The sequence below is a fragment of the Mobula hypostoma genome, chromosome 13, assembly GCF_963921235.1.
Source record: "Mobula hypostoma chromosome 13, sMobHyp1.1, whole genome shotgun sequence".
Taxonomy (NCBI): domain Eukaryota; kingdom Metazoa; phylum Chordata; class Chondrichthyes; order Myliobatiformes; family Myliobatidae; genus Mobula; species Mobula hypostoma.
Genome location: NC_086109.1, coordinates 1,639,537 through 1,927,894, shown reverse-complemented (window position 1 = coordinate 1,927,894; position 288,358 = coordinate 1,639,537). Strand labels below are relative to the sequence as shown.

The 288,358-nt window shown below is 46.0% G+C and overlaps 2 protein-coding genes across 5 annotated transcripts; both read right to left on the bottom strand.

Annotated features, from left to right (window-relative positions):
- Positions 1-79,419: 79,419 nt before the first annotated feature.
- Positions 79,420-109,646, bottom strand: LOC134355364 (muscle M-line assembly protein unc-89-like). 3 transcript variants are annotated; one of them, XM_063065141.1, is made up of 7 exons: positions 109,333-109,624; positions 99,227-99,547; positions 93,458-93,760; positions 91,317-91,619; positions 87,664-87,923; positions 81,380-81,532; positions 79,420-80,359 (listed from the first exon to the last, which is right to left on the bottom strand). In XM_063065141.1, exons 1-6 carry the CDS (start codon positions 109,376-109,378, stop codon positions 81,482-81,484), a joined length of 1,284 nt encoding a protein of 427 aa, XP_062921211.1. In that variant the 5' UTR covers positions 109,379-109,624; the 3' UTR covers positions 79,420-80,359; positions 81,380-81,481. The 3 variants fall into 3 exon arrangements, with proteins under 3 accessions (XP_062921211.1, XP_062921212.1, XP_062921214.1); XM_063065142.1 differs by lacking the exon at positions 87,664-87,923 and having other exon boundaries at positions 79,508-80,359; positions 109,333-109,619; XM_063065144.1 differs by lacking the exons at positions 79,420-80,359; positions 81,380-81,532 and having other exon boundaries at positions 87,784-88,188; positions 109,333-109,646.
- A 15,537-nt stretch (positions 109,647-125,183) lies between these two features.
- LOC134355869 (T-lymphocyte surface antigen Ly-9-like) lies at positions 125,184-200,151 on the bottom strand. Of its 2 annotated transcripts, XM_063066374.1 has the most exons (8): positions 200,020-200,151; positions 170,281-170,604; positions 150,365-150,652; positions 145,244-145,282; positions 133,702-133,740; positions 132,631-132,774; positions 132,377-132,465; positions 125,184-127,069 (listed from the first exon to the last, which is right to left on the bottom strand). In XM_063066374.1, the coding sequence occupies exons 1-8, from the start codon at positions 200,078-200,080 to the stop codon at positions 126,962-126,964; spliced, it is 1,092 nt and encodes a 363-aa protein (XP_062922444.1). In that variant the 5' UTR covers positions 200,081-200,151; the 3' UTR covers positions 125,184-126,961. The 2 variants fall into 2 exon arrangements, with proteins under 2 accessions (XP_062922444.1, XP_062922445.1); XM_063066375.1 differs by lacking the exon at positions 145,244-145,282.
- Between the last annotated feature and the right edge of the window lie 88,207 nt (positions 200,152-288,358).

Genomic DNA, 288,358 nt, shown 5'->3' with positions numbered 1-288,358 from the left:
CAGAACCAGGCAAGGACATGACATGGGCTAGGGAGAGGAGGAACATGGAAGACAGAGCCTCGGTCTCGGAGAGCAGGTACATGGACCCATGGACACATGCACAGAACACAGAGTCTGGACCCCTCCTTGGGTACAGGACATAGGGCTGGGACTCGCACACAGAACAGAGAGCCGGGACCTCTCCTTGTGTACAGGACATAGGGCCAGGACTCATGACCCTCCACGGGGCAACAGCAAGACGGCCTGACTTACCCCACGGAGACAACGACAAGACAAGACAGAACATGACCCCCCACAGGGCAACGGCAAGACGGCCAGACCTACCCCATGGAGGCAAGGACAAGACATGACAAGACATGACTCCCCACAGGGCAACGGCAAGATGGCCAGACTTACCCCCACGGAGGCGAGGACCAGACAAGACAAGACATGACCCCCCCCCCCCAGCGGGGCAACAGCAAGACGGCCTGACTTACCCCATGGAGGCGAGGACAAGACAAGACCAACACGAATGAACACCAGACAGTACCTATCTAGCTCCGGCAATAGAACTAGATGGAAGTGCAGGCAGGGGCTGCAGATGAGGGCTAGAGGCAAGAGGGGCAGAGAAGGGGTTCAGACAAGGGGGTAGGACAGGAATCACAGACCGCCAGGGCCAGGACTTGACTCAGAACTGGGAAGCCGCCAGGGCCAGGACTTGACTTGGTGCTTGACTGCCGCCAGGGTCAGGACTTGACTTGGTGCTTGAATGCCGCTGGAGCCAGGACTTGACTTGGAGCCTCCGGGTAGTGGCCAGCTCTCGACTCAGCCCGGGAACAGTAGACAGCGGTTCTTGATTCCCTTCCGGCGAGTTAACTGATGGACCCACACCGGTGAGGAAACTTTGCAGGCTCGCTTTGGCGAGGTAGCTGGACAGGGTTGCTCCGGTGAGGAAAGGCGAATTACCGGCACTCGCTTCGGTAGAGACTAGGCTTGCTCCGGCCAGATGACATCGGCACACCGTACCTTGGTGACTTTGCAGATGCTCCTGCGCCGAACGGCTGAAAGCCGGAGAGTATAAACTACCGGTTCAGCCAAGTGTTAATTGCCTCTAACCCCCAAAGTCGAGGGACACGGGAAAACAGGGAATCAACAGTCCGGATTGTAACATAAACAAGGTAAATTTAAAGGGACCCTGATCCGGACCATGACATTATCCTCTGCTTCCTAAAGTCAATTGTGTATCTAATTAACTAGCTCTGCCTGAATTCCTTGCAATCTGATGTTACAGAACAGCCGACCATGTGGAACCAATTCAAAATCCTCACTAAGGTCAGTGTTGAGCACATTTACTACACTGCCCTTATCAACCTTCTTATTCACACCATTGGAAAACCAATCAAGTTCATCAGACATGATCTCCCAGAGAACCCCTATCTTTCCAGATGCATGTATAATTATTTTATCAGAATCCTCTCCAGTAAATTAACTACCACAGATCTTAGACTTCGTGGTCTACTCTTCCAAGGTTTTTCTTCGCAGCCTTTCTTCAATAAAGGTAAAACATTCACAACCCTCCAGTCTACTGGTGACTAATGATGCAAATATCTCAACCAGGGCTTCTACAATCTCATCTCTAATGGGTTTGGTTAGGCCATGGAGATTTGTCTACCCTCATATATTTTAATTTGTCCAGCACCTCCTCTGCTTTAATGTTGACTATCCTCAAGACCTTCACATTAATTTAGATATACCAAACGATGGCCTCCACAGCATTCTGTGGCAATGAATTCCACAGGTTCACAACACTCCTGCTGAAGAAATCCCTACTCACCTCTTTTGTAAATGGATGTTCCTCTATTCTAAAATTGTACCCTCAGGTCCTAGACTCTCCCACGAAAGGAAACATTCTCTCCACATCCACTCTATCTAGGCCTTTCAATATTGGATAGCTTTCAATGAGTTCCCTCTCCCCCATACTGCTAAATTCCAGTGAGTACAGCCCAGAGCCATTAAACCATCTTCATATATTAATCCTTACTTTCCTAAAACCAATCTTGAGAATGTCTCCTGGACTCTGTCCATTGCCAGCAGGTTCTTCCTGAAATAAGCAGAACAAAACTGGACACAATACTCCAAGTGTGGTCTGATCAATGCCAAATGAAGCCTCAGGATTGCATCCTTGTCAGTGTTCTGTATCCGTGGATCACAGTTCAACAGATCCCACTGTAGCCCCCAGTCAAAGGCCTGGTCGGTCATGTTCAGGGATCTCGGTTTCCCAGGGCACTGCTTGTTAATTGCCCAGACTGAGGTCTGAGCTCAGCAAGATTTTTATTCCTCAGCCTTCATGCTGTGCTGTGCAGAGTAATACCCTGTGTATTAATTACACTGAATATAGCGTCCCAGTGAGTGACACAGTACACGGACACAACCACACACCTGCAAATCAAAGGCTGAGGGAGATGGAGGATTATGTTGGAGACATGAACCCTGTGACCCAGGGTGTGCTATAGGGATCAGTACCTTGACTCTTACCACACTGCTCTGCATACGAGGTATGAGAGGTAACTGTACAGTGGCATGAAACTTGGTAGAGTTTTAGATCCTAAGGGAGCAGCTGGTAAACTTGGCAGAGGAATGGTAGATGGAATTTAATCCTGATAAATGTGAAGTATTGCAGACTGGAAGTGTGCACGATGCTCCCAGGATGATCCGATCCAGAGTGGAGCTCTCAACAAGCTCAGAGGACTTTTTTGTCATTAGATTAGGTTATGAGAACACTCAGTCCTCTTTTATTGTCATTTAGAAATGCATACATGCATTAAGAAATAATGCAATATTTCTCCAGAGTGATATCACAGAAAACAGGACAAACCAAAGACTGACACTGACAGAACCACATAATTATAACATATAGTTACAGCAGTGCAAAGCAATACCATAATTTGATGAAGAACAAACCATGGGCACGGTAAATAAAGTCTCTAAAGTCCCCGAGTCGATCGACTCCCAAGTCCCCGACAACAGGCATCAAAAGGGAAAAACTCCCTGCCATAAACCTCCAGGCACCGTCAACTTGCCGATGCCTTGGAAGCAGCCGACCCCATCCGTCCGAAAACTTCGAGCCTCCGACCAGCCTCTCCGATACAGCCTCCCGAGCGCCATCCTCTGCTGAGCGTCTTCGACCTCTCCCCGGCCGCTGAAACAAACAAAGCCAAGGATTTCGGGGCCTTCTGCTCCAGAGATTCCAGTTACCACACAGTAGCAGCGAGCGAAGCGGGCATTTCAGAAGTTTTCCAGATGTTCCTCTGTACTCTCACGTCCGTCTCCATCAAATCAGAATTGTGTACGGTCCCCTACTTGACAGATAACAGTCACCACCACCAAAGTGGCTGCGCGCGCTGCCCTCGTGCCGCCATCTTCTCCTCATTGCTCATTGCTCAGGACAACGAGACTTTGGTGCTACTCCAGTGCATGCAAAACAGATATTTCCCTCAGGAATTTGTAATTTTTAATTCAGTCTTCCTGTCTTGGCTAAGATGTTTCTATCTCCTACCGGATGGAAGATTGAACTGACAGTGTCCGGGATGGGATGGGTCTGTAATGATGTTACAAACATGCTGTAGGCATCGAGAGTTGTCGGTTGTCTCCAGGTCTGGTAGTTGAGTCGCAATGATGTGCTGAGCGTTCCCAATCACCTGTGCTTTGTGATCTGTCTTGCTGCAGCGAGAGTACCACACTGTCATTCTGTATGTCAGTATGCTCTCCATTACACACTGATAAAAGATGGCCGGCAATTCTTCAGGCAGATCAGCTCTCCTTTAACACCTCCATTAGTGTAGGCACCATTGTGCCTTCCCTACTATCGAGGCTGTGTTGATGGACCAAGAAAACTCCTCAATGATATTCATCCCCAAAAACTTGAAACTAGAGACCCTTTCCACTACCTCAGCGTTTATGAATCGTGGGCTTGCTTGGGACCTCTTGCCGTCCTGAAGGACAAAACTGAAGACAGGAGGATTTAACTGCAAGGAGACAGAGTTTCTGAGTGAGCAGCAGAATATGGCAGAGAATTTCAGCTTTGTGAGGTTTGAGGGAGTGATTTGAGGGAGTGCATGGGGGAACCAATGGCTGGAAGATCAGGAGGGTAAGGCTGTAAATCTGAAGGGACAGTGACCGACTTTAATTGCTCCGACTGGAGAGCTCCCTCCTTACCCCGTTCACTTGCCCAGGTCGGCTGGTACAGACACGTTCAGCCCAGGAGGGAGAGGGCAGAGGGAAGGAAGGGGGGGGGTGGAGAAGGAGGGGTGGAGAGTGGGTGGGGGGGAGAGAAGCAGTGGGAGAGTGGGAAGAGGAGGGGATGTAGGGGAAGTGGGAGAAAGGGGGAGAGAGGAAGGGGACAGGGAGTGAGTGGATAGTGAGAGGTGGGAGGGGAACAGGGAGAGGAAAAGGGAGAAGGGGAGAGGGGGAAGGCAGGAGAGGGGAGAAGGGGTAAGGGGAGAGGGGGTGGGGAGAGAAAGGATTGGGGAGGGAGGGGGAAAGTAGGGGAGGAGAAGAGACTGTGGGGGAAGCGTTGAGGGGGATAGAGGAAGGAGGAAGGGGAGCGGAGAGATAGAAAGATTGAGGGGGAGAGTAGGAGGGGAGGGGAGTGGGAAAGTAGGGATGGGAAGAGTGTCAGTAGTGGAGAACTGGGGGTGCAGTGAGGAGAAAGGGAGGAGGGAGATGGGGCAGAAGGAAGAGGTGGAGATGGGGAAAGGGGAGGGGAGGGGAAGAGAGGGCAGGTGTGAATGGGGTAGTGGTGATAGAAGAGAGTAGGGGAGTGGGAGATGGGAGAAGGTGGAAGGGCAGAGGGGTTTGGGGAGAGTGCAGAGTGGGGAGCAGAAGAAGGGGAGCGGAGGAGTGGCGGTCGATGGCAGAGAGAGAGAAGCAGATGAAGGAGATGGTGCAGGAGGGAAAGGGGGAGAGGGAGAGCGTGGAGGGGTGGGAGAGTGTGGAGGGGAGAGAGAGAGGGGAAGAGGGGGAGTAAGGGTGGGAGGAGAGGGTGAGAGCAGGGTGGGGAGAGTGAGGGAGGGAAAGAGAGAGGAGATTAGGGGAGGGGAAGGGGAAGTGGGAGTGTGAGGGAGAGAGGTGAGAGAGGAGGGAGATGGGCAAGAGGGGGTGAGGAGTGAGAGGAGAACTGGGGGTGGAGGAAGAGGGGGAGCTTTTTGGGGAGAGTGGGCAAGAAGGATTAGAGATGGGGAGGGGTAGAATGGGCAATGGCAGGGAGGAGAAAGAGGAAGGATGAGGAGTGAGAGGAGTCTAGAGGGAGAGAGAGAGGAGAGTGGGGGTGAGGGGGAGATGGAGAGAGGGGAGAGTGGGCAGAAAGGGGAAGATGAGGTAGGGTAGTTTGGGATGAGGAGGTCAGGGGGTAGGGGTGATAGGGGAGAGAGGGGGAAGAGATGGCCGAAGGGGGTAGACGAGGAGGAATAGAGGGGGGAAGAATGGGGATGGGGAAGGGTAGTCGGGGAGAGGGTGAAGGAGAAGATGGGGAGAGGGGATGAAGACAGGAAGGGAGAAGTGGGGAAAGAGAGAGGGGGAGAGTGGGGGAGAGAAGAGAAGAGAAGAAAAGAGTGGGGGAAAGGGGAAGCAGGGGAGGGTAAGGGAGGAAGACGAGAAGAGTGGGGTACTGTTGGAGATGTGAGAGATGAAGAGTGTGGAGTGAGAGTGGTTGTGGGGGAGAGTGGGAAGGAGAGAAGGGAAGAGGGAGAGGAGGGGAAGTGGGGGAGGGGGCAGGGATGGGGACAGTGTGGGAGTTTGGAGTGGAGTGGAACGGGGGAGAGGGACGGGGGATAGGTGAGTGGGGGAGGCGATGAGAAGGGGAGATGGTGAAAACAGGACAGGAGGGAGAGGATGAGGGGGAGGCGGAGGGTGAAAGGTGTGGGGTGGAGACTTGGGGGGAAGAGGGTGGAGTGAGGGTGAGGAAAGGGTGTAGAGGGAGAGAGGGAAATAGGGGTGAGAGGAGAGGAAGTATGGGGTAGAGGAGGGGGAGGGTGTGAGGGAGAAGGGGAGCAGGGAGAGGGGTTGAGGGGGGAGTGGGGAGAGGGGTTGAGAGATGGAGTGCGGGAGGGGAGGGGGAGGTGTAAGAGGAGGGGAATGTTGTAGAGGAGAGGGCATGGGAGGGAGTGGAGAGGCGCTGAGGGGATTGGGGAGAGAGGGGTGAGGGGAGATGGAGATTGGGAGATGGGGATGAGGTGAGAGGGGGAGGTGAGAGAGGTGAGGGGAGATGGGGATAGGGGTGAGAGGAGTGAGGGGAAATGGGATGGGGAGAGGGAGATGAGGTGAGAGGGGTGAGGGGAGAGGTGAGAGGAACCATAGAACCATAGAATCATAGAAACTACAGCACAGAAACAGGCCATTTGGCCCTTCTTGGCTGTGCCGAACCATTTTCTGCCTAGTCCCACTGACCTGCACACAGACCATATCCCTCCATACACCTCCCATCCATGTATCTGTCCAATTTATTCTTAAATGTTAAAAAAGAACCCGCATTTACCACCTCGTCTGGCAGCTCATTCCGTATTCCCACCACTCTCTGTGTGAAGAAGCCCCCCCTAATGTTCCCTTTAAACTTTTCCCCCCTCACCCTTAACCCATGTCCTCTGGTTTTTTTCTCCCCTTGCCTCAGTGGAAAAAGCCTGCTTGCATTCACTCTATCTATACCCATCATCATTTTAAATACCTCTATCAAATCTCCCCTCATTCTTCTATGCTCCAGGGAATAATGTCCTAACCTATTGAACCTTTCTCTGTAACTGAGTTTCTCAAGTCCTGGCAACATCCTCGTAAACCTTCTCTGCACTCTTTCAACCTTATTTATATCCTTCCTGTAATTTGGTGACCAAAACTGAACACAATACTCAGATTCGGCCTCACCAATGCCTTATATAACCTCATCATAACATTCCAGCTCTTATACTCAATACTTCGATTAATAAAGGCCAATGTACCAAAAGCTCTCTTTACGACCCTATCTACTTGTGACACCACTTTTAGGGAATTTTGTATCTGTATTCCCAGATCCCTCTGTTCTACTGCACTCCTCAGTGCCTTACCATTAACCCTGTATGTTCTACGTTGGTTTGTCCTTCCAACGTGCAATACCTCACACTTGTCAGTATTAAACTCCATCTGCCATTTTTCAGTCCATTTTTCCAGATGGTCCAAGTCCCTCTGCAGGCTCTGAAAACCTTCCTCACTGTCTACTACACCTCCAATCTTTGTATCATCAGCAAACTTGCTGATCCAATTTACCACATTATCATCCAGATCATTGATATAGATGACAAATAACAATGGACCCAGCACTGATCCCTGTGGCACACCACTAGTTACAGGCCTCCACTCAGAGAAGCAATTCTCTACCACCACTCTCTGGCTTCTTCCATCGAGCCAATGTCTAATCCAATTTACCACCTCTCCATGTATACCTAGCGACTGAATTTTCCTAACTAACCTCCCATGCGGGACCTTGTCAAAGGCCTTACTGAAGTCCATGTAGACAATATCCACTGCCTTCCCTTCATCCACTTTCCTGGTAACCTCCTCGAAAAACTCCAACAGATTGGTCAAACATGACCTACCATGCACAAAGCCATGTTGACTCTCCCTAATCTCCCCTGTCTATCCAAATGCTTGTAGATTCTGTCTCTTAGTACTCCCTCCAATAACTTACTTACTGCAGACGTTAAACTCATCGGCCTATAATTTCCCGGATTACTTTTTGATCCTTTTTTAAACAACGGAACAACATGAGCCACTCTCCAATCCTCTGGCACTTCACCCGTAGACAGCGACATTTTAAATATTTCTGCCAGGGCCCCCGCAATTTCAACACTAGTCTCCTTCAAGGTCCGAGGGAACACTCTGTCAGGTCCCGGGGATTTATCCACTTTAATTTTCCTCAAGACAGCAAGCACCTCCTCCTTTTCAATCTGTACAGTTTTCATGGTCTCACTACTTGATTCCCTCAATTCCATAGATTTCATGCCAGCTTCCTTAGTAAACACAGACGCAAAAAACCTATTTAAGATCTCCCCCATTTCCTTTGGTTCCGCACAAAGCTGACCACTCTGATCTTCAAGAGGACCAATTTTATCACTTACAATCCTTTTGCTCTTAATATACTTGTAAAAGCTCTTTGGATTACCCTTCACTTTGACTGCCAAGGCAACCTCATGTCTTCTTTTAGCCCTCCTGATTTCTTTCTTAAGTATTTTCTTGCATTTCTTATACTCCTCAAGTACCTGATTTACCCCCTGTTTCCTATACATTTCATACAACTCCCTCTTCTTCTTTATCAGAGTTGCAATATCCCTTGAGAACCAAGGTTCCTTATTCCTATTCAATTTGCCTTTAATCCTGACAGGAACATACAAACTCTGCACTCTAGCAGGAATGAAGGGAGATGGGGATTGGGAGAGGGGGATGAGGTGAGTGGGTGAGGGGAGATAGGGTTGGGCAGAGAGGGATGGGGTGAGAGGCGTGAGGGGAGAGGTGAGGTTGATGAGGGGAGAGGTGACTGGGCTGAGGGGAGATGGGGATGGGAGAGGGGGATGAGGTGAGAGGGGTGAGGGGAGGTAGGGTTGGGGAGAGGGGGATGGGGTGAGAGGGATGAGGGTGGTGAGGGGAGATGGGGATGGGAGAGGGGGATGAGGTGAGAGGGGTGAGGAGAGATGAGGATGAGGTGGGGCGGGAGGTGAGATGAGTGAGGGGAGATGGAGATGAGGAGAGTGGGATGAGGTGAGAGGGGTGAGGGGAGATAGGGATGGGGAGAGGAGGATGAAGTGAGAGGGGTGAGGGGAGATGGGGATGAAGTGAGGGGGGAGGTGAGATGGGTGAGGGGAGATGGAGATGGGGAGAGTGGGATGAGGTGAGAGGGGTGAGGGGAGATGGGGATGGGGAGGGGAGATGGGGTGAGGGGAGATAGGGATGGGGAGAGGGGGATGAGGTGAGAGGGGTGAGGGGAGAGGTGAGAGGGGTGAAAGGAGATGGGGATGGGGAGAAGGGGATGGGGTGAGAGGAGGGGAGGGATTCTCATGAGTCAGGAGAGCTTGAAATAAAGCAATGTGACAGTCTACAGCTTTGAAAGAGCAGGCTGTTTCCCTCCTCTCTGGATGTGGCAGGGCTGATACTTCCCTCCCTTGCTAGTGAGCGAAAGAGAGCCTGTGGGGTGTCAAACTGTGGGGTGTCACCATGTGTCAAGCTTGCATGGTGGTGGTGCTCTGGTGGGGCTGATACTTTCTGATGGAACAAGTGGGAGAAAGGCAAGGAAGGAGGGGTGATGATTTGCTGTTGCTGGTATGTGAGGGGGGAAGGAGGTGCTTTTGGTTTCTAATGTTTCCTGGCATTCATGCTTCAGGGCTTCCTTCTGTTTTGTGGATGTCAATGAAGAGTAGTAATTTCAGGTTCTATACTGTATGCATTCTCTGAAATAAAATTAAACAATGAATATTGGACCATTGCACTTCCTGCTTACACCCCTGATCTGTGAGACCCAGGATCTGTCCAGTGCAAGGTTCATTCTGGATCATCACACACAGTCCCTGTCTGCATCTCGACCTACCAGTCCCAGGGCTGCTGCTCTTGGACCAGATTCATATCTGGCTGGGGGTCACATTTGTGCATAGAAAGGACACTGGGACCACTCACTTTAATGGTAAAAGATAAAGTCCATAAGGCCACAAGATATAGGAACAGAAGTAGGCCATTCGGCCCATCGAGTCTGCTCCGCCATTCAATCATGACTGATCCAATTCTTGCAGTCATCCCCACTCCCCTGCCTTTTCCCCACACCCCTTGATGCTCTGGCTAATCAAGAACCTATATATATCTGCCTTAATTACACACAGTGATCTGGCCTCCACAGCTGCTCGTGGCAACAAATTCCACAGATTTACTACCCTCTGGGTAAAGTAATTTCTCTGCTTTCCTGTTCTAAATGGATGTCCTTCAATCCTGAAATCGTGCTGTCTTGTCCTAGACTCCCCTACCATGGGAAATAATTTTGCCATATTTAATCTGTTCAGGCCTTGTAACATTTAGAACGTTTCTATGAGATCCCCCCGCATTCTTCTGAACTCCAGGGAATACAGCCCAAGAGCTGCCAGACGTTCCTCATACAGTAACTCTTTCATTCCTAGAATTATTCTTGTGAATCTTCTCTGAACCCTCTCCAATGTCAGTATATCCTTTCTAAAATAAAGAGCCCAAAACTGCACACAATGCTCCAAATGTGGTGTCTCGAGCGCCTTATAGAGCCTCAACATCACATCCCTGCTCTTATATTCTATACCTCTAGAAATGAATGCCAACATTGCATTTGTCTTCTTCACTACCGACTCAACGTGGAGGTTAACCTTTAGGGTATCCTACACAAGAACTCCCAAGTCCCTTTGCATCTCTGCATCTTGAATTCTCTCCCCATCTAAATAATAGTCTCTCCGTTTATTTCTTCCACCAAAGTGCATGACCATACACTTTCCAACATTGTATTTCATTTGCCGTTTCTTTGCCCATTTCTGTAAACTATCTAAGTTTCCCTGCAGGCTCTCTGTTTCCTCAACACTACCCGCTCCTCCACCTATCTTTGTATTATCAGCAAATTTAGCCAGAAATCCATTAATCCCATAGTCCAAATCATTGACATACATCGTAAAAAGCAGTGATCCCAACACCGACCTCTGTGGAACTCCACTGGCAACTAGCAGCCAACCAGAATAGGATCCCTTTATTCACACTCTCTGCTTTCTGCCAATCAACCAATGCTCCACCCTGTAATTCCATGGGCTCTAATCTTACTGAGCAGTCTTCTGTGTGACACCTTGTCAAAGGCCTTCTGAAAATCCAAGTACACCACATCCACTGCATCTCCTTTGTCTACCCTGCTTGTAATTTCCTCAAAAATTGCAGTAGGTTAGTCAGGCAGGATTTTCCTTTCAGGAAACCATGCTGGCTTTGGCCTATCTTGCCACGTGCCTCCAGTTACTCCATAATCACATCCCTAACTATCAATTCCAACAACTTCAGGCTAACAGGTCTATAATTTCCTTTCTGCTGCCGTCCACCCTTCTTAAATAGCAGAGTAACATTTGCAATTTTCCAGTCATCCGGTACAATGCCAGAATCTATTGATTCTTGAAAGATCATTGTTAATGCCTCCACAACCGCTCTAGCTACTTCCTTCAGAACCCGAGGCTGCATTCCATCAGCTCCAGGAGATTTATCCACCCTCAGACCATTAAGCTTCCTGAGCACCTTCTCAGTCGTAATTTTTACTGCACATACTTCACTTCCCTGACGATCTTAAAGGTATATTGCAGATGTCTTCCACTGTGAAGACTGATGCAAAATATGCATTCAATTCCTCTGCTATCTCTGTGTCTCTCATTGCAATATCTCTAGTGTCATTTTCTATTGGTCCTATATCTACCCTCAACTCTCTTTTACCCTTTCTATAATGAAATAAGCTTTTCATATTTTCTTTGATATTAGTCGCCAGTTTCATTCATAATCCATCTTTTCCTTCCCAAAGACTTTCTAGGTTTCCTTCTGCAAGTTTTTAAAAGCTTCCCAGTCCTCTATCTTGCCACTAGTTTTGGCTTCATTGTATGCCCTCTCTTTTGCTTTAACTTTGGCTCTGACTTCACTTGTCAGAGCTGGAATTGTAGAGAATAGATGGGATACAGCACCATAAATAGGACCCTGGGGATATTTTTATGGATGTGTGTCGGGAGGGGTCAGGAAAGAGGGCACAGAATGCATGGGAACTTCTTTCGACAGCAACTGGCTGAACTGAATGTTGAGGGAAGGGTTAAACTGCTGGGTGGATGTGATTGGGGAGTGGCTTAAACCACATTTGGGAGTGTGAGGGACAGCGGGGGATCAAGAGTCCACAAAACCCTCCTTTACTCACGTTTCATCTTTATCCAAACATCAGAGCCAGTGTCAGGAACACACATCACAGTTCAGAACATCACTGGGACCTATGAGCTCACCCTGACCTGCTCTGTGAACTCTGGTGACAATACCAGCTTCAGATGGTGGAGGGGAGAAGAAACTGTGGTGAACGACAGAACCCATCACCTTTGGGGACACGGAGAGACACTGAAGATTCATCACACTGCAGAGAGTGAAGCTGTTGTGTACAGATGTGAGGCCAGGAACCCTGTCAGTGTGGACACAGCTCAGATCCAGTTGGCGGATTTTTGTAAACTGCACAAGTCTGGAGAGTGTCTGAGTCAGGAATTAGAATCAAAGTTTAATGTTCAAAGTAAGTTTATTATCAAAGTACAAATATATCACAATATTCATTGAGATTCATTTTCTTGCCAATATACTCAATAAATCCATATTAGAATACTAACCATGATAGGATCAATGAAAGACTGTTCCAAATGGGTGTTCAACTAGTGAGAAATACAAAAAGAAAGAAGTAATAAGTAATAAATAAGCAATAAGTATCAAGAAAATGAAATGAAAAATCCTTGAAAGTAAGCCCATAGGCTGTGGGAACTTTCCAATGATGGGGTGAGTGAAGTTATCCCCTTTGGTTCAAAGGCCCAATGGTTGAGGGGTAGTAACTGTTCCTGAAGCTAGCATTGAGTCCTCAGGCTCCTTTACCTTCTTCCTGATGGCAGAGCGAGAAGAGAGCTTGGCCTGGGATGTGAGGGTCTCTGATGATGGATGCTGCTTTCCTGCAACAACACTCCATGTAAATGTACTTAATGGTGGGACCACACTACCCATAATGGCCGGGCCGTATACACTACCTTTTTCTAAGATTTTCCATTCAACTACATTGCTGTTTCCATACCAGGCTGTGATGCAGCCAGTCAATATACTGTCCGTGACACATTTATTGAAGTTTGTTAAGTTTTTAGATGTGATTCTGAATCTTTGTAAACTCTTGTAAATGCGCTGCCGATCCCTCTTCACAATTGCACTTACGTGTTACGCAGGACCGGTCCTCTTAAATAACACCAGGGAAATTAAACTCTTTGTCCCTTGACACCTTTGATCTGCCGATGAGGACTGGCTCATGGTTTCTTCCTCCTCCAGTCGATAATCAGCTCTTTGTCGCCAGAACAGAAGCCAGAGGCACAAGGCTGAATGATTCCCTGTCGTCTCTTCCCTTCTCTCCATCCCCCATCAGCCACCCCTCCACTCTTCCCCTTCTTACCTCCCCTTTCTCCCGGTTCTAGCAGAGACCCCCCCATCTCTACACACAGGTGGGTGGGTAGGTTGAATGGAAAGCAGAGGGGATGAGGTATGGAGTCGAGAGAGAGGAACAAGGAGGAACAGTTGGGGAGAGATGATGGAGGGAAGGAGTGACAGAAGGCAGAGAGGAGAGGTTGCAGGAGAGTTGAGAGGAGGGAAATATATGGAGGGTGGATGGGGAGAGGTGTGCAGAGATTAGGAGTGGTAGAAAATACAAGAGAGGGAAAGTGTGAAAGTCAGAATGGGGAAAGGAGGGAAGGATGAAGAGTAGGATTTGCAGCAGAGAAAGAGGGCAGAGCAAATGAAGAAGGGAGGCAGAGAAAATAGTGGGCTCGTCTGAGGAGCAGAGGGGGACTTGAGGTGCTGAAATGGAGGAAATTGGAACAGAACTGGTAAGATCTGCAATCTGAGAGTGACAGGGTATAGGACCCGGAGGGCAGAAGGGTTGGTAGGAGGCAGTGAACTGCAGGTGGAAGGGTGGGTGTATTTCGAGAGGGTAGGAGAGAGTGGAAGGGCAAATAAGGGAGAGGGATTTGAAGGAGTTGATAGAGAAGGATAGAGTGTCATGTGACCAGCAACAATGAATATAGAAATGAGTCAGGTTTTATAAACAAATAAAAATTTATTAAACTCTGCTCAAAATTAGTAAAAAGATAAATAAATGAAAACCTTAACCAGAAGTAAACTGCTATGCGGCCATTTAACAAACCGCCAAACTCAGTACTAGTTCTTAAAGTGGTAAATGTGAACACAGTCTTAAAGTGGTAAATTAGAACACAGTTCTTAGGATGGTAAATTTGAAAGTCCAAGAGATTTAGACAGTCAATTAGGAGAGACTTTCCTGAAGTAAAGAATTCCTCGAAGACACAATGTTACTGCTGATCCCAGCCGGAACCTGCCTTGTCCGCAGGATTCACGACAATGGAAATAAAATGGTTTAAAGGCACTGACCTACTGACCTTTTTCCTCTGTAGACTAGATACTGCACAACCTTCTCTGCTTTAGCAGAGGTTATCTTATGCAGGTCACTCTTTCTTGAACGAATTTGATAATGGTCGATCCACTCCAAAACCACCAAACGACTCCTTCAGGTTCCTGTCTTCACTGTCCAATACTACTGAAAAGGTACATCAACAAATCTGGCAGTTATTGGTGAAACTGCCGGCCCAACACTTCCGTACCTTACAATAGACAGTAAAACACCGTTTTAAAATCATATGACATCATGGGTCAAATATGCAGCGTAGCGAAGTAGCTGTCTGACGATCTGAACAGAAACTAGTTGCGTCAGCAGGGGTCTTCCTTTTATACCCGATTATCACGTGACCTCACATCGGCGGGAAACTTACATCATGTGACCTCTACAAGACCATTACATCATCCTCATAAGACAGTCACAAGATATCCATGAGGTATATAACACCTCCCTCCAAAAATTGGTCTTTTAAGAGCAAAATTTTAACAATTAACTATTTACAAAAAAAACAAATGTATAAAATTTTCAACATACGCAGTATACACTGTATTCTCATACAGCATTTTACAAACAAATATACAGTAGGAGTGTTACAAATATTAAAACACCACTCCATAAAAATCTACATTGTACATTTAACATCTAGGTAAACAATCAGCGATCACATTATCTTTACCTTTAATATGAGTTATCAAAATATTATACTCTGTAGCATCAAACTTTGTTGCTAAATTCGAGTTCAATTTATTTCCTTAACCATTTTCTTTAACTGAGCCCGGACCTACAACATAACCAAGGTAGGTCACCGTGGCATGACCAAATTCACTTTTAGCTGTTAGTAATTAAGTTAGCTTTTGAAAGTCTCTCAAATAGTTTCTGCACCGCAGTAATATGTGCTTTCCAAGTATTATTTCCTGTAACTAAATTATCAGTACAGGCATCTGTATCTTTCAACCCATGGATCACACTATTAGTCATCCTCTGGAAAATACCTGGTGCATTCTCTACCTCTATCCGTCAATGATCACACCAATAACCTTTTAACAAATCAATCTTTGTAAGGAACTTTGCTTGTCCAACTTTATCCACACAATCATCTACCCTAGAGATTTGATATGCATCAGTTTTGTCACAGCATTCAGCTTCCTGTAATCTGTACAAAACCTAATACTTAGGCACCATAACACAAGCTGACCTCCAATTCGAATTGGAAGGTCTAATAATATTATGCTCTAACATATACTTAATTTCTTGTTCAGCAAGTTCACATTTTTCCTTATTCATCCGATACGGATGTTGTTTTATGAGTTTTGCATCTCTGACATCTACATCATATGAAGCTACGGTGGTTCTTCTCAGAATGTCTGGAAATAAATCCCTATATTTAAAAATTAACTGTTTAATCTTTTCTCACTGCTCTGGCTGTAAATGAGCTAATTTCTCATCAATATTTTCCAGAATTGTTGAATTTTGTAACCTGACTGAAATATTGTTGGGTTTAAAACAAGTTTCAGATGAATCATCCATTACGATTTTAGAAAGATCAAACTCATTATCGACCACAGTAGTCATAGTAGCAGCCTCTCTCTCATAATACGGTTTTATCATATTTATATGACACAATTGCGTTGGCTTTCTTCGATCTGTTTTTTAATCAGTAATCCACATCATTTACTTTAGATTTAATTTCATAAGATCCATGAAATGTAGCTTGTAATGGGTTCGTTTGCACTGGGAAAAGAAACAACACCTTATCTCCAGGCTGAAATAACCTAATTCTAGCTCCCTTATCATACCATGTTTTCATCTTCTCCTGAGCCAATTTTAAATTTTCCTTGGCCAAGCTACAAGCTTTATGTAATCTTTCTTTAAATTTCAAAACATAATCCAGCAAATTAGTGTGTACCTCTTTATTAACCACTGTTCTTTCAACAAGGCCAAAGGTCCTCGAACTCTATTGCCAAACACAAGTTCAAAAGGACTAAAACCTAATGACTCCTGTACTGCCTCTCATACTGCAAAAAGTAGTAAATGTACGCCTTCATCCCAGTCCTTTTCATTTTCCACACAATACGTCCTAATCATAGTTTTGAGGGTAGAATGGAATCTCCCCAAGGCTCCTTGTGATTCTGGATGATATGCAGATGAGGTAATCTGTTTTGTTTCCATTTTATAAATTATCTGCTGAAACAATCCAGACATAAAATTACGGCCTTGATCAGATTGTATTTCCTTAGGCAACCCAAAATAAATAAAGAATTTTATAAGAGCCTATGTCACAGTTTTGGCTGTTATATTCCTAAGAGGTATTGCCTCTGGAAACCTAGACGCTGTGCACATAATGTTTTAGTTTTTGGCAATGGGCATACACAATCCATAATAATTTAGGAAAACAGCTCACCAAATGCTGGAATTGGTTGCAGTTGGGCCACTGGAGTAACTTGATTAGGTTTACCCACAATTTGACACGTATGACATGTCCTGCAAAAAGTTGCCACATCTTTTCTTAAACTAGGGCAGTAAAATGTTTAAAAACCTTGTTCAAAGTTTTCTTTACACCTAGATGGCCACCCAAAGGCATGCTATGAGCCATAGTTAAAATCTCATTTCAATAAACTTTAGGAACTGGTGATTAACTTCCAATTCCTCACTAGCAGAAATTGTAGTTGATCTCTACTTTCTCATTAATACTCCCTTTTCAAAATAATATCCTACTGGCACCTTCTCAATTTCACTATCTGGAAGAACTTGTTCCTTTAATTTAACTATCTCAGGATCTCTACCCTGCTCTGCTATCATCTCTTTCCGAGATAAAGATAAATCTTCATGGTCAGACTTACTACCAAAATCCTGATCAAATAATGAAGGTAAGAACGTTTCTGACACATCCTCAAAATTCGCATCCAGAGTTGAACAGTCATGGATAACAACCTCATCCTGTACAGCGGTCTCCTTAGCCGTAGCTCGGGTTACAACACAGGAAGAATCTGTGTTAGAATCCCTCTGAGGTTCCTCAACGTTAGGCTTTACTGTCAAATGCACTTCAGGAAAAACTCGTCCATCTGCTAAGTCATTCCCTAACAAAAGAGAAACATCATCCATGGGTAATCTGGGTTGTAGTCCTACTTTAACAAGCCCTGCAACTAACCCTGACTTTAAATTTACTCCATGCAAATGTACTGGCATAAGGGCTCTCCCAACTCCTCTTATATAGTTTACCTCACCAATGTCAGACTCATCACTAAACTTTAGAACGCTGTCTAACATTAGTGATTGAGAAGCTCCAGTACCTCTAAGTATTTTTATTATTACTGGATTGGATCCCTCTTTCAAGTATACAAATCCTTCGGTTATAAAATGTTCACATCCCCTCTTAACTTGGTCAGACTCTGACAAAACTTCATTGGTATTTATCGAACTCTGGATTTACAGGTGTTTCAATACGCTGCACACAAGCATCTGGGGCTGCTTCCTTCTCTTTCTTTTACAATCGAAAACAGTTAGCTATCACATGTCCAGATTTCTTACAATAATTACAAATAAGACCAAAATGTCTTTCCTTCACATGTCTCCCTTCATCCTTACCTTTCTCACTGACTTCAGATTTAATTTCTGGTTTACCTTGACTCTCTGCTATTTTTCCTTTTAAAAGTCGTACCTGGAGAAAATTTATTCTTATGAATTAAAGCATACTCATCAGCCAAGTTAGCAGACTCCTGCAATGTAGCAGTGTCCCATTCATTTAAGTATGTCCTCACTTCAACAGGAATGCTCCTTTTAAATTCCTCCAGTAAAATCAACTCTTTTAATTTATTATACTCCCCATTCACATTTTTAGAGGAAACCCATCTCTCAAAACATACAGATTTCTCGTAAGCAAATTCCACATGTTTGTTCCACAGATTTCTTCAAATTTCTGAATCTTTCTCTATAAGCTTCCGGAACCAGTTCATACGCTTTCAATATATGCTGTTTCCCAATACCACAATCCAGTGCTGGCTCAGCATTTAAAGCTGTATGAACTTGTTGTGACTTGCCTTTAATGACACTTTGCAACATCATTGGCCATCTCTCTTTCGGCCACTCTAAACTAAGAGCAACAATTTCGAAATGCTGGAAATATTTATCCAGTTCTGCTTCATTAAATGGAGGAGCCAAAATAACCTCTCGACTAGCAACAAACTGTTTCTTAGAACCAGAAGTCTGATTCTCGGATATTAATTTCTCCATCTGTGGCTCAAACTCCCTCCTTTTATCTGCTTCTCTTTCTTCAAATTCCCTCTTTTTATTTGCCTCTCTTTCGGCCTTTTTCGCTTTAAATCGTTCAAACTTTATCTGTTCAAGATGTTACTGCATTTCCAGTGTACTCATTGGAAACCTCCCTAACGTCTCATTCAACAAACTTTCCCAAACTTATATAATACTCCACGATTTTTCTCTGAATTACAGGCTTTGTTGTAATCTTAGTAATTCCTTTAATATCCAACCTCCTAGCAATCTACGATACAACAGCTTATCTCGCCGTCGCTAAAAACTCCGGGTCAGGCGAAGCCATAAAGTCGTCAATATTCATTGCTGCCGAATACCATGCAGACACCAATCAAACAAAAGAATCGGGTATTTCCCTTTTCCAAATCAGGCTGATAAATAAATAAGCACTTAAGTTCAAACTCGGAACAAATCTAGACGAGCCCCCAAAATATGTCACGTGACCGGCAACAATGAATATAGAAATGAATCAGGGTTAATTATAGAAATAAACAAATAAACATTTATTAAACTCCGCTCAAAATTAGTAAAAAGATAAACAACGAAAATCTTAACCGGAAGTAAACTGCTATGTGGCCATTTAACAAACTGCCAAACTCAGTACCAGCTCTTAAAGCAGTAAATGTGAACTCAGTCTTAAAGTGGTAAATCAGAACACAGTTCTTAGAATGGTAAATTTGAAAGTCCAATATATTTACACAGTCAATTAAGAGAGACTTTCCTGAAGTAAGGAATTCCTCGAAGATACAACCCTACTGCTGATCCCAGCCGGAACCTGCATTGTCCGCAGGATTCACGACGATGAAAATTAGAATGGTATAAAGGCACTGACCTTTTTCCTCTCTAGACAAGATACTGCACAACCTTTTCTGCTTTAGCAAAGGTTATCTCATGCAGATCACTCTTTCTTGAACGAATTCAATAATGGTCGATCCACTCCAAAACCACCAAACGACTCCTTCAGGTTCCTGTCTTCACTCTCCAATACTACTGAAAAGATACATCAACAAATCTGGCAGCTATTGTTGAAACTGCCGGCCCAACACTTCTGTACCCTACAATAGACAGTGAAACTCCGTTTTAAAATCATACTGCGGCATGGGTCAAGTATGCAGCATAGCGGAGTAGCTGTCTGAACATCTAAACAGAAATGAACTGCTTCACCAGGGGTCTTTCTTTTATACCCGAGGTGAACATGTCATCACGTGACCTCACATCTGCGGGATACTTACATCATGTGACCTCTGCAAGACCATTACATCATTCTCCTAAGACAGTAACAAGATATCCATGAGGTATGTAACAAGAAGAAGGGTGGTCAATGTCTAGAATGATTGAAAGGAGGAAGAACTGGCAGTAACTGGTGGATTCAGTTGATGGGATGATAGGCAGAACAAGGAGAGGAGAGCTGAAATAGTGACAAAGGCTTGGAGGTGATAGGTAGAGGAGATGAAGGGCTGCACTGGATAGAATCTGATAGAAAATGAGGTGGAACATGGAACCAAATAAGGGAGGTGGGGTGGGACCTAGTGGGAGCAGTGTGTAGGTGATAGGCAGATGGAGAGGGTGGAGGGAGGGAATGAAGGAGGATTGATGGGTGGCAGGGAGAGTATGCTGGGTGTAGAAGGAACAGAGCAGATTAGGAGAAAGAAAAGGAACAGAGGAGGAGTGGTTTATCTGAGATTCGAGAATTCAATCATGGACATGGCATTGGGTTGCAGACTACCCAGGCAGAGTACAAGGTGTTGTCCTTCTAGTTGTGTTTGACCTCATCCTAGCAGCGTAGAAGGCTAAGGACAGATGTCGGAATGGGAATGGAGACAAGATTTAAAATGACTCTGTCTGTTCTTCATCTCACCAGTGTAGAGGAGGTCTCAATGAGGTAGACAAGGTTGAAGAAGGGGAATGTGAATGCCTGCTCATGCGGAAGTTGACGAAGGGAGGGAGGAGGTGTAGGGACAAGTGTTACACCTCCTACAGTCACAGAACAAAGTGTCTGGGGAGGGCGTGGAATGGATGAGCTAGTGAATCATGGAGAGAGTGGTTCCTGTGGAAAATATTGAGGGGTTTTGGGGGAACAGGGAAAAAGGTGCCTGGTGGAGAGATCACCTCATAACGGGCAGAAATGTTGACTGATGTGCAGAATGAATCAGCCGGTGGGATGAAAGGACAAAAGGAACTCTATTCCTGGTCTATCTGGGGGGAAGTGGAGCGAGACCCGAGGTTTGTTAAATAGAGGGTATGAGGGTGAGGACTTCATCTACCACAGTGCTGGGGGTGGTGTAGCACCAGCTCTTGAAAACGGAGGATATTTTAGACATTCTAGCTGGAAGATCTCATCCCAAGGTGAGACACAGTAACTGTGAGAAAGAAATGGATTCCTTACAAGAGACATGGTGGGAGAAGGTATAGTCGAGGTAACTGTGGAAATCAGTGGGTTTGCGGTAATGTCTCTTGAGATGGAGACAGATCAAGAAAGGAGAGAGAGGAGCTGGGGATGGTCTGGATGGATTTGAGGACGGGGTGAAAGTTATTTGGGAATTTAATGAAGCTGGTAAGTCCACATGGCTGCAGGAAATGTCATCACTGCATCTGTCAAATGTAGCTGAGGAAGAGTTGGGGACCGGTGCCCGGGTCTGTTTAGTAAAAATGCTCTGGGTGAATTTGAGGCAGGGTGGAAGTTAGTAGGCAAGTTAATGAAACTAACATGGGTTCAGGAAATGTCCCCAGTGCAGTCGTTGATGCATGTAACTAAGGAAGAGTTGATGAGCAGTGCCTGGGTCAGTTTCGTAAGAAGAGATCCACCATATGCAATGACAGCCATAACTGGGCCCATTCGAGTGTCCATGGCTACACATTTATCTTGGTCAAAGTGGAATCAATCACAAACAGTTATTGAGACTGAGCACAAGTTGTGCCACGTGGAGGAAGGTATTGGAAGACGAGAATTTCTTTTATCTGTTTTCCACAAGGAAACAGAGAGGCGCGAGGAGGACATCATTGACCACCATGGGGATGATGAGGCAGTGGGCTCAGAGAATTAAATGTTTTTAGAACGGTGGAGAGTAGGTGAGGTGTGCTGGATGTACAGCAGGTGGGTCTGTCACAGATTGTTCTGTGGTGGACTTCCCAGTCTCTCTGCAACTGGAGAGTGAGGAAGATCTGAGTTCGATTGATTTAAGCTTCGTGCCAAATCGAAAAGATTAGGTACAGGCTCCAGAGCATTTAGAAGGGATAGAACCCAATATTTATAACATGATTTAGGCACCGGGCTGATTGCAAATGTCGGGGTGTCGGGGCTGGAGTCGAGGGTCGGAACGGTTCAGATCACTGCTCAGCTCTGCGTTGAATGAAGAGTTCACGGACTATCACTCTTTGTGACTGCAGTTCCAAATGCAATTTGCTTGTGTTTATTGTTTGCATTGTTTATTTTTTTCTCTCTCTCTGCACATTAGGTGTTTCACTGTCCTTTATGGTTTAGTTTAGTTTAGTTTTGTTTTGTTTTTTTGTTTGGTGGCTGCCTGTTAGGCGGGCCCTTCATTCTGTCCACTCTCAGTGTAACTGTAGTATTGTCCCTGATCAATAGCACAGCCCTCTTTTAACACTGTCTTTCTTTCCTGCAGCTTGCAAACACTGCAGAATTATTACCATTGTTGTTCCTCTCTCCACTGTGTCCATCCTATGGTCACTGGCTTACAGTACTGTGATTCTCACTCCAATTTTTACCCTCTCTGCAAAACTCCAGTGATAGTTCAATCAGTCGTATTTACACCAGTCCGACCCATTGTTTCTTTCGTCTGCTGCTGGCTATTCTCACTGGTCATGATATCTACCTCCTTTTTACTTTTTCACTTTCTGATGTAGTGTTGTGGTTTCGTGGAATGCTTTTAGTAGATTAAAATGGGTTTCGGAAGAATACTATATTATTTATCACACCATATGGAAATTGATACAATCAGACTGAAAGACCCACAGTAGGTTTATGCAAAGTGTGAAATGAATTATAATGGCCAAATGTATATCACTTGCAAGGGAGGCAAGAGAAATTGTACAAGTAGGTAACTGTTGGTAAATGACAAGATCCAATTAAATAGTTGTGTCCAGGTAAAAGGCACAAAACACCAGGCTATATCACGTGGAAATAGAAAGCAACATAAATACATTTCCTAGCAACAGAGAAACTGATGAAAGAAAAAAATGGAGACAGCGTTGACCAAATGCTCTGTATCTCAGTTTTGAGGGAGATGATTCCAAATATAGTGATGCATTGGAGACGGTTCCATATAAACGTGCAGCTGCAGGGACTATCCATGCAGTTTCCCTTGTGGTGAAGGTTACTTTCTGCTATTGGAAACCGGGAGAACGTAAGCAAGAAACTGTGGATCTGCACGTCCGATATCGATTGTCAGGATCCCATTGACTGTCCCTAACCTACACGTGTGAGTTCCGAGGGTGGGAGATGGTGGGCTTTGAAATATGTAGTACTGCGGAAACAAGAATCCTGCATATGTTTAGCATGCTGAGACCTCTGATAGGGTATGCAATGAAGAATTGGATACAGAGATGCCTGCAAAATAGTGATACAAATAAACAAGTTAAATGGATTTGTGATTGGAAAACCTGATTGCTGAGGTTTTCCTCTTCCAGATTATTGCATCCCAATGCTATCCATATCGGTGTACCTGTTGTTGAGGACAAGGATTATATTGGTAGTCTGCACTGGTTTTCTATCTACTTCCCCCTCGCATTCCCACCGTGACGGTCAATCAACTACGTGTCCTGCACCTTGGGTGTCACAATCTGACATGCTGTCGATTAACCACTCAGCCTTCTGAATGATCCGGAGTTCATCCAGTTCCAGATCCAATTCCTTAGCACAGTCTGAAAGAAGCCGCGGCTGGATGTACTTCTCACAGTTGCAGTCGCCAGATACATCACAGGTCTCCCTGCCTTCCCACATTCCACAAGTGCAGCAGTCCACTATCCTCCCTGGCCTCCCCACCAGTCCAACAGTGCAGTAACAAAGAAAGCAAGAACCATTAAATGAAAAACAGAACAGTCTTCACCTCTCCTCGTTGAAACCTCTATGTGCCGGAGCCTGAGCTCCGTACTCTAACACTGATCCATTGTCACAAAGTCCTCTCCCACAATAATGTATACGCTCAATCCTAACTTGTGTTTAGAATCATATTGTGAGTAGATGTTTTGTTTTCCTGGGAATGCATGTATTACATAACATGAGAAATTACATATTTTATTTTGCATTGTCAACTCTTTGAATTTGGTAAAATGTCGCTTACATTCAAATAAATGTTGAAATAAATGTATCCAGCTGCTCATTGTGAGTGCGAAAGATGATTGATTACATACAGAACGAAGTTTTGCGAATCACACGAAGGAAAGCTACAAAAAACGTACATTGGTAATGTAGTTATTATTGTCACGTGTCCCGAGGTAGAGTTAAAAAATTCTTTCGCATGCAGTCACACTGAACATATGACAACAGTGCATTGAGATAATGCAATGTAAAGCAAGAACAAAATTCAGAATAACCTGTGACGGCAGCATTGTAAGTGCAGCGTGTTAGAAAATACAGTGCAGGAACATAACTGATAGAGGAGTATAAGATGATGAGAGGCATTGATCGTGTGGATAGCCTAAGGCTTTTTCGCAGGGCTGAAATTGTTAACACAAGGGGGCATAGTTTAAAAGCGTTTGGCAGTAGGTACAAGGGGAATGTCAGAGGTCGGTTGATCAGCGTTCTTACAGAAACTGCGACGAGAGGGAGTGGTTTGGAACAGTCAACAAGAATGGCTAGAGTCATTGGAACTGAAATGTGGAATGTTACCACAATAGATTGGAATTCGGAAACACAATTGCAGGAATGGATAGAAATGTCTTCTATGCGGCTGAATATATTTTCGCAAATTATCGTTGACTGACGTTGAAGTTCTGGATCTACTGTGCCCTGCTGACTAGTCTACTGCCGCACCTTGCGATTGTTGCTATTCCTGCAATCAATAAAATCTTATTGTTCGACTCGCCTTGTTAGCGAAGTTGGAAGTGCACAATTCAGCAGAAAGCCTAAATCCACTCAGCTGAACACGGGAGCAGGATATAGCGCCCAAGCACCTGGTGCTTTATTTGGGTATCACTCCATTACAATTGAGTAAGAGTAAAACGGAGAAATTACGGTCAGTACTTAATGCAGCAAACCTACGAGGACTAAGGCACACATTCATATGCAATTAGGAATATATAAAGCTGGACTTACACGGAAAATGTACAAAGTTATACAGAGCATGAAGAAGCAAAGTATAAAGAATGCGAGAAGATGCGTTCATTAAATTTCCGAGGCTGGTCGAACTTTACACTGATAATTAGAATAAACTTTTTAACTGCCCAACTGCTAGGTGCTGAGGCGCGTTATCTCGATTGATACTCCTAAACTTGGCGCGATCATCTTTGTTTTTATAGTAGGAGGGATTCCTTATTTCGGGTGTCACGTACCCTGTGACGGGAATAAAGAACCAGCAGAGATGGAAAACACTTTGGAGTCCAGTATTACTGTTAGCTAATATTATTTATTAGTAACTACGCAATACAGTGATATAAATGTAGATAAATCAAACAGGTTAGCAATGATTATATATATATATATATATATAAGTATATCAGTAAGTGTGGAAATATATTTATGAAAAACCAAGCTTCTTTAAGTCTAGGGGTAAAAAGATACAGTCTTACGATGATGTGTAAAGTTCAGTTCAGTTCAGTTCGTGGTTTTGAGTTGAGTAGTGATGGAGAGAGAGAGAGAGGGAGGGAGAGATTTGAGTCTTCAGTTGAGCTGACCCTGTCGATCTTCTCGTTGTCCTCCGAAATCCTTTAAAAGTCACCGACTATGACCATAGCAATGGGGACCGGGTTTCTGTGGTGGAGCTATCAGCCAGGCAAGGGTGGACACATGGACAACTCCCCACTGGTCATTGCCTTTTCTTTTCACTGCAAGAGCCACTGATCGATCCGCCTGATCGATCCTCCAAAAACCTACTTTTTCTGCGGGCACAACAAAGCTCATTCAGTGTTCCAAAACATGTGTCTGAGGTCTATCATCTGACCTTCTATTTTATCTTCCCGTGCTGAGCATCAACTGTCACTCAAATAACTCCTCCTTCCTTTGTCTCTGTAGGAAATGTCCAAACAGGCCATGTCCTTGGGAAGTATCAACACGCTGACGAAAAATCATAACACCGATTGTCCATCAAATAACCACCCTCGGTTACCATAGCAACCGACGAGCTGCTCGGTGCCATCTCTCTCTCCAACTCAGCAGAAATCCAAAAGTTACTTTCATTGCTTTAAACTGACAGTCCAACACTTAGCCTTCATCTCTCTCTCTCTCTCTCTCTCTTTTAGAAAACAAGTTGTTGGTGTTAAATAACTCTCTCTCTCTCTCTCTCTCTTCAAAAGTACAGTTAATAGAGGTAAACGAGCACAGTTCATAGGGGTAATTCAGGACCCCGTCACAGGTGCTGGACTATTAAAAAAGAGTTGTGTAATATATGTGAAGGATAAAGTATTTTTGAGTTTTGCTGTAAGCAAGGTGCAGGAGAGTGACCAATTGCTACAGTGTTCTGATTGTTGTCATTTCCCAAAGAGTTCTGCAAAATTGAGAGGAAAAGTGAAGGTAGTGTTGCGACTTTGGATCCCATACTGTGTTACATGCAGGCTTAGTTAGACTGCTGGCTAAGACTTTGGTTGGTACCAAACATAGTCGCTCCCACTCCCATGCACCCTGCATTATTAATGGGTTATATTTATTTCTACAAGGCTTCCCGCTCTCTTGTTCTGCTGCTGCCTGCCATACCGCTGCCTGGGCGATGGCAGCTGCAGCCTCTTTTTCAAAATGCACGTGTTACAAAGTAGCCTCCAGCCGAGCTATGTCTATTTTAATAGAAATTTCCCGCTCTGCCAATGCAGCACGCTGTGATGCAGCCTTTGCCTTCGCCACGGTTCCTGCTTCTGCTGCACCATCTGAATACCTACACGATGGCAATGAACTGCACTCAGAACTGTTTCCGACGCTCTGTCTGGGGAGTTTTGTCTTTCTGTGATGTTGTGAGGTTTGTGTACCTCTCGTCCAAAAATCTTGTCCTTTACTGCTGGCGACTGTTCGTCTATTGTTCGGCCAGCAACATTCTCCTCTTTTAGCTCTACTGCTCTCTTTGCACGTGAAGTAGAGAGTACTCAACTGGGCACTAGCCCAAACATAACTCAACTGAATACGCGAGTCGGGATATAGCTTCAAAGCTCTGGCCACTTTATTGGGGCAGCAAACTCATTACAAATGACACATAAAAAGCTTGTGAAACTCGGAAAGCCAGGCAGCAGTTCCTCCACCTTTTGTGTGTGTTGTTAGTGTGAGGGTTTCTCTTTCATGTTAACTACTAAGGCTAATAAAATGGCTTCTCTGTAAGGTTAACTTACAGAGTATGGAAAGTATTCTTAGAGATGGTATATATAATTATCTGGATAGACAGGGTCTGATTAGGAACTGTCAACATGGATTTGTACGTGGAAGGTCATCTTTGACAAATCTTATTGAATTTTTTGAAGAGGTTACTAGGAAAGTTGACAAGGGTAAAGCAGTGGATGTTGTCTATATGGACTTCAGTAAGGCCTTTGACAAGGTTCCACATGGAAGGTTAGTTAGGAAGGTCCAATCGTTAGGTATTAATATTGAAGTAGTAAAATGGATTCAGCAGTGGTTGGATGGGAGACGCCAGAGAGTAGTGGTGAATAACTGTTTGTCAGATTGAAGGCCGGTGACTAGTGGTGTGCCTCAGGGATCTGTACTGGGTCCAATGTTGTTTGTCATGTATATTAATGATCTGGAGAATGGGGTGGTAAATTGGATTAGTAAGTATGCAGATGATACTAACATAGGTGGAGTCGTGGATAATGAAGTAGATTTTCAAAACTTGCAGAGAGATTGAGGCCAGTTAGAAGAGCGGGTTGAAAGATGGTGGATGGAGTTTAATGCTGATAAATGTTAGGTGCTACATTTTGGTAGGACTAATCAAAATAGGACATACATGGTAAATGGTAGGGCATTGATAAATGCAGTAGAACAGAGGGATCTAGGAATAATGGTGCATAGTTTCCTGAAGATGGAATCTCATGTGGATAGGGTGGTGAAGAAATCTTTTACTATGCTGGCCTTTATAAATCAAAGTATTGAGTATAGGAATTGGGATGTAATGTTGAAATTGTACAAGGCGTTGGTAAGGCCAAATTTGGAGTATTGTGTACAGTTCTGGTCACTGAATTATAGAAAAGATGACAACAATATTGAGAGAATACAGAGAAGATTTACTATAATGTTACCTGGGTTTCATCTCCTAAGTTACAGAGAAAGGTTGAACAAGTTGGGTCTTTATTCTTTGGAGCGCAGAAGGTTGTGGGGGGACTTGATAGAGGTATTTAAAATTATGAGGGGGATAGATAGATTTGGCGTGGATAGGCTTTTTCCGTTGAGAGTGGGGGAGATTGAAACAAGAGGACATAAGTTGAGAGTTAAGGGGCAAAAGTTTAGGGGTAACATGAGGGGGAACTTCTTTACTCAGAGAGCGGTAGCTGTGTGGAACGAGCTTCCAGCAGAAGTGGTTGAGGCAGGTTCGATGTTGTCATTTAAAGTTAAATTGGATAGCTATATGGACAGGAAAGGAATGGAGGGTTATGGGCTGAGTGCAAATCGGTGGGACTAGGGGAGGGTGAGAGTTCGGCACGGACTAGAAGGGCAGAGATGGCCTGTTTCCCTGCTGTAATAGTTATGTGGTTATATGGTTGTAACTGCTGAGATGGGCTCTCTGTAGCAGCATATTTACCTTATAACTGGAGGTAACGGGACTTTGGAATTCAGTTGCTAACCAATGGGCGAGATGTTTTTCTTCCTTGTTTTGTGTGAAAGCTGTTGGTTTTCGCGGGCTTTGGCCAGAAGGCGCGAGGGGAATGAATGAAGAGAGGAGATGTGACTTGAGGAGCGGGTGTGCTGCCCGACCCTTCGGGCTCTGGGCGGGAGCCCGGAGGTCGACGATGATCGAAGGAGGAATCGGTGAAGTGGAACCGTGAGCTCCAATAAATTGTGCACGAACTGTTTAATAAGATTCTTGGCACCTTATATTTTATATTTTGTTTCTCTCCTAACCCCATAGTCAAATATAAAATCTTAATCTATTAACCGCACATTGCGTACTGCTTGTTATTTCGGGGTACTGATTTGAAACAGGGGACGCAGCACACAGCATCCAGCTAAACAAGAGTTCTAAAGTTTGGCCGGGCAGGGGTTATCACCCCTGAGATCATGTCACTAGGGAAAAACGAGTGTTACACTTGGAGTTCTAGCATCTGCAGATTTTTTTTTTTGTTCGTGTCATTAAAATTGCGTTGGATCTAAACTGAGAAGGAGCCAGAAGAAATCTGTAATTACTTAATCCAGCCAAATAATGGCGATTTTCCTCCGAGGTTAGGTGGGACTACAAATAGAGTTCGCGGGCTAAAGGGGATTGGTGGAAGTTTTAAGAGGAAAAAGAGGGAAAACGTCTTCACTACCAGGGTCGTGAGTGGCTGGAACGAACTACCAGAACACGCGGTGCATGCTAGCCCAAGTTCAATGTTTAAGAGAAATTTGACGAGGTTTATAGATGCTCAGGGTATGGAGGGCCAAGTTCCCAGTCTGTGTTCTAATGACTTCCCCTTAATGAAAAGAACAACCAATTTCTTAATCTTGCAGATGTTACAAGAGCTTCAGGATTCTACCCACCAGGTTTAGTAACAGGAACTACCCCTCAGCCATCAGGATTTTGAACAAAGTGGATAACCTCACTCAAGTTCACTTACTCCATCATTGAAATGTTCCCATAACAAATAGACTCATTTTCAAGGACTCTTTATCTCATACTCTAGAAATTTGTTGCTTATTTACTCACATTATCGAGTCTTCTTTTTGCATTTGCACAGTTTATTGTCTTCGGTCTGGCGGCCGTTCACTGATTCCATTATAGTTACACTTCTAGAGATTTGTTGAGAATGCCCACAAGAAAATGAATCTCGGCTTTTATGCGGTGACATATCTGTACTTTCATAATAGCATTAACTTTCTACTTTGAGTGTAAGGATGTTGTTGCAAAACCTCTCCACTAGCCAACCTAGCTCCTTCCTGCATGCATCCTTGTGGCTAACTGAGGTTATACTACCAGCGGTGCTGTCATCGGCGAATATAAAGATGGTGTCTGGCCTGCGCTTAATTATACAGATATGATGTGGAGAGATTTTCATGGTTTAAATACACCTCCTCGTTCAACAGCGAGACGAACCGTTTCTGCGTGTTTGCAATAACTGTGGTCTCCGTATCAGGAATTCAAGGGTTCAGATGCAGGAAGTGGTTCAGAAGCCCAGATTTTGAAGGATGCTGATTGATACTGAGGGGTGATTAGTGTTCATCGCTGAGTTGTAATTGATGAGTAGCAGCCTGGCGTCTGTTTGCTGCTTTTTAATATTCTCCAGAACAGAGCGGAGTTCCACTGGGATCGTCTTTTGGGTAAACGGGTTGTGGCAGTGCAGAAATTGCGGCTGATCCGCTGCTTGCTTAGACAGTAGTTAATGCTACCCAGGAACAAACTGTTAAAGCACTTCATCGAAGAGAATGTGCACGCTACCGGGCGATAGTCATTCAGAAATCTCACCCTGTTATCCTTAGGCATGAGAATGATGCTACGGTTTTGAAACAGCTAAAATCCTCAGAGCACCACGGTGAAACTGAAACTGTGCCTGATCACTGAAGGCAGTTCGTCAGCTGGTGTCTGAAGTATTGAATGAGTTCACCCATCTGAAGGATGTACTGACATCGGCCTCCGAGCCAGTAAACACAGGGATGTCTGGTGCTGTCCGGATTTTACAAGTCTGCTGTTACTCTCCCTCTCAGTGCGCGCCTAAAAGGCGGTGAGTTCACTCGGAGATGATAATGCTATTCATGCTTTTAGAGCTCGCTGCAAAGAGCATATGGATCGAACTAAAGATGAATTGTTTTTGTTTCTTAGAAGAGAATATCATAGACTCATATACCAACTCTATTTCACCACATCCTGTCAAGTCGGTTCTCAATTGTTAAATCATAGTCATAGTCATACTTTATTGATTTCCCCCGGGATCAATAAAGTATGACTATGACTATGACTATGTCTGTTAACCACTTTCTCAATAATCACTTTTGTGACGTTCTCATCATATACAGTATCAATAACCGGCTGTAAAACTAATTATTTGTTTACTGTCTGCTGTCATGATGAATGTTTAATTTACATGCCCTCTATCTGCACCCTTCTGCTTGTAAGTTGAGAACAGGTTGCGTGGCAACAAGTAGTCCAACTTTCCGCATGCGGTATTCCTTCGCTACTGATGTTATAACGGGGGGCGTTGAGAGGGCGGACCCAAATGCAAGACACAGATACTGAAGTACGAGGAACTGGACTAGAGATAGGGACGTGATTGGGTGCAGACTAGGAGCTGGGACAGGAACACAGACTTGGGCTAGGACTTGGTTGGGACAGGGGGACCAGGATAAGGAACTGGGAACTAGGAGCCTGGGCTTGGACTCCCAGCCAGAGACTGGACAAGGACCCAGAACCTGGGCCTTGACTCGGGCTCGGACTCTGGAACTAGTTGAAGACACGATGTGGCCTTGGGTGACAGGAGCGCAGAGCCTTGGTCGAGGGAGAGACAGGAACGCAGAGCCTTGGTCGAGGAAGCGACAGGAACGCAGAGCCTTGGTCGAGGCAGAGACCCGGAATGCAGAGCCTTGGTCGAGGGAGAGACAGGAACGCAGATCCTTGGTCGAGACAGAGACCTGGAACGCGGAACACAGAGCCGGCACCCCTCCGTGGGAACAGGATGTAGGGCCGGGACTCGTACACAGAATGCTGAACACGACGAGACAGTTCTCAGCACTACATAGCGGCAAATGGCCTGACCTACCTATCGAAGGCGTGGCCACAGAGATGATTCCCAACACAAGGTAGCGGCAAATGGTCAGAACTACTTAGCGAAGGTGTGGCCACAGAGACGATTCCCAACACAAGGTAGCGGCAAATGGCCAGACCTACCTAGCGAAGGCGTGGACACAGAGACAGTTCCAAACAACGAAAGACAGTTCCCTATCTTGGCACAGTGAGGCTCCGATCTTACTCCGGTGGTAAAACTTGGCAGCGATACAGGCAAGGACACAGGCGAGGTTGCAGTCAAGTCTTCAGGGCAAGGCTCCAGGCAGAAGTTGCAGGCAAGGCTTCAGGCAGAGCTTGCAGGCAAGGTTTTAGATACTGGTTGCAGGGCAAGGCTTCAGACCCAGGTTGCAGGGCAAGGGTTCAGAGACACGTTGCAGGGCAAGGCTTCAGGAGGAAGGGGCAGAGAAGGGATTCAGACAGGGGGTTTTGACGGGAACAATCCAGCAGCAAGCTCTAGTCTCCAGAGGTATTTGTGTGTCTGCCCAGACGAGAATCATGTGCCTCAATTAGAACACCCAACAGAACAATGGAAAACTGGAAAATCTGGAATACAGATCGATGAACTGGACCGTGAACCGGAATGCGGTCTTCACGGACCAGACCATGACAACTGAATTAATTGGAGTAACTTTTGTACTCACGACAGGACATTCATGACGATTAGGTGTCATGGTCAGAAATTTATGAAATTACATTCTTCCTTCCATTTTCAAAATATTTCTTGGTCCATCAAGCCTTGGAAATTCGTCGTGTGGTATTACCGATGGAAATCAAAAAGAATTTTTGGACCATAAGACCACGAGACATAGAAGCAGAATTAGGCCATAAAGATCACTTCATCAGTCGATCATATCTGAGTTATTCTGCCTCTTAATCCGATTTTACCCTCATTCATAAACGCTGGTGTCTTAACTAAACTAGAAAGTATTCATTTTCTCTTGAAATATAACCAACGACGTGGCCTCCACATCATCTCTTGCAATAAATTCTATAGATTCGCTACAATCTGGCTAAAGAAATTCTAAATAGACGTCCTTCTATTCTGAGACTGAGCCCGCTGGTCGGGGTCTCCTCCTCTGTAATATACATCCTCGAAACCAGCGGTCCCTAACCACCGGGCCGCAAAGCATGTGCTACCGGGCCGAGAGGAAACGATGTGAGTCAGCTGTACCTTTCCTCATTCCCTGTCACGCACTGTTGAACTTGAACATAGGGTTGCCAACTGTCCCTTATTTGCCGGGACATCCCGTGTATTGGGCTAAATTGGTTTGTCCCATATGTGACTGCCCTTCTCCCGTATTTCCCCCGCTAAGGCAGAGCGTTCCTATGAGACATTTCGTGCCGAAATGGCGTAAAGCGAAGAAGCAATTTCCATTAATTGATATGGGAAAATTTTTGAGCGTTCCCAGACCCAAAAATTAACCTAACAAATCATACCAAATAACACATAAAACCGAAAATAAATTACACTAACATATAGTAAAAGGAAGAATGATGTGATAAATACACAGCTTATAAAAAGTAGAAATAATATATTTACAGTATAGTCGGGAAGATGAAAGCAAAACCGATTTGTGGGAGGGAAAAAGTCGGCATGTACGCGCATGCGCATATCACACGCAAGGCTTCATGGTCATGGTAGTCTTTCAGGGGTAAAGTGTCCCGGGATTTGACTGCTACTTTTGTCCCTTATTTGGGAGTGATAAAGTTGGCAACCCTAACTGTAAAAGACATGTTGAGGTGAGTTTATCCCCACTTGAACACCCTCCCCGCCCCCCCCCCCAGCCCCGGTCGGCCGGTTTGCAAGAATATTGTCAATATTAAACCGGTCCACAGTGTAAAAAAGGTTGAGGAGCCCTGCGCTATAGCATTAAGATTTATTTAATCGTGTTCGTGCATTCAAATTTGCATACAATAAAAGAGGAACGTGTGTTATCAAAATGTTCATTAAACTGTGTTTCTTTGTTCTGAATTGTCCTCTATTTGGACATGCATGTTGGCCTACGGTGAATTTTCTCTTAATAGACTTTGATGCTTCTCCGGTTCAACTATACTCATTCTCTTCGTTAGCAATAAGTGTTCCATGCTATTTTCTATTGTTGGTTGTCTCCAAATTTGTGTTTCCAAATTCCCCCTCCACAACTCTTTATACGCTCTTCTCTGCCCTCACAATCCGACATATTTTACTTCCTTCAGTAAAGTAGAATCTAAGACATTTGGATTTCATTGTCAAAGTCATAGACCACGAGTTTTTGAGGCCCAGTAGTGTTTGCTGGCAAAAGGCCCCGACATGAGGCAGGTTCATTTAGCCCACCTCTTTTCGTTCATTCGAATAACCAAATCTCAATTCACGTCGTTACATTGCTACCATTTCTACGAGCTCCTGGATGTTGACCAATATCACGTAAAAGGCTTCTGAGAATGTCAACACCACCACAGATTTAGTGGGATCCATTTGACAAGCCACATCCTAACGAAGTTCAATTGGTGATTCAAACAAAACATATTTTGTAGAGCACTGCTGGCAGCCAATGAAGTAACATCTTTTTGAACTTGCTCCTACCTTATCTATCTGTTTGTTTCCTACCAGGTTTTTTAAACCTTATTATAAATCTCAATATTGCTCTATTATGTCTGGGAGAAAGACTAAAGCCTCTGCAAAAGAAAAAGAAGATGGTTCTCTAACTACTTTGGAACCAGTTGGAGACTTCCTTAAAAAGCAAAGAGCAGAACGCTCTGAGGAATTTTAACATCTTAATTTTAAGCTGGACAGTATTCAACAAACTCTAATCGAACATGAAAAGCGAATTAAGGAGAATAAAGAAACTTCGTCGGCACTGGAAATGAACCTAGAAGACATGACAAAGCTCTGCAAAAAATTATCATTATCTAACGAACAATTAACAAAGAAGATTGCCAACCTGGAAAGTAAAAGCAGAAGGAAAAACCTACGTATTCTGGATTTGAAGAACCAGTTAAAGGTGCCCACCCCACGGAGTTCTTTGCAAGCTTTATGAAGCAATTATTTCCTGATTTATTACCGTCTATGCCTAAGTTGGACCGTGCCCACCGATCGCTGGCCCCCAAATCAAAGTCGGGAGAGCGTCCGAGGTCAGTTATTGTATGTTTCCATGAATTTCATACTAAGGTGTCGAGTAGGAATGATCGATTATAAAGGGAACAAGATAAGATTCTTGGAAGATTATACAGGTGAAGTTATGGTTGAACGTGCTAAGTATAAAGAGGTCTTGTCGTCGCTTTATAATAAAGGGCTTGAACCTCCCTTCACTTCTCTGCACGTCTTAGAATCGTTTAGAAAAATGGTCTGCAGAAATGGCTGGGATCGGTTGAACACGCAAAGGCGTTTTTGAAAACGGAAGATTAACTGTGTTATATCTCTTACAAGAGTAAGTATCTCTTTAATGTTGGATAGAATAAGGTTTTAACAAAATTACATTCTGACCATTTATATATCTTGTTTTTTGATATTCTCTTTGATATTTTTTATTACTTTATTCTATCTTTGAGGTTTTTTATACAAATATTTTTTTGAAATTGTTAAAATGAATCTTCTTAAGTTTTGGATTTCTGATCTAAGCTTTTTTTTGTCTGTTTAGTCTTAGTAGGAACATAATAACCTTGAATGATTGGAGTTTAGCCAGCAGGATTTTTTGAAGGGGTTGTCTTTAGGATTTAGCACGAAGACTGCTCTTTGGCCGGCTCGTTGGCTTTGGGAGGGGGAGGGGGGTGGGGGTCTCATTTTTCCTTTTTCTCTAGAAACTGGGTTGGGCTACGAGCAACAGCTTCTCTTTCAGTACTTTATTTTATGGTTCGTTCTCTGGTTTTAATAATCTATGGTCAGATCTTCTGATTTTTCTGTTAATTAGTATTTAAAATGGATCGACATATTAATTTACTTAGTTTTAATGTGAAAGGGTTAAATCATCCTGTGAAACGGAATAAGAGTTTTGCTGATATTAAAAAGTTCAGGGCCCCCATTATCTTTCTACAGGAAACACATGTACGTATTTGTGATAACATATGCCTTTTTAATCAGTGAAAGGATATTCAATTTCATTCTCACTCAGAGCAGAATCTCGAGGGGTCTTGATTTTTATAGACAATGCAATTTCTTTTGTTCAACATAAAGTTGTCTCTGACACTAATGGACAATTTGTTACAGTGTCAGGGAAATGAGATAATAAATTAATTGTATTTGCTAATGTGTATGCCCCCAACGTGGATGTCCTAAGATTTTTTGAGCGTTTCTTTTCATTCCTGCCAGATTTGAGTCTTTACTCTTTAGTAATGGGAGGAGATTTTAATTGTTGTCTAGACCCAGTATTAGATCGTTCTTCTCTTAAATTACCCACGCCTAATAAATCAGCTTTATTCATCCAATCCTTTCTAACGAAATGTGATATTGTTGATGATTGGCGTGTTTTTTCATCAGCAGAAAGAGAGTATTCATTCTTCTCTCATGTCCGTCATTTCTATACCAGCATTGATTATTTTTTATTGATAGTCAGATGATTCCATTAGTTCGATCTATTGAATCTAAAGAAATAACTGTATCTGACCATTCTCCTGTATTTCTATCTTTAAATCTTGCTGGTCTACTCATATTAACAGATCCTGGCGTTTTGATTTAACTTTGTTATCTGATAAGGACTATCTAAAATTTCTGGAGAATCAAATTATTCTTTTTTTTGAAGAAAACGCGCTGGAACAGACTTCTAGTCTTATTATTTGGGACACTTTTAAGGCGTATAATGCAGGACAAATTACTTCTTATACTGCATGTATTATGAAAAAAAGCTAATAAAGAGAGAACTGATTTAGTTAATCAATGAAAACAATTGGACCAGAAATATGCTTTGCCACCAGATTCTGAACTATACAAAAGGTGTATCGAAATTAAAACTAAATATGATCTTCTAATAACGTATCCAATTGAAAGCCAACTTTTAAAAGGTACAAGCCAATTTTATATACATGGAGAAAAAACTGGTAAACTATTGGCTAATCAATTGAAGACCTTTATATCTAAATGGCAAATTAAAGAAATTCGCAAAACCAAGGGATATAACAAAGCATTTTGAAATAAATGACACTTCTAGAGAATTTCATTCTAAACTGTATAGATCTGATTCTGTTAATGATGATACTGCAGTGAACATTATTTTAGACCAGTTAAATATTCCTGTACTTTCGGTTGATAATTGAAAGCAGTTGGATCAACTTATTTCTCAGGAGGAAATCACTGAGGCTATACGTTCATTGCATTCTGGGAAATCTCCAGGACCTGACGGATTTTCTGGAGAATTCTATAAGGCTTTTTCTTCATTGCTTATACCTTATATATGTTCTACCCTTACAGAGTCCTTCAAGGTGGGTAGATTGCCACAACCTTGTTATGAAGCTTCCATTTCGGTTAATCTCAAAAAGAATAAGAATGCCACTGAATGCTCTTCATATAGACCAATCTATTTACGTAATGTTGATACTAAGATCCTATCTAAAGTTTTGGCCGGTCGACTTGAAAGAAATATACCTTCCATTATATCTGATGATCAGACAGGATTTATTAAAAATCAACATTCCGATTTTAATATATGGCAACTGTTAAATGTTATGCATTCTCCATCCGAGGAAATATCGGAACATGTGATTTCTCTGGATGCGGAGAAGGCTTTTGATTGAGTCCAATGGAATTACCTATTTAATGTCTTAGAAAAACTTAATTTTGGGCCCAATTTTATTCAATGGATTAAATTACTTTACCTATCTCCCTCTGCTCAGGTCCTTACTAACTTTCAGAATTCAAAACCAATTAAATTCCAACGTGGAACCAGACAAGGATGTCCGTTGAGCCCTTTGCTTTTCGATTTGGTATTAGAACCTTTCGCAATTGCCTTTCGAGAATCTAAAGATATCACCGGTATCTTAAGGAAAGGTACTATTCATAAAGACTGGATTTATGCTGATGACTTACTGCTTCTTGTATCTAATGTTACAACTTATTTACCTTCTATGTTTCTTTTACTGAATAATTTTCGTCGGTTTTCAGGATATAAATTGAACGTATATAAGAGTGAATAGTTTCCTTTAAATTATTTAATACCAAACAATATGAACCTTCCTATAAAATTGTAAGAAAACAATTTACATACTTGGGTGTAACAATCACTAAGAATTATAAAGATTTATTCAAAGAAAATTTTCTAACCTTGATGAATTATGTGAAAAGGACAGTTTCTAATTGGTTGCCTCTCTCTCTATCATTGATTGGTCGAATTAATTTTATTAAAATGAATATTTTACCTACATTTATGTACCTTTTTCAAGCCGTATCTGTTTTTATTCCTAAGTCTTTTTCTGATTTTTTAGATTCGATTCTTTCTTCCTATATATGGAAGAACAGGAAGCCTCTATTCAGCAAAGCTCACCTTCAAAAAAGTAAAAAAGAATGGAGGCCTTGCTTTACCCATTTTTAGATTATATTATTGGGCAATTAACATGCGAAATTTTACCTTCTTGTTATATTACATTAACCGTGAGGACTGTCCAATATGGGTCTTTTTGGAAGCCAACTCTGTTATGAAATTCTCTATTATTTCTCTTCTTGTATCCTCTCTTCCTTTATTTTTAAATAAATTAACTGACTGCTTGGTGGTTAAACACACTTTGAGGATCTGGCTACAATTGAGAAAACATTTCGGTTTATTGAGATTTTTCCTTTCTAGTCCTATTTTTTCTAGTTTTTTTTTAAAAAACCATCTACGACTGATCAGTTTTTTAGAGAATGGGACAGATTAAGCATTAAACGATTTCAGGATCTGTCTGTGGGAGGGCATCTTTCTTCTTTTGAGCAGCTCCCAGTGAAATATAGCCTATCAAATACCAATGTTTTTCGATATTTACAGATTAGATATATTTTAATATCTAAATTACATACATTTCCTACCAGTCTGGATAAAAACATAATTGATGTAATTTTTAATTTGTAACCTATTGATAATGGCTCAATACCTTATTTTTATGCTCTGTTGTTGGGACTGAGAATGGCTACTTTAGACAAAAAAAATTTTTAAAAAAGATTGGGAAAAGGATTTATAGACTTCATTATCTGATGAAACCTGGAGGGCTATTTTCAAAATGGTTAATTCTTCATCATTAGGTGCTCGTCATTCCCTCCTACAATTTAAAGTGGTACATCGGGCTCGTATGCCTAAACTCTCGCTTTTTCTTACAGATATATCTCCTAATTGTGACAGGTGTAATAATGGAGAGGCTGCATTAATTTATATGTTTTGATCATGTTCGAGCCTTGAAAAATATTGGGAAGATGTATTCTAAACTTTTTCTGTACTTTTTCAGGTTAATTTTAAGCCCAATCCTCTGACTGCCTTATTTGGTATTGTTGAGGAAAGAGATATAATTTTGGAGCCTTCTCATTTGCGGGTACTGGCCTTTATTTCCCTTATGGCTAGGAGGGTGATCTTGCTTAAATGGAAGGAGGTTACCCACTCCACCCCCCCCCCCCCCGACATGCTCAATGGCTATGTGATGTTATTCCCCGGTATGCGCCAGTTTCTTCTTTATAGAAAAGTAGGACGGGTCGCTTCGTTCTTGTACTGATTACAGAGGCCTAAACAGTATAATAGTTAAGAGTACGTACCCTCTACCCCTCATTAGTTCGACTTTTCAACTACTGCATGGAGCCACCATCTTCTTAAAGCTGGACCTTTGTAACGCCTACCATCTAGTCAGGATGGCAGTTGGGGAGGGGACGAGTGGAAGACGGCCTTTATTACACCTCTGGGACACTTCGAATATTTGGCCATGCCCTTTGGCCTCACCAATGCTCCCGCCGTCTTCCAAGCCCTAATCAATGACGTACTGAGGGACTTTATTAATCGGTTCATATTCGTTTAGCTCGATGATAACCTGATATTTTCTAGCACCCCCAAGAACACGTTCACCAGGTCCGTCAAGTTCTCCCGAGACTGTGGGAAAGCCAGTTATTTGTGAAGGCGGAGCAATGTGAGTTCCACATTCCTTCGGTCAGCTTCTTGGTTTATATCATTGAGAGCGGGCAGGTGAGAGCAGACCCCGAGAAGATCCGGGCAGTGGAAGAATGGCCTAGGCCCACGAACCGCAAACCACATCAACGATTCTTGGGGTTTGCAAACTTCTACCGTCGATTAACCAGACCACAGTCGAGTGGCGGCCACCCTTACCCGGCTTACCTCGCCTACTACCCACTTCTGTTCGGACTCCGAGGCTGACTCGGCGTTCACCGTCCTGAACAGGCATTTCACCACCGCTCCCATTCTGGTCCATCTGGACCTAGCCCGTCAATTTATCGTTGAGCTGGACGCCTCTGACGCCAGGGAAGGAGCAGTCCTGTCCTAACGATCAAGTTCGGGCGAAAAGCTTCACCCCTGCGCCTTCTATTCTCGCCGACTGTCCCCCGCCGAGCGGAATTACGACGTGGGGAATCGGATTACCTGGCGGTGAAACTTCCATTGAAAGAATGGAGATACTGGCTGGAGGGGGCAGAACAACCGCTTGTGGTGTGGACTGATCATAAAAACCTGGGGTATATTCAGACCGCCAAACGTTTGAACTCCCGCCAGGCCCGTTGGGCATTAATTTTTCGACGGTTCAAGTTTTCCTTCACATACCATCCAGGGTCCAAGAACGGGAAGGCGGACGCGCTCTCCCGCCAATACGACTCCAAGGGGAACAGTTCCAGCCCAGGGACTATCCTCCCACCATCCTGCGTGGTTGACACCCTCACCTGGGAGATCGAGGCTAAAGTAAAGGAAGCCCAACGGGACGACCCCGACCCCGGCAATGGACCCGGCGATTGCCTGTATGTGGCCATTTCCGTCAGGTCTCAGGTTCTCCAATGGGGCACACATCTCCGTTCGCCTGCCACCCGGGGAGTGATCGGACCCTAGCGCTCCTGAAAAAAAAACATTTTTGGTGGCCTTCCACGGAGTCGGGTACTCGTTCCTATGTCTCGGCATTTTCCATCTATGCCCGGGGAAAAGCTTGTCAACGGCCACCTGCGGGTTCACTTCGTCCTCTACCTGTCCCTGGTTGCCCTGGTCACACATCGCCCTAGACTTCGTCACCGGCCTACCCCCTTCACATGGAAACACCACCGTACTCACTGTGGTAGACTGATTCTCCAAGGTGGTGCAGTTTGTGGTCCTCCCTAAACTCCCTTCCTCTCAAGAAACCGCAGATCTTGTCCGCCACGTCTTCCACTTCCACGGATTCCCCGCTGACATCGTCTCAACTGCAATCTTGTCCTGAGAGGCCCCTTGGGTAAGAGTGACCATAATATGGTGGAATTCTTCATTAAGATGGAGAGTGACATAGTTAATTCAGAAACAAAGGTTCTGAACATAAAGAAGGGTAACTTCGAAGGTATGAGACGTGAATTAGCTAAGTTAGACTGGCAAATGATACTTAAAGGGCTGACGGTGGATATGCAATGGCAAGCATTTAAAGATCACATGTATGAACTACAACAATTGTTCATCCCAGTTTGGCAAAAGAATAAATCAGGGAAGGTAGTGTACCCGTGGCTGACAAGGGAAATTAGGGACAGTATCAACTCCAAAGAAGAAGCATACAAATTAGCCAGAGAAAGTGGCTCACCTGAGGACTGGGAGAAATTCCGAGTCCAGCAGAGGAGGACAAAGGGCTTAATTAGGAAAGGGAAAAAAGATTATGAGAGATAACTGGCAGCAAACATAAAAACTGACTGTAAAAGCTTTTATATGGGGATATAATTATGATTATGGGGAACAAGGACATGGTAGACCAATTGAATAACTACTTTGGTTCTGCCTTCACCAAGGAGGACATAAATAATCTTCTGGAAATAGTAGGGGACAGAGGGTCTAGTGAGATGGAGGAATTGAGGGAAATACATGTTAGTAGGGAAGTGGTGTGAGGTAAATTGAAGGGATTAAAGGCAGATAAATCCCCAGGGCCAGATGGTCTGTAGCCTGGAGTGCTTAAGGAAGTAGCCCAAGAAATAGTGGATGCATTAGTGATAATTTTTCAAAACTCATTAGATTCTGGACTAGTTCCTGAGGATTGAAGGGTGACTAATGTAACCCCGCTTTTTAAAAAAGGAGGGAGAGAGAAACCGGGGAATTATAGACCGATTAGCCTAACGTCGGTGGTGGGGAAACTGCTGGAGTCAGTTATCAAAGATGTGATAACAGCACATTTGGAAAGTGGTGAAATCATCGGGCAAAGTCAGCATGGATTTGTGAAAGGAAAATCAGGTCTGACGAATCTCATAGAATTTTTTGAGGATGTAACTAGTAGAGTGGATAGGGGAGAACCAGTGGATGTGGTATATTTGGATTTTCAAAAGGCTTTTGACAAGGTCCCACACAGGAGATTAGCGTGCAAACTTAAAGCACACGGTATTGGGGGTAAGGTATTGATGTGGATAGAGAATTGGTTAGCAGACAGGAAGCAAAGAGTGGGAATAAATGGGACCTTTTCAGAATGGCAGGCAGTGACTAGTGGGGTACCGCAAGGCTCAGTGCTGGGACCCCAGTTGTTTACAATATATATTAATGACTTGTATGAGGGAATTAAATGCAGCATCTCCAAGTTTGTGGATGACACGAAGCTGGGCGGCAGTGTTAGCTGTAAGGAGGATGCTAAGAGGATGCAGGGTGACTTGGATAGGTTGGGTGAGTGGGCAAATTCCTGACAGATGCAATTTAATGTGGATAAATGTGAAGTTATCCACTTTGGTGGCAAATATAGGAAAACAGATTATTATCTGACTGGTGGCCGATTAGGAAAAGGGGAGGTGCAATGAGATCTGGGTGTCATTATACACCAGCCATTGAAAGTGGGCATGCAGGTACAGCAGGTGGTGAAAAGGGCGAATGGTATGCTGGCATTTATAGCAAGAGGATTCGAGTACAGGACCAGGGAGGTACTACTGCAGTTGTACAAGGCCTTGGTGAGACAACACCTGGAGTATTGTGTGCAGTTTTGGTCCCCTAATCTGAGGAAAGACATCCTTGCCATAGAGGGAGTACAAAGAAGGTTCACCAGATTGATTCCTGGGATGGCAGGACTTTCATATGAAGAAAGACTGGATGAACTAGGCTTGTACTCGTTGGAATTTAGAAGATTGAGGGGGGATCTGATTGAAACGTATAAAATCCTAAAGGGATTGGACAGGCTAGATGCAGGAAGATTGTTCCCGATGTTGGGGAAGTCCAGAACGAGGGGTCACAGTTTGAGGATAAAGGCGAAGCCTTTTAGGACCGAGATTAGGAAAAACTTCTTCACACAGAGAGTGGTGAATCTGTGGAATTCTCTGCCACAGGAAACAGTTGAGGCCAGTTCATTGGCTATGTTTAAGATGGAGTTAGAAATGGCCCTTGTGGCTACGGGGGTCAGGGGGTATGGAGGGAAGGCTGGTGCAGGGTTCTGAGTTGGATGATCAGCCATGATCATAATAAATGGCGGTGCAGGCTCGAAGGGCCGAATGGCCTACTCCTGCACCTATTTTATATGTTTCTATGTTTCTATGAAAGACCGCTGACTGCAAATGTCCATCCAGATTTCTTCCTTCCATCAAGCAAACTCCGACTTTTACCCCTTGTCACTTTCATATGGTGCAGCTGTCACATTTCATTAGACTCAATGTTGATAGTATATTTTATCCGGATTTCTTCAGTTTTCTTGTGAAATTTAAATGCTTTGTTCAGTTTATAGACCAGTGAGTCTTACTTCAGTGGTTAGTAAGTTGATGGAGAAGATCCTGAGAGGCAGGATTTATGAACATTTGGAGAGGCATAATATGATTAGGAATCGTTAGCACGGCTTTGTCAAAGTCAGGTCGTGCCTTACGAGCCTGATTGAATTTTCTGAGGATCTAACTAACCACGTTGATGAAATTAGATGTAGTGTATATGGATTTCAGCAAGGCATTTGATAAGTTACCCCATGCAAGGCTTATTGAGAAAGTAAGGAGGCGTGGGATCCAAGGGGACATTTCTTTGTGGATCCCAGAGCTTGCTTGCCCACAGAAGGGAAAGAGTGGTTGTAGACGGGTCATCTTCTGCATGGAGGTCGGTGACCACTGGTGTGCCTCAGGGATCTGTTCTGGGACCCCTACTGTTTGTGATTTTGATAAATTACCTGGATGAAGAAGTGGAGGGATGGGTTAGTAAATTTGCTGATGACATAAAGGTTAGAGGTGTTGTTCATCGTGTGGAGGGCTGTCAGAGGTTACAGTAGGACATTGATAGGATGCAAAACTGGCCTGAGAAATGGCAGATGGAGTTCAACCGGTGCATTGGCCTTCATCAATCGTGGGACTGAGTTTAAGGGCCGAGAGGTAATGTTGCAGTTATATAGGACCCAGGTTAGACCCCACTTGGGCTCAGTTCTGGTCGGCTCATTTCAGGAAAGATGTGGAAACCATAGAAAGGGTGCAGAGGAGATGTACAAAGATGTTGCCTGGATTGGGGAGTGTGCCTTATGAGAATAGGTTGAGTGAACCTGGCCCTTTCTCCTTGGAGCGACGGAGGATGATAGGTGACCTGATAGAGGTGTACAAGATAATTAGAGGCATTGATCGCGAGGATAGTCACAGGAAATTTCCTAGGGCTGAAATGGCTAGCATGAGAGGGCATCGATTTAAGCTGCTTGGAAGTAGGTACTGTCACAAGGGGTGCTGGGAGCGAACCCAAATGCAAGACAAACACATCTTGTGAAGTTAACTCAAATTGAGTTTATTGCTCGTTACAAGGAGAGCAAAGCAGAAGCAGGAATAGCGTAATGGACAAGGACATAGGCCATGGACAAGACTGGAACACGGACCTCCGGGGCCAGGAGTCGGAACACGGACCTCCGGGGCCAGGACTTGATATAACCATACAACAATTACAGCACGAAAACAGGCCATCTCGGCCCTTCTAGTCCGTGCCTAACTCTTACTCTCACCTAGTCCCACCGACCTGCACTCAGCCCATAACCCTCCATTCCTTTCCTGTCCATATATCTATCCAATTTAACTTTAAATGACAACATCGAACCTGCCTCAACCACTTCTGCTGGAAGCTCGTTCCACACAGCTACCACGCTCTGAGTAAAGACAACAGAACAACAACACTCGATCTTATATAACTGTCCTTGTATTTACACCATTCCTTCCAAACTGATACCTGGCACTCCGAGTCACCTTCTTGAATTTCTAATTCGAACTCTGGGCGGGATTCCTGCAGGGGATTCAGGCTAACGAGAGTCTGGAAAAAAAAAGTGTTGTGTCCGCTGGGTCCATGTTTGGCGAGAGCGTTCTGTCACGAGGGGGAGGGGTTCGCTGGAAGCGGACACAAATGCAAGACACAAACACATCTTGTGAAGTTAACTCAAATTGAGTTTATTGTTCGTTACAAGGAGAGCAAAGCAGAAGCAGGAATAGCGTAATGGACAGGGACACAGGCCCTGGACTAGGCTGGGACTATGGCCCTGGGCCACGACTCGATACCTGAAGCTTCCGGGGCCAGGAACTCTTTTTATTCACGGGACAGACTGAGACACAGGACATAAAACTCTGAGCCGGGAATCCTACTCAGACACAGGATGGAGTCGGGACTCTTCTTGATACAGTGTCAGGACCCTTCCAGGGTACAGGACCGAGACCCCTTTTAGACGCAGGACATGGATACAGAGACCACACAACGATGGACAGTACTATAACTGGACACGAGTACGCTCCAAGCAGCGACGAGCTCTTAACTCACTCCGGCGGGTTAACTTTGACTGACCCGCTCTAACAAGGGAAGGCGGCTTACTGGCTCTTGCTTCGGGAGGAGACTGGGCTTGCTCCGGCCAGATGACATTGGCTCACAGTACCTTCGGTGGCTTCGTTAACGCTTTCGCGCCGAACGGCTGAAAGCCGGAGACTTGTAAACTGTCATTTCAGCCGAGAGTAAATTGCCTCTAATCACCAAGCCCGAGGGACACGGGATAACAGGGAACCAACGGGAAACGGGGAGGCAATGGTCCGCATCGTAACACAAACAAAGCAAATTTAAAGGCAAAACCCCATCCGGACCATGACAAGTACAGAGGAGGTGTCAGGGGTGCGTTTTTACGCCGAGTGGTGAGTGTGTAGAATGGGCTGCCGGCGACGGTCGTGGAGGCGGAAACGAGAGGGTCTTTTAAGAGACTCCCGGATTGATATATGGATCTTAGAAAAACAGAGTTGGGCAGAAAAGTGGCAGATGGATTTCAATCCGGATAAGTGTGTGGTGATGCATTTTGGAAGGACAAACCAGAAGGCTGAGTACAGGGTCGGTTACGTAAGAGTGTGGATGAACAAAGATACCCTGGCGTTCAAATCCATATATAGTCATACTTTATTGATCCCGGGCGAAATTGTTTTTTGTTACAGTTGCACCATAAATAATAAATAGTAATAGAACCATAAATAGTTAAATAGTAGTATGTAAATTATGCTAGTAAATTATGAAATAAGTCCAGGACCAGCCTATTGGCTCAGGGTGTCTGAACCTCCAAGGTCACTGCACAGGTTGATAGGATAGTTAAGAAGGCCTATGGGATGCTAGGCTTCATTAATAGGGCGATTACGTTCAAGAGTAGAGGTTATGTTGCAACTCTACAAATCTCTGGTGAAACCACACTTATAGTATTGTGTTCAATTCCAGTCACCTCCTTATAGGAAGGGTGTGCAGAGGAGATTTACAGGATGTTGCCTGGATTGGAAAACAAGTCTTATAAGGCAAGGTTAGCAGAGCTGGGACTTTTCTCTTTGGAGCGTAGAAGGATGAGAGGGGACTTGATAGAGGTCTACAAGATTATGAGAGGCATAGATAGGGTGGGTAGCCAGTACCTGTTTCCCAGGGCACGAATAGCAAACACCAGAGGGCATATGCACAAAGTTAAGGGAGGGAAGTTTAGGGGAGACGTCAGGGGTAAGTTTTTTACAGAGGGCTGTGGGTGCCTGGAATGTCTTGCCAGGGATGGTGATGAAGGCTGAAACATTAGGAGTATTTAAGAACCTAAGATGTATTTAAGATAAAAGGAAAATAGAGGGTTATGCAGTAGTGTGGGTTTAGTACTTTTCTTAAGGATTATATGGGTCGGCACAACATTGACGGCCGATGGACCTGTACTGTGCTGTAGGGTTCTATGATTCTATAGAGTATGGGTAAGCCTAGGTAGTTCTAAGGTAAGGACTTGTTCTGCACAGCTTTGTGGGCTGAACAGCCTATATTGTGCTGTAGGTTTTATATGTTTCTATGTATGAACTCAAACCTCAGTCATCCGTTCCCACATGACAACTGGAGATTCAGTTCCCCCGTTGTCTGTAGTGTAGCCTCTACTGCCAAGGATGAAGCCACTCGCAGGTCGGAGGAGCAATACTTTGATATTCTGTCTGGGTAGATTTCAACCAGATGCATGAATATCGGTTTTTCCAATGCAGTAATTGCCGCCTCCTCCTCTCCTTCACTACTTCCCATTCTTGTTTCCCTCTCACACCTTCTCTTCCAACCTGCATATCATCATCAGATTGCAACCTTCTCCAGCCCTTTATCTCTTTCAGCAATCACCTTCCCAGCTCTTCCTCACTACACCCGCTCCCCTTCCCCTTCCAGTTTCACCTTTCACCTCTCCCCACCTTCTTATTCTAAATTTTGCCCTTCTGTGCAATACCGATGAAGCTCTGGGCCCGTAACTTCGACTGTTTACTCTTTTCTATAGATGCTGAGTTCCGTCAGCATTTTGTGTGCTGCTTTGGATCTCCAGTATCTGCAAATTTACTCGTGTTTTTCTTGTCTTGAAGATTCCCTTAACTCTGTCCTGCGTAACACAGTAAACAAGCCAATAGTCTTCCCTTCAACACACATTTCTTGAGTATATACAGGAGCTGCAGTATTACAGTAAGGATAATTACTGTACAGAAATACGCATTGTGTTTCTAAAAAGGCAACACCCCCCTTCCCAATGATAAATGCAAATATATATATATATATATGTGTTTATGAGAAGAACGGGTGCGCCCACAGACCAGAGGAAGGGTGTCCCGGCATTACACACTCTTCCCCGGACCCCTTCACCCGCGAAGACGGCAAACCGAAGAGTCGGCGTCAGCTCCACGGTGTCGCTTTGCGGTCACCGTCACCGTCACATCAGCGAACCGGTCCGGCGGCTCCTGATCCGTCCGGTCAGCGGCGTGTTGCGCTGCCTCCAGCCGACCCAATCAGGGAGTGCGGTATTCCAGCAGCCAATCAGTAAACACGGCAGCCAGGCGACGGACAATCAGATGTGCGGTAATAACGGTGTTCAATTGGATTGTTCCACTACCACTTCGGCCAATCCTAGAGCGCTGGTCCATGGGCTGTCCAATCAGATCACAGAACGCCATGAGCTAACTTTTGCCGCCGCGCGTCTCAGATCCACGATGGAGATGGGGAGCGAGGAGTTGGGGGCACCACAGGGAGTGAAATGGGGGAAGGAAAGTGGAAGCAGTGGAACAGGGTGAGAGAAGGAAGACAACACGCAAACGGGTGCTGCTGTGGGTCAATATCTGTCCTCAGTCTCTCCTCCCCAACCCCGAAGTCACCCAGTAATCTCAGCCGCCTCTCAGGGGTGGGGTTGGGAGGCAGGGAGTGCCATATGGGTGTTGGTCAGTGAAAGGGTGGGATGTGAGGAGCTTCACAGAGCGTCAGAGTTCAGTGTTCAATTCCAGTGTCTTTCCATCCATCTCTCTGTAATCCCCTCCGGCCGCTGCACTCATCCATCTCTCGGTAATACGCTGTGGCCCCTACGCCCGTCCCGTCTCTGTGAAACCCCCTCTGGCCGCTATACCTATCCATTTCTCTGTAACCCCCTCCAGACCCTACACCCACTCATCTCTCCGCGACCTCTTCCAGACCCTACACCCATCCATCTCCCTGCACTGCCCTCCAGCCCCTACACCCATTCATCTTTCTGTAACACCTTCTGGCCCCTATACCTATCCATGTCTCTGTAACCCTCTCCAACCCTAACATTCATTCATTTCTCAGTAACCCCACTTTGGCCCAGACAGCACAGTCCTTCCATCAATCCATCTCTCTGTAACACCCTCTGGCTCCTATACCTATCCATATCTCTGTAACCCCTCCAGACCCTACACCCACTCATCTCTCTGCAACCCCTTCCGGCCTCTACACCATCCATCTCCCTGTACTGCCCTCCAGCCCCTACACCCATTATATTTCTGTAATCCCCTCCGGCCCCTTAAATATCCATCTCTCTGTAACTCCTCCAACCCTAACATTCATTCATTCATTTCTCAGTAAAAACCCCTACAGGCCATCCATCCATCCATCCATCTCTCTAACACCCTCTGGCCCTGCACCCATCCATATCTTAGAAAACTTGCTGCAACCCAACAACATCCAACAGCAGAATGGTTTCGGGAAATACTGTATTGGAGTTTATTATAAAGCAGACAATCTCAATTAGTAAATATAAAGTAATTGTACAAGCTGGAAATCCCTAGGAAAATCAGGAACTGCTGGAAGCCTGAGGCAAGTAAGGCAGCACCTGTGGAGAGAGACGTGTGTGACCTGAAACATTAACTCTCCGCAGATGCTGGCCAAGCTATTAAATTTGACAGTGCACAGATAAAAAATGTGTTCTCTGCCCAATACCCCATCAGCAGGCTCTCGGGCTGAAAGCGTGAACTGGTTCATGTTGGCAGGGAGTGCACAATATTAACAATAAACCACTTGCAGTGTGTGGCCGTCCACAGCCCCCGAATCTTGGGAGGGGCTTCACAGGATCTTTCACGACATCCGACATCCTGGGTTTTGCTCAGGCTCCACCCTCGGCTCCAACCTCTGGGACTGTCCTTCAGGATGTCAATGGTTAATCAGGCAGTGAGAATTGGAAGGGATGTCCCGGGAGGGGTTGTGGGATGGGGAACAGGAAGTTACAGTGTGGGGGCCGCAGTACATTGTGAAGCTCAGTGCGACTGATCAGCTGGGCCTGACAAGTTTATCAAAGGGAAAACAGCTAACTGAAGGTGTTATATTTGAATACACGCTGCATGCAAAATAAGATAGACGGTCTTGCAGCACAGTTAGAGATTGACAGGTATGATGTTGTTGGCATCACTGAGTCATAACTGAAAGTTATTGCTGGGAGGTTAATATCCATGGATACATATTGTATTGAAATGACAGGCAGGTAGGCAGAGGGTGAAGCATGGCCCGTTGATAAAAAATAAATCATATCCTTGGAAAGAGATGACAGAGGATTGGAAGATCATTGGATAATTAGAAGGAGACAAGAAGTATGAATACAGTGAATATTTTTGATTGGCTGCAGCTGGCAAACTGTGTTCCACAGGTAGCGATGTTGGGACTTATTCTTTTCACGTTGCGTATCAATGATTTGGATGATGGAACTGATGGCTTTGTGGGCAAGTCTGTGGATGATATGAAGGTAGTTAGAGGGGCAGATAGTGTTGCAGAGGCAGAGGGGCTGCAGAAAGATGGACAGATGAGGAGACCGGGCAAAGAAGTGCCAGATGGAACATCGTGTCGGGAACTAAATGGTCATGCACTTTGGGAGGAGGAATAAAACATAGAAACATAGAAAAATAGAAAATAGGTGCAGGAGTAGGCCATTCGGCCCTTCGAGCCTGCACCGCCATTTATTATGATCATGGCTGATCATCCAACTCAGAACCCTGTACCTGCCTTCTCTCCATACCCCCGATCCCTGTAGCCACAAGGGCAATATCTAACTCCCTCTTAAACATAGCCAATGAACTGGCCTCAACAGTTTCCTGTGGCAGAGAATTCCACAGATTCACCACTCTCTGTGTGAAGAAGTTTTTCCTAATCTCGGTCCTAAAAGGCTTCCCCTCTATCCTCAAACTGTGACCCCTCGTTCTGGACTTCCCCAACATCGGGAACAACCTTCCTGCATCTAGCCTGTCCAATCCCTTTAGGATCTTATACGTTTCAATCAGATCCCCCCTCAATCTTCTAAATTCCAACGAGTACAAGCCCAGCTCATCCAGTCTTTCTTCATATGAAAGTCCTGCCATCCCAGGAATCAATCTGGTGAACCTTCTTTGTACTCCCTCTATGGCAAAGGTGTCTTTCCTCAGATTAGGGGACCAAAACTGCACACAATACTCCAGGTGTGGTCTCACCAAGGCCTTGTACAACTGCAGTAGTACTTCCCTGCTCCTATACTCGAATCCTCTCGCTATAAACACCAGCATACCATTCGCCTTTTTCACCGCCTGCTGTACCTGCATGCCCACTTTCAATGACTGGTGTATAATGACACCCAGGTCTCGTTGCACCTCCCCTTTTCCTAATTGGCCACCATTCAGATAATAATCTGTTTTCTTATTTTTGCCACCAAAGTGGATAACTTCACATTTATCTACATTAAATTGCATCTGCCATGAGTTTGCCCACTCACCCAACCTATCCAAGTCACCCTGAATCCACTTAGCATCCTCCTCACTGCTAACACTGCCACCCAGCTTCGTGTCATCCGCAAACTTGGAGATGCTGCATTTAATTCTCTCATCCAAGTCATTAATACCCCACTAGTCACTGCCTGCCATTCTGAAAAGGTCCCGTTTATTCCCACTCTTTGCTTCCTGTCTACTAACCAATTCTCCACCCACACCAATACCTTACCCCCAATACCGTGTGCTTTAAGTTTGCACACTAATCTCCTGTGTGGGACCTTGTCAAAAGCCTTTTGAAAATCCAAATATACCACATCCACTGGTTCTCCCCATCCACTCTACTAGTTACATCCTCAAAAAATTCTATGAGATTCGTCAGACATGATTTTCCTTTCACAAATCCATGCTGACTTTGTCCGATCATTTCACCGCCTTCCAAATGTGCTGTTATCACATCCTTGATAACTGACTCCAGCAGTTTCCCCACCACCGACGTTAGGCTAACTGGTCTATAATTCCCCGGTTTCTCTCTCCCTCCTTTTTTAAAAAGTGGGGTTACATTAGCCACCCTCCAATCCTCAGGAACTAGTCCAGAATCTAACGAGTTTTGAAAAATTATCACTAATGCATCCACTATTTCTTGGGCTACTTCCTTAAGCACTCTGGGATGCAGACCATCTGGCCCTGGGGATTTATCTGCCTTCAATCCCTTCAATTTACCTAACACCACTTCCCTACTAACATGTATTTCACTCAGTTCTTCCATCTCACTGGACTCTCTGTCCCTTACTATTTCTGGAAGATTATTTATGTCCTCCTTAGTGAAGACAGAACCAAAGTAATTATTCAATTGGTCTGCCATGTCCTTGCTCCCCATAATCAATTCACCTGTTTCTGTCTGCAGGGGACCTACATTTGTCTTTACCAGTCTTTTCCTTTTTACATATCTATAAAAGCTTTTACAGTCTGTTTTTATGTTCCCCGCCAGTTTTCTCTCATAATCTTTTTTCCCCTTCCTAATTAACCCTTTGTCCTCCTCTGCTGAACTCTGAATTTCTCCCAGTCCTCAGGTGAGCCACTTTCTCTGGCTAATTTGTATGCTACTTCTTTGGAATTGATACTATCCCTAATTTCTCTTGTCAGCCACGGGTGCACTACCTTCCTTGATTTATTCTTTTGCCAAACTGGGATGAACAATTGTTGTAGTTCATCCATGCAACCTTTAAATGCTTGCCATTGCATATCCACCGTCAATCCTTTAAGTGTCATTTGCCAGTCTATCTTAGCTAATTCACGCCTCATACCTTCAAAGTTACCCCTCTTTAAGTTCAGAACCTTTGTTTCTGAATTAACTATCTCACTCTCCATATTAATGAAGAATTCCACCATATTATGGCCACTCTTACCCAAGGGGCCTCTCACGACAAGATCGCTAATTAACCCTTCCTCATTGCTCAAAACCCAGTCCAGAATAGCCTGCTCTCTAGTTGGTTCCTCCACATGTTGGTTCAAAAAACCATCCCGCATACATTCCAAGAAATCCTCTTCCTCAGCACCTTTACCAATTTGGTTCACCCAGTCTACATGTAGATTGAAGTCACCATTATAACTGCTGTTCCTTTATTGCACACATTTCTAATTTCCTGTTTAATACCATCTCCGACCTCACTACTACTGTTAGGTGGCCTGTACACAACTCCCACCAGCGTCTTCTGCCCCTTAGTGTTACGCAGCTCTACCCAGATCGATTCCACATCTTCCCGGCTTATGTCCTTCCTTTCTATTGCGTTAATCTCTTCTTTAACCAGCAACGCCACCCCACCTCCCCTTCCTTCATGTCTATCCCTCCTGAATATTGAATATCCCTGAACGTTGAGCTCCCATCCCTGGTCACCCTGGAGCCATGTCTCTGTGATCCCAACTATATCATAATCATTAATAACAATCTGCACTTTCAATTCATCCACCTTATTACGAATGCTCCTTGCATTGACACATAAAGCCTTCAGGCGCTCTTTTACAACTCTCTTAGCCCTTATACAATTATGTTGAAAAGTGGCCCTTTTTGATGCTTGCCCTGGATTTGTTGGCCTGCCACTTTTACTTTTCTCCTTTGTACTTTTTGCTTCTACGCTCACTTTACACCCCTCTGTCTCTCTGCACTGGTTCCCATCCCTCTGTTGTGAACTAACCTCCTCACGCCTAGCCTCTTTAATTTGATTCCCACCCCCCAACCATTCTAGTTTAAAGTCACCTCAGTAGCCCCCGCTAATCTCCCCGCCAGGATATTGGTCCCCCTAGGATTCAAGTGTAACCCGTCCTTTTTGTACAGGTCACGTCTGCGCCAAAAGAGGTCCCAATGATCCAAAAACTTGAATCCCTGCCCCCTGCTCCAATCCCTCAGCCACGCATTTATCCTCCACCTCATCGCATTCCTACTCTCACTGGCGCGTGGCACAGGCAGTAATCCCGAGATTACTACCTTTGCGGTCCTTTTTCTCAACTCCCTTCCTAGCTCCCTATATTCTCCTTTCAGGACCTCATCCCTTTTCCTACCTATGTCATTGGTACCTATATGTACCACGACCTCTGGCTCCCCACCCTCCCACTTCAGGATATCTTGGACACGATCAGAAATATCCCGGACCCTGGCACCAGGGAGGGAAACTACCATCCGGGTCTCTGGACTGCGTCCACAGAATCGCCTATCTGACCCCCTTACTATCGAGTCCCCTATCACAACTGCCCTCCTCTTCCTTGCCCTACCCTTCTGAGCTACAGGGCCAGACTCTGTGCCGTAGGCACGGCCACTGTCGCTTCCCCCGGGTAAGCTGTCCCCCCCAACAGTACTCAAACAGGAGTACCTGTTGTTAAGGGGCACAGCCACCGGGGTACTTCCCATCACCTGACTTTTCCCCTTCCCCCTCCTAACCATGACCCACTTGTCTGCCTCCCGTGGTCCCGGCGTGACCACCTGTCTTCCACTCCTCTCTATCACCTCCTCGCTCTCCCTGACCAGACGAAGGTCATCGAGCTGCAGCTCCAGTTCCGTAACGCGGTCCCTTAGGAGCTGCATCTCGATGCACTTGGCGCAGATGTAGATGTCCGGGAGGCTTGGAGACTCCAGGGCCTCCCACATCCGACACCGAGAACAGCAAACTGCCCTCACAGTCATAATGCCCCTCTCCTCAAATAGCAACAGAAAATGAATGTCAAACCTTCCTCGCCTCGCCCGCTTCCGCCTAAGCCCGTTGAGCCGAAGCCCTTAAGACTTCACTCTGCTCCCGGCTCACTCTGCAGCCCGCAAACTACGCTGCCCGCTCTATGAGGCTTTGTTCCTTTTAAATCTGCCGCGCTGCACTGCCCGACGTCACACGCCTGCGCAGTCCCGACTATTTTCTAAACGGGGAGAAAATTCATAAATGCAAAGTGCAAAGGGAATACAACCACAAACAAGAGTAACTCTGCAGATGCTGGAGATCGAAGGAACTCATCTATGGAAAAAGTACAGGTGATGTTTCAGGCCAAAACCCTAGGGACATGTGATTCCTTGTGCAGGATTCTCTAAAGGCACTTCTCTATGAAAAGATGTGCTGATATTGGAGGGGGTTCAGAGGAGGTTCAGAAAATGTTTCTGGACTTGAGAGTCTTGTCATATGAACAGCATTCGATAGCTCTGGAACAGTACTCACTGAAATTTAGAAGAATGAGGGAGGACCTCATTTTAACCTATTGAATGTTGAAAGTACTAGATAGTCTGGATGCGGAGAGGATGTTTCTGATTGTGGGAGAGTACAGGACTAGAGGTCACAATGTCAGAATAGAGAGATGTCTATTTGAAAAGGAGATAAGGAGGAATTTCTTTAGCCAGAGGGTGTTGCATCTGTGGAATTTGTTACCATTGATGGCTTTGGAGGCCAGATCATTGAGTGTATTTAAGGCTGAGGTTGATGGATTCTTGATAAGTCTGGGCATGAAAGATTTGTGGTGAAGGCAGAAGAATAGGATTGAGAGGGAAATGGACCAACCTTGATCAAATAATGGAGCTGCTTGATGGGCTGAATAGCCTGATTCTGCACCAATGTCTTGTGATCTGAATGACTTTACCCAGGTGGGTTAGGAGAAGAGTAAAAAGGTGAGAACATGAATGGAGCATTCTGTGATGACAGAGTGTGGGGACTACCTGGGGATGTGTGGGGATGCTGGGGAATGATGTAGGCACAGGATTTCGAGTGGGGACACAGGAGAGGATACTGACAGAGGACAAGAAAGTTGTAGATTCTGAGGATAAGAGTCAGGAGGAAAGGTGGGCAGTGTTAGATCTGAGCAGTAGGGAGGAAAAGGAGGCAGAGTCAGGTGGACGAGTAGTGGACATGGGCCTGTGTGCAGTAGAAAGGATCCCAGATCCAGGAGTGGGGTTATCACCAGTCACTGCAGAACCCACAGTATATAAGGCAATTTGGAATTGTTGAACAAAGGCAGGGGTTCCAGTAAAGGGGAGGACCACCCCCTACACACACCCTCTGTGCTTGCGGAGCCAGGAGGTTGTGGTCAACTTTTCCCAGTGATTGGGTTTGGAGAGGTACTCGCTGTCCCAATGGAGGGGGTATCTGTGAGCTGGGTTCTATTCTGGGGCATTAGTTGCAGGCTCCTTCTTTTGATCTTCCAAAGGCTGGGTCTCCACTTGGCCTGTGGGAGAGAGAGCAGAGTTGAGGGCTTCCAGTTGTGATACTGATACCTGGCCTTCCCTCCACAGAATCTCCCAGTGACCCTCAACCTGAGATATGTTCGTCTGGTCCCTACACATCCTCTGCAATGTCACCTCCACTGTCACAAATCACAACACCCCGACTCCCTTCCTCATTCCCATCTCCACTGACATGTCCCATAAACTTCACTTTAGTTGCTCTGCTTCTATCTCTCACACTGATCAATATCCTACAAAACATCACACCCACACAAGTCGAAGTCTCCCCACCTCATCTCACAATTGGGTGTGTGAAGGACAGTAAATCCCGGTGAGTGGGTGTGTAGGGAACACTGTACACCAGTAACCAGTTATGAGGGGTACAGGGTACTCCAGTAACCACATGTATGGGGACAGTGTAACCCAGTGACTGGGTATGGGGACACTGTGACCCGGCGACGGGGTGTGTGGGGGACAGTGTACCCCAGTGACTGGAAATGTGTGGGGGACAGTGTACTCCAGTGAGCATGAGTGTGTGGGGTCAGAGTACCCCAGTGACTGGGAGTGTGTGGGGCCTGTGTACCCCAGTGACTGGGTGAGTGTAGGACAGAGTACCCCAGTGACTGGGTGTGTGTAGGACAGAGTACACTGGTGACTGGATGTGTGGGGATAATGAATCCCAGTGACTGTGTATTGGGGGGTACTCCAGTGACTAGGCGGGTGGGGGACAGTGTAACCCCAGTGACTGGGTGCGTGATGGGCTTCGCACCAGTTATAAACCCAAATCTGGGTGAAAAGGAACAGGAAATGGGGTGTCCAAGATCGAGGAGTGTGGTCAGCACAATTTACTGCAGATCCATAAGACCATAAAATATAAGAGGGAATTTAAGACATTTATCTTTTTGAGCCTGTTCCATCATTTATTTGTGGTTGGTTCCTTATGCAGCCCCATTCTCCTGCTTTTTCTCTGAAACCCTGAACTACTCTACCAATTGAAAATCTTTCAATCTCATCCTTAAATTCCAGATTCCTGGCCTCTGGCTGAAAAAAAATCCTTCTCACCTCAGTTCCAAAAGCACATTTCTTTATTCTGAGTCTGTGCCCTTGTGTCCTGGACTCTCCCACTGACATAAACATCCTCTGCACCTTCATGTCATCCAGGCATTTCAGTATCTGTTATGATTTAGTGAATCCTTTCCATCACCCTTCTGAAGTCCATCCTTTTCAGGCCCAAAGCTGCCAAACACTCCTCATACCTGAAGACTTCCACTCCCGTAATTATTCTTGTGAACATTATCTGGACCCTCTCCAGAGGCAGCACATATTTCCTTATATACAGTACCCAGATTGTTCACAATATTCCATACGGGGTCTAAGCAACTCCTTATAAAGCCTCAGCAGTTCGTTCTTGCTATTATATCCACACCCTTTCCAAACTAAATACTAACAATGTATTTCCCTCCTTTCATACTGACTCAACGCAAATTGTCGGTCCATTTCGTTCCAGGATACAATTTTATTCCTCCTCTCGGAGTGCACAAACTCTCATTTCTAAAAATTGTCTTCTTTGCCTATTCTCCCAGCCTCTCCAAGTCCTGCAGCAGACTTGACTCTGTGCCTCTGTGACACCAACTGTACCTCCAGCTATCTTGATCCTGATATATCCACAATGCCATCTGCTCCTTCATCGAGACTATTCATGTGTAATGTGAAAAGGTGCCGTCCCAGCCCAGAACCCTTTGATACTCCATTGGTCTGTGGCAGGTGTTCGAAAAAGGGCATTTTATCCCCACTCTCTCTAACTTCTGCCAGTCAGACAATCTTCTATCCATGATGTACCTTACCAACAATGCCATGGGCTCTTAAAAACATAAGAACATAAGAAGTAGGAGCAGGAGTAGGTCATCCAGGCCATCGAGCCTGCCCCACCATTCAATAAGATCATGGCTGATCTGTTTGTAAACTCATCGCCATCTACCTGCCTTTTCCCCATAACCCTTAATTCCCTTACTACGTAAAAACCTATTTAACTGTTTCTTAAATATGTCTTGTGAGGAAGTCTCAACTGCTTCCCTGGGCAGACAATTCCACAGATTCACCACTCCCTGGGAAAAACATTGTCTCCTCATCTCCACCCTAAATTTTCTCCCCTGAATCTTGAGGCAATGTCCCCTAATTCTCCTCTCACCAACCAATGGAAACAACTTTCCTACTTCTATCTTATCTATCGTTTTCAAAATTTTGTATTATCTTGTTTAATAGCCTCATGAGTGTAACTTTGTCAAATACCTTGTGAAAGTACTTGTAAATTGCTGGAGCTTACCCTTCTTTCTCAGAGGCCCTGTTACGTTCTCAAATAATTAGAACAAAATTGTGCGAACTTCACCCTGTTCTATCGCCTGCTTCCAAGTATCCTGAAATTTCATCTGATATAATCGATTTTAAAACCTTCCCAATTGCCAAGGTCAAGCTAACCGTCTACTAGGGTTCAGGTGTTATTCAACCCTATTGTACAGTTCATCCTTCCCCACAGCAGATCCCAATGATCCAGAAATCTGAAGAGGTGATGATAGGAGGTACAATGAGATGGTAATCCCCATGTTGCAGGAGGCAGGTCACTGGGTGACTGTCAGAAGACAGGGAAATGGGCAACCAGTACAAAGTACCCCTGTGGCCATTCCCCTCAATAATGATGATACCTTGTTGGATGCTGTTGAGGGGGATGACCTACCGGAGCGGGGGGAAGGGATGGCAGGGGAGGTACCACCATGACCAGGTCTCTAGATTCTGGAGCTACGGCCCAGAAGGGAATGGAGGAGAAGACTGCAGTAGCAGTAGTGATCGAGGATTCCATAGTTAAAGTACACAAGTTATTCTGTGGACGTAATAGACACCCGGATGATATGTTGCCTCCCAGGTGCCATGGTCAGTGACATCTCAGATCGAGTCCATGGCATTCTAAAGGGAGAGGGTCAGTATCCAGAAGTCTTGGTACAAAATAGGATCATTGGGCAGAGAACTGTGCACCTGAGAACTGGTGCAGGGGGCAGGGGATCAGATTTCTGGATCAAAGGGATCTCTGCTGGGGAATCTATGACCTGTTCAAAAGGGATGGGTTGCACACAAATCCAAGGGGAACCAATATCCTTGCAGGCAGTTTACTAGATATGTTGAAATTTTCTTCTACATTATCGGATAATTTACCCTTATATTTAATCTTTTTTGCCTTATTGGTTTTAAAATTGTTCTCCGCTTGGTCTTAAAAGCTTCCTATTAAACTTCACCATATTGTATGCCTCCTTTGCTTTGCTTCTGTGCTGCACCTGAATCCTTGTCCTCTCGATAGAGTGAGGGTCCAACCCCACTGGGACTGTGGAACAAGAACAGAAGTTCCACCGGGATGGAAACTCACTCCCAACCTCCTCACTCTGCATTGGGTCTGGGCTCCATTACCCAATAACTGGGTCTGTGGCGAGGTACTAGATGTCCAGGTGAAGGGGGTGGCTTGTGTTGCAGTCTTCCTCAGTGGTTACATGTGAGCTGGGGACTCTCTCCTGGGATGCTGGCATCTGTGGTCTCTTTCAAGGGAGTCTGTGCTTGGTGTCTCCCTCGGGGGGGATACCAGAACCCAGACTGATCCACTGTTCAGCCCTGATGTCCCCACCGAGTCGATGGGACAGAGTGCAGTGGCCAACTCCTTTCCCCCAACTCCCCTGCACATCCCTCCACCCAGTTCAACTCCTCCTTCAAAACCTCAGACTCTTGCCCCAGCCTGAACCTTATTCCTGAGGTGGGATCCCACGTCCTCAGGGTCGGAATGGGAGACACTTGCCTGCAGACCCAACCCCTCCTGCTGCTGTTCCTGGCCAGAGTTTCTGGTGCCGGGTTATTTTTTGGGGGTGGGGGAGACACCTACCGTCAGATGTACCGGCTTTCTTTCCTTTACTCTAGTATCCTTGTGAGCGAGGTTCACGTGGCTTTTTGAAGAGTTTATAACAAACCAGATACAGAATGAACACAATGACGATCACGCTGAGGATCACGACAGAAATCTTCCAACCATTGTATGATGTTCTGAGATCTGGATCTGGGGAGGATAAAAGATTCTGTCATTAATCCCATCCTCACACTCCCAGTGACAAGGAATCGATGGATCCAGTCCATCCCACCACAGGCCAGAGAAAACTCACTGTCACTGCAACACTGTGCCTCAGTCCTCTCTAAACAGCCCCACATCACTCTGCTCCACCACCCCGCTCACCTTGAATATCTTCATCCGCTCCAAACAGCCCCACATCACTCTGCTCCACCACCCCGCTCACCTTGAATATCTTCATCCGCTCCAAACAGCCCCACATCACTCTGCTCCACCACCCCGCTCACCTTGAATATCTTCATCCGCTCCAAACAGCCCCACATCACTCTGCTCCACCACCCCGCTCACCTTGAATATCTCCATCCCCTCCAAACAGCCCCTCATCACTCCACTCCATATCGCCCCTTCCAATTGTAGCCTCCAATGTCTCTGACAGTATCCTCAATGATGTTAGTCCAGCATCCTCACTCAGACCCTCAGTAACCCCTCTCCCCCAGCACACTCTGACTGACTGACTGCCTCTAGTATGAAACGGTGACACAGTCCTCCCACACTCACAGGACAGGAATTAGACACAGAGGCAAGATCCGTTCACACTGACCCATCACCCACTCGCAGAGCCTGAGTTAGTTGCAGGAATCTGCGCTCAGTCGGTATATGGAAAGCTGTGGAGATGGAGGGAGGTGATCTGTCTCCCTCTGACTGATGCTGGTGGGAAAGAGGGGAGGGGGTAGTAGGTGGAGATGACAATGTTCCTTACACTCTATGATTGGTGTCTGTGGAATGAAATACTGTTGGTAGAGGCTGGAAGATCACCTGGGTGTGACCCTGAAAGAGTGAGATGGTAAAGTGCACAGCCCAGGTCAGCAGGGCCTCTCTGCATGAAGAAGATTGATTTTTATATCAGGGGCTTTTGTGAGGCCTCAACAATCCTGGGTGAAGAGGCCGCACAAAGTCAAAGACACAGCACAGGAGGGCAGGAACAGATCCCCCAACCCACACTTCCACTCCCTGCCCCACAATAATTTATCTCTCCTCCCCTGCTCCCCTGTGATGTTGTTACTGGATTGTACTGTGGTTGTATCTCCTAAGGCCTGTGAACCTGATGGACATCTCAGTCTCACCAGTGGTGAGACACTCCCATAGTTACATCACTGTGGACCTGATGGTCATCTCACTGTCATCAGTGGTGGGACACTGCCATAGTTACATCACGGTGGACCTGGAGAACAGCTCATTCTCTCTGATGGTGGGACACTCCCACAATTACCACTGTGGACCTGATGGATATCTCTCACCGGCGGTGGTATCATTCCATTGCTACAACACTGTGTGCCTGCTGGACAACTCATTGTCTCCAGTGGTAGGACGATCCCAGTTAGACCACTGTGGGTATGGGGGACAGATCAGTCTTTCTGGTGGTGGGACGTTCCACCAGTTACACCACTGTGGACGCAATGGATACCTCGCTTTCTCTCGTGAGTGATTATCGGACACCCAGTGACATTGCAGCTTCATTCATTCATATTGCACAGTCGCTGTTCAAACTGCTATGGAAGAGTGTGGAGACAAACTATGGTCACACCAACATGAACCTCAAAGTCTGTTTAAAGGGAATGGTTGAGGTTGTTGTCTCTTTTGCAACTGTCACAGCATTGGAAATGTAGGGTTAGACCGAGCTCAGCCTGACAATCAAGTGGATTATGTTGCTTGCCCTCAGGGGAACACCTGTAATTAGGACATTGTAGCCATTAGGAAGACATGATTGCAGGAGGGGCAAGACTGGCAGCTCAATATTACGGGGTTCCGTTGTTTTAGATGTGACAGAGTGGGAGGGATTAAAGGAGGAGGGCTGGCGTTACTAGTCAGAGAGAATATCACCGCAGAGCTCCATCAGGGTTGACTGGAGAACTCGACTAGTGAGGCCTTATGGGCGAACTGAAAAATCAAAAAGGAATGACCGCGTTAGTGGGGCTAAATTACAAACAACCCAATAGTCCACAGGATTCAGAGGAACAAATTTATAGAGAGCTCGCAGACTGTTGCCAGAAACACAAGGTTGTTATAGTAGGTGATTTTAACTTTCCACAGATTGGCTGGGAATCCCATACTGTAAAAGGACGAGATGGGATAGAGTTTGTCAAATGTGTTCAGGAAAGTTTCCTTCATCAGTGTGTAGAAGTCCCAACGAGAGTTGCTGATATTAATTTTGCTATTAGGAAATGAGACAGGGCAGATGACGGAAGTTTGTGCAGAGGAACTCTTTGTATCTAGTGACGACAATGACATTAGTTTCAAAGTGAATATACAAAGAGGTAGTCCAACCACAAACAAGAGAAAATCTGCAGATGCTGGAAATCCGAGCAACACCCACAAAATGCAAGAGGAACTTAGCCGGCCAGGTGGCATCTATGGAAAAGAGTACAGTTGACATTTCAGGCCGAGACCCTCAGGGTCGACGGTACTGTTTTCTTTAGGTGCTGCCTGACCTGTTGAGTTCCTCCAGCATTTTGTGTATGATACAAAGAGATAGATCTGGTCTGTGAGTTGAGATCCTAAATTGGAGAAAGGCCAATTTTGATGGTATCAGAAATTATCTGGCAAGTGTGGTTTGGGACAGGCTGTTTCTGACAAAGGTGTACTTGGAAAGTAGAAGGCCTTTAAAAATGAAATTTTGAGAATACAGAGATTTTATGTGCCTGTGAGAATAAAAAGTTAAAGATAACACGTGTAGGGAACTCTGGTTTTCAAGAGATCTTGAGCCCCTGTTTCAGTGATAAAAGGGGGTATATAGCAGGCATAGGCAAGTATGAACAAATGAGGTGCTCATGAAACACAAGAAATGCAAAGGAAGACTTAAGAAAGAAATTAGAAAGACTAAAAGAAGGTTTGAAGTTGCTCTAGCAGACAAGGTGAAGGGGAATCCTAAAGGATTCTACAGGTATGTTAAGAGCAAAAGGATTGCTAGGGACAACATTGGTTTGCTGGAAGACATGAATGGTAGTCCATGTGTGGAGCCAGAACAGATGGGGAGATGGGAAATGCATTCTTTGCATCTGTATTTACGCTGGAGATGGAAACAGAGTCTACAGTAGTGAGCCATAGTGGCAACTTCATGGATCCTCCACAGATTACAGAGCAGGAGGTGTTTGCCACCCTGAAACAAATCAGGGTGGATAAATCCGCAGGACCCGACAAGCTGCTCCCTCGGATCCTATGGAAGCCAAGTGCAGAAATCTCCAGGGGTCTAGCAGAGATATTTAAATCACCCTCAGCGATAGGAGAGATACCAAAGGATTGGAGGATAGCCAATGTTGTTCCACTGTTTAAAAAAAGGCTCTAAGGGACCCAATATATAAGTAATTGGATAGATAGGAACATAGAAACATCGAGAACCTACAGCACAGTGCAGGCCTTTCGGCCCACAAACTAGTGTCGAACATGTCCTTACCTTAGAAATTACTAGGCTTACTCATAGCCCTCTATTTTCCTAAGCTCCATGTACCTATCCAAAAGTCTCTTCAAAGACCCTATCGTATCCGCCTCCACCAATGTTGCCAGCAGCCCATTCCACGCACTCACCACTCTCTGATTAAAAACTTACCCCTGACATCTCACCTGTACATACTCCCCGGCACCTTAAACCTGTGTCCTCTTGGGGTAACCGTTTCAGCCCTAGGAAAAAAACCTCTGACTATCCACACGATCAATGCCTCTCATCATCTTATACACTTCAATCACGTTACCTCTCATCCTCTGCCGCTCCGAGGAGAAACGGCTGAGTTCACTCAACCTATTCTCATAAGGCATGCTCCCCAATCCAGGCAACATGCTTGTAAATCTCCTCTGCACCCTTTCTATGGCTTCCACATCCTTCCTGTAGTGAGGTGACCAGAACTGAGCACAGTACTCCAAGTGGAGTCTGACCAGGGTCCTATATAGCTGCAACATTACCTCACGGCTCCTAAATTCAGTTCCATGATTGATGAAGGCCAATACGCTGTATGCCTTCTTAACCACAGAGTCAACCTGCGCAACTGCTTTGAGTGTCCCATGGACTCGGACACAAGATCCCTCTAATCCTCCACACTGCCAAGAGTCTTACCATTAATACTATATTCTGCCATCACATTTGACCGACCAAAATGAACCACTTCACACTTATCTAGGTTGAACTCTATCTGCCACTTCTCAGCCCAGTTTTGCATCCTATCAATATCCCACTCTAACCTCTGACAGCCCTCCACACTATCCACAACACCTCCAACCTTTGTGTCATCAGCAAACTTACTAACCCATCCCTCCAATTCCTTATCCAATTAATTTATAAAAATCACGAAGAGTAAGGGTTCCAGAACAGATCCCCGAGACACTCCTCTGGTGACAGACCTCCATGCAGAACTTCACCCGTCTACAACCATACTTTGCCTTCTGTGGGCAAGCCAGTTCTGGATCGACAAAGCAATGTCCCCTTGGATCCCATGCCTAACCTGAGTCATCCTAACCTGAGTCGCCAGGGCTCGCTGAGAGACAATGTTGTGTCCATCCAGTAACTGCACGGAGTTTGGATGGTGGCGCCGTCTTGGAGGACTGTCCCATAGAGGGGTGTTTCCCAAGGAGCAGCGTCACTGGCAGCACCGCCACTAGAGGGCGCTGTTCAGTTTTCTGCTACTGCTTCACATATCTTTATCTCCATCAAACGTACCTTAATTCAAATAGGCTTATTACATACTGTAGTTGTTCATTTTCACTCAGTTCACTTCAGTTAATGCAATGACTTGGTCTTTAGATATTTTACTGTCTCCATCATACTGTTTTTGTATTTGATCAGTTTTCTTTTTCCACTTATTCAGTTAACTTTTCCATTTGCTCTGTTAACTTACATGTTCATTTTTCCAACACACCACGTATTTGTTTCTTCAACTGCAATAAAACTGCTGACTGCTAATGTCAGTTTAATATGGTCTAGCTGTCACACTTCATTAGACTCAATATTGATAGTATATTTTATCTGGATTTCTTCATTTTTCTAGTTTAAATACTTTGTTCGGGTATGAACTCAAACCTTAGTCATCCGTTTCCACATGACAAATGGAGATTCAGTTTCCCCTTTTTCTGTAGTGTACCCTCTATTGCCAAAGATGAAGCCACGCTCACGTCGGAGGAGGAACACTTTGATATTCTGTCAGAGTAGCCTTCAACCAGATGACATGAATATCGATTTCTTAAGCTTCCGATAATAGCCTTCTCCTCCTCTCCTTCACCACTCCCTATTCTTGTTTCCCTCTCACACCTTCTCTTCCAACCTGCATATCCTCATCAGTTTCGAACCTTCTCCGGCCCTTTATGTCTTTCAGCAATCACCTTCCCAGCTCTTCCTCACTACACCCATTCCCCCTCCCCCTTCCAGTTTCACCTTTCGCCTCTCCCCACTTTCTTATTTTAACTTTACCCCTTCTTTGCAGTCCTGATGGAGGACTGGGCCCGTAACGTCCACTGTTTACTCTTTTCTATAGATGCTGAGTTCTGTCAGCATTTTGTGTGCTGCTTTGGATCTCCAGTATCTGCAAATTTTCTCGTGTTTCTCTTGTTTTGAAGATCCCCTTAATTTTGTCCCGCATAACGCAGTAAATAAGCCGATAGTCTTTTCTTCAACACACATTTCTTGAGTATACACGTGGAACGCTCTGGTTCTGTTGGCTGCTTAAGTCTAGGGAAGACAATCTCCAACCCCAGCCAAATGTGTGACATTGAGGTGCAAGCCCACCCTGAAACACCCTATTTGTGTGGATGCGGCCCTATTACAAATCAGTACCACGAAGTACACAATACACCACATACAATTAAACAATTTAGCTTCATAATTCTTAATTTCACGAAAGGGCTGGTAAAGAAAAAAGCAAAGAAAGGGCCCATTTTAATCAAACAGCCTAATGTGCACAAGTTGGAGCTCACGGTTTCCCCTTTGCCGATCTTCCTTCGATCTCCCCGGGCTTCGTTGAATCATGGCCCCGCTGCGGATTGAGTCCTACGACCCCTTCTCTCCGGCGTCTTCTCCCTTCATCTCCCACCAAACCAAAGACCCAGCTCACACCGGTGTCAGGCACACAACACGAAAACTCACTCCCTTCATTAGACGTCTCTCATTCCAAAACACCCGTTATCTCTGACCATCACCCAAACACTGCTTCTACAGAAAGACCATTACGTTAGCAGTGAACCCTTTCCCAGGGTGAGACACTCTCCCCCCACCGAAGTTAGTCTTGTTCTCAGGATATTGAGTTAATTTGCCACCCGTTCATACAAAGAACAAAGCTCAACCCAAGTGTAAATGGCAGTGACGCAGCTCCCCAAGGAGATAGGTGCCACATTCTGTTCCCCTGCTGCGACATAGGCCAGCCTATTTGGTTGTCTGCTCATTCTTTGAGACCGCTTTACCCTGTCATCTACTTCTTCAGGTTCAGACACTCCCTGGGATACTTCTGTCTATGTGGTGAGGCCTCCCCCAGTCTATCACTCATGCCCTCCTGCAACTCGGACCTCTCTGACATGTTGCTGAGCCCCGCTTCATCCTTTTCATGGTCCCACTGAAATCCAGTCTGTCCACGGTAAGCACACCCCCAACCCCACCCGATTTCACCTGACTCAGCGTGAGAAACGTTAGGAATCTCTTCTTCAATCAATGGAAAGTTAGCAAAAGGCAGCATATACCACACCCCCATTTCCTCATCCTCCGAGTCTGTATTCCATTCAGCAGCGGGGCCGTTCTAATCTCTCCAGCTCTCTCCTTGCAGGTTCCCATTGTGTGTGTGCCCTCTGACGGTCATGGTCGACCATGGGTTTTGCGCCTCTGGTAGTCACTGTCCGACGCTATGAAGCGAAGCCTCTCCCGGGCGCAAACCAGGGCAGAGTTGATATGGAGATCTGTCTGTTGCCCATGCAGTGGGGCCCCCTCTCCGTGCTGATGATAGGTCCAAAGGAACAATGAAAGTCGATACGGCTTGGTACCAGCAGCACAGCAGGAGTTGCCGTGCCGGTGTTGGATACAGCAGTCAGCCGCCTTCGGGACTCCGACTCCGGATTTTTCCTCGGGGTTTACTCCCAAAGCCTTTCCCATGAGCAGGTATAGCCGCAAGGCAGCGGAGGTTTGAAATCGGAGTTTTCCCTCTCCTGGGTGAGCTACCATCCGTGGCTAACGAGCCCCGTCTGCCCGGAGCAACTGGTTTGAAGGTGCCTTTGCCTCTTCTCCTGTCAGTGAGAACAGCTCCACCGGGCATAAGAACTATGCCACATGTGAAGGCCAGGAGTCTGCACCAGCTCTGTAGCCCCATCACGATCCGCCCCACCACCATGCGGGTTTATCAAAGTAGAACAGGTCCTCATGGTGAGACGATGTTTTGACTCACGCACTGTTTGGGGAGTTCGGCAATGGGAGGGATTCGGAGCCGAGAATAGGTGCTGGTTGCCTGAAAGAGACATCTTGTATCCGACTTTCATCCGCGACTCCAATCACCGCCTCTCCGAGCAGCCAGGGAGGGGGTTTTATTACGAGATGTTTCCAACCGTGACAGCTTCTGGGATTCAGATGCTAGAAGTCTGGCTACTGTCAGCAGTGATACACAAAATGCTGGAGGAACTCAGCAGGCCAGGCTGCATCTATGGAAAAGAGTATGTAGTATTCTGGTGCAGTATGTTGAAACTCTAACTAAACACCAAGTTAAACCGGAGCCAATGAAGACAGAGTCGTAGTAAGGTTAACCATTTACTGTGCACTCTTCCACATTAACGTCGTATGGTGAAAACTGTTGATAGAAAAATATAAATATATTCAGTACAGCGTCTGTTTCATTCTGGAGACCACCCGCGCTCTCTTCTTTTAGCGAGAGTCTCCGGCCGCCCCGAGTAGGGGGCGAGGGGGTCGCGTCAAACCGCCGCCGGGCCCGAGCCGACACGCGCGCCGCCCCAACCACCGCTTCCTTAACAGAAACCGCGTTAATATTTTTACTTCAAATACATTCATATGAATTTACGGCGTTGCTTCTATAATGTTTCTTTGTGGGTAGACACGGAGCTCTTCACGATCACGCTGCACGCATGGCTCCCGCCTTCACACCTTCTCCGAACCGGAAGTTACGCACAAGACGCGGAGAAACCGGAGGTGACGTCATCGCATGCCGCGATATACCATAGACAATGAATTTACCTTTGTTAAACTGTAACATAGTCATCAACCTTTAACTTTACCTAGAAAATAGTTACAAACAAATCATTTAAAACGTAGACCCAACAAAGTCAAATAAATGCCTTAAAGGCAACAGAGTACAGTCAACGTTTCGTAAGAGATCCTTCAGCAGGACTGGAGTAAAAAGCTGCGAAATAGATTTACAAGGTGCGGGGGGCGAGGGAGAGAAAGATAAAGTGATAGGTGAAACTGGAAGGGGGAGGGATGAAGTAAAGAGCTGGGAAGATGATCGGTGAAAGAGATACAGGGCTGGAGATGGGCGAGTGTGACAGGGGAGAACAGAAGGCCATGGAAGAAAGGAAAGATGGGAGGAATACCAGAGGGAGGAGATGGATGGGCAAGGAGATAAGATGAGAGAGGGTAATGAGGATGGGGAATGGTGAAGGGGAGGGGGTTACCGGAAGTTTGAGAAATTGACGTTCATGCCATCAGGTTGGAGGCTACTCAGACAGAATGTAAGGTGACATTCCTCCAGCATAAGTGTGGCCTCATCACGACAGTGGAGGAGGCCATGAATGGACTTATCAGAATGGGAATGGGAAGTGGAATTAAAATGGATGGCCACTGGGAGATCGCGCTTTTTCTGGCGGAAGAGCGTAGGTGCTTGGTGAAATGGCCTACCAATCTACGTTGGGTCACACCAATATACAGGAGACCAGACTGGGAGCACCGGACATGGTATCTGACCCCAACACATGCAGAGCTGAAGTGTCGCCTCACCTGGAGGAACTGTTTGGGGCCCTGAATGTTCGTGAGGGAGGAGGTATATGGGCAGGTGTAGCATTTGTTCCGCTTGCAAGGATAAGTGTCAGGGGGAGAACAGTGAGAAGGGACGAATGGATAGAGGAGTCACGTAGAAAGCAGATAGTGGTTGGGGGGGATGTGCTTGGTGGTGGCATCCCATTGAAGGTGGCGGAAGTTACGGAGAATAATATGCTGGATGCAGAGGGTGGTGGGGTGGTAGGTGAGGAGAAGAGGGAACCTATCCATGGTAGGGTGGTGGGAGGATGGTGTGAGAGCAGACATGCGTGAAATAGAAGAGATACAGTTGAGAGCAACTTTGATGATGGAGGAAGGGAAGCTCCTTTCTTTGAAGAAGGAGGACATCTTCATTCTGGAAAGAAAAACGTCATCTTGAGAGCAAATGCGGTGGAGACGGAGGTATTGAGAGAAGGGGATGGCGTATTTACAAGTAACAGGGTGGGAAGAGGAATAGTCCAGATAGCTGTGAGAGCCTGGGGGTTTGTAATAGATAACAGCAGATGAGCTGTCTCCAGAGATAGAAACAGAGAGATCCAGAAAGGGGAGGGAGGTGTCGGAAATGGAGCAGGTGAATTTGAGGGCAGGGTGGATGTTGGAGGAAAAGTGGATGAAGTCGACTAGTTCAGCATGGGTGCAGGAAGCTGCACCAATGCAGTCGTCAAAATTGCGCAGGCAAAGAGCAGGACGGTCACCAGTGTAGGCTTGCAACATTGACTGTTCCACGTAGCCGACAAACAAACGGGATTTGCTGGGACTCATGCGAGTGCCCATGGTTACACCTCTTGTTTGAAGGAAGTGAGAGGAGCCAAAGGAGAAATAATATGGAGTGAGGACAAGTTCCGTTAGGTGGAGAAGAGTGGTGGTGGAGCGGAACTGGGTTCAGAAAAAAAGGAGAGCTTTGAGGCTTTCCTGGTGGGGGATGGAGGTGTATAGGGACTGGACATCCATTGTAAAAATAAGATGATGGTGGCCAGGGAACCTGAGATCATGGAAAAGATTCAGAGTGTGGGAAGTGTTACAGATGTAGGTAGGAAGGTATTGAACTAGGGGCGATAAGACAGAGTTGGGGTATGCGGACATGAGTTCAGTGGAGCAGGATCAAGCTGAAACAATGGGTCTACCTGGACCAGTGGGTTTGTGGATCTTGGGAAGGAGGTAGAAGCGGGAGGTGCAGGGTGCTGGAACTATGAGGTTGGTTGGCAGTGATGTGTTTTTGAGGATGGATTATTGGGCTCATTCATTCGTTATGTGCCATGTTAAATGATCTGACTGATCATGGTCTTTCCATAACCATAATTGTTCTTGGCGACTTTTTCTACAGAAGTAGTTTGCCATTGCCTTCAGGGCAGTGTCTTTACAAGACAGGTGACCCCATTCAATATTCTTCAGAGATTGTCTACCTGGGATCAGATGTCAACTGAGATGAAGTGGTATGCATGTAGGGAGTTTTTTAGCCTGGGTGTTGATTGGAGTGGAATGTTCATTAGTGTTGGGCTGTTGTTTGCCATGACGTTTGTTTCGGATGGGTTGTTGTTTTGTGTAACCATTAGGGTTTAGTGTTGATTAGGGTGTGTTGTTTGATGTCTGTTGGGTGTTAGTGATGTGTTCTTTCGAGGTGAGTTATTGTCTGAGAGGTGTTTCTCAATGTGGCTGGTCTGTTGGGGGGGGTGCGATAATGTTTAAAGACAGGGTTTTGGATGTGGACTGTTGAGGGTGGGATGGTGTTTGAGCCAGTTGTCATGTGGACCAGGGTACTGGACGTGGTCTGTTGGGGGTGGGGTGACATTTGGGGCAGGGTGTTAGATGTGGTCGGTTGGGGATGCGGTGGTGTTTGAAGACGGGTGACATTTGGGGGCAGGGTGTTGGGTTCTGCCATTGCAGTGTCGTAGAGAATACAGCACAAAAATAGGCCCTTCGACCCATCTAATAGATACCAGTCTGTTTTTCTGCCTGGTCCCTTCTACCGACATGTTCGCCTTAGCCCTCCATACCTCTTTCATCTATCCAAACTTCTTAAGCCCCTCTCCATCATCTCTGTTGTCAGCTTGGTCCACACTCACACCCTTCTGAGTGAAGAACCTCCCATCAAATATTTAATTTTGCACCTATAACCTGTGACCTCTCCTTCTACTCACCCAACCTCAGGGTAGAAACCTGCATGTATTTACCCTATCTCTACCTGTCGCAATTTTGCATACCTCTATAAGATATCCCCTCATTCTCCTGCACTTGAGGGTGTAAAGTCCTACCCGATCCAACCTTTCTTTATAACTCAGATCCCCAAGTCCCAGTGAGATTGGCGAAAAATTTCCCTGCATTCCTTCAAGCTTGCGGAAGTTGGGGGTTAGCACAACACTTCACAGTGCTAGCGACCCGGGTTCGGTTCCTGACACTGTACGTTCTACCCATGACCGCGTGGGTTTCCGACGGGTGTTCCGGTTTCCTCCCACAGTCCAAAGACGCATTAGTCAGTAGATTAATTGTCCCGTGACCTGGCTTGGGTTAAATCGGGGGTTGCTGGGCAGCATGGCTCGAAAGGCTGGTAGGGCTCATACCGTGCTCTATCTCAATTAATAAATAAATAGAAAAATCATTCATGTAGGTAAGTGATCGGAAGTGCACACAATACTACAAATTTGTCTTCATCATTGTCTTTTATCACTTCAACATAACTCGCCAACTCCTGTACTCAGTACTCTGATTTATGAAGGCTAATGTCGCAAAAGCTCTCTTTATGACGCATTTTATCCGGTTTTATTCGCTTTTTCTCCAAACTGCTGTCCCATTTATTAGTACCCGGGATCATCTCGCAATCCCATATTGCAGAAAGGCGATTACCCAGAATTTCTCGGCGTCTATCGTGGATCTCCAGTGCCGCCGGACCAGGCAATGGTGAGGTGGTGATGCCATGTGTCGCATGGGGGGCACAGTGCAGGCAAGATCACAGCCGCCTTTTCAGGACGTCTGGTCTCTCCACATCCCATCATACTCGAGAACACAGCCGGTAACCAGGGTAAGCCCCAGTAGCCACATACCCTTTTCAGCGGATGGGGAGGACCGAGATTAGTCCGTTTCATACATTAAATTTACTGCTCCCTTAGACCTTACAGTTGCAGAGATGTTTTCGGAGTTCTGTAATTCACCTGAGTTCGGATGGTGGAGACTATGTGGTGTGAGCTGCAACTCCTTGCACGGGGCTGTTCAGACCGGACCGCCAGCAGACGCGTCACTACCATCATCCCCCCGAAGCGTCACTAGACGGCAGCGCTTTCACGTTTTGTTTTTCGCTTTGAAACTTCAGACAATGCATATCGATTGAACCACAGTACTCTTTCGCTCGTTCGGTTAATGCAGAGATTTGCACTTCAGATTTTTCACTGTCTCTGACATGCCGGTTTTATAGTTTTACACATGCTTGGCGTACCTTTCGATAAAAAAAATACTTCACTCACCTCAGTAACTTTCAATCGCGCAGTTTGTTTTATCCATTCCATTCACCCTTTCTACTAAGCTGCCGACTGAGGATGGGAGCGACAATGGAAATGTTGATCAATCTCTGGGGCCTTACATACTTCTCCCATTACCTTCCCATAACGGGGGTACCGTTGTCGCGAGACGGTTTTCCGGGTATTCCGAATCTCAGGATGATTCACTTCAATAAACTTCTATGACTGTATCATTCTTTCGACAGGGAAATGCTTCAATCCACCATGAAAAACCACCAATAATGACCAATACAAATGTACATCCTTCACATGAAGGTAATTCTACAGTATCCATCTGTAAATGCACCAACAATCCATCAGAGGGTGGTGTATGAGGTCCTCCCACCTTCACTAGTTTTTCTAGATTTTGTAAAACACATTTCAAACATTTGCTGCTTGTAATAAACTACGGGCATATCATGTTTGAATTATATAATCCATCAAACCCCTATTCAGTCTCAGGGAAAGATATCCAGCAGAGTCATAGTAAGCTCTTCAGTGAAGGGAATAGTCGCACTTACCGAACAGTGGATCTAAACAGAATCTGGATAAGTCTCCAAAGGCCTTCAAGGCACTCTCATAAAAATGTTCCAAGCTCCTTGATAAGTGGGTAGTGAAAAACTGTCACTTGTACAAAAGTGATTGAATACTACTGAAATAGTACAGTCCACAGTTTGATACACACACATTATGTCCCTCAGGAGGACAGGTAATAGCTCGCATTTTACACAATAACTATCTTTTGCATAAGATAACATCCTTTTCTGAATAGCTTTTTCCAAACCATCTCTGGGCCAGGCAGTTCTCCTACCTTGCCCCATAATTCTCTTTCCATCCAAGATCGCTATACACCCCTTGGTTCCATATCTGCTGCCTTTCTGCAGGTTTCCTTATACTCAAGGTCCACTGGCACAATGTTGAACCAAACACTATCAGCAAAACACTCTGGTACAATACAGGTTCCATTTTGTTCCAGACAATAAAATTCCATTTTCTTACCACAGTGAAATGCTTCTAAATGTACCTCTTTTGAATTACTCTTACTACAACCTGCAGAATGTAATTTCCCTTTAACAATGTACTTTTAAATCGATTTAATGAACTATAGATTTCACAACCTTCTAAAGGACTTGAAGACTTAACTCTCAAGCTGACAGGTATGGAAGCATTAAGTGGGTGAAGGTTAATTTCAGTGGCTGGAAGCTAGGCAGATGGGTGGCACTCCAAGCCAGGCTGAAACACAAAGGAATGAGACCCCACAAAATGCTGGAAGAACTCGGCAGGCCAGGCTGCATCTATGGAAAAGAGTACAGTCAATATTTCAGGCTGAAACCCTTCAGCAGGATTGTGTGAAGGGTCTCAGCCCAAAACGTCGACAACTCTTTTCCACAGATGCTACCTGGCCTGATGAGTTCCTCCAGCATTGTGTGTGTGTGTTACTTCCATTTCTAGTATCTGCAGATTTTCTCTTCTTTGGGAATGAGACTCCCTTGACCCGGCATCTTGTTAGCAAATCTCTAGTTGCTGGAGAACAAAATTGAGTAGCTGAGGGCTGTATTCTTTATTGGAGGTAAATGTGAGATTGTGGTGTTCTATGCTCACAACCCTGACAGGAATCATCCTCTCCACATCCACTCTATCCACACCTTTCAATATTTGATTAATTTCAATGAGATTCCCCTGCATTCTTCTAAACTCCAGCAAGTAGACCCCCAGTCCGCTCTCCACGTCCACTCTATGCACAGCTTTCAATATTCAATACGATCCAATGAGATCCCACCTCATTCTTCTGAACTGCAGCCAATACAAGCCCACACTCATCATATATTAACCCTTTCATTCCTCAGATCATTCTCACGAATTTCCTATGGACTGTTTCCAATGCTAGCACATTCTTTCTTAGCAGAGCGGCCCAAAACTGCTCACAATTCTCCATGTGCCGTCTGACCAATGCCTTATAAAACTTCAGCATTACATCCTTGTTTTTGTATTCTAGTCCTGGTGAAATGAACGTTAACATCACAGTTGCCTTTCCCGCCACTCATTCAACCTGCAAGTGAACCTTTAGGGAATCCTAAAGGAGGACTCCCAAGAAACCTTGCACCTCTGATTTTTCAATTTTCTCCCCATTTACAAAATAGTCCACATCTTTATTCTTTCTGCCAAAATGCATGACCATGCACCTCCCTACACTATATTCCATCTTCCACTTCTTTACCCAATCTGTCCAAATCCTTCTCCAGACATCCTACTTCCTCAACACTACCTGCACATCCACCTATCTTGCAACATCTACAAACTTGACCACAAAGCCATCCATACTTCCATCCAAGTCATTTACATATAACATAAGAAAGAAATGATCCCACACCGACCCCAGTGGTACACCACTAGACACTGACAGTCAACCAGAAAAGGCCCTTTTTATTCCTGTTCATTTCTTCCTGTTAGTCAGCCAATCTTCTATCCCTCTTAGTATCTGTTCTGTAATACCAAGTCTCTTCTGTTATTTCCTCAAATAATTCCAACAGATTTGTCAGACAAGTTTTCCCTTGAAGGAAGGCATGCTGACTTTGGCCTATATAGTCAAATGACCTGCATTTGACAAGGTTCCACATGGTAGGCTTATTCAGAAAGTTAGAAGGCATGGGATCTGGGGAAGTTTGGCCAGGTGGATTCAGAATTGGCTTGCCTGCAGAAGGCAGAGGGTAGTGGTGGAGGGAGTACATTCAGATTGGAGGATTGTGACTAGTGGTGTCCCACAAGGATCTATTCTGGGACCTCTACTTTTCGTGATTTTTATTAACAACCTGGATGTGGGGGTAGAAGGGTGGGTTGGCAAGTTTGCAGAAGACACAAAGATTGGTGGTGTTGTAGATAGTGTAGAGGATTGTCAAAGATTGCAGAGAGACATTGATAGGATGCAGAAGTGAGCTGAGAAGTGGCAGATGGAGTTCAACCTGGAGAAGTGTGAGGTGGTACACTTTGGAAGGACAAACCCCAAGGCAGAGTACAAAGTAAATGGCAGGATACTTAATAGTGTGGAGGAGCAGAGGGATCTCAGGGTACATGTCCACAGATCCCTGAAAGTTGCCTCACAGGTGGATAGGGTAGTTAAGAAAGCTTATGGGGTGTTAGTTTTCATAAGTCGAGGGATAGAGTTTAAGAGTCGCGATGTAATGATGCAGCTCTATAAAACTCTGGTTAGGCCACACTTGGAGTACTGTGTCCAGTTCTGGTCACCTCACTATAGGAAGGATGTGGAAGCATTGGAAAGGGTATAGAGGAGATTTACCAGGATGCTGCCTGGTTTAGAAGGTATGCATTATGATCAGAGATTAAGGGAGCTAGGACTTTACTCTTTGGAGAGAAGGAGGATGAGATGAGACATGATAGAGGTGTACAAGATAATAAGAGGAATAGATAGAGTGGATAGCCAGCGCCTCTTCCCCAGGGCACCACTGCTCAATACAAGAGGACATGGCTTTAAGGTAAGGGGTGGGAAGTTGAAGGGGGATATTAGAGGAAGGTTTTTTACTCAGAGAGTGGTTGGTGCGTGGAATGCACTGCCTGAGTCAGTGGTGGAGGCAGATACACTCGTGAAGTTTAAGAGACTACTAGACAGGTATATGGAGGAATCTAAGGTGGGGGCTTATATGGGAGGCAGGGTTTGAGGGTCAGCACATCATTGTGGGCTGAAGGGCCTGTACTGTGCTGTACTATTCTATGTTCTATGTTCTATGTTCTATGGTTATATTTCTCCAAATAACCCAAAACCTCATCCTTAATAATAGATCCCAATGTCTTTCCAACCCCTGAAGTCAGGGTAACTGGCATATTATTCCATTTCTTCTGCCTCCTTCCCTTCTTAAATAGAGGAGAGACATTTACAATTTTCCAGTCCTTAAGAATCATTCCAGAATCTAGTGACTCTTTAAAGATAAATACTAATGCCTCCACAATCTCTTCGGCAACCTCTTTCAGAACCCTGCGTTGTAGTTCCAATGACCTATCTACCTTCAGACTTCTCAGCTTCCCAAACAGCTTCTCCTGAGTAATAGCAACTACACTCACTTCTGCCCCTGACACTCCCACTTTTCTGGCATTCACCACAGTGAACACTGGCACAGAATACTTATTAAGTTCCTCTGACATTTCTTACCTATTAGAACCTCTCCAGCATCATGTTCCAGCAGATTGATATCCTCTCTCATCTCTCTTTTACTCCTTATATGTCTGAAAAAAGCTTTTGGTATCTTCATTTATATTATTGGTTAGTTTATCTTTGTATTTCATCTTTACTCTTTTTCGAGCTTTTTGTTCAGCTGCCTCTGTTGGTTTATAAAAGCTTCCAAATCCACTAATTTCTCATTAATTTTTGCTCAAGTATTTGCCCTCTCTTTTGCTTTTATGCTGTCTTTGACTTATTTTGTTAACCACTGTTGCCTCATTCTCTCAGAATGATTTCTTCACCTTTGGGATGTATCTATACTGTACAGTCAGAAACTCAAGCCATTGCTGTTCCGCTATCATCCCCGTGAGTGTCCCCTTCCAGTCAACATTGGACAGCTCCTCTTTCATGTTTATAATTCCTTTTATTCCACTGTAATACTGATAAATACAATTGTAGCTTCTCCTTCTCAAACTGTAGGGTGAATTCTATCATAGTTCCTTTTCCTCTCCTGACAGTCACCCAGGGAACTTCCTGCTGCAGCTTAAGGGTGACTACTACCCTGCAGCTCCTGTCCATCACCTCCTCCTTCTCCCATATGAGCTAAAGGTCATAAGGCTACAGTTCAATTTCTTTAACACAGTCTCTAAAGAACTGCAGCTCGATACACTTATACAGGAAGGAGATTGAAAATCTGGATGAGTGGTGACACAAGAACCTTTCAGTCAGTGTCAGCAAGTCCCAAGATTATTGACTTCAGCCCTCCCCATCACTGGACACATCTACACAGTGTTGTTGCAATAAAGCAGCATCCATCATCAAGGACCCCCACCATCCACCATGCTCTATTCTTAGTGAGGCCATCAGAAGGTGGTACAGGAACTTCAGGACCCACACCACCAGGTTCAGAAACAGTTATTATCCCTCAACCATCATGCTGCTGAACCAGAGGGGGGAAACTGCACTCAACTTCGTTTACCTGTCACTGAGCCATTCCGACAATCTGTGGACTCACTTTTAAGACTCTTCATCTCATGTTCTCGATATTTATTATTTATTTATTTATTTTTCATTTTATATTTATGTAATTTGATGTCCTTTGCACATTGGCATTTGACCTTTCTGTTGCGTGCAGCCTTTCATTGATTCGATCATGTTTCTTGGATTTACTGTGAGTGCCCGCAAGAAAATGAATCTCAGGTTTGTATATGGTGACAGCTATGTACTTTGATAACAAATTTACTTTAAACTTTGGAAGAGAATCCAATGATCCAAAGGGAGGAGAAGATGGCGACGTGACGCAGCTCGCAGCGGCCGCTCCGGTGGTGATGTCTGTGATTTGTCAAGTTGTGTGCTGTGCATAATCCTGATTTGATGGAGACAGATGTGAGAGTATGGAGGAACATCTAGTGAAACTTCTGAAATGCCTGCTTCACTGCTGCTGCTACTGTGTGGTCCAGAATCTCCGGAGGGGAAGGCCGCGAGTCCTCGGCTTTGCTTCTTGCTCGGCGGCCGGGGTGGGGTCGAAGTGCTCGGCAGAGGATGGTGCTCGGAGAGGCTGTGTTGGAGGGGCTGGTCGGAGGCTCAAAGTTTTCGGACGGACTCAGAGTCCACTGCGGTCGGGTGCTTCCAATGGTGCAGCATTGGGAAGTTTGCGGCATTTGGAGTTTCATGGCAGGGAGAGTTTCTCCCTTCTGCCGCCTGCATGGGATGATGAGGCTACAGGGACTTTGAGACCTTTTTTTTACCGTGCCCATGGTCTGCTCTTTATCAAATTATGGTATTGCTTTGCACTGTTGTAACCATATGTTATAATTATGTGGTTTTATAAGTTTTAGTCTTGGTTTGTCCTGTGCTTTCTTGTGATATCATTCTGGAGGAACGTATCATTTTTTGATGCATGCATTTCTAAATGACAATATACGAGGACTGAGTGTCCTCATAATCTAATCTAATCTAATCTGAATCCCTCCCCCTGCATCATCTCCTTAGCCATATGTTTCAGTGCATTGTCTTCCTAGTTCTGGCCTCACGAGCACGTGGCAAGTGCCCTTTAACGTAGCACTTCACTCCCTGAATGCACTTTACAAGAGTTCATCACCCTTTCTGCCTCTGTGACTGGTGCTGATGTGGACCCTGACCTCTGGCTGCTCACCTTTCCCATTAGGAATGCAACGGACTCAGAGATGTCTCTGACTCCGGCACCTGGAAGGCAACGTCACATCCATTAGTCATGTTTTCATCCACAGAATCTCTTCTGTCCCCTTAACCAGTGAATCCTCTATCGCTACTGCTCACCTTTTTCCCTCCTGAGCCACAGGACCAGACACTGCCAGACACCAGACTGCTGTGGCTTTCCTCTGCAACATCATCTAATAGTATCCAGAACAGTACGCTTTTTATTGAAGGGAACAGGCACAATGATTATTCATACAGGAATAGAAAAGTGCAGCACAGAAACAGGCCCTTTGGCCCAAGTTGTCCATGCCAAAAACATTTATACTGCCTACTCCCATTGATCTACCCCGTGACCCAACTTAGACCCCAGTCCGAGGACTGTGTCACCTCACTACAGCAAAAATGTGGATACTGTACAGAGAGTGCAGAGGAGACTTACAAGGATGTTGACTGGATTGGAGAGTGTGCCTTATGAGGATAGGTTGAGTGAACTTGGCCTTTTCTCCTCCAAGCAACTGAGGATGAGCTCCAGTGTCCCCAGTGATTATATCTGCAAGATGTGCATTTGGGTGCAGCTTTTTACGGACTACGTTAGGGTAATGGATCATGTGGGGAGTGACTCACCTCTTCACACTCCAACACCTCTCCCCCATCCAGAAGTCTGCAGTGTGATGCAACACTCTCCACTTGCCTGGGTGAAGGCAGCTCCAACACTTATCAGGGTTGATCCATCCTCCTGATCATTGTAACACATTCTGGCCCCTGGGCCCCTCCCTATCTTTGTGACACTCTTCCCCTCCCACACTCTGTAACCCCTTACAGCTTCATGAACATCCAACAGCAGAATTTTGTTTAGAACGGTTCTTTAATGTTATTGTACATTGACATATTTCGAGCAGAGACTGAAAATCTGAAGCAACAGTTGGAAACGATGGAAGCCCTGGGCAGGTGAGACAGCGTGTGTGGAGAGAGATTCAGTCAAAGGGTGTGGAACCTGAAACATTAACTCTTTGTCTCACTTCACAGACGCTGCCTGAGACACGCGATGTGTGACACTGCACAGCTGAGTAATGTGCCCACTGCCTGAAACACCCATCGACAGGCTCTCAGACTGTGGTTTCTCTGGTGAAACCTGAACTGGTTCACTTTGGCTGTGATAACAAAATATCATCAATAAACTACTTGCAATACGAGACCCTTCCCCAGCCCTGGGGTGTGGGGCGAGGGGCCCCAGGACTCTTCACCAAGTCTGAACTGCTGGGTGGGGGTCTCACTGGATTTCCCAGGGGCTCTTTGGTTGATTTCAATTTCAGGAACTATCCTCCAGGATGTTAACGGTTAGATGGGGCACGAGAACTGGGAGGATATCCCAGGAAAGGCTGCAGGAAGATCAGTGGAGTAACACAGTAACACAGAGCACAGCACGGGTTCAGTAATAAAGCTCAGTCTGGAAGACTGACCAGATCCAGGTCACTGCAGAACCCCCAGGTGTTTAAAGAAACTCCCCCCTCACCGGGATTGTGGAACAGGGACAGTGATTCCAGTGGGATGCTCCGACGCTCTCCGTCTGTGCCATGGGTGGGCACTGTTCTCCAGGATCTAGCACACACTGTTCCGATGGAGAGGGTGTCTATGAGCTGTGTTCTCCACCAGGTCGACTGTTCAAAAACACCACCACCGGCTCTGTGGGACAGAGAGCAGAGGTGAGCAGGCCCCGTCAGTGCCTTTCCTGATCGACACATACACCCCTCTAATCCACTGCCTCAGCCCCTCCACTCCTCCTCTTCCCTGCTCCCACAGACCCTCACCTCCTCCTCCCTACTCCCCAGACCCTCCCCTCCTTCTCCCTACTCTCTCAGACCCTCCCCTCCTCCTCCCTACTCTCCCAGACCCTCCCCTCCTCCTCCCTGCTCACCCAGACCCCCCTCTTCCTCCCTACTCCCCCAGACCCACCCCTCCTCCTCCCTACACTCCCAGACCCTCCACTCCTCCTCCCCAGACCCTCCCCTCCTCTTCCCTACTCCCCCAGACCCTCCCCTCCTCCTCCCTACTCTCCCAGACCCTCCCCTCCTCCTCCCTGCTCACCCAGACCCCCCTCTTCCTCCCTGCTCACCCAGACCCCCCCTCCTCTTCCCTACTCCCCCAGACCCTCCCCTCCTCCTCCCTACTCTCCCAGACCCTCCTCTCCTCCTCCCTGCTCATCCAGACCCCCCTCCTCCTCCCTACTCCCCCAGACCCTCCCCTTCTCCTCCCCACTCTCCCAGACTCTCCCCTCCTCCTCCCTACTCTCCCAGACCTTCCCCTCCTCCTCCCTGCTCACCCAGACCCCCCTCTTCCTCCCTACTCCCCCAGACCCTCTCCTTCTCCTCCCCGCTCTCCCAGACTCTCCCCTCCTCCTCCCTATGCCCACAGATCCTCCCCTCCTCCTCCCTACTCTCCCAGAACCTCCCCTCCTCCTCCCTGTTCCCACTGCCCCTCCCCATTGCCATATGTATCCTTCTTGATGCCTTTCCCATTGGGGTGGACTTGCATGAGTGACAATGATGCCAGAGTTTACAGAGCAAAGATGACCCCGGATTATATGCAATACGACACACGCAATGATCAAACTGAGTATCACAATGGGAATTATACAACCAGTGTGTGACGATCTATAATCTGGCACTGGTGGGGGTGGCGGGGGGTTGGGGGGGAGACACCTACCGTCAGATGTACCGGATTTCTTTCCCATACGTTTGTCCCAGTGTGAGTGAAGATACTCCCTCTTTCTATATATATAGCAACACACAAGGGGCAGAATGAGTATCACAAGGACAGGAATGATCCAAGCAGCGGGTGACGATCTGTCAGCAGGATCTGGGGAGGAAAAAATATTTTGTGATTAATCCCATCCTCATACACCCAGTGACAAGGAATCGATGGATCTGCTCCCTCTCACCACAGGCCAGATAAAACTCCCCAACATGAAGGGGGAGGGGGATGGAGAGAAAGGATTACAGAATTAATCCCATTCCCACACTCCCAGTTCCAATCATCCTCACATCACTCCCCTTAAATCACAGCCAACAATGTCACCAACTGTATCTCCACTGATGTTAAACAAGTTCCTTCACACTGTCACTTGGTAACCACACTCCCACAGTGCCCTGTATCGCTGACTGTATCTCAATTGATGTTAATCCAACTCCCTCACACCTTCCCACAGAAACCCCTCTCCATCACCCTGTATCCCTGACTCTATCCCCAATTAAAGTTCAAAGTACAAAGTACAGTTTATCAAAATGTGCATACATTATAGAACCTCCAGATTCATCTCCTGACAGGCAGCCACGAGACAAAGAAACACAAAAACAAACACACCGATATGAAAAAAGACCGTCGAATACTCAATGTGCAATAGAAACAATCCATCATGTAAACAGTAACTGCAAGCCAGTCGTGTTTCTGAACTGAGGTCTGCAAGAGAGTCCCATACTTTAGTGTAGAGCCATGTAAACATTGTGGAGCAGCGACCTTAATCAGCCCGAACCTCACCTCGGTCCCCGTCACCCAGACCTTTCTGACACCCTGACGTTTCCAATCTGGCTCGGAGCGTAACTCTCCATCGCAACATCTGAGGTTGCCCAAGCCTTGCCTCAGGCCTCAACAACCTGACCTTTTCTACCACTTCAATTCTCCTGCAAATCTCCATCCAAAGATCATGCTTAGTTGTGTCTGGTGCCTGACCCCGTGGCATTGATTCGGCCCGTAAATCTCCGTCCGTAGATTGTGCTCAGTCACGTCTGGTGCCTTGACCATGCAGTTTCGATTCCGCCCGTGCCTGATCTTTCTTGATTTCCCACGCTGTCGGCAATGGGTCCACCGCCTCGCCTCGCCTCGGCTCCGCCGCCTCGAATTGCCTCCAACCCCAAACAGAAGTTACAGACTACTGTGAAGATCGTTTGCCAGAAGTGTGGTTAACAAAGTATTTAGTTGCTGTCCTTGTTTTGTTAACTGCCACCCAGAGATCGCAGAGGTTCACCAGCACCATCTTAACCGGAAGAAGTTACGAGTAAAACACAGAATCCTTGTTCATTCCGCGCTGTTCCACACACTCCTGAGATCGGACACAGAGAGGAGCTGTCTTGTTGAGCTGGGATTATGGGAGGAAAAGTCAAAAAGAACAGCTGAAGGCAACACTGGAAAATGGGGGAGAGTTTGGATTTCAGTGGACTGTAGTGATTTTCTTTGTGAAAGGATTATGATATGGATAGATGGATAGATAGATAGATAGATAGATAGACAGACATACTTTATTGATCCCGAGGGAAACTGGGTTTCGTTACAGTTGCACCAACCAAGAATAGAGTACAAATATAGCAATATAAAACCATAAATAGTTAAATAGTAATATGTAAATTATGCCAGGAAATAAATCCAGGACCAGCCTATTGGCTCAGGGTGTCTGACCCTCCAAGGGAGGAGTTGTAAAGTTTGATGGCCGCAGGCAGGAATGACTTCCCATGACGCTCTGTGCTGCATCTCGGTGGAATGAGTCTCTGGCTGAATGTACTCCTGTGCCCAACCAATACATTATGTAGTGGATGGGAGATATTGTCCAAGATGGCATGCAACTTGGACAGCATCCTCTTTTCAGACACCACAGTCAGAGAATCCAGTTCCTGGACAAGCTTTGCAGTGTGGTTCAAATCCCAGAAGGGTCTATTCTGATGTTCTTTTGGCAGGTATTGGCTGCTCCCCAGCTCTGACAAAGGCAATGGTCTGCTTGGAGGGTCGGGACCGCTTCGCTCACTCAACTCCTGCACTAATGGCTTCAGCGATGGTCTTCAGGACCTGATCATGCCTCCATCGGTACCGTCCCTCACCGAGTGCCCTTGCGCAGCCGCTGAGGATGTGCTCCAGGGTTCCTCGCTTGGAGCACAGTGGGCATGCAGATGACTCTGCCTTGCCCCATGTGTGCAGGTTTGATGGGCTTGGAAGCACATCGTACACTATCTGGTTGAGAAATTGGATGCAGTGTGGTTCGGCTTCCCAAAGCTCAGCCCAATTCACTTTCTGCTCAACTGCATTCTCCCATCTTGTCCAAGCTCCCTGTTGCTTCATTCCCACCGCCTTGCAGGCTCTCATCTCCTCCACTACTGCTCTCACCTCCTCCTGAACTAGACGACACCTTTCCTTCCCTCTGGTGTCCATTTGGGGAGTTGGAAAGGATCCTAGCCCAGCTCGGCCTCGTGTGACCATTCCCACCAGCCTCCTGTGACGCAGACTCGCCTCTGCCTCCTGAACAGCTTCCTCTGCCCTCCACTTCCTGCCAGTACTTACTTAGATCCCTGCTCTGGCCACCTTCGGGTCACTTGAGTCCCTATACTGTAGCACTTCTCTGGCACTAGTTACCTTGAATTCTTCCTCCAAGGATTTGAACGGCAGTTGCAGTTTGTTGTGGTGTCCATAGAGTGCGATGCTGCTCAGGCTCTTTGGCAGCCCCAGCCATCTCCTGAGGTGGTTGCTAACCCTCCTCTCTAAGGTTTCGACTGTCGAGATCGAAACTGTATAGAAGAGGAGGGGCCACAAGATTCTGGGAAGAATGCCATGCTGATACACCCAGGCTTTAAACTTCCCAGGTAGGCCAGACTTGTCCACAGATTTCAGCCAGCCATCCAACTCGGTGCAGGTTGCCTGAGTGGATGTTGTGTCCCTTAAAGAGCTGTCAAAAACTTTGCCTAAGCTCTTGACTGGCTTTTCTGTGATGGTTGGGATGGCTGTGCCTGCGATGCTGAACCGGAACTTGTTCTCCACCTTCCCTTTCCTCAGCACCATCGATCTTGATTTGGCAGGTTTGAAAGGCATCCGGGCCCACTCCACCAGCTTTTCGAGCCCCTGCAGAATCTACCGGCAGCCTGGGACTGATTCTGTGGTGACTGTGAGCTCATCCCTGAATGCCCTGATAGGTGGTTGCCGTTGAGTGGAATTCATTCTGGGCCCTCTGCACTCTGGTTCAGCAGACTTAGTGAGCATGTTCATGGCTAGGGAGAACAGTGTCACTGAGATAGTGCACCCTGTTATGATGCCGACCTCCATCTTGCGCCAGGTTGATGTAATTGCTCCTGAAGAGACCCTCATCCTGAAGTTGCTGTAATAATCAGTGATAAGGTCTCTGACTCTGCTGGGGACGTGATATTTGGTCAATGTGAGCTGCGCCAGCTTGTGCGGAATGGAGCCATATGCATTTGCCAGGTCGAGCCACAACACTGACAGGTTGTCCTTGTTCTCTCTGGCCTCCCTGATGAGCTGTGTCACCACACCGATGTGCTCCAGACAGCCTGGCATCCCTGAAATGCCACCCTTCTGGACTGATGTATCAATGTAGGTGTTCTTTGCTAGGTAGGTACACAGCCGGTTAGAAACTGCACTGAAGAAGATCTTCGCCTCGACACACAGCAGGGAGATGATGTGAAACTGGTCTATCTGGGTGGCATTTTCCTCCTTCGGGATCCACACCCCTTCAGCCACTCTCCGCTGTTCTGGGATCTTCCCCCTTCTCCAGAAGATTCTCAGGATCTTCCACAGACGCAGCAGGAGTTTGGGGCAGTTTTTGTACACTTTGTACGAGGTGTTGCTTGGTCCTGGAGCCGAGCTTGCCCTTGCTTTGCGGACGACCTCTCTGACTTCCTTTAGTTGCAGCTCTGACATGTCGAACTGCACATCCGGTTCAGGTGGGACTATTAGGATGTCGCACTCCCCCAACTCCTGCTCTCTTTCAGGATCATTATATATCTTCTTCAGATGTTGGTCTATGTCTTCCTGCGAACAGGCCAGTTTCCCAGTGCGCTTCTCCCCCAGCAACTCCTTGGTGAACTTGAAGGGGTTGGCGATAAAGGTAGCACGTTTTCGGGCCCTTTCACAACGACGCCTCCGATGCCACTCTGCCCAGCAGAGGACCCTGATCTTCTTTCGTAGTATGCACATCAGCTGGGCCAAGCCAATGCGTTCCTCTTCTCCTGCCTCCTTCTATTGGGACTTCAGCACTTTCATCTCCTGCCTGATGTTGTGGATCCTCAATGCTCTTCGGTTCTTCGAGTAAAGTGTATTGGAGCCTTCCTTCTCCTCTTCTCCGAACCGTTCCGCTGCGATGCTGACAATGACTGTTGTCATGGCTTGTAGCTTCCTATCGACCCCTCCCTTCACCATTGCCTCCGGAATTTGGTTGACATCTTCATCACCTGTCCCTACACCTCCTCTCTTGCCACCATTTAGGGCCCCAAACAGTCCTTCCAGGTGAGGCAACACTTCACTTGTGAGTCCGTTGGGGTCATCTATTGCATCTGGTGCTCCCGGTGCGGCCTCCTCTACATCGGTGAAACCTGACACAGATTGGGGGACTGCTTCATCGAGCACCTCTGCTCCGTCCCCACAACAGACAGGATCTCCCGGTAGCCACCTAGTTCAACTCTGCTTCACATTCCCATTCGGATATGTCCATACATGGCTTCCTCTACTGCCATGATGAGGCTAAACTCAGGTTGGAGGAGCAACACCTCATATACCGTCTAGGTAGCCTCCAGCCCCTTGGTATGAATATAGAATTCTCCAACTTCCGGTAATTCCCGCCCCCTCACTTTCCCTATCCAAATTTCACTCTGCCCCCCCCCCTTCAGCTGCCTATCACCTCCCTCATGGTTCCACCTCCTTCTACTACCCATTGTGTTTTCCCCTATTCTTTCTTCGCCTTTCCTGCCTGTCACCTCCCTGCTTCCCCTCCCCCACCCCTTTATCTTTCCCCTTACTGGTTTTTCACCTGGAACCTACCAGCCTTCTCCTTCCCACCCTCCCCCACCTTCTTTATAGGGCCTCTGCCCCTTCTCTCTTCAATCTTGATGAAGGGTTCCCGCCCGAAACATTGACTCATCGTTTCCACGGATGCTGTCCGACCTGCTGAGTTCCTTCAGCGTGTTGTGAGTGTTGCTTTGACTCCAGCATCTGCAGAGTATTTTGTGTTTACTCATAGTCGTTCGTTCATCGCCTGGTTCTGATCCCATTGTGTCTGTCCGACTGGGTTGCTCATCCTCCACCCCCCCCACCTCTCGGGCACCCCGGGGGTATCATTCCCTTCGATTCATCGAGCTTTTGTGGGGGTCCTCCTCTCAGATGACACAGATTGGGTTGCCAGCCCGTTCTGCCCCAGTTATTGTGAAAGTGATATTACTGTTTCCGTGAGTCAGGAACCATATTGGTGTGTGTGAGTGTGCTGTTGTGTCCGTGTACTGTGTCACTCACTGGGACACTATATTAGTGTAATGAACACACAGGGTCTCACTCAGCACAGCACAGCATGAAGACTGAGGAATCAACACCTTGCTGAGCTCAGACCTCAGTCTGGGGAATTACCAAGCAGTGCCATCTGAAAATGGGATCCCTGAACATGACAGACCAGGACTTTGACCTGGGAATACGGAGGGATCTGTTTAACTGACCCACAGATATAGACTGTTCGGCCCATCGACCAGTCCCTCCCACCAGATCATCTCCCTATCTCCCGTTCCCTGTTCCCCATCTGCTCAGCTCCTCCAGCCTCAGAGTCACGAGGTTTCCCATTGACAGTTCGATGTTTCACAGCCTCTGGTCCAGTCTCCGGGGATGTGGTGAGTGTGTCCTCCAGACTCACACTGACTCAGCCTCACTACACTGGGACCGTGAGCCCAGCTCTGGACACGGGCAGTCAGTGGGGTTCAGTAAACAGGGGAACACACAGGATCTGCCTTCACCCACACATTAGGGGTGTTTCAGGAACCGGTAAAACCTGCTCTCCTGCCGCCCCCCCACCGTGGTGTCTCACTCATCGTACACCTCTAGGATCTGCCCTCACCCATTAACTGGGGGTGTTTCAGGAACTGATGAAACCCGGGCCCCTCCGCAGCATCTCACTCACCGTACACATCCAGTCGCATTTTGTTCTGAGTCTGTGCTCCTGAACTTGCTGTGACACTCACCTCATAATCACCAGTGTCTTCTCTCCGTAGATCACGGATTTCCAGACTGAAGCTCCCGGGATGAAGAGTTATCCGTCGCTTGTACTCCTCAGATCCGTAATAGTCACTGATCTTGTTTGAATATGTCACTATCTTCATCCTGGGTGACAACCGTCTCCACACAAGCTCAACAACGTCCAGTCCGACTGGGATCCCAGGATGTAAGGAGACCGACTGTCCCCGTGTTCCATTCACAGTGGTCGGGGAATCCCCAGTCCCAGCTGAGGAGACAGTCAGCAGGTGAATTCAGTAACTGTAGAATCAGAGCCGGGAGGATCACAGTTACAGGAGCAGGCCATGCGGCCCATCATCTGACTTCTGACCCTGAGAGAGACCTGGCACACAGTTCCTCCATCACACAGTGAGACCACCGGGGGAACAGAGTGAAGACACTCCACACCCGGCCCTGAGGAAGGGAGTTGCAGCCTGCAGCCAGATATCGATGGTCATGACAGGGAGGCAGAGACATGGCAAATGGGCTCCAGTCTGGAGAAAAGGTTTGTAGTGTTTGGAGAGAGTGAACACAATGAGGGAATACGGGAAATCACCGTCTACACTGTCCCTTCACCCACTCCCAGTGCACAGGTCATGTACAGAATGAAGCTCGTCCACCCTGTCCTTCTGCAGAGGTCGACTGTGGCACTGGTCCTCTCGGCTGACCCTGACCACTGGTTCTTCACAGTGACGTTGTCGGATTAAGGTCTACAATCTTTATTTTTTAATTGTCCTTTTTCTTGTGGTTTTAGCTTTGTTTGTTTGAGTTTATATTTGAATTATCACCTGTTATTGTCAACTTTTAGTAAATGGGGTATCTTTGGTTCTAGCTTCCTGTGGGGGGAGAGGAAGGAGAACTGGCTGGAAGATGGTGGGTGGTCAGGTGGGTGGGGAAAGATAAAGATGAGAAAATCTGAAGATGCTGGAAATCCAAACAACACTCACAAAATGCTGGAGGAACTCAGAATGCCAGGCAGTATCTATGGAAAAGAGTGAACAGTCGATGTTTCGGGCCGAGACCCTTCATCAGAGAAAGGAAAGGGGCTGGAGAAGAAGGTATCTGATAGGAGAGAACAGAGGGTAATGGGAGAAGGGGAAGAGGAGGGGCATTTCTGTTTCAAAGGGACATCATTGTGTTTTGAGGCTGTACCCTGTGGTCAAAGGCACACCCCCCATTTGAAGCATCCTCTCCAAGTCCATCTGTTTCGGTCTTTCAATATTCAGAATCAGAATCAGGTTTATTATCACCGGCATGGGTCGTAAAATTAGTTAACTTAGCAGCAGCAGTTCAATGCAGTACGTAATATAGAAGGAGAAGAAAAACAAATAAAATAATAATAATAAATAAGTGAATTAATTTACGTATATCGATATAGAATAGATTTAAATAGTGCAAAAACAGAAATAAATATATTTTAAAAAGTAAGGTAGTGCTCACTGGTTCAATGTCCATTTAGAAATCAGACGGCAGAAGGGAAGAAGTTGTTCTTGAATCACTGAGTGTGTGCCTTCAGGCGTCTGTACCTCCTGCCTGATGGTAACAGCGAGAAAAGGGCATGCCCTTGGTGCTGGAGGGCCTTAATACTGGACGCTGCCTTTCTGAGACCCCGCTCCTTGAAGATGTCCTGGGTACTTTGTAGGCTAGTACCCAAGACAGAGCTGACTAAATTTACAATTTACAATCCTTTGCAGCCTCTTTCAATGGGTTTCAATGATATTCCACCACACAACCCCTTGTCATTCTCCAAATCTACAGGCCCAGAGCAATCAATTATTAACTCTTTCATCTTCTTGGGCCCTTACCTCGCAAAGAAGCATAGGCTATCAATGAACTCCCATCTCCATCACCCTCTATGCTGAGCCAGATCTCGAGGTTGGACCAGGCGTGTCCGCATCATCTAATTTCAGCCTCAACATCTCTCCCCTATGTGTTTCCCAAATAAAGCTTCCAAAGAAAGGTGAGTTTTGAACCTTTGAGAACAATGGAATATTTCTCTCTATGTCAACTTCATCACTACAACAAAACCTTCGATACTTAGACACAAACACCATATGGAAACTGATGAAACATTATGGAATATCACAGAAATTTGTCAATATCTTTAGGAACTCTACAACATGTCATGCAAAGTCATACATGTGGGAAAACTGGCAGAAAGCTTCAATGTCAACACTGGGGTGGAGCTGGAATGTTTGGGTCCTTTCCTGTTCCTGTTGGCAACAAACTAGATAATGAAACAGACAACAAGTGAAAAATGAAATGGATCCAGTGGACTATGTGGCAGCAACTTGATCACTAAGAGTTTGCAGACAACATCACCCTGCTGTTTAGTTCGAACCAACAGATGGAAGAGAAATCAGCACTCTTGACCGCTAACTCCACCACGTTGGCTCTGAGACCAAACGGAGATGAAACAGAAGAGATAAAGATAAACTGCACCAGCAACAGACCCATAGAGATGAGAGATACAACCCTGGAAGAACCCTTTCATTGCCGAGATAATTCTCATGGCTAGGGTTAAATTCAGGGATTTCTGGGTTGCATGGCTCAAAGTCCCGGAAGGGATTATTCCCTGCTGTATCTCAAATAAAAAGTCTCTAATACCAGAGATGGTTCCTTTAAAGTGACAGGGGTAAATTCAAAGGAGATGTGCAGGGCAAGTTTTTCTTTACACAGAGAGTGGTGGGAGCCTGAAATGGGCTGCCAGGAGTGGTGATAGAGGCAAAGGCCAGAGAGATTTTTGAGAGACTGTCAGATACACACATGAATGTCTAGAGAATAAAGGCATATGGAGCACGAACAGTCAGAAGGGATTAGCTTAACTGGGTTCCATTAGCAATGAGTTTGGCAGCACGTCATGAGCTGAGGAGCTGTTCCTCTGATGTTCCATTCCCCATGTTCTGACATTCTCCTCCCTCCAATGGGACCCGTTAAACCTGAGGTGGAGGAGATTTCTCAGGCAGACGTTGCTGAGTGAGATTATTGTGAATGTGATATTACTGTTGGAGTGAGTCAGGAACCATATTGCTGTGTGTGAGTGTACTGTTGTGTCCGTGTACTGTGTCACTCACTGGGACATTATATTCAGTGTAATGAACACACAGGGTCTCACTCAGCACAGCACAGCATGAAGGCTGAGGAATAAACACCTTGCTGAGCTCAGACCTCAGTCTGGGGAATTAACAAGCAGTGCCTCTGAAAATGGGATCCCTGAACATGAAAGACCAGGCCTTTGACCTGGGGATACAGAGGGATCTGTTTAACTGACCCACAGATATAGACTGTTTAGCCCGTCCACCAGTCCCTTCCACCATATTAGCCTATCTCCCGTTCCCTGTTCCCCATCTGCACAGCTCCTCCAGCCTCGGAGTCACGAGGTTCCCCATTGACAGTTCGATGCTTCACAGCCTCTGGTCCAGTCTCCGGGGATGTGGTGAGTGTGTCCTCCAGACTCACACTGACTCAACCTCACTACACTGGGACCGTGAGCCCAGCTCTGGACACGGGCAGTCAGTGGGGCTCAGTTAACAGGGAAACACACAGGATCTGCCCTCAGCCAGTAATTAGGGGTGTTTCAGGAACCGGTGAAACCCGGGCCCCTCCGCAGCGTCTCACTCACCGTACACCTCCAGTCGCATTTCCATCTGAATCTGTCCTCCTCTACTTAATGTAACAGTCACTTTATAATCACCAGTGTCCTCTCTCTGTAGATCACGGATTTCCAGACTGAAGTTCCCGGGATGAAGAGTTATCCGTCGCGTGTACTCCTCAGGACCGAAGTAGAAAATGTTCCCATTTGCATATTCTGCTATTGTGGTTCCGTCTCTTCTCCACACCACCTGAGAAACGTCCAGCCCACGTGTGATCCCAGCAGGTAGGGAGACCCACTGTCCCCAAGGTCTTGTCACGGTCCCCATCCACTCTGAGGAGACAAGAGGAGGCAGTCAGCCGGTGAGTTCAGTGACTGGAGCAGGATCGGAGTGGGGGGGGGGGCGGTTTTGGGAGGATGTTTCCCCCTCCTGTATGATCTAAAACGAGGGCACAGTTTCAGAATAAGGGACCATAATTTCAGACAGATATGAGGAAGGATTTCTCTTATCTAAGGTTCAGGAATCGATGGAATTTTCTTCCCCAGAGAGTTGTGGAGGCTGAGTCACTGTATTCAAGGTTCAGTCAGAGTTTTGATCTGGAGAGGATTTGGGGAGAGGGTGGAAACAGGCAGGAAAGTAGAGCTGAGATCAGGGTCAGACCAACCCTGATTTCAGTGAGTGGGGAATAGGCTCTAGGTGGGCCAAAGGCCTCCAACAGACTGTCGGTGTTGTGGATGGTGCAGAGGAGCGCCAATAGATGCAATTGGACATGGATCAGATGCAGACATGGGTGGGGAAACGTGGCTGCATGTTGATCGGGTGCCCAAGAGGGTCTTTACATGCTTGTCTTCATCAGTCGAGGCACTGTGTTCAGAAGTCAGGAAGTTATGCTACATCTTTAAAAACTCTGATCAAGCTACATCTGGAGTATTCCATTGGACTAATTTGGGCTGTTTCCTCTGAGTGTCGGAGCTGATACAAGCTTATGACATTTATAAGGACACAGATGAAGTAGACAGATAGTATTTTTTTCCCAGGGGTGGCACGAATGGGTAGTCCTTAGCACAACACTTTACAGTACCAGTGAACCAGACTGAATTCCCGCTGCCCGTAAGGAGTTTGTACATTCTCCCCGTGTCCACGTGGATTCCCCTGTGTGCTCTGGTTTCCTCCCACAGTCCAAGGACATACCAATTGCATGGTTAATTGGTCATTATAAATTGTCCTGTGATTAGGCTGGGTTACAATTGGGGGATTGCTGGGCAGTGTGGTTCAAATCCCGGAAGGGACTATTCCCTTCTGTATCTCGATAAAATTTTTTAAAAAATCAAATAAGAGGAGTCCAATACCAGAGATTGTGCATTTACAGTGACAGGGGTAAATTCAAAGGAGATGTGTGGGGCAAGATTTTCTTTACACACAGAGTGGTGGGAGCCTGAAATGGGCTGCCGGGAGTGGTGGTAGAGGCAAAGCAAACCCATTAAACCTGGGGTGGAGGAGATTTCTCCGGCAGACGCTGCTGAGTGAGATTATTGTGAATGTGATATTACTGTGAGAATGAGTCAGGAACCATATTGATGTGTGTGAGTGTACTGTTGTGTCCGTGTCCTGTGTCACTCACTGGGACACTATATTCAGTGTAATGAATACACAGGGTCTCACTCAGCACAGCACAGCATGAAGGCTGAGGAATAAACACCTTGCTGAGCTCAGACCTCAGTCTGGGGAATTAACAAGAGGTGCCTTCTGAAAATGGGATCTCTGAACATGACAGACCAGGCCTTTGACCTGGGGATACGGAGGGATCTGTTTAACTGCCCCACAGATATAGACCGTTCAGCCCATCCACAAGTCCCTTCCACCATATTAGCCTATCTCCCGTTCCCTGTTCCCCATCTGCTCATCTCCTCCAGCCTCGGAGTCACGAGGTTCCCCATTGACAGTTTGATGCTTCACAGCCTCTGGTCCAGTCTCCGGGGATGTGGTGAGTGTGTCCTCCAGACTCACACTGACTCAGCCTCACTACACTGGGACCGTGAGCCCAGCTCTGGACACGGGCAGTCAGTGGGGCTCAGTTAACAGGGAAACACACAGGATCTGCCCTCAGCCAGTAATTAGGGGTGTTTCAGGAACCGGTGAAACCCGGGCCCCTCCGCAGCGTCTCACTCACCGTACACCTCCAGTCGCATTTCCATCTGAATCTGTCCTCCTCTACTTAATGTAACAGTCACTTTATAATCACCAGTGTCCTCTCTCTGTAGATCACGGATTTCCAGACTGAAGTTCCCGGGATGAAGAGTTATCCGTCGCTTGTACTCCTCAGGACCGAAGTAGAAAATGTTCCCATTTGCATATTCTGCTATTGTGGTTCCGTCTCTTCTCCACACCACCTGAGAAACGTCCAGCCCACGTGTGATCCCAGCAGGTAGGGAGACCCACTGTCCCCAAGGTCTTGTCACGGTCCCCATCCGCTCTGAGGAGACAAGAGGAGGCAGTCAGCCGGTGAGTTCAGTGACTGGAGCAGGATCGGAGTGGGGGGGGTGGTTTTGGGAGGATGTTTCCCCCTCCTGTATGATCTAAAACGAGGGCACAGTTTCAGAATAAGGGACCATAATTTCAGACAGATATGAGGAAGGATTTCTCTTCTCTAAGGTTCAGGAATCGATGGAATTTTCTTCCCCAGAGAGTTGTGGAGGCTGAGTCACTGTATTCAAGGTTCAGACAGAGTTTTGGTCTGGAGAGGATTTGGGGAGAGGGTGGAAACAGGCAGGAAAGTAGAGCTGAGATCAGGGTCAGACCAACCCTGATTTCAGTGAGTGGGGAATAGGCTCTAGGTGGGCCAAAGGCCTCCAACAGACTGTCGGTGTTGTGGATGGTGCAGAGGAGCGCCAATAGATGCATTTGGACATGGATCAGATGCAGACATGGGTGGGGAAACGTGGCTGCATGTTGATCGGGTGCCCAAGAGGGTCTTTACATGCTTGTCTTCATCAGTCGAGGCACTGAGTTCAGAAGTCAGGAAGTTATGCTACATCTTTAAAAACTCTGATCAAGCTACATCTGGAGTATTCCATTGGACTAATTTGGGCTGTTTCCTCTGAGTGTCGGAGCTGATACAAGCTTATGACATTTATAAGGACACAGATGAAGTAGACAGATAGTATTTTTTTCCCAGGGGTGGCACGAATGGGTAGTCCTTAGCACAACACTTTACAGTACCAGTGAACCAGACTGAATTCCCGCTGCCCGTAAGGAGTTTGTACATTCTCCCTGTGTCCACGTGGGATTCCCCTGCGTGCTCTGGTTTCCTCCCACAGTCCAAGGACATACCAATTGCATGGTTAATTGGTCATTATAAATTGTCCTGTGATTAGGCTGGGTTACAATTGGGGGATTGCTGGGCAGTGTGGTTCAAATCTCGGAAGGGACTATTCCCTGCTGTATCTCGATAAAATTTTTAAAAAAATCAAATAAGAGGAGTCCAATACCAGAGATTGTGCATTTACAGTGACAGGGGTAAATTCAAAGGAGATGTGTGGGGCAAGATTTTCTTTACACACAGAGTGGTGGGAGCCTGAAATGGGCTGCCGGGAGTGGTGGTAGAGGCAAAGGCAAACCCGTTAAACCTGGGGTGGAGGAGATTTCCCCGGCAGACGCTGCTGTGTGAGATTATTGTGAATGTGATATTACTGTGAGAATGAGTCAGGAACCATATTCATGTGTGTGAGTGTACTGTTGTATCCGTGGACTGCGTCACTCACTGGGACACTATATTCAGTGTAATGAATACACAGGGTCTCACTCAGCACAGCACAGCATGAAGGCTTCTGAAAATGGGATCTCTGAACATGACAGACCAGGCCTTTGACCTGGGGATACAGAGGGATCTGTTTAACTGCCCCACAGATATAGACCGTTCAGCCCATCCACAAGTCCCTTCCACCATATTAGCCTATCTCCCGTTCCCTGTTCCCCATCTGCTCATCTCCTCCAACCTCGGAGTCACGAGGTTCCCCATTGACAGTTTGATGCTTCACAGCCTCTGGTCCAGTCTCCGGGGATGTGGTGAGTGTGTCCTCCAGACTCACACTGACTCAACCTCACTACACTGGGACCGTGAGCCCAGCTCTGGACACGGGCACTCAGTGGGGTTCAGTAAACAGGGGAACACACAGGATCATTAATTGGGGTGCTTCAGGAACTGATGAAACCCGGGCCCCTCCGCAGCATCTCACTCACCGTACACATCCAGTCGCATTTTGTTCTGAGTCTGTGCTCCTGAACTTGCTGTGACAGTCACCTCATAATCACCAGTGTCCTCTCTCTACAGATCACGGATTTCCAGACTGAAGTTCCCGGGATGAAGAGTTATCCGGCGCTTGTACTCCTCAGATCCGTAATAGTCACTGATCTTGTTTGAATATGTCACTATCTTCACCCTGGGTGACAACCGTCTCCACACAAGCTCAACAACGTCCAGTCCGACTGGGATCCCAGGATGTAAGGAGACCGACTGTCCCCGTGTTCCATTCACAGTGGTCGGGGAATCCCCAGTCCCAGCTGAGGAGACAGTCAGCAGGTGAATTCAGTAACTGTAGAATCAGAGCCGGGAGGATCACAGTTACAGGAGCAGGCCATGCGGCCCATCATCTGACTTCTGACCCTGAGAGAGACCTGGCACACAGTTCCTCCATCACACAGTGAGCCCACCAGGGGAACAGAGTGAAGACTTTCCACACCCGGCCCTGAGGAAGGGAGTTGCAGCCTGCAGCCAGATATCGATGGTCATGACAGGGAGGCAGAGACATGGCAAATGGGCTCCAGTCTGGAGAAAAGGTTTGTAGTGTTTGGAGAGAGTGAACACAATGAGGGAATACGGGAAATCACCGTCTACACTGTCCCTTCACCCACTCCCAGTGCACAGGTCATGTACAGAATGAAGCTCGTCCACCCTGTCCTTCTGCAGAGGTCGACTGTGGCACTGGTCCTCTCGGCTGACCCTGACCACTGGTTCTTCACAGTGACGTTGTCGGATTAAGGTCTACAATCTTTATTTTTTAATTGTCCTTTTTCTTGTGGTTTTAGCTTTGTTTGTTTGAGTTTATATTTGAATTATCACCTGTTTGTCAACTTTTAGTAAATGGGGTATCTTTGGTTCTAGCTTCCTGTGGGGGGAGAGGAAGGAGAACTGGCTGGAAGATGGTGGGTGGTCAGGTGGGTGGGGAAAGATAAAGATGAGAAAATCTGAAGATGCTGGAAATCCAAACAACACTCACAAAATGCTGGAGGAACTCAGAATGCCAGGCAGTATCTATGGAAAAGAGTGAACAGTCGATGTTTCGGGCCGAGACCCTTCATCAGAGAAAGGAAAGGGGCTGGAGAAGAAGGTATCTGATAGGAGAGAACAGAGGGTAATGGGAGAAGGGGAAGAGGAGGGGCATTTCTGTTTCAAAGGGACATCATTGTGTTTTGAGGCTGTACCCTGTGGTCAAAGGCACACCCCCCATTTGAAGCATCCTCTCCAAGTCCATCTGTTTCGGTCTTTCAATATTCAGAATCAGAATCAGGTTTATTATCACCGGCATGGGTCGTAAAATTAGTTAACTTAGCAGCAGCAGTTCAATGCAGTACGTAATATAGAAGGAGAAGAAAAACAAATAAAATAATAATAATAAATAAGTGAATTAATTTACGTATATCGATATAGATTAGATTTAAATAGTGCAAAAACAGAAATAAATATATTTTAAAAAGTAAGGTAGTGCTCACTGGTTCAATGTCCATTTAGAAATCAGACGGCAGAAGGGAAGAAGCTGTTCTTGAATCACTGAGTGTGTGCCTTCAGGCGTCTGTACCTCCTGCCTGATGGTAACAGCGAGAAAAGGGCATGCCCTTGGTGCTGGAGGGCCTTAATACTGGACGCTGCCTTTCTGAGATCCCGCTCCTTGAAGATGTCCTGGGTACTTTGTAGGCTAGTACCCAAGACAGAGCTGACTAAATTTACAATTTACAATCCTTTGCAGCCTCTTTCAATGGGTTTCAATGATATTCCACCACACAACCCCTTGTCATTCTCCAAATCTACAGGCCCAGAGCAATCAATTATTAACTCTTTCATCTTCTTGGGCCCTTACCTCGCAAAGAAGCATAGGCTATCAATGAACTCCCATCTCCATCACCCTCTATGCTGAGCCAGATCTCGAGGTTGGACCAGGCGTGTCCGCATCATCTAATTTCAGCCTCAACATCTCTCCCCTATGTGTTTCCCAAATAAAGCTTCCAAAGAAAGGTGAGTTTTGAACCTTTGAGAACAATGGAATATTTCTCTCTATGTCAACTTCATCACTACAACAAAACCTTCGATACTTAGACACAAACACCATATGGAAACTGATGAAACATTATGGAATATCACAGAAATTTGTCAATATCTTTAGGAACTCTACAACATGTCATGCAAAGTCATACATGTGGGAAAACTGGCAGAAAGCTTCAATGTCAACACTGGGGTGGAGCTGGAATGTTTGGGTCCTTTCCTGTTCCTGTTGGCAACAAACTAGATAATGAAACAGACAACAAGTGAAAAATGAAATGGATCCAGTGGACTATGTGGCAGCAACTTGATCACTAAGAGTTTGCAGACAACATCACCCTGCTGTTTAGTTCGAACCAACAGATGGAAGAGAAATCAGCACTCTTGACCGCTAACTCCACCACGTTGGCTCTGAGACCAAACGGAGATGAAACAGAAGAGATAAAGATAAACTGCACCAGCAACAGACCCATAGAGATGAGAGATACAACCCTGGAAGAACCCTTTCATTGCCGAGATAATTCTCATGGCTAGGGTTAAATTCAGGGATTTCTGGGTTGCATGGCTCAAAGTCCCGGAAGGGACTATTCCCTGCTGTATCTCAAATAAAAAGTCTCTAATACCAGAGATGGTTCCTTTAAAGTGACAGGGGTAAATTCAAAGGAGATGTGCAGGGCAAGTTTTTCTTTACACAGAGAGTGGTGGGAGCCTGAAATGGGCTGCCAGGAGTGGTGATAGAGGCAAAGGCCAGAGAGATTTTTGAGAGACTGTCAGATACACACATGAATGTCTAGAGAATAAAGGCATATGGAGCACGAACAGTCAGAAGGGATTAGCTTAACTGGGTTCCATTAGCAATGAGTTTGGCAGCACGTCATGAGCTGAGGAGCTGTTCCTCTGATGTTCCATTCCCCACGTTCTGACATTCTCCTCCCTCCAATGGGACCCGTTAAACCTGAGGTGGAGGAGATTTCTCAGGCAGACGTTGCTGAGTGAGATTATTGTGAATGTGATATTACTGTTGGAGTGAGTCAGGAACCATATTGCTGTGTGTGAGTGTACTGTTGTGTCCATGTACTGTGTCACTCACTGGGACATTATATTCAGTGTAATGAACACACAGGGTCTCACTCAGCACAGCACAGCATGAAGGCTGAGGAATAAACACCTTGCTGAGCTCAGACCTCAGTCTGGGGAATTAACAAGCAGTGCCTCTGAAAATGGGATCCCTGAACATGAAAGACCAGGCCTTTGACCTGGGGATACAGAGGGATCTGTTTAACTGACCCACAGATATAGACTGTTTAGCCCGTCCACCAGTCCCTTCCACCAGATCAGCCTATCTCCCGTTCCCTGTTCCCCATCTGCTCAGCTCCTCCAGCCTCAGAGTCACGAGGTTTCCCATTGACAGTTCGATGCTTCACAGTCTCTGGTCCAGTCTCCGGGGATGTGGTGAGTGTGTCCTCCAGACTCACACTGACTCAACCTCACTACACTGGGACCGTGAGCCCAGCTCTGGACACGGGCAGTCAGTGGGGTTCAGTAAACAGGGGAACACACAGGATCATTAATTGGGGTGCTTCAGGAACTGATGAAACCCGGGCCCCTCCGCAGCATCTCACTCACCGTACACATCCAGTCGCATTTTGTTCTGAGTCTGTGCTCCTGTACTTGCTGTAACAGACACCTCATAAACATCAGAGTCACTTTTCTGTAGATCACGGATTTCCAGACCGAAGTTCCCGGGATGAAGAGTTATCCGTCGCTTGTACTCCTCAGATCCGTAATAGTCACTGATCTTGTTTGAATATGTCACTATCTTCATCCTGGGTGACAACCGTCTCCACACAAGCTCAACAACGTCCGGTCCGACTGGGATCCCAGGATGTAAGGAGACCGACTGTCCCCGTGTTCCATTCACAGTGGTCGGGGAATCCCCAGTCCCAGCTGAGGAGACAAGAGGAGACAGTCAGCAGGTGAATACAGTAACTGTAGAATCAGAGCCGGGTGGATCATAGTTACAGGAGCAGGCCATGTGGCCCATCATCTGACTCCTGACCCTGAGAGAGACCCGGCACACAGTTCCTCCATCACACAGTGAGCCCACTGGGGGAACAGAGTGAAGACTCTCCACACCCGGCCCTGAGGAAGGGAGTTGCAGCCTGCAGCCAGATATCGGTTGTCATGACAGGGAGGCAGAGACATGGCAAATGGGCTCCAGTCTGGAGAAAAGGTTTGTAGTGTTTGGAGAGAGTGAACACAATGAGGGAATACGGGAAATAACCATCTACACTGTCCTTTCACCCACTCCCAGTGCACAGGTCATGTACAGAATGAAGCTCGTCCACCCTGTCCTTCTGCAGAGGTCGACTGTGGCACTGGTCCTCTCGGCTGACCCTGACCACTGGTTCTTCACAGTGACGTTGTCGGATTAAGGTCTACAATTTTTATTTTTTAATTGTCCTTTTTCTTGTGGTTTTAGCTTTGTTTGTTTGAGTTTATGTTTGAATTATCACCTGCTTGTTAACTTTTAGTAAATATCGTGTGTTTGCTTCTAGTTTTCTCTGGGGGGAGGGGAAGGAGAACTGGCTGGAAGATGGTGGATGAAGTCATGTAGGTGGGAAATGGTAAAGATGAGAAAATATGCACGTGCTGGAAATCCAAGCAACACACACAAAATACTGGAGGAATTCAGCAGGCCAGGCAGCCTCTATGGAAAAGAGTAAACAGTTGTCATTTTGGGAAGAGTCCCCTCACCGGAGAAAGGAAAAGGGCTGGAGAAGAAGGTATCTGATTGGAGAGAACAAAGGGCAATGGGAGAAAGGGAACAAGGAGGGGCAATTATGTTTCAGTTATGTTTTGAGGCTGTGCCCTGTGGTCAAGGACACCCCCACTAAAGGGAACTTCCTCTACACGTCCATCTGTCCGAGTCTTTTAATATTCAGAATCAGAATCAGAATCAGGTTTATTATCATTACCATAGAAACATAGAAACATAGAAAACCCACAGCACAATACAGGCCCTTCGTCCCACAAAGCTGTGCCAAACATGTCCTTACCTTAGAAGTTACCTAGGGTTACCCATAGCCCTCTATTTTTCTAAGCTCCATGTACCTATCCAGGAGTCTCTTAAAAGACCCTATCATATCCACCTCCACCACCACCGCCGCGGGCAGCCCATTCCATGCACTCACCACTCTGCGTAAAAAACTTAACCCCTGACATCTCCTCTGTACCTACTTCCAAGCACCATAAAACTGCCCTCTCATGCTAGCCATTTCAGCCCTGGGAAAAAGCCTCTCACTATCAGCATGATTCAAGCCTCTCATCATCTTATATGCCTCTATCAGGTCAGCTCTCATCCTCTGTCGCTCCAAGGAGAAAAAGCCAAGCTCACTCAAACTATTCTCATAAGGCATGATCCCTAATCCAGGCAATATCTTTCTAAATCTCCTCTGCACCCTTTCTATGGTTCCCACATCCTTCCTGTAGTGAAGCAACCAGAACTGAGCACAGTACTCCAAGTGGGGTCTGACCAGGGTCCTATATAGCTGCAACATTACCTCTCGGCTCCTAAATTCAATTCCACGATTGATGAAGGCCAATACACCGTACGCCTTCTTAACCACAGAGTCAACCTGCGCAGCTGCTTTGAGTATCCCATAGACTCAGATCCCAAGATCCCTCTGATCCTCCACATTGCCAAGAGTCTTACCATTAATACTATATTCTGCCATCATAATTGACCTACCAAAATGAACCACCTCACACTTATCTGGGTTGAACTCCATCTGCCATTTCTCAGCCCAGTTTTGCATCCTATCAATGTCCTGCTGTAACCTCTGACAGCCCTCCACACTATCCACAACACCCCCAATCTTTGTGTCATCAGGAAATTTACTAACCCATCCCTCCACTTCTTCATCCAGGTCACTTATGAAAATCACAAAGAGTAAAAATCGCAGAACAAATTCCTGAGGCACACCACTGGTGACTGACCTCCATGCAGAAGATGACCCATCTACAACCACTCTTTGCTTTCTGTGGGCAAGCCTGTTCTGGATCCACAAAACAATGACCCCTTGGATCCCATGCCTCCTTACTTTCTCAATAAGCCTTGCATGGGGTACCTTATCAAATGCCTTGCTGAAATCAATATACACTACATCTACTGCTTTGCCTTCATGAATGTGTTTAGTCACATCCTCGAAATGTTCAGTCAGGCTCATAAGCCACGACCTGCCTTTGACAAAGCTATGCTGACTATTCCTAATCATATTATGCCTTTCCAAATGTTCGTAAATTCTGCCTCTCAGGATCTTCTCCATCAACTTACCAAGCATGTGTCGTGAAATTTGTTAACCTAGCAGCAACAGTTCAATGCAATACATAATACAGAAAAAGAAAAACAAATAAAATAATGACAATAAATAAGTAAATTTACAATATCTATATAATGAATAGATTAAAATCATGCAAAAACCAAAATAATGCATATTAAACAAGTCAGGTAGTGTTCACGTGTTCAATGTTCTCTTAGGAATTGGATAGCAGAGGAGAAGAAGCTGTTCCTAAATCACTGAGTGTGTGCCTTCAGGGTTCTGTATCTCCTACCTGATGGTAAGAGTGAGAAAAGGGCATGCCCTGGGTGCTGTAGGTCCTTAATAATGGATGCTGCCTTCCTGAGACACTGCTCCTTGAAGACGTCCTAGTACTTTGTAGGCTAGTACCCAAGATGGAGCCAACTAAATTTACAGCTTTCTGCAGCTTCTTTCAATACATTTCAATGAGATTCCACCACACAAAGCCCCCATAATTCTCTAAATGTACAGGCCCAGAGCCATCAAATATTAATTCTTCCATCTTCTCAGTCCCTTCGATCCCAAGGAAGCATAGGCTATCGATGAATTCCCATCTCTATCACAAATCTCACTAGAAAGCGGCCAGTGAAGGAGTGGAGCTTTGAGGTTTTGACTCGAGAGAGTCTGGCGGTTTTGACAGTTGGACTGCACAATCAAGTCAATCAAGATTTGAACAGATCAGCAGAAAGCAGTTGATTAGACAATCAAGATTTGAATAGCTCAGACTCAGCAGAAAGCAGCTGATTGGGCAATCGAGGTCAGGTGATGAAACAGTTTGAAAACCTCAAACAAATAAATAGAGGGGTAGCTCAAGCGGAGCAGCCAGTGAGTGAGCGGGCCAGTGAAGGAGTGGAGCTTTGAGGCTTTGACGAGAAGAGGCAGAGGACGAGCTTGCTCCCAGCTAGGCTTTACAATGCTTCCTGAGACGGTGATGTGCCTCTCATGTGAGATGTGGCAGTCTTGGGGGCTCTCCCCTCTCCCGCAGAGTTACATCTACCAGAAGTGCATGCGGCTGGGTGATCTAGAAGACCATGTAAAGAATCTGGAGCAGCAGCTGGATGACCTTCAACTCATAAGGGAGAATGAGGCAGTCATAGATGAGAGCTACAGGGAGGTAGTCACAGCTAGGCTGCTGGAAGCAGGTCGTTGGGTGACAGTCAGAGGGGGGAAAGCGAAGGTGAGCAGACAGGTAGTGCAGAGCACCCCTGTAGCCATTCCCCTGAATAATAAGTTTACCATCCTGGATTCTGTCGGCGGGGATGATCGACCGGGGTGAGCCACGGTGGCAGGGCCTCCGGCACTGAGTCTGACCCGGTGGTGCAGAAGGGTGGGACAGAGAAGAGGAAAGCTGTCGTCATTGGAGACTCTATAGTTAGGGGAGCAGACAGGAAATTTTGTGGACGTGAGAAGGACACCCGCATGGTTTGTTGCCTCCCAGGTGCCAGGGTCTGGGATGTCTCTGAACGGGTGCACGACATTCTGGTACGAGAGGGAAAGCAACCAGAAGTCGTGATACTTGTTGGGACCAACGACATAGGCAGGAAGAGGGATGAGGTCCTGAAGTGTGAGTTTTAGAAACTAGGCAGAAGGCTGAAGAACAGGACCTCAAGGGTGGTGTTCTCAGGATTGCTACCAGTGCTACATGATAGTGATGGTAAGAATAAGAGGAGATTTCAGTTAAATGCGTGGCTGAGGAGTTGGTGCAGGGAGCAGGGTTTTAGATTTTCAGATCATTGGGGTCTCTTCTGGGGAAGGTGGGACCTGTACAGATTGTATAAGTTGCAGCTGAACTTGAGGGGGAACAATATCCTTGCAGGTAGGTTTGCTAGCATAGTTCAGGAAGGTTTAAACTAATTTGCGAGGGGGATGGGACCCAGAGCGATAAAGCAGTGAAAGAAGTGCATGGAGTAAAGCCAGATCTAACATACAGAGAGGCTTTGAGGAAAGAGAAGCAGAATAAAGGGTGTAAAGGTAGTAAGCGTGAAGGAGTTGGGTGCTTACTGTTCTGGCTAACAACAGAAGGTGCAATCCTGGCCATATTACGATCGAGGAACGTGTTTGCAGACTGGATACCGAACTTTTTACTGTTGGACTTCGGCCACATTCCACCGTGATACAACCCTTGGCGGTCTGGGAGGTCGTTCCTGCCTGTGACCATTGAACGTGCAGCTCCTCCCGTGGAGAGTCAGACACCCTGAGCCAATAGACTGGTCCTGGACTTATTTTCCATCTGGCATAGTTTGCATTTTGTTGTTTGACTGTTGGTTGTTCTTGTATTGCTATATTTACGCTCTATTCTTGATTGGTGCGGCTGTAACGAAACCAAATTTCCCTCGGGATTAATAAAGTACATCTAGCTATCTATCCATCTATAATATGTATAGGAAGCTTCTCACAGGACATCTGTAGAAATTTTCAAGTCTTTTCTGTGACAAAACAAATCTCCTCAAACTCCTAATGAAATATAGCTGCTATTTTCTCGTCATTATAGCTGCGTCGATATTTTGTGTCCAGGTTCCCTCCTCAGAGATATTGACACCCAGGAACTTGAAAATACTCACTGTGTCCACTTCTGATCACTCCCTGAGGAGTGTGTGTTCCCTCATCTTACCCCTCCTAAAGTCCACAATCAGTTCTTTGGTCTTACTGATGTTCAGTGCAAGTGAGTTATGGCAACATCACTCAACTAGCTGCTCCTGTACGCCCTCTCATCACCATCTGAGACTCTGCTAACAATGGTTGTATCATCAGCAAATTGATAGATGACAGTTGAGCTGTGCCAAGCCACATGGTCATGGGTGTGCAGTAAGCACGCATCGCTGAGATGTGCCAGTGTTGATTGTCAGCGAAGTAGAGATGTTATTTCCAATCTGCACAGATTATGTCTTCTGGTTAGAAAGTTGAGGATCCAGCTACAGATGGAGGTACAGAGACCCAGGGTGTGGAGCTTCCCAGGTTTTGCGACTCATCCTATTGACTGTAATTTTGTCCAATCATCAGCCTCTCCTTGCTAGTAGTTTCACAGCACATTGCCTCTATTACTGTTCTTCTTTACTATTTCTGTTTTTGCACAATTTTTAATATATTCAATATGGAAGGCAATGGCAAACCACTGCTGTAACTTGCCTCCTATGTGGTTCCTCACTACATCAGAGAGGCATGGAGGGAAATCGTCTGCTAACCGGAGAAACTCCAGATGCAGCGTACCTTTCCTTTTCAATATACATATACATTAATTAATTTTTCTATATTACGGTATGTCTTTCATTGAACTGCTGCTGCCAAGTGAACAAATTTCACAACTCATGCCTGTGATAATAAAGCTGATTCTGACTCTGACTCAGAATCAAGGTCAGGATTGGGGGAGAGGGTTGTCCCAGACCGGCCGGTGACCAGTCCTGAGTTTGGGTAAGGAACAAGAAGGGATTTGGAAGAAGGGACAAGACTGATATAGATTAAAACAGGGACGTCAGTGTTTAGTATTTGGTTGGCCAACTAAGGGGGAGTGCTAGATAATAAAGTATAAGCAATATCCGAAGAAAGATTGAAAATTATAAGTAGACAAAACAACTCGTGGGTGACCTGTTGGTTCCCCGGGTTTGCTCGCCGACAAAGTTCTTTGGAAACAAGGGACAGCAGGTACTCTGTAACAGTCTCTCGAGATTTGTGTGGGTGAAGTTGTGGTGATTGGCCGTACAGTGGGTTTATTGATCTAAAGACAATTCCATCCTGGAAACACTAAACAGCAAAGGGGATCTGAACTGGGACAAACTGGTGTTTTAATAATTGGGAAGGGATGGCAAGATGTTAACAGCCACCAAAGGTTAAATCTAAGAAAGAAGAGAACCAGACCCCTCAGAAGGCAGAGGTGCCCCCATTGGGACACTCGGCTACAACTGGGCTATCGTTAGCAGTTAAACTTTCGTCCACCCAAACGAGACCCCCGACAATTCGCCTACCGACACAATCGATCAACAGACGACACAGAGTTCATTTTCAATATGATTCCTGATAATGGTACTTACCTTGCCTGCTGCTACCGGGCCTTTTCCCGGCTGCCCCGAAACTGGGCACGGTCTGTTATTTGGCCTATGTGGCTCTCTTTATGAGGCACCTAAAACCCCTAAACTTGCATCGCAACCTCCGGATTAAGAGAGCTATCACTGGGGCTGGGAGGTTCTGGATGATTGTTTCTTACTTCTGGGGCAGACAGGGCAGCTCAGGAATTGACACAAGTGGCCTCAGCCGCTGAAAGATAGACAGTGATACCACTTTAGTCCTGGAGGAAACACAGCAGCGGATTCTGAAACTGACTGCTGAGAGTGGCCCTGAGAAATCGAATGTCTCTGGACTTCACACTAGCTGAGAAAGGTGGAACCAGTGCTATCACAGGACAGGAACTCAGTGAGACCAAGAATGTAACCCATATGGCCGGCCATATTCAGAAGAGTGGGAAAGAAATATGTAAGGTAGGAGAAGAATTTCATAACTATTATTCTCCCGGACGGTGGTGGCTTTTTGGGAATCTCTAAGGATGGTGGTGAACATCGGTGGTGCATTATGTATTAATGTTAGTATTGATAGTAGTGGCAGTAGGAATCTTTAAATTTTCATCTTCCCTGGTATCCCAGCCCGGGCAGGGATATGTCTAAAGGTGAAGTTGTAACCCTTTGATCCTGAGTATGAAGACGCTTGTTTAGACAATGCGGCCTCTACCCCCAAGCTATGAAGCCCCCTATCCAGAAGGTGAGGAGGGATGAACGTGATCTGACGATCAAAAAGGAGGGGACTCTGGAAGAAAATTAAGCTCAACAAAAACATGAGGATAGCAGGGCAGGGTAAGAAGCAAATAGGATCTGCCTGTCCAGTCAGACTGTTAGAAATGAAGAACTGATAAGCACGGATGCAGAAAGTTCTGTTGGTAATGCAGAACTGATATGGATGGATGTAGAAAGTTCTGTTAGAAATGAAGAACTGATAAGCACAGATGGTGTATGTCAGGCAGCACCCTTAGCCCTCAAGACGACATGACTAATAACTTGGTTTCTTATGATGAATGGGGAGGTTCCTTCGGCCTCCAACAGCTACTGGACTGATGGCTTGCTTTCTTCTAATCGATGGGAAACAGCTTGTGTTTGTGGGGATCCTCTGCCTAATTCTGTGTAATGTATGGAAACATCCTGAACCTTGTCAATAAGGTCTAAGCAGGAACTCTTGATCCTGAAAACTGCTGAACTGCACATATTTTAAGGCATAAAAGAATATGTTTATGTTTGCTTTAGCAGAGTCTGTTAGTGGGCTCTCCTTCATCACGTACTGAAGAAATTGAACCAAATACCGGGGTCTGTGTCTTTGTTTAAGTCTGATCGGTGTGAGCAAGTTTCTCTGATAATCTGGCATGCTTTCTCCTTCCCTTTCTCCCATGCTCCACACTCCTCTCCTATCAGATTCCATTTTCTTCAGCCCTTGACATTTCATCTCATGTTCTCAACATTTATTGCTCAGTTAGTTATTATTGTTCTTTTTTTTTTGCACAGTTTGTTGTCTTTTGCACATTGGTGGTTTATAAATCCTGTTGTGTGTGGTCTTTCATAGATTCGGTTCTGTTCCTTGGATTTACCGCAAGAAAACAACTGTCAGTGTTGTATATGGTGACATATATGTACTGAGATAATGAATTTACTCTGAAACTTGAGAACCATCTACACATTTCTTCAGAAGGCCTTACTTGACACATTCAACTAACTCCATCCCATTCAATACCCTGGCACTGTGGCAGTCCCATTCTCTGTCAGGGACCTGTAACAATCCTATTATTCCTACAGCTATCTGTAACTTCTCTAATTCCCACTGATTACTGGGACCTACAGCACAGTACATCCATCAAAGTGATCATCCCCTATAAGCTGTACATGTACAGCCTCACTGGATGACCCTCCAGAAATAGACTCTCCAAGTATTACCATGATCAAAACTGGTGGGTACGAGCTTGTGGGCACTATGGAGATGTGGCTGAAAGAGGGTCAGAGCTGGGATCTAAACACCTAACGATATACATCCCATCGGGGGGGGGGAGGAGTGGCACTGTCAGTAAAAAATGAAATTAAACCCATAAAACAGAGTGATGATAGGATCAGAAGATGAAGAACATTGTGGGTAGAGTTGAAGAATTTCAAAGGTTACAAGACCCTGAAGGGAGTTTCTACAGGCTGCAGAAGAGCAGTCAGGACGAGGGTACAAATGACATGGGAGAAACACTACCAGGAGATTGAAAAAAGCACGTGGGTAAAGCACCACCACCTACAGGTTCCCCTCCACGTCCCACAGCCTCCCTGACCAGCTGGACAAACCATCTCCTTCTCCCTGCTGTGTGGAGTTCTCCCCCTCACTGCGGTCCACAGAAACAATGCTTGCACCATCTACAGGGCTTCTTCACCCTGCCCCCTCATTTGACTCCTCATCCAGTAAAGACGCCTACCTCCCTTTGCAACTCGATCTTTAACCTCCTGACTGGCAGACCACAATCAGTAAGGAAAGTATCTATCTATCGAAAGCTAGTGACATCCACAGCACGATTATTCTCAGAATGTTTGCCCCATCTACAACACTTCTCTCCAACCCTACAGTTAGGTGTAAATTATTTCTGTCATCATTAGATTACTCATGGAGGAAGAGAGAGTGAAAGGGAAAAGAGGAGGATAGAGATTGAGTTTATGGATAGAAACACAGAGCTCTCTGAACACTTCAGAGAGGGGCGAGTCTGATAATCCAAGGCTTCTCAGCAAAAACCGAGAGGGTGGCGGGGGGTGGTGGTGGAGAGGATGCTTTGCATCTGCTTTTAGTAGTGGTCTGGCAGACCCAGAGAATGAGGCGGGGTGGAGGGGTGGGGGGGTGGAGAGGATGCTTTAAGTCTGTTTGTCATAGTGGTCTGGCAGACCCACAGAATGAGGCGGGGTGGGGTGGGGAGGGGATGCTTTGTGTCTGTTTGTCATAGCGGTCTGGCAGACCCAGAGAATGCCACGATGGGCAGAAAAGTCTTCTGCCCGCAGCGAACACCTCACACACTCACTGCTCCGCAAGCAGAGCTGATCACGGAAACTAAACCTTGCAAATGGTGGTGAGAAAATGAGATTGTTGGGACTCAGGGCGTGGGGTGGTGGGGGTGGGGGGAGCGGGTGGCTGAGGAAGAGAAGGGGAGCAGTGGGTGGAATGAGAGGCGAAGGGAGGGAGAAGTCAGTAGCCCCTCTCTCAGACCACAGTGGGTTGAAAGCCAATCGCAGAAACACGCTTCACACCGGTCACTCCCTCACGATTGTGCAACCTGTTCCCCCTGTTCTTTAATCACTACTGGTGACCACAATCTGAACTTACCCACACAGGTGACCCAGACGGCAACGCAGAGCAGGGGCGACACCATCCCGAAGAGAATTCCACACTGAGCACTTTTTGACGATCTGGAGTTTCGGAGACTGTTGGGAGATTTCTGGTTACAGCTGCCAAGCCCTTTCTGAAATGCAGGAATTCAGTGAGACGATGCTCTCGGTCTGTTATGACACATTGCTCTACTTTATCTTTGCCCACAGCCTTGTTTAATCGCTATCCCTGCCTGTTTCCTCCTACTGCACCCACCCTGTACCAGTCTATCACTAAAGAGGTAGTGCTGAGCAGACGTGGGACAACTCCCCTGGTGGAATACATCCCAGGGTACTGAAATAAATGGCAGAGGTTATAGCTGAGGCTTTGGTGGTAATTTACCAAAATTCTCTGGACTCTGGGCAGGTCCCGGCGGATTGGAGGATGGTGAATGTCACGCCACTGTTCCAAACAAGCATGTCGACAAAAGGCAGGATAATAAAGGCCAGTCAGTTCAACATTTGTAGTTGGCAAAATGCTTGAAGCTGTCATTAAAGAAGAAAGCTAAGCATCTGAAAAGAAATGGATCCATCAGGACGACGCAACATGGATTCAGCAAAGGAAGGTCCTGTTTGAGAAACTTACTGGAGTTCTTTGGGGATATAACGAGCACAGTGGATAGAGGGGAACAGATGGATGCTATTTACTTGGCTTTCCAGAAGGTGTTCGATAAGGTGCCATATAAAGGATTTATCGATAGGATAAGGCTGCAGAGAGTTGGAGGTGATGTCTTAGCATGGATATAGCGTTGGTGAAACAATAGGAAGCAGAAAGTCGGTATACATGGGTGTTATTCTGATTGGCAATCAGTGGTGTGCGGTGTGCCGCAGGGTTAGATGCTGGGCCTGCAACTGTTACCGATATGCATTAACGATCTGGAGGGGACTGAGTGTAGTGTATCTAAGTTTGCTGATGACACTAAGTTGAGTGGAAAAGCTAATTGTACAGAAGATATGGAGAGTCTGCAGAGAGACATAGATCGGTTAAGTGAGTGGGAAAGGGTCTGGCAGATGGAATACAATGTTGGTAAATATGAGGTCATCCACATTGGAAGTAAAAATGGAAGATCAGATTATTAGTTAAATGGTAAAAGATCGCAGTATGCTGCTGTGCAAAAGGACTTGGGAATGATTGTGCATGAATCACAAAAGGTTCATTTGCAGGTTCAGCAGGCTATCAAAAAGGCAAATGGGATGTTGGCCTACATTGCTAGAGGGATTGAATTTAAGAGCAGGGAGGTTATGCTACAACTGTACAGGGTACTGGTGAGGCCACACCTGGAGAACTGCATGCAGTTCTGGTCTCCTTACTTGAGGAAGGATGTACTGGCTTTGAAGGCAGTGCAGAGGAGGTTCACCAGGTTGATTCCAGAGATGAGGGAGTTGGACTATGAGGAGAGATTGAGTCACCTGGGACTGTACTCACTGGAAATCAGAAAGATGAGAGGAGATCTTATAGAAATATATAAAATTATGAAAGGGATAGATAAGATAGGGGCAGGAAAGTTATTTCCACTGGTAGACAAGACTAGAACTAGGGGACATAGCCTCAAAATTTGAGGGAATAAATTTAAGATGGCGATGAGCGAAAACTCCTATACCCAAAGAGTGATGAATGTGTGTAATTCGCTGCCCAATAAAGCAGTGGAGGCTACCTTGGGAAATATATTTAAGAATGTTAGATAGATTTTTTGCATAGTTGGGGAATGAAGGGTTACGGGGAAAAGGCAGGTAGATGGAGATGAGTCCATTGTCAGGAAAGCCATGATCTTATTGGTGCCTACTCCGGTTCCTATTTTTTATGTTCTTATCTCTCAATTGCTTTCCCCCTCCTCTCTCTCTCACTCCACCACAGTCAGCCTCCAGTAGTCTCAGGACAAACCCCGTGTGGTGGTCGGGTGTGTAGGAAATCCTTGAGCAGGCACCAGATTTACAAACATGCAAATAATCATGCAAAGCAAATAAAGCAGCATCCATCCTCAAGAACCCCACCATCCATTTCATGCTCTCTTCATACTGCTACCATCAGGATGATGGTACAGGAACCTCAAGTTGCACATCACCAAGTTCAGGAATAGTTATTACTCCTCTTGAACCAGACAGGGTAACTTCACTCACCCAAACACTGAACAAATTCCACAACCTGTGGACTCACTTTTAAGGACCCTATAATTTGTATTCACATTATTTTTTCCTTATTTTATTTATAATTGATTTTCTTTTCTCTTTGTATTGTGTTTATTGTCTTTGTTCATTGGTTGTTTCTCCATCTCTGTTGTTTTTCATTGATTCTAATTTGTTTAAAAAAACATAGAAACATAGAAAACCTACAGCGCAATACAGGCCCTTCAGCCCACAATGCTGTGCCAAAGTGTACTTACTTTAGAAATTAACTAGGGTTACCCATTGCCCTCTATTTTTCTAAGCTCTCTGTACCTATCCAGGGGCCTCTTAAAAAGACCCTATTGTAAGTGGCCAAGAACTGAGGACCTGTACTGATGAACTGGCTGGAGCGTTCACTCATATCTTTGAGTTCTCGCTTCGGCAGTGAGGTACCCACCTGTTCAACCAGGCTTCACTCATACCTGTGCCAATGTGGTTAGAACGAGGTAACCTGCCTGAATGATTATCGTCCAGTAGCAGTTACATCCACAGGATGGTGAAGAAGGAGCTGTAACATTTGGTTTCATCAGTCAGGTATTGAGTACTAGAGTTAGGATGTGATGACACAACTGTATAGGTCAATGGTGAGACCACTCTTGGAGCGCTGTGCACAGATCTGATCCCACCACTGCAGGAAGGGTGTCTGAAGCTAGAAACAGTGCAGAAAAGATTCACAATGAAGTCACCAGGCTTGGAGAGCTTGAGTTGTAAAAACAGACTGGATAGTCTATGTCTACATTTCATGGAGCACTGGAGCTTGAGGGGTGATCCTGTAGAAGTATATATAATCATTAAAGATATGGAGAACATGGACAGCAATGCACATCAAAGTTTCTGGTGAACGCAGCAGGCCAGGCAGCATCTCTAGGAAGAGGTACAGTCGATGTTTTGTGCCGAGACCCTTCATCAGGACAGTCAGTTTTCTTTTCCCCAGGAAATGGCATTTTAATACTACACTGCACAGGTTTAAGGTGAGAGAGAAAAGTTTTAAAAGGAACCTCAAGAGCAACTTTTTTTATAGAGACTGTTGGGTACATGAAACAAGCTGCCTGAAGCTGTATTACAATATTTAGCAGATAATTGTACAAGTACATGAATAGAAAAAACAGGGAGATATGGACCATTGGGGTGAGTATTGAGGATGGAGGAACCATGACCTGACAAAAGCTATGGAACATCTAGCCAAGAGGAAGCGAAAAAGCTTACTTAAGGTTTGGGAAGCAATGATCAAGTCAGGGCTCTAGAGAGTTACAGGGTATCCAGGAAGGAGCTGAAGAATGGACTTGGGAAAACTGCAGTGGGGGAGGGCAGGAGATGGCCTTGACAGGTAGAATTAAGAAAGATTCCAAGTCCTACACATGCTGCATATTGAAGAACAGGGGAATGGCTAAAGAGAGGGTAGGAATGACCAGGGATGAAAGAGGAAATGTAGAGGTAGAGGACCAGTGAGAAGGACCTTGACAAATGTGAGTTTGAGCATAGACCAGACTGATATTCTGGAACATGTTATCGTTAAGTCAGAGGATGTGCTGAAACTTTTGGGAAATGTTCGGATAAATAAGTCCCCATGTCTGGACAGGATACACCTCTATGGGAGGTGTGATTGCTGTACCTTTGGCAATTATCGATGAATCCTCACTGGCCACAGTAGTAGTACCAGATGATTGGAGAGTAGCAAATGTTATTCCTTTGTTCAAGAAAGGGAGTAGGGAAAACTCTGAGAATTACAGAGTAGTGAGTCTTACTAATTCTTACTTCAGTAGTGGGCAAATTATTGGAGAAGATTCTTAGAAACGAGATTTACAAGTATCTGGAGAAGCAAAGTCTGATTAGGGATAGTCAGCATTGCTTTGTGATGGGAAATTCATGCATTGTGAGAGTAATTGAACTCTTTGAGGATGTGACAAAGCACATTGATGAAGGTAAGGCAGTGGATGTAGTGTGTATGGATTTTAATAAGGTGTTTGATAAGGTACCCTGTGGCAGGCTTATTCAGAATGTCAGGAAGTATGGCATCCAGGGAAGCTTGGCTGTCTGGATTCAGAATTGGCAGAGCGTAGTTGGCGATTGGGTGCATTCTGCCTGGAGGTTGGTGATCAGTGATCTGTTCGGGGAGCCTTAACTATTTGTGATCTGAATAAATGACTTGGATGAGGAAGTGGAATGGTGGTTTAGTAAGTCTGCAGATACGCAAAGGTTGGTCATGTTGTGGAAGTGTTCAAGGTTGTTCCAGGTTACAGAGCAAGGCTGAGAAGTGGCAGATGGAGTCCTGGAAAACTGCGAAGAGATTCACTTTGAAAGTCAAATTTGAAAGGCAGAATACAGGTTAATAACAGGATTTTTAACAGTGAGGGGTAACAGATCTTGTGGTCTACATCCATAGATTCCTCAAAGTCACTGCATAAAATGACAAGTTATTAAGAAAGTATATGATGTGTCGGGTGATTGAGCTCAGGTGCTGTGAGGCAATATTGTTCTATAAAACTCTGGTTAGTCCTCAGTTGGAGTATTGTGCTCACTTCTGGTTGCCTCATTATAGGAAGGGTGTGGAAGCTAGAGAGAGTGCAGAGGAGATATACCGGGATTACAGAGCGTATGCTATGAGGACAGGTTGATCAAACTGGAATTTTGTCTTTGAAGCAAAGGAGGATCAGAGGTGATGATAGAGGTGTACTGGGTGATAAGAGGCATAGATTGCGTGTACAGCCAGAGACATTTTCCCATGAAGGAAATGGCGAGTATCAGGGGACATAATTGTAAGCTGTTGGGAGGAAATTATAGGGTGGATGACTGAGGTAGGTGCTTTTACACAGATAGTGATGGGAGCACTTGGTGGTGGCAGAAACAGTTACATTAGTGACATTAGTGACATTTAGAAAGACACATGGATGATAGAAATATGGGAGATTATGCAGGCAGTAGGCTGCTACTCACTCTGAGTTCTCAAAACATTGCTGTGGACCTGTTCCCTTGTACTTTCCCAAAGCATTTACACAAGAGATTCTAAAGATGCTGGAAATCCAGAGCAACACTCACATCATGCTGGAGGAACTCAGCAGGTCAGGCAGAGTCTATGGAGAGGAAAACAGTCAGCGTTTTGGGCCAAGAACCTTCATCAGGACTGGAAAGGAAGGGGGCAGAAGCTAGAAACTAGGTGTGGCGTGAGTAAGGAGTACAAGCCATCACGTGATAGGTGAGACCAGGTGAGGAGGGAGTGGATGAGTTGGGAGGGGGGATTATGTGAGAACCTAGGAGGCGATTGGTGGAAGGGTTGAAGAAGAAGAAATCTGATAGAAAAGGAGAGTAGACCATGGGAGAAAGGGAAGAAGGAGAGGCACCGGGGCAGAATGATGGACATTGAAGAGGAGTAGGAGGTGTCACGTACCCAGTGACAGGAATAAAGAGCCAGCATAAATAGAAAACACTTTGGAGTCCAGTATTGCTAGTAGCTAATGGTATTTGTTAGTAACTATACAGTACAGTAATATAAAATTATATATATAAAACAGGTTAGCAATGAATATATACATGTGCGTAGAAATAAATGAAAACCAAGCTTCTTCAAGTTTAGGGGTGAATAGATCTTCTTACAATGATGAGTACTGCTCAGTTCAGTTCATGGTATTGAGTTGAGTAGTGATGGAGAGAGAGATTTGAGTCTTCAGGTGAGCTGACACCGTTGATCTTCCCGTTGTCCTCCAAAATCCTTTAGAAGTCACCGACTGTGACTACAACAAAGGGGACCGTTCTTCTTTGGTGGAATTATCAACCCAGGCAAGGGTTGGCACACAAATAACTCCCCACTGGTCACACCCATTTTACACTTCAAGAGCCACTGATCGATCCTCCAAAACCCACCTTTTCTGTGGGCACAACAAAGCTCATTCAGTGTCCAAAACCATGTGTCTGTAGGTCTAACAGCTGACCTTCTAGTTATCTCACTGTGCTGAATACCAACTGTCCATCAAGCAGCTCCTCCCTTCTCTCTTCCTGCAAACTCGTTCCAGAAAACATGCAGAAAACTTGTAAGAGTCATTTATCAATACTCAGTATTGAACCCAACTCACCCCTTTTCGGTCTACTGAAAGTTAAAACCAGGACCTCACTCACTGGTGTCTTTCATTGATCGAATCCATCTTGACTTCGAGCATGTGTTTCTCTGTGTCTGTAAATGTCCTTGTAAAAAGTAAACTGCAGAGAAACCATAACATCGATTATCCATCAAATAACTCCACCTCTCTCTCTTTCCATGGCAACCCAAGAGCTGACAGCAGTAGTCAGTAGTCCTTGTAAATTCAAAACACGAGCTGGAAGGTAGACTCTGCCCCTCTCTCTCTCAGCAGAAATCCAAAAGTTCTTCCTCGTGCCTTAAAGTGACAGCTCACAGCAAAAAGGAACCCCAGGGGTACATAACAAGAGAAACCATAACACCATCTCAAAGCAATCTTTGCCTCTCTCTCTCTTAATAACAAGGTGTTTGTGTTGTACAACTCTCTCTCTCTTTTTAAAGGTATAGCCGATAAAAAATTATGACCCCTAGGGGTACATAACAGAGGGAAGCTAAATAGCAAATGGAAAATGAGGAGGAAGGGAGGAAGGGAAATGACTGTAATTTGGAGAATCGATGTTCATGTTGTCAGATTAGAGGTTTCCCAGCTAGAATATGAGGTGTTGATCCTCCAACTGAGTTTGGCCTCATTGTGACCGTAGAAGAGGCCATGGACCAACATGTTGAAATGGGAAAGCAAAGTGGAATTAAAATAGTTAGCCACCAGGAAATCTTCTCTGTTGTGGCCAGACTGAAGATGCTTGACAAAGGAACAGCCCACACTTGTGTCTATTTGTGTCTCACAGATACACACTGATAAGAAGTGATTCAGTAGGTGACCCTGACGGACTTGCACTTGAAATGTTGCCTCAGCTGGAAGGACTGTTCGGGGCTGTGAACGGTGGTGAGGGGGGAAGGAGGTGAATGGGTGGGTGCAGCATTTCTTCCACTTGCAAGGATAAATGTTAGGAGGGAGATCATTGGGGAGGGGACAAGGGGACAAGTGATGTCACATACACATCCCACCCTGCAAAAACTCATTTCAGGGAGGTACGACCACCATTTCAGGGAGGTAGCACCCCTGCCCCCCACAACCCCGTATTCCCCCCGCCCCCCACTGGTCGACCTCCAAGGGTGTATGTAATACTTTGCTTAGTGATTTTGTCTAATCTGTAAACCAAGTTGGCTACATGCAGAAAATATGACATTAAAATATGTACTTCTACTATGTTATATTATCATGTTTACTCTATGACAACTTTAAGCAACTCTACAGGGAGTTTGGCCTCATCATGTAGGACATCAATAGAGTAGCTCCTTGGCAGCCAGCCAGCTAGTTTAAATAACGTTAGCTGGGCTAATGAACGAATGGCACCTGTTAAACTCACCTCAACATGTCTTTAACATTTTAACCCGCCTTGGGCAATAGAAAAGTCACTGTTGTAAACAGTGCAGCCAGCCACACTCATTTTTGAGGTCGGCTGTACAGCCCGCCCACAGAGAAAACTGATAGGTCTACTTAGCAGGGGTCCCCAACCATTTTTTTGCACCGTGGACCAGTTTAATATTGACAATATTCTTGCGGACCGGCCGACCAGGGTTGGGGGTGTTAATCACAACCGGAATATACGTGATAAGTCAACTATAAGTCACTTATACACTCAGTTTCGTTTCTAAAAGGGTTTGCCTAACGAATCTAATATTAAACACTCAGCACATATTTTCCTTGCATGAATATAGACATAAACATAGACATAGACATAGACATACTTTATTGATCCCAAGGGAAATTGAGTTTCGTTACAGCTGCACCAACCAAGAATAGAGCATAAATATACCAATACAAAAACCACAAACAATCAAACAACAATATGCACACTATGCCAGATGGAAATAAGTCCAGGACCAGCCTATTGGCTCAGGGTGTCTGACCCTCCAACTCCTTTACGCTTACCACTCTCAGTGCACTTCCAGTCAGCCCGAATATAGTGATAAGTCAATTATAAGTCACTTATAAGTCAATAGCATCATAACATTTTAAGTAACGTTTGGATATTAAACAAGTCAGCATGGATTTGTGAAAGGAAAATCATATCTGACGAATCTCATAGAATTTTTTGAGGATGTAACTAGTAGAGTGGATAGGGGAGAACCCGTGAATGTGGTATATTTGGATTTTCAAAAGGCTTGTGACACGGTTCCACACAGGAGATTAGTGTGCAAACATAAAGCACACTGTATTGGGGGTAAGGTATTGATGTGGATGGAGAATTGGTTAGCAGACAGGAAGCAAAGAGTGGGAATAAATGGGACCTTTTCAGAATGGCAGGCGGTGACTAGTGGGGTACCGCAAGGCTCAGTGCTGGGACCCCAGTTGTTTACAATATATATTAATGACTTGGATGAGGGAATTAAATGCAGCATCTCCAAGTTTGCGGATGACACAAAGCTGAGCGGCAGTGTTAGCTGTGAGGAGGATGCTAAGAGGATGCAGGGTGACTTGGATAGGTTAGGTGAGTGGGCAAATTCATGGCAGATGCAATTGAATGTGGATAAATGTGAGTTTATCCACTTTGGTGGCAAAAACAGGAAAACAGATTATTATCTGAATGGTGACCGATTAGGAAAAAGGGAGGTGCAACGAGACCTGGGTGTCATTATACACCAGTCATTGAAAGTGGGCATGCAGGTACAGCAGGCGGTGAAAAAGGCGAATGATATGCTGGCATTCATAGCAAGAGGATTCGAGTACAGGAGCAGGGGGGTACTACTGCAGTTGTACAAGGCCTTGGTGAGACCACACCTGGAGTATTGTGTGCAGTTTTGGTCCCCTAATCTGAGGAAAGACATCCTTGCCATAGCATGAGTACAAAGAAGGTTCACCAGATTGATTCCTGGGATGGCAGGACTTTCATATGATGAAAGACTGCATCGACTAGGCTTATACTTTCTGGAATTTAGAAGATTGAGGGGGGGATCTTATTGAAACGTATAAAATCCTAAAGGAATTGGACAGGCTAGATGCAGGAAGATTGTTTCCGATGTTGGGGAAGTACAGAACGAGGGGTCACAGTTTGAGGATAGAGGGGAAGCCTTTTAGGACTGAGATTAGGAGAAACTTCTTCACACAGAGAGTGGTGAATCTGTGGAATTCTCTGCCACAGGAAACAGTTGAGGCCAGTTCATTGGCTATATTTAAGAGGGAGTTAGATATGGCCCTTGTGGTTAAAGGGATCAGGGGGTATGGAGGGAAGGCTGGTACAGGGTTCTGAGTTGGATGATCAGCCATGATCATACTGAATAGCGATGCAGGCTCGAAGGGCCGAATGGCCTACTCCTGCACCTATTTTCTATGTTTCTATGTTTCTAAACAGCGCATATTTTCCTTGTATGAACATATAAAATCATTACAACACACCAATATTGCTGAATCAGTGCGTGCCCTGGGCTTGTTCCCCTGTAACAAGACGGTGCCATCGAGGGGTGACGAGAGACAGCGATACTCGAAGTGGGTTCCTTATGTCCAGTCTATTCCGCAATTTAGTTTTCGTTGCATTCATTGCAGAAAACCCCGCTTCGCAGAGATATGTTGGAAATGGAAGCAACGTTTTCAGTGCTTTCGTGGCTATCTCAGGATACTCAGCCTTGACTTTGATCCAGAATTCCGGCAGAGATGCTATTTCAAACATACTTTTCAGCCCACCGTCATTTGTAAGCTCGAGGAGTTGATGATCTTCCCACGCTGACATGGATGACGTGCGGGTAATGACCTCGTGTGGGTTCAAGTTCAACAGTGGGCATGACAGGGAATGAGGAAAGGTGCAGCTGACTCATATCGTTTCATATCGCCAAATCATATCGTTTCCTCGCGGCCCAGTAGCACATGCTTTGCGGCCCGGTACCGGTCCCCGGCCCGCTGGTTGGGGACCACTCTTAGCACGAAGAGAGACCAATCAGGATGCTCGCTCTCCCTCTCCCTCTTTTTCTCAAAAAAATCGAATTCCGGGATATTGTATATAATTTCCGGCCGTCAGGGAGCAACTATCAATATGCGGGAGACTCCCGGAACTTCCGGGAGAGGTGAGATGTCTGTGTCACAGTAAGAGCAATGGTCACACCTCTCTACCAAGCGTGAGAAAGCATGCCCGATGAGGGTCACCATTTGGAAGAACAAAAATGGTAATCTGCAACAGCACGTTAGTGCAAGGGGATTTATTTTGTGCCAGGAGGAAAAAGTGCAAAAGCTGCCCCAAGGTTGTGAAGAAAAACATTTACAAGTCGGCAAATGAAAAGAAAAACAGATGTACAAAAATTTACAAATATGCAGAGGCTTTCTCCTCAACGCACTTTGTCTTAACTTTCCAGCATAACTGTACATCAACCGCCAACTCCAGCCTTCACACCTCTCTAGCAAAACCAGACTAAGGGTTTAAATCTGCCTCTTCCTGGCCCAGAAGAAACAGGAAATTCTATTGTTGGGTTGGGGGTAATAACTATTTCAGATGCAGAATTCGAACATTCCAACAGGGATTCTAGCATCCTACAGTTTTATTCCACAACAAATGTCTTACTTGAACCCACAGATCAGCGTCCACATGCTCAGACGAATATAAAAGGATATTGCCCTCCCACCAGTGTAGGTGGTACTGTACCTGCTCCCACTAACCCAGGCATTGTTTTCGGATGCCCCAAACTGTCCAAAGTGTGTTAACTACTGGGGAAACTGGACAGGGGCAGAACAAGGAGGAGTGACTAATGGGGCAAAAGGGTAAGATTGGTGGGAGAAATGACATTGCCAAACTGTTCTGTCTCTGAGACCCTTGCAGAAATGGAACGGGGAGGGTGGGAAAGATGTGAATGGCTCAGAGACAGTGGTGACGGAAGAACAGTCTGCATCATGACTGGGCATGGACCTCGCTGAGGTGTGGGTACCTGAAGACAAAGCTCAGGCCCTTGCTGAGGACAGAGCGTTCCACATTAGTGAGGGGAAAGTCAGATGAGATGGTGAAAGGATGAGAGTGGTAGGGCAGAGGCAAAATGGGTGAGGGAAAGGACGGGGTGAGAGGTAGAGCAGAGGGAGGGGGTGATGCGGAGGAAGTGATGACAGCAGCAGTGGGAGAGGGAAGAAAGAGGATGGTGAGGTGCAGCGGGTAGGGCAGTAGTGCAAGGGGGAGGGGAGGGGAAGGGGGAGGGAGAAGGAAGGGACGAGGGTGAGGGAAGGAATGAACAGGTGTGTGAGAGAGAGGAAGGAAGAAGGAGGGCATACAGAGGCAGGAGGGAGATTGAGAGGAGATAGAGGAGGAGGATGGGGTGAGGAATGGTCAGGAGGAAGGGGTGAGTTGAAAGAGTTGGAGGGGAGAGAGGGAGGAGAGGAGAAGGAGGAGGAAGAGTAGAGGGCAGAGGGTGAGGGATGAAGTGGGGAGGAGAGTGGGCAGGGAATGAGGGGGTAGGCGGGAGGACAGAGTTGGAGAGAGAGGGTGATTCCGGATGTGAGGGGTGGGGAAGAGGAAGAGATGGAGGGGATCTCACAGTCAGTGTCCCTCCACAGAGGATGGAGATATGTCGACTCTTGTCCCTGTGTAAGTTCACCTGCAACAGTAGACTGGCTGATGAATGCGGGGAGAGGGGAAGGGGAAGATGGAGAGGAGGGAGTGTACAAAGAAGGAGACAGGGAGGGGTGGAGTAAAGAAAAGGAGAGGAAGATGAAGGGAGGGGGAAAAGGGAGGATTGGGAGAGATTGTATGAAAATGATTCCGAGATATAAACATACTCACAAAAAGGAATCTCTTTTTAAAGGCACCCCACCCCGTACCCCAGCATCTATATCAGCAACCCACCCCGTACCCCAGCATCTATATCAGCAACCCAACCTGCACCCCAGCACCCCACCCTGTACCCCAGCATCTATATCAGCACCTCACCCCGTACCCCAGCATCTATATCAGCACCTCACCCCGTACCCCAGCATCTATATCAGCAACCCACCCCGTACCCCAGCATCTATATCAGCAACCCACCCCGTACCCCAGCATCTATATCAGCAACCCACCCCGTACCCGAGCATCTATATCAGCAACCCAACCTGCACCCCAGTACCCCACCCCGTACCCCAGCATCTATATCAGCACCCCAACCCGCATCCCACCTCACTCTACACCCCAAAATCTATTTCAGCAGCCCAACCCACACCCCAGCACCCCAATCTGCACCCCAGCATCTATATCAGACTCTTGGCAGCTTGGGTGGTCGGGATGAAGCTGTTGAAAGTCAATAATCAGATCAGGATTCAAACTATTCCGGACAAGAACCCAAATCCTTTCCTCCGGACCATTCCCTCCCAATCAACTCAGTACTGGAACTGCCCCTTAACCTGCCTTAAGTCAAGTACCAGGAAGGGGATCAGTGGGAGGGATGAATGGACACGGGAGTCGAATAGGGAGCAATCCCTGTGGAAAGTGGGAAGCGGGGGCAGGCCGCAGGGAAAGATGTGCTTAGTGGTGCAATCCTATTGGAGATGGCAGAAGTCATGGAGGCTACTGGGATGGTAGGTGAGGGCAAGGGGAACCCTATCCCTGTAGGCTGTGCATAATGGAGGAGATGTGGCGAGGGCAGCATCGATGGTGGTGGAAGTAAAGCCCGTTTCTTTGAAGGAGGAGGGCACCTCATTCTTTCTGGAATGAAAAACCTCATCCTGAGAGCAGATATGGTGGAGGCAGAAGAACTCAAGGAAGGGGATGGCAGTTTTACAAGTGACAGGGTGGGAAGAGGTGTAGTCCAGGTAGCTGTGAGAATCAAAGAATCCTCTTTCTTCAGATGACCTCCTTCTTCAAAAAAAGAGGACCTTCTTCAAAGGTAGAGAGCCAAGCTGCTGACCCACACAAAAAGAAAGTCTCAGACACCTCCTCCTGATGGAATAGGACTGTGGCCTCACCAAAGCCCAAAGACTTCTTGGCTTGAAGCCATCGCTGTCTGCAGCACTCGACAAAGGGAACACAAACTGACATTCGAAAGGAGACACGTTAATCGAAGATGGTGGTGTGTTATGAGCTACTACAAAGGGTTGGTTATCAGAGACAGGGCAACAAAGCGTGCGTCCGAGATCTTGGCTAGTCCTCTCCATCTGGCCAGTTGTTTGTGGGTGAAAGCTAGAAGAGAGGCGAGAAGTAGCTCCATAAGTTGACAAAACACCTGCCGAAATTTGGGCACAAATTGTGTACCCCTGTCAGAGACAGTGTCAGAATGAAATTCCTGCACCCAAAACACCTGCTCCGTTTCACAGGCTGTGGGCTATTTAGTGAAGGGAAAAAATTAATGAGACTTGGAAAATCGATCAACTGCGACGAAAGTGACAGTAAAGGAGCGTGACCTGGGCAAACCAGTGATAAAAATCCAGCGAGAGATGGGACCAGGAGCAGGAGGGGACAGAAAAGACCCCGAGGAGGAGAATGGAATCTTTGGAACTGGCACAAATGTCTCAGGCCAATGACTTAACGTCCCTATTAATACCAGGCCAGCATAACGTCTTTTTATGAATTCTAGGGTGCGTGAAATCCCCAGGGTGCGCTGTTACCTTGGATGCGTGCATCCATTTGAGGACTTCCGACCTCATTTCGTGTGGCACAAAAAGGCGACCTTGGGGACCATTACTGGGAAGCAGATTACTCCCCTCGAGTGCTTGTCTGACTTGGGAATCAATATCCAGATTTTTATATTCCCGAAGATTCGACTCCGGCATCAGTACCTTTCGCAACCAACAAGAAGTCTGGTGCTAGTCAAATTTGAAGGGCCATCATTTTGGCAGTAATGTCATTGATGGCCTGGCTCATAACATGTAGTTCTAGACTCTTCATTAGCCAATCCCTCTAGTAGCGCCGAGGGCATATTGATGCTTGCGTGAGCCAGTCTGACGGGTCCCCAGAACAGGGATGCTATTAACCAGAAATGCTGAGTTTCTGTATTACTTTTGATGGCAGCCCCAAACAGTAGGATGTCGAGCAGGGGATCCCAACCTCCTTCATGCCATGGACCAATACCATTACGGAAGGGGTCCATGGACCCTGGGTTGGGAACCCCTGGTGTAGACAGAACATAGGCAGGTGGTACATGGATCTGGTTCAGGTCAAATATCCCATTTCAGAAGGTGTTCCGCTGGCGGACAGTGTTAGTTCTGATGGTCACATGTCCAGTAAGAACCATTAATGGGATTTGGAGGATCATCAGTCATATAAACGTATTTCACATATTGTTACCTAAGCCTCGTCCCATCTCTTTGTGCTTACAGTAGGGGACTTCACCTGAATCCTCATGAAGCAGCTTCCGAGATGGGGATTTATGCAGGAAGGTTGATTACATCTTTCAAAGCAGTTGATTGGCGGGTGTCATTCCTATGGGCAGTGCCGTCGCATGCTCCCTTCACAGCTCCAGTCTCATTATCAAAGTATCAAACTCACTTTGGTTCAGGGTTATAGGCTGCACTAGCAGACCAGCTTCCCCTGTAGCATATCCAACAACCCATCAGGTTAGTTAGCACGTGACACATATTAGTCATAGTCATAGTCCTATTTTATTGATCTCGAGGGAAATTTGGTTTCGTTACAGTCGCACCAACCAAGAACAGAGTATAAATATAGCCATATAAAACCATAAATAATTAAATAATAATATGTAAATTATGCCAGGAAATAAATCCAGGTCCAGTCTATTGGCTCAGGGTGTCTGACCCTCCAAGGGAGGAGTTATAAAGTTTGATGGCCACAGGCAGGAATGACTTCCTATGACACTCTGTGCTGCATCTTGGTGGAATGAGTCTCTGGCTGAATGTACTCCTGTGCCCACCCAGTACATTATGTAGTGGATGGGAGACATTGTCCAAGATGGCATGCAACTTGGACAGCATCCAAGTAACTAAGATAAGATGTTAGGAGTGTCAGTGTCGTTCTGTAATTGAAACTTGTCCAAGAATGCCCCAAGGTATTGTGGGAGGCCAGGGAAGTGAGGGCCTTTGGAAAGATATTGGTGTTGTCATTAGCAGAGATGAGGATCTGAAATACTGGAGGGAGGCTAATTTTGTGCCTTTTTCTCAAAAAGACTGCAGGGACGCACCTGGGAACTGCTAAGTCAGATGGCAGTGCAGGGAATGAAATTGGAAGGGATTGTTAGACTTGTGCAAGGTGAGGACTGATTAGGTGTGGTCAGCATGGCTTTGTGCCTGAGAAACCATGGCTCATAATTCTGATTGAAGTTGTTGAAGATGTCACCAGATGATTAACAAGGCTATTGAGGTAGATGTTGTCTGCATGGACCTTAGCAATTGGTGGCAAAGTGGACAGTGAAAACAATTATTGAGCTTGATCAGCTGGGGAAGTGGGCTGAAGGATCACGGATGGAGGTTAGTTTAGGGAAGTATGAAGTATTGCTTATTGGTAAGTCACACAGAGGCAGGACATACACATCAAATGGTCGTCTCTGGAGTGTGTTATGGAACTGAGCGAGCAAGGGACACATGTCCATAGTTCCCATAATTCCCTGAAAGTGACAACACAGGTAGACAGGATGGTGAACATTGAATCAGACGGAAATTGAGATTTATTTGTTATTAATTGCGTTTATTGAAACATACAGTGAAATGCACCATTTAGATAACAACCAACACAACGTGAGGATGTGCTGAGGGCGGACCGCAAGTGTCACCACAAGTTCTGGCGACAATATTGCATGCCCATAATGTCTTGTAGAACAACATGTAATCAACATAGAACTGGGAAAAACAGCAAAAAAAACCTTTTCCCAACCCCCACTCCCACACACAGACAGGTTTCCCTCCCCAGGGCAGGCCACCTCGTGGCCTCCGACAGCCAGACTGTGTCCCCAGACTCTCAGACATGGGAACTCTGATCTCTGGTCTTCAACACCAGGACTCACCAATCAAGAGCCGCTGACCTCAGGCCTTGTTGAATGACCTTGGACCTCCAATCCTGGGACTCACTGTCCTCGGGAATCACTGGCCCTTGTTCTTGGGGATCACTAGCCTCTAACCTCAGAGCAGCCCAAACTGATTGTCCAGTTCCTTCCCCTAACTACTCACTTTCTGCCCTTGACCTCTCACTCCCCTCACCAGGTCACTACAGCTAACCTAGCCTGAAACTTCCCACCCTGTCACCATTAACTGTCCCTGCGATTCTAAACCACAAAGTGACAGCCACATCACAACTCGGTGCCACCTTGTAAATAATAATGAGAGCAGTCGTGATGTCATTTTACACCTGGACAAGTCATAGGTGAGACCTTTTCTGGCCATTACGCCACATCCTGGCTGTGAACCAGTGTTGAGGGTTGATTGCCTGAGGTGGGGTAGCAGTGAGAAGATAGACGCTGGGCACAAACTCAATTTTTCAATTAATAATAAACTACTGGATAAGTGGGTGTCAACAGGCCAATTTTGGACAGGGAAAGTTACAGACAAGGGGGATTATGGACTGGGGAAGTGGATACAGACGGTTTGATTACTGATGGGGTTGTGGCTGCAGACGGGTTGATTACAGACTGGGAAGTGTGTGCAGATGGGTTGATTACAAACGGGGGATGTGGGGGCAGATAGGTCGATTATGGGCTAGGGAGTGTGTGCAGATGGGTCGATGAAAGACAGGGTTGTGGGTGCAGATAGGCCGATTATGTACGGAGGTGTGGGTACACATGGGATGATTACGGACGGGGGCGTTTGTACAGATGGAGCTCACAAACAAAGTCGATAAACTAATATCCAACACTTACAAAGTCCAGCAGGAATGTGCAGCCACATTGTTGTCCCATTAGTCCCACCACAACCTTCAACTTCCCGACACAAATCCCACAAACCTTTCCACAACTTGAAAAACCTCGATTCCTATGATGAACACACACAATGACACCAATACTAGCACACCAACGTTCCTGCCAGTGGTGGTCTGATCGAGGACCCCACCTCACTCCTCACGGGCTTTACTACAGCTATCAGAAAATACTGGACAGCCGCAAATAGACTCAGAAGTCGACATGCCAAAACAGCGCAAATTCTGCACCGATGGGGCATCGGACAAAGCTCAGCTTGCCCCTGTGGTGCCACAACCCAGGACACCCGCCACCTGGTCCCAACATGCCCTCTCAACAAGGTCCAAGACGGCTTTGCCGTGGGTCATTGAGTTAGAGGACTGGCTTGACAGAAACCAATTAGACATGTGAAGGGAAAAACAGCTGCCATACGAAACAACATCAACAGCCACAACCATGGGACACAGTGAATCCCCAATATCTCCCTACCCACCCTCGGCTCCCCTCGAGGGTCAGTGCCATCCTTGTGCCTGAGCGAAGGGAGGGAGGGTCCATCCTAGACTGCGGGACGTTATCTACGGGCTGCTTCTCCAGCCGATCCAGGGTGTGGTCTGGCACGGAACATGACTGCAGCGTACTCAGTCTGGGGAGTCTCGGGATGAACCTCAGGATCAACAAACTGCAACAGAAGGAAAGCCTGTCAGTCTCATACCAGTTCAGGGTTACACAGAGAAGGACATGGAGACAGGGACAAAGAGAGAGAGGACTTCAAGGAGATGGAACACCCAGAGTTAGGAGACACGGGACTGGACATACGGAGAGATGGATAGGGCACATCGGGAGAAAAACAAATGCAGAGAAACACACAACGGGACACAGACTCAATAGTTCCAGTCACCAGCACATCACCAATCACGAAGTCCAAACACTGACACTGACCCAACATCAACACAACTTTCATCTGCACAAATTGCTGACCAGTACAAACATTACATCCCAGTCTGTTCATCAGAAAATACACAGAACTGGACATTAATGCAGAAGATTGTGCAGATGCTGGAAATGCACATAGCCGGACACAAACTGCTGGACGATCTCTGCAGGTCAGACAACATCCATGGAAATGAAAAAAACAGTTGATGTTTCAATCCGAGACCTTTCATCAGAACTGAGCCATATAGGGGGTGGACGATAGTGCACCCCAGTGACTGGGTGTGTGGGGACAGTGTATTCCAGTGACTGGGTATGTGGGGGACAGTGTATCCCAGTGACTGGGTGTGTGGGGGATAGTGTATCCCAGTGACTGTGTGTGTGAGGGACAATGTACCCCAGTGACTGGGTGTCTGGGGACAGTGTACCCCAGTGACTGGGTGTCTGGGGGACAGTACACCCCAGTGACTGGGTGTCTGGGGACAGTGTACCCCAGTGACTGGGTGTATGGGGGACAGTGCACCCCAGTGACTGGGTGTCTGGGGACAGTGTACCCCAGTGACTGGGTGTGGGGGGACGGTGTACCCCAGTGGCTGGGTGTGGGGGGACAGTGTATTCCAGTGACTGGGTATGTGGGGGACAGTGTATCCCAGTGACTGGGTGTGTGAGGGACAATGTATCCCACTGAGTGGGTGTGTGAAGGGACAGTGTACCCCAGTGACTGGGTGTCTGGGGACAGTGTACCCCAGTGACTGGGTGTGGGGGACAGTGCACCCCAGTGACTGGGTGTCTGGGGGATGGTGTACCCCAGTGACTGGGTGTGGGGGGATGGTGTACCCCAGTGGCTGGGTGTGGGGGGACAGTATATTCCAGTGACTGGGTATGTGGGGGACAGTGTACCCCTGAGACTGGGTGTGTGGGGACAGTGTACCCCAGTGACTGGGCGTGTGGGGGATAGTGTATCCCAGTGACTGTGTGTGTGAGGGACAATGTATCCCACTGAGTGGGTGTCTGAAGGGACAGTGTACCCCAGTGACTGGGTGTCTGGGGGACAGTGTACCCCAGTGACTGGGTGTCTGGGGGACAGTACACCCCAGTGACTGGGTGTCTGGGGGACGGTGTACCCCAGTGACTGGGTGTCTGGGGGACGGTGTACCCCAGTGACTGGGTATGTGGGGGACAGTGCACAGCAGTGACTGGGTGTCTGGGGGACAGTGCACCCCAGTGACTGGGTGTCTGGGGGACGGTGTACCCCAGTGACTGGGTATGTGGGGGACAGTGTACCCCTGAGACTGGGTGTGTGGGGACAGTGTACCCCAGTGACTGGGCGTGTGGGGGATAGTGTATCCCAGTGACTGTGTGTGTGAGGGACAATGTATCCCACTGAGTGGGTGTGTGAAGGGACAGTGTACCCCAGTGACTGGGTGTCTGGGGGACAGTGCACCCCAGTGACTGGGTGTCCGGGGGACTGTGTACCCCAGTGACTGGGTGTCTGGGGGACGGTGTACCCCAGTGACTGGGTATGTGGGGGACAGTGTACCCCTGAGACTGGGTGTGTGGGGGACAGTGTACCCCTGAGACTGGGTGTGTGGGGGATAGTGTATCCCAGTGAATGTGTGTGTGAGGGACAATGTATCCCACTGAGTGGGTGTGTGAAGGGACAGTGTACCCCAGTGACTGGGTGTCTGGGGACTGTGCACCCCAGTGACTGGGTGTCTGGGGACTGTGCACCCCAGTGACTGAGTGTCTGGGGACAGTGCACCCCAGTGACTGGGTGTCTGGGGGACAGTGCACCCCAGTGACTGGGTGTCTGGGGGACAGTGCACCCCAGTGACTGGGTGTCGGGGAGATGGTGTACCCCAGTGACTGGGTGTGGGGGGACGGTGTACCCCAGTGACTGGGTATGTGGGGGACAGTGTACCCCTGAGACTGGGTGTGTGGGGACAGTGTACCCCAGTGACTGGGCGTGTGGGGGATAGTGTATCCCAGTGACTGTGTGTGTGAGGGACAATGTATCCCACTGAGTGGGTGTGTGAAGGGACAGTGTACCCCAGTGACTGGGTGTCTGGGGACAGTGCACCCCAGTGACTGGGTGTCTGGGGGACAGTGCACCCCAGTGACTGGGTGTCTGGGGGACTGTGTACCCCAGTGACTGGGTGTCTGGGGGACGGTGTACCCCAGTGACTGGGTATGTGGGGGACAGTGTACCCCTGAGACTGGGTGTGTGGGGGACAGTGTACCCCTGAGACTGGGTGTGTGGGGACAGTGTACCCCAGTGACTGGGCGTGTGGGGGATAGTGTATCCCAGTGACTGTGTGTGCGAGGGACAATGTATCCCACTGAGTGGGTGTGTGAAGGGACAGTGTACCCCGGTGACTGGGTGTCTGGGGACTGTGCACCCCAGTGACTGGGTGTCTGGGGACAGTGCACCCCAGTGACTGGGTGTCTGGGGGACAGTGCACCCCAGTGACTGGGTGTCTGGGGGACTGTGTACCCCAGTGACTGGGTGTCTGGGGGACGGTGTACCCCAGTGACTGGGTATGTGGGGGACAGTGTACCCCTGAGACTGGGTGTGTGGGGGACAGTGTACCCCTGAGACTGGGTGTGTGGGGGATAGTGTATCCCAGTGACTGTGTGTGTGAGGGACAATGTATCCCACTGAGTGGGTGTGTGAAGGGACAGTGTACCCCGGTGACTGGGTATCTGGGGACTGTGCACCCCAGTGACTGGGTGTCTGGGGACAGTGCACCCCAGTGACTGGGTGGCTGGGGGACAGTGCACAGCAGTGACTGGGTGTCTGGGGGGCGGTGTACCCCAGTGACTGGGTGTGGGGGGACGGTGTACCCCAGTGACTGGGTATGTGGGGGACAGTGTACCCCTGAGACTGGGTGTGTGGGGACAGTGTACCCCAGTGACTGGGCGTGTGGGGGATAGTGTATCCCAGTGACTGTGTGTGTGAGGGACAATGTATCCCACTGAGTGGGTGTGTGAAGGGACAGTGTACCCCAGTGACTGGGTGTCTGGGGACAGTGCACCCCAGTGACTGGGTGTCTGGGGGACAGTGCACCCCAGTGACTGGGTGTCTGGGGGACTGTGTACCCCAGTGACTGGGTGTCTGGGGGACTGTGTACCCCAGTGACTGGGTGTCTGGGGACAGTACACCCCAGTGACTGGGTGTCTGGGGGACAGTGCACCCCAGTGACTGGGTGTCTGGGGGACGGTGTACCCCAGTGACTGGGTGTGGGGGGACAGTGTACCCCAGTGACTGGGTATGTGGGGGACAGTGTACCCCTGAGACTGGGTGTGTGGGGACAGTGTACCCCAGTGACTGGGCGTGTGGGGGATAGTGTATCCCAGTGACTGTGTGTGTGAGGGACAATGTATCCCACTGAGTGGGTGTGTGAACGGACAGTGTACCCCAGTGACTGGGTGTCTGGGGACAGTGTACCCCAGTAACTGGGTGTGTGTGGGACAGTGAACCCCAGTGACTGGGTATGTGGGGGGACAGTGAACCCCAGTGACTGGGTATGTGTGGGGGGAGTGTACCCCAGTGACTGGGTGCGTGAGGGGACAGTGTACCACAGTGACTGGCTGTGGCAGACAGTGTGCCCCAGTGACTGGGTGTGGGGGGCAGTGCACCCCCTGGTGACAGGGTGTGTGTGGGACAGTTTCCCACAGTGACTGGATGTGTGGGGTCAGTGTACCCCAGTGACTGAGTATGTGGAGGATAGTGTATCCCAGTGACTGGGTGTGTGTGGGACAGTGTACCCCAGTGACTGGAAGTGGGGGGGACAGTGTACCCCAGTGACTGGTGTGTGGGGGGACAGTGTACCCCAGTGACTGGTGTGTGGGAGACAGTGTACCCCAGTGACTGGAAGTGGGGAGACAGTGTACCCCAGTGACTGGTGTGTGGGAGACAGTGTACCCCAGTGAATGGAAGTGGGGGGACAGTGAACCCCAGTGACTGGGTGTGAGGGGGACAGGTTCCCACAGTGACTGGGTGTGGGGGGATAGTCAACCCCAGTGACTGGGTGTGGGGTGGGACATTGCACCTCGGTGACAGGTTGTGTGTGGGACAGTTTCCCCACAGTGACTGGATGTGTGGGGGACAGTGTACCCCAGTGACTGGGTGTGGGGGGACAGTGTATTCCAGTGACTGGGTGTATGGGAGTCAGAGCAGCCCAGTGTATATGGGGTGACAGTGTGCTCCAGTGACTGGGTTTGTGAGGAACAGTGTACCCCAGTGACTGGGTGTGGAGGGGCAGTGCACCCCAGTAACTGGGTGTGTGGGAGACAGTGTACCCCAGAGACCAGGCCTGTGGGGGACAGTGTACCCCAGGGTCTGGATATGTGACGGACAGTGCACCTCAGTGACTGGGTGTGGGGGGACAGAGTACCCCAGTGACTGGGTGTGGGGAGACAGTGTACCCCAGTGACCTGGAGTGGGGAGGACAGTGTACCCCAGTGACTGGGTGTATGTGGGACAGGTTCCGACAGCGACTGGCTATGTGGGGGACAGTGTACCTCAGTGACTGGGTGTGTGGGGAGACAGTGCACCCCAGTGACTGGGCATGTGTGGGGGACAGTTCACCCCAGTGACTGGGCCTGTGGGGGACAGTGTACCTCAGTGACTGGGTGTGTGGGGAGACAGTGCACCCCAGTGACTGGGCCTGTGGGGGACAGTGTACTTCAGTGACTGGCTGTGGCAGACAGTGTGCCCCAGTGACTGGGTGTGGGGGGGAACAGTGCACCCCCTGGTGACAGGATGTGTGTGGGACAGTTTCCCCACGGTGACTGGATGTGTGGGGGACAATTCAGCCCAGTTACTGGGTGTGGGGTGTGGGGTACAGTGTATGCAAGTGACTGGGCACATGAGGGGGTTGATGTGCCCTGACAACTGGGCACGTGGGGGTGGGGTGGGGGTGGTGTTGGGCATGTGGAGTGATTGGTTGGTATGGCACGGTGATGGGTGATGGTGATGCTGATGGTGGTGTCAGGGGCCTGAGTGGTTCAGGCTGCATGTTCCCTGTCTCTGGTTTATCGTGTCTGCCATTACCCTCTTGTTCCCCTTGGGGGGCTGCCGGCCAGTGCGACTCTTTGCATTCCACTGAATATTTGCGTAAACAGTGTTCTCCGCTGCCGGGTCTGCGGGACAGAAAGTAGAGGTGAGAGGGTCCATACGGAAACCCTTCCCCACTGTACCTTATCTCACCCCTCCCTCCAATGTCATCATTTTCCTCGACCTACCCTGCCCCACCCATTCTCCCTCCCTCCCCCCAACCACCAGCCTCACGGATTGGATCCACTTGCCTTCAGTGCCTGAAGACGTTTCTTTTCCAGCAGCTCTTCTCCTCCATGTGACCAAGAGAATCACAATGAGAATGGAGACCAGGAAGGCCCCCACTACGGACAGTCCGATCACCAGGGTCGGGCTCAAGGACACAGGATCTGCATCTGGGAAGCAGAGAGGACTCTGTGATTAATCCGAACCTCACACTCCCAGAGACGCAGAACCAACGGATTCATTCCATCCCACCTCAGGCCCAATAATATTCCTTTTTTCCCCAAACACCATACATCAATCGCCTCCAATCACCCCATCTCATTCCCCTCTCCTATCCCCTCAGTCCCCCGCCATTCCCCTCGCATCACTCCCCTCCAACCCCTCCTACACTATGGTGCTCCCATGATACACAAAGGGAGATTTTTGACTAATTTGGCAGAATTTGTGATGGTGATTAAGGAAATGGCCGGGGAATTACACAAATACCTGTCTGCATTCCCAAACAAAAGCACAAACTATCCCAGACACACTGGAGACCCAGTGGCCTATTGATGGTATTTGTAGTGGAAACTGAAACACACCAATGCAGCTGTTCTGACCACATGGACAGTTATCTTGTCAGACACACCCTCCAATCAATCCGATAATAATGTTCCAAAAAGTCGAAGAAATGTATTTGATCTTTTATTAACAACTCACAAAACATACAATCTTGGAGCAATGTAATTAAATTGCAGTCCCCAGCTATAAACTGCTGATAACAAAGTATGAACACATATCTAAACCCTTCATTTTCACCACACCCCTCCCATGTGAATAGCTACCATGACAAACATAATAACCGTGCACTACGGGCTACAATGCTAATTAACACAGATGCCTGGCGTCTACAGTATTAATACAGATGGATAAATACCAGGGTCACAACAATCTAATCACAGAGCTTGGGTGAGGGATCTGCTGGGGTACTGAATGACCTAGCTATCATCTTCCAAACATTTACAGGTTCTGGAATGTTTCCGCTGACTGAAAAGAATTTAATGTCACTGTTTCAGAAAGGAGACAGACAGAGAGAGAACAAACAGGGAACTACTGACCTGTCCGGTTGTCAATTTGAGTTGATTCTTTGGTGGAATCTGTGACAATGAATGTGATATCAAGATATTTAGAAAATATTTCCATGACTGGACAAACATACTACGTTTTGTTACTGTAAAACATTAAATGAATTCTAAGAAACTCACGGGAGTCAGAAAGTACGGCTATAACTTTATGTTTACTTTAAGTGAGGCACGCACGTATCACGTGCTAGTGTGATGATGTATGCAATTTATGTTTTTGCATATAATCTGTAATTATTTAAGCAAACAAGAATGCTTAATCAAACTATATATACACAAACAGAAGATTACTCAAATATTACTGAAATATTAAATACACAACACTCCTGCCTGTTTAGCTATGAACTTCAATTCAAAAGAGAAGGCATTCCAACAATATTCTCAGTATATTATATAATACAACTACTATATGCAGACATTAGCAGTGTAAAGTTTAAATTCTCTTATTCGGGCTTAAAGATTTACTTGCTGTGGAGGATTCATTATTCTTCTGGGATAGTGTTTTTCCTGACAAGGGGGGGTCACTCTGCTGAACAGGTGAGACTTGTGGCTGTGAAACAATCTCGGGTTCTGGGGCTCTGTCAGTGCTCGTTGTAGGAGTGGACTCTGGGACTGCAGGGACTGGTTCTGATAGCGGTAGCCAACTTTCTTCTCTAACTATTGACTCTTCTCTCCTCAAATGATCAATATGTCATCTCCAGATGATATCAGACTCAACTTCCATTTGTGTAGGAGAGTGAAACATAGAAAACCTACAGCACAATACAGGCCCTTTGGCCCACAATGCTGGGCCGAACATGTACTTACTTTAGATATTACCTAGGGTTACCCATAGCCATCTATTTTTCTAAGCTCCATATACCTATTCAGGAGTCTCTTAAAAGACCCTATCATTATCCGCCTCCACCGCCATCACTGGCAGCCCATTCCACGCACTCACCACCTTCCGCCAAAAATCTTACCCCTGACATCTCCTCTGTATCTACTTCCAAGCACCTTAAAACTGTGCCCTCTCCTGTTAGCCATTTCAGCCCTGGGAAAAAGCCTCTGACTATCCATACGATCAATGCCTCTCATCATCTTATGCACCTCTATCAGGTCAACTCCCATCCTCTGTTGCTCCAAGGATAAAAGGCCAAGTTCACTCAACCTATTCTCATAAGGCATGTTACCCAATGCAAGCAACGGCCTCTCTATAGTTTCCACATCCTTCCTGTAGTGAGGTGACCAGGACTGAGCACAGTACTCCAAGTGGGGTCAGACCAGGGTCCTCTATAGTGGCAACATTACCTCTTGGCTCTTGAACTCAGTCCCATGATTGATGAAGACCAATACACCGTGTGCCTTCTTAACCACAGAGTCAACCTGCGCAGCAGCTTTGAATGCCCTATGGACTCGGACCCCAAGAACCCTCTGATCTTCCACACTGCCAAGAGTCTTACCATTATAGTATATAGTATTAATATACTATATTCTGCCATCATATTTGACCTACCAAAATGAACCACTTTGCACTTGGTTGAACTCCATATGCCCCTTCTCAGCCCAGTTTTGCATCCTATCAATGTCCCTCTGTAACCTCTGACTGCCCTCCACACTATCCACAACACCCCCAAACGTTTGTGTCACCAGCAAAATTACTAACCCATCCCTCCACTTCCTCATCCAGGTCATGTATAAAAATCACGAAGAGAAAGGGTCCCAGAACAGATCCCTGAGGCAAACCACTGGTCACCGACCTCCATGCAGAATATGACCCGTCTACAACCACCATGCAGAATACGACCATTCTACAACCAAGTTCTGGAGTGGCCTAGTTCTTTTCTATCTTTTTCAATCTTCTTATTAATTTCAACATCATAAACATTACAGAAAATAGATACAGGCAATCGGGATTACATTATTGATAATTAGTTTATACAAGTATAAACTCAATTGATACATAATTAATGAGCCTCCCAAAATCTCACAAAGTACAAATATAATATAGGAAAAATATAAAGTGAAAGTACAAAAATATCATGCAAAAAGAAAAAAATATATTTATATACCCCAAAAGAAAAAAAAACCTAAACCAACTAGAAGAAAACTAAAGAAAAAGAATGGGCTATTATGATACCTCAGATAAAACCATTAGCGTCATTAACTCTGCTCCTCTCCCCGTATATTGAAGTAACAAAATAGAATTGGAAAGGGGCACATTACATCATGTGAAAGTATTGAATAAATGATCTCCAAATCTCTTCAGATGATGTTGTTCCATCGTTGGTAAACCAAAGATTGCAGTAATAGGATGAGGTTGTAGATCAATATTAGATTATGAGGACACGCAGTCCTCTTTTATTGTCATTTAGTAATACATGCATTAAGAAATGATACAATATTTCCTCCAGTGTGATATCACAAAACACAGGACAGACCAAGACTGAAAAAACTAACAAAACCACATAATTATAACATATAGTTACAACAGTGCAACAATACCATAACTTGATGAAGAAGTCCATGAGCACAGTAAAAGTTCAAAGTCTCTCAAATGTCCCACATCTCACGCAGACAGGAGAAGGAAGAAAAACTCTCCCTGCCATGCTGACCACAGTCCGTCTCTGAGTCATCCGAAAACTTCGAGCCTCCGATCAGTTCTCCGACACCAAGTACCGAGCACCATCTCTATCCGAACGATTTGACCTCAACCTTGGTCGCCAACAGCAGGCAAAGCCGGGGATTTTGAGGCCTACTCTCCGAAAGATTCCTGACCACGCAGTAATGACAGCAGCGAACGAGCGTTTCAGAAATTTCTCCAGATGTTCCTCTGTGCTTTCACGTCCATTCTCCATCAAATCAGAATTGTCCACAGCCCCAATTTAACAGATACGATATCATTTTTCACCAGAGGGCTGTGTACGCACAGGTGCGCTGCTCTCTCTCCTCCTGCCTTTTCAATATTCGAAACAGTTGAAATAATATCAAAGATGTCATCCCAATATTTCTTCAGCAAAGGGCAAGACCAAAACATATGACTTAATGAAGCTGTCTCAGAGTGACATCTATCACATACAGGGTTTAAATGAGTAGTAACAAGCTAATTTATCCTTGGACGTATCAGCCCTGTGTACTACTTTAAACTGTATCAATGCATGTTTAGCACATATAGAGGAAGATTTAAATAATTGAAAAATTTTTTGCCATTTCTCTGTAGGTAAAGTAAGCTTAAGTTTCCTTTCCCAGTTGGTTTTAATTGTATTTGATACACCTGGATTTATTTTCATAATCATATTATAAATAACTGCTATTGAACCTTTCTGAAAAGGATTTAAATCTAGAATTTTTTCCATTACATCCACTGAATATGAAATCAGAAAGGTAATAAGAACAGTATTTAAAAAGTTTCTAATCTGTAAATATCTAAAGAAATGAGATCTAGGTAAATTATATTTATTAGATAATTGTTCAAAAGACATGAAACAATTATCCAAAAATAAATCAGAAAATCGCATTATACCCTTTGTTTTCCAGACTAGATAAGCTTGATCCAAAAAAGAGGGTTGAAAAAGAAAATTGGTTAGAATAGGGCTTACTAAAATAAATAGATTCAATTCAAAAATTTTTGAAACTGAAACCATATTCCAAGAGTATATTTAACTATTGGGTTATCCATTTGCTTATCCAATTTAGAAAAATCAAAGGGGAGCAGGGTCCCTAAAATAGAGCCCAATGAAAACCCTGAAACAGATTTACATTCAAGATTAACCCATTGTGGACTTGAAACTATGTCCAAATTCCATGTCCAGAATTTTAAATAACGAATATTAATTGCCCAGTAATAAAATCTAAAGTTCAGCAATGCTAAACCACCCTCCTTCTTGGGCTTCTGTATCTTTTACCTAGTCTAGGATTTTTATTGTGCTGTATGTATGAAGAAATCTTTGAATCAACATTATCAAAAAAGGATTTCGGGATAAAAATTGGCAATGCTTGAAATAAATATAGAAACTTAGGTAAAATAATCATCTTGACAGCTTTGATCCGAGCAATTAAAGACAAAAACATTGGTGACCATTTAATCTGATCAAATAAAGGTAAAAAATTAGCCTTTAATAAATCATTCTGCTTCTCAGTAATTTTTACTCCTAAGTAAGTAAAGTAATCAGTAACTAATCTAAATGGTAAGCATTTATAATTTGGAACCTGCATATTTAATGGAAAAAGTTCACTCTTATTAAGATTCATTTTGTAGCCAGAAAATTTACTAAACTTAGCCAACAAAGATAAAATTGCAGGAATGGATTTCTCTAGGTCAGAAATATATAATAATAAATTATCTGTGTATAATGATAATTTATGCATCTCATTCCCAAATAATACCAAAAATATTTGGTGAATCTCGGATAGCAATTGCTAAAGGTTCTAAAGCGATGTCAAATAATAAAGGACTTAGAGGACAACCCTGTCTAGTACCATGAAATAATCGAGAAAAGGGACTCTTTGATTATTAGTAAAAACCAAAGCTAAAGGAGTATGCTATATCAGTTTAATCCAGGATATAAATATCGGACTGAAATTAAACTTCTCAAGCGTACTAAATAAATATGGCCATTCAACTCTGTCAAAAGCTTTCTCAGCACCTGATGAAATGGCACATTCTGGAGTTAAGTGAAGGAGTATAAACAATATTCATTAATCTCCTAATATTGAAAGATGAATAACGATTTTTAATAAATCCAGTTTGATCTGCAGATATAATTTGAGGTAATACCTTTTCTAACCTAGATGCTAATATTTTAGAAAAAAAACTTAGAATCTACATTCAACAAGGATATCGGTCTATATGATGCATATTCAGTAGGATCCTTTTTTTTAAAAATTAGGGAAATAGAGGCTCCATAAAATGCTTGTGGTAGTTTACCTATACTAATTGCATCTTTAAAAACTCTGCACAATGGAGGGGAAAGAATGGAAGAGAAAGACTTAAAAAATTCTACTGTATAGCCATCTGGACCAGGTGATTTGCCAGAATTCATTGAAGAAATAGCACCCTTTATTTCTTCATCCATAAAGTGTGTTTCTAACTTTAAACGTTCTTCTGGCGTCAATTTCGGAAAGTTCAATTTCCTTAAAAAGTCATACATCTCATTGGGATCATGAGGGAATTCTGACTGATATAAAGATGTATAAAATTCTTGAAGAAATTTATTTATCTCATCATGATCAACCGTCAAAGTATCATCAAGTTTATGAATCCTAATAATGTGACATTTAACCGAAGCTGTTTTTAATTTACCAGAATTATCACTGTGTATATAAAACTCACTTCTTGTTTTCATTAGTTGGTTTTCAATTGACGATGTTAAGAGTATGCTCCATTTGAAGTTCAACTGTCTGTTTGTAAAGCACCTCATTAGGAGCAATGGCGTATTTTTTATCAATGTCTTTGATCTTATCCAGCAACACAAGTATTTTATTCTTAATACGTTATTTTGGGAAATAATATGACCACAGATATATGCTTTAAACGTGTCCCATATAACCCCACTGGAAATTTCATCTGTAGTATTAGTTAAAAAAAAAGAAGTCAATCTGGTCTTTAATGAATTTTACAAAATCCGAATCTTGAAGCAGATTAGAATTAAAACGCAATTGTCCAGTATTAGAAGATATGTCCATTTTCTTGATAGAGAGATTCAATGGTGCGTGATCAGAAATGGCAATGATGTCATAGTTACAATCAATCACGGATGGAATTAAACGAGAGTCTATAAAAAAAAGTCAATCCTAGAATAACTATGATGTACATGTGAGAAAAATGAAAATTCTTTATCCTTAGGATGTAGAAATTTCCAGATCTCTGAGATTCTCAAATCAATCAGAAACGAGTTTATAAGAATAGCCGACTTGTTCGGTAAAGCCTGAGTAGATATAAATTTATCCACCGAGGGATTTAAACAACAATTAAAATCACCACCCATTATCAACATATAATCATTTAAATTAGGAAAGGAGGTAAATAATTGCTTAAAAATTCAGGGTAATCCACATTTGGGGCATAAACATTAACCATAACAACTTTTCTATTAAAAAGTAAACCAGTAATTAACAAGAATCTACCATTCAGGTCAGAGAAAGTATCCTGATGCACAAATGCGATTGAGGAATCTATCAAAATTGAAACTCCTTTGACTTTAGCTTTGGAGTTTGAGTGATACTGTTATTCCTTCCAAAACTTAAAAAAGTGCTGACTATCCTCTTTTCTCACATGAGTTTCTTGTGCAAAAAAAATATGAGCATTCATTCTTTGGAATACTTTAAAAATCATTTTCTTTTAATTGGATGCTCTAATCCATTTGTATTCCAAGAAATAAAATTAATCCTCTGAGCCATATTTACCAAGAATCAACTTTATGGTATGTAAAGAGTTAATCAGAGTGTAAACTCATGAAATCAGAAGAGGAACCAGCATTTAGAAAGGAAACGGAAGTTACGACACTGCAGACATTTTTGTAGTTCTAAATTAGCCCAATTGAAAAACAAACTAATAGTAAAGGTCCCCCTACCCACCACCCAAAAAAACCCAGAAATAAGCTAAGAAAAGGCCAGAAAGCTAACTGACACTAAATCTACCCCCATTTCTCCAGAAGACAGCTCACAAAATATATGTTGCTAAGACCACCTAAAATCCAAAACAGAAGAAAAACTACACTACAACAATGAAAAAGACAAAAAATTAACAGATACAATAAAATAAAATACCTTTGTGTTATAGTTTCTGAAATAATATTAAAAAAGAGACACCCAATACATATTATTAAATATTGAATATTTGTAAGGAAGAATAGTTAAATTAAAAAAAGGGTCATCAGGAAAAAGAAAAGTATTATGGGAAGAGGAACCCAAAAAGATGGCACAGTAAAAAAAAACAAAAGGTGTTGTGGGAAGAAGACGACAAAACGCCATCGTGGTTATGCGAAGGAAAAAAATAACAGATTCAACATTATATCATAGGTTAATTTGGTTCGTTTAGGATCAGGTTTCTTTTTCCTGTTGCCATCGGCATCTTTTACAGATTTAGGGTCTCGAGGTTTAGGTCTCGTACTTGTTTCTTAACTCATATCTTCAAAATTCAGAATCCAAACTTACAAAAAAAGAAAAAAGAAACAAAACAAAAATTCTATTGTATGAATCTTTTAGTCGTTTAGTGTAGATAAAAGTAGATTAAATAGAGGTGCTCATGGATATAAAATGAAACGGTAATGGAGCAAAACTAAGAAGCAACCTAACTCCATGATCAGCTCCTGGAGAATCTTAAATGAGTGGTCTAGTTCTGTCCTTAATCTTTCCGAATATCCACTTTTGATCACCTCTGTAGTCTATGCCCATATAGTCTATACCAAAAACATTTAAACATCTACCTGCATGGGGACCCTAGTCCTCCACACCCCTACCATCCATGTACCTATCCAAACTTCTCATAAACATTCAAGGGGAGGAGAAGATGGCGGCGCGACGCAGCTTGCAGTGGCCACTCTGGTGAATGATATCAGTTATTTGTCAAGTAGGGTGCCGTGCACAACCCTGATTTGATGGAGACAGACGTGAGGGCACAGAGGAACATCTGGTGAAACTTCTGAAATGCCTGTTTTACTGCCGCTGCTATTGTGTGACCCAGAATCTCCAGAGGGGAAGGCCCCGAGTTTTCGGCTTTGCTTGTTGTTCAGCGGCCGGGGTGGGGTCGAAGCGCTCGGCAGAGGATGGTGCTCGGTGCTCGGTGTCGGAGGGCTGGTCAGAGACTCAAAGGTTTCAGATGGACTCAGGGTCGGCTGCGGTCGGGTGCTTCCAATGCATCAGCAAGTTTGTGGCGCTTGGAGGTTCATGGCAGGGAGAGTTTCTCCCTTCTACCGTCTGCGTGAGATGATGCGGCTATCAGGACTTGAGAATTTTTTTTACCATGTCCATGGTCTGCTCTTTATCAAATTAGAGTATTGCTTTGCACTGTTGTAACTGTATGTTATAATTATGTGGTTTTGTCAGTTTTAGTCTTGGTTTGTGTGTTTCTGTGATATCTTTCTGGAGGAACATCGTATCATTTTTCAATGCATGCATTTCTAAATGTCAATGAACGAGGACTGAGTGTACTCATAATCTAAAATTGAGCTCACATGCACCCCTTGTTCTGGCAGCTCATTCCACACACTCATCACCCTCCATGTGAAGATGCTTCCCCCATGTTCCCTTTAAACTTTTCACCTTTCACCCTTAACCCATCACCTCTGGTTGTAGTCCCACCCAATCTCAGTGGGACAAGCCTGCTTACATTTACCCTATCTCTACCCCTCATAATTTTGCATATAAGATGATGAGAGGCATTGATCGTGTGGATAGCCAGAGACTTTTCCCCAGGTTAAAATGTCTAGCACAAAGAGGCATAGTCTTAAGGTGCTTGGAAGTAGGTACAAGGGGGATGTCAGGGGTAAGTTTTTCACACATAGAGTGGAGGGTGCGTGGAATGCACTGCCAGTGAAGGCGAATACAATAGAGTCTTTTAAGGGATGCTTAGATAGTACACAGAGCTCAGAAAAATAGAGGACTATGCAGTAAAGAAATTCCAGGCAGATTCGAGAGTAGGTTACATGGTGGGCATAACACCGCAGGCTGAAGAGCCTGTAATGAGCTGTAGATTTCTGTGATCTATGTTCTATGTTCTCTCTCAAATCTCTTCTCAATCTTCTATGTTCCAAGAACCTATTCAATCTTTCCTTATAACTCAAGTTCTCCAGTCCCTCCATCATCCTTGTAAACTTTCTCCGTACACTTTCAATCTGATTTAAATCCTTCCTTAAGCAGGTGACCAAAACTACACAGGATACTCCAAATTAGGATTCACCAATGTCATTTTCAACTTCAACATAACATTCCATCTCTTAATATTTTCTACTTAATCTAAGTATTTAATACTTTGATTTATGAAGGCCAATGTGCCAAAATATTTCCTTATGGCCCAATCAACCTGTGATGCCACTTTCAATGAATGACAGATCCATATTGTGAGATACCTTTGTTCTACCCCACTCCTCAGTGGGCTACCGTTCACTGTAAAAGACCTACCCTGGGAGGTCCTACCAAAGTGTAATACCAGCCACTTCTCTGCATTACATTCCATCTGCTCTTTTTCAGCTGATGTAGATCCCACTACAAGCCATGATAGCCTTCCTCACTGTCAACTACAACCCCAATCTTGGTGCCAATTGCAAGTTTGTTGATCCAGTTAACCAGATTACTATCCAGATCATTTATATGGATGGCATACAAAGAACCCAGCACCAATCCCTGCGGCACACCACTAGTCACAGGCCTCCAGCCTGAGAGATAACCTGCTACTACCACACATTGGCTTCTCCCACAAAGCCAATGTCTAATCCAATTTACTACCTTATCTTGAATGCCAAATGACTGAACCTTTTTGACCACCTTCCCATGTGGGACTTGTCAAGGGCCTTGCGAAAGTCCACGTAGGCAACATCCACTGCCTTGCCTTCAACCACTTTCGCAGTAACTTCCTTGAAAAACTCTGTAAGATTGGTTAGACGTGACTCACCGGGCTCGCAGCCATGCTGACTATCCATAATCAGTCCTTGTTTTTACAAATACTTACATATCCAGTCCCCTAGAATACCTTCCAATAACTTTCCCACAACTGACATCAGACTCACTGGCCTATAATTTCCTGGTGTATGTTTACAGCGGAACAACATTGCCTATCCTCCCATCCTCTGGTATCTCTCCTGTTGCTAAGTATGTTTGCAGGTGGATACTTTCCTGGTGTCATGGATTCTTGATTACCTGACTGGCAGACCACAGTATGTGTGCTTGCAACACTGTGTGTCCGACAGAGTGATCAGCAGCACTGGGGCTCCACAGAGGACTGTCTTGTCTCCCTCTCTCTTCACCATTTACACCTCGGACTTCAACTACTGCACTTCTGTCATCTTCAGAAGTTTTCTGATGACTCTGCCATAGTTGGATGCATCAGCAAGGGAGATAAGGCTGAGTACAGGGCTACGGTAGGGAACTTTGTCACATGGTGTGAGCAGAATTATCTGCAGCTTAATGTGAAAAAGACGAAGGAGATGGTGGTAGACCTGAGGAGAGCTAAGGTACCGGTGACCCCTGTTTCCATCCAGGGGGTCAGTGTGGACATGGTGGAGGATTACAAATACCTGGGGATACGAACTGACAATAAACTGGACTGGTCAAAGAACACTGAGGCTGTCTACAAGAAGGGTCAGAGCCGTCTCTATTTCCTGAGGAGACTGAGGTCCTTTAACATCTGCCGGACGATGCTGAGGGTGTTCTACGAGTCTGTGGTGGCCAGTGCTATCATGTTTGCTGTTGTGTGCTGGGGCAGCAGGCTGAGGGTAGCAGACACCAACAGAATCAACAAACTCATACGTAAGGCCAGTGATGTTGTGGGGATGGAACTGGACTCTCTGACGGTGGTGTCTGAAAAGAGGATGCTGTCCAAGTTGCATGCCATCTTGGACAATGTCTACCATCAACTACATAATGTACTGGGTGGGCACAGGAGTACATTCAGCCAGAGACTCATCCCACCGAGATGCAACACAGAGCGTCATAGGAAGTCATTCCTGCCTGTGGCCATCAAACTTTACAACTCCTCCCTTGGAGGGTCAGATACCCTGAGCCAATAGGCTGGTCCTGGACTTATTTCCTGGCATAGTTTACATATTACTATTTAACTATTTATGGTTCTATTACTATTTATTATTTATGGTGCAACTGTAACGAAAACCAATTTCCCCCGGGATCAATAAAGTATGACTATGACCATGACTATGACTATAAATACCTCTGCGAGGGCACTGGCAATTTCTCCACTTGCCTCCTGTCAAGCCCAAGCGAACACTTGGTCAGCGTTTGTGAAGAGGCTTCAGTGTAGAGTCTGTAGTGGAGGCTGCTAGGAACACTTCAAGCCACATTGGAGCTGCATTCACCACTACCAAGAAATTTTTGCTCATGACTGATCTGGCAAAAGCCACATGAATCCACTGCTCAGGCAATGCAGGCCATTCCCAAGGGTGGCGGTGTGCAGCTCTTGGCATCTTCTGGACATAGAATCATAGAATCATAGAGCGCTACAGCACAAAAACAGGCCCTTCAGCCCATCCTGTCTATACTGAACCGTTTAAACTGCCTTCTCCCTTCAACCTGCACCCAGTCCACAGTCATCCATCTCTCCCATCCATGTACCAATCCAATCTCTCTTAAACGTTGAAGTTGAAATGGCATCCACCACTTAATCATGTTGGCATCCTGTACCGTCCCTGGTGATCCACATCCCAGAGTTTGGGGTGAGGTGTCTGTTGGGGTACTGAACGCTCGAACTATCATCTTCCAATCACTTACAGGTTCTGGAATGGTTCCGCTGACCGGAAGGAATTTGATGCCACTGTTTCAGACAGCAGACAGACGGACAGACGGACAGAGAGGACAGGGAACTACTGACCTGTCTGGTCGACACTGGAAGTTGACACAATGGGGGAATCTGTGATAATGAATGTGATATCAGGATATTTAGAAAATATTTCCATGACTGGACAAAGATACTATGTTTTGTAACTTCAAAACATTAGATGAATTCTAAGAAACTCATGGGAGTCAGAAAATACGGCTGTAACATCATATTTACTTTAAGTGATGCACGCACGTATCACGTGGTAGCGTAAATGACATATAATCTGTAATTAATTAAAGGAACAAGAATGCTTAATCAAACTATATATATCTATACAAACAGAAGATTATTCAAATATGACTGAAATATTAAATACACAACACTCCTCCCTGCTTAGCTATGAACTTAGCTCAAAAGAGAAGGCATTTTATCTGTATTCACAATATATTTATACAGTAATAGAACTACTATGAGGGGTGATTGGTAAGGGAGAAGGAGATGAGTTATACAGCTCTCGTTACTTGCACATACAGTTCAACTCTTTGAGTGATTATGCAGAAAGTTTGAAATTAATAACTCATCAGGGGTGATTGATAAGTTCGTGGCCTAAGGTAGAAGGAGATGAGTTATCAACTTCAAACTTTCTGCATAATCACTCAGGAGTTGAACTGCATTTGCATGTAACGAGATCTGTCTAACTCATCTCCTTCTACCTTAGGCCACGAACTTATCAATCGCCCCTGCTGTGGGTGCTTTCTGGATGTCCAAGGTCCGTATGCTCCACGACCGCTGGTCTAAGTGTGTAAATGTAGAAGGTGATGATGTTGAAAAATAAATGTGCCACGTTTTCTAAAATTGACTCCTTCTGCCTTCGGCCACGAAATTATCAATCACCCCTTGTATATATTTTATACTTCATTGTTGCCAAACAATTGATTCTAGAACATACAATCATCACAGCCATATTTGATTCTGCGCTTCCCGCTCCCTGGAATACAAATACTAAATATTAAAAATAGGAAAAATTAGTAAATATTAAAAATTTAAATTATAAATCACTAAGAGAAAATAGAAAAATGGAAAGTAAGGTAGTGCAAACAAAAAACCGAGAGGCAGGTCCGGATACTTGGAGGGTACAGCCCAGATCCGGGTCAGGATCCGTTCAGCAGTCTTATCACAGTTGGAAAGAAGCTGTTCCCAAATCTGGCCATGTGAGTCTTCAAGCTCCTGAACCTTCTCCCGGAGGGAAGAGGGACGAAAATTGTGTTGGCTGGGTGGGTCATGTCCTTGATTATCCTGGCAGCACTGCTCCGACAGCGTGCGGTGTAAAGTGAGTTCAAGGTCGGAAGATTGGTTTGTGTGATGTGCTGAGCTGTGTTCACAATCTTCTGCAGCTTCTTTCGGTCTTGGACAGGACAACTTCCATACCAGGTTGTGATGCACCCTAGAAGAATGCTTTCAACGGTGCATCTATAAAAATTAGTGAGGGTTTTAGGCAACAGGCCAAATTTCATTAGTTTTCTCAGGAAGTAAGGGCACTGGTGGGCCTTCTTGGCAGTGGACTCTGCTTGGTTGGACCAAGTCAGGTCATTTGTGATATTGACCCTGAGGAACTTAAAGCTTTTGATCTGTTCCACTTGCCCACCACCAATGAAAATATGCAGACATTAGCAGAGTAAACTTTAAATTCTCTTATTCGGATTTAAAGATTTACTTGCTGTGGAGGATTCGTTATTCTTGTGGGATAATGTTTTTCTTGACGGGGGGGTCACTCTGCTTAACAGGTGAGACTTGTGGCTGTGAAACAATCTCGGGTTCTTGGGCTCTGTGTGTGCTCGTTGTAGGAGTGGACTCTGGGACTGCAGGGAGTGGTTCTGATAGCGGTAGCCAACTTTCTTCTCTAACTATTGACTCTGCTCTCCTCAATTGATCAATATGTCATCTCCAGATGATATCAGACTCAATTTCCATTGTGTTAGGAGAGTGGTCCAGTTCTGTCCTTAGTCTTTCCGAGTATCCACTTTTGATCACCTCTGTAGTCCCGCGCCAGGACTGCTTGTCCAGGAGAGAAACACCGGAGCTTCCTGTTTCAGGAAACTTCAATTTGTCTTAGCTGTTTGTCCTGCATCCTCCTCCTGAGATGAGTTTGAGGTGATCCAAGTGTGAATGCTTGGACCGATCCAGGAACAGTATGGCTGGTAAGTTGCTGGTTGTGCAGTGTTGTACATTATGATATCCGAGCAGGAAATTAGCCAGCTTCAGGTTCAGGGTTAGTGTAGAGCGTTCTGCTGACATTGCTCACAGGGCATTCTTTATACGCTGCACAAACCTTTCTGTCATGCCATTTGTAGCCAGATGGTATGATGGAGATGCAACATGTCTTATTCCATTCATTTTTAACAATAACTGAAACTGTTCGACCACAAACTGTGTCCATTGTTGATGACTAAGCGTTCTGGAATACCAGTCATAGAGTCACAGTGTCATGGAGAAGTACAGCACAGAAACAGGCCATTCAGCCCATCTAGTCTATGCCAAAAACATTTAAACTTCTACCTGTACTGGGATCTGGTTCTCCACACCCCTACCATCCATGGACCTATCCAAACTTCTCATAAACATTCAAATTCTACTCACATGCAACACATGCTGGCAGCTCATTCCACACACTCATTACCCTCCATGTGAAGAGGTTTCCCTTAACGTTCCCCTTAAACATTTCACCTTTCACCCTTAACCCATTGTCATGGTCCGGTCCATCACATCCGTATTCCGGTTCACAGTTCAGGGTCCGGTCCATCGAGCTTTGCTCCAGGTTTTCCTTTCTACCCTGTTTCTGTCCTTGTTGAGTTAATTGCGGCAGCTGACGCTAATTGGGGCTGGCTGCATAAATATTTCCAGAGACCAGGGCTTGGCTGCTGGATTGTTCTTGTCCTTACTCCTTGTATCCTTTCCTCTGCCTTCTGTTTCCTCGCCTGAAGCCCTGCCTTGTCTTGCCGGTAACTCTCGCCTTGCCTGAAGTTCTCGCCTCGCCTTGCATTACCTGAAGCCTTGCCTTGTCTTGCTGGTATCTCTCGCCTTGTCTCGCCTGCAGTCTTGTCCTGCAGCCACCCTGTACCTAGCTCCCTTCCTGCCCCTTGCCTCCGTTGGGTAAGCCAGGCCGTATTGCCGTTACCTGCAGTTGGTTCTGTCCCTTCCCGTCCCATGCCTCTGTCGGGTGGTGGACCGCGCCCTGCCCCGGAGGAGCCTGCCTCCAGCCCCGCCTCAAGCCTGAAGACTCCAGCCTCGTCCTTGCCTGGTTCTGGGGTCCGAGCCAGAGACAAGTCCCAGATACTGGGTCCTTGTCCAGTCTCTGGCACAGAGTCCAAGCCCGGGCTCCTAGCTCTCTTGTCCAGTCCTGTTCCAGGTTCCAGGTTTTGCAGTCCATGTCCTTGCCATCGCCCTGTATCCTAGTCCTGTCCCTAGTACTTCAGTGTCTGTGTCTTGCACTTGGGTCCGTTCCCAGCCACCCCATCCTATGACACCCATCACCTCTGGTTGTAGTACCACCCAACCTCAGTGGGACAAGCCTGCTTGCATTTACCCTATCTCTACCCCTCATAATTTTGTATATAAGATGATGAGAGTCTTCGTTCGTGTGGACAGGCAGAGACCTTTCCCCAAGGTTGAAATGGCTAGCACAAGGAGGCATAGTCTTAAGGTGCTTGGAAGTAGGTACAAAGGGGATGTCAGAGGTAAGTTTTTCACAGAGTGGAATACACTGCAGTGAAGGTGGTAGAGGTGGATACAATAGAGCTTTTTGAGAGATTCTTAGATTGGTACATGGAGCTTAGAGAAATATAGGGCAATGCGGTCAGGAAATTCAAGTCAGTTTCTAGAGTAGGTTGCATGGCGGGCACAACATTGTGGGCCGAAGGGCCTGTAATGTGCTGTAGATTTCTGTGTTCTATGTTCTAGGTTCTCCCTCAAATCTCTTCTCAATCTTCTATGTTCTAAGAACCTATTCAATCTTTCCTTATAACTCAGGTACTACAGATCCATCAACATCCTTGTAAATCTTCTCTGCACTCTTTCATACTTACTAAATTCTTTCCTATAGGTAGGTGACCAAAACTGTAAATAATACTCCAAATTAGGCCTCACCACTGTCTTATACAATTTCAACATAACATCCCATATCCTGCACTCAATACTTTGATTTATGAAGGTCAATGTGCCAAAAGTTGTGATGCCGCTTTCAATGAATTATGGGGCTTTGTTCCACCACACTCCTCAGTGGGCTGCAATAGTCCTTTAAGAGGTTCTTAGATAGGTACATAGAGCTTAAAAAATAGATATGATCTACCATGCAGAAAGGTATGCCAACTATCTGTAATCAGTCCTTGTCTATCCAAGTACTTACATAACCAGTCCCTCAGAATACCTTCCAATAACTTTCCCACATCTGATGTCAGATTCACTGGCCTATAATTTCCTGGTATATGTTCAGTGCCTTTCTTAAACAGTGGAACAACACTGGCTATCCTCCTGTCCTCTGGTACCTCTCCTGTCACTAACCATGTTTCAAATATCTCTGCTAGGGCACCGGCAATTTCTGCACTTGCCTCCTGTCGAGCCCAAGCAAACACTTTGTCAGTCTTTGTGAAGAGGCTTCTCAATAGACCAACAGTGTAGAGTCTGCAGTGGAGGCTATCAGGAACACTTCAAGTCACATTGTAGCTGCATTCACCACTACCAAGGAATTTGTGCCCATGAATGATCTGGCAAAAGCCACATGAATCCACTGTTAGGGCAATGCAGGCCATTCCCAAGGATGCTGGTGCGCAGCTCTTGGCATCTTCTGGATATGTTGGCATCCTGTACAGTCCATGGTTACTTGCTCAATCTGCTGATGTATCCTAGACCACCAGACAAAGATTCAAGCCAATGCTTTCATTTTCACCACACCTAGATGACTGGCATGTATCTCCTCCAACACTTTAGCTCTCAGCTTTGATAGTACAACAGCTCTCAATCCTCAATGGTAACCTCTGCTCTACAGTACCCGGCCAGGGAGTGTCAGAGAGCAGGATAGATCGAGACTGAAGGTCCTCTACTCTGTCCTGTCACTCACTCCTGGGACAGGGTAACCACCCTCCTCTCTGAATCCCAACTTCTTCCTCTGACACTCACCAGATGTGTGCAGTTTGCAGATCTCCCACAACCGAATCTCCGCTGTGTCCGTACTGACGGGATTCCTGGCTTCACACTTGTACACAACGTCCATGCTCTCTGGTGTGTGATGAATCTCCAACGTCTCTCCATGTCCCCAGAGGTTATGGAGGCTGTCGTTCACCACAGTTTCATCGCCCCTCCACCATCTGAAGCTGGTGCTGTCACCTGACATCACCGAGCAGGTCAGGGTGAAGTTACAGACTCCAGTATTATTCTGAACTGTGATGTTTGTTCCTGACACCGGCTCTGCGATGGAGAGATGAAAAATGAGTAAAGGAGATCTTCGTGGACCCCTTGAGGATCAAAGTAAACTCTAAACTGATCCCCGCTCATTTCAACCCACCAGTTTAACCTTCTCTTCACCCTTCAGTTCCTGCTGGAGAAAATTCCCACGTGTGTCCTGCTCATATACTGCTTTTGACACTTTACGACTGACTCAAACAAGAAGTTAAATATAAATAATCTCGAAGTTAACCTTAAATGAATTCTGACTGCCAAACCCCTTTGCACCTCCAATATCTGAATTCTCTCCCCAAGTACAACCTGTACTCTGGTAAAATTACTAAATCATTGTGTAATGCTGAAAAAGAGTGAATTCACAGTTTTAACTGTCCCTCCACCTAGCTTGGTTTTGGCTACAAACTTGGTGACAACGCCATCTTTTAAATACCATTGTATTTCAGGGAACACAAGGAGAAACTTCTTCACGTAGAGGGTGGTGAGAGTATGGAATGAGCTGCCAGCACAAGTGGTGGATGCAATTTTGATTTGAATTTTTAAGAGAAATTTGGATAGGTACATGGATAGGAGGGGCATGGAGGGCTATCGTCTGGGTACAGATCAATGGGACCAGGCTGCTTTGTCATGGACTAGATGGGCCGAAGGTCCTCTTTCTGTGCTGTAGTGTTCTATGGCTCCATGACTCTATTTCCTTCATCCATTTCATTCCAAAGTGAAATATCTTCATGCCTAAAGTGAAAATTTGTCACAACACTGAACCCTGAGGAACTCCACTCAAAACTGACAGCCTTCCTGAAAAGGGCCCCACTTGTCCCCACTCCCACACCCCTGCCAGTCAGCCAATCTTCTATCCATGCTGGTACCTTACCTCTAACACCGAGTTCTCTGATGTATAAACACAAGAAAGTCTGTGGATACTGGAAATCCAAAGCAACATACACAAAATCTGGTGGAACTCAGCAGGTCTGGCAGCAGCTATGAAAATAAATAAATATTGCCCTGATTCAGGTGGAACAGAGAGTGACGAGGCATAAGTACTTCTTGGGAGACTCAAGACGGCAGATGCTCCAATGTGTAGTCACACCAGATGCTGTAGATCAGACAGTATCAACTGAGGGAAATTGACAGACAGTGGTACATATTTGCTGGAAGAACAATGGAGAAATTACGCTTGCAGAGGGCTCGGTGCAATGAGAGGGTGACACAGGTTAGCCAGATGGAATCACAAGAGAGATGACGGATGCTAAAAATCTGGTACGACACACAAAATGCTGCAGGAACTCAGTGGGTCGGGCAGCATCTATGGAGGGAAATGGAACATGGACGTTTCAGCTCAAGACCCTTCATCAGACTGGTCAGTCAGATAAGCAAAGCCAATGGAATGAAAACATAAACAAGAGAGAATCTGCAGATGCTGGAAATCTGAGCAACACACACAAAACACTCAGCAGGCCAGGCAGCACCCGTAGAAAAGTGTAAACAGTCAGTGTTTCGGGATGAGACAACCATTGCTGGTAGAATCTCAGGTGGTGACGAGAGGACGTACAGGAGAGAGATATGCCAACTAGTGGAGTGGTTCCATAGCAACAACCTGGCACTCAGTGTCAGTAAGATGAAAGAGTTGATTGTGGACTTCAAGAAGGGTAAGATGAAGGAAAACATACCGATCCTCATAGAGGGATCAGAAGTGGAGAGAGTGAGCAGCTTCAAGTTCCTGGGTGTCAAGATCTCTGAGGATCTAACCTGATCCCAACATATTGATGTAGTTACGTTTGTATAAAGAAGGTAAATCAGCCGCTATACTTTATTAGGAGTTTGAAGAGATCTGGCATGTCAACAAACACACTCAAAAATTTCTGTGGTTGTATGGTTCTGACAGGCTGCATCACTGTCTGGTATGGAGAGGCTACTGCACAGGACCGAAAGAAGCTGCAGAAGGTTGTAAATCTTGTCAGCTCCATCTTGGGTAATCACCTACAAACTACCCAGGACATCCTCAACGAGCGGTGTCTCAGAAAGGCAGCGTCCATTATTGAGGACTTCCAGCACCCAGGGCATGCCCTCTTCTCACTGTTACCATCAGGAAGGAGATACAGAAGCCTGAAGGCACACACTCAGCGATTCAGGAACAGCTTCTTCCCCTCTGCCATCCAATTCCTAAATGGACGTTGAATTTTTGGACACTACCTCACTTGTTTTTAATATACATTATTTCTGTCATTGCACATTTTTTAATCTATTCAATATACATAATAGATTTACTTGTTTAATTATTTTTTTTTTCTCTCTGCTAGATTATGTATTGCATTGAACTGCTGCTGCTAAGTTGACAAATTTCAGGTCACCTGCTGGTGACAATAAACCTGATTCTGATTCTGATCAGGACTGGAAAAAAGATGAGAAGTTAGAGCAAGAAGGTCGGGGAGGGGAGAAAGTACAAGGATGTTGTTGGTCTCCAGGTTCTTGATTTAAGACTTTTTCTCAAGAACATACAGAGTGAATTGTCCCACTGTATCAGGGATTTTTAATGCACATGTCACCTTTAAAACTTCATGCAATGCATATCGATTTAACGACATCAATGGAAAAGAGTACAGTCGACGTTTCAGGCCAACACCCTTCTGTAGGACTGGAGAAAAGAAGTGAGGAATACATTCAAAACGTGGGGGAGGGAGAGAGAAACACAAGGTGATAGGTGAAACCGGGAGGGGGAGGACTGAAGTAAAGAGCTGGGAAGTTGATTGGTGAAAGAGATACAGGGCTGGAGAAGGGGGAGTCTGATAGGTGGGGATAGGAGGCAATGGAAGAATGAAAATGGGGAGGAGCACCAGAGGGAGGCGATGGACAGGCAAGGAGGCAAGGTGAGAGAAGGAAAAGCAGATGGGGACCAGTGAAGGAGAGGGCAACTTCCATTACCGGAAGTTCGAGAAATCAGAAATCCCTTTCTCTCAATTTCTCCGTCTCCTCCATCTCCATCACATCTGCTCTCAGAATGAGGCTTTTCCAAGTCAAGTCGCTTTTTATTGTCATTTTGTCCATAAACTGCTGGTACAGTACACAGTAAAAATGAAACAACGTTCTTCCAGGACCCTGGTGCTACATGAAACAACACAGAACTACAGCAGACTGAGTGAGACAACATAAGACTACACTAGACTACGTAAAACAACACAAAATCTACACTAGACTACAGACCTATACAGGACTACATAAAGTGCACAAAATAGTGCAGAGCAGTGCAATAAATAATAAACAAGACGATAGACACAGTAGAGGACAAATTACAATATAATAATAAATGATGTAGATGTCAGTCTAGACTCTGGGTATTAAGGAGTCTGATGACTTGGGGGAAGAAACTGTTGCACAGTCTGGTTGTGAGAGCCCGAATGCTTTGGTACCTTTTGCCAGATGGCAGGAGGGAGAAGAGTTTGTGTGAGGGGTGCGTGGGGTCCTTCACAATGCTGTTGGCTTTACGGGTGCAGCATGTGGTGTAAATGTCTGTAATGGCGGGAAGAGAGACCCCGATGATCTTCTCAGCTGACCTCACTATCTGCTGCAGGGTCTTGCAATCCGAGACGGTGCAATTCCCAAACCAGGCAGTGATGTAGCTGCTCAGGATGCTCTCAATACAACCTCTGTAGAATGTGGTGAGGATGGGGGGTGGGAGATGGACTTCTCTCAGCCTTTACAGGAAGTAGAGATGCTGCTGGGCTTTCTTGGCTATGGAGCTGGTGTTCAGGGACCAGGTGAGATTCTCCGCCAGGTGAACACCAAGAAATTTGTTGCTCTTAACGATCTCAATGGAGGAGCTGTCAATGTTCAGCAGAGAGTGGTTGCTCCGTGTTCTCTTGAAGTCAACAACCATCTCTTTTGTTTTTTTCACATTCAGAGACAGGTTCTAGAATGAAGGAGATGTCCTCCTTTTTCAAAGAAAGGAGCTTCCCTTCTTCCACCATCAACGCTGCCCTCAACCACATCTCTTCCATTTCACGCACGTCTGCTCTTAAACCATCTTCCTGCCACCCTGTCAGGGATAGGGTTCCTCTTGTCCTTACCCACCACCCCACAAGCCTCCATGTCCCTTCGAGATTCGGCCCTTCGAGCCTGCACCGCCATTTATTATGATCATAGCTGATCATCCAACTCAGAACCCTGTACCAGCCTTCCCTCCATACCCCCTGAGCCCCGTAGCCACAAGGGCCATATCTAACTCCCTCTTAAATATAGCCAATGAACTGGCCTCAACTGTTTCCTGTGGCAGAGAATTCCACAGATTCACCACTCTCTGTGTGAAGAAGTTTTTCCTAATCTCGGTCCTAAAAGGCTTCCCCTTTATCCTCAAACTGTGACCCCTCATTCTGGACTTCCCCAACATCGGGAACAATCTTCCTGCATCTCGCTTGTCCAATCCCTTTAGGATTTTATACATTTCAATCAGATCCCCCCTCAATCTTCTAAATTCCAACGAGTACAAGCCCAGTTCATCCAGTCTTTCTTCATATGAAAGTCCTGCCATCCCAGGAATCAATCTGGTGAACCTTCTTTGTACTCCCTCTATGGCAAGGATGTCTTTCCTCAGATTAGGGGACCAAAACTGCACGCAATACTCCAGGTGTGGTCTCATCAAGGCCTTGTACAACTGCAGTAGTACCTCCCTGCTCCTGTACTCGAATCCTCTCGCTATAAATGCCAGCATACCATTTGCCTTTTACACCGCCTGCTGTATCTGCATGCCCACTTTCAATGACTGGTGTATAATGACACCCAGATCTCGTTGCACCTCCCCTTTTCCTAATCGGCCAACATTCAGATAATAATCTGTTTTCCTATTTTTGCCACCAAAGTGGATAACTTCACATTTATCCACATTAAATTGCATCTGGCATGGATTTGACCACTCACCCAACCTATCCAAGTCACCCTGCATCCTCTTAGCATCCTCCTCACAGCTAACACTGCCACCCAGCTTCCTGTCATCCGCAAACTTGGAGATGCTGCATTTAATTCCCTCATCCAAGTCATTAATATATATTGTAAACAACTGGGGTCCCAGCACTGAGCCTTGCGGTACCCCACTAGTCACTGCCTGCCATTCTGAAAAGGTCCCGTTTATTCCCACTCTTTGCTTCCTGTCTGCCAACCAATTCTCTAACCACATCAATACCTTACCCCCAATACCGTGTGCTTTAAGTTTACACACTAATCTCCTGTGTGGGATCTTGTCAAAAGCCTTTTGTAAATCCAAATATACCACATCCACTGGTTCTCCCCTATCCACTCTACTAGTTACATCCTCAAAAAATTCTATGAGATTCGTCAGACATGATTTTCCTTTCACAAATCCATGCTGACTTTGTCCGATGATTTCACCGCTTTCCAAATGTGCTGTTATCACATCTTTGATAACTGACTCTAGCAGTTTCCCCACCACCGACGTTAGGCTAACCGGTCTATAATTCCCCAGTTTCTCTCTCCCTCCTTTTTTAAAAAGTGGGGTTACATTAGCCACCCTCCAATCCTCAGGAACTAGTCCAGAATCTAACGAGTTTTGAAAAATGATCACTAATGCATCCACTATTTCTTGGGCTACTTCCTTAAGCACTCTGGGATGCAGACCATCTGACCCTGGGGATTTATCTGCCTTCAATCCCTTCAATTTACCTAACACCACTTCCCTACTAACATGTATTTTACTCAGTTCCTCCATCTCACTGGACCCTCTGTCCCCTACTATTTCTGGAAGATTATTTATGTCCTCCTTAGTGAAGACAGAACCAAAGTAATTATTCAATTGGTCTGCCATGTCCTTGCTCCCCATAATCAATTCACCTGTTTCTGTCTGTAGGGACCTACATTTGTCTTTACCAGTCTTTTCCTTTTTACATATCTATAAAAGCTTTTACAGTCAGTTTTTATGTTCCCTGCCAGTTTTCTCTCATAATCTTTTTTCCCCTTCCTCATTGCTCAAAACCCAGTCCAGAATAGCCTGCTCTCTAGTTGGTTCCTCGACATGTTGGTTGAAATAACCATCCCACATACATTCCAAGAAATCCTCTTCCTCAGCACCTTTACCAATTTGGTTCACCCAATCTACATGTAGATTGAAGTCACCCATTATAACTGCTGTTCCTTTATTGCACACATTTCTAATTTCCTGTACCATCTCCAACCTCACTACTACTGTTAGGTGGCCTGTACACAACTCCCACCAGCGTCTTCTGCCCCTTAGTGTTATGCTGCTCTACCCATATCGATTCCACATCTTCCCGGCTTATGTCCTTCCTTTCTATTGCGTTAATCTCCTCTTTAACCAGCAACGCCACCCCACCTCCTTTTCTTTCATGTCTATCCCTCCTGAATATTGAATATCCCTGAATGTTGAGCTCCCATCCTTGGTCACCCTGGAGCCATGTCTCTGTGATCCCAACTATATCATAATCATTAATAACAATCTGCACTTTCAATTCATCCATCTTATTACGAATGCTCCTTGCATTGACACACAAAGCCTTCAGGCGCTCTTTTACAACTCTCTTAGCCCTTATACAATTATGTTGAAAAGTGGCCCTTTTTAATGCTTGCCCTGGATTTGTCGGCCTGCCACTTTTACTTTTCTCCTTAGTACTTTTTGCTTCTACCCTCACTTTACACCCCTCTGTCTCTCTGCACTGGTTCCCATCCCCCTGTTGTGAACTAACCTCCTCACGCCTAGCCTAACCAGGGGGTTTGTCGTCTGCTGAGGGCTGATACTATTTGATGCTATTTAAGTCCATTTAAGTTTGGTTACTCATGTCTGTACAAGAAAGCCAGATATGATTTGCTGAGGGTTATTTCAAGAGTGAAGAGACAATTCCGAACGAGGTTGGAGGTGACATCGGATGTACATCAACTCTGGCCAGATTGTAGGACATTACTTTCTACAAAGTGAAACCCAATAACATGAACAGCAGCGATACTTCACTACCAGACATGCTCAGCATCTTTTATGCCCGCTTTGAAAGGGAGAATAAAATTACAGCTCTGAGGATCCCTGCTGCACCCAGTGACCCTGTGATCTCTGACCTGGAGGCCGATGTCAGGCTGTCTTTCACGAGGGTGAACGCTCGCAAGTTGGCAGGTCTCGATGGAGTACCAGGTGAGGCCCTGAAAACTTGTGCCACACAACTGGCAGGAGTATTCAAAGACATTTTCAATCTCTCACTGCTACAGTCGGAAGTTCCCACCTGCTTCAAAAGGGCAACAATTATACCAGTGCCCAAGAGTCGCGTGAGCTGCCTCAACAACTGTCGTCCACAGCGCTCACATCTACAGTGATGAAACGCTTAGAGAGGTTGCTCATGGTCAGACTCAACGCCTGTCACAGGAAGGACCGGGACCCACTGCAATTTGTCTATCGCCACAATAGGTCTACGGCAGATACGATCTCACTGCCTTGAAACTCCTGGACAATGCAAATACCTATGTCAGGATGTTGTTTATTGACTATAGCTAAGCGTCTAACACCATCATTTCCACAGTACTGATAGAAAAGCTACAGAACCTGGGCCTCTGTAACTCCCTCTGCAACCGGATCCTTGACTTCCTAACCGGAAAACCACAATCTGAGCGGATTGGAAACAACATCTCCACCTCGCTGACAATTAACACTGGCGCTCCACAGGGATGTGTGCTTTGTCCACTTCTGTACTCCCTCAACTCCCTTGACTGTGTGGCAAGGCAGAGCACAAACAGCATCTGCAAATTTGCTGTTGAGACAACCATTTTTGGCAGAGTTTCAGATGGTGGTGACGAGAGGGCGTACAGGAGTGAGATATACCTGTCAGTTTAGTGGTGTCGCAGTAACATCCTTGCACTCAATGTCAGGAAGACCAAAGAGCTGATTGTGGATTTCAGGAAGGGTAAGACGAGGGAACACAGACCAATCCTCACAGAGGGATCAGAAGTGGAGAGAGTGAGCAGTTTCAAGTTCCTGGATGTCAATATCATTGAGCACCTAACCTGCTCCCAACATATTGATACAAATATAAAGAAGGCAAGACATCAACTATACCTACCCTGAACACTCCGTGGTGACTATTGACCCCGTACCCACCGATATACGTACCCACGAGACACCGCACACTCCAAGCCCTACACAGACACCACACGACACTCTCATACTGGGTGCGATGCACACGCACGAGGGGTTACCGACGCCTAATGTGCTGGCAGCTCAAGTCAGGCCGGAGCCAGCACAACCGTCATGTGAGACATGGGGGCAGCCATCTTGGTCGGTGCCACCTCCCACCACCTACGACCAACGGTGCTCACGGGGCACCCCACCGCACCGGACCAGGACAGCGACCCCACCCTGGCTTCCGTGACCCTCGACCAAAGCGCTCTCCACCAGCTCAATGATGGACATCCTGGGGGAGGGGCGCAGGACAAGCTGCCTGTTTGACACGGGCAGCACGGAGAGTTTTATCCACCCAGACACGGTGCAGCATTGCGGACTCATGATACGGCCGGTAAGTCAAAGGGTCACCATGGCTTCCGGGTCGCATACAACAGACATCCGGGGGGGGGTGGTTGTGTAGTGACACTAGTGGTGCAGGGCAAACAATATCGAGACTTTACGTTACTGGTCATGCTTCAACTGTGTGCCCCTGTGCTATTGGGGCTCGACTTCCAGAGCCACCTGAAAAGAGTGACAATGGAGTATGATGGACCCCTCCCACCAATTACTGTCGACCTGGATGTGGGGGTCGAAGGGTGGGTTGGCAAGTTTGCAGAAGACACAAAGGTCGGTGGTGTTGTAGATAGTGTAGAGGATTGTCAAAGATTGCAGAGAGACATTGATAGGATGCAGAAGTGGGCTGAGAAGTGGCAGATGGAGTTCAACCCGGAGAAGTGTGAGGTGGTACACTTTGGAAGGACAAACTCCAAGGCAGAGTACAAAGTAAATGGCAGGATACTTGGTAGTGTGGAGGAGCAGAGGGATCTGGGGGTACGTGTCCACTGATCCCTGAAAGTTGCGTCACAGGTAGATAGGGTAGTTAAGAAAGCTTATGGGGTGTTAGCTTTCATAAGTTGAGGGATAGAGTTTAAGAGTCGCGATGTAATGATGCAGCTCTATAAAACTCTGGTTAGGCCACACTTGGAGTACTGGGTCCAGTTCTGGTCACCTCAATAGAGGAAGGATTTGGAAGCATTGGAAAGGGTACAGAGGAGATTTACCAGGATGCTGCCTGGTTTAGAGAGTATGCATTATGATCAGGGATTAAGGGAGCTAGGGCTTTACTCTTTAGAGAGCAGGAGGATAAGAGGAGACATGATAGAGGTGTACAAGATAATAAGAGGAATAGATAGAGTGGATAGCCAGCGCCTCTTCCCCAGGGCACCACTGCTCAATACAAGAGGACATGGCTTTAAGGTAAGGGGTGGGAAGTTCAAGGGGGATATTAGAGGAAGGTTTTTTACTCAGAGAGTGGTTGGTGCATGGAATGCACTGCCTGAGTCAGTGGTGGAGGCAGATACACTAGTGAAGTTTAAGAGACTACTAGACAGGTATATGGAGGAATTTGAGGTGGGGGCTTATATGGGAGGCAGGGTTTGAGGGTTGGCACAACATTGTGGGCCGAAGGGCCTGTACTGTGTTGTACTATTCTATGTTCTATGTAAATTCCCGGTTTTGTAGGGATACAGCACATACCCCACTACTGACCCCACACACACACACACACACACACACACACACACACACACACACTGACCCGCACATCCCACCCAACACCATGCCAACTGCCACACTACCGACGCCACTTGCGGCCCCTCCACCCTCAGGATCCCTCCCCCATCGCTGTTCGCCAACCTGACCCCCGACTGTAAACCTGTGGAAACTAAAAGCAGGAGGTACAGCGCGGGGGACAGAGCTTTCATTAAGTCGGAGGTGCAGCGGCTGCTCAGGGAGGGGGTCACTGAGGTAAGCACAAGTCCAAGGAGGGCACAGGTGGTGGTTGTTCGGAATGGGGAGAAGAATAGGATGGTCGTGGACTATAGCCAGACCATCAATAGGGTCACACAGCTCGACGCGTACCCTCTACCCCGCATCATGGATATGGTCAATCAGATAGCACAGTACAAGGTGTACTCGACCATAGACCTAAAATCCGCTTACCATCAGCTCCCCATCCGCCGGGAGGACCGTCCTTACACTGCCTTCGAGGCGGACGGCAGGCTTTATCACTTCCTGCGCGTCCCCTTTGGTGTCACGAATGGTGTATCTGTCTTCCAGGGGGAAATGGACCGGATGGTGGACCAGTGCCAACTGAAGGCCACGTTCCCATATCTGGATAACATCACCATCTGCGGTCACGACCAGCAGGATCACGACAACAACCTCCAAAAATTTCTCCAAGCGGCCAAATCTTTCAACCTCAGCTATAACAAGGACAAGTGTGTGTTCAGAACCACCCGACTTGCTATCCTTGGGTGTGTCATGGAGAATGGAGTCATTGGCCTTGACCCCGACCGTATGTGCCCCTTGTTGGAACTCCCTCTTCCCAACACCCTCAGAGCCCTCAAAAGGTGCCTGGGCTTCTTTTCATATGACGCCCAATGGGTCTCTAACTACGCAGACAAGGCCCGCCCCCAGTCAAGTCCACCACATTCCCCCTCTCTGCCGAGGCCCACGTGGCCTTCAACCGCATAAAAGGGGACATTGCCAAAGCAGCAATGCATGCGGTGGATGAGGCCATTCCCTTCCAAGTGGAGAGTGACGCCTCCGACTTTGCGCTGGCTGCTACCCTCAACCAGGCAGGAAGACCAGTGGCGTTCTTCTCCTGTACCCTTCAAGGCCCTGAAATTCAGCACTCTGCGGTGGAGAAAGAGGCCCAGGCCATAGTGGAAGCTATAAGGCACTGGAGGCACTATCTTGCCGGCAAAAGGTTCACCCTGCTAACTGACCAGCGCTCAGTCGCATTCATTTTTAATAACCAACAGCAGAGCAAAATCAAAAATGATAAAATTCTGAGGTGGAGAATCGAACTCTCCACCTACAACTATGACATCATGTACAGGCCTGGGAAGCTCAACGAGCCCTCCAATGCCCTATCCCAGGGAACATGCGCCAGCGCGCAGATCGACTGGCTATACGCTCTACATGTAGACCTTTGCCACCCGGGGGTCACCGGCTTTTCCACTTCGTGAAAGCCAGGAACCTGCCTTACTCCCTTGAGGAGATCAGGATGATGACCAGGGACTGCCAAGTCTGCGCAGAGTGCAAACCGCACTTCTACCGACCCGAAAAGGCACAACTCATCAAGGCCACCCGCCCCTTTGAGCGACTGAGTGTTGACTTTAAGGGCCCCCTTCCGTCCTCCGACCGCAATGTGTACTTTCTTAATGTTATCGATGAGTACTCGCGGTTCCCCTTCGCCATCCCCTGCCCCGACACCACTACCACGTCAGTTATAAAAGCCCTGCACAAGCTCTTCACTCTGTTCGGATACCCATGCTATATCCACAGTGACAGAGGGTCCTCGTTTATGAGTGACGAGCTGCGCCAATATCTACTGGCTAGGGGAATTGGAACCAGTAGGACCGCGAGCTATAATCCCCGGGGGAATGGACAGGTGGAGAAGGAGAATGGCACAGTGTGGAAAGCCACACTCTTAGCCCTCAGGTCAAAGGGACTGCCGGTCTCCCGCTGGCAGGAGGTCCTTCCCGAGGCACTCCACTCCATCCGCTCCCTGTTATGCACGGCCACCAATGCCACCCCTCATGAGCGGCTCTTTTCTTTTCCCCGAAAATCGACCACTGGAACCACCCTACCAACTTGGCTGACGTCCCCGGGGCCAGTGCTGCTCCGGAAACATGCGAGGAGCAATAAATACTCCCCGATGGTCGAGGGGGTTCACTTACTTCATGCGAACCCCCAGTACGCCTACGTGGTTTTACCTGATGGGCGGGAGGACACGGTCTCCATCCGCAACCTGGTGCCCGCAGGAGCTCCGGGCCCCTACCCTGAACACTCCGTAGTGACTATTAATCCCGTATCCACCAATGTATGTACCTACGAGACACCGTGCACCCCAAACCCTATACAGACACCACACAACACTCCCATACCGAGCGCGACGCACACGCACGAGGGATTACCGACGCCTAACGTGCTGACACCTGAAGTCAGGCCAGAGCCAGCACAACCGCCATTGCCGGTGCTACGTAGATCACAGCAACGGACTCGACCGCCTGATAGACTTAACCTGTAAATATACTTCTTGTAAATATTGTCAGTCACTTCACCCCGCGGGACTCTTTTTAAAAAAAGGAGGGGTGAACGTGGTAAATCACATATATATGTTGTAATTGGGTTACCTGTCTGGACACACCCCTCTGCTGACTGCCCCTGTGGCTCCTCCCACAGAGTCCTGTATAAAGGTGTTTCGCCATTGCTCTTCCTCTCAGTCCGGGGGCAGACACTCACTGTGGAGGTCGTATTGTACAGCGAATAAAAGCCTTTCAGTATTTTACCAAACCTCAGTCTTTTGGAGTTATTGAAGGTGCTTCAGGTGGGCATCCATCGTTAAGGATCCCCACTACCCAGGGCATGCCCTCTTCACACCGTTACCATCAGGGAGGAGGTACAGGAGCCTGAAGGCACACACTCAGCGATTCAGGAATAGCTTCTTCCCCTCGGCCATCCAATTCCTAAATAGATATTGAACCCGTGAACACTACCTACTGTAACTATATTTTTTAAATTTATTTTGCATTACTTATTTTAAATTAACTATTTAATAGACATGTATATATTTAATGTAACTCAGCTTTTTTCTCTATATTTATTTATCATGTGTTACCATGTACCGCTGCCGTAAAGTTAACAAATTTCAAGACATATGCCAGTGATGTTAAATCTGATTCCAGTTATGACTGTATTGAGGTGGCAGGGCCTCGGCCCGAGAGTGAAGGAAGACCCGAGGTTTGACCGATTTAAGTGCCGGGCTGAATTGGAAAGGTTGGGTACAGGCCAACTCGAGGCAGTGAGGCCCGGACCCGAGGGTGTATCCAAACAGCAGTACCTGGTCCAAGAGTGAGGAGTAAGCTGATGTTTGCATGATTTACATGCCGGCCAGATTGTAAAGGTCAGGGTGTTGGGGTCAAAGGTAAGGTACAGGCCAGTGTTCACCACACTGCACAGTGAGATTTACTCATCTCTGTGCTGAACTGAGGCTGCGGCCTACAACTAACAGGCTCCTGGATCAGCTTCAGTGATGCCTGGCTTCGTGGCTGTGGACTCACTTTCAGGATCTTCCCTTCTGAATGTTATTTGTTTACTTTCATTGTTCACACAATTTTTTTTTACTGCACATTAGGTGTTTGACGGTCTTTTCTTAATGGATTCTATTGGGTTTCTTTGTTTTGTGGCTCCCTGTAAGGAGACGAATCACAAAGATATATATATATAATAAAAATACTTTGATAATAAATGTATTTTGAACTTTAACCTACTAACTGGTAGATCTTGGGTTGTGGTACATTTGTTTAGATTGGAAACAGGCAACAAGAGGGAGTAAAGAAAACATTTTAACATCATGATGAATTACTGGAAGAGTGAGTCAGCAGTGATTTGTTGAAGTTGTTATGGCCGGGGTTGGTAGTGGGGATAATCTCCCACCACCTATGAAATGTGTGTGTCTCAAATACCTCTGACAACCAAGTCGAGCTCCTGACCTTCACGTGTGGGTCAGCTACTAAGCTCAGTGTAACCGTTTCTACCGACAGGAAAAGGGGTAAAGGTGGGTTACTTCAGCGGGTTAAACCAGTGGCTTCGGGCAGATGCAGAAAGAAAACTCTGATCTCAAACCTCCACGGATTTGCGACTATACCCACTCATGGGGAAGGCTTCAGGGAAAAACCTGGAGCTGGAATGTTAAGGCTGTTGACTTTAATGTCTGATAACCCCAGCGACACTGCCGGTGCCAAACTGCATTGGCTCTGCCCTTCCTTTGGGTTCATCAGATGCATGGAGAGGGAGCTTGCTCTCCATATTGTACTGTCCAGGCTTGTGTATCCAGACAGTTAGGAGGCAACATCCACGCTCAACCCTGGCCAATGGAGGCCTCCGAGTCAGGAACCATATTGCTGTGTGTGAGTGTGCTGTGTCACTCACTGGGACACTATATTCAGTGTAATGTTACATATCGCATGGATATCTCGTGACTGTCTTATGAGGATGATGTAATGGTCTTGCGGAGGTCACATGATGTAATTGACCCATCAATGTGAGGTCACGTGATGACCTGTTCTCACCAGGTATGTAAGTGTAGACCCCTGGTGACACAGTGGGTTTTCCAGTTAGAACGTTAGCCAGATACTCCGCTCCACTGCGTATTTGCTTTATGACTCAGTTTTCCATTTATGCTGCAGCTCGATGACCTTCGTCTGGTCAGGGAGAGTGAGGAGTTGATAGAGAGGAGTTATAGGCAGGTGGTCACACCGGGGCCACGGGAGGCTGACAAGTGGGTCATGGTTAGGAGGAGGAAGGGGAAGAGTCAGGTAATAGAGAGTACCCCAGTGGCTGTGCCCCTTAACAATAGGTACTCCTGTTTGAGTACTGTTGGGGGGGACAGCTTACCCGGGGAAGCGACAGTGGCCATGCCTCCGGCACAGAGTCCAGCCCTGTAGCTCAGAAGGGTAGGGAAAGGAAGAGGAGGGCAGTAGTAATAGGAGACTCGTTAGTAAGGGGGTCAGATAGGTGATTCTGTGGACGCAGTCCAGAGACCCAGATGGTAGTCTGCCTTCCTGGTGCCAGGGTCCAGGATATTTCTGATCGTGTCCAAGATATCCTGAAGTGGGAGGGTGAGGAGCCAGAGGTCGTGGTACATATAGGTACCAATGACATAGGTAGGAAAAGGGAAGAGGTCCTGAAAGGAGAATATAGGGAGCTAGGAAGGGAGTTGAGAAAAAGGACTGCAAAGGTAGTAATCTCGGGATTACTGCCTGTGCCACGCGACAGTGAGAGTAGGAATACGATGAGGTGGAGGATAAATGCGTGGCTGAGGGATTGGAGCAGGGGGCAGGGATTCAAGTTTTTGGATCATTGGGACCTCTTTTGGCGCAGGCGTGACCTGTACAAAAAGGACGGGTTACACTTGAATCCTAGGGGGACCAATATCCTGGCAGGGAGATTAGCGAGGGCTACTGAGGTGACTTTAAACTAGAATGGTTGGGGGGTGGGAATCAAATTAAAGAGGCTAGGCGAGAGGAGGTTAGTTCACAACAGGGGGATGGGAACCAGTGCAGAGAGACAGAGGGGTGTAAAGTGAGGGTAGAAGCAAAAAGTAGTAAGGTGAAAAGTAAAAGTGGCAGGCCGACAAATCCAGGGCAACAGCAAAAAGGGCCACTTTTCAACATAATTGTATAAGGGCTAAGAGAGTTGTAAAAGAGCGCCTGAAGGCTTTGTGTGTCAATGCAAGGAGCATTCGTAACAAGGTGCATGAATTGAAAGTGCAGATTGTTATTGATGATTATGATATAGTTGGGATCACAGAGACATGGCTCCAGGGTGACCAAGGATGGGAGCTCAACGTTCAGGGATATTCAATACTCAGGAGGGATAGACATGAAAGAAAAGGAGGTGGGGTGGCGTTGCTGGTTAAAGAGGAGATTAACACAATAGAAAGGAAGGACATAAGCCGGGAAGATGTGGAATCGATATGGGTAGAGCTGCATAACACTAAGGGGCAGAAAACGCTGGCGGGAGTTGTGTACAGGCCACCTAACAGTAGTAGTGAGGTCGGGGATGGTATTAAACAGGAAATTAGAAATGTGTACAATAAAGGAACAGCAGTTATAATGGGTGACTTCAATCTACATGTAGTTTGGGTGAACCAAATTGGTAAAGGTGTTGAGGAAGAGGATTTCTTGGAATGTATGCGGGATGGTTTTTTTGAACCAACATGTCAAGGAACCAACTAGAGAGCAGGCTATTCTAGACTGGGTATTGAGCATTGAGGAAGGGTTAATTAGCAATCTTGTCGTGAGAGACCCCTTGGGTAAGAGTGACCATAATATGGTGGAATTCTTCATTAAGATGGAGAGTGACATAGTTAGTTCAGAAACAAAAGTTCTGAACTTAAAGAGGGGTAACTTTGAAGGTATGAGACGTGAATTAGCTAAGATAGACTGGCAAATGACACTTAAAGGATTGACGGTGGATATGCAATGGCAAGCATTTAAAGATTGCATGGATGAACTACAACAATTGTTCATCCCAGTTTGGCAAAAGAATAAATCAAGGAAGGTAGTGCACCCGTGGCTGACAAGAGAAATTAGGGATAGTATCAATTCCAAAGAAGAAGCATACAAATTAGCCAGAAAAAGTGGCTCACCTGAGGACTGGGAGAAATTCAGAGTTCAGCAGAGGAGGACAAAGGGCTTAATTAGGAAGGGGAGAAAAGATTATGAGAGAAAACTGGCAGGGAACATAAAAACTGACTGTAAAAGCTTTTATAGATATGTAACAAGGAAAAGACTGGTAAAGACAAATGTAGGTCCCCTGCAGGTAGAAACAGGTGAATTGATTATGGGGAGCAAGGACATGGCAGACCAATTGAATAATTACTTTGGTTCTGTCTTCACTAAGGAGGACATAAATAATCTTCCAGAAATAGTAGGGGACAGAGGGTCCCGTGAGATGGAGGAACTGAGCGAAATACATGTTAGTAGGGAAGTGGTGTTAGGTAAATTGAAGGGATTAAAGACAGATAAATTCCCAGGGACAGATAGTCTGCATCCCAGAGTGCTTAAGGAAGTAGCCCAAGAAATAGTGGATGCATTAGTGATAATTTTTCAAAACTCGTTAGATTCTGGACTAGTTCCTGAGGATTGGAGGGTGGCTAATGTAACCCCACTTTTTAAAAAAGAAGGGAGAGAGAAACCGGGGAATTATAGACTAGTTAGCCTTACGTCGGTGGTGGGGAAACTGCTGGAGTCAGTTATCAAAGATGTGATAACAGCACATTTGGAAAGCGGTGAAATCATCGGACAAAGTCAGCATGGATTTGTGAAAGGAAAATCATGTCTGACGAATCTCATAATTTTTTGAGGATGTAACTAGTAGAGTGGATAGGGGAGAACCAGTGGATGTGGTATATTTGGATTTTCAAAAGGCTTTTGACAAGGTCTCACACAGGAGATTAGTGTGCAAACTTAAAGCACACGGTATTGGGGGTAAGGTATTGATGTGGGTAGAGAATTGGTTAACAGACAGGAAGCAAAGAGTGGGAATAAACGGGACCTTTTCAGAATGGCAGGCAGTGACTAGTGGGGTACCGCAAGGCTCCGTGCTGGGTCCCCAGTTGTTTACAATATATATTAATGACTTGAATGAGGGAATTAAATGCAGCATCTCCAAGTTTGCGGATGACACGAAGCTGGGCGGCAGTGTTAGCTGTGAGGAGGATGCTAAGAGGATGCAGGGTGACTTGGATAGGTTGGGTGAGTGGGCAAATTCATGGCAGATGCAATTTAATGTGGATAAATGTGAAGTTATCCACTTTGGTGGCAAAAATAGGAAAACAGATTATTATCTGAATGGTGGCCGATTAGGAAAAGGGGAGGTGCAACGAGACCTGGGTGTCATTATACACCAGTCATTGAAAATGGACATGCAGGTACAGCAGGCGGTGAAAAAGGCGAATGGTATGCTGGCATTTATAGCAAGAGGATTCGAGTACAGGAGCAGGGAGGTACTACTGCAGTTGTACAAGGCCTTGGTGAGACCACACCTGGAGTATTGTGTGCAGTTTTGGTCCCCTAATCTGAGGAAAGACATCCTTGCCATAGAGGGAGTACAAAGAAGGTTCACCAGATTGATTCCTGGGATGGCAGGACTTTCATATGAAGAAAGACTGGATGAACTAGGCTTGTACTCATTGGAATTTAGAAGATTGAGAGGGGATCTGATTGAAACATATAAAATCCTAAAGGGATTGGACAGGCTAGATGCAGGAAGATTGTTCCCGATGTTGGGGAAGTCCAGTACGAGGGGTCACGGTTTGAGGATAAAGGCGAAGCCTTTTAGCGCTGAGATTAGGAAAAACTTCTTCACACAGAGAGTGGTGAATCTGTGGAATTCTCTGCCATAGGAAACAGTTGAGGCCAGTTCATTGGCTATATTTAAGAGGGAGTTAGATATGGCCCTTGTGGCTAGGGGGATCAGAGGGTATGGAGGGAAGGCTTGTGCAGGGTTCTGAGTTGGATGATCAGCCATGATCATAATAAATGGCGGTGCAGGCTCGAAGGGTCGAATGGCCTACTCCTGCACCTATTTTCTATGTTTCTATGTTAAAACGGAGTTTTACATTCTATTGTAAGGTACAAAAGTGTTGGGCCGGCAGTTTAATCAATTGCTGCCAGGTTTGCTGATGTATCTTTTCAGTAGTATTGGAGAGTGAAGACGGGAACCTGAAGGAGTCGTTCGACGGTTGAAAGGATTGACCATTATTGAATTTGTTCAAGAAAGAGTGATCTGCATGAGATAGCCTCTGCTAAAAGTGGCAGAAAGGGCTGTGCAGGATCTAGTATCCAGAGGGAAAGGTCAGTGCTTTTAAACCGTTTTATTTCCGTCGTCGTGAATGCTGCAGACAAGGCAGGATCCGGATGGGACTGGTGTGACGTCGTGTCTTTGAGGGATTATTTGCTTCAGGAAAGTCTCTCCTAATTGCCTGTATAAATCTCTTGGACTTTCGAATTTACCATTCTAAGAACTACTTTCGCATTTATCGCTTTAAGAACTAGTACTGAGTGGCGGTTTGTTAAATGGCCCCATAGCTGTTTACTTCTGGTTGAGTTGTGCTGAGGAATAAACATCTTGCTGAGCTCAGACCTCAGTCTGGGGAATTAACAAGCAGTACCCTGGGAAACTGGGCTCCCTGAGCATAACAGACCAGGCCTTTGACTGGAGATACAGTGTGTAACTGCGACCCACAGATACAGACTGTTCAGGCCATTCACACCAGGTCCATTCTCCCTGTGTGCTGAGCTCCCTCCGTCTCAGATACATGAGATTCCCCAATGTTAGTTCGATCCCTTCCCAGCTCCTGTCTCAGTCTCGGTGGATGTGACGGGTGTGTCCTCCAACCTCACACTGACTTAGCCTCACTACACTGGGACCGTGTGAATAGTCAGAGGCATTCTCCCAGGGCTGAAATGGTTGCCACAAGAGGGCACAGGTTTAAGTTGCTGGGGAGTAGGTACAAAGCAGATGTCAGGGGTAAGTTTTTTACGCAGAGAGCGGTGAGTGCGTGGAATGGGCTGCTGGTGACGGTGGTGGAGGCGGATATGATAGGGTCTTTTAAGAGACTCCCGGATAGGCACATGGAGCTCAGAAAAATAGAGGATAATGGTGAAGTCCAGTAGTTTCTAAGGCAGGGACATGTTTGGCACAACTTTGTGGGCCAAAGAGCCTCTATTGTGCTGTAGGTTTTCTATGTTTCTATGAGCCCAGCTCTGGACACAGACAGTCAGTGGGTTCAGTAAACAGGGGAACACACAGGAGCTGCCCGCACCCATTCTTTGGGTTGTTTCAGAAACTGGTGAAACCTGGACACCCCCCCCCACACCCCCCGCGGTGTCTCACTCACCGTACACCTCCAGTCGCACTGTTGTTTTACTTTCAGCTCCTGAACCTGCTGCTGCAAACATCACCTCATAATCACCAGAGTCCTCTCTCCGTAGATCATGGATTTCCAGACTGAAGTTCCCAGGATGAAAGGTTATCCGTCGCTTGTACTCCTCAGGACCGAAGTAGGTAATGTTATCCTTCAAGTACTTCACTATCATGATTCTGGGTGATACCCGATTCCACACAACCTCAGCATCATCCGGTCTGACTGGGATCCCAGTAGGTAAGGAGACCGAGTGTCCCCGAGTTCCGTTCACGGTGGTCGGGGGAGCCCCAGTCCCAGCTGAGGAGACAAGAGGAGACAGTCAGCAGATCAGCTCAGTGACTGGTGGAGGAATCAGAGCTGTGAGAATCACTGATATAGCAACAGGCCGTACAGCCCATCGTCTGTCTCCCAGCCCTGTGAGAGAGCTGGCCCACAGATCCTCCATCACACAGTGAGCCCATGGGGGTGTGGGGGGGGGGGAACAGAGTGAAGACTCTCTGTACCCCACCCTGAGGAAGAAAGTTACAGCCTGCAGGCTGGGGTGAGGATGTGCTCAGACATATCCTGGGAAGTTTGGGGGGCTGACACTGGGACACTCCTCACTGTGGGTGTGCAGGGGTCAGGAGATAGAGTGATTAGACTCGAGGTGACCACCACTCAGCGGGAATTATCACTGGACCCAAGTCCCCAACCCCTCCTCCAGAGGTGGCTCATCACACCCTGAACCATCCTTGGGAAATTTCCCACCGGCTGCACCACCCCTCCCCAGTCTGCACCATCTGAATCTCTCTGGCGTCTGGACGACTCGTGACAGGTGATGAGGAGGGTCCTGGTGAGTCTCTGTCTGTGAGGAGCCCTCCTCCTCTACCTCAGGACCCCGCATGGACAGTCCGGTGCTACAGGCTTTGGGCAGATTACTGTGGTCCTGGGGGAGGGGGTTGGCGTGGTCAGATTTCCCTACGAAGTTCAAGAGGTTGCAGCTCCTTGTGAGTATCTGAAGGGCTGTTCCTCAGCCCCACTGTTCCTGTGTCCCTGGTGCGGAGGGGAGGAGGTGAGTACAATAAAACAATACTAACACCAACCCCGCCCCCCCCCCCAACGCAATGGGGTCTAGAAAGAAAGGTCAGAACAACTCGGACTGGATCCAGCTGTTCCCCAAGTGAAGGGGAGCTGCATCTGTCATCAGCTGGAGACGGTGGTGCTTAGTGGGGCAGGAGGACTCTGGGGGACCCCTCACCATCTGTGCTGGTGTGGGAGAGAGGACAGGACCGACTCTCCCAGACAGGAGGGGAACCAAGCTGGGTTCCTCACAGCATGGGAATGTGTGGGGACGAGAGACACAAGTGACTGCAGATGCTGGAATATGGAGCAATTTTTCAGCAGTTCTTTTGATTTTTGTCATTTTTCTGCTTGAGTTTCCACCCAATAACCACCAGTCTGCCCATCATCCCTTCCTCAGCCGGCTCCACCAATCACGTGTCAGTCCCTTTCTCACCCCTCCCCCCATCGATGCCCATCATCCCTTCCTCAGCTGCCTCCACCAATCATGTGTCAGTCCATTTCTCACCCCTCCCCATGCACATCATCACATCCTCCACTGGCTCCACCAATCAGGTGTCAGCCCCTGCCTCACCCCTCCCTCTTACCCTTTTTCATTGGCCTTCTCCCCTCGATGCTGTCAGCTCAGTTGCCGAGTCCTGATCTGAAATGTCGAACATCCTTCTGCCTCCTCAGATGCTGCTCAGCCAGCTGAGTTCCTCCAGCAGTTTGGTTTTTTTGCTGGTGTGGGAGAGACTGAGGGTGGGGCTGCCCAGTGTTACAGAGAGGCTGGGGTCCTCTCACCCTGTGTACAGGATCCCCATCTGTCCTCGGCCCAGGACCCCTGGAGTGTGCAGACTGTCCCTGAGTTACCCCAGAATGGGACGAGCTCAGGTTGTTACCTCAGAGACAACATCCTCTTCCCTCATGACTGAGAGTTGGAAAGACGAGGTGTTTGAAGGCACTCCGGAAAATTCACTTCAGCTCAGCTCAGCTCAGAGCCCAAGCTATTGCTAGTGTCTCCTCGTTCTCGTTCCTACTCGATCCTCCCCTCCTCTCCCCACACTGATCGGATCCCACATCGGACTCCACACTATATCCTTCCCCACCCGGGGAATCTGCCCACACCCTTCTGTAGTCTCCTGACACCCTCTTCACAACTAACTCTGGAGCCGTGTGTGTGATCAGCACACTTACCAACCGCGCCCTGCTCCCCTGTGTCAGCTGAGCTGCCGGCCCCCACCCTGGAACACACCTGCCCAACCAAGAAAGGACAGGCTTTTGCCCGCTGACCCCAATCAAAGTTCAAAGGTTCAAAGTACATTTATTATCAACTTTTGTGTGCAGTCTACAACCCTGAGACTTGTCTTCTCACAGACAGGCACGAAACAAAGAAACACCATGGAACCCGTTGAAAGAGAGCATCAAACACCCAATGCATCAAAAAAAGAACAAATCCTGCAAACAGCAAAAAATGAGCGAATAACACAGAGAACATAAAACGTCAAACCACAGAGTCCCTGAAACAGTCCAGGATGGTTCAGTTCAGTTCAGTTCAGTTCAATTCAGCACTGTGTTGTTCATTGACTGCAGGCTGCAGAGCCAGACCACCCCGAACAAAATCACACAAAATAGCAATAAAAAGAGTAACCAGAAACAAATATACCATGAACTACAGAGTCCAACCCACAAACAGTGTCGATTAAACCTTGCCCAAGGTCTAAGCCTCAGGCAGTCACGAGCGAGTGAGAGAGGGAGAGAGTCCAGTCACACACAGGCAAACAGCGCTGATCGCCTGCTCGTCTTCCGCTCTCGCTCTCATTGATTTGAACCTTGCTCGACGCTTTAATCATGAACTGGAGCCGATCATGGGTTCGTGCTCTGCCATTAGACCGCACATTCTATTCTCAACCGCGCCAAATTCCCTAAGAGACAGCAAAAGCACCAGATCACTCAGTCGGCCCAAAACACATTATCATAATGTAAATTACAGGGTCGAGCACTGTGGGCATGCTATGTTGATGCAGGAATACGTGGCGACCCTTGCGAGCTGCCCTCTACATGCTCTCGATGTGTTGGTTGTTGATCCAAATGAGATATTTTACTGAATGTTTCGATGTACTTATGACAAATCATCTGGAATCTTGATACATACCATAGGTAGGTGGAGGGACAGGTAGCAGGGAGTATGTAAAAGTGTAGGGAAGGGAATGGTCATACACTTTGGTGGAAGAAATAAAGCCAGAGACTACTTTCTACACAGGGAGTGAATTCAGAAATCGGAGGTGCACAATGACTTGGGACTCCTTGTGCTGGATGCTCTAAAGAGTAACTTGCAGGTGGAGTCGGAAGCAAGGAAGGCAAATGCAATGTTAGCATTCGTTTTGACAGGACTAGAATATAAAAGGAATTCATTGGGCTGACCATATTTGGAGTATTGTCAGTAGTTTTGGCCCACATGTCTAAGAAAGCTGTGCTGGCATTGGAGAGGGTCCAGAGGAGGTTTACGAGAAGGATCCCAGGAATGAAAAGGTTTGTATATTGGAGATGACTCTGGCACTGTACTTGCTGGAGTTTAGAAGAAGGATGTGGGATCTCATTGAAACCTATTGAATAGTTCTAGATAGAGTAGATTTGGAGAGCATGTTTCCATTTTTAGGGAGTCCAGGACCAGAGGACACAGCCTCAGAATACAAGGATGTCCCCTGAGAACAGTGATGAGGAGGAACTTCTTGAGCCAAAGGGGAGTGAATCTGTGGAATTCATTGCTGTAGATGATTGTGGAGGGCAAGTCCTTGGGTATATTTAAAGTGGAGATTGACATGTTCTTAGTTAGTAAGGGTGTCAGAGTTTACAGGGAGAAGGCAGGAGAATGGGGTTGGGAGGGAAAGTAAATCAGCCGTGGGGGAATGGTACAGCAACTTGAGAGGCCAAATGACCTAATTCTGTTCCTATGTCTTATGGTCAAATGCATCCTTTTGCTCCTTTGATAAGAAACACCACACGGACAAACAGGAAATTGCAGCCAGTGGTCGGAAATAAGTGAGGAGGTCTCCTAGAGCATCCAATAGTACAGCACAGGAACAGGTACCACAGCCCACCATATCTGTGCCAATTTTAATTCATCCCATCTGCATGCACATGGGTATCGGCCTCTACCCCAGTGATTCATGTGCCTGTCTAAATGTCCCTTCAATGTTACTACAGTGTCTGCTTCCCCCACATCACCTGGCTGCACGTCCCTGCAGCCCACAACACTTGCCTTGTAACTTCTCTTTAAGCTTTCTCCGTTACCTGAAAGCCCTGCCATCAGGTATTTGACATTTCCACCATGGGTAAAGGACAGTCCACTCTCTCATAATATTAAATACTATTCTCTCAGCCTCAGTCACTTGAGAGAAAGCAGCCCAGCTTTCTCCAAGCTCTTTTCATAGCTCATATTTTCTAATCCAGGCAACAGCCTTGCAAACCTTTTCCACCCCCTCTCCAGAGCCTCCACCTCCTTCCTGTAATGCAGCAACCAGAACTGCACTGAATTTGGCTCAAACAAAGTTTTATACAGCTGCATCATGACTTCCCGGTTTTCACACCCAGCAGCTGAACACAGAAAATGAGCACTGAGTTGTTCAGAGGAGATTATGAATGTAACTGGGGCCTCTTCTGGGGGAGGTACAACCTGTACAGAAAGGACGGGTTACATCTGAACCCGAAGGGGTCCAATATCCCAGCGGGCTCATTTAGTAGAGCTGTTGGGGAGGGTTTAATCTAAATTGACAGGTGGATGGGAACCAGAGTGATAGGGCTTAGGAAGGGAAAAACAGAAATAAATCAAAAGGTAGTAGGCAACAGAGATGATAGAAGAACGGACAGGAGACGAGGCATAATCACAGCCAGTGGGATGAGTTACAGGGCAATAGAGTTGGGGTGCAGTTAAAACAGAAAGCGACAAATAATGGACTGAGAGTGTTGTATTTGAATGCAGGCAGCATAAGAAATAAAATGGATGATCTTGAAATTCAGCTGCACATTGACAAGTAAGACATTGTAGCCATCTCTGAAACTTGGCTAAAGGATGGTTGCCATTGGGAGCTGAACGTCCAAGGATATATGGTGTATCGGAAAGATAGGTTAGTAGGGGGTGGTGTGGCCCTGTGTATGAAAAGTAATATTAAATCATTAGAACGGGATGACATAGTATCGGAAGGTGTAGAGTCTCTATGGGTTGAGTTAAGAAATGGCAAGGGTAAAAGGACCCTAATGGCAGTTGTATACAGGCCTCCAAACAGCAGCTGGGATGTGGATTACAAATTACAGCAGGAGTTAGAAAAGGTGTGTCAGAAAAACAATATCATAGTAATCGTTGAGTATTTTAACATGAAAGTGGATTAAGAAATCTAGGCCAGTACTGGACCTCAAGAGAGAAAATTTGTAGAATGCCTAAGGGATGGTTTTTTACAACAGCTTTTTGTTGAGCCCACTAGGGGATCGGCTGTGCTGGATTGCGTGTTGTGCAATGATCCAGAGGTGATAAGAGAGCTTAAGTTTAGGGAACCCTTGGTGACCAGTGATCACAAAGTGATCAAGTTCACTTTGAAATTTGAGAAGGAGAAACTAAATTCCAATGCGTCAATATTTCAGTGGAATAAAGGAAATTACAATGGCATGAGAGGGAAACTGGCCAAGGTTGACAGGAAAGGGACACAAGCAGGAAGGACATCAGAGCAGCAATGGCTGGAGTTTCTGAGAAAAATGAGGGAAGTGCAAGACAGATACATTCCAAATAAGCAGACATTTTCGAATGGAAGAAGGACACTACCATGGCTGACAAGTGAAGTCAGAGCCAAAGTAAAAGCAAAAGAAAAGGCATACAAGGAAGCCAAAGCTAGTGGGAAGATAGAGGATTGGGAAGCTTTTAAAAACTTGCAGAAGGAAATTAAGAAGGTTGTTAGGAAGGAAAAGATGAATCATGAAAGGAAGCTGGTGACCAATAGCAAAGAAGATACTAAAAGTATATAAAGTATTTTAAGTACATAAAGGGTAAAAGAGAGTTGAGGGTAGATACAGGACCAATAGAAAATGACACTGGAGATATTGTGATGAAAGATACAGATGTGGCAGAGGAACTGAATGCGTATTTTGCATCAGTCTTCACAGTCGAAGACATCTGCAGTATACCAGACATTCAAGAGTGTCAGGGAAGTGAAGTATGTGTAGTGAAAATTATGACTGAGAAGGTGCTCAGGAAGCTTAATGGTCTGAGGGTGGATAAATCTCCTGGATCTGATGGAATGCAGCCTTGGGTTCTGCAGGAAGTAGCTGGAGAGATTGCGGAGGCATTAACAATGATCTTTCAAGAATTGATAGATTCTGGTATTGTACTGGATGACTGGAAAATTGCAACTATCACTCTGCTATTTAAGAAGGGTGGGAGGCAGCAGAAGGAAAATGATAGACCTGTTAGCCTGACATCGATGGTTGGGAAGTTGTGGGAATCGATTGTTAGGGATAAGATTATGGTGTACCTGGAGGCACATGACAAGATAGGCCAAAGCTAGCACGGTTTCCTGAAAGGAAAATCCTGCCTGACAAACCTACTTCAATTTTTCGAGGAAATAACAAGCAGGGTAGACAAAGGAGATGCAGTGGATGTGGTGTACTTGGATTTTCAGAAGGCCTTTGACAAGGTGCCGCACATGAAGCTGCTTAGAAAGATAAGAGCTCATGGAATTACAGGGGAGTTACCAGCATGGGTGGAACATTGGTAGATCAGCAGAAAACAGAGAGTGGGAATGCAGGGATTCTTTTCTGGCTGGTTGCTGGTTACCAGTGGAGTTCCACAAGGGTCGATGTTGGGACCGCTGCTCTTTACAATATCTGTCAATGATTTGGACTATTGGATTAATGGATTTGTGGCTAAATGTGCCGATGATACAAAGATAGGTGGACGAGCGGGTAGTATAAAGGAAACAGAGAGCCTGCAGAGAGACTTAGATAGTTCAGGTGAATGGGCAAAGAAGTGGCAAATGAAAAACAATGTTGGAAAGTGTATGGTCATGCACTTTGGTGGAAGAAATAAATGGGCAGACTATTATCTAAATGGGGAGAGAATTCAAAATGCAGAGATGCAAAGGGACTTGGGAGTCCTTGTGCAAGATACCCGAAAGGTTAACCTCCAGGTTGAGTCGGTGGTGAGGTAGGCAAATGTAATGTTAGCATTCATTTCTAGAGGTATAGAATATAAGAGCAGGAATGTGATGTTGAAGCTCTATAAGGCACTCATGAGACCACACTTGGAATACTGTGTGCAGTTTTGGGCTCCTTATTTCAGAAAGGATACGCTGACATTGGAGAGGCTTCAGAGAAGATTCACGAGCATGATTCCAGGAATGAAAGTGTTACTGTATGAGGAACATCTGGCAGCTCTTGGGCTGTATTCCCTGGAGGTCAGGAGAATGAGGGGAGATCTCATAGAAGCATTCCGAATGTTAAAAGGCCTGAACAGGTTAGATACGTCAAAGTTATTTCCCATGGTAGGGGAGTCTAGGACAAGGGGGCACAACTTCAGGATTGAAGGACGTCCATTTAGAACAGAGATGTGGGAAATTACTTCAGTCAGAGGGTGGTAAATCAATGGAATTTGCTGCCACGAGCGGCTGTGGTGGCCAAGTCGTTAGGTGCATTTAATGCAGACATAGATAGGTTCTTAATTAGCCTGGGCATCAAAGGGTATGGGGAGAAGGCAGAGGAGTGGGGAAGACTGGAAGAATTGGATCAGCAATGACTGAAATGGTGAAGCAGACTCGATGGGCCAAATGGCCTACTTCTGCTCCTATATCTAATGATCTTATGGTGTAGCTGATGAAGGTAGGGCAGTGGATATTGTTTACATGGATCATGGAAAAGAATTTGAAAAGTTTCTCACGGCCAGCTGTTCAAGGCAGTCACACCACAGAGACAAAGGGCCAGTGCCAGGGTGCCCGACTAATGTTGCCTGCTAACTCATTTCTGCCCCCTGTCTTCCCCCCGTGCCTCTTCCAACCATCCTTCCAATCCACCCAACGTCCTTGTCATGATCCTTTCCCACAAAACGTCTCCGCACCTGGTCCCAGTTCCTGGCCCCACTCTCCCTTACTTCTGCATCCCTTCCAAACAGATGAGCTGCCTGTCCAGTATTAGCAACAGATTGGCTCTGTAGTTATTCAATGTGGATGGGAAATGCAAAAAATGGTTAGATGAATCCCATGAAAAGAGCAGAGAAATGTGTCTCAAACTTAAGGGAGCACAAAACATAGAAAGAACAGGCAAAGGATAATAGTGACTACCTCTGTGTTTCAAAAAAAATTGGTACCAGGATTCGCTAAAGGTTAATTTTCAGGCAGAGTCAGTGGTGAGGAAGACAAAAGTAATGTTAGAATTCATTTCCAGAGGACTAGAATAGAAAAGCAAGGATGTAATACTGCAGCTTTATAAGGAACTGGTGAGGCCTCACGAGGAGAACTGTGAACAGCTTCAAGATGGTGCTGCGTACAGTGGCCATGTTGCAAGCTCTGATCCCACTGTACAGTATACTGCTAAGTTCTGCAATTTCCTTCACACTTCTTGTTCAAGTACCCAATAGTCACATCAGATATTTATAGACTGACTCTCCTGAACATTGGGAAGATGGCACTTACCCACGATGTGCCGCCTTTCCTACACTGGGAACCCCTGCTTGCGCGATCCATGTGAGACTCATCTACTGCACCGCCGTTACCTCGAAAGCAGCATCGGAGGTGAGGGAGAAGACCCAGTGTCCTGGTGAGACTGAGAAGGCATGCAAATTGTCCATCACTCCCCAACATACTCTTGGCTAGCATTAAGTCGCTAGAGAACAAGCGGTGCAAACTGAGAGCCAGAATCTCCTATCAACGGGAAACAAAGGTGTGCAATGTTTGCTGCTTCGTGGAGACCTGGCTGATGGATGAGATACTGGATCATGCCATTGGGCCCTCTGGTCTCTCCCTGTTCCGGGCGAACAGGTCGAGAAACCTCTCTGGGAAGAGTAAGGGAGTTAGGATATAGAAACATGGAAACATAGAAAATAGGTGCAGGAGTAGGCCATTCGGCCCTTCAAGCCTGCACCGCCATTTATTATGATCATGGCTGATCATCCAACTCAGAACGCCGCCCTAGCCTTCCCTCCATACCCCCTGACCCCCGTAGCCAAAAGGGCCAAATCTAACTCCCTCTTAAATATAGCCAATGAACTGGCCTCAACTGTTTCCTGTGGCAGAGAATTCCACAGATTCACCACTCTCTGTGTGAAGAAGTTTTTCCTAATCTCAGTCCTAAAAGGCTTCCCCTCTATCCTCAAACTGTGGCCCCTCGTTCTGGACTTCCCCAACATTGGGAACAATCTTCCTGCATCTAGCCTGTCCAATCCCTTTAGGATCTTATACGTTTCAATCAGATCCCCCCTCAATCTTCTAAATTCCAAAGAGTACGAGCCCAGTTCATCCAGTCTTTCTTCATATGAAAGTCCTACCATCCCAGGAATCAATCTGGTGAACCTTCTTTGTACTCCCTCTATGGCAAGGATGTCTTTCCTCAGATTAGGGGACCAAAACCACACAATACTCCAGCTGTGGTCTCACCAAGGCCTTGTACAACTGCAGTAGTACCTCCCTGCTCCTGTACTCGAATCCTCTCGCTAGAAGTGCCAGCATACCATTCGCCTTTTTCACCGCCTGCTGTACCTGCATGCCCACTTTCAATGACTGTTATATAATGACACCCAGGTCTCGTTGCACCTCCCCTTTTCCTAATCGGCCACCATTCAGATAATAATCTGTTTTCCTATTTTTGCCACCAAAGTGGATAACTTCACATTTATACAAATTAAATTGCATCTGCCATGAATTTGCCCACTCACCTAACCTATCCAAGTCACCCTGCATCCTCTTAGCATCCTCCTCACAGCTAACACTGCCGCCCAGCTTCGTGTCATCCGCAAACTTGGAGATGCTGCATTTAATTCCCTCATCCAAGTCATTAATATATATTGTAAACAACTGGGGACCCAGCACTGAGCCTTGCGGTACTCCACAAGTCACTGCCTGCCATTCTGAAAAGGTCCCGTTTATTCCCACTCTTTGCTTCCTGTCTGCTAACCAATTCTCCACCCACACCAATACCTTACCCCCAATACAGTGTGCTTTAAGTTTGCACACTAATCTCCTCTGTGGGACCTTGTCAAAAGCCTTTTGAAAATCCAAATATACCACATCGACTGGTTCTCCCCTATCCACTCTACTAGTTACATCCTCAAAAAATTCTATGAGATTCGTCAGACATGATTTTCCATTCACAAATACATGCTGACTTTGTCCGATGATTTCACCACTTTCCAAATGTGCTGTTATCACATCTTTGATAACTGACTCCAGCAGTTTCCCCACCACCGACGTTAGGCTAACCGGTCTATAATTCCCCGGTTTCTCTCTCCCTCCTTTTTTAAAATGTGGAGTTACATTAGCCACCCTCCAATCCTCAGGAACTAGTCCAGAATCTAACGAGTTTTGAAAAATTATCACGAATGCATCCACTATTTCTTGGGCTACTTCCTTAAGCACTCTAGGATGCAGACCATCTGGCCCTGGGGATTTATCTGCCTTCAATCCCTTCAATTTACCTAACACCACTTCCCTACTAACATGTATTTCGCTCAGTTCCTCCATCTCACGGGACCCTCTGTCCCCTACTATTTCTGGAAGATTATTTATGTCCTCCTTAGTAAAGACAGAACCAAAGTAATTATTCAATTGGTCTGCCATGTCCTTGCTCCCCATAATCAATTCACCTGTTTCTGTCTGCAGGGGACCTACATTTGTCTTTACCAGTCTTTTCCTTGTTACATATCTATAAAAGCTTTTACAGTCCATTTTTATGTACCCTGCCAGTTTTCTCTCATAATCTTTTTTCCCCTTCCTAATTAAGCCCTTTGTCCTCCTATGCTGAACTCTGAATTTCTCCCAGTCCTCAGGTGAGCCACTTTCTCTGGCTAATTTGTATGCTGCTTCTTTGGAATTGATACTATCCCTAATTTCTCTTGTCAGCCACGGGTGCACTACCTTCCTTGATTTATTCTTTTGCCAAACTGGGATGAACAATTGCTGTAGTTCATCCATGCAACCTTTAAATGCTTGCCATTGCATATCCACCGTCAATCCTTTAAGTGTCATTTGCCAGTCCATCTTAGCTAATTCACGTCTCATACCTTCAAAGTTACCCCTCTTTAAGTTCAGAACCATTGTTTCTGAATTAACTATGTCACTCTCCATCTTAATGAAGAATTCCACCATATTATGGTCACTCTTACCCAAGGGGTCTCTCACGACAAGATTGCTAATTAACCCTTCTTCATTGCTCAAAACCCAGTCCAGAATAGCCTGCTCTCTAGTTGGTTCCTCGACATGTTGGTTCAAAAAACCATCCCGTATACATTCCAAGAAATCCTCTTCCTCAGCACCTTTACCAATTTGGTTCACCCAATCTACATGTAGATTGAAGTCACCCATTATAATTGCTGTTCCTTTATTGCACACATTTCTAATTTCCTGTTTAATACCATCTCCGACCTCACTACTACTGTTAGGTGGCCTGTACACAACTCCCACCAGCGTCTTCTGCCCCTTAGTGTTACGCAGCTCTACCCATATTGATTCCACAACTTCCCGGCTTATGTCCTTCCTTTCTATTGCGTTAATCTCTTCTTTAACCAGCAACGCCACCCCACCTCCTCTTCCTTCATGTCTATCCCTCCTGAATATTGAATATCCCTGAACGTTGAGCTCCCATCCCTGGTCACCCTGGAGCCATGTCTCTGTGATCCCAACTATATCATAATCATTAATAACAATCTGCACTTTCAATTCATCCACCTTATTATGAATGCTCCTTGCATTGACACACAAAGCCTTCAGGCGCTCTTTTACAACTCTCTTAGCCCTTATACAATTATGTTGAAAAGTGGCCCTTTTTAATGCTTGCCCTGGATTTGTCAGCCTGCCACTTTTACTTTTCTGCTTAGTACTTTTTGCTTCTACCCTCACTTTACACCCCTCTGTCTCTCTGCACTGGTTCCCATCCCCCTGTTGTGAACTAACCTCCTCACGCCTAGCCTCTTTAACTTGATTCCTACCCCCCAACCATTCTAGTTTAAAGTCACCTCAGTAGGCCCCGCTAATCTCCCTGCCAGGATATTGGTCCCCCTAGGATTCAAGTGTAACCCGTCCTTTTTGTACAGGTCACGCCTGCGCCAAAAGAGGTCCCAATGATCCAAAAACTTGAATCCCTGCCCCCTGCTCCAATCCCTCAGCCACGCATTTATCCTCCACCTCATCGCATTCCTACTCTCACTGTCACCTGGGACAGGCAGTAATCCTGAGATTACTACCTTTGCGGTCCTTTTTCTCAACTCCCTTCCTAGCTCCCTATATTCTCCTTTCAGGACCTCATCCCTTTTCCTACCTATGTCATTGGTACCTATATGTACCACGACCTCTGGCTCCTCACCCTCCCACTTCAGGATATCTTGGACACGATCAGAAATATCCCGGACCCTGGCACCAGGGAGGCAAACTACCATCCGGGTCTCTGGACTGCATCCACAGAATCACCTATCTGACCCCCTTACTAACGAGTCTCCTATTACTACTGCCCTCCTCTTCCTTTCCCCACCCTTCTGAGCTACAGGGCCAGACTCTGTGCCGGAGGCACGGCCACTGTCGCTTCCCCTGGGTAAGCTGTCCCCCCCAACAGTACTCAAACAGGAGTACCTGTTGTTAAGAGGCACAGCCACTGGGGTACTCTCTATTACCTGACTCTTCCCCTTCCCCCTCCTAACTGTGACCCACTTGTCTGCCTCCCGTGGCCCCGGTGTGACCACCTGCCTATAACTCCTCTCTATCACCTCCTCGCTCTCCCTGACCAGACGAAGGTCATCGAGCTGCAGCTCCAGTTCCGTAACGCGGTCCCTTTGGAGCTGCATCTCGATGCACTTGGCGCAGATGTAGACGTCCGGGAGGCTTGGAGACTCCAGGGCCTCCCACATCCGACAGCGAGAACAGCAAACTGCCCTCACACTCATACTGCCCCTCTCCTCAAATAGCGACAGAAAATGAATGCCAAACCTTCCTCGCCCATGGTCAACAATCCTTGTTTTCCCCAGACCTGGAATACCTGGTGCTACTGTGCAGACCTTTCTGGCTGCCTGAAGAGTTCATGACTGTTATCATCACAGCGGTGTACATTCTGCTGCAAGCTGATACTGACCTGGCTCTCAAGGAACGGCACGAGACCATCAGCACCCTGGAGACCGCACACCCAGAGGCTGCCTTCATCGTCGCTGGTGACTTTAATTGAGCATCGCTGACTAAAGTCTGTTACGTACCAGCAGCAATAGATCACAAAATGAGTCAGATTTTCATGTTAAAACCACTATATTTATTAGTCTCTACTCAAAAATATAGAAAATTAAATGAAATAAACAGAAGTTAACAGTGTTACGTGTGTGTGTGGCTCCCAAACTGTCAAGTTTAGGAACAGTTCTTAAAGTCTTTAGATGGCAACTACAAAAGGTCCAGTAATCCACAGATTAGGTGAGGGGAGAAACTTGTAAATCCACATTAAAATGTGGGGAGGAGGTGATTACACAGAATTCCACAGGTTCCACACTGGGAAAACAAAGTAACAATCGCCGAAGATCTTATCCGTCGAGTCGTCCCAAAATCCACATAGAAATATCACAAGGTGACAGTCACGGAATATTCCTTAGCATAAGTGGTTACCACATAAAATACCTGAAACCATGTAAGGGTTAACAAAGGCAGTCGCCACAGGGTACTCCAACAAAATCCACGTATGGATCATACGAAGTGATAGTTACACATCCAATGTGCGCGGAGTGCTGTTGATCAACCCAAATCTCAGGGCATGGGAAAGTATCAGACTTTACCCATTGCTGCAGCAAGCTACTGCCAGCTTGCGGTCCAAAGCTTCCACACTCACTCTCTCTCTCTCTCTCCTTTTCTTTCTTTCTGAAAATCCCAGCGGTCCGTCTGCAGCTTGTTATACTGACATCATAGTTCCCCCACATTTAGGTATTTTAAAGTGACACCCACAGTAAACAAAACCGTGGTCACGTAACACCTCCCCCAAAAAGAGAAAATTCTGATCTGTAAGAGTAAAATTTTAACTGCAGACTTCAATATGTGAAACAATACATTTGCAGTTACCATATAGCGTACTACAGACTAGTATATCATACTGCAGAAGTGTGTACAAATAGTCAATCTCACTCCACTGTTAAAAGTGCATTGCAAGCTTAACATCTGGAAAGACAGTCGGCAATTATATTATCCTTGCCTTTAATGTGAGTTATCATGAGATCATACTCCTGCAAAATCAAAATCCAATTCAACAACCGTCTATTCTTTTTTTTTAAACTTACTCAAGAACACCAATGGATTATGATCTGTATAAACCACAAGTATGTTTGAGCTGGGCAAGCATACACATCAAGATGCTACAAAGCCAAAATAAGTGATAATAATTCCTTCTCGATGGTAGAATAAATTCTTTGATGCATGTTCAATTTCTTTGAAAAGTTAGCCACAGGATGGTCAACACTGCTCCTGTAGCTTCATCACTGGCATCCACAGCTATGGAAAATGGCTTTGCAAAGTCAGGTGACTTGAGCATAGGTTGGTGACGTAAGATGGCTTTCAATTTATCAAACGCCTCCTGACAAGGCTCCGTCCAAACAAACTTTTCACTCTTCTTCAAGAAGTTAGTCAATGGGAGAGCAATATCATCAATGTTTTTACAGAACTTGCAATAATATCCGACCATTGCCAGGAATCTCTTAAGAGCTTTTATACCGGTTGGAATGGGAACCTCAGAAATTGCCTGAACGGGAGCCAACCTGCCTTGACCTCCAACATAACCCAGATAGGTCACAGTGGCATGGCCAAATTCACTCTTAGCTAAGTTAACTGTAAGATTGGCCTTTGAGAGCCTGTCAAACAGCTCTTCCACTGCAGAGATATGGCCTTCCCATGTGTCATTCCCTGTGATCAAATCATCAATATAGGCATTTGTGTGTTCTAACCCCTGAAACACAGAATTAACCATTCTCTGGAATGTTCTTGGAGCATTTTTCATTCCAAATGGCAGAACATTGTATTCATACAATCCTGAAGGTGTTACAAATGCAGAAATTTCTCTACCTCTATCCGTTAATGGAACACACCAATACCCTTGTAACAGATCGATTTTTGTAAGAAACTTAGCTTTTCCAACCTTGTCTACACAATCATCCACTCTAGGGGTGGGATAATCATTTGTTTTTGTTATAGCATTCACCTTTCTGTAATCAGTGCAAAACCTGATACTACCATCTTCTTTAGGTACCAGAACACAAGGTGAGATTCCAATCTGAAGTAGAATGCTTAATAATACCATTTTCTAACATATACTCAATTTCTTGTTCAGCAAGTCTACATTTTTCAACATTCTTGTGATACGGATACTGTTTTATAGGTTTTGGCATCACCGACATCTACATCATTAGGAAAAGGGGAGGTGAAACGAGACCTGAGTGTCATTATACACCAGTCATTGAAAGTGGGCATGCAGGTACAGCAGGCGGTGAAAAAGGCGAATGGTATGCTGGCATTCATAGCAAGAGGATTCGAGTACAGGAGCAGGGAGGTACTACTGCAGTTGTACAAGGCCTTGGTGAAACCACACCTGGAGTATTGTGTGCAGTTTTGGTCCCCTAATCTGAGGAAAGACATGCCATAGAGGGAGTACAAAGAAGGTTCACCAGATTGATTCCTGGGATGGCAGGACTTTCATATGATGAAAGATTGGATTGACTAGGCTTATACTCTCTGGAATTTAGAAGAGGGAGGGGGGATCTTATTGAAACATATAAAATTCTAAACAGATTAGACAGGCTAGATGCAGGAAGATTGTTCCCGATGTTGGGGAAGTCCAGAACAGGGGGGTCAAAGTTTAAGGATAAAGGGGAAGCTTTTTAGGACCGAGATGAGGAAAATCTTCTTCACACAGAGAGTGGTGAATCTGTGGAATTCTCTGCAACGGGAAACAGTTGAGGCCAGTTCATTGGCTATATTTAAGGGGGAGTTAGATATGGCCCTTGTGGCTAAAGGGATCGGGGGTATGGAGAGAAGGCAGGTACAGGGTTCTGAGTTGGATGATCAGCCATGATCATACTGAATGGCAGTGCAGGCTCAAAGGGCCGAATGGCCTACTCCTGCACCTATTTTCTATGTTTCTATGTATCATGTGATGCTACTGTGGTTCTTTTTGAAATATCAGGGTATAAATCGTTAAATTTCATGATCAACAGCTTCATTTGCTGCCGCTGCTGTGGCTGTCAATGAGCCAATTTCTCATCAATACTTTCCAAAACAGTCGAATTTGAAAATCTGGCTGAAATAATGTTTGATTTAAAATAGGCCTCAGATGGAAGCGCTGGTGAATTTCCAGAGAGTTCAGATTCAGTGTTATTGACAACAACCATAACAGCTGCTATTTGTTTCTTATGATACAGTTTAGTCATGTTTACGTGACGAAGCTACATTGGCCTTCGTCTATCTGGTATTTTGATGACATAATCCACATCATTGACTTTAGACACAATTTTTTAGGGACCATGAAACTTAGCTTGCAGAGGGTTCATTTGCACAGGGAAAAGAACCAATACCTTATCTCCTGGCTTGAATGACCTCATTCTGGCTTCCTTATCATAACAAGTTTTCATTCTTTCCTGGGCTAATTTTAAATTTTCCCTTGCGAAGTTCCAAGTCCTTTGCAATCTGTCTTTGAATTTTAAAAGATAGTCCAACAAATTAATATGCAGGTCATTATTAACCCACTGCTCTTTTAATAATGCCAAAGGTCCTCGGACCTGGTGTCCAAACACAAGTTCAAAGGGGCTAAAGCCTAGGGATTCTTGCACTGACTCCCTTAGTGCAAATAGAAGCAAGTGAACTTCCTCATCCCAATCCTTCTCATTTTCAATACAGAATGTCCTCATCTGGTTTTGAGGGTAGAATGAAATTTTTCTAAGGCCCCTTGGGATTCTGGGTGGTATGCAGATGATATAATTTGTTTGGTTCCCAGTTTGTAAACTATTTGCTGGAATAATCCTGACATAAAAATTACTTCCTTGATCAGACTGGATTTCTTCAGGCAAACCAAATAGGGTGAAAAACTTTCTGAGAGCCTTTGACATGGTTGGAGATTTTATATTCCTGAGAGCTATTGCTTCCAGGAATCTAGATGCTGTACACATGATGATTAGTAAATACTGACGGCCGGCTTTAATCTTGGACAATGGGCCAACACAATCCACAATAACTTTTGCAAAGGCTTCACCAAATGCAGGAATAGGGTGCAGTGGGGCCACTGGGGTGAGCTGATTAGGTTTACCCACAACCTGCCAAGTGTGACAAGCCCGGCAAAATGTCGCAACATCTTTCCTCAAACTAGGCCAGAAGAATTGTTTCAAAACCCTGTCCACAGTTTTGTTCACACCCAGATGGCCACCCAAGGGCATACTATGGGCCAAAGTTAAAATCTCATTCCTATAGACTCTAGGAACCACAACCTGGTGAACAATTTCCCACTTCTCGCTTGCAGGAATATCAGATGGTCTCCACTTCCTCACTAACACCCCATCCTTAGAATAATACGAAACTGGTACTTTCTCAATCTCATCACCTGGGAGAGCTTTTTCTCTCAAGGCAACAATCTCAGGGTCTCTGGTCTGTTCTGCCATGAACTCCTTCCTGGAAAAAGACAAATCTTTATTGTCAGTCCTAACACAAGGATCATGGTCCAATAATTCCTTCTTCTTCTTTAGGAGGAAACAGTTAGCCATAACATGTCCAGCTTTCCTGCAGTAGTGACAAATAGGACCAGAACGCTTCTCCTTTAACTGCTTGCCTTCATCCTTACCTTTGTCACTAGTCCCAGATTTAATTTCTGGTTTACCCTGACTATCCATGTTACTCTTTTGGAAAGTCTTACTCAGGGTAAACTTAAACTTGTGGGTTAAGGCAAACTCACCTGCTAATTTAGCAGATTTTTGCCAAGTGGCCGCATCCTTCTCATCTAAATATGTCTTTATGTCATTATGGACGCACCTTTGAAATTCTTCAATTAAAACCAACTCTTTCAATTTGTTGAAATCATCATTCACATTTTTAGATGTGCACCATTGTTCAAAACACATAGACTTCTCATAAGCAAATTCCACAAGTCTGGTTCACAGATTTCCTCAAATTCCTAAACCTTTGCCTATCAGCTTTAGAACCAGTTCATAGGCTTTAAGCACAGCTTGTTTTACTGTCTCATAGCTAGCTGCATCATCAACTGATAGGGCAGAATAAGCCTGCTGAGCTTTACCTTTAATTACACTTTGCAACAGGAGAGCCCAACACCCCCTTGGCCACTGTAGGCTCTGAGCAACTTTCTCAAAATGCTGAAAATATTTGTCAGCCTCAGCCTCATCAAATGGAGGGACCAATTTAACTTCCCGACTGGCAACAAACTTATCCCTAGATCCAGAACTCCCTTTGACTCTCGAGCCTTAACTTCTCTATCTCAAACCACCTTTGTCCTCTAATTTAACTTTCTCCTGCTCAAACTTTAAATGTTCCAGCCATAACTGGAGCTCAGGGTTATCTGGTTTATTTTCATGAAACAGTTCTAACACCGTCTCTTCAAACACCTTTGTAGATACATAAATCTCAGCTACTCTCCTCTGAATCTCTGCCTTTCTCATAGCCAACTTTACCGCAGTAAGTTCCAGCTTTTCAGCAATGAGCAGCAAGACTTTCTTTTTGGCTTCCACTAATGCCTCAGAGGTTGGTGATGTCAGAAATGTATCAATATCCATTGCTGCTGGTTTCCACACACAAGTCAATCAAAAGAGAAGTAACCAATCAAATTGATAATCAATGAATCAATAAGCTCCAATTTTGTTCAAATCCCGGATGAGCCCCCAATTTATGTTACGTACCAGCAGCAATAGTTGACAAAATGAGTCAGATTTTAATGTTAAAATCACTATATTTATTAGTATCTACTCAAAAATATAGAAAATTAAACGAAGTAAACAGAAGTTAACAGTGTTATGTGTGTGTGTGGCTCACAAACTGTCAAGCTTAGAAACAGTTCTTAAAGTCTTAAGATGGCAAACTACAAAAGGTCCAGTAATCCACAGAGTAAGTGAGGGGAGAAACTTGTAAATCCACATTAAAATGTAGAGAGGAGGTGACTAGGAAGAATTCCACAGGTTCCACACTGGGAAAACAAAGTAACAGTCACCGAAGATCTAATCCATCGAGTCATTCCGAAATCCACATAGAAATGTCACAAGGTAACAGTCACAGAATATTCCTTAGCATAAGTGGTTGCCACATAACATACCCAAAACCATGTAAGGGTTAACAAAGGCAGTCGCCACAGGGTACTCCAACAAAATCCACATATGGATCATACGAAGTGACAGTCACAGGTTCACTGGGCACTGGGTGCTGTTGATCAACCCAATTCTCAATGCATGGGGAAGTATCAGACTTTATCCATTGCTGCAGCAAGCTACTGCCAGCAGTGTGCAATCCAAAGCTTCCTCTCTCTTTATCTCTCTCTCTATCTCTCTCTCCCTCTCCCTACCTCCCTCCTTCCCCACCCCCCCACTTTCTTTCTGAAAATCCCAGTGGCCTGCATGTAGCTTGTTATACTGAGGTCATAGCTCAGCCTCATTTAGGTGTTTTAAAGTGACACCCACAGTAAACAAAACCGTGGTCACGTAACAAGTCTCTCCGAAGTGTTGCCAACACATCCAGGTGAGCACACGGGGGGGATAGCATACACCACCATGGATACTCTCCCTCCCACCATGCTTACAAAGCAATCCTTTGCTCTGCCCATTTGCAAAATTGGATCACTCCTCCATCTTCCTGCTGCCAAAGTCTAGGCTGAAGCTGAAACAAGGGCAATCGTAGTTAAAACCGTCCACTGTTGGTCCGATCAATCGGATCCATGCTACAGCAGTGCTTTGATAACATCAACTGGTAAGTCTTCCATGATGAGGACGTGTTCGAGTTCACGGAAGGGGTCACAAGCTTCGTCCGGAAGTGCATCAAGGACGTTGTCCCCCAAAACTCGGTCAGGGTCTCTCCAAACAGGAAACCCTGGATCAACAGTTCCGTGCGATCAGCACTTACCGCACGACGCAGAGCTTATGTTGCCGGTAATCAGCAGGAGCTCAAGAAATGATACGCGCAAAGTCATCAAGGCAGCGAAACAACAAAATAAGGACAAGATCCAGACACAACTTTCCACCAGCAACACACACAGCTTATGGTAAGATCTGCACACCATCGCAGACTTCAAATCTAAACGCAGTGGAGTTTCCAGCATCGCTGCCTCTCTCCCAGATGAGCTAAATCTTTTCTCGCGTGATTCGATGTTGCCAATACTGAGCCCCTGGGGAGACACGCAGATGACACAACCAGCAGCTTGGTCATCTCTGAGGCCGAAGTACACAGGTGTTTCGAACGGGTGGACAGTCGCACGGCTGCGGAACCAGACAGCATCCCAGGGGAGATACTCAGGATGTGTGCACCACAACTGGCAGGTGTGTTTACAGATATTTTTAATCTCCCTTTCCCCGTGTAGAGTGCCCTCCTGCCTCAAAACATCCATCATTGTCCCTGTACCCAAAAAGACCAAGGTTACATGTCTTAATGACAGGTGTTCTGTCGCTCTCACCTCAATAATGAGCAAATGCTTTGAGAGGCTGGTCAAGGACGACTGATGGACAGATGACGCAATAGCCACAGCTCTGACCATTGTCCTTACACATCTGGAGAATGATGCTTCTGTGAGAATGCTGTTCTTCGGCTACAGTTCAGCATTCAACACCATAATTCCCTCCAGGCTCGACAAGAAGCTCAGAGACCTCGGCCTTCACCCTGCCTCGTGCAGCTGGATCCTGGACTTCCTATCTGATTGCTGGCAGGTTGTAAGAGTGGGCTCCCTCACCTCCATCCCTCTGACTCTCAACACAGGTGCCCCTCAGGGCTGTGTACTAAGCCCCCTCCTTTACTCTCTGTATACCCATGACCATGTCGCCACACACAGCTCCAATCTGCTAATTCAATTTGCTGATGACATTACACTGCTTGGCCTAATCTCAAATAATAATGAGGCAGCCTGCAGAGAAGTCATCACCCTGACACAGTGGAGTCAAGAAAACAAACTCTCCCTCAATATTGCAAAAACAGACGAACTGGTTGTGGATTCCAGGAGAAATGGAGACAGGCTAACCCCTATTGACATCAACGGATCTGGGACTGAGAGGGTGAACAGCTTTAAGTTCCTCAGTATCCACGGCACCAAACATTTCACGTGGTCTGTACACACCGCTGTGTAGTGAAAAAGGCACAACAGTGCCTCTTTCACCTCAGACAGTTGAAGAAGTTTGGTATGGACCTCTAAATCCTAAGAATTTTCTACAGGGGCACGATTGAGAGCATCCTGACTGGCTGCATCACTGCCTGGTACAGGTACCGTACTTCCCTCAACCACAGGACTCTGCAGAGAATGGTGTGGACAGCCCAGCGCATCTGTAGATGTGAACTTCCCACTATTCAAGACATTTACAAAGACAGGTGTGTAAAAAGGGCCTGAAAGATCATTGGGACTCAAGTCACCCCAACCACAAACTGTTCCAGCTACTACCATCCAGTAAGTGGTACCACAGCATAAAAGCCAGGACCAACAGGCTCCAGGACAGCTTCTTCCACCAGGCCATCAGGCTGATTAACTCATGCTGCTACAATTGTATTTCTATGTTATATTGACTATCCAGTTGTACGTACTATTTATTGTAAATTACTATAAATTGCACATTGCACATTTAACCATATAACAAACCATATAACAATCACAGCATGGAAACAGGCCATCTTGGCCCTTCTAGTCCGTGCCGAACTCCTACTCTCACCTAGCCCCACCGGCCTGTACTTGGTCCATAACCCTCCATTCCCTTCCTGTCCATATATCTACCCAATTTAACTTTAAACAACAACATCAAACCTGCTTCAACCACTTCTGCTGGAAGCTCGTTCCACACAGCTACCACTCTCTCAGTAAAGAAGTTCCCCCTCATGTTACCCCTGAACTTTTGCCCTTTAACTCTCAGCTAATGTCCTCTTGTTTAAATCTCTCCCACTCTCAATGGAAAAAGCCTATCCACGTCAACTCTATCTATCCTCCTCATAATTTTAAACACCTCTATCAAGTCCCCCCTCAACCTTCTACGCTCCAAAGAATAAAGACCTAACTTGTTCAACCTTTCTCTGTAACTTAGGAGATGAAACCCAGGCAACATTTTAGTAAACCTCCTCTGTACTGTCTCAATTTTATTGATATCTTTCCTATAATTCGGTGACCAGAACTGTACACAATACTCCAAATTTGGTCTTACCAATGCCTTATACACTTTCAACATGACATCCCAACTCCTATACTCAATGCTCTGATTAATAAAGGCCGGCATACCAAAAGCTTTCTTCACCACCCTATCCACATGGGATTCCACCTTCAGGGAACTATGCACCATTATTCCTAGATCCCTCTGTTCTACAGCATTCTTCAATGCCCTACCATTTACCATGTATGTCCTATTTTGATTAGTCCTACCAAAATATAGCACCTCACATTTTTCAGCATTAAACTCCATCTGCCATCTTTCAGCCCACTCTTCTAACTGGCCTAAATCTCTCTGCAAGCTTTGAAAACCCTCCTCATCATCCACAACGCCACCTATCTTAGTATCATCTGCATACTTACTAATCCAATTTACCACCCCATCATCCAGATCATTAAAATATATGACAAAAAACATTGGACCCAGTACAGATCCCTGAGGCACACCGCTACACACCGTCCTCCCATCTGACACACAGTTATCCACCACTACTCTCTGGCGTCTCCCATTCAGCCACTGCTGAATCCATTTTACTACTTCGATATTAATGCCTAACGATTGAACCTTCCTAACTAACCTCATCAAAAAATTCAATAAAATTTGTCAATCATGACCTTCCATGTTGATTGTTCCTAATCAGACCCTGTCTATCCAGATAATTATATATACCATCTCTAAGAATACTTTCCATCAATTTACCCACCACTGACATCAAACTCACAGGCTGATAATTGCCAGGTTTGCTCTTAGAACCCTTTTTAAACAATGGAACCACACGAGCAATACGCCAATCTTCCGGCACCATCCCCATTTCTCACGACATTTGAATTATTTCTGTTAGAGCCCCTGCTATTTCCACACTAACTTCCCTCAAGGTCCTAGGGAATATCTTGTCCAGACCCGGAGACTTATCCACTTTCATATTTCTTAAAAGCGCCAGTACTTCCTCTTCTTTAATCATCATACTTTCCATAACTACCCTTCTTGTTTCCTTTATCTTACACAATTCAATATCCTTCTCCTTCGTGAATACCGAAGAAATTGTTCAAAATCTCCCCCATCTCTTTTGGCTCCGCACATAGCCGTCCACTCTGATTCTCTAAGGGCCCAATTTTATCCCTCACTATCCTTTTGCTATTTATATAACTGTAGAAACCCTTTGGATTTATTTTGACCTTATTTCCTAACGCTGCCTCGTATCTTCTTTTAGCTTTCCTAATTTCTCTCTTAAGATTGTTTTTACATTCTTTATATTCCTCGAGCACCTCATTAACTCCAAGCTGCCTACATTTATTGTAAATCCCTCTCTTTTTCCAAACCAAGTTTCCCATATCCCTAGAAAACCATGGCTCTCTCAAACTTTTAACCTTTCCTTTCAACCAAACAGGAACATAAAGATCCTGTACCCTCAAAATTTCACCTTTAAGTGACCTCCATTTCTCTATTACATCCTTCCCATTAAATAAATTGTCCCAATCCACTCCTTCTAAATCCTTTCACATCTCCTCAAAGTTAGCCTTTCTCCAATCAAAAATCTCAATCCTAGGTCCAGTCCTATCCTTCTCCATAATTATATTGAAACTAATGGTATTGTGACATAAAGATTTTTACTCCTCATGTATATGAAGGATGTAAGTAATAAAGTCAGTCAATTCAACAGTTTTGGGCCCTCATTAAGGAAGTATGTGCTCACATTGGAGAAGGTTCAGAGGACGTTCACGAGAATGATTCTGGGAATGAAGAAGTTCTCATATTAGGAGCAATTGTTGGCTTTGGGCCTGTATTCGCTGGAAATTAAAAGAATGAGTGGGGAATCTCATTGAAAGCTATCAAATATTGAAAGGCCTAGAGAGAGAGAGTAGATGTGGAGAGGATGTTTCCTGTGCTGGGGGAAGTCTAGGAGCAAAGGGCACAGCCTCAAATAGAGGGGTGTTCCTTGAGAACAGAGATGAGGAGGATTTTCTTTAGCCAGAGAGTGGTGAATCTGTGGAATTTATTGCCACAGTTGGCTGTGGAGGCCAAGTCATTGAGTGTATTTAAGGTGAAGTTTGATAGCTTCTTGATTAGTCAGGGCATGAAGGAATACGGGGAGGAGAATGGGGTTGAGGGGGAAATAGATCAACCATGTTGAAATGGCAGAGAAAACTGGATGGGCTGAATGGCCCAATTCTATTCATATGTCTCATGGTCTTATGGAGTCTCAGGATGAACGAGATGATTATAGAAACATAGAAACATAGAAAATAGGTGCAGGAGTAGGCCATTCGGCCCTTCGAGCCTGCACCGCCATTTATTATGATCATGGCTGATCATCCAACTCAGAACCCAGCCTTCCCTCCATACCCCCTGACCCCTGTAGCCACAAGGGCCATATCTAACTTCCTCTTAAACACAGCCAATGAACCGGCCTCAACAGTTTGCTGTGGCAGAGAATTCCACAGATTCACCACTCTCTGTGTGAAGAAGTTTTTCCTAATCTCGGTCCTAAAAGGCTTCCCCTCTATCCTCAAACTGTGACCCCTCATTCTGGAGCTCCCCAACATCGGGAACAATCTTCCCGCATCTAGCCTGTCCAATCCCTTTAGGATCTTATACGTTTCAATCAGATCCCCCCTCAATCTTCTAAATTCCAACGAGTACAAGCCCAGTTCATCCAGTCTTTCTTCATATGAAAGACCTGCCATCCCAGGAATCAATCTGGTGAACCTTCTTTGTACTCCCTCTATGGCAAAGATGTCTTTCCTCAGATTAGGGGACCAAAACTGCACACAATACTCCAGGTGTGGTCTCACCAAGGCCTTGTACAACTGCAGTAGTACCTCCCTGCTCCTGTACTCGACTCCTCTCGCTATAAATGCCAGCATACCATTCGCCTTTTTCACCGCCTGCTGTACCTGCATGCCCACTTTCAATGACTGGTGTATAATGACACCCAAGTCTCGTTGCACCTCCCCTTTTCCTAATCGGCCACCATTCAGATAATAATCTGTTTTCCTATTTTTGCCACCAAAGTGGATAACTTCACATTTATCCACATTAAATTGCATCTGCCATGAGTTTGCCCACTCACCCAACCTATCCAAGTCACCCTGCATCCTCTTAGCATCCTCCTCACTGCTAACACTGCCACCCAGCTTCGTGTCATCCGCAAACTTGGAGATGCTGCATTTAATTCCCTCATCCAAGTCATTAATATATATTGTAAACAACTGGGGTCCCAGCACTGAGCCTTGCGGTACCCCACTAGTCACCGCCTGCCATTCTGAAAAGGTCCCGTTTATTCCCACTCTTTGCTTCCTGTCTGCTAACCAATTCTCCACCCACACCAATACCTTACCCCCAATACCGTGTGCTTTAAGTTTGCACACTAATCTCCTGTGTGGGACCTTGTCAAAAGCCTTTTGAAAATCCAAATATACCACATCCACTGGTTCTCCCCTATCCACTCTACTAGTTACATCCTCAAAAAATTCTATGAGATTCGTCAGACATGATTTTCCTTTCACAAATCCATGCTGACTTTGTCCGATGATTTCACCGCTTTCCAAATGTGCTGTTATCACACCCTTGATAACTGACTCCAGCAGTTTCCCCACCACCGACGTTAGGCTAACCGGCCTATAATTCCCCGGTTTCTCTCTCCCTCCTTTTTTAAAAAGTGGGGTTACATTAGCCACCCTCCAATCCTCAGGAACTAGTCCAGAATCTAACGAGTTTTGAAAAATTATCACTAATGCATCCACTATTTCTTGGGCTACTTCCTTAAGCACTCTGGGATGCAGACCATCTGGCCCTGGGGATTTATCTGCCTTCAATCCCTTCAATTTACCTAACACCACTTCCCTACTAACATGTATTTCACTCAGTTCCTCCATCTCACTGGACTCTCTGTCCCTTACTATTTCTGGAAGATTATTTATGTCCTCCTTAGTGAAGACAGAACCAAAGTAATTATTCAATTGGTCTGCCATGTCCTTGCTCCCCATAATCAATTCACCTGTTTCTGTCTGCAGGGGACCTACATTTGTCTTTATCAGTCTTTTCCTTTTTACATATCTATAAAAGCTTTTACAGTCTGTTTTTATGTTCTCTGCCAGTTTTCTCTCATAATCTTTTTTCCCCTTCCTAATTAAGCCCTTTGTCCTCCTCTGCTGAACTCTGAATTTCTCCCAGTCCTCAGGTGAGCCACTTTCTCTGGCTAATTTGTATGCTACTTCTTTGGAATTGATACTATCCCTAATTTCTCTTGTCAGCCACGGGTGCACTACCTTCCTTGATTTATTCTTTTGCCAAACTGGGATGAACAATTGTTGTAGTTCATCCATGCAACCTTTAAATGCTTGCCATTGCATATCCACCGTCAATCCTTTAAGTGTCATTTGCCAGTCTATCTTAGCTAATTCACAACTCATACCTTCACAGTTACCCCTCTTTAAGTTCAGAACCTTTGTTTCTGAATTAACTATGTCACTCTCCATGTTAATGAAGAATTCCACCATATTATGGTCACTTTTACCCAAGGGGCCTCTCACGACAAGATTGCGAATTAACCCTTCCTCATTGCTCAAAACCCAGTCCAGAATAGCCTGCTCTCTAGTCGGTTCCTCGACATGTTGGTTCAAAAAACCATCCCGCATACATTCCAAGAAATCCTCTTCCTCAGCACCTTTACCAATTTGGTTCACCCAGTCTACATGTAGATTGAAGTCACCCATTATAACTGCTGTTCCTTTATTGCACACATTTCTAATTTCCTGTTTAATACCATCTCCGACCTCACTACTACTGTTAGGTGGCCTGTACACAACTCCCACCAGCGTCTTCTGCCCCTTAGTGTTACGCAGCTCTACCCATATCGATTCCACATCTTCCCGGCTTATGTCCTTCCTTTCTATTGCGTTAATCTCTTTTTTAACCAGCAACGCCACCCCACCTCCCCTTCCTTCATGTCTATCCCTCCTGAATATTGAATATCCCTGAACGTTGAGCTCCCATCCCTGGTCACCCTGGAGCCATGTCTCTGTGATCCCAACTATATCATAATCATTAATAACAATCTGCACTTTCAATTCATCCACCTTATTACGAATGCTCCTTGCATTGACACATAAAGCCTTCAGGCGCTCTTTTACAACTCTCTTAGCCCTTTTTAATGCTTGCCCTGGATTTGTCGGCCTGCCACTTTTACTTTTCCCCTTTGTACTTTTTGCTTCTACGCTCACTATTACCTGCTCTACCCCTGCCTCCTTCAGGCACGGTTTCAACAATGCCCATGCTATTGAAAACATCTTGCTCGCTCTGTTATTGGTATAATACACACAGTGTTGTACAAAAGACAATGAGATTAATGAACATGTAGAATAAAGACGTAGAACACATGTGTAACGTTTACAAGAATTTTCTGTATTCACTCTGAAAGCAGGGACTCCGTTTTAATAAACGTCATTGCAAATGTGTTGGAATCTTTTTTAAAGGAAAAGTATACTGTTATTTTTGTGAGATGAGAAGTGTTTGATAAAATTGTGAGTGTTTTGCAATATTGCTTAGGGCAATTACAACATCAAAGGATTGAAACTGTTCAGGGGAATGAGGACAATACTTGTGTGAAGAATCGTCACTCCCCAGACAACCCATTTGTTCAACCTTTGTTTATACCTTCTGTTTTCTAATCCAGGCAACAGTCTGGTGAACCTGTACTGCACCCTCTCCAAAGGCTCCACATCTTCCTGTAAAGCAGTGAACAGGACTGCACAAATCTTCCAAATGTGGCTCAAACTAAGTTTTATACAGCTCCATCATGACTTCTCAGTTTTCACACCCAGTATCTCGATTTCAACATTGAAGAGAAGTTTGAACAGTAGAGTTTTGGAGGGCTGTGGTCAATGGGAGTATGCAGTTTAAATGGGTCAGCATGGACTAGAAGGGCCAAAGGGCCTGTTTCTATGCTGTACTCTATGACTCTATGGCTCAAACAGAGGAGGCAAGCATTGAGTGTTCAGATGGGATTATGAAGATAACTGGTGATGGTGGGGCAGTGAATACCGTTTACATGGACCATGATAAAGCGTTTGATAAGGTTCTCATGCCTCACCACAGAAACAGACAGAGCCAGTACCAAGGTGCCCAACTAATGTTGCCTGGTAATTCATCGCTATCCCCTTTCTTCCCTCCTGTCTTTCCTCCAACTCAGCATCCTCGTCAACTTCCTTCCTTCCTTCCCCACAAAACAGCTCTGGACCTGATCCCAGTTGCTGGCTTTGGAAGGGTCCTGGGCCACACACTTCCAAACAGTTGAACAGCTGGACTGCTCCATTTCCAGAATTAGCAACAGGTTGACTCTGCGGTTACAGCCTGAGCAACTTCCTCTTCCCTCGTAATCACTGATAAGCAGGCTTCTCTTTTTCTGTATCTAACCCCTACCCTGACAGCACAGAGGGAGCTGCACTCTGGATCTAACCCGTGCCCTGGGAATGTGATAGTGTGACAGTTGTGGCAAGGTGAGGGTTAAGCAGATGTGTGCAAACAGCCCAGGCAAGAAAGATCATTGAAGGTGATAGCTTCCCTTTGCATACAGGGAGCTAGAGCCACTTAGGCGCAAGGATTCAAGGCACACGCACCAACTAGGGGACGACGACTTAACTAACATCAAGGTCTCGTCAGTTTCTCAGTTGTAGCTCTCATTAACTTTTAGCATCTGCATTGTGGATGGCGATTGATCCTGCAGATAAGGAGCTTGACCAGACACAGTTTACCAAATGGTCAATATCTGTAACTGCTTGTTGACTCGTTATAAATTGAATTGATAAGGTTTAGTGACGGGCCCGTGTTGTTCTCCAAGAGGCACAGTGTGATTGAAGAACGACTGAATCTTCAGTGTCCAGTTAATCGGCAACAACAATGGGATAGTCCAGAGGCTGTTTCACAATGTAGACTATTGTCTACATTGTGTGAAGTAGACATTGTACAGGGGTTTCACTCTCCGTTTACCCCACTCTGTCTCTCCCTGGGAAGTTGTGATGCAGAAATACCCAGCCAACAAGTAACACAGACCCTGGAGAGAAGGAAGTGAAACACAAAGACATGTTATGAATAAAACTCACATGTGAAGACGGAGATGGAGAGAGTCAGGCAGGAACAGATCAGCAGTGGCCCAGTGATCATCTTTCTCAGGGAAGGGTCAGCGGCTGGTGGGCGAACGCAGGAATATTCTTCTCGCTGTGGGTCCTTGGCGGTGTGCAGTTCGCTTGTGTAGCAACAACGTAGAGGCACACTGTGAGGCAGAGAAGTGAGCTGGAGGAGGTGTGTTCATAAGTAGAAAGCCACAGTATTGGATGTCGACAGCAAACTATCTGACGACAGTGTTTCTGAGAGAGGAACTAATTATTCTTCCCCACCCCACTCAGAAATAAAACTCTACAGTATCTTAGGGAGATAATTCCAAGTCAACCCTCCACCATCCCGGGTGTAAAAAGAAACGCTCCCTATCTCTGTCCTGAACGGCCGACCCCTCATTCTGAGTGTGACCACTAGTCTAGATAACCCTGCCAGGAAAAATATTCCCTCTACACACACCGTCTCAAGGCCTAGAGATTGGATGCTTCAGTGAGATTACCTCTGTTTTGAAAATTACAGAGAAGACAGTCGCCTCCTGCTTCATCTCTCTCCATGGGACAAAGTGCATTAGCACAATGCTGTTTGTGGGATCTCACTGTGCTCATTGCCTGCTGTGTTTCTCTGCATGTTAAAAGATTTTAGATCAACTGAGGCAGGGGATGTAATCATATCCCTATTTGGACTGAGAGCCATTACTGCCAGGACAAGAAGGCAGCAGGGGTCACAGTGAGATGGGGTCAACAGGCAGGACACACTGGAATAACATGGCCTCATAGGGACAGGTGTGTGACAGTGTACCCAAGTGACTGGGTGTGGGGGGACAGTGCACACCAGTGACTGGGTGTGGGGGGGACAGTGTACCCCAGTGACTGGGTGTGTGGGGGTGACAGTGTACCCCAGTGACTGGGTGTGGGGGGGACAGTGTATCCCAGTGACTGGGTGTGTGGGGGGGACAGTGCACACCAGTGACTGGGTGTGTGGGGGTGACAGTGTATCCCAGTGACTGGGTGTGGGGGGGACAGTGTATCCCAGTGACTGGGTGTGTGTGGGGGGACAGTGTATCCCAGTGACTGGGTGTGTGGGAGGACAGTGTACCCCAGTGACTGGGTGTGGGGGGAGGACAGTGTACCCCAGTGACTGGGTGTGTGGGAGGACAGTGTACCCCAGTGACTGGGTGTGGTGGGAGGACAGTGTACCCCAGTGACTGGGTGTGGGGGGGGGGGACAGTGTATCCCAGTGACTGGGTGTGGGGGGGAGGACAGTGTACCCCAGTGACTGGGTGTCGGGGGGACAGTGTACCCCAGTGACTGGGTGTGGGGGGGGACAGTGTACCCCAGTGACTGGGTGTGGGGGGGGACAGTGTACCCCAGTGACTGGGTGTGGTGACAGTGCACACCAGTGACTGCGTGAGGGGACACTGTACCCTGGTATCTGGGTGTCTGGGTTCAGTGTACCTTTGTGACTCTGTGTCTGTGGGTAACTGGCCCCAGTGACTGTGTGTGGAGGGAAGGACAGTTTACCCCAGTAACTGGTTATGTGGGTTCAGTGTACCTTTATGACTCAGTGTCAGTGGGGAAGTGGCCCCACTGACTGTGTGTGGAGGGAGGGACAGTTTACCTCAGTGACTGGTTGTGTGGGGACAGTCCCCCCAGATCAACTTCAGGAGTGTTTCCCAAGAGCTGGTGATATTAGAGCGGAGAGGAGGGCTGGAGTGTTCAGGGAAGGTAGGGTGGGAGGGACGTAGATGTTCTGAGGACCCAAGAGCTGACGGTGAGGTTTGAGGGATACGGGGTTGCAGAGTGGTGGTGGGGGAAGGGGCTCTCGGAGTCTAGTGGCAGCATGTAAAGTCTCGACCTGGAGGTACTGGTGGTCAAAGTCCAAGCTGGAACTGGAGCTAGGGGGTCACACAATTAGCAGTTTGAAGGAGCCCGGGGTTGTAGGAATGGCATTGATGGTGGTGTAAGGCCAAATTTGGAGTATTGTGCACAGTTCTGGTCACCGAATTAAAGGAAAGATGTCAACAAAATAGAGAGAGTACAGAGAAGATTTACTAGAATGTTAGCAATACACATCAAAGTTGCTGGTGAACGCAGCAGGCCAGGCAGCATCTATAGGAAGAGGCGCAGTCGACGTTTCAGGCCGAGACCCTTCGTCAGGACTAACTGAAAGAAGAGTGAGTAAGGGATTTGAAAGTGGGAGGGGGAGGGGGAGATCCCAAATGATAGGAGAAGACAGGAGGGGGAGGGATGGAGCCAAGAGCTGGACAGGTGATTGGCAAAGGGGATATGAGAGGATCATGGGACAGGAGGTCCGGGGAGAAAGACAAGTGGGGGTGGGGGAGGGGAACCCAGAGGATGGGCAAGGGGTATAGTCAGGGGGACAGAGGGAGAAAAAGGAGAGAGAGAGAAAGAATGTGTGTATAAAAATAAATAATGGATGGGGTACGAGGGGGAGGTGGGGCATTAGCGGAAGTTTGAGAAGTCAATGTTCATGCCATCAGGTTGGAGGCTACCCAGACGGAATATAAGGTGTTGTTCCTCCAGCCTGAGTGTGGCTTCATCTTTACAGTAGAGGAGGCCGCGGATAGACATATCAGAATGGGAATGGGATGTGGAATTAAAATGTGTGGCCACTGGGAGATCCTGCTTTCTCTGGCGGACAGAGCATAGGTGTTCAGCAAAGCTTTGCACTCTACTGCTGACACAATGCAACACATTTCCTGACTTATGGCAACCTGATCCTGATTCCAAAATGGGCCATTTTCTCTTGGTTAAGAGCGAAAAAAGTAACCTCCTAGGACCAGTGGATGTTGTCCTGAATGGACTGGCCTGGGAAGATGGAGAGATGGTCAGACTGGATCATTTGTGTCAGAATGGAGCCCAGTCGACTGGCCATCACCTGAGCAGAGAACCTATATTCAACAGTGAGTGGAGTCTGGGTGCCAGTTTCTCCAACAGTGGAGCCCTTCACCATGAGAAGGGCATCACCTTCTCACCAGGCTTTCTCCTAACACCCTGGTGTAGTCACATCCCAGGATATCCTGAAAGAACCGGAGGCCTTTTGAGAGTCAGCCCGTAAAGCCCCAGGGATTTGCCTCTCTGGAGCTGGTTGAGGGCACTGGTCAGTTACTCCAGCATCAGGGGAGCATCTGGTCATTGGTGTGTCCTCCCACAAAACTCCGTCCATCCTCGATGGATGGGTCAGGTGAGAACAGTCTTGTTAATGGAGTGGACTGTCATAACAATTCTCAACAGATCTGTGACACTGCACGGATAGACTGCAAATCACTCCGTTCGGTCGCCTGTGTTCTGTAGGACCATCCATCATTTGGGATGTACGCCTTGAGCATGTGGCATTGACCAGGGCTCCTGTTTGTCACCACGCCCCAGGTCTGATCAGGGACACATCTCACTCAGACTGTAGGAACAACAGTATTCTTGTATATCATAGAAGCTGTGATAATGCCTACTTTACAACCCACAGCCGCAGACACTGCCTATGAGCTGCCTCCCATTCCAATACACAGGTGCACATAACCTTTCACAACTTTTTTTCACACCTGTTGCAGAAAAGCTGCCACATCTTCAGGAACTGGACCACCTGGAAAGGACCAAGGTCTCACTGACATGGTCAGCACTACAAAGTCAGAAAATAAAAACACATGAAAAATTATAAAATAGCAAGCAACCAGCAAGATTCACAGCTGATTAGGAGGACAATTCAGAGGAGAGGGAAGGCAGGAATATTCGCCAGATGTGCAGGAATGTCCTGTGTGATGTGATGGATCTTCAGTGCCGTCCCTCGTGCTTTGGAGAAAAGCATCTTTCTCCAGGCCCAGGCTGCACAGAATTCAAGAGTGCCAATGGAGAAAAAGTTCACCCAGTTAAACAAGCTGAGCAATCCGTGCTCTGAAACACAGTAAAAACCTTGAAAATCAGAATCCTTTCAAGAAGAACCCACTGCCAAAGATGAAATCCAAACTCTTGAGTTTTCCTTCAGTTGCTCTTCAGAACTTTCATTCTTTAACCCCTCGCATGACAAACAGAGCTCTTCTCTGTGACTAACACTAAGAATGTGAGATGGAACACGACAGTGAGAGCTTCACTCTATCTAACCCGTGCCCTTGGAGTGTGTGATGGGACAGTGTAGAGGGAGCTTCCCTCTGTGTCTGACCCGTGTCCTGGGAGTGTGAGATGGGACAGTGCAGAGCGAACTTCACTCTTGTGTCTGACCCGTGCCCTGGGAGTGTGTGATGGGACAGTGTAGAGGGAGTTTCACTCTGTGTCTGACCCGTACCCTGGGAGTGTGTGATGGGACAGTATAGAGGGAGCTTCACTCTGTCTGACCTGTGCCCTGGGAGTGTGTGATGGGACAGTGTAGAGGGAGTTTCACTCTGTGTCTGGATTCTAATTCACCTGGTGTTTCTGGACTATCCCCAAAAAGCTTGAACCACTTCCTAAATTAATCTGGTTTGTTTTTGCCACTTGGTGACTTCAGACACACATGAGATATTTTTACAGATACCCTTTAACACAAGTGGTCTGAAAGCTTCTGGAGACAGGGTTCCCACATACTCACTGGTAATGGCTGTGAAGCTGATTCCCAGAGCAAACAAACCTTCCAATATATTAATAAATAACTATTAATTTGATTTGCTAAGTGATTGTCTGCAAGCTGTGTTAAGTAAACAACTTAGCCAGTGTGGTCTGTTTTAAATCATCATCATCATCATGTGCCTTGTCATATGACATGGGTGACCGTGGTCTCATGATCAATAGTCTTGGCAATTTTTTCCACAGAAGTGGTTTACCATTGCTTTCTTCTGGGCAGTGTCTGTGGGTCTATTAAAAGTGTGTTTGCAAAGCTGTGTTATTAACTTCAAACTGACTACTACCTGCCAATTACATTAAGAACTGACGACTGGCTTCTGTTTATGAGAATAAGCTAAACATAGAATAAACAAGAATATTGGAAGGAAGTTTAACTTACTCAAAAACAACTGCTTGACCCTTAAAAGTGTCATCTGCTGTATTCAGGAAGCTTTCTTGGCAAAAACAAAGCCCTGTTTCCCAGGAACTGTGAATATCCATCACAAGGGAGACCCACATTTTCCCAGCTACCTGCTTGCTCCAAAGATACTTAGAGAATTACTCTGCATTCTCAGTCTTACTGGCACCGATCAAGGAACATCTTCCAACTTCAACCAACCCCTTTGTTCTATCAGACCCTCCATGTTCCTCAATCGTGTCAGTCACTTCTGTTACTGAGTCAAGTCACCTGCTTTGTTTTCTTCCAAGTCAAACCTTCAATAGCATTTGGCATCCAATGTGTCAGAAGGAAGAGGGCAGAAGTTTAAGGTGATAGGAAGAAGCTGTAAAGGTGGAATTGTTTTTTTGTTTCCACAAGGGTTGGTTGAGATGTGGAGCTTGTGGCTGGAGGAGGTATTCGAGGCCGAGACAGAAGCTGCATGGAAGTGACATTCTCCCTGCCTTGAAGGAAATGAATGTCGTCATCAGTTAAGTGTCAGTGTTGGTCCAGAACATACTGCACCCTTTCAGCCAAAGACACATTCCATCCTCACACTCCCAGTGACACAGAATTCAGCTTCCTCACGTTGTCTTTTGGTAACCCCTCTCCCTCAGTATCTTGTTGCACTGACTGTAGCCCCACTGTTGTTATTTCAGAGTGCTGAGCAGGTTCACTGGGTGCAAAATATCCTTAGATGGGTTAGATACTGAATGAAGTTCCTCTACACTATCTCCTCACACAATCGCAGGACTTGGGTTAGACACCGAGAGTAGTTTCCTCTACATTGTCCCATTGTACACCCCTCTAAAATTCTCACCCTCTCTAAAGCCCAGTCCCTCAGTCTGACACTTACCAGAGTTTCACTCAGCAGCCATCTGCAGGTCCTCGTGATGTTCAGACTGTGATGTGTGCTCCTGACACTCTGTCTGAGTTTGGGATGGACAGGTGAAAGATGAGTAAAGGAGATCCTTGCAGACACCACGATCCCCAACTCCCCTGTCACATCCCCAACTTTAAGTTGATCCCAGCTTATTTCCACCCACCAGTTTAACCCTTCCCTCACCCCTCAGTTCAGCCAGTTGCTGCCGGAGGAAGTTTCATGTGTGCTGTGCCCTCTTCCCAACACTGACCATGCTCGTCTTCAAACACCCTATTGTATCCCTTTTATGGCTCTAAATCCCAGGAATTCTTTCCAGTTCCACATCATTTGTCAGTGCTGTGAGTGTTTCCAGTCTCCCTTCTACACCTGAGTGTGTGTGGTATTCCAGAGTGGAACCCGGCGATGCATATCTCGAGTCACACCCTCACTTCCCCACAGAGACATTCACCGGTTAACAGAACGCGGCTGTCGTCAGGAAGCTCATTCCAAACTGATGATGTGGCACATCCTGAAAGGGAAAACAGTGATTCAGAATGGAGAGTAAGTTACAGGGACAAAGGAGGGATGTAGGTTGACATATTTACCCTCACTGAAAGCAGAGGCAGACACTATCAAGACTGTCGACAGCATCTACTGACTAGAGTCATCTCCAGACAGGTTAAGAGAAAGAAGTTTCATTTGGTATGAAACCTTTGTTGGACCATCGTAGAGCACCATGCACATTCCTGGTCTCCATATCCCTGGGTTAGGGCACACTAGAGAGAAACATTTCAGAGAAGAGGTGCTTGAATTTTCCAGTAACAGGAGTGGCCTGGGGATTAACAGCATATCACACCTCAGCAAAAGAAATCGAAGGTTTTGAAAAAAAAAGTCAAGAAGGAATCTGAGACTAAACCGGCAAGGAATTAAAACAGACTATATGACTTAAACATTCATAGTTCAAAATAAAGCAGAGAGAGGCGGGGAGGGAAAGATATGCTTAGTGGTGGGATCCCATTGGAGGTGGCGGAGGCTTACGGAGAATAATATGTTGGACCCGGAGGCTTACGGAGAATAATATGTAGGGATCGCTCCCTCCACGACTCCCTTGTCCATTCGACCCCCCCCCATCCCTCCCCACTGATTTCCCTCCTGGCACTTATCCTTGTAAATGGAACAAGTGCTACACATGCCCTTACACTTCCTCCCTTACCACCATTCAGGGCCCCAGACAGTCCTTCCAGGTGAGGCGACACTTCACCTGTGAGTCGGCTGGGGTGATATACTGCGTCCGGTGCTCCCGATGTGGCCTTCTATATATTGGCGAGACCCAACGCAGACTGGGAGATCATTTTGCTGAACACCTGCGCTCTGTCCTCCAGAGAAAGCAGGATCTCCCAGTGGCCACATATTTTAATTCCACATCCCATTCCCATTCTGACATGTCTATCCACGGCCTCCTCTACTGTAAAGATGAAGCCACACTCAGGTTGGAGGAACAACACCTTATATTCCGTCTGGGTAGCCTCCAACCTGATGGCATGAACATTGACTTCTCAAACTTCCGCTAATGCCCCACCTCCCCCTCGTACCCCATCCGTTATTTATTTATATACACACATTCTTTTTCTCTCTCTCCTTTTTCTCCCTCTGTCCCTCTCACTATACCCCTTGCCCGTCCTCTGGGTTTCCCCCCTCCCCCTTTTCTTTCTCCCTAGGCCTCCTGTCCCATGATCCTCTCATATCCCTTTTGCCAATCACCTGTCCAGCTCTTGGCTCCATCCCTCCCCCTCCTGTCTTCTCCTATCATTTCGGATCTCCCCCTCCCCTTCCCACTTTCAAATCTCTTACTAGCTCTTCCTTCAGTTAGTCCTGATGAAGGGTCTCGGCCCGAAACGTCGATTGTACCTCTTCCAATAGATGCTGCCTGGCCTGCTGCGTTCACCAGCAACTTTTATTTGTGTTGCTTGAAATTCCAGCATCTGCAGATTTCCTCATGTTTGCGAGAATAAATGAAAGATTGCCCAACTAGAACGTTTAACCAGAGTACAGAAGACAACAAACTGTGCAAACACAAAATAAATAAATAATAATAACAATAAATAAGCAGTATATAGGGAGAATATGAGATGAAAAGTCCTTGGAAGTGAGCCCATTGGTTGTGGGAACATTTTAATGATGGGGCGAGTGAAGTTGTCCCCTTTGGTTCAAGAGCCTGATGGTTGAGGGGTAATAACTGTTCCTGAACCTGGTGGTGTGGGTCCTGAGGCTGCTGTACCTTCTTCCTGATGGCAGCAGTGAGAAGAGAGCATGGCCTTGGTAGTGGGGATCCCTGATGATAGATGCTGCTTTCCTGTGACAAGTAGATGTGCTCAATGGTGAGAATATAAAAAGAAAAAATAAACAATGAGGACAAATAAGGGTCTCCTACGGTCTGAGAATACAGGACGTGGAGTGGAGAAATCCCTCTGTTGAGGAACTGAACGATCGCTTTGCACCCATTGTCATCGAAAAATGTATTAAAATTTGCCAGAAATTTCAGAGAACCATGGGTCAAACAGAAACGAGGAACTGATGGAAATAAATATGATTAATCAACAATTTTACTGCAGAAGTTGATCTGACATTGCCAATAAATCCCAAGGACCTGATGAAGTACTCTCCAGCATTTCAGAACAGTTAGAGCTTGCTCAAGCTATCAATCACTATCTATTACTATCAACTACCCACTGTCTAAGTTTGGCTCTTGCAGATTAGAGGGGAGCCAAGTGTGATCCAACTATTTAGTTTGAAAGGGAGAGGAAAAGAGAGGGGAGGAGGGGGGGGAAGAGAGAGGGGGGAAGAGAGAGGGGGGAGAGGGGGGGGGAGAGAGGGGGGAGAGAGGGGGAGAGGGGGGAGAGAGGGGGAGAGAGGGGGAGAGAGGGGGGAGAGAGGGGGGAGAGAGGGGGGAGAGAGGGGGGAGAGGGGGGGGAGAGGGGGGGAGAGGGGGGAGAGAGGGGGAGGAGGGGGGGAGAGAGGGGGAGAGAGGGGGGAGAGAGGGGGGAGAGAGGGGGGAGAGAGGGGGGAGAGAGGGGGGAGAGAGGGGGGAGAGAGGGGGGAGAGAGGGGGGAGAGAGGGGGGAGAGAGGGGGGAGAGAGGGGGGGGAGAGAGGGGGGAGAGAGGGGGGAGAGAGGGGGGAGAGGGGGAGGAGGGGGGAGAGGGGGGGAGAGAGGGGGGAGAGAGGGGGGAGGAGGGGGGGAGAGAGGGGGGAGAGAGGGGGGAGAGGGGGGGGAGAGAGGGGGGAGAGAGGGGGAGACTCTTGACCTGCATACAGTTTGAGGATGAAAGAGATTTGTAGACTAATTTCTGACCTGTGGAAAAGGAAAAAGGCTGGGACGATTTTCCTGAGAAATTTCCATTTCTAAATATTAACTATAGTACATATTGTGTGAAAAGTGCAGAGAATGGAATTGCCAGTTCCGTTCAGGAGAAGGGTTGTAATCTGGTTTGGAGGACGGAGGCAATTCTGGGCAGATGAAATTACGACACATCTGGATAGCAGTAACAGGATCGGTCCAAGTCAGCATGGATTTACAAAGGGGAAATCGTGCCTGACTGATCTTCTGGAATTTTTTGAGGATGTAACTATGAAAATGGACAAGGGTGAGTCAGTGGATGTAGTGTACCTGGACTTTCAGAAAGCCTTTGATAAAGTCCCACATAGGAGATTAGTGGGCAAAATTAGGGCATATGGTATTGGGGGCAGAGTACTGACATGGATTGAAAATTGGCTGGCTGACAGAAAACAAAGAGTAGTGATTAACGGGTCCCTTTCGAAATGGCAGGCGGTGACCAGTGGGATACCGCAGGGTTCAGTGCTGGGACCGCAGCTGTTTACAATATATATTAATGATTTAGATGAGGGAATTAAAAGTAACATTAGCAAATTTACCGATGACACAAAGCTGGGTGGCAGTGTGAAATGTGAGGAGGATGTTATGAGAATGCAGGGTGACTTGGACAGGGTGGGTGAGTGGGCAGATACATGGCAGATACAGTTTAATGTGGATAAATGTGAGGTTATCAACTTTGGTGGTAAGAACGGGAAGGCAGATTATTATCTAAATGGAGTCAAGTTGGGAAAAGGGGAAGCACAACGAGATTTAGATGTTCTTGTACATCAGTCACTGAGAGCAAGCATGCAGGTACAGCAGGCAGTGAAGAAAGCTAATGGCATGCTGGCCTTGATAACAAGGGGAATTGAACATCAAAGAGGTCCTTCTGCAGCTGTACAGGGCCCTGGTGAGACCACACCTGGAGTACTGTGTGCAGTTTTGGTCTCCAAATTTGAGGAAGGACATTCTTGTTATTGAGGGAGTGCAGCATAGGTTCACCAGGTTAATTCACTAGGATGGCGGGACTGTCTTATGTCAAATGATTAGAGTGACTGGGCTTGAATACCCTGGAATTTAGAAGGCTGAGAGGGGATCTTATTGAAATATATAAGATTATTAAGGGATTGGACACGCTGGAGGCAGGAAGCATGTACCTGCTGATGGGCGAGTCCAGAACCAGAGGCCACAGTTTAAGAATAAGGGGTAGGCCATTTAGAACAGAGTTGAGGAAAAACTTTTTCACCCAGACAGTGGTGGATATATGGAATGCTCTGCCCCAGAAGGCTGTGGAGGCCAAGTCTCTGGATGCTTTCAAGAAAGAGATGGATAGAGCTCTCAAAGATAGCGGAATCAAAGGTTATGGGGATAAAGCAGGAACTGGATACTGATTGTGGATGATCAGCCATGATCACAGTGAAAGGCGGTGCTGGCTCTAAGGGCCGAATGGCCTACTCCTGCACCTATTGTCTATTGTCTTTCCTCTCTCTCATCCATCCACAGCTCCTCAGCCCCCACCCTCATCTCTATGTGTCCTTCGCCATCCCCGCACTCTCTCTGCCGATTGTGAAACTAGCTGATGGAAGTTAACAGTTGTTGCTACCACTGTGGGAGGTTTGTGATTGCAACAGCAGTTTGAAGACTGAACCCACCAGAACCACAAATTCCGCCGAGCTATACTTAGCTCCTCTACCCTCAGCCACTTCCCAGCTCTGTCCAACCACAGAGACGGAGCAGGCGACGACTGCCCTGGGGGAGTGTGTACTTTCCTCAAGTCTTTTGATCAGCTGAGAATGTGACTGGGGCTTCTGGAATGTCACTGTAACCCTGACAAGAGCAGAGCCACTCTGATTGAAAAGCAGTGTGTCGGGGGCCATCTATGTAAAACAGAGGTGACTGGTCACTGGTCTGGAACAATGGTTGCAGGATCCATTGATTTAGAGTTACAGTGCAGAGTAGGCCTCTCTGGGCCTTCGAGCCACACTGCCCCAGCAACCCCTGACTGACCCTAACCCAATTACAGGGCAATTTACAATGACCAATTAACCGTCTTTGGCCAGTGGGAGGAAACGGGAGGACCGGCAGGAAACCCATGCATTCCATGGGGAGGACATACAGAGACTCCTTCCCGAACGGCACTGGAATTGAGCTCTGAGCTCTGAAATGGCCCGGGGTGTAATAGTGTCGCACTGACCATTACACTACCATGGCCACGGCATAGCAGTTAGCAACAGTGCATCTCATTGATTCACAACAACAGATCTGGGTCACGGATCATAGGGTTTCTTTACTTAGTCAGTGACAGGTCATAGGATTACTTCACTTGCCTGGGTGAGTGCAGCTTCAACAACCCTCCAGAAACATCTGCTCGACTGGCTCCCCGTCCAACCTCCCTCCACACCAGTACACAGTCCCTGCAGTGTGAACCGTATACAAAATGTACTCAGTTACTAACACAGATGAGTTTGACGGAGCCTCCCACCCTGTAGTGTATCTGATGTATTCCACACAAATGCCACAGTACACAGTCATGAACTGACCTAGAATTTGCTGGCCCGGTCCTGCTATGTGCGATGAAGGAGCTTCTCTCTGTGTCAAACCTGTGTCTTCCAAAGGAAGTTTGGTTGATGATTATATCACCCATTTTACATGACATTACAATGTTATCCTTAATTCATGCAGATTACAATCAAACAAACTTCAAAGTGAAACGTGGCCATCCTCAGCCTCGATGCACTCAGGGCTCTGTGGAGCTCACAGATCCCAGAATTCCTCTAAGACAGCAGTGGACACTGTGTGTTTACTCTCGAGGGAGAGCCAAAGATGGACACAATCCTGGAAAAGGAGCAGGCAGTCAGCTTTAACCCTGGACCCCTCAGCTACCCACCGCCTGGATCTGAGAGTGCCCACAGAATTGTAGTTGGTTTATTATTTTCATATGTACTGAGGGACAGTGGAAAGCTGGTGGTGCACACTGTTCAGACAGATGAATTCTATGTTACAATGTTTCTATGTTTCTATGTTTCTAATTCGTTACACAGTGCACTGGGGTAGAACAAGCTAAAAACAATAACTATGCAGAATACTTTACTGTCGCCAAACAATTGATACTAGAACGTACAATCATCACAGCGATATTTGATTCTGCGCTTCATGCTCCCTGGATTACAAATCGATAGTAAATATTAAAAATTTAAATTGTAAATCATTAATAGAAAATAGAAAAATGGGAAGTAAGATAGTGCAAAAAAACCGAGAGGCAGGTCCGGATATTTGGAGGGTACGGCCCAGATCCGGGTCAGGATCCGTTCAGCAGTCTTATCACAGTTGGAAAGAAGCTGTTCCCAAATCTGGCCGTACGAGTCTTCAAGCTCCTGAGCCTTCTCCCGGAGGGAAGAGGGATGAAAAGTGTGTTGGTTGGGTGGGTCATGTCGTTGATTATCTTGGCAGCACTGCTCCGACAGCGTGCGGTGTAAACTGAGTCCAAGGACAGAAGGTTGGTTTGTGTGATGTGCTGGGCCGTGTTCACGATCTTCTGCAGCTTCTTCCGGTCTTGGACAGGACAACTTCCACACCAGGTTATGATGTACCCTAGAAGAATGCTTTCTATGGTTGCATCTATAAAAATTAGTGAGGGTTTTAGGGGACAGGCCAAATTTCTGATGTGTGTTGCTTGAATTTCCAGCATCTGCAGAATTCCTCGTGTTTACGTTTCCAAATTTCTTTAGTTTTCTCTGGAAGTAAAGGCGCTGGTGGGCCTTCTTGGCAGTGGACTCTGCTTGGTTGGACCAAGTCAGGTCATTTGTGATATTGACCCCGAGGAACTTAAAAGCTTTTGACCTGTTCCACTTGCGCACCATCAATGTAAATGGGGTCGTGCGATCCGCTACTCCTTCTGAAGTCAACAACCAATTCCTTCGTCTTGCTGACGTTGAGGGATAGGTTATTGTCTTCGCACTATGCCACCAGGTTCTTAATTTCTTCTCTGTACTCGATCTCATTACCCGAGATACAGCCCACAATTGTTGTGTCATCAGCAAACTTTTATATTGAGTTCAATGGAAACTTGGCTACACAATCATGGGTGTACAGTGAGTACAGCAGGGGGCTGAGTACACAGCCTTATGGGGCACCGATGCTCAGAGTGATTGTAGAGGAGAGCTTGTCCCCTATTTTTACAGCCTGGATCCTGTCTGTAAGGAAGTTGAAGATCCAGCTGCAGATCTGAGTGCTAAGGCCCAGGTTCCGGAGCTTAGGAATCAGTTTATTTGGAATGATGGTATTAAAGGCAGAGCTGTAGTCAATGAAAAGGAGCCTTACGTACGTGTCTTTATTCTCCAGGTGTTCTAAGGAGGAATGTAGGGCCAGAGAGATGGCATCTGCCATTGACCTGTTGCTCCGGTAGGTGAATTGCAAAGCGTCGAGGTTGACCGGTAGGCTGTGGTTGATGTGTGTCATAACCAATCTCTCGAAGCACTTCATAGCAATTGATGTCAGAGCCACAGGTCGATAGTCATTCAGGCATGCCACCTTGCTCTTCTTCGGTACTGGGATTATTGTTGCCTTCTTAAAACACGAGGGGATCTTAGACTAAAGCAAGGAGCAGTTGAAGGTGTCAGCAAACACTCCAGCTAGCTCGCTTGCACAGGCCCGGCGAACCCATCCTGGGACGCCATCTGGGCCTGTCGCCTTCCTTGGATTTATCTTTAGGAAGGCCCTTCTAACGTCCTCCTCGGTGACGATGAATCTCGATGCCACCAGGTCCGGTTCATCCGGAGGGAGCGGGACGCTCCTCTTCTGTTCGAATCTTGCGTAGAATACGTTAAGTTCGTCAGGAAGAGAAGCGCCACAGTTATTGATATTCCCAGCCTTTTCTTTGCGCCCAGTGATCTCATTTAGACCCTGCCATCGTCTACTGGCATCCCTCTGGTTAGCCTGGGCTTCCAACTTGGCTCGATATTGCCTCTTGGCGCCCTTAATGGCTGTCCGGAGTTCACGCCTTGATTTCATGTAGTAACTGGTATCCCCGGACTTAAAAGCCGCAGACTTGAAAGGGACTTGACCTCATAATTCATCCAAGGTTTCCGGTTAGGGAATACCCGGATTGTCTTGTGAGACACACAGTCCTTCGTGCATTTCCAAATAAAGTCTGTGACAGCTGAGGGATACTCATCGAGGTTAGCTGCCGAGTCCTTGAATACTAACCAGTCCACTGATTCAAAACAGTCACGGAGGACCTCATCCGTTTCCTCCGTCCAACGCGACACCACTTTTGACACCGTGACCTCGCGCTTCAGTTTCTGTTTGTAAGCCGGGAGGAGGAGTACAGCCTGATGGTCCGATTTTCCGAAGTGAGGTCGTGGGACGGAACGGTAGGCATCCTTGACTGCTGTGTAGCAGTGGTCAAGTATATTCGGGCCTCTAGTGGGGCAGGAGACATGTTGGTATAACTTTGGCAGCGCCTTTCTGAGGTTGGCCTGGTTAAAGTCTCCGGCTGTAATGAGCAAATCCTCCGGATACCTGGTCTCAAGTTCACCGATGTTGGCATACAGTATGTTCAGAGCACACTCCACGTCCGCCTGGGGGGAATGTAGACCGCTGTCAGTATGACCGAGGTGAATTCCCCTGGCAGATAGTAGGGACGACACTTCACCGACAGGTGTTCCAGGTCTGGGCTGCAGGAGCTTGTCAGTGCCACTTTGTCCGAGCACCACACAATGTTGATCAGTAGGCAGACACCACCTCCCCTCGTCTTGCCCGAAGATGCCGTGCGGTCCATCCGATGGATCGAAAATCCCTCTGGTCAGATGGCACAGCTGGGGATGGCAGGGGAGAGCCAGGTCTCGGTGAAACAGAATACACAGCAGTTCTGCATCTCCCTGCAGTAGGTGAGTCTCCCTTTAAGATCATCCACCTTTTTCTCTATGGCTTTCACATTAGCTAGTAGGATAGTGGGCATAGGGACCCTGAAGCCCCTCAGCTTCAATCTGACCAGCAGCCCAGCTCTTTTCCCACGTTTCCTCGGTAAATAGTGCATCTTTCCAGGTTTCCATCGATGCAGTGTGTTGTTGTCAGCTCTTTGAGGTTGGTGGACGTGTCCCACGGGGATCAATCAGCCGGTCACATCGTTGGGCACTCCGGGTCGGGCCGAGTGACCGGGGGGGGGGCTCCGCTGCCGGGGGCCCGGGCTGTCGATTGGGTCGGGCCCCGAAGCCGACACTGAAACCCGGAGGGCCGGGCTCCTGGCTGAAACAAGTCTGTAAACCGAGTCACAGTTGCGGAGGCCTCCGCTCCAGCCGAGCCTCGGGCTCGATTTCCGAGGTTGATGGCGGAGGCCTCACTTCCAGCAGCTGTGGATGGCCACCAATGGGGCTTTACGGTGGTCACTCCAGGGAAGCGCCTGGGGCACCTTGAAGTCTCCGCCGTCACTTCTGTGTGGTCGTCTGCTCCGGAGAGGTGCTGGTCAGAATGGGCCGTGTCTCCAAGCGCTCCGGCACGGTAGCAGACCGTGGGTCTCCGGGAACGTGGTGCGCCTCGTTGCTCAGGTCCAGGTGCGGTCCGGAGTTTAAGAAGCAATTCTGGCACAGTGGTCTCCAGCTGGGTCAGTAGCTACACCAGGGTGTTGTTGATCTTGCTAGATGTAGCAGATTGGAGGTGTAGAAGGGTTTCTCGGGTATAGGATAGTGGAGAGAGCAGTGTGCTCGGGAGAGCACGCACAAAGTTGCCAGTTACCGGCACCATCTTCATTTAAATAAAGAGTAACAGCTACATAGAAAGTGCATTGTGGGTAGTCAGTAAGGCGCAAGGTCACAAGGAGGTAGATCATGAAGTCAAGGTCCATCTTGGGGAACAATTTTATAGTCTTACAACAACAGGGGTGATAGGGTGGAGATATGTCTCTCTCAAAGGAGGTGTAAGGCACTCCTTCCCTCCGCTAGCCTGCAGGTCATCCTTAGGCAAGGTGTCGCACCTGCTTAAACAACACCCCCACCTCCCCCCAAATCAGGGTCATGTGAAGCATGGGAACAAGTGGTGGATGGTTGTATGATCGGCCGGTGCATATCACAAGTCCTGGTTATGTGACCACTGGCACCAGGCAGACAAGCTCTGGAGTATTGATCATGGCTGGGGTCACCTGTCTTGTAAAGAAGGCAATGGCAGACCACCTCTGTAGAAAAATTTGGCAAGAGCAATCATGGTCATGAGACCATGATCACCCACGTCACACCACACAGCACGCGGATGCTGCCCGACCTGCTGAGTTCCTCCAGCGTGTAGTGAGTGTTGCTTTGACCCCAGCATCTGCAGAGTATTTTGTGTGTACGTAGTGATGGTGATGGTGATGACATTAACAGGGTAGAAGCAGTCGCTGAGCCTGGTGCTTTCAGACTTCTGTACCTTCTGCCTGATTGGAGAGAGGGGAAGGGAGAACTCCCGAGTGGGGCTTACTGAAGCAGTAGGAAGTATAGACAGAGTTCGTAGAGAGGAGCCTGGTTCATGTGATGTAGTGAGCTGTGTCTAGACACCTTGCAGTCCAGTCATGGACAGAGCAGTTGCCACACCAAGCCGTGATGGATTCAGATATGTGCATCGATAACATTTGGTCCGGGTTAAAATGGCATGCCAAATTTCTTTAATCACCTAAGGAAGCATAGGTGGGCTTTCTTGGCAGTGGCATCCATATGGTTAAACTGGGACAGGATATTGGTTACGTTCATTCCAAGGAACTTGAAGCTCTCACTCAACCCTTTCAGATTCAGCACCATTGATTTAGACTGGAACATGTGCACTGTCTCCTTCCTGAAGTCAGTAGCCAGCTCTTTTGCTTATTAAATCAAGCAGTGGAAAGGGTGAGCAGTTTCAAGTTAAGACCATAAGACCAAGAGAGACAGGAACAGCCCATTGGGTTCATCGTGGCTGATTTATTATCCCTCTCAACTCCAATCTCTTGCTTTCACCCGTAACTTTTAATGCCCCTCCTAACCATGAACCTATCAAACCTCTGCTTTAAGTATATTCAATGATTTGGCTGTCACAGTTGTCTGTAGCAATGAATTCCACAGATTCACCACTCACTGGCTAAAGAAATACTTCTTTATCTCTGTTCTAAATAGATGACCCTTTATTTTGAGGCTGTGCCCTCTAGTCTGAGATACACCCAATATATGAAATATCCTCTCTGCATCTACTCTATCCAGGCCTTTCAACATTCAACAGATTTCAATGAAATCCCCCTCAATCTTCTAAACTCCAGCAAACACAGGCCTAGAGCCATCAAACCCTCCTCCTATGTTAACCTTTCCATTCCTGGTATCATTCTCGTGAAACTCCTCTAGACCCTCTCCAAAGCTAGAATGTTTTTTTTCTTAGATGGGGGCTCCAAGCTGCTCCCAATACTCCAGTGCAGTCTCACCAATGCATTATAAAGCTGCAACATTACTCTCATGCTCTTATAGTCTAGTCCGCTTAAAATGAACATCAACATTACACTTGCCTTCCTCACCAACGACCCAAGCTGCATGTTAATCTTTAGGAAATCCTGCATAAGACTCTCAGTTCCTTTTGCAACTCTGATTGTTGAATTTTCTCCCTGCTCAGAAAATAATCTAAGGTGCATGATTACACACTTCGCTACACTATATTCCCTCTGCCACTTCTTTGCCCATTCTCCTAATCTTTCCAAAACAGCCCCTCCAACTATCTTTGTTTCATCCATACGATTGGTCACAAAGTCATCAATTCAGTCATCTAGATCATTAACATATAACATGAAAAGTAGTGGACCCAACACCGCCCCCTGCAGAATACCACTAGTGACTGGCAGCCAACCAGAAAAGTCCCCATTTATTCCCACTATTTCTCTCCAGCCAGTCAACCAATCTTCTATCCATGCTAGAATTTTTCCTGTAACACCACAGACTTATCTTAAGTTATCTCATGTGCAACACCTTTAAAAGCCTTCTGAAGATCCAAGTAAGTATCGTTCACATACTATCTTTTGTCCACCCTGCACGTTATTTCCTCAAAGAATTCCAATGGATTTGTCAGGAAAGATTTCCTCTTAAGGAAACGAGGTTGACTTTGGCCTACTTTATCATGTGCCTCCAAGTACCCTGAAACCTCATTGTTAATAACGGACTCCAACATCTTCCCAACCACTAAAGTCCGCCTTACTGGCCTATAAATTCCTTTCTTCTGCCTCCCTTAAATAGCGGAGTGACATTTTCAAATTTTCAGATTTCCAGAACCATTCCAGAATCTAGTGATTCTTGAAAGATTGCAACATTTGCCTTTTCAATCTCTTCAGCCACCTCTTTCAGAACTCTAGGGTGTAGTCCATCTGGTCCATGTATCTACCTTCAGACCTTTAAGCTTCCCAAGCACCTTCTCCTGAGTAACAGCAACTGCACTCACTTCTGCCCCTTGACACTCTCAAACTTCTGATATATTGTTAGTGTCTTTCACAGTGAAGACTGACACAAAATACCTTTTAAATTTGTTTGTCATTTCTTTGCCCCTTATTACTACCTCTCCAGCATCATTTTTCAGTGGTCCAATATCCACTCTCACTTATCACTATATTCCATCTGGGTAGCCTCCAACCTGATGGCATGAATATTGACTTCTCTAACTTCCGTTAATGCCCTTCCTCCCCTTCACACGCCATCCCTTATTTATTTATTTAATATATTTTTTATTCTCCCCCCCCCCTTTTTCTCTCTCTTTTTTCTCCCTCTGTCCCTCTCACTATAACTCCTTGCCTGCTCTCCACCCTCTGGGCTCCCCTCCCCCCTTCTCTCTCTCCCCAGGCCTCCTGTCCTATGATCCTCTCCCTTCTCCAGCCTTGTATCCCTTTTGCCAATCAACTTTCCAGCTCTTAGACCCACACCTCCCTTTCCTGTCTTCTCCTATCATTTTGGATCTCCCCCTCTCCCTCCTACTTTCAAATCTCTTACTATCTCTTCTTTCAGTTAGTCCTGACAAAGGGTCCTGGCCGAAACGTCGTCTATACCCCTTCCTATAGATGCTGCCTGGTCTGCTGCATTCCACCAGCATCTTTTGTGTGTGAATTTCCAGCATCTGCAGATTTCCTCGTGTCCACTCTCACCTCTCTTTTTGTCTTCGTATATCTGAAAAAAATTTGTTTTTTTATTGATTCTATTATTGGGAGCTTACCTTCATATTTCAGCTTTTCTCTCCTTATGGCTTTTTAGTTCCCTTCTATCGGTTTTCAAAAGCTTCTTAATTCTCAATCATCGAACTTTCCACGAATTCTTGCAATAATATAAGACCTCTTTTATGTCTTTATGGTGTCTTTGACTTCCTTTGTCAGCCATGGTTGTGCCATCGTTCCTTTAGAATACTTCATTTTGGTAATGTATCTATCCTGCACCTTCTGACCTTCCCCCATAAACACCAGCCATTGCTCTTCTGCTGTTATTCCTGCTAGTGTCTCCTTCCAATCAACTCTGGCCAACTCCTGTCTCATGCCTCTGTAATTCCCTTTACTCCTCTGTAATACTGACACATCTGGCACTCAGAAGAACACCAAAGCGAAAACTTTTGGCAGACATATTTAAAAAGCAGGCTCCTTTCCTAAACAAGAAAAAATCTGTAGATGCTGAAAGTCCAAGCAACACACACAAAATGCTGGAGGAACTCAGCAAGCCAGACATTATCCATGGAAAAAAGCACAGTCGACATTTCGACCCAAAGCTCTTTGCTAAAGGTTTCGAACTTCCTTTCCCAATTGCCCAAATGATGGTTGGTTCTTGCTTCAGTACGAGTGGAAGTTTAAGAATGAAGGGAAACTATTTTATGTTGCTATGCTGGAAAAGGCTGTTCCACAAACTGGTGAAGTAGCTAAGAAATCTTCTGGTTGTAATCTAGTTCTTAAACAAACATTTAGATTGCAATCCAGAGGGAAAAATTTTGTCGCTTGCAAACCAATAATATATTAATTGCAATCCCACAAAAATTCCAAATGCAATCCTACTGATTTCCAATTGCAATTTTCCAATTTTTCGACTGTAATCCTAAAATAAAATTCCGATCACAATCCTACAACATTTTGATTGCAATCCAATAATATTTTGATGCAATCCAATGGTATGTTGGCCTCAGTGCAAGTGATTAAAAAGTATGTGCAAATATAGAAGAGCAAATTAAGATAATTTGAAGTGGGGTAACCAACTGCAGGAAAAGGAGGAGCTGAATCTCCAGTAGTTATTTGTGAACAGATTACTGAGGCTTTGAGTTTTCACCTGAATAAAATATTCCAATTTGATGAGATTAATGAAAAAATCTGGATAAAAGATACCATCAATGTTGAATCTATTATGAAGGCATGTTATAAGAATCACAAAATACCTGAGGGAAAGGATACAAAACCTGATTCTATGTGAGTTGAAATTATGAACACGTGGTCAATTTGATCAAAAGTGTGAACTAGTGAAAAATGTTTATGGAGCAAGTGAAAAAGTAAACTGGTCAATTGGGATAGGACTGGAAAACGTGATAAAATACAAAAACAGTAAAAAGTCTAAAGAACAAATCTTTGCCTTACTGAATGAGTGAAAAAACATGATAAGTGCAATTGAATCAGGGCTAAAAAGTAAACTGAAGCAGTATCCGAAGACATCAAGTCCTGGCAGTAGAGGGCTTCTCCTTGGGGAACAGCCTCAGTATTGGGCAGTACTCCGAGACAGTGTCACCATCCAAACTGCAGAAAATGACACGAAAACTACAGTGATCTCTCGAGACTCAAGTATGGTTGACAAATGGATACAAAATTGTTCCATGTTGGTGGCAGATCAGAATCAGGTTTAATATCACCAGCATATGCTGTGAAGTTTGTTAACTTTACGGCAGTACAATCCAATGTATAATAATAAAGAGAAAAAATAGTACATATATATATTAAACAGTTAAGTTAAATAAGTAGAGTAAAAAAAATAGAAAAAGTAGTGAGGCAGTGTCCATGGGTTCAATGTCCATTCAGAAATCGGATGACAGAGAGTGCCTTGAGTGTGTGCCTTCAGGCTTTTGTACCTCCTTCCTGATGGTAGCAATGGGAAGAGGGCATGGCATGTCAGAGGTGATGGGGATCCTTGATGATAGATGTCACCCTTTTGAGGCATCGCTCCTTGAAGATGTCCTGGATACTGTGGAGGCTAGATAGAGCTAAGTAATTTTACAACTCTCTGCAGCTCACTTTGATCCTGTGAGGTAGCTGCCCCCACCCCCATACCAGTTAGTGATGCAGCCAATCAGAATGCTCTCCACGATACACTTGTACAAGTATTCGAGTGTTTTAGTTGACAAACCAAATCTCCACAAACTCCTAATGAAATATAGCCACTGCCTTGCCTTCTTTATGCCTGCATCGGTATGTTGGGTTCAGGTTAAATCCTCAGAGATATTGACACCCAGGAACTTGAAACTGCTCACTCCCTCCACTTCTGATCCCTCTAAGAGGACCGGTGTGTGTTCCCTCATCTTACGCTTTCCGAGGTCCACAATCAGTTCTTTGGTCTTACTGACACTGGGTGCAAAGTTGTTTCTGCAACTCCACACAGCTAGTTGGCATATCTTGCTCGTGTACGCCCCCTCATCACCGTCTGAAATTCTGCCAGCAATGGTTGTATCATCAGCAAGTTTATAGGTGGCATTTGAGCTGTGCCTGGCCACACAGTCATGGATGTAGAGAGAGCAGAGCAGTGGGTTAAGCACTGAGGTGTGCCAGTGTGGATCGTCAGCGAGATAGAGAAGTTATTTCCCATCTGCACAGATTGTGGTCTCTCAGTGAGGAAGCCAAGGATCCAATTGCAGAGGGAGATACAGAGACCCTGACTCTGGAGCTTTTCAATCAGAACTGTAGGAATTGTTATGTACCCCCTAGGGGTAATTTTTTTATGGACTATACCTTTAAAAAAGAGAGAGAGAGTTTTTCAACACAAGAACCTTTTTATTAAAAGAGAGAGAGAGAGAGAGAGAGAGAGAGAGAGAGAGAGAGAGAGAGGGGGTGGAGGGGCAAAGACTGCTTTGAGATGGTGGTATGGTTTCTCTGCAGCATGTTTACACTTTTGCAAGGACACTGGCAGCTTCTGTGTTCCTACACAGAGAGAAGGGAGGAGCGACTTGATGGACCGCTGGTGTTCAGCATGGTGAGATAAATAGGTCAGCTGGTAGTCACACAGACACATGGTTTTGGACACTGGATGAGCTTTGTTGTGCCCACAGAAAGGTGGGTTTTGGAGGATCAATCAGGAGATCAGTGGCTCTCGCAGTGTGGAAAAGGTGTGGCCGGTGGGGAGTTATTTGTGTGTTCAACCCTCGCCTGGGTTGATAATTCCACCACAGAAGAATGGTCTTTTATGTTTTGGTCACAGTCAGTGACTTCTAAAGGACTTCGGAGGACAACAAGAAGATCGACGGTGTCAGCTCACCTGAAGACCAAAACCTCTCTCTCTCTCCATCACTACTCAACTCAATACCACAAACTGAACTGAACTTTACTCATCATCGTAAGACTGTATCCATTTACCCCTGGGCTTGAAGAAGTTTGGTTTTTCTATTTCCACACTTATATATATATTCATTTTTAACCTGTTTAATATATCTGATTTTATATTACTGTATTGCGTAGTTACTAATAAATAGTATTAGTTAATAGCAATATCAGACTCTAAAATATTTTCCATTTCTGCTGGTTCTTTATTCCCGTCACAGGGTGCGTGACAGAATGATGGTGTTAAACGCTGAGCTGTAGTCAATAAACAGCATCACAACACAAGTATTTGTATTGTCCAGTTGATCCAAGGTCGCATGGACAGCCAAAGAGATTTCATCGACTGTAGACCTATTGAGGTAAGCATGCTAATGCAGCTTTGTTTTTCAGATTGGAGGCATGTGATGTGTTGAGTGCTGTAAGGAGTGGTGCCGTGTCCTCTGTTGTTTGTCATAAATATTAACAGTTGAGAATGTAATTGGCTTTATTATTAAGTTTGTTGATTACAACACAATTGGTGACAGTGTATATTTGCACAATTAGTAGACAGTGAATAACTGTATGCAGGATTACAAAATAATCCAGATTAACAGGAAAAATGAGACATGGTATTTACTGTAACTCAGATCAGGGAGGAGTATTGGACTTAGGTAAATTGAACTATGGCAGGACATGCACAGTATATGGCAGGGCCCTTCAGAGTGATGCAGACCAGAGAGACTTCGGGGTATAAATGCATTGTCTTCTGGAAATAGTGACGCAGTTAAACAGATTTGCTTGGCACACTTACCCTCCATAGTCATGGCATTGAATACCACGGGAAAAGAGGAAAGGAAAAGGGCACCAAAAAGAGTGATCAAGAAACAAGGGAGGGAGAGGGGAGTGAAGGGAACTGGGAAGACAGCGACATGGAGGGCAGGAAAAAATGAAGGAGGAGCAATACAGGTGGAAAAGGAACAGAAAATGATGGGGGAGAGGGAGAAAAGAGGAGGGGGAACGTGGGGAGGTTGATATTGGGAGAGGGCAGGATGGGGCAGGGAAAGGAGGATTCAGAGAACCTCATGAGGACAGCAAGAAAGAGGGTAAGGGTAGTCCAGAGATTCTGGTGATGATATGCTCCCTCATCAGTGAAGGGGTCATCACTGTGCTGATGAAGAATTCAAACTGGATTCTTACTGTGTCCACTGACCCCTCTCCCCATGTCCCACACAGGCAGCCTCCAGAAATAGAAGTTCTTCCAAGGACAGGTCCTCGAAATCCTGCTGCTCCCCTCATTGCAGCCTCTGAATCACTGAGCCTCCCATTACTGTACTGTCCCTGTTCCATTGCTGAGCAACGTTGCCCACAAGAGACTGGCTTCCGGGTGTGGATCGGTACCGCGTGGGCGATGGGCAGCTGGCGTGGGCAGAGAGTGCGGGGTTGGGGAGAGGGCAGGAAAACAGGGTGGATTGGGGCAAAGTGGAAACGGGTTGGTGGGAGAGCGGGGAAGCAGTTAGCCTGAAATTGGAGAACTCAGTGTTCGTACCATTGGGTTGTAGACAACACAGGTGGAACAAGAGGTGCTGTTCCTCTGGTTTGTATTTAGACTCATCCTGGCAGTGAAGGATGTTGTGTATTTAATATGTCAGTAATATTGTGAGTGTGTGTCTATATACATATATATTGATTAAACTATCTTTGTTTCAATATTAATCATGTAAAAGTACATGAATGACATGTCATAAATGCACATCTCACAAAAGTAAAAATGAAGTTAATACATTCGTCCCCGGCTCTGTGTTGCTCTTTCGATTAGGTTTATGTTTTGGAGATACAAAAACATAAGTGGTGATGAGGGCTTTTTAAACAAACCGCAGACGACAACCCACCTGTTGAAGATATTTGAGTTTTTAAAAATAGCACGGTGAGATGTTTTAATTTAAAAAAAGCAGTATATTTATTCTTCGCAGGAGGAGAAAGTCGGTCAAATTTTAAAAAAGGCAAGAAAAGGATGAAATTTATGAGTTCATAAACAGTGATAACTGGCTGATAATAATAATTTTTTTTAAAAAAAAGCAAAAATGACTAGCTACATCAGAAAGGTACATTTGATGTGCAACATAGAACTGATTGATGTATACTGAATGAACTGAGCAATATCTTGGAGATGAATCAGCCCGTGAGAAGCAGGTACCAGTTTTGCTGAGTGAAGTACATGGAAAGGCATATAGTTGGCTTAGAAGCTCCAACCAAACCAGCCAAAATTAGTTTTGTTGCTATCATGAGAGGAATGTAGGACCATTTAGAACTGAAACCATTGCTGACTGAAGAACGCCTTGGGTTTCGCAAGCAGAATTAAAAGGAAGAGGAGTCCATTTCAGCTTACACGGCTGAATTGGAGAAATTGTCCGAGCACTGTTAGTTCAATGCCGAGCTTAATGATACACTGAGCAATCGTTTAGTTTGTGGAATCTTACAAAAACAGTTCCTAAATAAAGCAGAAGTCTAAAAGAGCAATTGAAGTTGCTGTATCAATGGAAAAAGCAGACAGAGTCGTAACTGAGTCACAGTCATGAAAAAAAGTGAGTAGAATAAAATGGCAACATCTAAATAACAACTGGCCTGACTGAACAAATCTAGAGGTCCAATCAGCGTAGGGAGCAGGGCACTGCAAATTAAATCAAAGTACAGAAGGAGCAAGAGGGGCAGCCACTATTGGGGCGGCCATTGTTGGGAGCAGGCCAGTGGTGAGGGTAGGAGCATCAGGCTTTGACTCAAGGCTTCGACGAGAGGAGGCTGAGGCCAAAGAAACAGGTTAGAAGATTTGGTCTCAATTGCCGACTGTACAGTGCAGGCAGGATGGCTGATATGCCAGTGGAATGCTCCTCCGTAGGATGTGGGAATTCATGGAACCTGATAGACTACGCCTGTGGGAAGTGCAGCCAACTCCAGCTCATGCAAGACCCCATTAAGGAGCTGAAGCTGGAACTGGATGAGCTTAGGATCATCCGGGAGACAGAGCAATTGATAAATACGACTTTTGAGCAGGTGATTACACCCAGAGTGCAGAATTCAGGGAGTAGATGGGGGTACACCAAGGGAGGTAAAGGGAGAAAGTTGTCAGTGCAGGGTCTCCATGTGGCCATTCCCCTCTCTCCCCTTTGGATACTGCTGAGGGGGGTGACCTATCCGGGTGAGGCAGCAGCAGCCAGACCAATAATCTCCGAATTACTCCCAGTGCCACGTGCTGGGGGAGGTCAGAACAGGAAGATAGCACAGACGAATGAGTGCCTGAGAAGATGGAGCAGCGAGTAGGGTTTCTAGTTCTTGGATCATTGGAAGCTTTCCCGGGGAAGGGGTGGCCTGTACAAGTGGGATGGGTTGCACCTGAACTGGAGGGGAACCAATATCCTGGGAGGGAGGTTTGCTAGTGCCGTTGGGAAGGGTTTGAACTAGATTTTCTAGGAGGTGGGAATCGAAGTGATGGTGCGGTTGGCGCACAAGTAGTAACAGCTTGTGGGGAATTTATGAGAAAGGACAGGCAGATGATAGAGCAAAGAAGCACTCAGCCAGATTGCTTTGAGATGTGTCTATTTTCATGCAAGAAGCATCATGAGTAAGGTAGATGAACTTAGAGCGTGGATCAATACATGGAACTATGATGTTGTGGTCATTACAGAGACTTGGATGACTCAGGGGCAGGAATTGCTGCTGAGTGTGTCGGACTTTAGCCTTTTCAAAAAGGGCAGGGAGGGAGGCAAAAGAGCTGGGGGAGTGGCCTTGCTGATCAAAGATAGTGTCACGGCTGCAGAAAAGGAGGAAGTCATGGAGTGATGCCCTACTGAGGCATTGTGGGGGGGGAAGTGAGAAACAGAAAGGGAGGAATAACTGTACTAGTGTTTTTATAGCCCCCCCCCCCCGGCCAATAGTAACAGTTTCGTCGAGGAGCAGAGAGGGAGGCAGATTCTGGAACGGTGCAATAATAATAGGGTTGTTGTGATGGGTGATTTTTACATTCCCAATATTGACTGGCATCTCCTTAGAGCAAGAGGTTTAGATGGGTGGACTTTGTTAGGTGTGATCAGGGAGTTTTCCTGACGCAATATGTAGATAAGCCAACTAGAAGAGAGGATGTACTTGATCTGATATTGGGAAATGAACTTGTTCAGGTGTCAGTTCTCTCATTGGGAGACCATTTTGGAGGTAGTGATCACAACTCTATCTCCTTTACCATAGTGCTGGAGATAGCAGCAGAAAATTTTGGAAAATAAGCAGGAAGTTGGGAACATAAATTGGGAGCAGATATTCTAAGGGAAATGTACAGCAGAAATGTGGCAAATGTCCAGGGTAAAAGAACCACGGTGTACAAGGGTGTAGAAAATCCAGTTAAGAAGAAAAGCTTATGAAAGGTTGAAGAAACTAGGCACTGTTAGAGCTCTAGTAAATCACATGGGTGTCAGGAAGGAGCTCAAGATTGAAATTAGGCGAGCTAGAAGGAGCCATGAAAAGGCCTTGGTGAGCAGGATTAAGGAAAGCCCCAAGGCATTCTACAAGTATGTGAAGAGCAAGAGGATGAGCTGTGTGAGAATAGGACCAGTCAGGTGTGATAGTGGAAACGTGTGTATGGAGTCAGAGGAGGTAGCGGAGGTACTTAATGAATACTTTGCTTCAGTATTCACCAGTGAAAGGGACCTTGGCAATTGTAGGGATGACATACAGAGGACTGAAACAGTTGAGCATATAGACATTAGAAAGGGGATGTGCTGAAGCTTTTGAAAAACATTACGTTAGATAAGTCGCTGGGACCGGACAAGATATACCCCAGGCTACTGGGTAGTGAGGGAGGAGAATGCTGAGCCTCTTGCAATGATCTTTGCATCATCAATAAGGACGGGAGAAGCACCAGAGGATTGGAAGGTTACAAATGTTGTTTCCTTGTTCAAGAAGGGGAGTAGAGATAACCCAGGAAATTAAAGACCAGTGAGTCTGGCTTCAGTGGTGGGCAAGTTGTTGGAGAAGATCCCGAGAGGCTGGGTTTATGAGCATTTGGAGAGACATAATCTGATTAAGGACAGTCAGCATGGCTTTGTCAAGGACAGGTCGTGCCTTATGAACCTGATTGAATTCTTTGAGTATGTAACAAAACACTTTAATGAAAGCACAGCAGTGTATGTAGTGTATATGGATAAGTTCCCCATGCCAGGCTCATTCAGAAAGTAATAAGGCATGGGATCTTAGGAGATCTTGCTTTTGTTGTTCCAGAATTTGCTTGCCCAAGGGTGGTTGTGGATGATTCATATTCTGCATGGAGGTCGGTGACCAGTGGTGTTCCACAGGGATCTGTTCAGGGACCCTTCCTCTTTGTGATTTTTATAAATGACCTAGATGAAGAAGTAGAGGGGGCGGGGTTAGTATATTTGCTGATGATACAAAAGTTGGGGGTGTTGTGGGTAGTCTGGAGAGTCGTCAGAGGTTACAGCAGGACATCAATAGGATGCAGAACTGGGCTGAAAAGTGGCAGATGGAGTTCAAACCAGGTAAGTATGAAGTGGTTCATTTTGGTAGGTTAAATTTGAAGACAGGATATAGTATTGATGGTAAGACTCGTGGCATTGTGGAGGATCAGCAAGATCTTGGGGTCCACATCCATAGGACACTCAAAGCTGCTGCTCAGGTTGACATTGTTAAGAAGGCGTATGGTGTGTTGACCTTCATCAACCATGGGATTCAGTTCAAGAGCCATGAGGTCATGTTACAGCTATATAAGAACTTAGGTAGACCCCACTTGGAGTACCATGTTCAGTTCTGGTCACCTCATTACAGGAAGGATGTGGATACTATAGAGAGAGTGCAGAGGAGACTTACAAGGATGTTGCCTGGATTGGAGAGCATGCCTTATGAGAATACGTTGAGTGAACTTTTCCCCTTAGAGTGACAGAGGATGACAGGTGACTTGCCAGAGGTGTATAAGATGCTGAGAGGCATTGATCATGTGGATAGCCAGAGGCTTTTTCCCAGGGCTGAAATGGCTAACACAGGGGGCATGGTTTTAAGGTGCTTGGAAGTAGGTAAATGGGGGATGTCAGAGGTAAGTTTTTCACACAGAGAGTGGTGGGTGCGTGGAATGCACTGCCTGCAAAGGTGATAGAGGCGGATACAATAGGGTCTTTTAAGAGACTTTTAGATAGGTACATGGAGCTTAGAAAAATAGAGAGCTATGCTGTAGGGAAATTCTAAACAGCTTCTAGAATAGGTTACATGGTCAGCACAACATTGTGGGCAGAATGGCCTGTAATGTGCTGTAGATGTCTATGTTCTAAATTGTGTCATCTTTGTGGCAAGGGCTCACAAGCACCAGACTCATTCAGGGTTAAAGGCGAAACGTGCAGAAAATTCAATAAAGTATGACACATACAAAGAGCATGTCAGGCAGCCAAAAATAAATGGACTTCACAGAAAAGAGGAAAAGATAAAAACAGCACTGATCTGCATGTTGCTGATGAGAAATCTGATAATGACTTGAGATTTAAAATGTGGAAAAAACTAAGAAACAAACAAGCAACACACATAAAGTGCGGGAGGAGCTCAGTTGGCCAGGCAGCACCTATGGAAAAGAGTAAACACAGATGCTGCCTGACCGACTGAGTTCCTCCAGCAAGTTGTGCATGTTCCCGGGATTTCCAGCATCTGTAGGTTTTTTCTTGTTTGTGACAGGAAAGAATTTACACTGGAGAACAGATAACTCCCGTGGGAATGATATTCGTAATAGTGAGATACAACCATCCACAAGCCACATTGGGCTTGAATGTGGTAAAAACAGGAGAGACAGCATTGTGGGGCCACGATTGGAGATCCATCAACCGTTTGCATGCCACGCTCCCTGCAATAGAATCAAGTGAAAGTGAATTCAGGTACTGGATGATGTCATGGCAGCGTTCAAGAATGACACTGGATAACTCAGACATATCAAGAATAAAATAGTGTTAAATGAAAATGCCACACCCAAGTTTTACAAAGCCCTTCCAGCTTCCTATACCATCAGTGATAAAGTGGCCAATGAGTTAGATCGCATGGAGGCTGAAGGAATTCTTTTTAAGGCTGAGTGGAGACCATGGGCAATGCCAGTGCTGGAGTGGATTTGGCTCATCAAGCAAGTATCTGGCAAATTTCTTCTTCTTCTTTGTTCTTCATACCTCATCTGTTAGGGCACAGCTAGTGCAGTGAGAATGGCTCTAGGGGCTGTGCTTTGTACTGTGGCTGAGATGTGGGAATTCTGGGAGACCTTCAGCTCCCTGGATAAACACATCCGCACCGGTTGCACCGAGCTGCAGTTCCTCAGAGAATATATTAAGGAACTGGAGCTGCAGTTTGATGTCCTTTGGCTCATACAGGAGACTGAGGAAGTGACAGATAGGAGCCACAAGAAGGTAGTCACCCCTAGGTTGCACCAGGTTACTGTCAGGAAAAGGAATGGAAGTGGACAGCCAGTGCAGAGTACCCTTGTATAATAAGGGTTTTAGAGTACCCCTAAATTCTTCAAAGATTCTTGAACAGTAGAGATTGAGTTTTCAAGCTTTCCGTTAGCATCCATCAGTTTATCAATCTTAGTGTTAAGCTATCCAAATTCAAGTTTCATATCTTGTATTGAAGAGAGTATTCTTTCTAAAGTAGGAAGTTCCTCCGATTTCTTTGTTTGCTCCGCTTATTCCGTTTTGGGAAGGGTCTTGCCGCCTCTCAATTCAATACTGGATCGACTTCCTGCCATCGTAGTTAAGTCATAAATCCTTCAACAAAAATAGTGAATCTTCAAGCTTAAAACGGATCTATCAGTGGAATGTAAGGTATAAAAAGTAGAGCCGCAGTGAAAACATGTCTCACTCCATTTGCTGTAAAATGGATTTTCAATCTCAGATGCTCAAATAGACTACTCATCGAATTGAGAGGGAACAGGACTTGTTCAGGTAAACTATTAACAAGCAAGAATTGAAGATGTCATCTATGGAAAAGAAAATTAATGAAGTTACTCTGGAATTATCAAGAACGAAGAAAAAAACGATTGATTTAGATAGCAGAATGCGCAGGCGGAATTTACATATATTGGGCTTGCCTGAAAATACTGAAACCAGTGACCTGTTAAAGTTCTTTTCAGATATACTATATTCACTTTTTAGTGAGATTCTTGAAGCAACCCCTGTACTCGATACAGCTAATCAAATCCCACAATCTAAGCCCTCACCCGAATTACGTCCATGACCACTGGTACTATGCCTGCACTAGTTTACAACCAAAGAAGCTATACGCCGAGAAGCAAGAAAAAGGGGTAAGCTAATCTGCAATGCAACAGAAATTCGTACAGTGGAGGACTTTGTTCCGGAGATTTTTGCTGAAAGAAGGAAATACCGGGAACTGATGGTTGAATTATATAAAAGAAAATGTCGCCCATCGCTCCACTATCTGGCACATTTGATAATTTTTCAGCCTGACTCTCAGCCACAAAAGATTAACTCTCCAGATGAAGGCTGGGATTTTATTAAGGAGTTTAAATCTATGTTGAATGCAACTTGAATAGGTAATTCCGAGCTGAGAGATGTTTATAGATGCCTTGAGGAAAGTCTGTTCTACGTTTTATGGATGTCCGTACAGGACTTGGCTGATCTAATGTTTTTTTTATTTGTTAATAGTTAGTATATATCTATAGTTGCTTTGAAGAAAGCCTGTTCCACATTTTATGGATGTCCGCATGGGGGGCCTGGTTGATTTAATTTTCTTTCTTGCTTGCCTTAATATTAATATAGCTCTGGGTTTGATATATATATATACACATACTAACACTTTTTTTATGATTTGTAAGTTTTTTTAAATTTCAGTTGTAATATATTATCTGCTTGGATTTATCCTTTTCTGAATACATGATTAATATACTTTAGATGAATTTAAGATGGCCGTCGCTAACTACGTTTTAATTATTGTTAGACATAACATTACAATATCTGAAATTTGTTCATTTCTTTTATTATGTCTACAATCGGTGGTGTAAACATATAACTTTGTTAATATAGCTGCAAAATGGAGATTGAGGTTAGGGTCATAGGTCAGCATGCTATCCTTCTATTGGATGGCTTTTCGAGCTTTAGAGGAGAGGGGTGGGGCTATTAGAATAGTTTTTTTTCGACTGGGCAGTTCTGAGAGGCTATATCTTGTATCAATCATGTCGTCACTTCTGGCCAAGTCTGTGCTTTTTTTTCCTTTGGATCTAGTTTGTGCTTGTGCAATAGCTTTCTTTATAAAATTTTAAATTAAATCTTAAACTTGGATGCTAATAAAATTAATATAATTTCTTGGAATTTCAATGGCAGGAATCATTTTATTAAGCGTAAAAAGATTTTTAAGAAATTAAGAACACTTCATGCGCATATTATTTTTGCGCAAAAAACTCATGTATAGAGACAGGATGAAAATCACTTTTTTAAATTATGCAAAGGACCTTTATATCATTCTTTATCAATAAATAAAATTAGAGGGGTATCTATTTTTGTTAACTCTAAAATCCCTTTTGTACATTTTAGTACTGTTACTGATTTGATTGGAAGATATTTAATTGTCACTGGTTTGCTATGTGGTCAAAAGGTGGCTTTGGTGTGTGTCTAAGCACCTAATCTGAATTTTTTAAGAAGCTATTTTCCGCGCTTCCGAATCTAAATGAATATAAGTTGATTATGGGCAGTGACTTTAACTGTTGTTTTAACCCATCAATTGACAGGTCATCAACCAATCCGTTGCTTCCTAATAAAGCGGCGACTTGTATTAATTCTTTTCTATTAGAATATGGTTTGGTTGATATTTGGAGATATAAGCACCCTAATGATAAAGATATTTCTTTTTTTTTCACATGTACATCATAAATATTCAAGAATTGATTATTTTTTTCTCGATATACGGTTGTTGTATTCCGTTGCCGATTGTGCATACGATGTCATTGCGCTGTCGGACCACGAACCCATGAAATTAACTTTGAGGCTTTCTGATAATATTTTGAAAATGTCACAGTGGAGCCTGAATCCCATATTGTTACAAGATTCAACTTTTGTTAGTTTTATCAAGGAGCAAATTTCTTTATTTTTTGAACTTAACACAACTGAAGGTATGTCAAATTTGGTTATATGGGATACGATGAAATCCTTTCTTGGGGACAGATAATTTCATATTCAACAGGTTTAACTAAAGTGGAACTTTTAGTGATTACTAATAAAATTAAAGAGATAGATAAAGCGTATTCAGTAAGACCTAGTGAAGATCTGTATAGGGAAAGGGTTGAACTCCAAACACAGCATGATCTGCTTTTGACCTTCCCCATTGAGCAGCAACTTTTAAAGTCCAAAAGTCATATTTATATACATGGTGATGAATCAGGTAAATTGCTGGCTGGTCAGTTGAAGGCAAATATGGTGAGAAGATGGATTTTGAAAATACGTAGACCAGATAGAACTGAAACATTAGATCCTCGTGAAATTAATAAGATATTTATGGATTTCTATTCTAATCTTTATAAATCTGAATTTTCTGATAATACTATCTTTATGAATAGATTTTTCCAAAAATTAAATATACCTAAAATTTCTATTCAAGACATTTACACATTAGATGTGCCTATTAAACAAGAGGAAATAGCTAGGGCTATATCCTCTATGCAACTAGGGAAAGCTCCAGGACCAGATGGATATACAGTGGAATTTTATAAGACTTTTACTGAAATGCTTACATCACATCTATGTCAAACTTTCATTGATTCTATATCCTCTGGGAATCTCCCGAAAACTTTTTATGAGGCATCAATGTCATTGATTCCTAAAAAAGGAAAAGATCCATCTGAATGTGCCTCCTATAGACCAATTTCCTTATTGAATGTGGACTTTAAAATTCTCTCCAAGATTCTGGCTAAAAGGCTTGAGAATATTTTGCCTACTGTTATTTCAAATGATCAAACTGGATTTATTAAAAATAGGTATTCACATTTTAATATTCGAAGATTGTTAAATATTATTTATTCTCCCTCAGTTAAAGAATCTGTATGTATTGTCTCTCTGGATGCAGAGAGTGCTTTTGATAGGGTGGAATGGCCTTATTTATTTCAGCTTTTGGAGAGATTCATTTCCTGGATCAAACTGATCTATCAAGCCCTGATGGCTGCTGTTATAACTAACAATCAAACAGCTCCTTATTTCAGATTATATAGAGGAACCCAGCAGGATTGTCCTCTTAGTCCTTTATTATTTGATTTGGCTTTAGAACCACTTGCTATTGCTCTTAGGGATTCCAACTCTGTTCAGGGTATTAAGAGAGGGGAGAAAGTACATAAGGTTTCGTTGTATGCAGATGACTTATTAGTTTACATTTCAGACCCTAGGAAATGTATTCCTTCTATGTTATTCATATTTACTGAATTTAGTACTTTCTCCGGATACAAGTTAAATTTACAAAGAAGTGAATTATTTCCTATTAATAATTATTTGGATCAATATGAGCAAATACCTTTTAATATTGCTAAAAATAATTTTACCTATCTTGGTATTAAAATTACTAAACATTTTAAAGATCTATATAAATATAATTTTCTTCCTTTAATTGAATATACACAACAAACGCTTTCCAAATGGTCGCCTATGACGATGTAGTTAATTGGTCGAATAAATACTATAAAAATAACAATTTTACCAAAGTTTTTATACATGTTTCAAGCTGTTCCATCCTTTGTCCTGAAAATGTTTTTTGATAGAATAGATTCTATGATCTTATCATATATCTGGAATGATAAAAGCTCTAGAGTGAGTAAACCTTTACTGCAAAAATTTAAAAAAAGATGGTGGCTTGGCTTTACCAAACTTTGGATTCTATTCCTGGGCAATTAATATTCATTATATTACTCTTTAGATTCACTGTATAGACATGCAGGACTGCCTTCACGGTTGGACTTGGAGGAGAACTCGGTAAAGGGGTTCTCTTTGGCTTCTTTACTGGGAGCTCCTCTTCCCTTTTTGTTTTCTACGATTGGTAGACAAGATCTTAGTCCCATTGTTAGACATACATCAAAAATTTGGTTTCAGTTTCGCAGAACTTTTGACTTAAATAACTTTGTTCTTTCTAGTAATATCCATTTTAACTATTTTTTAAAACATCAATTTTAGATAAGGCCTTTTTAACATGGAAAACTAAGGGAATAAAAACTTTTCTAGATTTATTTTTAGAGGATTGCTTAATGTCTTTTTCACAGCTAGTGGACAAATTTGATTTATCTAATGCACAATTTTTTAGATATTTACAAATCAGGAAATTTTTATGCAAATTTGTTACCGAATTATCCATTTGCTCATGTACTGAATATGATAGATGTTACCTTTCAGCTTACACCATTCCAAAAAGGATTGATAGCCTTTATATATAAACGGCTATTGAATTTACGAATGATGTCGAATGGTAAGGTTAAACGTGCTTGGGAATTGGAATTTCAAGAGTCACTTTCAGATAATCAATGGAATAAAATTTGTGATTTAGTTAATAATTCATCTGTGCCCGTCACTCCTTGATTCAGTTCAAGGTAGTGCACAGGGCGCATATGTCAAAAGATAAACTAGCGTGTATTTTTTCTAATATAAATCCTACCTGTGATAGATGCAATGCTGAGGTGGCCACCTCAACTCATATGTTTTGGTCCTGCATAGTTAAATAATTTTTGGAGAAATGTTTTCAGAATGTTATCAAAAGTCATAGGTCTGGACCTACAATCTAATTCATTTATGGCAATTTTTGGGATAATTCCAACAGAGGCAGGAAATGTTCCTGCTTCAGCTCAACGTATGATAGCTTTCTCAACTTTATTGGCCAGGAGAGCTATTCTATTGTGCTGGAAGGATCCCAATCCACCTACTGGTTTTTTTGTTTTGGCTCTCCTCCATTATGTCGTGTTTAAGTTTGGAGAAAATAAGGAGTCGGACGTTTGATGCATCTTTTAAATTTGAGCAAACTTGGCGACCTTTTATTCAATACTTTCATATGATCTAATTTTTTTTATTTTTCCAGTTAATTTTTTTCTTCTCCGTGAAGTTTTAGATTTGACCAGAAGGATTTTTCCTTTTTTTAACTGTATCCTCAAAATGGACTGCCCAGTCCCCCCTTTTTTTTGTTTTAGGTTAGTTTAGTGTTTTTTTTTCTCATAACAGAAAGCTTGAGTCTTTTTTCACTATGAACTGTAAGAGGAGAAGTGGTTCTTTTCTCTCTTTATATTAGCTTAATACTATGTATGATTTTGATAGTGTATATTCCTTTCTTTGTTTGTACTATTATTGAAATATGTATTTAAGATAACCTCTTCTCTGGTTTGTATTTATCCTTATTCTTTTAAATCAATAAAAGAAGATTGAAAGTGAAAGCAGTACCCCTGTATAATAAGGGTTTTAGAGCACCCCTGCATACTGCTTCGGATACTGCTGAGGGGATAATTTATGTAGATGAGGTCCCATCAGGATCACCAAATATAATAAACGACCCTGCATGTGAAATGTTGCTTCACCTGGAAGGCCAGTTTGGGGTCACTTCACTACCAGATAAACTCAACGCCTTCTATGCCTGCTTTGAAAGGGAGAATATAACTACAGCTGTAAAGATCCCTGCTGTACCTGATGACCCTGTCATCCCTGTCTCAGAGGCCAATGTTAGGCTGTCTTTAAAGACAGTGAACCCTCGCAAGGCGCAAGGTCCCAATGGAGTACCCAGTAAGGCTCTGAAAACCTGTGCTGACCAACTGGCGAGGGTATTCAAGGACATTTTCAACCTCTCAGTACTACGGGCGGAAGTTCCCACTTGCTTCAAAAAGGCAAATTATACCAGTAGCTGAGAAGAATAATGTGGCTGCCTTAATGACTCTCGCCGGTAGCACTCACATCTACAGTGATGAAATGCTTTGAGAGGTTGGTCATGACTAGACTGAACTCCTGCCTCGGCAAGGACCTGGACCCACTGCAAATTGCCTATCGCCACAATAGGTCAATGGCAGATGCAATCTCAATGGGTCTTCACACAGCTTTAGACCACAAGGACAACACAAACACCTATGTCAGGATGCTGTTCATCGACTATAGTTCAGCATTTAATACCATAATTCCCAAAATCCTGATTGAGAAGTTGCAGAACCTGGGTCTCTGTACCTCCCTCTGCAATTGGATCCTCGACTTCCTAACCTGAAGACCACATTCCGTGTGGATTAGTGATAGCATGTCCTCAACACTGCCACAAGACATGCCTACTAGTGGAATGGTGTCACAGCAACAACCTGGCACTCAACGTCAGTAAGATGAAAGAGCTGATTGTGGACTTCAGGAAGGGCAAGACGAAGGAACACATACCAATCCTCATAGAGGGATCAGAAGTGGAGAGAGTGAGCAGCTTCAAGTTCCTGGGTGTCAAGATCTCTAAGGACCTAACCTGATGCAGTTATAAAGAAGGCAAGACAGTGAATATACTTCATTAGGAGTTTGAAAAGATTTGGTATGTCAACAAAAACACTCAAAAACTTCTATAGATGTACCGTGGAGAGCATTCTGACAGGCTGCGTCACTGTCTGGTATGGGGGGTGTGGGAGGGGGCTACTGCACAGGACCAAAAGAAGCTGCAGAGAGTTGTAAATTTAGACAGCTCCATCTTGGGTACTAACCTACAAAGTACCCAGGACATCTTCAGGGAGCGGTGTCTCAGAAAGGCAGCTTCCATTATTAAGGACCTCCAGCACCCAGGGCATGCCCTTTTCTCACTGTTACCATCAGGTAGGAGATACAGAAGCCTGAAGCCACACACTCGGTGATTCAGGAACAGCTTCTTCCCCTCTGCCATCCGATTCCTAAATGGACATTGAACCCCTGAACACTACCTCACTTTTTTAATATATATTATTTCTGTTTTTGCACTATTTTTAATCTATTCAATAAACATATACTGTAATTGATTTATTTTTTTTTTCTTCTAGATTATGTATTGCATTGAACTGCTGCTGCTATGTTAACAAATTTCACAACACATGCCGGTGACAATAAACCTGATTCTAATCCTGAATGAAGGTTAGGAAGGATATGAATGGCCAGGTGTAGCACTTCTTCCATATCCAGACATAAATGCCAGAAAGGAGATTAGTGAGGAGGAATGAATGAGCAAGGGAGACACAGGGTGATCCCTGCTGAAAACAGAGTTTGTGGGGGAAGGGAGGAAGTAAAGATTTTTTGTAGTAGGATTCCAGTGAAGATGGCGGAAGTTGCAAAGAATGATGTGCTGGATGTGGAAGTTCATGAGTGGTAGGTAAGGACGAGAGGAACTTTATCCCTCTTAGGGTGGTGGGAAGATGTGGTGAGGGCAGGTGTCTGGGAAATGGAGGAGTTGTAGGTGAGGGCAGCATCAATGGTGGAGGAAGAGAAACATCATTCTTTGAAGAAGGAGTACACCGCTGATGTTCTGAGAGGAAACAAGTGTAGAGGCCAGTTGTAGATGAATCATATTCTGCATGTCTGTGATCAGTGCTGTCCTGTTGGGATCTGCTCTGGGGTACTTGTTCTTTGTGGTTATTGTCGGTCTTCATGGTGGAGGATGCCTCTAACATGCCAAAGAGAGATAGTACGGATGCGATGGGAGGTGGGGACCTCGATTCAATAGCTATCACTGAAGAGGTAGTGCTGAGCAAACTTGTGGGCCTGAAGATAGATAAGTCCCCTCGTTCTGATGGAACGCATCCCAGTGTACTGAAGAAATGGAAGAAGTTATGGTAGAGGCTTTGGTGATGATTTACCAAAATTCTCTGGACTCTGGGCAAGTCCTGGCAGATTGGAAGACAGTGAATGTCATGCCACTGCTTGAAAAAAGGATGTAGGCAAAAGGCAGGGAACTATAGGCCAGTTAGTGTAACATCTCTAGTTGGGAAAATGCTTGAAGCTACCATTAATGAAGAAATAGCGAGGCATCTGGAAAGAAATGGATCTATCAGGCAGACACAGCATGGGTTCAGCAAAGGCAGGTCTTGTTTGACAAACTTACTGAAGCTCTTTTAAGTATTTAACGAATGCAGTGGATAGAGGGGAACTGATGAACTTCATTTACTTGGATTTCCAAAAGGTGTTCCTTAAGCTGCCACAAAAAAGACATATTCATAAGATAAGGATGCAGAGTGTTGGGGATGTTGTATTAGCATGGATAGAGGATTGGTTAACTAATAGAAGGCAGAGAGTTGGGATACATGGGTGTTATTGGTTGGCAAAGAGTGGTGTGTGGTGTGCTGCAGGGGTTGGTGTCTAGGCCCACAACTGTTCACGATATACATTAACGACCTAGAAGAGGGGACTGAGTTTAGTTTATCTAAGTTTGATAATGACACCAAATTGAGTGGAATAGCAAATTGTGCAGAAGATACGGAGAGTCTGCAGAGAGATATAGATAGGTTAAGAGAGTGGGCAAGGGTCTGGCAGATGGCGTACAATGTTGGTAAACGCGAGGTCATCCGCTTTGGAAGGCAGAATGTAAGAGCAGATTATTACTTATATGGTAAAAGATTGCAGCACGCTGCTGTGCAGACAGACCTGGGAGTGCTTATGCATTAATCACAAAAGGTTGGTTTGCAGATGCAGCAGGTTATCAAGAGCAGGCTCGACAGGCCAGATAGTTTACTCCTGTTCCTATTTCTTATGTTCTTATGTGATTTTTATAAATAGCTTAGATGAGGAAGTGAAAGGGTGGGTTAAATTTGCAGATAACGGAAATGGTGGTGTAATGGATAGTGTAGGCTACTGTAGGTTATAATGGGACATTGATATGATGCATGCTCTAACTTTCCACAACTTTTTGGTATATTACATGCCCAGACTCTAGTTTTTATGCTGCCTCTCACAGTCCACACCCCTGCTCTCCAGAACCCACAAAGACTAGATCCATTGATCCAGATCACTCTTGCCCATCGAGTTTCTACTGACTCTATCCAATGTTGTTCCAACTACATCTCATCCTCACTGCATTTTCCCCGACCATGTCAGGAACTTGAGATGCTCTATTCATCATCCAAAATGCCAAACCCCACAGATTTCAGTACCATGTGCGGATAACTGTTCACACAATGAGTCATTGCTTCATTCTATAGGTAAACCCATGCTCTGGGAATGTGTTATTATAATGTAGATGGAGCTTCACTCTGTGTCTAAGCCATGCCTTTGGAGTGTGTGATGTAACAGTGTAGAGGGAGATCCACTCTGTGTACAAGTTGTTCAAACCCTACTCATTGTGAAAGAAGAGGAGACCTTGGAAACCATAAGACCATAAGACATAGGAGCAGAATTAGGCCACTCAGCCCATCAAGTCAGCTCAGCCATTTCATAACAGCTGATTCATGTCCTCTCAACCCCAGCCTTCTCCCCATGGCCTCTCAACCCCATCTCCTCTCAACCCCATTCTCCTGTCTTCACCCCATGGCTTTCAACCCCATTCTCCTGCCTTCTCCCCATGGCCTTTCACTCCTGAATAATCAAGACCCTATCAACTACCGTCTTGAGTGCACCCAGTGACCTGGCCTCCACAGCTGCTTGTGATAATGAATTCCACAGATTCACCCTCTGCCTAAATAAACTCCTCCTCATCTCTGTTCTAAATGGACATTCCTCTATTTTGAGGCTGTGCTCTCTGTCCCTAAACTCCCCCACCAAAGGAAACACCCTGTTCACTTCCAACCTATCTCGGGCTTTCAAAATTTCATAGGTTTCAATGAGATTCCTCTCATTCTTCTAAACTCCTGTGAGTAAAGGCCCAGAGCTATTAATCACCGCTCATATGATAACCCTTTCATTCCCAGAATCATTCTCATGAATCTCCTCTGAACTCTCTCCCATGTCAGTGCAGCCTTTCTTAGATAAGGGGCCCAGAACCGATCACAATTCTCCAAGTGAAGCTTCACCAGTGCCTCATACAGCTTAAACATTACACCTTTGTCTTTATGTTCTACATCTTTTGAAATGAATGCTAACATCGCATTCTCTTTCCTCACTACCGATTCAACCTGCAAATTAAGCTTTTGGGAATGGTACACGAGGATTTTCAAATCTATTTGAACCTCGGATTTTTGAATTACCTTCCTGTTGAGAAAATATGCTTTTATTCCTTCGACCAAAGTGTATGACCATACACTTCCCAACATTGTATACCATCTGCTACCTCTTTGCCCATTCTCCTGATTTGCCTGTCCTTCTGCAGCCTCTCTGCTTCCTCAACACCATCTGCCCTTCCATCTGTCTTTGTATTGTCCACAAAGCCATCATTTCACCATCCAAGTCATTGAAATACAGCGTAAAAAGAAGTGGTTATAACACAAACCCCTGTAGAACAACACTAGTCACAAGCAGCCAAGCTGAGAAAGATCCCTTTATCCCCACTCTTTGCCTCCTGCCAATCAGCCACTGCTCTACCATGCTTTATCTTTCCTGTAATACCATGGATTCATACCTCGTTTAGCAGCCTCATGTGTGGCACTTTGCCAAAGGCCTTCTGAAAATCCAACTACACAGTATCCACAAATTTTTCCTTTGTCTATCCTGCCTGTTATGTCTTCAAACAATTCCAACAGATTTGTCAGGCAAGACTTTGTGTTAAGGTAACCATGCTGACTTTGGCCTATTTTGTCATGTGCCTCCAAGTATCCAAAGCCACATCCTTAACAATCAGCTCCAACATCTTCCCAACCATTGAGGTCAGGCTAACTGGCCTATAATTTACAATTTTCTAGTCCTCTGGGATCTATTAATTCTTGCCAGATCATTACTAATATCTCCACAATTTCTTCAGCTACCTCTTTTAGAACCCTGGGGTATAGTCCATCAGGTCCAAGTGACTTTTCTACCTTCAGGCCTTTCAGTTTTCCAAGAACCAAATCCCCAGTAATTGCAACTGCACTCATTTATGCCCCTTGACACTCTCGAACTTCCAGCATACTAATAGTGTCTTCCACAGTGAAGTCCGAAGCAAAATACTTGTTCACTTTGTCTGCCATTTCCTTGTCCCCTGTTACCATCTCTCCAGCATCATTTTTCCAGTGGTCTAATATCTACTCTCACCTCTCTTTTACTCTTTACATAGATATGAAAAAATCTTTTGGTATCCTCTGATATTATTTTCTAGCTTACCTTCATAGTACATCTTTTCCATCTTATGGTTTGTTTAGTTGCCTTCTGTAGATTTTCAAAATTTTCCCAATCCTCTAACATCCCGTTAATTCTTGCTCTATTATATTCCTTTTTTTGTTTTTTATATTGGCTCTGACTTTTCTTGTCAGCCTCAGTTGCATTATCCTGCCTTTAGAATACTTCTTCTTCTTTCAGATGTGTCTATTCTGTGCCTTCTGAGTAGCTCCCAGAAACTCCAGCCATTTCTGCTCTACCATCATCCCTGCTAGTGTCCCCTTCCAATCAACTTTGGCCAGGGTCTTCTTCGTGCCTCTGTAATTTTCTTTACTCCACCGTAAATCTGACTTTAGCTTCTTCCTCTCAAGTTGCAGTGTGAATTCTGTGATATTATGCTCACTGTTTCCAAAAGGTTCCTTTACCTTAAGTTCCCTAATCACATCCAGTTCATTACAGAACACATAATCCAAAATTGTTGATATCCTAATGGGCTCAACCAAAAAGCCATCTAGGAGGCATTCCACAAATTCTCTCTCTTGGGGTTTAGCATCAACTTGATTTTCCCAATCTGTCTGTATATTTGAAATCCCCCATGACTAATGTAACATTGCATTGAAAAGAAGGAAGACAAAGATTTGACCGAATACTGTTTATCTCATGAACCGAGGTGGACAGACAGTCAGTAGATCAGCAGACACCGTGTGTTGATTTTCTCCAGGAATAGCAAGCACAGATTGGAGTCTGGGTGGGGCTCCCTCTACGCCAGCAGCTTTCTAGCTCTGCCCTCAGTCTCCCTACCTCCTCACCCCACAGTCAGCGGTAATCTTGGCCGCCCCTAAAGGGAGGGGGGGTGGGGATGGTGAATTGATGCTGGGGATGCTGCTCACAGGTCTTCTGGGAAAGGGATCTGAGATCAGAGCTGCCCTGTAGCTGGACCTCCCCCTTCACCCTGGTCAGCCTTTACCTCGACCCACAGACTCGCTCCATCACTGGCCCTGGGCCAGACCAACTGCTCTCCATACCAATTCCACTCCACACATATTCTCCCTTCCTGACCCTACTCTTGCATCCCCTTCCCCATCACCCCTTCCCTCTCCCTCCCTCCACCCATCTCTCAACTCCATCTTCTTCCCCTGCCCCTCCCTCATTTCTTCTTTAAATTATAAAATATGCATTTAAATATGTAACAGGAAATGACAAGAATTTTTAGCAATTCAGTGGATCTTCACTTAACCCAACACCAGAAATGAACATAGAAGATAGAAATTTACAGCACATTAGAGGCCCTTCGGCCCACAATGTTGTGCCGACTATGCTTGGACAGTAGGTCATAGAGCCCGTCTAGTTTATAACAAACTATTGGTATTAAATTCTGATTTTACATGAGATCATCAATCATGTCACAAACCATTCTCACGTATGGAGTGTACTTCAAGATACCCACTGGAGTTTAGGAGATTGAGGGGGAATCTCATTGAAACCTATCAAATATTGAAAGGTCTAGATAGAGTGGACTTGCAGAGGATGTTTCTAATAGTGGGAGAGTCTATGACCGGAGGGCAGAGCCTTCGAATAAAAGGATATCTCTTTAGAAGAGAAACATTGAAAACCTACAACACAATACAGGCCATTCGGCCCACTAAGTTGTGCCAAACATGTCCCTACCTTAGAAATTACTAGGTTTACCCATAGCCCTCTATTTTACTAAGCTCCATGCACCAATTCAAAATTCTCTTAAAAGACACTATCGTATCTGCCTCCACCACTGTTGCCGGCAGCCCATTCCACGCATTCACCACTCTCTGTGTAAAAAACTTACCCCTGATATCTCCTCTGTACCCACTTCCCAGCACCTTAAACCTGTGTCCTCTTGTTGCAACCATTTCAGCCCTGTGAAAAAGCCTCTATCCACACGATCAATGCCTCTCATAATCTTATACACCTCTATCAGGTCACCTCTCATCCTCCGTGACCCCAAGGAGAAAAGGCCGAGTTCACTCAACCTGTTTTCATAAGGCATGCTCCCCAATCCAGGCAACATCCTTGTAAATCTCTTCTGCACCCTTTCTGTGGCTTCCACATCCTAAGAGAGATGAGGAGGAATTTAAACGCAAACGAGGAGGAATTTCTTTAGCCAGAGGATTTGTGGAAGCCAATTTCTTGGTATACTTAAAACAGAACTTACGTTCAAAGTACATTTATTGTCAAAGTATGTATCCTGCGTACAACCCTGAGATTAATCTTCTTGTAGGCAGCCACAGAACAAAGAAACACAATAGAATCCATTAAAAAAACACACAGCGAACATCGGCAAACACCCAACGCACATAAAAAGAACAAACCATGCAAACAATGAAAAAGTAAACAAATATAACACTAACCGGGGAGTCCCTGAAGAGTCCACAGTCGTAGAGCAGGCTCAGCGCAGAGGTTAATATCGATGGTTGCAGGACACAGCTGCAAAGTCAGTTCAGCGCTGAAGTGAGCAAACCTCGTTCAATAGTGAGCCGTACCTTAGCTCGTCGGACGCTCTCCTTCTTGACGCCTTGATCTAATCGCAAATAGATTTTTAAAAAGTAAACAAAACGCATTGAATTCCGCGATCTCTGATTCGTCAGTCTGTGCCCCGCGATCTCTGATTCGCCACCTTGTGCACCGCGATCTCTGATTCGTCAGTCTGTGCCCCGCGATCTCTGATTCGTCAGTCTGTGCCCCGCGATCTCTGATTCGCCACCTTGTGCCCCGCGATCTCTGATTCGCCACCTTGTGCCCCGCGATCTCTGATTCGCCACCTTGTGCCCCGCGATCTCTGATTCGCCACCTTGTGCTCCGCGATCTCTGATTCGCCACCTTGTGCACTACGACCTCTGATTGGATGAAAGCGCGCCTTGGTGAGCGGCGGGATTGTTCGCCGGTGGTCACCGGGGTGACGGTGAGCGGGAGGCGGCGCCATGCAGCTGGCGGCGACGCTTCTTCACTTTGCGGTGTGGGCGGGTGAGGGGCTGGTTTGGGAATTGGGGTGTATTGCCCGTGATATTCCTCTCCGGTCTGTCCCCGTGTCAGTTCCGCTCCCACCACAACATCATCCATCTCCCCAGACTCACTGACCCCATTTTCTCGGGACATCTTCCCTCCAATTCCCCAAAGCTTCTGGTGTCCTAGCCCCACGCACCGCGCTTCTACCTTCTGCCCAAGAACCGCAAATCCAACTGTCCAGCCCCGTTTTATTTTAAATTCTGTATTTTCTTATTTATTCGCTTATTGCCTGAGTTGCGTAGGTGTTAACTGGCCCTTCCAGCGGCAGCTTGTGCAGCCCAGTTACAGCAATTAACTTACTAGCCCATATATATGTCTTTAGGAGTGACTGTGGGAAACCAGAGCACCTGGAGGAAATCCGTGCAGTCACGGGGAGAATGTGTAAACTTCTTTCAGAGAGCGGCGGGAACTGAACCGAGGTCGCTGGTGCTGTAACAGCGTTACTGTAACTGTTATGCTACTGTGATGGCATCGTTTTTGCCAGTTCAGTCCCTTCCTGCTTGCATCGTGCTCTCTGCCGTCCAGAGGGCAATTTCCTTGTCCTACAATGGAATTAATATCCCTCCCCACACCTGCCACATCCCACATCCCTCATCCCTCATCCCTCTCTTCGGTCTCCCACTGCCTCCACTACCTCATTCCCATCCTGCAAGCTTCTTGCATACCCTGCTCTCTCTCTGATCCATCCCTTTCCCTTCAACTTCTCCCTCCCCCTCTATCCCCATCCAGATGTGGCTCAGGCTCGCTGGAAAGCCTCTCACGTGGTGAATGCCAGCATCGGACACTCGGTGACGCTGCCGCCCAACCTGAAAGCCCACCGTCCTGAGATTGTGCAGTGGGGATACCGCCGGTGGAATGCAGAGTCCACTGTCACCCTGTGCGAGAAGCTGGGCAACGGAAGCAGAGTTTGTCTGCCCCCCTTCGACACTCAAATGGAGATGCTGCCTGACTACGGGCTGCGGCTGTTCGCCGTTAAGCTGTCAGACAGCGGTCTGTATCGTGCGGTGGTCTGGTACGTCTGGGATGAGATGACTCGCAATGTCGTACAGCTGCAGGTTTATGGTGAGTGGTTCTTCGCTCCCCCTGTTGATCTGAACTGGAAAGGAGAGTCGGTGAGCAGCAAGCTGAAAACAAACCGCTCTGCAACGATGACAATAAAGATATTCTTCTTCTAATTTCTTCGGATTTATATAAAAAAAATCAAAACTGAGAATTTTTTTGAGCTAAGGCAAGAGATATTGTACTGGTGAATAAAGAGATGACAAAGGAATTCAACACATCTACAGAGAATGTGCAGGAGAAATCACCATCATTCTCGGCTTACGGGAGGTGATACCACTGCTGTCAACCACCTGTTTTTGCCTCTGACTACATTTGGAATTACTCCTTTGCACAGGCACCATCCTCTGGAGGTTGTACCTTAACCTTTCATATGATCTCCAGTCCTGAGTGCCGCAGGTCAGCAGTATCCCTCACTTTCCACCTTGACAGGGACATGTATATCATCAGTCCTTCATCTCTCCCAAACATCCTTCAGAGACACTGACCGGTGAGTCTCAGTTCTTCACTCTTGGGGTGGTATCTGTATACTGACCGGTGTCTCTCAGTCCCGCTCTCTCAGGGGATATCTGTACACTGACCGGTGTCTCTCAGTCCCTCTCTCTCAGGGGATATCTGTACACTGACCGGTGTCTCTCAGTCCCTGTCTCTCAGGGGATATCTGTACACTGACCGGTGTCTCTCAGTCCCTCTCTCTCAGGGGATATCTGTACACTGATCGGTGTCTCTCAGTCCCTCTCTCTCAGGGGATATCTGTACACTGACCGGCGTCTCTCAGTCCCTCTCTCTCAGGGGATATCTGTATACTGACCGGTGTCTCTCAGTCCCTCTCTCTCAGGGGATATCTGTACACTGACCGGTGTCTCTCAGTCCCTGTCTCTCAGAGGATATCTGTACACTGACCGGTGTCTCTCAGTCCCTCTCTCTCAGGGGGTATCTGTACACTGACCGGTGTCTCTCTGTCCCTCTCTCTCAGGGGATATCTGTACACTGACCGGTGTCTCTCTGTCCCTCTCTCTCAGGGGATATCTGTACACTGACCGGCGTCTCTCAGTCCCTCTCTCTCAGGGGATATCTGTTTACTGACCGGTATCTCTCAGTCCCTCTCTCTCAGGGGGATATTTGTACGCTGACCAGTGTCTCTCAGGGGGATATCTGTACACTGACCGGCGTCTCTCAGTCCCTCTCTCTCTGGGGATATCTGTACACTGACCAGTGTCTCTCAGTCCCTCTCTCTCAGGGGATATCTGTACACTGACCGGTGTCTCTCAGTCCCTGTCTCTCAGGGGATATCTGTACACTGGCTGGCGTCTCTCTCTGTCCCCCTCTCTCAGGGGATATCTGTACACTGACCGGTGTCTCTCAGTCCCTCTCTATCAGGGGATATCTGTACACTGACCGGTGTCTCTCAGTCCCTCTCTATCAAGGGATATGTGTACATTGACCGGTGTCTCTCAGTCCCTCTCTATCAGGGGATATGTGTACATTGACCGGTGTCTCTCAGTCCCTCACTCTTGGAGGATATCTGTACACTGACCGGTGTCTCTCAGTCCCTCGCTCTTGGAGGATATCTGTACATTGACCGGTGTCTCTCAGTCCCTCTCTCACAGGGGATATCTGTACACTGACCGGCGTCTCTCAGTCCCTCTCTCTCAGGGGATATCTGTACACTGACCGGTGTCTCTCAGTCCCTCTCTCTCAGGGGATATCTGTACACTGACCGGTGTCTCTCAGTCCCTCTCTCTCAGGGGATATCTGTATACTGACCGGTGTCTCTCAGTCTCTCTCTCTCAGGGGATATCTGTACACTGACCGGTGTCTCTCAGTCCCTCTCTCTCAGGGGATATCTGTACACTGACCGGTGTCTCTCAGTCCCTGTCTCTCAGGGGATATCTGTATGCTGACCGGTGTCTCTCAGTCCCTCTCTCTCAGGGGATATCTGTACACTGACCACTGTCTCTCAGTCCCTCTCTCTCAGGGGATATCTGTACACTGACCGGTGTCTCTCAGTCCCTCTCTCTCAGGGGATATCTGTACGCTGACCGGTGTCTCTCAGTCCCTCTCTCTCAGGGGGATATCTGTACACTGACCGGCGTCTCTCAGTCCCTCTCTCTCAGGGGATATCTGTACACTGACCACTGTCTCTCAGTCCCTCTCTCTCAGGGGGATATCTGTATACTGACCGGTGTCTCTCAGTCCCCCTCTCTCAGGGGATATCTGTACACTGACCGGTGTCTCTCAGTCCCTCTCTCTCAGGGGGATATCTGTACACTGACCGGTGTCTCTCAGTCCCTCTATCTCTGGGGATATCTGTACACTGACCGGTGTCTCTCTGTCCCTCTCTCTCAGGGGGATATCTGTATACTGACCGGTGTCTCTCAGTCCCTCTCTCTCAGGGGGATATCTGTACACTGCCCGGTGTCTCTCAGTCCCTCTCTCTCAGGGGATATCTGTACACTGACCACTGTCTCTCAGTCCCTCTCTCTCAGGGGGATATCTGTACACTGACCACTGTCTCTCAGTCCCTCTCTCTCAGGGGGATATCTGTATACTGACCGGTGTCTCTCAGTCCCTCTCTCTCAGGGGGATATCTGTACACTGACCGGTGTCTCTCTGTCCCTCTCTCTCAGGGGATATCTGTACACTGACCGGTGTCTCTTAGTCCCTCTATCTCTGGGGATATCTGTACACTGACCGGTGTCTCTCTGTCCCTCTCTCTCAGGGGGATATCTGTATACTGACCGGTGTCTCTCAGTCCCTCTCTCTCAGGGGGATATCTGTACACTGACCGGTGTCTCTCTGTCCCTCTCTCTCAGGGGGATATCTGTACACTGACCACTGTCTCTCAGTCCCTCTCCCAGGGGATTATGTACACTGATCAGTCTCTCTCTCTCTCACATGTGTACAGTGACTGGTGTATCTCAGGCTCTCTGCTAGGAGGGGGGGAATAGTTGTTCACTAGCCAGGCCTGTTACCCTGTCACTGACCCTGTGTGTTGTGCCTGCAGAGCCGGTGGGGAATATCTCCATCCTGGTGAGCCGAGTGGAGCAGGACAAGGCCTGCCTGCTGCACTGCACGGCCGACCGTGGCAGTGGGTTGCAATTTGTCTGGCACGCTGCTGGCTGTGAACTGAACTCTGACCAGCCGCACAACGTCAGCAACAGCAGCAGTTACACCGTTGTCTCCATCGATGCCGCGGACACCATCAGCCCTTCGCTGTACCGCTGCACTGTCTCCAATCCCGTCAGCCAGCGGAGCATGGAGGTCAATCTGAAGCAGGACTGTAGTACAGGTTGGTCCCTGGTTAGGTGGTGGGGGTGGGACTGTCTGCTTGGGTCTGGCTCACTCTGACTGGGGACGTGGCAAACTGGTGGTGGGGCATGTTTCACCCCTTCACCGTGTCTGGCCCCTTCATCGGGATGAGAGAGAACAGTCACTGCCGAACTCTGTTCTCACCCGACTGGGATGGGAGGGGCAGGTGGGACTGCTGGGATTTGACCTGTTCTCTCCCAAGATGGTCTTGATTAGCTTGGATCTGGTCCACTCTGCTTGAGCTCGGCTCTAACCTATCCTGTGAATGTCGGGATTAGCCTTGATTGGTCCCACACTCATTGCAGGTGGTCAAGTTAGCTGTTCCTCACCTTGGGATAGTCCAGGACAGTCTGGGGTTGACCCTGTTTCCTTCCAAGTAATTTCTGTTGGCCAGAGTTTGGTTCTGATCAAGACGGTGACATGAGACTCTTTAGATTCTGGAAATCTGGAGCAATGCACGCAAATTGCAGGAGAAATTCAGCGGACCAGGCAGCATCTATATTGGGAAATTAATATGTTTCATGCCAAGACCCTTCATCAGAACTAGAAAGAAAGAGGGAAGAAGCCAGAATAAAAGTTGAGGGGGGGTGGGGAAGCAGAGGAGCAGGAGCTGGTGGATGATAGGTGAATCAAGGTCGGGGTGGCTAGGGAATGACGTGAGAAGCTGGGAGGTGATAGGTGGAAGAGGCAGAAGGCTGAGGAAAGAATCTGATGGGAAAGGAGAGTAAACTAGGGAATAAAAGGAAGGAGATGGGGAACCAGAGGGAGGAAGGTGTGAGTGATAGGTAGACTGTGAGGGTGAGGGAGAGGAAAGATGGGAGGTAAAGGGGCAAGGTGGGTAAGGGAAAATGTCATGGGTTTGAACAGGATGGGCAGAGGGCAGTGTTGATGCCATCAAATTGGGTATATATTGTTCCTCTAATTTACATCTGGTCTTAGCGTGGCAGTAGAGTAGGCTGTAGACGTATGGGTCATTGGGTAAATGGAGATAGGAATTAAAATGGCTGGTCACCAGGAGATCCTAGCTGCTAGAAGGTACATTGAGCGTAATATCCCTGAAACCATCTCTCATTTCAGCAACCCTTCCCAGGGTTCTGCCATTCACTATGTATGTATTGCCCTGGTTTTAATTTCTCAAAATGCATCTCTTCACACTTTTACAAGTTAAATTCCATCTGCTAGTCCTTTACCTTTTTTTTCCAGTTGATCGAATTCCCATTGTAACCTTTGATTAATGTTACTAATCTCTGATGGGGTAAAACTGGTGTGACCGTGGGCATGAGTTATACACAAGGTTACCTGGTCAATGAGTGAATAGGAATGCCTAGAGAGTGAGAGACAAAAAAATATATAGTACAGGTTATTCAAGATTCCAAAATCCCATACCTCCAAAATCCAATTTTTTTGAGCACTGACATGATGTTGCCAATGGAAAATTCCACAAGGAAGGTTTCCGGGTAATGTGCAGTCCTCTGCACACCGTAGATAGTTCTGAGAAGTGACCTCACATATGTAATGGACCAAAGTTAATGAAAAATAGAAAAACACTGCATAAAGCAAAAAATGAAGATCACAATCGTGGATTCATCAGTGTCAGTGTGAACATATGCTGCTTAATGGTATGCTGATCATGAAACAAGCAAAGATCTATCACAATAAACTGAAAATTGAAGGTAATTATGAATGCTCCACAGGCAATTAGCAAAAAAAAAATTTAAGAAAAGGTACAGCATTAAATTTTTTAAAGATTTAAAATATTTTAAAGATAAATCATCTGCTGAGCATGAAGCAGCAGAGAAATTCATTGGCAAGTTTGCAAAGATCGTTGCTGATGAAAATCTAACACCAGAACACGTCTACAGTGCTGATTATTTTTATATCTTACATAAAACCTAAAAAAATTAATTACAAATAGAGTGTACTGTAAACTTTTAATCAAAGCACTGCATCACAGGTGGAGACTGAAAGCCTGCCGGTGTTTGTTGTTGTTCGACAGCCGATTCAGGTATTCTCCTGATGCTGCTGTGCTGTTTTTTGTTACTCTGCATACATTATGTTTTCATTATAAATGATGTGTAGTAATTTTTAGTCTAAAGTTCATATGTGTGATTATTAAGTGTAAGACGCAGACTGCTTACCAATAGTACATAAATTCAGAGTCAGAAATGATGATGATCCCAAACTCGCTTGACTATATATTCCAAAATCCCCAAAAAAACTGAAACACTTCCTGCCCCAAGCATATCGGATAAGAGGTGCTCAACCTGGGGTTGTAAAATACAGAGCAGGAAGACATGTCAGCAGGTCCGTCCTGTTGTAGCATCTTAACCCGAAATGTAACCAGCCTCCATGGATACCACTTAACCTATTGGGTTCTTCCAGCTACTTTTATATTCCCCAGCTTCAGCATCTGCAGTCTCCTGTGTCTTCAGCAGAGTTTTGATCTTTCTCACCAGTATAGTGTGAGTCGGTCTTAGGAATAAGTAATGGCTAGAGGAATGCTGGACACTGGGTGAATGAAGGACACTTTGTGTTTTATATTCCAGGGTTTGATATGAAGCATTTACCCACCTGGGCCTTGGTGGTGATTGGCATCTTTGGCTTTATCCTGATAGTCTTCCTGACCCTTTGCTTCTTCTTACACTGGTGCAGAGACATAAGATGGTTCTTTCGTAGCAGTCGAGGTGAGTGTCCTGAGGGCTCAGTTTATCAGCTCCTTCACACTACTTCCCCATTAACTCTCACTTCTATCTCTCTGTCACTGAGGCTTCCTCTGATACACTGCCTCACAATCTATGATTTAAATCTTCTCACCTCCCAGTTCCGCACTGTGTGGTGTCACACTCTGTATCTCAATCTGCATCAGTCTCCGGGTACAGGATTTTGTTCACAATCGCACAGTATCACACTCTGCACCTTGCTTTATATCTATTCTGTATTAAGCTCCACATTCTGTTTGCATTGCGTTGTGTCGCGTGCTCTGTGTACTTTGTACTCCCCTGGTACCTCACTCGGTAGTGTTTTACTTGGTGGCATTCTGCATCTCCTTTTACTTAGCATCCGAGAATGACCCTTCCACTCGGGTCCTGTGGATTCTGAGGCGACTGGTGCTAATCTGGGACCTTTTCCACAGACAGGCAGGGAAGTGGCTGACAGGATAGGTAGATCGAGTGAGGTGGGGTTAGGACCTAAAAAATGTTATTAACACAGGACCTCAAAAAATCTGCTTGAAGAATTGAGGAGATTCAACAGCAGTTATTGGGGAAAGGATTGATGCAAATCTCAATGTCAACAGTTCCTTTCCCTCCGCAGATACTGTTCAATATGTTGAGTTCCTCTGGAACATTTTGTTGCTTTCCTTTCTCCAGATTCCAGCACCTGCAGTCTCGTATCTATGCAGGATCTCTGGGTGCTCCCGATACACAATGCTGAGGTTCCCAATCCCATCCTGAGCATTCTCACTACACTTGGAGCAGCCATGGGCCAGGATCAGTGGGAATGTTATGTTTCTTCATAGAGACTTTGAGTACATTCTCAAGTTGCTTCCTCTGTCAGCCCAATGATCTCTTCCCATGATAGAGCTGGGAACAGAGAGTGTGTGTTATAGGAGCCTGGCATCAGGCTCCTGAATTACGTTGTTTGTCCGATGGGACAGGGTGTAACAGGGGCCTCTGTGCTGGGATGTCAGACTGGGAGGGATCACTGGTATTGGTTCAGTGATCCTTCCAGTGGATTGGGAAAGGTTTGTGGGGACAGTGCTGGTGGTTAGGTCTCTCCAGTAGCTTGCAGTGCCCGCTGTAGGTGGTCTAGGCCTCTCAGGATGGCAGGGTTCACTGCTGCCCAGTAACTATGACTTGAGCCAGGACCGAGGTCCTGACCCTCAAGCATTCCATGATCAACTGAGGCTATGCTGATGCATCGAAGCTGGTGATGAAGGTCACCATCAATGTTCTCCTTCAACAAGAGGTAGCTTCTAAGAAGTTTTCCATTTCCCTCGGTCTCACCTTGGATCTGTTGTGTGACAAGTGGTTGAACGTTGGGTGTGGGCCCATCCTCTTGCACTTCAGTGAATAAGCAGATGACGCCTCGAAGCTCAGTCTCTGAGTACACACAAACACAAGCAATATCTGCACACTGAAGATATTGAAGTCAGGATGGCATTGATCCTGGAGTGGTCACCATACCTTGAATAAATTCCTGTCAATTCTGAAGAGGCAGTTTAAGGAGCTAAGACGTGGCATTGCAGCAAGAAGCAGGGAGGTAAGGTTAGGGTGGAGATACAGGCTTGTTTGACACTAGTCTTCGCTGAGATGGCATCTGTCTTGCACCCATTGAGATTGGAACTTGCATGCTCTTAGGAAGCAAGCATCAGGTGGAGATGAAATCCTGTGGGCAGATGAATTTGGGAAGAGTTGCTTTCCAATCCCTCCCGGTTATTGGAGTCAAGGCTTTGGGAATCGTCACACAATGAAGGCCATGCTCATTGTAGATGTGAATGGATGCAATACACAGTCTTTTTTTTTTAAAAAGCTGCTGGAGGAACTCAGCTCGACAGACAGCATCAATGGTGGCAGTTGACATTATGGGTTGAGACCTTTCATCTGGACCTGGACACTGATTCAGGGAGCTGCTCTTCGACCACTGGGTAGAGGACCCTGGGACTTGCCTGTGAAAGACACAGGGAGTTACTACTGTCTGATCTCTCTGCTGTTGCATCTCGATTTGTGACTGCTGCACCTGCATCTAACTCTGTCTCATTCTGTACTTTGCTCCAATCCCAAATCTCAGCAGCATACACTTACACAGGTACGCAAACCACATGGCTGGGATGTTGAGACACACTCATGCACTCCCTGTGTAATCGCAAATATAAAAAGCATTCATGCCCGTAGAAAGACACAGATCACTAATTCCTCATGTCTCTATTCCCCGCATTGATAAAAGTTTTTCTTTGGGAGCATGAGTCCATAGTGTGTGTGAGTCTATAAGATCAGGTGTGTCTGAGTTTGTGGATTTATGTGTGTCTGAGTGTGGATTCATCGGGTCGAGTGAAGTTTATTGTAGAAAGAAAAATGGCATGTAAGGTCAGGGAAAACACAGCATATAAATTTACATTAATTCAACAAGGTGACAAAAAAACACACAAAACAAGACATCAAAGGGGGAAGACATAAGTAGAGACAACTCCATAGCTTTGCAAGACAAGGTTGGTGGTATTGATGCTGAGGTAAGGTGATGGTTGTGCAGGTCAGTTCAAGAACGTGAACTTGGTAGGAAAGCAACACACAAAATGCTGGAATAATTCAGCAGGACAGGCAGCATCTATGGAAATGAGAAAACAGTTGACATTTCTGTCCAAGATCCTTCTTCAGGACATTTGACCCAAAACGTTGACTGTTTGCTCTTTTCCATAGACGCTGCCTGGCCTTCTGAGATCCTGCAACATTTTGTGTGCATTGCTTTGGATTTCCAACATCTGCAGATTTTCTTTTGTTGGTGGTAGGAAACTAGCTGTCCACTCTCCAACCATCCTTTCCCTCCCCCACCCCCACCACCCCGGGAGTGCGGGTGTGTGTTTGAATCGGTCTGTTGTGTGTGTGTATACATTTGAATCGGTCTGTTGTGTGTGTGTATTCTGAATCTAATCTAACATAATTAGCTTATTTATTTATTAGGGTGTACATGCATGTGTCGATATGATTGAGGTCCTCAATGAATACTTCTCTTCGGTATTCACCAATGAGAGGGAACTTGATGATGGTGAGGACAATATGAGTGAGGTTGATGTTCTGGAGCATGTTGATATTAAGGGACAGGAGGTGTTGGAGTTATTAAAATACATTAGGATGGATAAGTCCCCGGGGCTTGATGGAATATTCCCCAGGCTACTCCACGAGGCGAGGAAAGAAATTGCTGAGCCTCTGGCTAGGATCTTTATGTCCTCGTTGTCCACGGGAATGGTACCGGAGGATTGGAGGGAGGCGAATGTTGTCCCCTTGTTCAAAAAAGATAGTAGGGATAGCCCGGGTAATTGTAGACCAGTGAGCCTTACGCCTGTGGTGGGAAAGCTGTTGGAAAAGATTCTTAGAGATAGGATCTATGGGCATTTAGAGAATCATGATCTGATCAGGGACAGTTAGCATGGCTTTGTGAAGGGCAGATCGTGTCCAACAAGCCTGATAGAGTTCTTTGAGGAGGTGACCAGGCATATAGATGTGGGTAGTGCAGTGGATGTGATCTATATGGATTCTAGTAAGGCATTTGACAAGGTTCCGCACGGTAGGCTGATTCAGAAAGTCAGAAGGCATGGGATCCAGGGAAATTTGGTCAGGTGGATTCAGAATTGGCTTCCCTGCAGAAGGCAGAGGGTGGTGGTGGAGGGAGTACATTCAGATTGGAGGATTGTGATTAGTGGTGTCCCACAAGGATCTGATCTGGGACCTCTACTTTTCGTGATTTTTTATTAACGACCTGGATGTGGGGGTAGAAGGATGGGTTGGCAAGTTTGCAGATGACACAAAGGTTGGTGGTATTGTAGATAGTGTAGAGGATTGTCAAAGATTGCAGAGAGACATTGATAGGATGCAGAAGTGGGCTGAGAAGTGGCAGATGGAATTCAACCTGGAGAAGTGTGAGGTGGTACACTTTGGAAGGACAAACTCCAAGGCAGAGTACAAAGTAAACGGCAGGATACTTGGTAGTGTGGAGCAGGAGAGGGATCTGGGGGTACATGTCCACAGATCCCTGAAAGTTGCCTCACAGGTAGATAGGATAATTAAGAAAGCTTATGGGTGTTGGCTTATGGGATAGAGTTTAAGAGTCACAATGTAATGATGCAGCTCTATAAAACTCTGGTTAGGCCACACTTGTAGTACTGTGTCCAGTTCTGGTCACCTCACTGTAGGAAGGATGTGGAAGCATTGGGTACAGAGGAGATTTACCAGGATGCTGCCTGATTTAGAGAGTATGGATTATGATCAGAGATTAAGGCTTTACTCTTTGGAGAGGAGGAGGATAAGAGGAGACATGATAGAGGTGTACAAGATATTAAGAGGAGTTGATAGAGCAGATAGCCAGCGCCTCTTCCCCAGGGCACCACTGCTCAATACAAGGGGACATGGCTTTAAGGTAAGGGGTGGGAAGTTCAAGGGTGATATTAGAGGAAGGTTTTTTACTCAGAGAGTGGTTGGTGCGTGGAATGCACTGCCTGAGTCAGTGGTGGAGGCAGATACACTAGTGAAGTTTAAGAGACTAGTAGACAGGTATATGGAGGAATTCAAGGTTGGGTGTTATACGGGAGGCAGGGTTTGAGGGTCGGCACAACATTGTGGGCCGAAGGGCCTGTACTGTGCTGTACTATTCTATGTTCTATGATTGCATGAGGGTGTGTGGGTATGTGTGTATATCAGTAAGTCTGAGCAAACATGAGGCTGTGCGTGCATACTTCTGCGTGCAGATAAGAAAGTGTGCACAGTTGTGTATTTATGGGTTTGTATGCAGTTGCACGTGTACATGCAAGTAAAGGGGAGTGCATGTGCTTATGCAGGGATATCAGGTTGTGATATTCCTGCGTAAGCAAACACCTGTGTTTGTATATGAGGTGAAATGACTGAGCATAAAGTCTTAGGCACGTACTGTGTAGCTAGGGTGCCTAAGATGTTTGCACAGTACTGTATATTGGCTAAGATAGGAAGGAAATAAGAGTACTTAGCTTTGTATTAGCTCAGTAGTAGTAAGTGTTGTTTGGTAACTGGAAAGACATAATATAGGAGGTACAGGCCAAAAGTCTTAGATACCGTAGCTATATGTATGTGCCTTAGATCTTTGCACAGTACTGTATGCTTACACATGATTATGCTTATACATGCATGTACATGCTTACATGATGGTGTGAGCATATGTGTGTATGCACACAAGTGTTTGTATCTGAATATCTGTATACGAGGAGATGTAGCTCTGCAAATTCTTGCACATGAAAGTTTGGATGTATGTGTGCTTGCTTGCATATGCCCGTGACTGACAGTGTGAGTATGCACTGTCTGTGTGTGAGAAGCAGAGAGCCTGTGATGTGTGTGTGTGTGCGTGTGTGTGTGTGTGTGTGTGTGTGTGTGAGAGAGAGAGGGAGAATGAATGCACACTCACTGTGTGAGTGGAGACCCTGTGATCATCGTGTGTGAGTGAGTGTGTGAAGGAGGGAGGGAGAATGAGTGTGTGAGGGAGGGAGGGAGAATGAATGAATGCACATACTCACTGTGAGTGTGATCACTCTGCAGCTGCAGTGTTGGTCCAGTGCCTCACATGTATCTTTTCACATCCTCAGAATGGTTCAGTCCGCCAGTCACTCAATATCCTATTTCTCACTTCGTCATTCCACCGCCTGCTGAAAATCCAGAAAGGTGAGAGGGCTGTGTTCTGCCCTTTGGCAGGTAGAGTGCAGGTGGGCGGAGAGGGTAATGTACACCTTACTGCATTGGACCTGATAGGGCGTCTCAGGGAAAATTAGCCAGACCAGTCTGACTTTTCAATGTATCTGCAATGTGTGAAGCATCGTTCTCCCTTTTCCGAGAAACACAGGGGTTGGGAGAGGACATTCATCTCCTCTCAAGCATTTTATACAGGGGTAGAGGAAGCCCCTCATATGACCAAGAGGAGGTTATTGTCCTCATGCCATTCCACCTCCAGTGAGATCTTTAAACCCTTTCCCCACGCTACTAAAACATTTATTTTTTTAGTGGCAGAAAGCAGGGATTGGTATGAACTAGTCATTCAGAGTGGAGGGTAGGAGTCAGTAGTGAAGAGTCCATGCCTTAATGGTGTTTATGATCTGGACATAGAGCGCAGAGTAAATTTCCAGACTCTGCTGATAATCCTAAATTTAAACCCTGCACAAATCCGGAGTGGAGCCCCTAAGGCGGTTGGATGACATATCACGTCACCTCCCGGCAGCTCCTGCAGCCAAGCTGATGCCAAATGTACTGCTTCACATTCCTTTGGACCACATCCGCGAGGCCGAGAGGGGAATCTTGATGTCTGGGCAGCCCAGGATCTCCATATTCATCACCCAGGTCTGCGCCCCAGAGAGGTTCCTAAACCAGGCGCATCCATTGTCTACTTAGACAGACGGAGCCAATATATATCTAGGGTAGACAACAGGAATGATGATTCCAGTCAGCTGGGACAGCTCACAGTTGCACTGCAATAATGAGACAGGTGGAATTTGTGAGACTGAGGGGAAATTGCTTCACCCGGAAGGGAGTTCAATCCATCAGAGACTGTGGGGCCTCAATCGCTGAGGAACTTCAGGACAAAGGTCACTACTTCTGGCTATTTAGGGAATTAAGATGTGTGTGGAAGTGGGAGAACAGGTATTAAATGGAGGAGCGGGAGCAAGGGTTTGAATTTTATAATCCTGGTCCTATGTCTCATGTTATTATCAAAGTGACAGGGCAGATCAGGCAAGTTATTGTGGAATCCTACTAGACCATGAGCTTATAAGCTTGGCCAGCAGTACAAGACCAAGGGAGTGAGAGTGAGCATTTATAAACCAGCTGCAGCCATGTGTCCCTGCCTAGATCCACCTTTTGGAAAAGATGTAAGATCATTTGAGACTGTTGTGGCAGGTTTTCTCAACATGCTTCCAGAGATAAGGGACTGCCAATGTGAGTTTAAGAAATGAAACAGGAGAAGGCCATTCAGCCCGTCATTCTTGCTGTCCCATTCACTAATATCACAACTGATCTATTGCCTTCAGCCCCACCTTCTGCACTAAACCCACATCCCTCAATATTCAAAAACCAAGCGATCTCTATACTGAATCTCCTTAACAAATGAGCCCTCATGGCCTCTGGGGGAGATATTCCAAAGCTTCCCACCTTTGGATGAAGAAAATTTTCCTCAACTCTGTCATGAATAACTTACCCCTCATTCTGAGATCTAGGCACCCCAGCCAGGGTAAACACCTTCCCTATGCCCACTCTATCAAATCTTGTAAAAGAAACTTGATAGGGTGTCAAAGAGCCATGGTAAAATAGAAGTCAATGGCCATCGAAGACAAAATACCCAAGTGGTTGGAGTCAGATCTCGCACTGAGGAAGATAGGTGTGATTTTAGTGCAGGAGTTCATTGGACAGTGTCCTGGGCCCAACCACATTCAGCTGCTTCATCAGTGACTTTCCCTCCATCCTGAGGTCAGAAGTGGGGATGTTCACTGGTGACTGCACAATGTTCAGTTCCATTCACACGTCAGCAGGTGAAGCAGCCCGTCTGCATGCAGTAAGCCCAGGACAACAGTCAGACACAGGCTGAGAAGTGACAGGTAACATTCACACCACACATGTACCATGCAGTGACCATCTCCAATAAGAGAGAGTCTGACCACCTCCCTCTGACATTCCCGTCTCCCAGTCCCCACCATGAATATCTGACCACTTTCCCCTGACATTCCCATTTCCCAGTCCCCACCATGAACATCTGACCACTTCCCCCTGACATTCCCATCTCCCAGTCCCCACCATGAACATCTGACCACTTCCCCCTGACATTCCCATCTCCCAGTCCCCACCATGAACATCTGACCACTTCCCCCTGACATTCCCATCTCCCAGTCCCCACCATGAACATCTGACCACCTCCCCCTGACATTCCCATCTCCCAGTCCCCACCATGAACTTCTGACCACCTCCCCCTGACATTCCCATCTCCCAGTCCCCACCATGAACATCTGAGCACTTCCCCCTGACATTCCTATCTCCCAGTCCCCACCATGAACATCTGACCACTTACCCCTGACATTCCCTGACTTGCTCAGTTTGGTGGGGAGTGACCTACCTCCTGACACCCCGAGGCCTTTCCCACATCTACGAGGCCAAAGCCAGGAGTGTGATAGAATACCCTCCACTTGTCTGAATGAGTGCAGCTCAATACCATCAGGACAAAGCAACCACTTGACCGGCTCCCCATCCACCACCCTGAGACCTCCCTTTCTCCACCACACACACAAGTTTTGTGGTGTTTGCATTTATAAAATGCACTCACCCAGTGTCTCCCAAAGCTACCATCTCTTGCATCAATGAGGTACAGGGAAACACCACATGCAGGTTCTCATTGAAATCACATGGCATCCTGAGCTTGGAGATAAGACAGATACGTGAAATCTGGATACACACACAAAATACTGGGGGAAGTCAACAGGTCATGGATGCATCCATAGGGGAGAAAAGATAGTTGATGTTTTGGGCCAAGACACTTCATCAGGCCTTGCTATCTTTGAAACATAATGTTCTGTCCTCAGCAGGGGCCCTACCGTTGTTCATCTTACACCCATACATCAACAAATTCCACACCCACCATGACTGAGTCCATCTTCTGTTGCCTCCATCACAGGTCTATTGATTTGTCAAGAATCCTCCCCACCCCCAATGATCTCTTCTCTTGCCTTAAGCCCTTCTCTTCCTCCTCCTCTTAGACAACCCTTTCTGGCCTCTTCCAGCCTTGGATTTTTTCATCTCCAACTCACAATGCGATGTTAAATATCTCAGCTTTATCAATTCCCTCACCCCCTCTGAATGCATGCTCCACTCTCTCCACGCTATTCCCAACCTCACCATCAAACCCACAGACAACCCAACATCTTTAGGGAGAAACAAAGAAGTTAGATACTATGGAGGAGGGAATCTCCAGAGGTGAGAAGGTCAGTGATAGTGTGGGAGACAGTAGCCTGGCGAGTCCTGATGAAGAGTTTTATCCCAAAATATGGGCTCTCTAGTCCTCACCATAGATTCTGTTTGATCTGCTAAGATCTTTCAGCATTTTGTGTGTTGATCTTGAACTTGGAAATCAATTCAGCCTCAGGGGTAAGCTATTTTGGACTGTGATGAAGAGGAATTTCATCACTCAGAGGTGTTGAACCTTTGGAATGCAATGCCCAGAAGGCTGTAGTGACTCAGTCATTGCATTCAAAACGGATCTATGGATTTCGGCATATTCAGAGAAACAAGGGATACGAGGATAGTGCAGGAAAATGTGTGGGAGAAGATCAGCCATGATCCTGATGAATAGCAAAACTCACTTTTCTATTAATTTATGGACTTGACATCACTGGGTCTAAGTCCTGGAACTTCATCTCAGTAGTAATACTGTGGGAGCACTTTCACCAGAAGGACTGCAAGGAAAATTAGCTCACCCAGGGGAGGTGGGGATGGTACCAAGGGCAGCCAGGATAGGAAATAAATGCTGAGCACAGTTATATGCTGGAGGAACTGAGCAGTTCAGGCAGCATCTATGGCAATGAATAAACTGTCGACGATTCAGGCTGAGATCCTTGGGTTTGAAGCGCTGAATGCTTATTCATTTCCATAGATGATGCCTGGCCTGCTGAGTTCCTCCTGCATTTTGCATGTGTTGCTCTGGACCTCCCAGCATCTGCATAAACACTTGTGATAATGAAATGCTGACATGAGCACAATGGGTCACTTCATCGCCAGATCTCAGGAACAGGCATCAAGACCTTGCATGCCCTGTGTTGAGAGAGGCTCTCCCAGTCAGATCCATCCTGCATGCCTAGAGCATCACTCTCACTCTGTGATGTTTGTGAGATGGTTATAGTGGGGATGAGGCTGTCGATCTCCTCCTTGCAGACTGCGTTTGCAAGAAAGGTATGGAGAAAGATGCAAGGGCTTGTGTCACAGTTCATCCCAAGCATCTCTGATCTATGGGATGATCCCAGGCTGACACATAGAGGTGGACATCAAGTGCAGCTGGTAGATTAGCTCAGAGAAAACACCCTTTGGAGTGATCCAAAACTTGTTCTGCCAGCACGTTCCAGGCTGCAGGAGTTCATGCTGAGGGACACACAGAAGCTTGATGTAGCCACTGTAAGGTGGCTGAGAGTGGGAACAATTCTCTTGGGTTAATAGAGCAGTATTTAACACATTGTCTATGAATGTAAGATTGAAAGGGCATTGCATGGTTTAATCTTGTAAACATATTTATTATGAATAAAGTTTAATTTGATATATAAAATATAAAGAAAAATGCTGGACAATGATAGCACCAGGATACCCCCCAAAAAGTGAATGAATTAAAAAAAAGTTCCACCATTTGTTGAGATCACTTGGTGCTTCTGAAGAGTATAGACCCTGTCTGCTTTATCACTCCTCATCTGTGCATTCACATACCTGTAATTGTCTGTGCTGAGATAACCTCACCTTTGTCTTGTCTACACTGCAATGTTGAATGTACCTCCTGGAGATCACCTTAAAACAAGTTCTCTTGTCTGCTTCTTCCTCAGTGGCTGAGCATTCCAGAAATACTGCTTATGCACCCCTTGCTCAGCCGAGCTCCTGGGTCCACGGCAATCCCCTTACTACTCCCAACCCCCTGCTCTGTGATTGAGACAACTGAGGACGAGCTAGGCATCAGGTTGAGTGTACTCAATTTACTTCCAACGTGCAGCTCATACGCTTGATTTGAATTTGCTGCATTGCTTCTCCAGTAAACAGCATTTTTTCAACTCCTATCGAGTGTCTTGACTCAGAAGGGATGTTCAGTAAGGGAGGGGTCATGCCACCCTGCTGTTCTGGGTTCTACGTGCCTGCATTTTGTGATGGGAAGTGATGCACTCTGATGAGTGGACAAGAAAATTATCACCCAAACTCTCTGCTGGGAACCTAGGGATTATGATTCCAGATGATTTAGTATGGGAATCTTTGGTGAATTCAGAATTAGAGAGCAGGGTCTGGGATTAAAGGTCAGGGCCTGCAGTTGGATGGAGGTTATATCTGGGATTATTTATGAGACCAGGTTTAGGTTAAAGACCAGGGTCTTGGGATGGGGTGTGGTTGGGATTCATGGTCCCAATTCATGGTCATGGTTGAATGTCTGGAGCTGGATTAGAGACATATTGTAGGATTTAGGAATGAGAGTCTAGGGTTGCATAGGAGTGAAGTCTGGGATTAGGGGTCTAAATCAAGGATGGAGAGGGGCCATCTGCAATTGAGAATCATGGTCTGTGGTACATATGGGATAAGAGGTAGGGACCAGAGTATGATTGTGTATGAATATCTGCAGCTTAATATGAAAAAGACTAAGGAGCTGGTGGTAGACCTGAGGAGAGCTAAGGTACCGGTAACCCCTGTTTCCATCCAAGGGGTCAGTGTGGACATGGTGGAGGATTACAAATACCTGGGGATACGAATTGACAATAAACTGGACTGGTCAGAGAACACTGAGGCTGTCTACAAGAAGGGTCAGAGCCGTCTCTATTTCCTGAGGAGACTGAGGTCCTTTAACATCTGCCGGACGATGCTGAGGATGTTCTACGAGTCTGTGGTGGCCAGTGCAATCATGTTTGCTGATGTGCGCTGGGGCAGCAGGCTGAGGGTAGCAGACACCAACAGAATCAACAAACTCATACGTAAGGCCAGTGACGTTGTGGGGATGGAACTGGACTCTCTCACGGTGGTGTCTGAAAAGAGGATGCTGTCTAAGTTGCATGCCATCTTGGTCAATGTCTCCCATCCACTACATAATGTACTGGGTGGGCACAGGAGTACATTCAGCCAGAGACTCATTCCACCAAGATGGAGCACGGAGTGTCATAGGAAGTCATTCCTGCCTGTGGCCATCAAACTTTACAACTCCTCCCTTGGAGGGTCAGACACCCTGAGCCAATAGGCTGGTCCTGGACTTATTTCATAATTTACTGACATAATTTACATATTACTATTTAACTATTTATGGTTCTATTACTATTTATTATTTATGGTGCAACTGTAACAAAAACCAATTTCCCCCGGGATCAATAAAGTATGACTATGACTATTAGAGTTTGGATCATTCATGATTTAGGAATGGGAATCACAATCCAGTATTAGGGATCAGAGAATTGGTCAGGAACTGGGATAAAGGATAAAAGACAAAGGTCTGGGGTTAGTGATTGGGGATGTGTCAGGAGGTTAAACTTATGGTCAGTTTCTTGGATTCAGGGCCATGTTTAGGGATTAAAGATCAGCATATCCAGATGAAGCATTGAGGGTGACCAATATCCTGACAGGCAGGTTTGCTAGAGTTGTTGGAGTGGTTTAAACTAAGTTGGCCTGGGGTGGGGGGGTGCGCTAGGGACTGGAGTGATAGATAGAGGATGGCAGATGGTATACAAGTAGATGGAATGTGTAGTTCAGAAAGGGATAAGAATTTACTGTAACATGGCAAAATAGAAAAAGGTGAAGAATACAGGACTGATGGTGCTATATTTGAATGCATGTAGTATATGGGATAACATAGAAACATAGAAACATAGAAAATAGGTGCAGGAGTAGGCCATTCGGCCCTTCGAGCCTGCACCGCCATTTATTATGATCATGGCTGATCATCCAACTCAGAACCCAGCCTTCCCTCCATACCCCCTGACCCCTGTAGCCACAAGGGCCATATCTAACTTCCTTTTAAACATAGCTAATGAACTGGCCTCAACAGTTTGCTGTGGCAGAGAATTCCACAGATTCACCACTCTCTGTGTGAAGAAGTTTTTCCTAACCTCGGTCCTAAAAGGCTTCCCCTCTATCCTCAAACTGTGACCCCTCGTTCTAGACCTCCCCAACATCGGGAACAATCTTCCTGCATCTAGCCTGTCCAATCCCTTTAGGATCTTATACGTTTCAATCAGATCCCCCCTCAATCTTCTAAATTCCAACGAGTACAAGCCCAGTTCATCCAGTCTTTCTTCATATGAAAGACCTGCCATCCCAGGAATCAATCTGGTGAACCTTCTTTGTACTCCCTCTATGGCAAAGATGTCTTTCCTCAGATTAGGGGACCAAAACTGCACACAATACTCCAGGTGTGGTCTCACCAAGGCCTTGTACAACTGCAGTAGTACCTCCCTGCTCCTGTACTCGAATCCTCTCGCTATAAATGCCAGCATACCGTTCGCCTTTTTCACCGCCTGCTGTACCTGCATGCCCACTTTCAATGACTGGTGTATAATGACACCCAGGTCTCGTTGCACCTCCCCTTTTCCTAATCGGCCACCATTCAGATAATAATCTGTTTTCCTATTTTTGCCACCAAAGTGGATAACTTCACATTTATCCACATTAAATTGCATCTGCCATGAGTTTGCCCACTCACCCAACCTATCCAAGTCACCCTGCATCCTCTTAGCATCCTCCTCACTGCTAACACTGCCACCCAGCTTCGTGTCATCCGCAAACTTGGAGATGCTGCATTTAATTCCCTCATCCAAGTCATTAATATATATTGTAAACAACTGGGGTCCCAGCACTGAGCCTTGCGGTACCCCACTAGTCACCGCCTGCCATTCTGAAAAGGTCCCGTTTATTCCCACTCTTTGCTTCCTGTCTGCTAACCAATTCTCCACCCACACCAATACCTTACCCCCAATACCGTGTGCTTTAAGTTTGCACACTAATCTCCTATGTGGGACCTTGTCAAAAGCCTTTTGAAAATCCAAATATACCACATCCACTGGTTCTCCCCTATCCACTCTACTAGTTACATCCTCAAAAAATTCTATGAGATTCGTCAGACATGATTTTCCTTTCACAAATCCATGCTGACTTTGTCCGATCATTTCACCGCTTTCCAAATGTGCTGTTATCACATCCTTGATAACTGACTCCAGCAGTTTCCCCACCACCGACGTTAGGCTAACCGGCCTATAATTCCCCGGTTTCTCTCTCCCTCCTTTTTTAAAATAGATGATCTTGTAGAACAGTTAGATATTGGCAGGTATGCCGTTGTAGGCATCGCTGAATCATAGCTGAAAAAAGGCCATAGTTGGGCGCTCAGCATCAAAGCATAGATATTGTAGTAACGGGGCAGGCAGGTAGGCAGAAAGGGTGAGATGGTTCTGTTGATAATAAATGAAATCAAGTCGTTAGGAAAAGGTAACTATTGAACCGAAGATGTAACATCCTTGTGGGTAGAGTTAAGAAACCCAGATGGGAGTTATGTACTGGCCTCCAAACAGTAGCCAGGATGTCTGATAATAAAAGACAATGTCATAATAGTCATGGGGATTTCACTATGCAGATAGATTGGGGAAAATCAGGTTGGTTGGATCCCAAGAGAATGAATTTGTAGAATGCCTATGAGACGGTTTTCAGAGCAGCTTGTGGTTGAGCCCACATGGGGTAAAGGCAAATTTGGGATTGGATGTCATGTAATGAAACCAATTTGCATAGGGAGTTTAAGGAAAGGAAGATGCAGAATGGATACATCCCAAAGAAGAAGCATTCTAAATGGAGGGTGAGACAACCATGGAAGTCAAAAAAGGATGAAAGCAAAAGAGAGGGCGTATACAGTACTGTTCAAAAGTGTTAGTCATGTACAGTGTATATAGCTAAGTGCCTAAGATTTTTGCACAGCACGGTAGCAATTTTAAGTACGTATTAAACTGTACTGCTGCCACAAAAAACATCATGACATATGTGAGTAATGATAACCCTGATTCTTGTATGAGAGTGGGAAGGGGGAAGGGAGAGGGGAGCGGGGATTCATGGTTGGGAGAGGAAGGGAGCAGGAAGCACCAGAGATGCATCCTGTAATGATTAATAAACCAAGTGACCTTGCCTCGTGTCTCAGGGCTGTGTGTGTCTGCCCCGGCACACCTTCACTGCCACCTGTCCCATACTCTTCCCGTGGCGCTCCACACTTGCCATTCCTTTGCAGCCACCATATTTACAAACACACGTTGTGCTTCACATTGACGAATACAGTACCATGCAAAAGCCTTGGACACATGTAGCTAGCTAGAGAGCTATACTTGTGCCTAAGACTTTTGCACAGTACTGTAATATAGCAAAAATTATTGGGGAGCTGGAAGATTGCAAAGCTTTTAAAATACAACAAAAGGCAAAAAAAAGGCAGTAAGATTAAATATATTGTGATGCTCGGTGGGGGGGGGGGTGCATGGTCAACAACCCGCCCCTGCGTCTTTAATGACTAGCACTGTTTATTGTGTTAAAATGCTTTTGTGGAATTATGGTGGGAAGTTCCGGTTCATTTATTGTTACATTTTAGCTTGGGTTGTACAGTTATTTGCTTGTGTATTTGTGGGTCACCCTAACTGTAACTGGGGTGTGTAATGGTCACCTCCCCACCTATATGAGACTGGTTGGGTTCTCTCTCCGGGTCATGGTGCCTGGTCTGTTTTGTGGTTATCACAATAAAATGATTGTTGAGTTAACGAGCTTCCTTGTCTGTCATTATGGACCAAATGCTTGCCACATAATTAAAAGAGGATACCTATTTTTTTTTCAGGTATATAAAGGGTAAAAGATTCAAAGTGCATTTATTATCAATGAATATTTAAATTATACAACCTTGAGATTTGCTTGCTTAACTGGCAGCCGCAAAGCAAGGAACCCGAAAGAGCTCAATTTAAAAAAAAGACCAACCCCAAGTGCCCACAGGGAAAGAGCGAAAAAACAAAACAAATCATGCAAACAGCAAAAGCGAGTAACAACAACAGCATTCCTTTTTAACTATTTAACTATTTTAACTATTTTTAATATCTTTAATATTTAATATTTGTAATCCAGGGAGTGTGAAGTGCAGAACCAAATATCGCTGTGATGGTTGTACGTTCTAGTACCAATTGTTTGGCGACTATAAAGTAGAAAGTATTCCGAACTAAATTGAGTCCTTTGATCTAAATCTCCGGAGCAGCTTGGAATAGGCCCAAACCCTCGGCATTCAGTTTATCATACTAGTGGGGCAATTTGCCACAAAGTTTGCAGACCCGAAGCACAGTAGCTAGGGGCAGTCACACAGCCTTAACGTAGTGGAGAGAGGAGCCCCTAGACTATGTGGGCTGGCATTTAAATTGTCCGAACCTTGCACTTGGAACCGGGCTCCAGGCCTAGATTTCACTGCTGGAGAGGCCGTTTTCAACCTCTCCAATTCGACTCGGTACTTAGAGTGATCCAACTCTCGACACCCTGCCTTTCCACTCTATCTGAGCCAGCGTTTAGATTGTCCAAACAGTGTGTTGTACATTGCATTAGGAGCCGGGCCTCGACACAGCGAATTGCTCTGGGTCCAGAATGCACTGCACAGCGATTCACTTTGGATCTGGAATTTGCTGCCAAAAGAAGCTGAAGAGGGTCAAGAGTGTATATCAATCACCAGAAAATAACACTGAGAGGTAGTAATGGGGACAAAGAAACGGTGAATGAACTCATTAAGTATTTTGCACCAGTCCTCACTGTGAAAGACACCAAAAGCATGTCAAAAATTGGAGGTTGTTAGGGAGCAGTTGATAAATGCGTGGCTGAGGGATTGGAGCAGGGGGCAGGGATTCAAGTTTTTGGATCATTGGGACCTCTTTTCGCGCAGGCGTGACCTGTACAAAAAGGACGGGTTACACTTGAATCCTAGGGGGACCAATATCCTGGCAGGGAGATTAGCGAGGGCTACTGAGGTGACTTTAAACTAGAATGGTTGGGGGTGGGAATCAAATTAAAAGAGGCTAGGTGAGAGGAGGTTAGTTCACAACAGGGGGATGGGAACGAGTGCAGAGAGACAGAGGGGTGTAAAGTGAGGGTAGAAGCAAAAAGTACTAAGGAGAAAAGTAAAAGTAGCAGGCTGACAAATCCAGGGCAAGCATTAAAAAGGGCCACTTTTCAACATAATTGTATAAGGGCTAAGAGAGTTGTAAAAGAGCGCCTGAAGGCTTTATGTGTCAATGCAAGGAGCATTCGTAACAAGGTGGATGAATTGAAAGTGCAGATTGTTATTAATGATTATGATATAGTTGGGATCACAGAGACATGGCTCCAGGGTGACCAGGGATGGGAGGTCAACATTCAGGGATATTCAATATTCAGGAGGGATAGACATGAAGGAAGGGGAGGTGGGGTGGCGTTGCTGGTTAAAGAAGAGATTAACGCAATAGAAAGGAAGGACATAAGCCGGGAAGATGTGGAATCGATATGGGTAGAGCTGCGTAACACTAAGGAGCAGATGACGCTGGTGGGAGTTGTGTACAGGCCACCTAACAGTAGTAGTGAGGTCGGAGATGGTATTAAACAAGAAATTAGAAATGTTTGCAATAAAGGAACAGCAGTTATAATGGGTGACTTCAATCTACATGTAGATTGGATGAATCAAATTGGTAAAGGTGTTGAGGAAGAGGATTTCTTGGAATGTATGCCGGATGGTTTTTTGAACCAACATGTTGAGGTACCAACTAGAGAGCAGGCTATTCTGGACTGGGTTTTGAGCAATGAGGAAGGGTTAATTCGCAATCTTGTCGTGAGAGGCCCCTTGGGTAAGAGTGACCATAATATGGTGGAATTCTTCATTAAGATGGAGAGTGACATAGTTAATTCAGAAACAAAGGTTCTGAACTTGAAGAGGGGTAACTTTGAAGGTATGAGACGTGAGTTAGCTAAGATAGACTGGCAAATGACACTTAAAGGATTGACGGTGGATATGCAATGGCAAGCATTTAAAGGTTGCATGGATGAACTACAACAATTGTTCATCCCAGTTTGGCAAAAGAATAAATCAAGGAAGGTAGTGCACCCATGGCTGACAAGAGAAATTAGGGATAGTATCAATTCCAAAGAAGAAGCATACAAATTAGCCAGAAAAAGTGTCTCACCTGAGCACTGGGAGAAATTCAGAGTTCAGCAGAGGAGGACAAAGGGCTTAATTAGGAAGGGGAAAAAAGATTATGAGAGAAAACTGGCAGGGAACATAAAAACTGACTGTAAAAGCTTTTATAGATATGTAAAAAGGAAAAGACTGGTAAAGACAAATGTAGGTCCCCTGCAGACAGAAACAGGTGAATTGATTATGGGGAGCAAGGACATGGCAGACCAATTGAATAATTACTTTGGTTCTGTCTTCACTAAGGAGGACATAAATAATCTTCCAAAAATAGTAGAGGACAGAGGGTCCAGTGAGATGGAGGAACTGAGCGAAATACATGTTAGTAGGGAAGTGGTGTTAGGTAATTTGAAGGGATTGAAGACAGATAAATCCCCAGGGCCAGATGGTCTGCATCCCAGAGTGCTTAAGGAAGTAGCCCAAGAAATAGTGGATGCATTAGTGATAATTTTTCAAAACTCGTTAGATTCTGGACTAGTTCCTGAGGATTGGAGGGTGGCTAATGTAACCCCACTTTTTAAAAAAGGAGGGAGAGAGAAACCGGGGAATTATAGACCGGTTAGCCAAACGTCGGTGGTGGGGAAACTGCTGGAGTCAGTTATCAAAGATGTGATAACAGCACATTTGGAAAGCGGTGAAATGATCGGACAAAGTCAGCATGGATTTGTGAAAGGAAAATCATGTCTGACGAATCTCATAGAATTTTTTGAGGATGTAACTAGTAGAGTGGATAGGGGAGAACCAGTGGATGTGGTATATTTGGATTTTCAAAAGGCTTTTGACAAGGTCCCACACAGGAGATTAGTGTGCAAACTTAAAGCACACGGTATTGGGGGTAAGGTATTGATGTGGATGGAGAATTGGTTAACAAACAGGAAGCAAAGAGTGGGAATAAACGGGACCTTTTCAGAATGGCAGGCGGTGACTAGTGGGGTACCGCAAGGCTCAGTGCTGGGACCCCAGTTGTTTACGATATATATTAATGACTTGGATGAGGGAATTAAATGCAGCATCTCCAAGTTTGCGGATGACACGAAGCTGGGTGGCAGTGTTAGCTGTGAGGAGGATGCTAAGAGGATGCAGGGTGACTTGGATAGGTTGGGTGAGTGGGCAAATTCATGGCAGATGCAATTTAATGTGGATAAATGTGAAGTTATCCACTTTGGTGGCAAAAATAAGAAAACAGATTATTATCTGAATGGTGGCCGATTAGGAAAAGGGGAGGTGCAACGAGACCTGGGTGTCATTATACACCAGTCATTGAAAGTGGGCATGCAGGTACAGCAGGCGGTGAAAAAGGCGAATGGTATGCTGGCATTTATAGCGAGAGGATTCGAGTACAGGAGCAGGGAGGTACTACTGCAGTTGTACAAGGCCTTGATGAGACCACACCTGGAGTATTGTGTGCAGTTTTGGTCCCCTAATCTGAGGAAAGACATCCTTGCTATAGAGGGAGTACAAAGAAGGTTCACCAGATTGATTCCTGGGATGGTAGGACTTTCATATGAAGAAAGACTGGATGAACTGGGCTTGTACTCGTTGGAATTTAGAAGATTGAGGGGGGATCTGATTGAAACGTATAAAATCCTAAAGGGATTGGACAGGCTAGATGCAGGAAGATTGTTCCCGATGTTGGGGAAGTCCAGAACGAGGGGTCACAGTTTGAGGATAAAGGGGAAGCCTTTTGGGACCGAGATGAGGAAAAACTTCTTCGCACAGAGAGTGGTGAATCTGTGGAATTCTCTGCCACAGGAAACAGTTGAGACCAGTTCATTGGCTATATTTCAGAGGGAGTTAGATATGGCCCTTGTGGCTACGGGGATCAGGGGGTATGGAGGGAAGGCTGGGGCGGGGTTCTGAGTTGGATGATCAGCCATGATCATAATAAATGGCGGTGCAGGCTCGAAGGGCCGAATGGCCTACTCCTGCACCAATTTTCTATGTTTTCTATGTTTCTATTACTAAGAAGGTGCTTGGGAAGCTGAAAGGCCCGAAGGCAAATAAGTCACCTGGACCAGATGGAGTGCATCCCAGGGTTCTGAGAGAGGTAGCTGAAGCGATTGTGGAAGCATTAGTAACGATCTTCCAAGAATCACTAGATTCCAGAGGAGGGAAAAATTGCAAAAGTCACTCCACTGTTTAAGAAAGGAGGGAGGCAAAAGACAGGAAATTGTAGGCCAGTTAGCCTGACTTTGGTACTTGAGAAGATGATGAAGTTCATTAATAAAGATGAGGATTTAGGGTATTTGGAGGCACATGATAAAATAGGCCTAAGTCAGAATACTTTCCTTTAGGGGGAATGTTGCCTGTCAAATATGTTATAATTCTTTGAGGAATAGCAGACAGGATAGACAATGGAGAGTCAGTGGATTTTGTTTACTTGGATTTTCAGAAGGTCCTTAACAAGGTGTCGCATAGGATATTGATTAACAAGATATGAGTCCATGGGATAACAGGAAAGATAGTAGCATAGATAGAAGATTGGCTGACTTGCAGGAGACAAAGAGTGGGAATAAAGGGGGTCTTTCCTGTTTGGCTGCTGGTGACTAGTGGTATTCCACAGGGGTTGGTGTTGGCACTACTTCTTTCCACTTTATATGTCAATGATTTGTATAGAAGTGTAGAGTCAAAGACCACTGCAGCACAGAAACAGATCCTTCGGCCCGTCTTGTTTGTGCTGAACTATTGATCAGCCTAGTCCCATTGACCTGCAGCCAGACCATAGCCCTCTTCGCCAATCACCTACATTCTGTCCGCCGCATAAAGCGGGATCTCCCTGTGTTCCTCCAATTTAACTCTGCTTCCAATTTCCATTCCCACATACAGTACCAGTCCATGGTCTCCTCCACAGCCGTGATGAGGCCACACTCAGGTTGGAGGAGCAACATCTCAATATCTCATCTGGGTAGCCTCCAACCTAATGGCATGAACATCAATTTCTCGATATTTTGGTAATTGCCACCCTCCCCCCCCTTACCATTTCCTTCTCTCATCTTATCTGCTTACCTGCCCATCACCTTTCTCTGGTTCTCCTCCCCCTTCCCTTTCCTCCATGGTCGTCTATGCTCTCCTATCAGATTCCCCCTTCTTCAGTCCTTTCTCTCCTTCATGAATCAACTTCTAACCCTCCCAGTTTCGCCCATCACTCACCACCTTGTACTTCTTCCTCTCCCCCACTTCTTGCTCTGACCTCATCCTTTTTCCCAGTCCTGATGAAGGGGCGTGGCCCAAAATGCCGACCATTTACTCTTTTCCATAGATGCTGCCTGGCCTGCAGAGTTCCTCCAGCATTTTGTGTGTGTTGCTCAGATTTCCAGCATTGTAGATTTTCTCATATTTATGGACCTATCCAAATTGAATAGATCCCACCTATTAAATTTTGAAATCAAACCCCCACCCAACACTTGTGTTGGCAGCTTATTCTACACTCCCACCACCCTCTTAGTGAAGACCTGCCCTCTTATGTTCCCCTTAAACACTTCACCGTTAACCCATCACCTCTTGTCTCATCCAACCTCAGCGGAGAAAGACCGGTTGCATTAATCCTATCTATACCCTTCATAATTTTGTACACCTCTATCAAATTTCCCCTCATTGTTCAACACTCCAGGGAATACCCTACACCTCAATTGAGTGTATTTAAAACAGAGGTTGATAAATTCTTGATTAATAAAGGAGTCAAATGTTATTGAAGGCAGGAGAATGTGGTTGCGAGGGATACTACATCAGCCATGATCGAATGAATTGAATTGAGTAAAAATCTTTACATTATGTCTCTGTCTAAATGTAATGTATAGTAATTAATAATAAATATTATGTACAATAGGATAGTCAATATAACACAGAAATACAATTGTATCAGCATGAATTAATCAGCTTGATGGCCTGGTGGAAGAAGCTGTCCCAGAGCCCGTTGGTCCTGGGTTTTATGTTGTGGTACCATTTCCTAGATGGTAGCAGCTGGAACAGTTTGTGGCTGGGGTGACTTGGGTCCCCAATGATCATTCGGGCCCTTTTTACACACCTGTCTTTGTAAATGTCCTGGATAGTGGGAAGTTCACCACTCTCTGCAGAGTCCTGCGATTGAGGAGGTACAGTTCCCATACCAGGCAGTGATGCAGTCAGTCAGGATGCTCTCAATTGTGTCCCTGTAGTTAGTTCTTAGGATCTGAAGGCCCATACCAAACTTCTTCAACCATCTGAGGTGAAAGAGGCGCTGTTGTGCCTTTTTCACCGGACCGCCGGTGTGTACAGACCACGTGAAGTCCTCAGTGATGTGGATGCCGAGGAACTTAAGCTGTTTACCCCCCTCAACCCCAGATCCATTGATGTCAATAGGGGTGAGCCTGTCTCCAATTACATTAACCATGAGAATGGCGCCTTGTGGTTTTATGAAGGATGTCATCCTGAAACGTCAACCGTCCATTTGCCTCCATAAATGCTGCTGGGATTTTGAATGCCAGGTTCAAGTTGCTGTGGGGGAGAGTGTGGAGTTGCAGTTTGGAGTTTGGAGTTGGAAATTTGAGTTGGCTGGTGGAGTTGGAAAAGAGCACGGAGGCTGCAACTGCTGAGTTGATGAAGAAAATATCCTGTAGGATGAACAGATTTACAGATAGTGAAAGTGAGTTTGAGATGGAGGAATGGAATGAAGAGAGTGAGGAAAGGAAACAGAGGTATGAGATGTCAAACTCTAAGGAGTCGGGGACAAACAAAATAGGATAGCAAAACAACGGACAGAAGATGAGATTAAAGCAATTATAACACTGAGTGAAGACGGAGCGTCTTTTGGTGAATGGGACCTGATTCATTTGACGAAGATGATCAACAAACTTATGGGTAACGTCAAAAGAGCAAAGATTTTATGAAATGGATCGCTATTAGTGATTTGTCGGGATAGTGCTCAACAAGGCAAAGTGATAAGATTAAATGAAATAGACGGGAAAAAAGTACAATGCTCAATACCCAAAAACAGAAAGTGGACCAGAGGAGTTATTTTGGGGATACCAACAAAAGTTACTATGGATAAGATTAAACAGAAGATAAAAGGAGCAAAAATTATTGAGGCCAAACGTTTGAAAGTTACAAGAAGTGGGAAAAAGTATGATAGTTTATTGGTCATGATCAACTTTGATGAAGAGAGATTGCCGACTAAAGTTTATTTAGGGTATATGTGTTATGAGGTCAAAATATATATACCACCGCCTTTGAGATGCTTTAAATGTCAGAAATTCAGGCATATTGCGGCAGTCTGCAGAGGGAAACAAAGATGTGGAAGATGCACTGGAGAACATGAATATGGGAAATGTGAGGCGGGAGCTAGGCTGAAATGCTGTAATTGTGGTGAGGAACACAGTGCATTATTCGCAAGAAAGAAGCTGAGAAACAATATGTAAAAGTAACTCAAGGGATCAGTTATGTAGAGGTAGTGAAAACATTTACTGGTAAAAAAAAAAGGCTATCAAGCAAACAAATACAGGGAATAATAAACCAGTGAACTGTGAGGGTTGTAATATGATAAATAAAGACACACTAATTATGAGTAAGAAGGATTTTGTACCGTTTATGGTAGATGCAATTAACTGTTCAGCGCAAACAGACAAAAGAACCAAAAAAATTAAAATTATAGTCAAGTCTGCAGAAAAATATCTTGGTATTACAGGGCTTAGGTGGGAAGCAGTCAAAGATATGCTGAATGGAGGATCAAACAGTTCACAGGCAGAAGAGGCGGGAAATTGTGTGTGTATGTGTGTGTGTATGTATATATATATTACAAGGGAATGAAAGGAATCATTGCAAATGATCAACAATTTACGAAATATGTACCAGAATTAAGGAAAAAACCTCAGCTTTTATGTTACAAGAAACATGGTTGAAACCCAGGGTAAATGTGCAGAACTCCATCAACAAATAAAAGTATTCAGTAAGAACAACTGTGAGTTGGAAAGAGATTGGACGAAACGGTACTGCATTTAAAGGAGACGGTTTCTGAAAAAGGTGCTTGTTGTCAAAAATTCAGTGACGTGGAAAACAGATTAATAATGGAGGAACTTGTTCCAAAGTTACAAAACGAAAAAGGAATTTGTTGCAAAGTGAATTACCTACATTCGGATTATAAAATGAAAACACAGAAACGACTGAGGAAGAATTTCAAGACACAAACACAAAGAAATCTGCAGATGCTGGAATTTCAAGCAACATCAAAGTTGCTGGTGAACGCAGCAGGCCGGGCAGCATCTATAGGAAGAGGTACAGTCCAAGTTTCGGGCCGAGACCCTTCATCAGGACTAACTGAAAAAAGAGGTAGTAAGAGATTTGAAAGTGGGAGGGGGAGATCCAAAATGATAGGAGAAGACAGGAGGGGGAGGGATGGAGTCAAGAGCTGGACAGGTGATTGGCAAAAGGGATATGAGAGGATCATGGGACAGGAGGCCCAGGGAGAAAGAAAGGGGGAGGGGTGAAGCCCACAGGATGGGCAAGGAGTATAGTGAGATGGACAGAGGGAGAAAAAGGAGAGACAGAAAAAGAATATACGTTTGTGTGTGTATATATATATAATAAATATATAATATATGGGGTACGAGGGGGAGGAGGGGCATTAACAGAAGCTAGAGAAGTCAATGTTCATGCCATCAGGTTGGAGGCTACCCACACGGAATATAAGGTGTTGTTCCTCCAACCTGAGTGTGGCTTCATCTTTACAGTAGAGGAGGCCGTGGATAGACATGTCAGAATGGGAATGGGACGTGAAATTAAAATGTGTGGCCACTGGGAGATCCTGCTTTCTCTGGCCGACAGAACGTAGGTGTTCAGCGAAACGGTCTCCCAGTCTGATCGGGTCTCGCCAATATATAGAAGGCTGCATCGGGAGCGCCAGACGCAGTATATCACCCCAGCCGACTCACAGGTGAAGTATCGCCTCGCCTGGAAGAACTGTCTGGGGCCCTGAATGGTAATGAGGGAGGAAGTGTAAGGGCATGTCTAGCACTTGTTCCGGGAGGGAGATCGGTGGGAAGGGATGGTGGGGGGACGAATGGACAAGGGAGTCGCATAGGGAGCAAACCCTGCTGAAAGTGGGGGGGGAGGGAAAGATGTGCTTAATGGTGAGATCCCGTTGGAGGTGGCAGAAGTTACGGAAAATTATATGTTGGACCCGGAGGCTGGTGGAGTGGAGGTGAAGACAAGGGGAATCCTATTCCTAGTGAGGTGGCGGGAGGAATGCCAAGATCTCAATAACTACAGGCTTTGATTCAAGAAAAGGAAAACGTGGAAATAGCAGATACACTTGGAAAAGAACAATTTTAAATGTTAAGCATGCGGATAATGAATATTCCCAAGCAAGAAGCTTTTACTTTTACAAATGACTTAAATGAGATTAATGTAATTTGAGGCAATGCAATTATTTGGAAACCACGTGACAAAATTTGAGAAGGAAAACAATCTGCGGCATTGCTATTTAATGAGCACATACAGCATTTGCAAGCGGAATTATAATTAATTATACACCCTGCGGAGGGCTGTAATACGCCTAGATGCGTCTACACTGCCGGAAATAGAAGAAGTAGTAGAAGGAGAAGAATGGCAGGTTCCGGTCCACTAGGGTCGCGCTCACGGTTAGACGTCCGGCTCTGCGGTCACTCCGTGACCCTTCTCCCCCCGTCCCGCGACGGTTCTGACCATCCGGTCACTCGGTGACCCTTCTCCCCCCGTCCCGCGACGGTTCTGACCATCCGGTCACTCGGTGACCCTTCTCCCCCCGTCCCGCGACGGTTCTGACCATCCGGTCACTCGGTGACCCTTCTCCCCCCGTCCCGCGACGGTTCTGACCATCCGGTCACTCGGTGACCCTTCTCCCCCCGTCCCGCGACGGTTCTGACCATCCGGTCACTCCGTGACCCTTCTCCCCCCGTCCCGCGACGGTCACTCGGTGACCCGTCCCGCGACGGTTGGCCGTTGACGCCGCCGTTCAAACAGCGGGCGCGAGGAAACCCAGCGTGGGCTCTGATTGGTGCAGCCTCGGAGGGCGGTGCAGAGCCGGAGCGCCATCTTCCTATTGGCCGATGGTGGTGCGAGGCGGGGGAGCCCGGTGCCCCGGGATGGCTGCCTCCGGCGTCGGGCTGCTCTTGGTTCTGTGCGCCGGTAAGGTGGAGCCGGGGGGAGAAGATCCCGGGGACGGCGGAGCCGCCGGAGGGATCAGGGTAGTGGTCGCAGTGGGTGCCACGGGACAGGCGTGGGGAGGGGTCGCTGGACGGGATGTGTAGATCAGAGGATGAGGGTGGTCTGGGGCTGGGGATTCCGGGTGGAGGGTTTGTCAGATCGGGCCAAGATTGTTGTGGCAGTGGATGGAATGGATAGGGATGATGAGGCATTACATGTCAGCACTCAGGGGTGTCGCGGTATATGCGAGGGTCAGGTGTTGGGAAGCCAGAGTGCAGATTAAGTAGGATCAGGGTGGATAATGAGAGGGCACAGGTGTGGGGTTCAGTGTTCGGGAGGGCACAGGTGTGGGGTTCAGTGTTCGGGAGGGGACAGGTGTGGGGTTCAGTGTTCGGGAGGGCACAGGTGTGGGGTTCAGTGTTCGGGAGGGCACAGGTGTGGGGTTCAGTGTTCGGGAGGGGACAGGTGTGGGGTTCAGTGTTCGGGAGGGCACAGGTGTGGGGTTCAGTGTTCGGGAGGGAACAGGTGTGAGGTTCAGTGTTCGGGAGGGCACAGGTGTGGGGTTCAGTGTTCGGGAGGGCACAGGTGTGGGGTTCAGTGTTCGGGAGGGAACAGGTGTGGGGTTCAGTGTTCGGGAGGGCACAGGTGTGGGGTTCAGTGTTCGGGAGGGCACAGGTGTGGGGTTCAGTGTTCGGGAGGGGTGTGGGATTCAGTGTTCAGGAGGGGACAGGTGTGGAGTTCAGTGTTCGGGAGGGCACAGGTGTGGGGTTCAGTGTTCGGGAGGGGACAGGTGTGGGGTTCAGTGTTCGGGAGGGGACAGGTGTGGGGTTCAGTGTTCGGGAGGGCACAGGTGTGGGGTTCAGTGTTCGGGAGGGGTGTGGGATTCAGTGTTCAGGAGGGGACAGGTGTGGAGTTCAGTGTTCGGGAGGGCACAGCTGTGGGGTTCAGTGTTCGGGAGGGCACAGATGTGGGGTTCAGTGTTCGGGAGGGCACAGGTGTGGGGTTCAGTGTTCGGGAGGGGTGTGGGATTCAGTGTTCAGGAGGGGACAGGTGTGGAGTTCAGTGTTCGGGAGGGCACAGGTGTGGGGTTCAGTGTTCGGGAGGGGACAGGTGTGGGGTTCAGTGTTCGGGAGGGGACAGGTGTGGGGTTCAGTGTTCGGGAGGGCACAGGTGTGGGGTTCAGTGTTCGGGAGGGGTGTGGGATTCAGTGTTCAGGAGGGGACAGGTGTGGAGTTCAGTGTTCGGGAGGGCACAGCTGTGGGATTCAGTGTTCGGGAGGGCACAGGTGTGGGGTTCAGTGTTCGGGAGGGGACAGGTGTGGGGTTCAGTGTTCGGGAGGGCACAGGTGTGGGGTTCAGTGTTCGGGAGGGGACAGGTGTGGGGTTCAGTGTTCGGGAGGGGACAGGTGTGGGGTTCAGTATTCTGGAGGGGACAGGTGTGGAGTTCAGTGTTCGGGAGGGGACAAGTGTGGGGTTCAGTGTTTGGGCGGGGACACGTGTGGGGTTCTGTGTTCGGGAAGGGACAGGTGTGGGATTCAGTGTTCGGGAGGGGACAGGTGTGGGGTTCAGTGTTCCGGAGGGACAGGTGTGGGGTTCAGTGTTCGGGAGGGGACAGGTGTGGCGTTCAGTGTTCGGGAGGGGACAGGTGTGGGGTTCAGTGTTCGATAGGGAACAGGTGTGGGGTTCAGTGTTCGGGAGGGGTGTGGGATTCAGTGTTCGGGAGGGGACAGGTGTGGGATTCAGTGTTCGGGAGGGCACAGGTGTGGGGTTCAGTGTTCGGGAGGGGACAGGTGTGGGGTTCAGTGTTCGGGAGGGCACAGGTGTGGGGTTCAGTGTTCGGGTGGGGTGTGGGGTTCAGTGTTCGGGAGGGCACAGGTGTGGGGTTCAGTGTTCGGGAGGGGTGTGGGGTTCAGTGTTTGGGAGGGGACAGGTGTGGGGTTCAGTGTTCGGGAGGGCACAGGTGTGGGGTTCAGTGTTCGGGAGGGGACAGGTGTGGGGTTCAGTGTTCGGGAGGGGACAGGTGTGGGGTTCAGTGTTCGGGAGGGGACAGGTGTGGGATTCAGTGTTCGGGAGGGCACAGGTGTGGGGTTCAGTGTTCGGGAGGGCACAGGTGTGGGGTTCAGTGTTCGGGAGGGCACAGGTGTGGGGTTCAGTATTCTGGAGGGGACAGGTGTGGAGTTCAGTGTTCGGGAGGGGACAAGTGTGGAGTTCAGTGTTCGGGAGGGCACAAGTGTGGGGTTCAGTGTTTGGGCGGGGACACGTGTGGGGTTCAGTGTTCGGGAAGGGACAGGTGTGGGATTCAGTGTTCGGGAGGGGACAGGTGTGTGGTTCAGTGTTCGGGAGGGGACAGGTGTGGGGTTCAGTGTTCCGGAGGGACAGGTGTGGGGTTCAGTGTTCGGGAGGGGACAGGTGTGGCGTTCAGTGTTCGGGAGGGGACAGGTGTGGGGTTCAGTGTTCGATAGGGAACAGGTGTGGGGTTCTGTTCAGGAGGGGATAGGTGTAGGGCTCACTGGTCGGGAGTGGATAGGTGTGGGGTTCATTGTGCGAGACGGAGTCAGGGTGGGAGTTGACATTGAAACTGGAACAAGGGGAGAGTTGGCGTTGAGTCTAGAACAGGGAAAGTTGATGTTGAGTCTGAATTGGTGAGAGGTTTGATGTTGAGTCTGGATCAGGGTGAGAGTTGACATTGAGTCCTGGTCAGGGTGAGTGTTGACACTGAGCGAATCAGTTGGGGAGCTGACATTGTGCCCGAATCAGTTGGAGAATTGACTTTGAGTCTCAATCGGGGGAGAGTTAATGTTGAGTCGGGATCAGGGTGAGAGTTGACACTGAGTTATGGTCAAGGGGAGAGTTGACATTGAGTCCCGGTAAAGGTGAGAGTTTGATACTGAGTTGAGTCAGGGGGAGATTTGACGCTCTGTCCGGATCAGGGGCAGAGTGGATGTTGAGTCTGGGTCAGCGTGGGAGTTAATATTGAGTTCTGGTCGGTTTGAGAGTTGACATTGAGTCCTGGTCAGGGGGAGTGTTGACACTGAGTCTGGATCGGGGCAGAGTTGACGTTGAGTCGAGGTCAAGGGAAGAGTTGACATTGATTTGGGGGCAGGGTAGATTTGACATTGAGTCCCGGTCAGGGTGACAGTTAATACTGAGTCAGGGTCAGGGGGAGAGTTGGTGTTGAGTAAGGGTGAGGGTATAGTTGACGTTGAGTCGGGGTCAGGGTAGAGTTGACGATGAGTCTAGGGAATTGATGCTGAATCCCGGTCGGGGGGAGAGTTTGTATTGAGCTCAGGTTGGGGAGAGTTGATGTTGGAGTCAGGGTCATGTGAGAGCTATTGATGAGTCCTGTTTAGGGTGAAAGTTGTCTTACCCTGCATTATGTGAAAGTTTGTAACACTGCAAACTCATGTTGAAGGATCATTTTATCGTCTGGATTTGGTGTGTGTTTTCTTGTCACTGTCCAGGTGTGGAAGAGAGGATGAGACACCCTCTCGGTTCGGTTGTGGATGGTGTGTGTATTACCATCTGGATTTGGGATTACGGAATATATCATAATCCAGAGTCAGACTGGGGTGTTGCATAACACAATTCAGTGAAATGTGTCACCATGCAGGGTCAGGGTCTGTGATATTTCTATTTTTTTGGATCAGGGTGAGAGGGTTGTCCAATCTTTGGGATCAGACTGCGAGATCAATCACTGTCTGATCTTGGGTAAGGAGTCACGTCACTGTCCAGGTTTGGGCTGGGGTGTCATTGTCACTGTGGGTTTCATACGACTGTCCATGTCATTCTTCCCTCCCTTGCTCCCAGGCCTGGCCCGAGACGTTGCACTGGCCAAGGACTATACCTGTGGCCTGTTGAACTCCAAAGTCACCTTTCCCTTTAATCTGAAGCAGGGACCCAGCTACATGCAGTGGAGCTTCCGCAAGTCGCCTAGGTCCCTGCCCTCCATCATCTGCAGCTGGTCCCTGCCCGACCATCAGCAGTGCCGGGACAGCTATAAGCGCAGGGCACATATCTACGTGAACGGCACTCTGGTGCTGCACTTGATCCGTTCTGCTGACTCCGGCTGGTACAACTTCTACGCCAGGTACAGGCAGGGCGGAAGCATTCACTACAAAGTGCAACTGTATGTTTTCGGTGGGTGAGGCTGCATCTCCTCCCTATGTCTTCATCCAACATCCCAAGCCCCCAAGCCACTGCCTCTTGGTGCAATTCCTATGTCCCAGTCAAATCCCACCTCACCTATGTGTCTCTACTCCCACCTGAATACCAACCTTAGTCTGTCTTCATTTTGTCACTTCCACCCATGATCAGTACTCCTCCATTCCCTTCCTCAGTTCTTCTCATTCTGCCTTTGTTGTATTCTGCATTACATTCCTTACCTCATCCCGCTCTGACATCTTCCCTCCACAAACCTCAATTTTGTCCTACTACACTCCCCCGTCCCCGTCCCCCCCCCCCCCCCGCCTCCATCGCGCTCACTGTCCAGGGTCATTGGTGAGGAACCTGTAATTTGAGTGCAGGACCGGGGTTGGATCAGTGAACATGTCAACCCTTCTTAAGGGGTTCTGTCACCATACAGGATCAGGGTGAGGGGGTCGTGTCACTGTCTCGGATCAGAGTGAGGGATCATATCAAAGGTCAGAGTGAGGGGTCTGCGGGAGGTTCTGTGAGGGGTTATGCCACTGTGCAGGTTTGAAAGGAGAGGTCAGGGTCTGGTGATAAGTGCAGCATTAGGGTAGGAGGGAGATGGAGTCAGGGTCAAAGCCCAGTGTTGGTGTAAGAGACTATATTACCACTTCGGATACTGTAAGGGGGGTGGGGAACGACCTACCAGGGGAAAGCTGCAGCGACCCGGTCTCTGGCACTAAGATTGGCTCTGTGGTTCAAAAAGGAATGTGGGGAGAAGCAGAGTGTAGTGGTGATAGGGGATTCTATAGTCAGAAGAGCAGACAGCAGATTCTGTGGACATGAAAGAAATCCCTGAGTACCTGGGAGACAGACTGATGCTGTTTTATTTGAATGCAAACAGTATATGGAATAAGGTGGATGATCTTTTAGTGCAGTTGGAGATTGGCAGATATGATGTTGTGGGCATCACTGAGTCATAACTGAAAGAAAGTCACAGTTGGGAGCTTAACATCCCAGCATGCACATTGTATTGAAAGGACAGATAAGTAGTCAGAGGGGGTGGGATGCCTCTGTTGATAAACAAAAAGAAATCAAATCCATAGAAAGAAGATATATGGGATTGGAAGATGTAGAATCCTTGTGGGTAGAGTTAAGAAATTGCAAGGGTAAAAAGACCTTGATGGGATTTGTATACCAGCCTCAGAACAGTAGCCAGGATGTGGGGTACAAATTACAACGGGAGATAAAAAGGGCAATGTTATGATAGTCATGGGGGTTTTGAAATGCGGGTAGTTTGGGAAAATCAGGTTGGTGCTGGATCCCAAGAGGAAAAAATTTGTAGAATTGCTTACAAGATGAATTTTTAGAGCAGCATGTGATTGACCTCACTTGGCAATTTTGGATTGTAATGAACCTGATTTGATTAGGCAGCTTAAGGGAAGGGAATACAATCAGAATCAGTTTTAATATTACTGGCATATTTCAATAAATATACCGTTTTGAGGCAGCAGTAGGCAGTGATTATAATAGGACAGAAATCACCCCGTTGTTTCAGAGGGAGAACCTAAAATCAGATGTATTGGTATTAAAGGTAACTATGGAGGCATGAAAGAGGAGCAGGCCAAAGATGATTTGAAGGGCACACCAGTAGGGATGTCAGCTGGAGTTTCTGGGAAAATTTTGGAAGAAGCAGGTCATCTCTAAGAAGTATTTTAAAGAAAGGATGAGGATACCGTGGCTGACAAGGGAAGGCAAAGACAGCATGAATCCAAAAGAGTTAATTTATTATAGCAAAAAGTTGGTAGGAATTTGGAAGATTGGAAATCCTTTAAAAACCAACAGAAGGCAACTAAAAAAAAACAATAAGGTGAGAAAACGTGAAATAAGAAAGTTAGCTAGCCAATAATATAAAATCAGTACCAAAGTTTTTTTCAGATGCATAAAGAATAAAAGAAGAGAGTGGTTATTGGAGTGATGGAAAGTGATACTGGAGAAGTAGACATGGGGTTAAAGAAATGGCAGATGAACTTAATAATTATTTTGTATCGGTCTTCATTGTGGAAGGCATCAGCACCATGCTAGAAATTTGCATTGGGAGTAGAAATGAGTGTATTGCTACTACTACTAAGAAGAAGGTGCTTGGAAAGCTGAAAGTTCTGAAGGTAGCTAAGTCACCTGGACTAGATTGACTCCACCCCAGGGTCCTGAAAGAGGTACCTGAAGAGATTGTAGAGGCATTAGTAATGATGTTTCAAGAATAACTAGACTCTGGAATGGTTCTGGAGGACTGGAACATTTTTCCACTCTTTAAAAAAGGAGGGAGACAAAAGATAGGAAATTAAAGGCTAGTTAGTCTGACTTAAGTGGTTGGTAAGATATTGGAGTCCATTATTAAGAATAATGCTTTGGGATACTTGGAGGCACTTGATAAAATAGGCCAAAGTCAGCACGGTTTGGGGAAATCTTGTGTGATAAACCTGTTGAAAATTTTTGAAGAGGTAATAGGCAGGCTAGATGAAGGACTGTCAATTTATGTTGTTTATTTGGATTTTCAGATGTCCTTTGACAAGGTGCTGCATGTAAAGCTGCTAAACAAGATAATAACTCGGGATATTACAGGAAAGTATTAGCATTGATGGAAGACTGACTGACTGGCAGGAGGCAAAGAATGGGAATAAAAGGGGCCTTTTCTGGTTACTAGTGGTGTTGCGCCCACTTCTTTACATATTATATGTCAATGATTTGAATGATGGCTTTGTGACCAAGTTTGTGGATGATAGAGAGGTGGAAGGGCAGGTAGTGTTGAGGAAACAGGGAGTCTGCAGAAGGATTTCGAAAGATTACGAGAATGGCCAGTGGAATATATTGTAAGAAAGTGTATAGTCATGCACTTTAGTGGAAGGAATGAAGATGTAGGCTATTTTCTAAAATGGGGAGCAAATTCAGAAAGCAGATGTGCAAAAGGACTTTGAATTCCAAGTTGGGAATCCTAATCCAGAACTTCCTAAAGATTAACTTGCAGGTTGAGTTGGAAGGCAAATGTAGTGTTAGCATTCATTCTAAAATATAAGAAGAATGTGATACTGAGGCTTTACAAGACATTGGTCAGACTGCACTTGGAGTGGAGGTAATTTTGGGCCCCTAATCTAAGAAAGGATGTGCTGCCATTGGAGAGGGTACAGTGGACATTCATGAGAATGGTTGCAAGAATGAAGGGGTTAATAATGAGGATTGTTTGATGGTTCTGGGTCTACACTCGCTGAAGTGGACATGGAGGAGATGTGGGAAGTCTTGAACCAGAGGGCACAGCATCGAGAAACAAGGACATCCCTTTAGAACAAAGATGAGGGGGGAGTTTCTTTTAGCCAGAAAGTGTTGAATTTATGGAATTCATTGCCACAGACAGCTGTGGAGGCCAAGACAGTGGGTATATTTAAGGCAGAGGTTGATAAAGGTTATGGGGAGAAGGCAGGAGACTGGGGTTGAGAGGGATAATAAATCAGCCATAATAGAATGGTTGAGCAGGCTTGATGGCCAAATGGCCTAAATCTGCTGCTATATCTTATGGTCCAGCATGAGGATGATGGTCCGTTTTGGTCTACAACTGATGTGACTTCTGTCACTGGGTCAGCTTTGAGGCCACTGACTGTTGAGTCATGGTCTAGGTGCTGGACTATCAGGAAGAGGCAGGTTCTAGGCCACAATGTCACCCTTCCCTCCCTTGCTCTCAGGCCTGCCCCAAGGTATCACACTGTCCATGGATTACACTTGCAGCCGGTTGAATTCCAATGTCACCCTGTCTGTCGATCTGAAGCAGAAGCCCACTTTCCTACAATGGATCTTCCGCAAAGGCCCAAGGTCCGTGCCCTCCATCATCTGTACCTGGCAACCGCCAGACAGGCAGGAGTGCCAAGGCGACTATAAGGACAGGGTGCAGGTCTACGTCAATGGCACACTGGTGCTGGGATACGTTCGTTCTACTGACTCCGGCTGGTACTACTTCTACGCTAAGTTCAGCCGTGGCCGAAGCATCTACCGCAACATGCAGCTGTATGTTTTTGGTGGGTGAGGCCTCATCCCCTCCCTTTGTCTCAATTCAACCACACCATCTCCACCAGTCCACCGTCTCCCAGTCCTCCTCTCTCTGTCCCACTCTGAAGCCTTCAACTCCTCCTGCTCCACACCACTACATCAGTGCCTCTCTGGACCCTGCCCCCACTTTCTGCACTGCTACCTAGGTGCTTTACCGACCCTTCCTCTGTCACACACCGGCACCTCCCTCAGTCCTGTTCAGCATGTTGCCCTTGCTCCTCCTCTCTCCCTTTCTGACCCTTTCCTGTCACTGACATCTCCCTCAGATCGACTTTCATCCTTTCCCTGCACCCCACTCTAACCCTTCAGTCTTTGCATTTCCACGTGCCTGCCTTCATCTCACTATGGTCACTTCCTCTCACTCACACCTTCCCCTGCCTTATCCCAGTCAACAAATCTTCTTCTCTCTCTACATTGTCAACCTCCATCCAGTTCTTGTGCCTTTCCCTGTCCCATCCACAACCTTCCATATTGTTCCACTTATTTCTCCTCCATGCAGCTTCAATAGACAACAGACAATAGGCGCAGGAGTAGGCCACTTGGCCCTTCAAGCCAGCACCACCATTCACTGTGATCATGGCTGATCATCCACTATCAGTATCCAGTTCCTGCCTTATCCCCATAACCTTTGATTCCACTATCTTTAAGAGCTCTATCCATCTCTTTCTTGAAAGCATCCAGAGACTTGGCCTCCACAGCCTTCCGGGGCAGAGCATTCCATATATCCACTACTCTCTGGGTGAAAAAGTTTTTCCTCAACTCCATTCTAAATGGCCTACCACTAATTCTTAAACTGTGGCCTCTGGTTCTGGACTCACCCATGAGCGGGAACATGCTTCCTGCCTCCAGTGTGTCCAATCCCTTAATAATCTTATATATTTCAATAAGATCCCCTCTTAGCCTTCTAAATTCCAGAGTATACAAGCCCAGTCGCTCCAATCTTTCGACATATGACAGTCCCACCATCCCGGGAATTAACCTTGAGAACTTACGCTGCACTCCCTCAATAGCAAGAATGTCCTTCCTCAAATTTGGAAACCAAAACTGCACACAGTACTCCAGGTGTGGTCTCACCAGGGCCCTGTACAGCTGCAGAAGGACCTCTTTGCTCTTATACTTCATCTCTTACTGTGCCAAATTGCTCTACTTCTTACCTGCATTTACTGTTCTAATCCACATCTGCTCCCTCATTCCTGTCACATTCATCTATCCTGACCCATACTCCAGCTCCTGCATTACTATCCTGCCTATATTCTTCCCTTTGTCCAGCTCTCCCTCCAAACCGTACCTTTAATCTATTCTAAGCACTCTTTTCATTACTCCAGGTGATACCTTTCTCCTTACTATTCCACATATGTCCTTGCATCCCACTCATTCTTCCTCTGCTCCTCTGTCCAGCTTCCCGCTAGCTCTGCATTTCTGCCTCTCTTCACATGTTCACTTCCTAATTACTTGATGAGCTTCCACAAACCCCATTCCCCACCAATCCACCCCACTCATCTTTCCATGAATTGACCAAATTGGCCTTTCTTCCATCTCTGCTCAATTTGTCCTTCATCCCTGCACCAGTGTCCCTACTGTCCATCCCCTCTCCTCATTTCCATCCCACCCATCCTCAACTCTCTGCTTCTCAGCTTCTTCATCACCTCAACCCCATATCTACCCTCACGTAGCTGAGTACTCCACAGTTTCCTCCCACATTTCTCTATCTACAAGAGCTCCTCCCCACCCAACCCTCTCCCCAACTTAAACATACCTCCTCCACTCCTCCCTAACTCATGCCTGTCCCGGTCCACTTACTCCTCTCCCTGCCTCAGGCGTCCCTCTGCCCACCCCATCTTCTTCCCGCCTCAGACACAACACCCTCCCCCCAACCACCCTTCTCCCCACCTCAGACTTGTCCCTCTGACCACCCAACCTTCTCCCTGCCTCAGACCTGTATCTCTGTCTACCCAGTCCTCTCCCCACCTCA

What these genes read in the sequence shown, in the direction of transcription:
- LOC134355869 (XM_063066374.1), bottom strand. Translation starts at nt 200,080, where the DNA reads ATGATCACTGGGCCACTGCTGATCTGTTCCTGCCTGACTCTCTCCATC. An exon ending in AGTGCGACTGGAGGTGTACG is followed by an intron (nt 150,653 to 170,280) that starts GTGAGTGAGACA and finishes TCTCCATCGCAG; the next exon opens with AGCCGGTGTCAGGAACAAAC. An exon ending in AACGTCTTCAGGCACTGAAG is followed by an intron (nt 132,466 to 132,630) that starts GCAAGTGGATCC and finishes TCTGTCCCGCAG; the next exon opens with ACCCGGCAGCGGAGAACACT.
- LOC134355364 (XM_063065141.1), bottom strand. Translation starts at nt 109,378, where the DNA reads ATGGTGTCGCCCCTGCTCTGCGTTGCCGTCTGGGTCACCTGTGTGG. An exon ending in AATGCGACTGGATGTGTACG is followed by an intron (nt 93,761 to 99,226) that starts GTGAGTGAGATG and finishes TTGTCTCCTCAG; the next exon opens with AGCGGATGGGGACCGTGACA. An exon ending in AATGCGACTGGAGGTGTACG is followed by an intron (nt 87,924 to 91,316) that starts GTGAGTGAGACG and finishes CTGTCTCCTCAG; the next exon opens with CTGGGACTGGGGATTCCCCG.